Genomic DNA, 283,445 nt, shown 5'->3' on the forward strand with positions numbered 1-283,445 from the left:
TTCCTCAGAGAGAAAAAAAAAAAGACTTCTTCCATTGAATTGCACAATAGCTATATTTCATAGGCTGTGTATCCCTTAAGGAGTTAAAGCTGTAATTGAAATGTTGCCGAAACATCTCTAGAGACTGTTTGTACAATGGCTGACTTTAAATCCATTCATGTCTGCTTTTATTCAGTTTGTGACATTGCATGGAATTTTGGTCATATTTCTGCAAGATACACTTCACATACACAAAACTACCTAATACAATATAGTTTTCCAACATGAGAGAATTTACTAGTGCTTCTTTAACTCTCAATCTAATAACTTGCTAAGTGATAGGTCTTCTTGGTTAATTAAAAAAAAAAAAAAAAAAAAAGAAAGGATATGGAAGTGTCCAAAGCAGCATCTCTGTCACCAAAATAAGTACAAAACCATTTTGCTCACAGAAACTAGGAGCTGGCAAACCAAACAATAATGTAAAGTGGGCTTGTCTAAAAAATATATATATTTTACCTCTTGGAACTACATTCTTGCACCAACTCCATTTGAATTTATTTTCTTTGTACTGGATGGTTTAACCAAACAGATTGTGGAATTTATTCTGCCAGTAACTTTTTAAAAGAAAATCATCTCTACATGAAGGTTGCTTCACTGTTTACATTTTGTTGCAAATACATAAATCAGGACCCGATGATCTTTCGAGGTTGCTTCCAACCCCTTGAATTCTGTGATTTCTTTTTCACTGAAAGCAATTGAACAGTGCCTAAAATAGATGGCTGAACTGAAACCTGTGTTATTTTTGCTAGGTGTTAGGAATTGAACGTTTCTAACTCAGTTCTTGTTTGCAGGATATTAATCCAATTCCATTTCTTCTTCAGTGAGATTTAGGATTATTAGTGAGCTAATTCAAATCTCAAGCTCAAAAAGGTGAGAAGAGCCAATGTTTTTTAACACAGGATCTAATATAACATCATTCCTATTTACAGATGCTCAAGATCTTTTTTTATACGGATTGTCAGCAAAAGCTAATGTGCTCTTTAAACAAGTTAATTTAAACGTGTCCTTATAATGGCTTTCATCTGTTTATGTAAACACTGCTAAACAGCAGGTGCTTTTTTGCGTGAACAAATAGCAGAAAATCAGTTTCTAACCCCCCCCTTATAACTTTTTATTAAGAAAGCAATCTTGAATTCCACCAAATGCTTCGTTTTATGGTCTGATTGCTACCCAAAAATTCACCACATAACTGGAATATGTCATAAAGGGCACAGAAAGCAAGAAAGCAATGGATTTTACTGAATACTCAAAGGGGGGAAAAATGCAACTTGTACGTTGATTGTTACTTGATAGTCTGGCTAGTGACAGCATCCAGCACATAAACCAAGCTCGTGGCAAAGCTGCAGTTAGTACACAGCCTTACAGGTGAACCTACCAGTAAAATTCATCAAACTTCAAATTTTAAACTGCACAAATTTGGTTAAAGAAGTTGAAAACAACCCAGTCCAAACTGGATTGGTTTGCCAATACAATGGTAGGAAATCATCCTACTGACTTATTCTGTTGTTGACCCTGTTGTCTTAGAGTAAGATTTCCCCTCTACCCGAAAGGTATACCTATGTCATACGGATATTTCATTGTTGGCTCTTCAGTTAAACAGTGGATCTTAATTTATGGAATTCCTTTACCTCAAATAAGTGACAGCATACAGTATTTTCTGAAGTCTGAGTCAATTAGGTTGAAACTGTTAATCCCAAATGGCTTCCTCTTATTTGTATTTGGCTCTTATTCTGTGAAAATGCTGCTTGTCCATGAATATGATGTATGTTGAGACTGTAAAACCAAATGGAGAAAATTTGTTCAAAATAAAGCCTTTTTTATAAGAATCTGACAAAAATTATCCCTTTCCTTTAGATGGGATGCTGCTCTTTAGATGACTGATGAGGACATAGACTACAAGTTTCAAATCCTTAGCTGCTGGCTTGAGCTACTTTTTCAAGTGATTCTTTGACTTGTTGGTTAGGGCTGGTGGAGCGTGTCTTTAATTCATAACAAAAATAACCATGTATACTTGATAAGGTTGAAGTATCGAAAGAGCACACCTTGGAGTTGGTGGGTTGGTTTTTTATTAGTTATTTTGGGGTTTGTGCTTTGTTTTGCCTTTTAATTGGTAAGGGCTCTGGTTGAGTAATCCTGTAAGTTTCTATTGTGGTGGTCTACAGAGATTGAGAATGCTCATTTTTGACAGAAAACATGTTTAATTAATGAAATCAGTAACAGAGAGAGGACATAAAAATGATTTTTCCTGATGTTGCATGGCTCAAACTGTAAAACTTTGGCAATGGACAATGATCATTAACTCCCACTGTCTTTTACAATTGCAGCTTAAGCTGAATGTGTCGTCTTTAACATACTAGAACAGAAACTGTTTTCATAGCAGATGGGGGGAATGTTAATCGCTTGGTTCTCCAAGCACTGGTAACCGCCAGTGGCTGCAATATTTATGATTGGTCTGAAAAAATGCCCTGTTCTGGGAAAGTCAGAGCTGAAAATAGGAGCCAAGTCGGTGTGCACTCACTTCAGCTGGTAAGGAAGTAATACCTTGTTGGTAAGGCTGTCACAGAGGAGAATATGTATAGCTGTGCTGATTTACTATTCAGTGCAAGGACGAAGCGGAGCTGTATTACTATAGTGCATAACTTTACCTTGGAATGCATGAATTTCCATTTTAAAAGAACTCAAAATTGCAGCCAACTATCTGTAGAACCATCAGTACATCTCAATCTTGAATTGACACATGATGCTTTCTAAAACTTTGCAGGAGTATTTCTGAATTCATTCCACTGGCCAATTTTATTGTATTTATTTACATATGTCTCCAGTTTTTTTTCTCTGTGCAATTTTTGATTTGTTAAATCCACGTGTATGGGGAAACAGCACGTGTCCTGAACTACACGTACGTGGATGATTCTTCCTTGTCAGCAATGTGCTCATCAGTCATAAATATCTGATCTGGTAATGCACGTCATATTTAATTTCTTGTAAAATCATATCCTCCAGCGAGAAGAGCCAATAGTGACTACTATCTTCACCCGTTGTTTCAGCAGCAGCAGCACCATTTCAGAAGGTTCCTTGTCCTCCTCCATCTTCCTGCTGGGGGTTACTGCCAAAAAGGTGTCAACTCAATTGCTCCGTTTCAACTGTCAATTAGATTTATGAGAATGGGTTGAATGGTGAGAGCTAACAAACCAGGTATGCCAACAAACGCTCTGGTAGCCGGTGTCTTAGTTTCAACATACACAAAGTGGGAAAGGGAAACGTGCTGCTTATCTCACCTCTATCTGCTGAGGCACAAACGACTACGTGGTGCTCCAGTGGCCATCGGGTTCAGCACTTCTCTTGTAGCTTTGCTTTTGGGGTTTGCTTTTCTAACTGGATTATTTTGACAGGACCAAAGACAAGTTACGTGCATTTGTACATCAGCAGAGCAGAAAGGTGATAACTCCTGGTGAAACGGTGGGCAGCGACTTCGCGGGTGAGCTGGAGCCCTGTGGAACAGTTTGCGTGAGTATGGTTGTCCCTTTGATCCCAGTACCTTAAAAATACTGAGAGCTCTGACAGCTGTCCCCACTGGCAAGAGAAGTTATCGATTCAGGTGTTCCTTTGGGATAGACTCATTGAGTTTTGAAGAAGGCTTGCAGAGGGCTATTTCCCTGAGCACTGCGCCGTCAGTGTGCTGGAGGTCATTGGCTTGCTTCCAGCTGCCACAGTTTCCAAAGTTACTCTGTTAGTTAGGTCTGGAGGGAAAAAAAAAAAAAAAAAAAAGAAAAAAAAAAAAAAAGGTTTCTGCTCTGGTTTTAGTGGCTACAAGGCAAAGTGGGAGAAAGGCAGCGCACAGCGATCAAGCCAATCTCCCTGCCCCTCAGTTTTTCACAGAAAACCCTGTAGTCTGCCAGGTTTAGGCCTGCTGTGCTTCTGCCAGCGCCTGACTTACTTCAAACGTTGCCACCTATGCAGCTGAATTCTGGCTGTATTTCAGACCATTCATTCTCCCTTTCTTCCTGGAGCTGTCTGGGATTCCAGCCAGGAGAAAGGAGGGAGGAGGCAGCTGCTGCCATTGCAGCCCGGTGCACCAGCATGCCTCCTGGGCCTGAGGGCCACGGGAAGAGCCAGGGGAGGAGCGACTGCTCTCCCCTTCCTGCCCATCCCTCTTTCCCCTTGAGAGCTAAGGCCATTTTTGTTTAAGAGAAAGTTGATAAAGCCGCACAGATCAGAACAATTGTGCATCTTCCATCGCTTCCTCGTCCTCCTTTCTCTTTAGTGAACATGGAAGATGCCTCCGCTCTTCTTGTGTTGGTGGAGAAAAAAAATGTTCTGCAGCTGCAGGAGGAAGAAACTTGACAGAGGGACTCTGAGGCAGGACTTGAAGAACTGATTTCTGGACAATGCACAAATGGAAAGTGAGCAGACTGCCTTACAGACTTTAACACTGCCTTCAATATCGCATTAATTGTTGCTGGGCTGCGGATGGGCAAGGCAAATTCCAAAATCTAAGCCAGGCCAAAATCTGACCAAGTAGTAGCCTCATTAATGCCTGGACCAGTCTTTTTGTGCTGGAGGGGTTTGACTCATGATTTTTGACCCTTTCACGTGACCACGTTGACCACAACAGAGACCTTTAATTGCCCTCCTTGCTTATGTTGCACGGAGGCGAGCCTTTGGTCTTTAGCCAGCTCTGTGAGTCTCAAACACACACATGGTGGCAACTTCGACACTTTTTGAAAAGACCATCTTCAGCAAAGGGGCACAGATCTGTAGGTGAAGGGAGAGCGATGGTTGACGTCCTTCCTGTAGGGCTAGGAGATGACTTGAGTGAGGTTTCTGACACTCTCCCTCTCCACTCAAGCTGTGTTATAAAGTCTGGATGGGTGACTTGTCAGATGAGTGAAAACCAGGTCATTTGGGCTTGGAAGGTCATACAAGTCACAAGTGTAGAGCCATGGGGGTCTGTCTGTCCTAGTAACTGTCCCATCATAACATTTTGTTTATCAGTGATTTCGAGGAGAAAAGGAGCGTGTCCTCACCAGGTTTGTGGATGACATCAAACCAGGGCAGTGCGCCTGGTGCGGTAGAGGGTAAGACCGTCCTCCACAGGCACCTGGATGGGGTGGAGGGGATGGGCCAGCAGAAACCACCTGAAAATTGAACAAGGACAGACTCAAAGTCCTGCTCTTAGGTGGAGCAAGCCCCTGACAGGGCACAGAGTGCCTGGCTGGGGAATGGCTCTGCAGGAAAGGCCCTGGGGGTGGCAGAGGGCAACAAGCTGGACATGAGGCCACAGCACGCCCCAGCAGCACAGAGGACAAACTGCATCCTCAGTGTATGCATGGGGACAGCCAGCTGACTGGGAAAAGTGGCTACTCCCCTCTGCTCAGCACTGAAGGGGAGATAACTGCCTACTGTTTTGGGCCCCTGATATGGAAAAGTCATCAATAAATAGGAGTTATTGGGGTGGATGCTTGGAGACAGTAAGGAGCTGGAGCGGTGGCCCTGTGGGGTTGCCCAGCCAAAGCAAGGGATGACTGGGGAACCTAGCAGCTGCCTCCTTGTGCCTGCAGGCAGAAGAGAAGCCATGATCTTTACTGAGGTCATCAACAGAAAGGGGAGGTTCCAGCTGGGTGCAGGGAAAACATTTTACCTGTGAGGACAGCCAGGCGCTGCACCAACTGCAGGCCCTGTCCTTGGAGGCTTTCAAGACCCAGCTGTTCATAGCTCAAACAACCTGGGCTGATCTCTGGACTAACCGTGCTTTGGGCAGTAGCCTGGACTGCAGACCTCCTCAGGTCCCTTCCAACCTGAGTAATTTTGTCATTCTGATGGCCAACCTAAATCCTCATTGCTGCCACTTTGACCTTTTTCACTTTCCTCCTGTTCTGAAGGAACTTGAAAAATGGTTTATCCCCTTCCTTATTGCCCCTTAGCTAACTGGAGCCAGTTCTGCCCCTCTTCAGCTTTCTGTTCTTCAGTGTTTCCTCTTGAGTCCCGTTTCTCTCTCCAACTTCTTGTTGTGCACTTCACACCATGTCCCACGTTGGCCATATCTTTTCCGAAAGTCAGCACGGCAGACTGGACATGGTACCTCAACTAAGCGCACCAGCGCCGGGTGCCATGTGTCCTGCAGACTATATTCCTGTTTGCGTAACCCTGTATGGTGTTTGCTTTTTGCACAACAGTGGGGCATTGTTGACTTGCATTGAGTTTGCATGACTATAATCATACATTCCATTCTACACAATTGCAGTCCAGATAGTGGTTGCTCCAGCAGCTCATTGCTCCTGCCTAGCTGTAAAATTTTGCATGTGTCCTTATTGGCCAAGGTCCTATTTTACTTTGCCACCTCATTTCTCCAATCTGTCAAAGATTGTTCTGAAGTATGATTGTCCTCCAAATTGTTTGCAGCCTCTCCCACTCAGTTAAAATAAAATCTGGAGTGGCTCCTCTTTGGCTGCTTTTTCCTCCCTCTATATAAAAAATATTTCCTTGAGCTCATGGGATTACCTAGTGCACTCCATTCCCAAAGAGGTTCTGAGTACCACCACTGCACAGTGCTTCTTTGGATCACTTCATTACTCATTCACAAAAAAAACCAAAAAACACCTTCCTCTACCTGATCTTCCTCCATTAGGGATTCTACCACAACAGCATTTGCCCTTTGGTCATTGATTGCAGATGTGCAGCTGGTGTCTTTCTCCTGTACCTTTCAGTCTTCAGTAAGTGTATTCATCGCTGGTATGAGAAACAAGAATTTTTGCCATTTCTAAGCAAGTTGTTTAATGTTTCGGTCAGCATCACATCACTGCTGTGTAGATCAAGCAATAATCTTGATTATACACCAACCCTTTCTGCAACTCCTTTTTCCGTATGTGAAAAGCATTGGCAGATGCTCCTGAATCTCAGGAAATGGTTTAAGTGGCCCCACTTATGACAATGGCAGCGAATTGCTGGTTTATGGGAGTTATTACAAGGCTGGTTTGAAGATTAATCTAAGTGCCCCACTGATTGGGCTTGGTCATACTGTCTAATTAGGATGCAGTAGGGTCAGGAAAGCTTTATATATCCATTTCCAGCCACCGTGACCGATTTTAATGCTACTCATAGCAACGGCAAGACAAAACTCCCATTTTCTTTGAGTATTGCAAGCTTACCTTCACCTGGCTGCTGCCACGGGGAAGGAGATCAGCTGTTGAGCACAGAGCTGTGGTGCCATTACAGATGGCATTCCCGTTAGCACCACACATTATGTTCAGATAGCTTCCAACATGCCTACTGCTGTTGCTTGGTCTTACAAGTCTTCTCTGAGGTATCTCTCGCAGTTTGAAGGAGCTGGCAAACCCATCTGTGCTGCCACTTTCGTATCTCAACGCCCATCTGCCTGAACATGCAGCGGCTGCTGCAAGTCTGGCACTTGAAACAGAAGAGCTGACTCAGTGCCTCTTCCCTTGATCCTTCCTAAAAGGCATAAGGAAAAAAAGGTGTGGTTTATCCCTCCTTGGGCTCGGTGGGTACGCCTTCATTTTTCAAAGATTTGCACCCATTTTCTGGAAGTTGTAGCCATGTTTGAGGCCCAAGGATTCATGTTTTGTTTTGTTTTGTTTTTTTCCTTCTGCTGTGCTTTCGATGCTCTGCATTCCAGCTGTGCCATTCTGTAATTTAGCAGCATCAGAGGCAAGCCGGGGGCTGCTCCCACGTGCTTTTCCAATAGGTGTTTTCCCAGCGGTGCTAATGGATACCTGTGCAAACCAAACCTTACATGCATGCTTCAGACGTAAATAGCTAGGTGAACAGTGGTTTAAAGTAAATAATTGTCCTGTTTAACAACTGTATTTTCTAGTAAGCCTTTCTTCAGGAAAAGGAGGATAACAACATAGAATTCAATGTAGGTTTTATATCTATTTTTGTCCTGATGGAGGCAGGGGGAAAGCAATGTATTCATGCTTCCCTGTGGGTTTTTTCTTGTGACCTGAGTGTGCATTTTAGCCTATGCAGTAGAACAGATGCCTCAGCGTTGCTGTTATTTGTTTTACTCACCTTTCTCTTGATTTGTTTGGAGTTTATCAGTGTTTTCCCTTATTCTTTTTGTTTGTTTGGGGGTTTGCTTGTTTGGGGGTGTTTTGGGGTGTGGTTTTTTCACCCCATGTTCTACTCATGGTCCATTTCCTTGCCAGGGCGGCCTCTCCGTAACCCCAAGGCTGCCCGTTCAGCCTCAGACCGGTCGCACCCAGCCGCACACCGCCTTTTTCCACCCTAACCGAGCCACCCTGCCCCTTACCCTCCATTTTCACGCAGCACCCCACACCCCGCAGCACGCCTGTTGGCACAGCATCCGCCTGCGGAGGCGTAGAGCCACCTCCTTCGATCGCAGGGACCACGTGCGAGGCACGGGGGCGAACCACGCGGTTAAGACAAACCCTCATTAATCACCATTTCTCTTTATTTACATTTTCACACCGACCCCACAGAGCCCCCTCACTCCCACTCCCTCCTCCCTCCTCGCCCCCTCTTCACGGGGCCGCCCGACATCTTGAGCGGGCAGCCCCCCGCCTCCCGCCCATTGGCTGCCCGCCTGGCGCCGACGCCCACTCCTCAGCCAATCGCCGCGCGCCGTGCCGCCCCCTCCCTCGCCGGGTGGGCGTGGCCTCGGGGGGCCCCGGGGCTCTTCTTAACCCCGCGCCCGCGCTCCCGCCACCCGCGCTCCCGCCACCAGCCGCGCTCCCGCCACCGCCATCCGCGCTCCCGCCAAGCCCGGTAAGGGGGAGCCCTTTAGGGTCTAGGGGGGGCTGCTGGGGACTGCTCTGTGCTGTTTTGCACCTTTTAAAAAATATATTTTTATTTTTTTTTTAATTTATTTTTTTCCATTAAATTTTCGTTCATTTTTTTGGGGGAGAAAATCGGTGGTTTGGGTGCGACCCCGGGTTTTTTTTTAAAAAAAAAAAAGGATAAAAACGAAAACCTTCTTTTTTTTTAAGGTGTCGGGGTGCCTGCGGGTAAAGGAGGGGGCTGGTGGGGATGCTCCAGGCAGCCTCGGCTGGGCTGGAGGAGGAGGAGGAGGAGGAGGAGGAGGAGGATGAAGGAAAGGGAGGAAGAGGAGGAGAAGGATTTGGGGGATGAAGGAGGATGGGGGAGGCTGGGCTCTGCCATATCTCCTCGCCCCGCTCTCCTTCTTAGCCCCCACGGACTCCCCAAGGGTCTCCCAGTGCAGCTCCTCCATCCTCTCCCAATTTTTGGGGCAAAGCCTGTGTTTGGCTGAGAGCCCCTTGGGGAGCCGTGCCCCTAATGCTGGGTGTAGGACCTGCAGGTGAGAGGCTCGTCGCCTGTCCCCTGCCTGCCCTCCTGATCCCAAAGCCTTTGACCATGGAGCATGTTGGCACCACCAGCCCAGCGCGGTGTTTGCCCATCAAACAAGCCCCTCTGATAAGCCCAGACGTGAGCTCCGTGTGCCGGACAGCTCGTGCTGCAGGCAGCAGGAGAAACTTGGGGTACGGAGATGGGCGAAGCCTGGGCGTTGGGTGCCAGAGGAGGAAAACACATCCCGTGCAGCCAAGACCTGCTCAGGACCTGGTGTTTTTTTTGGGATCGCTGTTAGCAAAGTAAGGCTCAGGTGCTGCGTTAGGGAGAGCATTTATTTGGGCACGTCATCCTTCCCGAGGCTGGTTGGCAGCTCGTTGCTGTCCCGTCACAACCCTCTGGTTGCTTTCTGGAAGCCCGAGCAGCACTTTTTTCAAAAAAATCTGTATGTGGTGGCAAGGGTTGCAGGGGCACGTGTCCCGGAGCACAGCTCAGGTACATCATTAATCTGGCGCTGGCAGCCTTAGCAGGCTGCCGGGGAGGTTTGGACAGGCTGGCCCCTGACTCTTGGCAGGTGCCTGCTGTCTGCCCGTGAGATGCGTAGGAGCGAGGAGGATTGGGGGATGCCTGCCAAAAGCTCTGCCGGTGGAGCCAGAGTGGGTGGCACCTGGTCTTTCCCACAAAACATGCCTTGGCCGAAGCGGTGGCTTCCTGCCCAGGCAGCAGGGATCGGCGTTTCTCTGCCAGTCCTTATCAGAAGTCCTGTGCTAACAAAAGATAACGATGCCTCGAGGAGGACACGTAATCCTAGGAAGGGAAGCTGTGACTGCCCCATTATAAATCCTGAGCAGGTTTTTGAGACCGAGCTCCTGTTCCTTCTTTGTATTGCGCTGGGCAAGCTGATTAATTTCTGAGGCTCAGCTGTGCCTCAGAAATTTCTGCGGCTCTACCTGTGCCTGTGCAGAGGTGGGTGACATCCCCTGCCCGCACTCGGCTGTAGTGGTGGCCCCTCTGTGCTCCCTGGCTGCAGAGAGGGAACTGGAAGCAGGGGAGGAAACGATGAAAGTCTGTGACCGCAGCAGGTAGAAATGCAGATGAGGCATTCATTCTGCAGCCTTTCCTCTAGAGCTATTTTGCTCCTTGGGTCTTCTGAATGAAGATGCACGTCTTATCAGGTGAGTCCAGGCAGGGTTGGGGAGAACTGAAAAAACGAGGAAACATCAGAGAGCACACCATCTACAGGGCTGCACACGCAGTTTTCCTTCTGTGTGGGGAGGGGAGGCTGGACACTTCTGTGTTTTCACTGTTTTTAATCACAGCAGCTGCGGGTGCTGCTCTGCTGTTGAGGTTGTAATGTCTTTGCAACGTTAGAGAGTCAGGGGCATGAATGACCTGCATCTTTCGTTTTGGGATGCTGTGTGTGTGGCAGTCCAGCAGGTCCCTTGGTGTCTCCTGATACACAATAGATGGCTGGCTGCTACTGAGGAAGTATCAAAGATGGGAGGGGGGAAAAACAAAACAAAAATGACCAAAAAATTGCCCAAGAAAGCCCCAAACAAATCAAAAAACAGCTGGCTGATGGTCTCCTGAGCCGCTTACAGCTGAGGTGTTCCCAAAGACTTCCCAAAGCTGCTACATCTGGTAACCCGTGAGGATCCCAAAGCTCTCTGAGACCCTGCGATGGCACAGAGCGAGCAGAACAACAGGTTTTTGGTGGTTTGCTCATGCACGGCCCTGCTCAGCGTCAAAGCCTGCCGTTCTCAGGCCGCAGCGTAATGGAGTCCCCTATCTCATCTCCCGCTGAGCAGGCAGCCCTCAGGGCATCTCCCTGTGATCCTCCTCGTAAACCTGCCTTTTAGACAGCTTAATTTCGGCTTGAGACCCGACCCAGATTAATTATGTTCTCGCACACATGATACTCCCTCTGCATGTCTGCATTAGCGCTGCCATCACGTACTGCGTACAGCCTTAGGAGCTGGAGCTCCTGACTGATCTGTGGAGCAAGTTCAGCCCGGGTTGTCTGGGGATTAATTTCACTCGCTGGCCTTCAGTCCTGCTCTGTAAACTCCTTACTCAGGAGTTGAGAAATAGCTTAGATCTTGGATTCCCCGTGGAGATTGATGCAGAGGTGTGGCCTTGGCCATGAGGCTTTCTCATCTCCTATCTCTGCTGCCTCCCAGGCTCCTCCGAGGCTCGGCTTTGAGTGACTGTGTGTAAATTGGCTCTGATTTTTACCGCCTCGTGTCCTCTGCAGGTATAATGGTGGAAGTTAGTCAGGCTTTTCTAGTCAGGCCCTGCCCACACCCTCAGCTAGTCATGGGAGCGCTCACTTCTCCGGCAAACCGAGGCTCAGGCTGGCAGAGTTGGGAAGGTAGGGCTCATCGGTAGCACTGCAGGAGCTTGAAGATCTGAGGTCTTCCTGTGGGTTTTGGACATAACCAGGCACACTGGGCTCCTGACCTGTTTCATATGTACAGCAACAAGCCATTGCTGCTGCTCCTACGTCTTCACTGAGCTCTGTGGTAAGAATTCCCTCTAAAATTCCCAAATTTGTCCTGGGATGTTGTCCTTCTTCAGGATCTAAGGTACCAGATTGACCGTAGCTGGGACTGATTCTCTGCTAGCATGTGGGTAGAATTTGGCTTCCTAAATGCATATGTGCGTACCTATATACTTCAAGGTGAGTGGGTGTGGGGTTATTTAAAGTCATGCCTAATAAAGCATTTTGAATGGATTTGTTAAACAGGAGCTTTTCATTCCAATGAGTGATGTGCTTAAGATTGGTATTTGGTGACAGGATTTTGCTGGCAGTGCTTATGGTTATTTTTTTTTCCTCTCTCGCCTCATTTTTGTTCCAAGGTCTAGCCCCATGACTGAAGCTCTGATGAAACATCAAAGCATTGCCGTTCCTCTAAAGATGTGTGAGAATCTTGCTTCTTAGTTGAAGGCACTAACTACAGCTTTTCCTTAGCTTTTGCTGTTTCTGGCTCAAGAGGTGATGGATGTTGCTGCTGGTGGATTTTATTTCAGCTTATTGCCTTATAATAGAGGAAATGAAATGGCGTTGTCTTGCCCAGTTTTGAGGGAGTCCTCCAAAAAGCGGCTTCTGAAGGCAGCCAGGTTCAATTCCTTCCTGCAGGCAGTACAAACAAGTACTTACTTACTTCAGACCTTTGCAATTTTTTACTGCCACAAAATTTCTCTCCCTTTCTCCACCAGTTTGGACCCTCTTGCAGGAAACTGAGGTTTGGTGATTTAAAGTCTGCTTTTCACCCCCTCCTATTTTCTGAGAACCTAGAAGCAGAATAAAAAAATCCTGCTTCTGGTCTGTAAGCCCTTACTGCTTTCTTCTTCTGTATTGAAATGGCTTGATCCTTTGGCAGCACAGTATCCTTATTAGATGAGGTTAGTAAATACTGTCTGTCATCAGTGTTGAGCCAAGGCAGCCAATGTCCACGTCCAGTATTGCATCAGCTGTCTGAAGGAGCTTGTACGGGTGGCTTGGAGGAAAACTTGAAACTTCCCCAATACTTTTGCTTTAGGAAAAAAAATAAAGTGATATTCTGAACTATGAACAAGGCACCTTCTAGAAATAGAAGTGAAGGCTTGGCCTTGCTTTGGAGCTAGAAGTAAACTCTTCTCTCTGCTAGCAAAGACGGGTGGTGTTGAATTGCCTGTGTTTATGCTATAGCAGCGCTCTTGGACTGGTGCCTCGCGGTCTAGCCCTCGTCAGTAGTCGAGTACAGGATGCAGCCTGTGTTGGCTCTTGGGCACGTATTAACCCAAATAAAGCAAAAAGTATCATTTTGGTGACGTGGAAGTTTTTCCATACAGAAGGTGAATTATTTCAAGCCTTTGTCTTGAAAGCTGGCACTTTCAGAGTCTGCTCTCCTAAAGGGGAGCAGTTTAAGTGCCATAGGCATTTTCTTCGAATCAGCACATGAGAAAGGAATAGGTGCGTATCAAGCAGTGGTGCATGTCAACTTGCAGGATCAAATGCTAAAGTTCACTGATCCTGTGATTCAGCTGGTTCCAGTCTGCCAGCAGACCACTGGTGCTACCTGATCTAAGCTGTATCTCTTCTGCACCCATTTGGCGTAACTGTGGGGATGAGAACCTTTCCAGGCCTAGCACAGTTCAGTAATGGAAAGAAAACGTGAATCCTGCTGCAGAACAGTGATGAGAAAAACAAATATGAGAGAGAAAATGCGTTTCCTAAGACTCCAGCCAGATTTTTGGCTTTAGGAGAAACGAAGCTGGCTGGATGGGAGAAATGAACTTACTGCTTCCATTTGGTATTCGCTAACTTCTGAAACACAAAAAGCCTGCTGGGCATCCTTGTGGTTGGAGTGTTTGTGTGCACTACGTCCAGCATCGTTGCAGCTACATGTAAAGCACCGGTTTGGTGTTGGGAGGAACTGGTGAGTTTGGTCTCCTCAAGGGTGGAGAGAACCCTGCGAATGTTCATCTTCAGAGCCTTGGCCTAAAATGTTTGAAGGGTCTTCTGTTGATGGCCTCGTGCAGCCCTTTTGCCCTTGATGTCTCTAGAAGCATATCTGCTGTGGGCTGAAGTATTTTCTTTTAGTTTTTGTGGCTGTCAAGTTTATGGAAGCACAGACAGTCCAACAGTGTCAGATGACACTAAGCTGACTGTGTGACACCTCTGCTGCATGACTTTTTTTTTTATCCTGCCTTTACAAATCATCTTTGCTTTTTTTTGTGGCTTTTTTCCCCATAAAAGTGGGGTGACTGTCTTCTCTCTAGGATAAACTGTTTCCTGATGTTTGTTCGTTTAACTTGCATGATCTGCAGCTTTGAAGAAGATTCCGGTCCTGTGATCCACTGCACTCTTTCTGCTGAAGAAAGTCCAGTCTGCTGGGCCTTTGCCAAAGGAAATGGAGAAACTGATGGCAGAGAGACCTATTCCAATGTCTAAGGTATACACTGGTCTTTGGGGAATACTATTTGCCTTTTTCTCACCAGAATTTGGGAAAGCTCTATCTGCTTTCAGAGGGATTTCTAGATCTCTTGGGGCAGAGGGAAGCGAGGGGGTTGGAATTCTCTTGAGGCAGGTGCTGTCGAAACCAGTGAGCTTCTTGAAAGAGTTTTCAAGATCATAAGAAGCTGCAGAGTCTGTTGGCACCACTTGCTAATTAGCCACTGAGTAGTCTTACTCTGTTTCTCTGCTTGGAAAGGAGAAGCTTTATCTCCAAGGGCTATCTTTTTGTGTGGGAGGGGTGTCTCCCACAGCACGTGGTCTCGATATTCGTGGAGGCTTGTTGCAGTAAGCGTGTGCTTCAGTGAGTTTAAGTTATCTTGTCACTAGGGGTGCTGTCTTGAGCTTTGTGCTTGGCATAGCTGTTCAAGATTCACATTTTGATAAGTATTTGGCAAATGAAAATTATATTAAAATGCTTTCCATCTTCACAATAATATGGAGACATCAGCTGAGCATTAAAATACCCATTCGTTGTGTGACCTTTTTCCCACAAGGGAATAACAAGACCGGGACACTTAAGGATAGGATTCATCTCACCATGCTCTTTCCACTAATAATTTCCATCTCCTGTCTTAGGCAGGGAGACAGGATCCCCTGCAGCCAGCAGCAGAACCTGTTCTTGGATGTTAAAGGCTAATTGTTGCTGCTGCTGCCCCTTTTGGCTTATAGACCATGCTGTTCTCCTGAAAAACACCCCCAGGGTAGTTTCAGTTTGGGTAGGCTCCCCTCAGAAAAGCAGCAAGCTGACACACTGGAGAAGAAATAAACATCTGATAAAGGGATGGAGCCAAAATAAGGACTCTTTTTGATAGTCTCAAGAGATACTCTGGTCTCATCACAGCAGGGCATATACAGCAGTCTCTTATCTTTTTCTTTCTAAGGATGAAATGCCTTCACTTCCTACCCAGCTCAAGCCAGACACAAACTCATGCCCTCATGCTCCTGGCAAATTCTTCCTCTCTGGAGGGACAGACCAAGAGGACTGTAAGGCTAACGATAAGGAAAGGAAGTGGATCCGTCCTGATACGCCTAGCAAATGCACGTGGAAGCTCGGGAAACCCATCTCTGCCTCCCCCCATCGTCATATCACTCTGTAAGTATTGTTCTTCTTTGCTTGCTGGTTTTCAGCACCAGACTTACCCTGGCTCATTTCAGAGCCGTGGGGGTTAAACAAAAGGTGACTGGTTTAAACCGATGCTGCTCTGCATGTAGATGTGCTGGTGCTTCTTAAATTTCAATGAATAAACAAAACTGAGAACACAGATTAAGCATACAAGGGGCCTTGCACAAAAGAAGTTACATGAAACTGCATGGACTAGAACTATTTTACTGGAACTATTAACTGGAACTATTAACCCTTGAGTTCTGGATCAGGGACTTGTTTTACAAATTTCTAACAGACCTTTTGATTTAAGAGAATGTCCAAGTCTGCTAGGAAAGGGAGAAAGCTGGGTAGAATAAAGCATCAGAAGTGCTGTGTGTTGCTACTGTGTGACCTGCCCGTGGTCTCTTCTGATTTTGTCTGTGTGCCAGGCCAGAGCCTCCAAACATCCTGCCGAACATCCTGAATAAAGTTGGCAATACCCCTTTGGTGCGAATCAACAAGATTGGGAAGCACTTTGGACTGAAGTGTGAACTCTGTGAGTACTACTGCAGGCAGGAGGCAGAAATGAGAAATGCTGGGGAGTTCTGGCTAGTAGTGTTGCGGGACCCGAGCCTAAGAGGAGTGCAGGAACCCTTTAGAAAACAGAAAGAAGCCATCATTTTATGGAAAGGCTGACTGTTGGGGGGGGAGTTTCTGGCTTCTGTGGCCAGCGTCAAGTACCAAACGTGCTGTGCTGTGACCCGTAACAGTGGAAATGCAGTGCAGTGAATCCTCATCCGCTGTAAGGAGGGAGGTGAATTGGGCCAGATGTGTTAAGAGTTGCTCTTGGAGGTGCGATAGGATCAGCAGCCTGTTGGCAGATGGCTGCTGTTCAAGAACTCTGCCTGGTTTGTCTGTTTCCAGTGGTAAAATGCGAGTACTTCAACGCGGGGGGCAGCGTGAAGGACCGCATCAGCCTGAGGATGGTGGAGGATGCTGAGAAAGCTGGGATCTTGAAGCCTGGAGACACCATCATAGAGCCAACCTCTGGAAACACAGGTAGGGGGTGGGAAGACCCTAACAGAGTGTGGGGAAAACATGCTGGTGGCTTTCCTGGAGAAGGCAGAGCTGAGACTGGAGTGTGGAGGCTGCCTGTGCAAGGGAGGAAGGGGATCCCTTCAGCAGGAATCTTCAGCAGATTTCCCTTGTGGCAGCGTCGTCTCTTTGGAGGGCTGGAGGAAGGAACAGTCCCACTAGTCAGAGGCCAGGGAAGAGAGAGCATCTGATGATGTGAGCAGGCTGGAGTTAACTGGGCTCCTGCATCAAAGCTGCTGCCCGTATATTAAGCTGCTCTACTGGCGGCGAGTAAACATCAGGAATACTCCCCACTGAGCTGGTTAAATATAAATGCACTGCATCCTCTGAGGAGGTCCCTGCGATGCGCTACGAATTACTCAGCCATCTGATGTGTTCTGGAGAGGTGTCCCTGGATGTCCTGTCCTCTTCTTAAACTATTTGTTGGGCGTCATCTTTTGCCTTTTGATGCACAAAATGTATGTTTTGATGGTTTACTAGGCCAGGCGGACCAACTTTTCTTTTGATCTTTTGGTCCAGTCCAGTTCTTGTTAATGGAGTACTGAGGTGACTGAGCTGATCTATGAACAGAAATGTTTATATTCTATAACAGAAAACTGAGTAGTCATATCTGTTGCCATTAGGGAGGTGCTTTGTGGGGGCTGCCTTAAAATTGAAGCCCCTTTTGACTGTGGCCATAGCTGTTGCCTGAGCAATGGCACGTTACAGAAAATACCCACATTGCGTTCTTCCAGTATCTGAGTTTGTACTACAACACTTGAGGCAGTGCCTGATGAATAGCTCTCCTTTGCTCGGAACCCCAAAAAATATAAAAAGAAAGCAGACGCAAAGGAGGTACAAGTCATTTATTTCAGAAAGTTGTCTTGGTTCATTCAAAAGCAAAGACCAGGGCAGACAGTAAAGTGAGGACACTGACTTTGGCCCTAGGCCACTGCTCAGAGATCCTAATACATCAGATTTTTGCCTTCTCTGCTTCCTACTTTTCCCTCAGCCAGAGTCCTGTTTTGATGTTGTGCTTCCAGGTCAGTACCAGGAAGCCCAAGGTGTTAGTTTAGGTCTCAGAATGCTTTCTTCATCACAGACCATAAGGAAGGATGCTGCATGGCTTCTCTTTACTCCTTGGCACTAGTGAAGCTAGTGCTTCTTTGTTTTATTTCATTCTGGTGTCTGTATTTATCTGTAATGCACTGGAAAAAGATTTGCTTCCACCCCCTTTAAAAAATAAAATAGAATTTAAAGAACTTGAATTACCCGAGGTGTGAGTTGTGCTTCTCAGAGGAACACTTAAAGATTTTTTCACTCCTATGCAATCCTAAACCAAGAAGAAACAAAGGAAACTTTGAACAAGCAAGCTTCTGTGTAGGCTAAATTGTGAGGCATTGCCACGGGCACATGTTGATGCTGTGCTTGGTACCCAAAACAGCACAGGAGATGTCATGCAGCCCTCTCTCAGACACATATTGGCTGACCTGATCTGTTTCTTTATCCAGCAGGGAGGTGACAGCTGTCAGCATCTCAATTGGGAAGATATTTCGGAGCTTAGCCCCACAGGTGGGCAGCTGACGACATGCTGAGAAAGCAGCAATCAGACTGGAAGTGCAGGTTTTTAAACTAGAAGCGAGGTGTCTTAACAGTTCAGGTAGTTCACTTGTAACAAACTGACGTGATCCATCAGAGCCACAATCACACAGAGCACTTAAATCTTGTCCTTCAAACAGGATTTAGCTTAGGCACATTGCTTAGTTCAGGCATTTAATGCAGAAGAATAGTAGGGGATATAAAAATGATTGCTCTAGTCCTCTTCAGCTTAAAATTCATTCATTTCCCAAACTGCTTTAGTAAAAACAGAGGTGATGAGATGGGGGGGAGACAGAAGGAAAATGATGTGTGCATGGTAAAGCCAGTGGTCTGCACATATTGATATAGGTAACTATTTTTTTCCCTATCCTTGGCTAAACTTTCTATTGGCTCTGCTCTTCAAGGGATCAGCAGTGTCTGTAAATCTCCCCAGAAGCCAGAAACGTTCCCTTTGCCGCCCCTTCTAGAGACACTGTACTCAAGCCACTGGTGAAAATCTAATTAAAGCAAGGGCATGCCAAAGCTAGCATGGAGGGTTTGGGTTTTGTTGCACCTCACTGTATGCTCTGCGTGTCTTTGCTTGCTTCCAGGAATTGGGCTGGCCTTGGCTGCAGCAGTGAAGGGTTACCGCTGTATCATTGTGATGCCAGAGAAAATGAGCATGGAGAAGGTCAGATCTGCTTTTATTTCCAAGAGTTTAAAAAAAAAACAAAACATGCTTGCACTCGCTGAGTTCCTGCTGCAAATGGGTGCTCTGGCTTTAGCAACAAAGGTGCTAGAAATTCGTGTCAGCAAAACCACTGATCTCAGTGGCACAAGTGAGAGCAGCCATGAGCAACGTCCCCTGAAGGCCTGTGCCTGTTACTAGCTCTTCTCTGCCCTGGAGGGAGAAGTAGCACAAAGCCATCACCATTATATATATATATTTATATATATATAATATCTATTTTACAATAATGTTAGAGGGCAGAGCATATGTGACCAGCAAAAGAGGGTGCTGAGTTCTGCCTGAATGAGGCCTCTCAGTGTGGAGTGGTAGTCCCAAAGCTCCAGAATGGAAATAGGAATTTGACATCTAGCTCCAAAATAAAGCTGAGTTCAGACCAAATAACATAGCTCAGTGATGCTGTGAGGCTAGGGCATAAGAGAGCTGCTGGCAGGCTGTTTCAGGCCAAGTAAAAGGGAAGAGGTTTCCTTCCCCTGCATTGTAACGAGGTCTCTGTGCTGAGAGAGTGCTTTTGGGTTTTCTGACAGTCTGTATTTTTTTGCAGGTGGATGTTCTGAGGGCTCTGGGCGCTGAGATTGTGAGAACCCCAACTACTGCCAGATTTGATTCTCCTGAATCTCACGTGGGAGTAGCGTGGAGACTGAAAAATGAAATCCCCAACGCGCACATCTTAGATCAGGTACGAGCAAGGTGGCACAGGTGCAGGTGTGGCACGGGGGGAGGTGTTGTAGCTTTGGTGCTTGGTGCTCATGGCTGAATGTTCAACAGTACAGGGGTGTCCTTGGGTGAAAAATCTGCCCCCCAGGGATGGAGCTGTTGAGCAGTCACCCTGCTCTGTAGGGTAGCAAGGTTTTGTAATCACCAGAGGGCAGCAATGAGCCTGTCTGCAGAGACAGCAAGAAGTATGGGGTGGCTTTCTCCACAGAATTGGTAGTACAAGGTACTGGGTCATGTTCTTAAAAGAAACTGCCCCGCAGCCAGGACTGATCTTGGTGTTGGAGATGTCTGGCACCTTAGGAATACCCTTAAATTAGGTCATCCAGGGAGGTTGCACCTCCCCTCAGGGAGTAACAGATAAGGAAACAGTCTGTAAAGAGCATTTGTAGCAGCTGTGGGGCTTGAGAAGTGTTTGCCATATTCCTGCGATGCCTCACAGTGTGAATGTTGGTGTCTCTCTGGTCTGCTTACTGGCTGTCCTGTCTCTCGATGCAGTACCGCAATGCCAGCAACCCCCTGACGCACTACGACACCACAGCTGAGGAGATCCTGCAGCAGTGTGAAGGTCTGTCCGTGCCCTGCTGCCAGCTGCTTCTTCAATCACAGTCCTTTGTGTTTTCTGTGGTTATGTGCTTGGAGACTGGGACCCGAGGGGGTTGAGAATTGCATGGATTTTGGTACAGCAGAAGCGATACATCCGCTGTGCATCATTAGAGGACTGCCTTATTTCTGTAGTCTTAGTTAAACCAATTTTCCATTAAGTGATGTTTGAATTGTTTACAAAAGCCTTACCTAGAGTGGCATGAAAGAACAGGTCAGTTTTTTCTGATCACAAATATGGAAATGGGTATTTTCACATTTCTCACATTCATATATATCCTCCATTATACTCAAAGCTTCCTTAAAACGGGAGACATCAGGAGTACAAGCTGCTCCGTGTTGCTGTTGCCACCAGTAAGACCAGTTTACTCTGCTGGGGTCATTTCCACCTCAGCTCTAGGCAGTTGGAGTACCAGAAATGACTGAGCTGTGGCAGCAGAGAGCTTCAGCTGGGCTAGCTCACCCAGGTGAGGAATCTAGGAGCTGTGATGCTGCAGCCTACCATGTAGGCATTTGCCACAGGTGGTAGGAAAAAAAAAAACATATAGGAAAGGCTCACCTGCCCTATGAAACAGTACAGTTAAACTTTTTCTGATAAGACCCTGGCTGCTGGAATAAGAAAATCAGCTATTAAATGTCTTCTTCTAATCCAGGTGTGGACCATTCGAAGGGCTCCCCTTCTTCTGCCCAGAATAACACTGTTCAGAGGACTTAATGTGCCTTTCTGTGGCAAACTTTGAGAAAGCTGAAGCTAAAATGAGTATACTTGAACAAAGTGCAATCCCACAAGCTGAGAGTATAGCCAAGTTCTAGCTGTAGGCTTTGTTACTCTCCTGCTTCTATTTATTTTCCCTCATAGCTTGGGCACTGTTCTGTTGTCGTTATTACTGATCTTGCAGCAGTCTCGCTCTGAATCAAACCTTCCTGGTGCAGTGTTGTTCTGTTGAATTGAAAACACTATTTTTTTTTTTGTATAGGAATTGCCCTTTTAAAATGTGTTTTACTCAAAGCTGTGAAGTGGATGCACCAGGGAAACTGCAGGGGCTGACAGAAGAATGAGCTGTCAGACCTGCGTTAGCTCTGCTGGGTGCTCCTGACCAAAACTGCGTTTTTTTCCCCATGAAAATGAGAGAGCTGTGTTAAGGGTTCTCTCTATGGGCACCTATCCCATGCTCTTGGCACTCGTTCAGTAATGATAATGGGCTGCTTTTTCTGTGTTAAAGGATGAGTTATTCCGTATCTGCAAATACAGTAACAGGAAAACTACGGGTGTTGAGGCTATGGACTCTCTGCCCAAAGCCCTGCAAACTGACACCTTGCCAAACCACCGAAGGACATTTCAAAATGATTTTTTTTGAAGTAAATGGGTACTGAGCAAGATAGTCTCATGGTAGGTCTTGTACAGCTCTTGGGAAGCAAGGAGTCTTATCTTGCCCCTTTGCTGCCACTTCCTTTGTTTTTGTTAAAGTGAGTCCATGCTTAACTGCAAGTTTATTTTTAATCCATCATCTTCGGGGAGGTGTCACAGCTGTCTTCCCTCTCTCACCCTTAAACAGGAAAAATAGACATGCTGGTGGCTACAGCTGGCACAGGAGGTACCATCACTGGCATTTCCAGAAAGCTGAAGGAGAAGTGTCCAGGTTGCAAAGTAAGTGGCAAGTCTAAAGCGGGTCCCTGCAGCTGGGAGAGCCTCAGACAGCTCTGCTTCCTGCTTTGCATTACTCCTTGCAAGCCTGCCCTGGGTCTCTCAGAGAACATCTTGGAGTTTTTCAGTGTGAGGGTGGTTCTGAGCAGCAAAGAAAGGTTTTCAGGTTCCATCTGAAATCACCATGCGCTGGTCTTGCTGGTGACTAGGGTTCAGGTTTGGCTGAGCAGGTGACAGCTGGCACTCTGATTCTTTCATGGGGTGTTTCAGAAATTGACTTCTCTGGTGCGTACAGCAGCCACGTGTTCCCTCTCTGGCCATGCCCTGGCCACCTTTCTGGAGGGGCTGAGTTCTTCACCAAGTGAAGCTTGCTCTGAGCACACCCACCTGTGTGTGTAGCAGGGGGTAGTTTTAGATTTCCTCGCGGAAGCTGGTATCCTGTTTCAATCATGAATATTTTCCTATATATTCAGGGAGGGGGAGGGAAAACAAAGTCAAGCTTATGTGCCTGCAATTGGCACAAAACATGTTGGCTGTAATGATGCCTGGCATGCGAATGAGGACAGGTTTGGCTTGGAAACCCTGTCTCCTGGTTAAAAAACTTGCTTAGTGTCCACAGCCTGCAGAGCCAGAAGCAGCAAAGCATTCCGTCTGCCGGGAGGGGAATGCTGCCAGGAGGAGGTGAGCAGCAGACCCGGTCTGCTGTGAGCTGGCTGTGTCTGCAGCCAAGTGTGAGCAGCCAGAGTGACGCCGACTGCCCTAACACGGCCAGTGCTCACGAGCAAGTAGCTGTGCTCCCAAAAAGCTGGCTGTCACGGTAGCCAACGTGGAAACTGCTTCCTCCAGATCATAGGTGTTGATCCCGAAGGCTCCATCCTTGCTCAGCCGGAAGAATTGAACAGGACTGACAAGACGATGTACGAAGTGGAGGGGATCGGGTACGATTTCGTCCCCACGGTGCTGGATAGATCTGTAAGTTGTGCTTCTTGGTTCACTTCTCCTTGCGGTCTGCTGGGATGCAGAAGTGAGGTGGAAGGTGGAGGAGAAACCTGGGAAAGCCTTTCTTTGAGATGAAAGGAGAGGGCTAGCAGGCAGAATTATTCCTGTTCTTTCCTACCAGGAAAATCAGTCCTTGGAGGGCTTTTGTACTGAACACATTTGTTTTGCAATGCTAGGAGAAATGCTGTGAAACAGGTAATGTTTTCCTAGAATGTAATAATTACTTCTAAAAGCCAGTAAGTAGTAGTATGGTTAGTTATGAAATCTTACCCTTCCCCCTCAAAAGCAGCCTGACTATGTCTAGTGCTGAGCAGAGGCTGTGTCCCTGGGAAGCCCTCCAAGAGGGGAGGAAACGGGTTGATACTCGCTGGCCGTCTCACAACAGCCTGCTCTCAAAGCCAGATTTCAATAAGGCGACTGTTGTGCTAATGTGGTCATCTTTGGCCAAAAAAATAAAAAATAAAAAAGGCACTTCAAGGATGGAAACCTGAGCATGTGGCTCAGTAGGACAGCTGTTACCTCAAAGAGCGTGGGGTTGAATTGAGGGTGTAGCTCTGTAGCTCCCCTCCTTTAAAGAGACCCTCGTTTCTGTCTTCCTGCCCCCTCCCAGACAGTGGACCAGTGGTACAAGACCAACGATGAGGAGTCGTTTGCGTTAGCACGCATGCTGATCCGAGAGGAAGGACTGCTGTGTGGTAAGAGCAGACACGAGTCCTTTGGGGTTCTCTGAATAACATGTGGGAGGCTACGGCTTTGTGCAGATCAGGGAGACCTCCTTACACTTCAGGAGCTGTTCCCCTCGCTCCAGGCTCCTCTACTGCCTCTCCTCCTCTCTCTCTCATTCTTTCTGTCTTGTTGCCCTTGTGGTTTGACAGTCTTGCCTCTGATCTGCGTTTCGGCAGGTGGCAGCTCAGGCAGTGCAATGTCTGCAGCTGTGAAGGCAGCCAAAGAGCTGAAGGAAGGTCAGCGCTGCGTTGTTATCCTCCCTGACTCTATCAGGAACTACATGTAAGAACCTGCCTATTTTCTCTGGGAAAAAGACGGGGCAGCTCCTCAGATTGTCTTACAGCAGTGGCGAAGTGAATGCATCCCTCTTGTTAGCACGAAGGCAGCAAAGCCAGGGGTGCGTTTGGGGCACAATTTCTGAGGTATCTAGAAAAGGTCTGACAGGGAGTTGTCTGAAGCAGAGCTCCTCCTGGTGTCTGACCGAGTATATAACCATAAGCTCTTGGTTAAGCTCTCTATGGAGATTTGCTTTCAAGCTTATTTATTTGGGGTCCCTGGTGTTATCCCATTCCTGGAAGGGTCTCTTTAAGGCTGTTGTCAGATCCCTCTGCCTGTGTCCAAAGCAGAACGCAGCCCTGCTGCAGCAGTGGCCAGTGCTGGGGAGAGTTTACAGATGGCAGTGTGAGGGCGCAGAGCTGTGCCAAGAAGAAATTTCTCTCCCACCACACTGAAATGCGTACCAAAACATGCTGTCCTTTGCCGTGTTGCATGACTGCTGTTGCATCCAACACGATGCTGTTGTGTTGTCTGGTCATCTACTGTGATAGCTGACTATGAACTGCAGAAAGACCTCGACTGAGTACAGATTTCTCCGTTCCAGGCTGTCTCTTTATCATATTGCAAGGGACTGGTGTAGTTGAAGCTTCATTTCCTATGGGATTCCTTTTTCTTCCTATGAGTATTTCTTCACTATGTCCCTGGCTGGTAAGCTTGGATGGCAAATGCAGTGTATTTTCAATTACACTTTAACTGTTAGTGATAGGGAGCTGTAAACAGTCACCTCTGTGCTATTAGTGTTGCTGTCAGATATTCAGCCTGCTAACGAGTTTTTTTTATTACCTGATTCTGTCCAGGTCCAAGTTCTTGAGTGACAAATGGATGATTCAGAAAGGGTTCATGAAAGAAGAAGACCTTGTCAAAAAGCCTTGGTAAGCATGTCAGATACATCTGGATTTTTGTGATTCTGTTCTGTTTAACAGCTGTCTCTGTGGCAGTTGCTAATTGAAATCTCCTTGCAATTTGGGTTTGTTTCCTTTGGTTTTTAGTTAACCTTTCATGCTACTGTGGTGGTGTATAACTGTGGATATTAATCAAATCTGCTTAGATTCCTTAATTTCCTTCTTTGAGTTGCATGGTAGCAGAAGACGACTTGATACTTAATGATTTTGGAATGAAAGGGGTTGTGTCTGAAGTGAAAAAAGTAGTATTTGGAGAACTCTACCAAGCCAGAGTTCTTGAGGGCAAAGCACTACAGGTCTAGGTCTACATAGCTGAGGGAGAATCTTCTGTAGACTTGTAATATCTGTAAATATGGCTAGCTCTTTAAGAAGGAATCTAAATTTTTTATTATTGTGTAAGATATAAATAATAAAACTAGGGAGCCTAGTCTTCACTAACTGTCTGTAATACTACAATGTAGATGAGCTAGAAAAATTGGCTCAGTCTTAAAGCCTTCTCACACCAGGGAAACTTTCCTGTGTTGATGTAAGAACTGGAAAGCCTTCAAGCTTCTGCTGACTCTGGCAGAGTCCAGTCCCGTCCTTGCAGCCTTTTGTCATTCCCGTGGTGGTGAATTCCATGGTACGTGATCATCTGGTTCTGTTCTCTCCGTTAGACTTGCGTTGGTTTGTTTTTGTTTTGTCCAGGTGGTGGAACATCAGTGTTCAGGAGTTAAGCCTCTCGGCTCCCCTGACTGTGCTTCCCACTGTCACCTGTGCAAAGACTATTGAAATCCTCCGAGAGAAGGGATTCGACCAGGTACCAGTTGTTGATGAATCTGGGTATGTCCACATACATTTCTATTAATCCATCCGTATCGCTTCTCTCACCAGGTCCCAGGGGAGGTCTTTAAGTGCTGAGCAGAAATATAATCAGCTTTCTCTCATCTTTCTTCAGTTACAGTGACATGGTGCAGAAATGTTGCTTTATATGTTGCCACACCAGGGGTGGGCTTAATGTGTTATCATGCTGGGGCTCTCCTGCCTTTCATGTAGTAAGCCACTAGGGATTGTTATGGTATACTCACTCAGTGTGTCTCCTGCAGGATGGCTCTGTTTTTACAACAGCCGTTTAACTTACCAAAACAAAACTTTGCGTTTAAAACAAACAGGGCCAAACCCACCCATTGTCACCACAGCTTTCACCCAATTTCTTGAGATCATCATGTTACTTGAGATCATCTTGAGATCATTTGTGTAAGATGGAGTGATCCCTACAAACCAGGCTGCTCCCAGGAAACTGGTGTGCCTTGGTACCCTGTTGGTCCCTTGTCAGACAGGCTGAATAATGAACAGTTGCTCAGTTTCTTTCCAGTCAGTGTTAACACCAGGGATTAGTTATTACAGTCCTTTTAACGTGCTTGCAGGGAGAAGGGGAATGATCAACATTGAGGAGGGCTTGGCTTTGGCCTTGCCACGCCTTTCAAAAAGGACAAATGAAGGCATTAAACAATGAGGTCTGCTTTTCAAAAGGTCTCTGACTGCAAGAGCTGGAGGTATTCTTCTGAGCTAGATGCTCAGGAGGGCCAGCCAGCCACCCACAGCACCTGCTGGCTTCTGTGTGAGTCGCCAGAACGTCTGAGCACTGGACTCCAGGTATCTCCTGCAGAGATATAAAATGCAATTATATCCCATCAATCATGGTGCTTTATGCAGTGAAACTGCTCAACTGACATCTGCAGGCTGGCTGGCTGGGAGTGCTTTTACCTACAGGAACAAAGGCTATTGTATTGTTTAGCTAATTTTATTTCTCTTCTTCCCCAGGGTGATTCTGGGCATGGTTACCCTAGGTAACATGCTTTCTTCGCTGCTTGCTGGAAAAGTTCAGCCTTCAGATGAAGTCAGCAAAGTGATCTACAAGCAATTCAAGCAGGTAAGCAACAATTTCCCATCCTCTGGTGTAAAATACTAGTGTGGGTGTCCTGAGACTGCAGTGGCATCGGGTTGGGTGAGGTTTACCTGGGACCTTAAGGAACAGCGGTTACTGAGCGCAGACATGGGACTTGCTTAAACTCTGTCCTAGGTCACTCAGTAGCTCCCAGGCTTGTGTTGTGGCTCTATGTTGGGCTGTTCTATTAATTCAGCAGGCTTTCTGCTGCCATTCTTGCACTTTATTCCCTCCCAAAATAAACAGCATATATCTGGGCGATGAGTATCCAGCTGAAAAGAGAGCGAGATGTTGAAACAGCTCCTATTAAATCATTTCTGTATCAACTCTAAAAGGGCAACTGTTTGCCTTTTGTATCACACACCTTCCTAAAACAGGGCTGGATGGCTGGTGAAAGCTGTTGTCAGGATATGTGAATTTTGACATTAGCCAGTTTCACCTGTCCATCCAATATTACGTAGCAAGAGGCCACAACTTCCCAGCTGCATGGGTGCTCCTCTGAAAGATATCAATATTGTTGCTGTTTCTTTGCTTTGCTTACAGGAGAAAGATTTTCTTAACATGGAATGCTTGACTGAGCTTCCACCAGCTGTTCAGTTTCAACAGTCTCACAGTAGATGAGGTGCTGTCTTCAGGCAGTATGTGTAAAGCTGCTGGTCAGCCTGTGAACTACCAAGTCCCTGAGGCTGAGAGGGAATGCTAGCTCTTCATAGACCAAATGTAAATGTATTTTTTCCTTCCCAGGCAGATAATGAAGCGTCAGGTGGAAATGTGGTGCGTAAAAAACACTCTTCAGTTCCCGTCCTCCCTCACTTGGACACCTTAAGAGTTTCTGGGGCTGGTGTTGTGCAATCGCTTCTGTAGCTACAGTGGTGATAGCCGTAGTAGCCGATTCTCTGCACTTCTGAGGTTGTGGCTTTTCTCCATGGACAGCTTGAACTTACTCATGCTTCTTCAGTAAAGAACAGCTTAACCACTTCTTTTCAGCTCTGACGTTTCTTGGTGGAGGATGGAAGGGGAGCAACACGAGTGGTGGTATTGCTAACATGCTAACTGAAAGCATCGTTCACTGGTTATTTTTCATTTGAGTTGATGACTTAATGGAAAAACATGGTTAAATGCACATAACCTCAGAAGTATTGTGGATTTTGCTTTTCTTACCACTTTAGTCAAGCTTATTTGGCTTGTTTACTGATTAAAGTAGGAGAAAAGATCATCTGTGTCACTGAAGTGACTTAGGATATCCTACAGTTAGGATCTGTACCACAACATGTGTCAATAAAAGATCTACTTAGCCTGTGACTACTAAGGCAAAACTGTCTTTTAGCAATGCAGGAAGCTCTTTGATGGACACGATTATTTTCTTCCTTTACTCTGAGAGATTTTAAGATGAAGGCTTCTACCTTTTTTAGAGATACCAGCAGGATAACATCCAAGGGCTTTGAAGCACTAGTTACAAACGACTTGCAAATGCAAACAACTATTGTGTGTCAGTGGAGAGCAGGACCATTGTTGTGGAATCAGGTGTTAGCTCGAGTACTTTGGGGTCTTTTTACCCCTTTTCTCCCCAGAATAAATAGCTTTGTGCCAGCTGCTAACATCTGTTAGGTGTGGTGCAGACATAGCCTCAGCAGGTTTCTTGTCTGGCTTTAACAGAAAAGAGGGCTGGGGTGTGGACTGGCACTTTCCTTTTACTATACCTAGTGTTTGCTAGCCTGCTCCCTAGGGTGACTTTGGTCAGTGTCCTAAATCATTTAATCCTCAGCATCCTCAGTGGATAAGAGCCTCCTTTTGGCAAAGGAGATAATTCAGTTGCAGGGACGTGCGCAGTGCCTTGTCACTTGCTCTTAGGGCCAGACAAGCAGCCCCAGTCATGTCTGTAGGCTGACTGCCACAGGGATTTAGCACATTATTTAAATAAGAATAATAAAAGACCAAATGTGGGAAAACTCATGAGCAAAATAGTTAGGGAGATTAAATAAGCAGCAGTGAGATAGGTGAGAACTGTGGGACTCCTGTCAATTTTCCATTAAACACTTCAAAAACATGTTTAGGTCTTCACAGCTGTCCCTGTCCTGCCTATGGGCTGCCTGTCCCGGTCGTTTAGCTTATCCAGTCCCTGAAGACAGACCTGTTGGTAATATACAACGAGATGGCAAGGGGCTCTGCTCCTCGGTGAGCTTTGAACCTAAAGCCAAACGTTAGGCTTTGGAGCTAGGTTTGCACAAAACTGCCTGCCAGTGGTGGTGATGGACAGCTAACGTGACTTGGCAGCAAGTCCAAATTCCCCCCGCCCCTTGCCTTACACATAAGCTTAAGGATCGATGCTTTGGTATGCACCGTAACCTGCTCGTCCTTTTAAACACAGGGAATTAAGGCTGCTGGGAATCCTCCTTTTGATCTCTTCTCACTTACAGTTTGGAAACCAGAGCGCTGGGTTCCCGTCCAGCCCAACTGTTCGTGTTGGTGGTGTTTATTTCCCAGTCAAAAGTTGAGCTGGTTGCAGAATAAAAGCTGCCTTTCATTTGCAGTGCAAGACTTCTCTTTACTACAAATTAATTTAATCCCCTTTAATGAAAGTACATCCGGTAGTGGCTGCTGCTGTCAGCTGGGGAGGGTCACCTGGATAATAGACGCGTTGCTGCTGCTAACTACTTCAAAGCGTGGAGGAAGAACAGCTTTATGCATTCTTTCAGATGTTTCCAGGCGGCGATTAGCCTAGTGTTTCAGAAGGGCCCGTATTCTTTTTTTGTAGAGCCAACACGGGGTGCTTTCTTGTTTAGTCTTATCCAAGTTGAACCGTTTCACTAAAAAGGAATTAGAGATTCTCAGTTCCTTGATTTATACCAGAATAGGGTGTTAGCCAAGTAATGTTCACTCTTATTTTTGGTTTTGGCTGGTTTGGGCTTTTCTCTGTTACCCTGCTGCGTTCTCAGATTTTATTCACTTCCACAATGATTTGCAGCCTGATTCATTCACTTTCCCAGTCTTGCTGAAGTAAAATCACGGAGTATAATCTCGAGTTTTATGGTACACACTCCTGTTACACATGGATTACTTTTTACCCTCTCCCTCATAAAAATTTTTCAGCTGTTCGTTACATTCATTTTGTTTCCAGAATCAGAATGAAGATTTCACGTGCTGTTTTGTTTCTTTTCCTGGAAATCAGAGACAAAGGAAAAAATCTCTGATCTTTTACCTCAACCTTGATTTGCTGGTGTTTTACAATACTTAGGATGTGAGCAGAATATAAATGCTGACGTACTGCTTTTAACGCTAGATGGAGTATATGGGAATTATAAACATGTAGTGGACTGCTTTATTGAAGTTCTGTAACTCTTTCTTCAGATTAACCTGAAAGACAACTTGGGGAAGCTCTCTCATATCCTGGAGATAGACCACTTTGCTCTAGTGGTCCACGAACAAATTCAGTGTGAGTATGATGTCCTGCACCTTGCAAGATGTAATCTTCTTAAGAACGATAATAAGAAGCACATGCAAGTGTGAATGTGTAAACATGCTCTAAGGAAGCCAAATAGCCAAATGCTGTTTGTGTGTCCCAGGTTAACTCATTTTTTTTTTTTCCCTTCTAACGTAAAATCTTCAGTTTCATGAAGTGCAGTAAGAAATAGATGTCAATGCTGACGTCACCTTCTGAAGATAATTTAATATTTTTCTTTTGTATCTCATTTAAAATAACTTATTCCCTTTCATTGGACAGTTTATAATTTTACAATTTATATTTTTGCTACAAACCCTACTCTTCAACCTTTTCAAAACCCTTTACGCTGCTTCCTTTTTGAACTGGAAGTGACTGTTTTAAAAAAAAAATATTCAGAAGTTGAGTGTATCACTGCTACATGCGAATAATTTTGTTTTATTGAAAAAAAATAAATGAAAAGGGTGAATTAAAAGTCCAGGACAATTCAGCTGGCTGAACAAATCGAGCGTAAGTAGGTGAAGCATCTCAATACAGCCAGACTGAAGGAATGAGGTACTCTAGACCATAGGTAAAGGGCCAGAGGTCCTTCAGATCATTTGGTTTCCAGATCAAAGCTTTGTGGTCACAATGTAAAATCCCCTGAACCTGTGCTCTCAGTGCAAAAATGCTCGGAGGGTGGATAAAGATTTAAGATATGAATGGGAAGATGCTGCACTGTGATTTTATGCTCACCTTGTATTTGACAGGGGTGTAGGAGGACAGTAGTGTTGCATGTCCTGCTCCAGTGATGGTTGGTTCAAATGGGATATTATCAATTTGCAGCTATTTCAGATAGAGTGGCAGAAACTTAACATATGAGGAAAATATGCTCTGTAACAAAGGGTTTGGTTTGAATTTTAATGTTGAAATTAACAACAATGGATCCTTATTTTTCCTTCTATGCTGCTTCAGTTCCTACAGGCCTTTTATTAGGGGGCCTTTCTGAACTGAAAGTCCTTGCCATTCCCCCTGTGACTGTCGGCCAAGATGACTTTGGGGCTCCCCTCAACATACAGGGGACATCACTTGGGCACCTGGCTTTACAACCAACTCCATTAAAACCAGGTGGGAAGATATTTAACCTGTGTGCCTCCTAAATCCCCTCTTTCTGTTTCCGTGTAGATCACACCGATGGCTCCTCCAGTAAGCGGCAAATGGTGTTTGGCATCGTCACAGCCATCGACCTGCTCAACTTCGTAACTGCCAGAGAACGGGAAAGAAAGTCCAACTAAAGTCAAGGAGCAGCCCGGAGCCTCGTCAGCAATGTTTTGCAATCTCCAACAACAACAAAAAAATAATCAGGTTTATTTCTTAGGTCGAATGCTCTGTCCTTAAGGTGTGTGTTTTTTTTTTTAAATTCTGGAAATAAGCAATGAGCTATCCTGGTGTCAGCTATACAGCCAGTGCGTTTTAGCGTATTGCACAGCTTCTGGGAACTTGTTTACTAATCAGGTTACACGATATTTCTTAAGACAATTTATTTTTATACCTATACATGTGTATGTAAAAATGTTGCCTAAATTAACTGGTGTGTTCCTTACCCGTTGTCTCCAAAGTACAGCTTCTCAAAAACATTTTCAGATGCATTAAACATGTTGATACAGAGTTACTAAAGCAGAGGTCCAGGAGAGCTCTGGAAAGCTTTTTTATTATTTTTTTTCTCCCCTCTGTGCAGGGGTGTTAAGTTAGACAATGAGTGTAGAGACAAAACGGTATTAGGGTGTGGAGAGTGTTTCCCTTTCGGTGAGATCAGTGTGAAATAGGGGGCAAGTGTGAGAGCTAAAGTTGGTGTTCAGCTCAACCAGCTCCTCTGAGACAAAACTGACATGACTGGAGGCCTGACAACGAACTGACAGACAAAATAGTGACTTTCTTCTACACAGCACAACAGCTTTCACTGCAAAGATAGACCTTTCTTTTTTTCTTTTTTTTTTTTTTCCAACTGTACATTGATAAGCATGGGTGGAAAGGTTAGAAAGTAAGACTGAGCCTCTTGCCTGAAGAATGCTGTTCCATCTAGGACCTTCTCCTTACCACCCACCCTCCTCTTTATCTATATTTATGCCTGCTCTTTTTTTATTTTTTTTTCTTCTTTTTTTTTTTTTAATAAAAAAGAAGCCAAATATAATCTGTCAAGAGCTGTGAACACTTTTTTTTTTTCTTGATGTCCTGTTCAAGTACTCCCAAGCTGGAGCTCCTTCATGTAATGTGCAGCAGGTGAATACAGCTACAACTTTTTACCACTTCCATAATTCTCTGGATTTTTCTCAATAGAGATTGACCCGTGTAGCCATGGCAAAGTTTGTTGGCAGTAGCAGCTCAGCCACACCGTGCTCTTCCGACTTCTGTTAGTGGTAATGATGGGTGGAATCGCTCTGTGGTTAAAGGAGAAGAGTAGCTATTCTTTGTCTTAATTAAGATTGCTCTAATCATCGTATGCTGACCGGCCTTTTGCCAAGAATACAGATTATGATCAGCAACAGTGACATTCTTCTTAGCTTATCTCTTTCCACTGCAGTAAGAAAACACTACAGCTGGCTGGGGCTACTGGTGGTAAGATAGTGTTTAAAAAAAAAAAAAAAAAGGCAATGAATCAGATAAGAGAAAACAAAGGTGTTATTTAAAAACAAAACAAAAAAAAAAACAATGGCACTTACTACCTTCTACCTGCTGTAAATTGATTTTTTTCTACCCCACTGGCCTCCCTGTGGCAATGGAATTTGCTTTACATGGTGGAACTGTGTGCTCAGAGGAGAGGTGTCCTCTGTCCCCCTTCAGAGAGCCCTGTCCCACATCACTGCTGAGCAAAAGCATAAATCCGACCTTTTGTGGTTCCATGTTGGGTGATTCAGGCCTAGAGGAGAGCAGAAAAATGAGGGGAAGCAGGAGCTGAAAGACAAAGAGGTGACACCAGTGGTGGTGTCTGCCTGCCAAGAGCGTGATGGGCTGTTTGGCCTTCTAGCTGCTGCTTTTTTGGTGAATGCTAAAAAATTTGGTAATGAAGTCTCCGATTGATTTCTGTTAACTCCTTAAAGCTGTGTTGATGGATGCTAAGTTTATTCTGTACTCATTCAGTTTACTTTCTTAAACATTGGCTCTCCCTTCTGATTAGGGCTGGTAATGAAGTAACATGACCCCCACTCTCTTAAAAAAGCACTTGCTTCCTCCAGTAAGTGATGGTGGTGGTGGAGACTTGCAGACTGAACAAACAGCTGGGAGTTGGAGGTCTTGTGTTGCTGTCAGGTGAGGAGAGAAAGGAAGCAGCAGAATCACCAAAGGGATCTGCTGTCTGTGGCTTGGGTGGAAGCAGATGACCCTTGCAGTTTTAATTCCAGCACCTACAGCTTGATGCTTTATCCCTCGCGTGCAAATACTGCAGGCTGAGCCTGAAGAAGGACAAATAACAGTTTAGATCCACCTTGTGAGACTTTGTCAGGGGCTGGATTAATATTCTCAAATTCTCCTTGTAGAAGCTAGACAGCAAGAGTCAACAACGTGGCTCACTGGGGAGAGGAGGCACCTTCCAAAACTGATTCATCTGTAACACCAGTTGTAGGAAAGGGGTCAGTTACACCAGGAGATACTTCCCTGAAACTGTGGTTTAACCATTAAATTCATACACTTCTTTGAGATTTAAGACAACTTTTCCTAGGGCTCTGGAATAAACTGCCACAAAGTTTAACAAAAATAAAATAAAATGTACCATTCATTAATAATTGGTTCTAGAGGACGGTAGTTTTTTTTTTAAATATTTTTCTTTAACCTCATGCTTTGTGGTAATTTCTTTCTCACTGTAGGAGCAACCCCAGCTTCGGTGCTCTGCCTGGGGAAAGCTGAACCTGGTGCGAGTACCAGATAGGTGTGTTAAAGATGCTTCTTTCAAATCTGGATTAACTTCTCCAGGCTGAACAGCTCTGCCTTACACTCTGTCAGTGATGGCTGTAAGAAGTCATCTTTCAAACTGTATTTTTGAGCTACCTCCCCAGGGGGTAATAAATAATTTAGCACAGTTAAGGGCATGGTTCTTCTTTTAGTGGTTCTTAAATCATCTGCTGCTTAGCATAGACAGTCAAATGGTCAGTTGTGTCCCTGTAGGTATTACTATTTCAGCCAAACTTCTGAACTCCTTTCCCAATTACTTCAAATACTGTTGTCAGATATATTTTCATACATGTCCATACATTTTGTGCCTTCACGAGATGCTGCTAACTGAAGTGTTTGCTACAGTTGTAGCTGTCACTGCTGCTAAATTTTGCCATTACTGTTGCTCTTAAAAGTTGGCTTTTTTTTTTTTTTTCCACACGTTTTTCCATCTGATCTTGGCTGTGGGGAGAGACACTTCAGGATTTTTTCCCTTTTCTTTTTGTCCCTCTCAAAACTCCATGTCCCAGCCTAACTGAATTGCAAGAAATATGAGAAGGGTAGAAGGAGATTCCTGAAGTTATTTTCAGAAGAGCAGTCCAAGAAGTAAGATTACTAAGACAGGGTTGAGGAAGCAGGGGATTAATGACACAGAAAAGTGTGACAATTTCAGCTTGCTATTTCAGTTTGCTGTTCATAAATTGATCTCTGCCATGTCATGAAAAACAGGTGGTATTGCTGACTAAGAAGGAAGGGTTGGTTGGAGCCGGCAGGGAAGCAGGGATGTGACACTGGAGCAATCCAAGTGAGTAACCTGAAGTAATCCAGCTGCTCTGCATGTGCAGCTGGTTAGGAGCAGGAGCTGTTTCCCATTCTAAACTGGCCCAAGAAGATGGTGGTCACCAGTTGCTCTTACTGAGAGCAGCAGCCCTGTTTGATCAGAGGAGCTGGGGAAATAGCTGGAGTCACTGAATGACTGAAAAACTTTCCAGAGCTCTTTCTTGTAGTAGGAATGATGACAGCAAGGAGAAGGGGGCTGTGATGTGAAAGTTCATGAGCGTGCTGTTTTTCTGCATACTTGGAAGTGTTCTGTCACATTGATCCTAGTGAGCAGTTGTAGGGCTGTATTAATGCTTGACTCATCTGTTTCAAATACTGTGAGGACCAAGAAAGACATCTGTTTGCTTGTTTGGTCTTTAACCCAAAGTAAAAGTCCAAAACTTGAACAGAACTATGGTATTTTTTTATTTTTTATTTTCCTGAAATGGGTGCCTGCATCTTCTGTTTACCTGTACTGGTTAAGCAAATGCTGACCGTAAGCCTGAAAACTATTTTGCACATGGTTATTTATATAAACAATTTATGCTGTGTTTGTGTGTCACTGTAAGAGAGTATCAGTCCTCTTGCTTCAGTGTTGGCTCTGTGAAAATCCTTTTGTTTCCTCACTTGAAGACAGTTACCCAGTAAAAACTGTACGTTTCGCAAGAAGTTACCAGGCAACAACATAAGGATCACCTTGGAGTTGCAATGACCAATATTACTTCCCACTTTTTCCACAAGCTATGGCTGACTCCAGAGCATTGTATAGCTGGGGTTCCTCTCAGCTGCCAACCAAGCTCATCCATAAATGGTTTCTGAAAACTTCGGTGTGGATTTCACACAGCACACTCGCCAGTAGGAGCTGCCTAGCGTTGCTGCCGTCGTCCAGCAGCGTTTCCTCCTGCGTAGTGTCAACACGCTCCTGTGAGAAAGGGAAGTCTTTTTATGCTTGTAGGAGCTGGGAGAAATCAATACTACGTGCTGTATTTATTGCACAAACCTTCACAATACAATATAAAGAATTCAATAAAAGCTGTTTGATTGCAGAATGACTCGGTTTATTTTTAATGGAAGTTCAAGGTGAAGCTATATTAATTAGGCTGTAGACTGGACGAAGTTTCTGTTGGCTGCAGATGATCTCCCACTTCGTGTATGGACTGCAGCTCTCTTCTTCTGTCCCCAGGGAGCTGCAGGACTGTCGGTGAGCCAGGCCGTGGGCTGCTTCTCAGGGCCGGCTCTATTACAGTCCTGTTTTTTCTGTATCATACAAGAAAGATGAAGAGGTAGGTCTGAAATACCACTGAAGTTTCTACAGGAAGAACTGCCTGCGCAGTCAGTTGGACCGGTATCTGTGAATGAATCCAAAGGGTATGGGCTCGCCTGCATCTGGGAGAAGGCAACACGAAGGGACCTGAAGTGAGGTTAGAAAGGTAATAGGTGCATGAACGCAAGTAACACGCACACAGTTGTTCTGTGGCTTAATCTGCAGGAAAACGGTGGGGCTGACTAGGCTCTTTCAGAGCTGTGTCTGCATGCTGCTGCTCAGCTCCACTCCCTCTTGGCAACTGCTCAAGTTAAAGCAGGGTGAGGGCACACTGTAGCACTCAGGCAAGCAAGTAAAGCTCTTAGGCCTTGGTTTGCAGTCCCCAGTGCCTTGTGGGGCCAGTCCCTGCTCAGCCCCTTCCAAATAGCTTCAGGGCCCAGCCAGCCTGCCTCGCTGGCACCTTATTCCATCACACAGGGGCAGGGAGGACCTCCTGGGCCTGCCTCAGGTGCTGGGGCAGTGCAGGATGAAGTCCACGCTAGCTCATGGGTTTTCTTACGGGAGCATTGTTAATCTGCCTCCTCCCATGTGGAGCGCTTTATCTCCGGCTTTATCTTCCTGCTCCTGATCCAGCAGCGAGGGGTGACTGACCCAGCAGGTGACTGATGCAGGAAACTTTCCTTACACATCCCTCTCGTATGATTAGTCGACATGCTGTCCTTGTCCGCGCCGATTGCGGATCGTTGCCTCACCTTCACCTTTCAGCAGTCGGCAGAGAAGCACAGCGGGGTCGTGATAATCGCAGCCTGATATGCAAAGGGCCAACGTAGCTCCCAGGCTCACCTTTGCGAGACACGGCTTCCAGCAGAAAGGCCAAAGGCTAACGGGGCACGGAGAGCAGCCAGCAGCTCGCGGGATCAAGTTCCACCTCGGGAGTAGGCTAAAGGCGTTCCTGCCCCGCTCCGGGCTGCGGCCCCAGACACAGCCCCCAGAAGGGAGCTGAGCCAGGTGAAAAATTCAAGGTGGTCAGATTTTTGAGGCAGTGTGGTTTTGGAGAGAAGCAGCCAGGGCTAGGCACAAGGGGGCCGTGCACACCAGGGTTTTGAAGGCATCTCCTGCTGGCTGAGGCGCTGCCTAATGGCACTGCCAGCAGCGAGCCGTCCCCAGCTGCGGAGATGCCCCTCCTCACGGCTTACAGATGCAGGGAAAATTACTGGGTACAATCTGCTGTTCTGGCTCTGGAGATAACCGGAGGACTTCAGTCTGGAAAGCTACCTTATGAAGGCAATAAATTCCCTTTGGGAAAAAAAAAAAAAAAAAAAAAAAGACAACATACGTGTTGCTGATGGGGGTGCCACCACCTTTTGCCAGTGCAAGGTAAAACCAGCTCCGCCTGAGCTTTGCTCATGAAATATTCCCGAGGGCACTCTTTATTTATAATGATTTACCAGAAGCGTGCCGTTGGAGAGGGAGGTGGCTGTAAAAGGGCCGTGGGAGGATTTCCAGGCTTTTTTTTTTTTTTTTTGTCCTGGCCTTTCCCAGAGAAACAAAGCGATAACGAAACAGAGCTGGGCTGGTTAGCACTGGGGCAGCATTTCTGCTGGGAGCAGGAGGTGGGCTTCTCTCGGGGTGAACTGGGGAGCTGCCCTGGCCCTCTGGGGATGGCTATTAGCTCAGATGGCTGATGCTGCAGGGCTGGTGAAGCTGTAGGTGCAAGAAGGCTTCAGGCAGTGTCCCTTAGTGCTGCCATTTCCAGCTGGGTGCACCAGGTTGTCCCCTCAGAGGCCAGGGAGGGGATGAACGACACGGCAGGGAAGATGGTGAAGGGAAAATGGAGCCAAGCAAACCCAGCACAGTGACCTGGGGATGCTGTGCCTGGACGGAGAGCCCACAGAGCCTGGTTCCTCTTGACAGGGAGGTCGTGGGCAGGCTTTCTGCTTCACCTGCTTCCAAGGGAAGGGCAGGAGGACATGGAGGCAGGGGTCCCGGTGCCGCCCGCAGCAGTGCCATGCAGGCCATGCCCTGTCCTCAGGGAGCACAGGCAGCACAGGGCAGGGTGCCTTGCTTCAAGGCATGAAACTGTGCAAGCTGTGTTAGCAGCAAGGTGGCATGAAGGAGGCTCCGGCTGTGACCTGGGAACAGCTTTTAGCCTGAAGCACCCTCTGGTCAAATTTCCATGACAGGATCCAAAGCAACACAGAGCATTCAAGTTCACAGAGGCCTTTATTTTACAGCCCCTGGATAAGTGACCCCAGAGCCAGGGCTCTCGGTGCAAGGTGGCTGAGTCACATTTCAGGGACAACCTGGGATTCAGCTGTCTTTGTGACAGGCCTGGGCGGCTGCCGGGCTCGAGGCCAGCTCAGACTGTGGCTCCTGCAAAGGAGGAGATGTGTGAGGAGAGCCATGCGTCATGGCTAAGTCCAGCCACCATGTTGCTCAGGGCCTAACACTGTGGTAGTCAACTCACTTGGTGGTGGAGATGGAGATTAAGAGTTAAGGGAGGGTAAGAGGTAAGGGAGGGAAGAGTCTGCAGGCCCTGAGCAGTGGTGTGGCCATGAGGAGAGCAGCCAAGTCACCTGTTGTGACCTGTTGACCCACGTTATCCTGAAGAAAAGTCCATGTATTTAGGAGCAAAGCCAAGTGGTGTGTCTGCTGCAGGGTGCACTGCTCCTTCACTAACTATCAATCCTTCACAGCTCCTTTCAGCAAACAGATGCGTGTTCTTCTTTCACACCTGCCAGCTCACAGATTTTGGAAAGCAGCCTCTGCTTTTAGTGGCAACCAGCTGGGTCCGTACACCCAAACAAACAGGGCAAATGGCCTGTGTGTGCATACTGCCCCCGTAGCCCATGCACAGTGTAATATGTGGGAGACTGATGCCTTTTGGACACATCAGTATTTGAGCATGCTCTGATCAGGCCCCATGGGCGAGCACAGTGGTCTGGCCTGCGAAAGGTGGGAAACCCGCTGTGTTTAGAGTTGGTTGTGCTGGTGATTCCTCCCAGTCTCCTCGTAAGAAATAGTAACTGGGTGGCTCCTAAGGTTCTGGGGCCACAAAAGCTCTTTCCTCCCAAGCACCCAAAAATAAAACCTGAGTGCTATGTCCCTTCCACCCCTGCTGAGGTGACTGCCATGAAACTACCTCTGCAAAGAGCCAGGAGGACGGTCCTTTGAAAACAGAGACGCCTCCCCTCTGTACCCAGACAGTGGGATCCTGCAGGGCAAAAGCTGCAGTGTGACCATTCAGATGAAACACAGGGCAGTGCAAGTTGATGTGGCACAAAGAGCTTCAGGCTTGTGATGCGCTCTTGTGTTTTTTCAAGTTAATAATGCTTAAACACAAACGCCGCAGAATGGCAAGGTAAGATTAAATACCCACAAGCCACCTTCTTATTGTGCGCACGCTCTGTCAAGTTCCTGGCCTGTCTATGTGGTGTGGAAACACAACAGGGACATCGGTGCAGACCCCTGCCAGTCTTCTGTAGACAAGTACCTCCTCTGTTCTTAACTCAGGTGCAGACAAAGCATTAAAAACATGTCAAAACGCCTGCCATCCTCAGTTTCCCTGGGGCAAAACAGGCTGGGTACATGCCTGCTCTACCAGCCATGTGCCTGGAGTTTGCTGAAGAGCCGATGCCCTACCTAGACCTGGAGGCTGGAGGTAGGTGACTTGATGAAAACTAGAGTCGGTCCAAACGGTAGTTCTGGGGATGGTGGTGGTGAAGTTGAGAGTGCTCATCAGACTTATTAGCTAATAGCTTTTAACTTACAAAAACAAAAATAAGGAGAGGATGTGTGATGGTGTGTGATTTTTTCAAAACCCCCAAACTTGCCATTTAGACCTTTTCTGAAGAAAATGTTTAATTGAAAAAGAAATCTCCAAGCAAAGTATTTTATTTCAAAATGAGCTTCTCTTCATTCAAACATCCATCCAAATCTCTGCTTCAATTTAGTCTGGAAAAATCTCAGTTTATTTCAGTTTGGTCACTAAAATGAAGAACTTTATTTTTTAATGTGGCTTCACCTCAAGCATATACTGCTTCAGGAGGTAGCCAGGGAGAGGTGGCTGGGTTATTCTGTAACTGCGGTGCCCAGAAAACACAACTCTTACCAGGGTTAGGGTTATTTGCAGCTTCTTTATGAGGAATCTGCATGATCTGCGTCACATCAGATAGCCCACAAGATTTTTCTACAATGGATTACCTCTGGCAATGTTTTCCAGAGATTTCATTTATTGCAAAAAGACCAAAGGTAATGTCATTCTTGTGCTAATGCCTACAATAATCACCTCTTTGAGAGGTTTGATTCCAGAATAAATGTGCCAATAAATATTATTCTTGCTCGCCTGTCTGAATAGCAGTGAGGCTTCCTTCACAACTGTGTTGAGGGGGAGCAGGGCCCAGCGGTTGGCAGGAGAGAGGAGAGGAGGGATCTGAATTCCTGTGGGCTCTCCCTTTTCCAGGAAATCTGCATCCAAATAATGTCGTGATTGCCCCAGCCGGTGTTTGAGAATCACCACAGAGTGGAAGACATTTGCTGCTCTCAGCTGTCTTAAGAGTAAAGCAGTTGGGTGAGACGCTAGGGTGAGAAAGAGAGGTTGAGGTCCGGAGGCTATGCTGAGACTAACCCCAGGTTCCTGGAGGACATGAGGAGTCTATATCAGACAGCACCTAACGTGGATTGTCGTTTCTGTCATTGCTTATGCCTGATTCAGCAAAGCACATACCGGTATAGACCAGAGCTGGACAGTTGGAGACACGAAATGAGATTGCAGAAACCACATTCTGAAACGATCACAAAATTGCTGGGGGATGGGCTGAGAGCACTTCTGAAGATAAGTATAAATTAAAATACAATAAATTGCTTATCAGCTTAATGTCCCAATCACTTACGCTCAGAGAGCAATCAGATGCTGGGTATAATTAGGCGTGGGGCAGGACCCAATCAGCATCATCTCCACAGAGCGCGCTACTGCCGCTCATTGGCGTTTGCTATCACAGGGCACATATAAACTCACAGCTGAAGCACAGCGAAAGCACTCAGCCAATACACTGAAGGCGGTGAGTATGGCTTATCTACGACTGAACGTGCTTCTTTTATAATAGCAAAGTACACGGGAGCCGTACCTGCTGACCAGGTAACGTTGTTATCACGGGAAGGCTTGAGAAGAGGATTCTGGTAGCGTCTGCTTCTCAGCCTCTTCGGAGGTTGGTGATCTAGGGAATGTCTGCGCAAGATCTGGCTAAGTGTAAAAGCCAGGGAGGTCCTGGCTTTGTGCTGCATGGCCAGTTGGGCAGTGGAGCAGGTTGTCTGGGGAGCCCGTGCAGTCTCCATCCCTGGAGGTCTGCAGGCCCCAAGAGGACAAAGTGCTGAGTCTGTGCCCAGCGCCGACCCAGCTCTGAGCAGGTCCAGGGATTCTGTTGAATTGATGCTGCATTTGTCTCGCTCAGTGAGAGCTATACCATTTCTTTAACGTAAATCAAGAAAATTGCGTTTCGCTTTGAATGGAGTAAGTTTCCATGAACTCTCTCTCCTCTGCTCAGTTATTTTCCTTCAGACTGCTTTGAAGTATCTTGTTCTTCCTATTGAAGTTATCAGCGCAGCCTGATAACCTAATAATCACAATCTCTTATCTGTGAAGTACTCTATAAATATTAGCTTGTGCTCTTTGTCATATAATTTCCGTAAGTGGCAGCAGCTGCAGAGCTGCATGTAACCGTGCCCTGCCGCTTGGACCGCCTCCCAGTTCCAGTGGATATTTCCATTATCTTTTCCCTATTCTGTCTTGTCTCAGGCTGCTCTAATTGGAAGTCCTGCACTCTGAAGAGACTTACGGGGCCATTAAAAGACACCTACAACAGGTCAGACGTATTTGACAGCTAATCAAATAATGGCTGAGGCTTCAGGCAGGGGTTAGAGGGACTGTTGGGACATAGGTAAGAATTCTGGTAATCAGGAGAGGACATACCTTTGCTTTGTGATGTAAGGTGACCTGAAACTGCAGTGGAAGCAGTGTGGGGAGATGTTTGTGTTAGACATTGCTCTGTTCAGCAATCCCCAGCTGCAGTCAGACTTTCCACAGTGGTCCCATCCCCCTTCCAACCTGTGCTTCTCACCGAGCAAGCATAGTAGCAGGATGAGGCCGCTGAATCTATCAGCAGAGGAGTGGCTCACTCCTCTGGTGTTGCGTCAAGGCCTCAGAAAGATACAGGGAAGGTCAGGCTCTGCTGATCTCTTGGTACCGTTTCAGGTTGTCCGCAATCTTGTGTAGACTTTCTGGGCGTTCCTGCACTTCAGGCTTCATATTTTTAAGTTTTGCTTCAGAACCGCAGTGGCTTTAAATGTCTCTTATCTTAACTACAAATCCAGACCCTGGGCATGGCTGTGCAGAGATTTTAGAATGATTCAAGGTTGGTAGGGTATCTGTTGAGTCCTACAGCACTGCACAGGGAATTAACCAGCCTTTGAGAAGATAAATGAGAAATCCTCTGGCAGTAAGGAATGTAGACATTGACGTAGTCAAGGGACAGGTCTTGCTTCTTTGTTCTCTGGGCATCTAGAAACTATGTCTGAATCTACTCCGGGTGACTGAATAAATGAAAAATCCCATTCTTTCTGTTTTCATGTATTAGATGGCAAGGGAACTGGACATAATGAGCAGAATGTGATCTTATTTTAAAAAGTGGAATACCAATAATGGCATTCCCTCCATGCAGTAATCTTGCACATGCTGTCTCACCACAGACAAATGGGTAGTGGTGGCTCCCCACATGCTTAGCTGAAACACAGTCTCAGGGAACAACAACCTAAACTGGACGTGCAAACCTGGATAATTCCTCTACATGGAGGGGGTCAGTGGCACCAGGTCCTCTCCAGTGATCCCTACAGCTCCGTGTGCTTAATGATGTCCACCAGCTCTTCCCATAAACACATCACCATAAAATCTCCTGGCCTTGGCCTGAGGAGAGGAGGGCACAGCCGGGCCCTGTCTCAGGGCCTGTTGGAGGGGACAGGGGCTTGCATTGTGCTCAGCAGCCACTGCCCAGCCTCCTGGGGGTCAGCACCCACCAGGACAGGGAGATCAGCACCCACAAAGAGGGGAAGGATCCAAAAAGCAGACCTTGTGCTGTTTTGTAGCAGCTAAAACTTTCAGCCTCTCCTAGCACAAAATGGTGAAGATGGGCATACTCGGGCCTCAGTAAATAATAATACTAACAATAAAATCTTATTTCCAACATTTTAGTTGGTAAACAGAGGCCTCAGTTGTGAAAACATGCTAACTCCCCCTGATAAATTGCAGTTTATCTCTTCTTTACCCACACAAGTGACTTTTGCTCCTTCCCAGTTAATGCATTAGGTAAATAAGGATTTGCTTGGGGAGACACTCTCAAGGCTGACACAAATCCTGGTTTGCAAGGAAAATGACTTTTTTTTTTTTCCCTTTAATCCCTCCCAAGAAACTACAGGTTTGGTGGTGGTTGGGTACAACATGGAGAGGCAAAGTTTGCAAGGACTGCTTTTATCAGACCCACTGCAGGGTCCAAGCCATTTTGACCTGTCTGCCCTGTGCACCTGGGGCCTTGTCTTGTGGGGCTGGAGCAGGTGCCAGTCGTCTGCCTGAGGAACAGAAATGGCTTCAGGGTGCTAGGTCCCTCCAGGGGCCTTTTTTTTCTGAGAAAAGAGGATAAACCAGCTCAGGATAAGCTCTTTGTACCCAAATTTTCTCCGTATGCCTATATGCAGTGCATTGCAACTGGCTGACTTGGTTCCACACGAGGTGGCACGATGTCTGCCTGCCCCCCCCAGGAGGTGACAGGCCTGCTTTGGGCCTTGGGTCGTATCTGACTGACAATGTGGACTCTCAAGTGCTCCAAAGTGCTCATAATCTGAGGCACAGGGGCACACTTAGGGTATGAAGCTGGGCCCTCACTACTGCCAGGCCCCATAGTTTGTTCTTAATGTCAGGGTCAGCATGCCTGGTGGTGTTCTTCATGTTGGGGTGGCTGGGCCAGGTAACCCCACACATTTATTAACCTCCATCTTCAGAGAAGTTCTAGCGCCTTTGGTTGAAATGTTATATTTCTGTGTTTCAGGAACACCCCAACAAAAAGTGAACCCCAGCCCCATCCTCCTGGCTGGTGGAATAGCAGCTGGGAAAGCACAGCTCTGACCTCAGATAAACCTGCTGGGCTACTTCAAAAGAAGTGACTGCAATCGGGTGAAGCAAGCAAGCAGGAGGATGGCAGAAATGGTAATTAAGGCTGCCCTTGGGCTTACATGTCGAGCTACAAATTAATTAGATAACCAGGAGCCAGCCATAACAGTGTGCTGGCTGCTTGCCTGGCTGTTGTGAGTCAGCAGGGCTTTGTAGGTGCAGCAGTCAGCCTGGGTGCAAGTCTCCAAACATGACTCTACCGAGCCGTAAGGTCCCTTTATTCAGTGAAGGCTGAATCAGGGCCAATTCATTCTGTGGACAAGCCAGAAAAGAAAGTTCCAATTACCAAAAATGTTTCTTTTCTCCATGTGGCTAGTTTCTTTAGCAAAAGAAGGTGGCTGATTAAATTGATAGATGGTCACTCCATAGAAGCTCACACCATAAAGGGGCACATCAAAGCTCCATGTAACCCTTTATCCTGTTACTAGTACTGATCACAATAGCAGAAACTGTCGCAGACACTGAGAATAAACTACAAAACCAGACCTGTCCTTTTCTCCACATATAGGGTGTTCCCAGAGCACAGGTACCATTAAGGCCAGTGTGTTTAAGAGCCACTAATGAACTTCACCTTTGTGAACCTGACTAGCCCTTTTCTAATTCCACTTTTGCCTGTTTCGCTCCTATAGCTGTTCCTGACACTCTCATTTTGACTATTATTCAATGCTGAGAAGCAGAAAAGTGTTTCTCATTCCCCTTCCCCAGATCCACCAGGATTTACAGCCACCTGTCTCACTTTCAGTCTGAAGAGTCCTGCTCTCTTTAAGGCATTTTCATACGGAAATTGTTCTATACCTCCTAGCACCTTTGTTGTCCTTCCTTGACTTTTTGTTTCTATTTATTCTCTCTCTTTTTTTTTTTTTTTAATTTTATTTTAACTTTTAATGTTCTTGTATGCCAGACTAGAGGGGTCTTTTCATCTCTTCGAGGCCCAACACCACAGTACAAGTATTCTCAGCTTAGTTACAGGGTAGACTTATCTACAGTTTCTTCATTGCTAGGATGAAAACAAACAAACAACAACAACAACAAAAATCTGCTCTTGACCAAATGATAAAATACAGAGCACCACGTTTTCTAGTGGTGGAGGAGAGGTGCTTCAATGTACTGGAAAGCACTGGCACAGGCTGCCCAGAGAAGCTGTGGGTGCCCCATCCCTGGAGGTGCTCAAGGCCAGGCTGGGTGGGGCTTTGGGCAGCCTGGGCTGGTGGGAGGTGTCCCTGCCCATGGCAGGGATCGAGGTGGACTTTCAGGTCTCTTCCACTCCAAACCAGTCTGTGATTCAATGTACATTTGAACAGGAGAAGATTTACTGGAGATGGTGGTTAGGAGATGTTTTACTACATATGTGGTTTAGTACACCAAAGCTAGACATGTGACAAAAGAGCAATTTCTACCACTTAATTCATCTGTAGAACAGGGTTTTTGAGCAGTCAGTAGGGATGCCCCAAGCAGGCTCTCCATCCCGTTTTCACACCCAAACGTGGAAGTTGTTTCTTGCCTTTGACGATTATTACACAGGAATTATTACACAGGTGCCCACCGACCAAGCTTTTCCTCCCAGGTGACTGTGGGGCTCTATTTCCACTCCACAGGAGATGACCAAGGCCTGCCTGCTCATGAACGGCAGCTGTATGGGAAGTCAGGAATGCAAAGCCGACAGCTCATGGATTCTTCCCAACTTGCCCAGCAAGTGCATGTGGACAGCTGCAACACCTGCCAACAAGTCTCCACACTCCTGTATACCCTTGTAAGTAACTCTTTCGTGCTGGTTATTTTAGTGTGCAGGAAGCTCGACGTCAGCTTGTGAAGATGAAGTGCTATTGTTACGCTCTGTGTTTTCCATCAGACATTTGGAAGCATCTGCTAGTTTGGGGCATCCATCTGGCTTTAGAAGAATTAAGATGAACATATTTCAGAGGTAGATTTCAACCAGGGACTTGTACACTTCTGCAGAATGGACTCTGTAAAATCCGGTGCTCAACAGCAGGAGTGAAGGTGCTCCCAGCTGCTAGGCACGTGTGGCGATGCGGCAATGGCTCTCCCAGCTGTAACATCCTTGCAGGCTTACAACCCAAAGCTGTCACAGCCGTTCCTTTGTATGACAAAAGTCAGTGACAGCTGTGCGATCACCAGTCAAAGGCCTGCCGCTCAGCGACACTCGTTCAGTCGAACAGTCTGACGCAGCGTGAAAAAAGGATTTCAAAATACTAGTAATGTCTTTTATCGGTGACTGGAGACTTTCATAAAAAACTGATTACCAGGGCCTGGGCTTTTAATTAATGAGGAAATGTCACACGCAGAGGTTGCCCACACTGTGTAAGTGACCCAGGAGTGCAGCGCGAGGTGAGGTGGCTGCTCTGAGCCCGTTCTTGTCCGCACAGCAGCAGATTTCCTCCCAGGGTGAGGCAAGCCTGACAAAGAGCCCCGATTAGACAAGAGGTGCTTTAATGGCCCTGCAAACCAAACGCAGACAGGCTATTAAAGATAAGGCTGTCCTATAAATGTCAGGGGAACTGCGGACACGTCCCTGCTGTGCCAAAGATGTAAAGCACAAATTCAGCTCCAGTACGCGAGGAACTGTGGAGGTGAGGCACTGCTCTGCGTAAATGCCTGCCAGCTGTGAGCCGGCGTGGGGAGTTTGTCCCACGTGCAAGGTGGGACACAGCTGGAGCAGGGCCCACCAGCACTTGTGAAGCTCAGGAGCCCCCAGGTCTGGCCCATGAAGGAGGAGTGGGCTCCACAGGCTTAGTGTCAACCCAGCAAACGTGCACCCAGTCACTCACACAGGGTAAATGGTGCAGATAGCGCCTCAGGACAGGCTCAGATCTTTTCAGTCAAACTGTGTTCTCTCCTCTGTTACCATGCTGAGCGGGATAACATTGTTATTTAGCAATTTTTAGTGATTCAGCAGTGGGGTGTGAGAGGTGCAGCAGGGCATCTCCAGCAGTAGGGCACTGGGAACATCAGGACAGTCCCCTGGGGATGGGAACAGGCCGAGGGGGCCCCTGTGGCATCACTGGGGCAGGGACTGACATGTAGTCTGCTGCACTGATAAAAATAGACAGGAGTCATGCAGCACAGGGACATCACCATTTCACTTTGCAGAAACATGTGGAAGGGGAACTGTTTGTTTTTCCTGCTCTGGATGGCAGCTGATATGGCAAAAATCTCTGGGCTTTCTGTAATTCCCATATGAAACCTGATTTTTCGAGGTAGAAGGTGATAGTACCGGGGAAAGAAGGCAAGGTGGTACTATATTTAAGGATATTAATTATTTAAGTTTTCTGAGAGATGAAGAGGTTGAGTGGTTCTGATAGTCCTTGATCCAGTTCTGACCTGCTACAGAAAGGATCACTTACGTGGTTTTTTTTTTTTTGCCAGGACTGCTTTTCCTCTGGACCTCTTATGGAATAACATGCAATGAGTAAAAGCAGAAATCCTGGAGAAAAAAAAAAAAAAAAAATATATATATATATATATATATATATATATATATATATTGTTCACTGCTATCCTGAACTGATAGCGACCATTTCAAGACAGGGGTACCCCCACACTATCCTTTAGGAGCACCAAAGGCATTTTCCACAGATCCTGCTATCCAAAGATATCTTCAGGCACACACACAGCGTTCACCTAGCTGGGGAGCAAAGCTGACTGTGCTAGCATGATTTTTGTAGTAAGATATGGTAGTCACTAGGGAAGGAATTTGATAGAAACTGCAGAAAATTTGGTGCCTCCTCATGCCATGGCTCAGCCCCACTGGAACCACTGAGCATTTCAGCTGCTTTTAGGGCAGATGGAAAATGGCTCAGCTGTGGGGAAAGCTCATTTATTGAGTTAGTGCCCCGAATTTACCAGCACTCGGCAGAGGTAACACTTTCCACAGAGGGAGAGGCAAGAGCACACGTGCAATGTGCCATCATTTCTGGGTGTGCGATGTAAACGCCTGCACTGCAACGCCACCCTGTCCCCTCGCAGGGCAAGAAGCATCTATACCCTTCTTGCAAAACGCGGAGGGGAGGTGCGTGTGTGTGTCTTTAAGTAAATCAGCATGTCATCCCTGCATCACATGGCCCTTCTGTCAGCAGACAGCCATCTGCCTGGCCGCGATAGCAGACCAGGATAACTTGGGTTCAAGGTTCAAGGGATGATAGTGGGCGAGAGCCGTGCAAAGGGGAGCTGAGCGGCGAGGGGGTGGGGGTTTGTCACCCCGCTCGGAGAGAGACGTGCTGACTATCGACCAGGGGCAATACATTTGTGGCCCCAATAAACACGGCCCTCATCAATCTTCTTCCTCCTTCTTTTAAGAAGTTCAAGGACACCGGCTCCCTGTCTGCGTGGCAGGATGCGTTCAGCCATGTGTTGGGCAAACAAGGCTTTTTCGTTCTGGTTGCAATCGCTGTGACGTGGTTCTTGGCTTCTGCTGGCATCTGACAGAGACCAACAAAACCACGAGGCTGAATTGCCTTGATCCAAGAACTCAGTTTAATTATTTGCCAAAAAAAATTCCAGAGTCCTCTGCTTCACGGCAGAATTAACAACTCAGCCCATGGGAGCGGGGCAAAGCTCTGAGCTGTGTAACGAGGCTGTGCTGGAAGCAAAGGTGCACTGCTGCCTGGCCCCAGGTGAAGCTGAGATGTGTCACCGCGGACGTGGCTTCTGGATGAGCACAGCTGGGCTGCACAGACCTGCGAAAGGCAGCATCCAGGCTGGCGTTTCGTTTCTGGATTGTCGGCACACGCTGGCAAACACCGAGAGTGTGACAAGTCCTTGGCTGAAAAAGCTGCCAGGTTCACGCATGAAATTCAGGCAGGATTCATCACAAGGATCTTCTCCAGACCAGGTGGTGGCCCTTCATGCTCTGAAATCCAGCAAGCGATTGATGCTGGTGAGCAGACCTTGCTGAGAGAGGCCCCTGCTTGCTAGATGGTTAGAGACTGAAAAGGTTGATGTAGAGATGGATGAAAATATGAACAGCAGAGGTTGTGGATGGTTGGATGGAGGAACGAAGAGGCATGTGTTGTGCATGGTCTGCTGGCTTTCTCACCAACTGTGTAAGATCCTGAGGCTTGTTTGCTGTTCTCACTTCACTTAATTACACATCTGCCCTCAGGCCTTGTAGAGAAAGGCATTTCAGAACAGCCCTGAAAACTAACTACATTATTTTTTATATAAAGGAATAAATAACTGATGGTAAGAGTGATGGAAGACCACAACCAGCTCCTTTTGACATTACCTGTCAAAGGAAATCTTTTCTCTTGAAAAAAGGAGTCTCTTAGTGGTCTTGCTGTAACCTTACTCAGGTTTTGTCTTGGCTCATGTTGCATAAAAAGTTGCCCTGATTTGGCTTTTTTTTTTTATATATATCCTTTCATACAGGCCAGAAGAAACAAAGATCTTGCCCAACATCCTGAAGAAAATTGGCTGCACCCCAATGGTCCGAGTCAACAAGATCGGGAAGTCCTATGGGCTCAAGTGTGAGCTCTGTGAGTTTCCCCTTTCCACCAGGTTTTTCCGGGCCATGAGGTGAGGTTGAGGGGCAGCATCAGTGGGGGCTTCAGAAGAGGCTCAGTGGAGAGCAAGAGCAGACGGGGAGGGCCAGGTGTGTGTCCTGCCGGCTGAGCTGGAGCTGGGCCAGGCACTGCCCCTGGAGATTTCACTTTCTGCTTCCCCCGGGGACGATCCCAAAGGGCAGCTGGAGGCAGAAGAGCAGGGGCAGCAGGCAGCTGGGTGTATCGGCCACCAGCGTGCCAGGTTTTCCAGCAGGGCTCAAGTCCTCTCTCACTGCCTCTGAGGCAGGAGGGACAGCTCACGCAAGGGTTTTTAGCCTGGTGTCCTGCAGAATAAGCATGATGCAATTAGTCTGCTTCTGTTATACGGACTTCTCAGTCTCCTTTCCTTTACCTTTTAACCCCATTTAATTTCAGCCAGTCTGGAAAGAAAGAGAGAGGTCTCAGAGGCATCAAGGTTCACGAGTTTCACGTCACGGTGTAGGAAGGAGAGACTTGGCTAGTGCTCACACCCCATAAAACAGCACAGCAGGCACTCACAATCTTATTTGACTGTAGGGAGCCCCGAGGGTAAGCAGCCTCCCCAGGGCACATGTCCTCATGAAGAGGTCTGTGCTCTCTGAAGCTGCCTTCCCCTTGGACAATGTCTGGCTGGGGCAAGCTCCTGGGGGTTATTTGGTGCAGACAGAACTGGGCAAGCCAGGGAACGAGACAGAGCCCCATTTTCTGGGGTGGTGTCTCCCTCCCATGGTGCAGCAAGGGAAGGAGAATAGGATACACACAGCAGCTGCATGTTCCTGAGCTGCGTGTGGCTCAGCACAGAGCCCCGTGCCCAGCAAAGAAACGAAGGCTTGCAGCCCTGCAGCACGGAGGAAGCAGTTAAGATTAGATGCAATTACTTTGTAATCTCCGTGCCTCTGAGGCCGTCCGTGTAGCTGAAGTTCTGGCAGTCTGCATTATAAAATGCAGTGATAATCACTGAGATTTCCCCCCCATTGCTCTGGCTGCTCACGGAGCTGGGTGGTTTGTCGGCCTGCTGGCACCGTCTCCCCTACAACTAAGACACTCGCATCCTAAAAGTGCCCGCGAGGCAGCGTGGTGCCCCCAGCTTGCCCCTGATGGAGCCTGCCCTTTGCTTCCCAGTGGCAAAATGCGAGTACTTCAACGCGGGGGGCAGCGTGAAGGACCGCATCAGCCTGAGGATGGTGGAGGACGCGGAGAGAGCGGGGATCATCAAGCCGGGAGACACGCTGATCGAGCCCACCTCGGGGAACACGGGTAGGAAATGTTGGTGTGCTCCATCCGGCCTGGCACCTCCCAGGGCTTGGCACAGGGATCTGAGGAGTCCTTACACCTGGGAACAGCCCGAGCTGCCTGCACCTCCCCAGGGCAACGTGCTTTTGTGCTTTCCTTCCCACTTAGCCTGGGGCACTGTGTTGGGGCAACCCCACGTGCTTTCTGCATGGGAAGATCTTGAATATTCAGAGGTTCCCACAGAGGGCTTCCCTGATGGGCTGGAAGATAAATCTTTGTTTTGTTTTGTTTTGTTTTTCCCCCATTGTCACTGTCATCCAGCTCAGGCACCAGATTGTGGGGAGGGACAGCAGAGGAATATCCCTGCTTTGTGCAGCCTGCACAGGACCCCTGGTGAAAGCTTTTTTGTGCCCTGGGCACTGCTCCAGAGGTTGTCCACGCTGACGCCGCTCCTGGGGCAGCACCACGCTCCCTGCAAGTGCTCCCCGTGCACTCCCGTGGGGACACGCTGCTCCAAATGCCCTGTGTGGCTCCATCCATCCCCCGCAGGGACATCCCGGAGGACTCACGGAGGGTGCCCTCAGGTGTAGCTTGGTGTAAATGCCTACGTGGTGTTCACCAGTGGGAGAGAGGCGCATGGGAAGCAGGAGAGAGCATGCATGTCGGCGGACCTTGCCAAAATGCTGTTGTCAAACGCTTCCCTTTCCTCCCCTCAACCCAGGAATCGGGCTGGCACTGGTAGCTGCAGTGAAAGGTTACCGCTGCATCGTCGTCTTGCCGGAGAAGATGAGCATGGAAAAGGTCAGAGCTCTGTAGGGTATCACCCCACAGCCTGGGGACATCTCCCTCTCTGTCTCTCTCTGCCTCTCCCCGTCAAGAGACGGACTGTCCTCTCCTCTAAAGGGTAACGAGCCTTGCTGCAGATACCAGCATGTCTTTGTAGCTATTCAGGAGATTTCCTTTTGACAAAAAAAAAAAAAAAAAGCACGCTGAGATGCTCTCCATCATGCTACGATTTCCCTTAACTGAGAGACATTTAAGGTTCTCTGAGATGCGCTCTCAAGCTGGTGGACGTAAGTCCTTTTTGCACAAGATCAGGTGAAGCTGCTGCCCTGGGGATGGTAGAAATCACCACTGTGGGGAGCAAAAGTCTCACAAACTGTTCAGCTGAGCTCATAAAATCACAGAACCATTACGGTTGGAAAAGACCTCCAACATCACCTGGTCCAACTGTCCCCCAACCACCAGTGAAGCCAGCCCTGGCCCCTGACTTGGCTCAGAACAGAGCCCTTCTCCAAAGCACCGCCCTCATTTCAACCTAAATCTCACTTAAGCTCGCTCTGGATCAGATGCCACGTGCAGCTGCCGCGGGCTTTGCCTCCAGGAGTGGTGGCACTCAGCCCCCCTTCTCCTTTGACACCCTCTCGCCCCAGCAGCCACACCTCTCAGTGTATTAATACCCGCAGATTTATGGGAGTTGCTCCTTCCCACAAGGGGACTTGGGGCAAGGAGAGCTTTGAGACCTCCTCCTTGCCCGCTTAGACCACAGCACATACAAAAGCTGCTTCCCCGATACTGCTTCCTGCCCTGCTTCCCTCTGCCCCTTCCCCAGGTGCCATGGAGCAGAGCAGCACAGTGTCACCTACCTCCTCTGTGTCCCCAGCCTGTCCCCAAGTAGGACAGGGCACGAGGCCAGGCTGGAACCCATGTGCCAGCTCCAGCCAGGAGGCGCTGGGTGCCAGAAGGGTGTTAGAGATGGTACATAACCGAGTGCTGGGCATTGCAGCTCCAAATGCTAAATGTCTCCCGCGTGCGAAGCTGCTCTGGCATCTGACGCTGCCACGGGTGCGTGGGTTCGGATTACCAGCGCCACACAGGATCGCTTGCCCTACATCTCCTTTCTTCCCTCCAAAAGGTCGATATCCTGAAGGCGCTGGGCGTTGAAATCGTGAGGACCCCCTGCACCCGCTTCGATGCCCCGGAGTCCAACATTCGCGTTGCCTGGAAGCTGAAAAGTGAAATCCCAAACTCTCACATTCTGGACCAGGTAAATGCAGCTGTCCCGCAGACTCCCTTCCCAAACACATCTCGCAGCGTGTGCTCCGAGTCTGCCCGTGTTGGGGGGCTTTGCTCAAACTGGCAGCGCAGGCAGATTTCATCATTGTGGGGTCACCATTTTATGGCACGTGAAACTTAATCGCTGCTCTGTAAGGCACAGGGTAGCAGAAGCAAAATCAGCGGCACCTCAAAACCTGTAACGCTTCTGCCTAAGCCAGGAGGTGGGGGAGGCTGGGTTTTCTTGCACACCTGAAAGGCTCCTCATATTGCTTCAGATTTAACTTTGACCTGGAAAATCACTTTTTACACCAGCCTAGCAGCCTCCCTCCTGCCTCAGAAATAAGCTCCCTACCCAAAAGGGCAAACCCTGGTGACTCACGGCATCAGTTCCTGCAGCACTGTTCTCGCAGAGGACCACGCTTCTCCCTTTGGCCTCACCCAGATCCCTACAGTGAGCAGGGAACCCCCCCAGTGTCTAAAAACCATTCCTTCCTGGTGATAAAAAGGGAGCTCAATCCCTGAGTACGCTTTTCAGAAGCAGCCTCCCCAGCCTACAGGTGTGAACGTGGGGCTGCACACCCTTCAGTGCCCTACCTGGGTTCCCACTGCAGCAAATCCCCCTGTAAATGTAGGACAACTGCTCTGGCCCACATTGCCCGGACACTTCACTGGCTGCACTGCCTGCCACCAATGCCACAAATGACAAAGCTGCTCTCAAAATCATAGATATGATATTTGAAAAAAATAATAATTACATTTGAGGGGGGAGGTTTTTTTATTTTCTGAGCTTTTGGGGAGTATTGTGAAGCTGTGTTTTCAGCTTCTTCTAGGCATCAGAGAAGGCTAATAATGCTTCTGTCTAAGCAATAGCTGAAATGTTGAAGGACTGTCTTGCCTCCAGCAGCTAGGCCTTTAAAAGCCCTCCAGGTCCCACAAAATGCAGAATATGGGACACCACACGAGCACTGCGTACCGGAGGCTGGATGTCTGTGGGCATGTTCAGCCTTCCAGGCCTTTTGCGTGGCCAAATCCTCAATGTCCTCAGGAAACTGTTCCAAGGTGACAAAGAGGAGGCATCACCTGTGACTTGGCAGCCCTTGCCAGGGAGAGGAGGGGGGTGGCTGGATGCTTTGGGCAGGGCTTGTCAGGAGCTATTGCTAGTTCGGTATTTGACCTAGGCTTTCCCCAGTAACTCGTGCTGTTCTCTGTTGAAATAAACAGTACCGAAATCCAAGCAACCCCCTGGCTCATTACGACACCACCGCCGAGGAGATCCTGGAGCAGTGCGAAGGTACCGCTTGCGCTGCTGCTTCTACGTGCCGAGGGTGTGCAGAGGGCTGGAGCCCTCTAGGAGAGGCTTGTTTTACACAGTTTATTCATCTAAAGGTGTAGAAACGACAAAAAGGGCCTCTGTAAGGGAAGGTACCCCTGATAATGCTGGTGCACAGTGTGGCAACTTCACATAGGCCGCTCCTGATCCACCTAAGCCTGCAGGACTTTCCTGTTGTGGCCTCTGCTTTCAAAAGCCCAAGGGAGGAGACCAGAAACAAAACAGTGAACGAAACCAGGCTCCCCTGAAGGAGAGAGGGCCCATTGCTCAGCTGATCCATCTCTGTGACCTGTCAGCTGAAAGTACGAGGTGTCCCGGGAGGCCCCACAGGGGAGTACATACCCATCGGGGCACGCAAGGTTGCAGCAGATCCTGCAACCTCATTTGCAAATCAAATCGGATCATAATTTATCAGCCTTCCCACCACTACAACATTTAGATTTGCTCCCCCTGGCAGCCAGCAGTGAGTTGCGAGGCCTTTTCCCCCAGTGCAGTTGCATCGCAAGCCTCTGAAGGCCTGACTGATTCTGCTCCTACACCGTTTCACCAAATTCAGTGGGGCCGCACCTGGCTGACACTTGTGCCGGTGCAGAGCCTTGCCATCTTCCCCTGCGGGTGCTAGCACCAGCTGACAAGTTGTGTCTGCTACTGCTACGTGCCATTATTCATCTGCACACTTTGCCTCAACACGGCGTGGTCTGAAAGGCCTGGAGGGGCTGAGCTCCTCCCTCCCCCTTCAGCCAGCAGGTGCCAAGCATGCAGAAATCGTGGAAACCACTGGGAGATCTGGAGGTCATCTTCAGCCCCCGGTGCTGAGGAAGGACCAGCTGCCTGTTGTAGCAGCTGAGGGACGTGAGGCTTGGACAACAGGGAGACAGTGCTGGAGGCCGTGCTGACTCTCACATCTCTCTTCTCTGGCCTGCAGGCAAGGTCCACATGGTGGTGATTGGATCTGGCACGGGAGGCACCGTCACCGGCGTTGCCAGGAAGCTGAAGGAGAAGTGCCCAGAATGCAAAGTAAGCTGGAGGAGGCAGGGCTGCCCACTGGGAACGGTGGCTCCCCTGGGTTTTCCTGCCTCTGCTTTCAGTCAAGACTAACCCTACGGTCCACGTCACTCTCTCTCGTAAGGGCTGAGCTTTGGAAGTAGCAGCCCCTGCCAAGGGGGTGATGACAAACACCTGGGGTGTGATAACGTTTTAAGCCACCACAGCCACTTCCGCAGCAGCTGAACGCTATCTGTTTAAAAAGCTCGTGGGGAACTGTACTTTTTTTTGGTCCTAGAGATCTCCACGCTGCCAGTGGGTAGGCATATTAGTGAATATCGCAGGGAGAAGAATGGTGCTGATAAGGTCATCGGTAATTTTTTGGTTTGAGTCACGAGATTATTTCTGAACTCCCTTTGTGGTTAACCAAGCTTCCTTCCCTCGAAGATCATCGGTGTAGACCCCGACGGCTCCATCGTCGCTCTGCCCTGTGAGCTGAACAGGACGAACAACACCACCATAGAGGTGGAGGGCATTGGCCATGACTTCATCCCTACTGTCCTGGACAGATCTGTAAGTAGCTGCGTGGTGAGAGGCCTCTGCCTGAGCTTTGTCTTTGCATCCAGCCTACTCTCACCATTTCCTCTCCCCCACCCTGGCTCTGGAGCTGTCAGGCATCTTTCTCTCCCCGAGGAAAGGGTGCTGGCTGGAAAGGCTGGAGGAGCTGCCCACAAACAAAGCCTCCAGACTCGGGATGCCCTGACAGATGCTTTTGTTTTCATCAAGTGCTCAGAGCTGCCAGATGTTGTAGGCAGCAGCACCACTGCGTTCGTCAGAGGGTCACAACCTGAAATAGCACTTCCAGGTCTTGCTTCCTGCCTTGCTTACTTGCTTTCTGTCTTGCTCTCTCTTCAGGTGGTTGATCAGTGGTATAAATGCAACGACAGAGACTCGTTCCTCATGGCTCGCAGGCTGATCAGAGAGGAGGGATTATTGTGCGGTAAGCATCAGTGGCAGCAGCTTCTTCTTCACTCAACAAACTTTTTAACCTCGTTGTTTAATTGCTCTGGGAGCAAAACACTTCAGGGGTAGGTGCTCTCTGCATTTTGTGCCTGCTAGGCTAACGGGGCTGAACGGCTGAATCCAGAGCTGGTGTGTAGGCCGCTGTAGGCTTCAGAGGTGTTGCAGTGAGTCAGTGGTCTGGGATCTGGCTCCTCGGCAACAATAATTATAGAAGCAATAACTCTCCTCTTGCTGTAACACTTTTGCACAGGGAACTGGATCTTCAGGCCTAATTCTGCCTGGTATAGTGTTACATGGACTGAAGAGAAGGATTAATAGGATTCAGGACAGGACAGGTGGACTAGAACTGTCCCACCACTAACAACTCTGTGAGGCTGTACTCTCTGTCTTTGAACTATTGCCACACTAGAGGTGCCAGGTTTGGACCGGGAAAGTTTGTAAGTAAAGTAAGTGTAAGATGTTCTTACCGAGTATTTCTCCTCGTGCCAACAAGCTGTAAGTGATCCCCAGGGCTTTCCAAAATGAACAGGTGCCCTCAGGCAAACCCTGCCTATACCCGAAGAGCCTCTACACGGCATCAGTGTCCCAGAGCAGATAGTTACGTGTTTGTGTCCAGGGCCAGACAATACGCAGCTACAGGCCTGTAGTTACAGCTGGGAAAACTCCTGAGCACTCCCATCCCGGGGGTTTTGAGGAAGATCAGGCAGTTTGTTGTGTTGATTTAACCTAGCAGGCTCAGACTCACCGTGTTTCAATGGAAACCGCTCGCTGAACTCAGCTATAACTGGTGAATAGCTTCATGTTCCCAGAACTGCATTTTTCAGGGACTTTCATCATGGGTTTGAAAAATGTGACCCGGTGCTAATTAACCTGCTGTAAAATACGTGCTGCCTTGAGTGCAGTGCGTAATTGGCACACAGATAGAGGAATGTCTCTCACTTCCAGTACTCGAGTGGGAGAATTGCCTCTGTAAAGCAGGGCCCTGCTGCCCCTACGTGCAGCACACCACATGCGTGCACACACACACGCAGGGAGTGTTTAGGTCTTCCCATCACGTTGGCCTGGTATTCCAAGCATGAATGTAATGTTCATGGTTTGCTTTTTTCACTCTTTACAATGCATGTAAAGCAAACCTTTGACGGCCAAACACGCTGGCCAGAAGCTCTAGATTTGGCGTAGCCTTCTCCTCACCTGAAGGTGTGGGCAGCAATGGGATGGATGTCCCCATATTGCACCTCTCAGCCCTTGGCCTGTTGCCACAAGCCATCACATAGACGTGTCCCTTTAGTCTCCACCCGGTCTTTTCGTGTCCCAAAAACCTACAAGGCCCTGGGGCCAGCTGTCCTCCCTCTCCCAACGTTTTTCTCTCTCCTCTGGGTACCCGTCCAGGCGGCAGCTCGGGCAGCGCCATGTCCGTCGCCGTGCGGGCAGCCAAGGACCTGAAGGAGGGTCAGCGCTGTGTCGTCATCCTGCCCGACTCCGTCAGGAACTACATGTGAGTTTCTTGTTTTCCCCTCAAACAGCTCACGGGGAAAAAAAAAAAAAGTAAACAAACATCAGGGAGAAACGTCGTGCTGCGGTGATAAGCGACAGGGGCTGGCTGTTGGGACGCCCGGGTTTATTTCCTCTCGTTGCTGACCGACTGCACGGAGCAGGAGTCAGTCAAGCCGAGTTAGGAAAGCAAATAGCTGGCGTGCTTCGAGCAGGCCCTGAGCACTCGCAGCTCCCGTTGACCTTAAAAGGGGTTAAGAGCAGCCAGCTGCAAAAATCATGGGAGCCCCGAGGCAGTGCTGCAGTCTGGGGCATGGAGCAAAGCACGGCTGCGTGCGGAAGGCTCACAGACCCGTCCTTTGTTGGTGATTTCTAGGTCCAAGTTCGTGAATGATAAGTGGATGATAAAAAACGGGTTCCTAAATGATGTCCAGGAGCATAAGCCTTGGTAAGACAACTTCCGCCGGTATGAGCTGCGTTAAGGAAATCAGCTTCCCGAGTCTGGGAATGATTATCTTCAAAGGGAAGTATTATCTTCTATTGCTGAAAAAATGCAGTCGAGTCCAGATCCCTCTGAGAAGGCTGTAAGCTCAGCTCCTCTCTCCTGAGTGGCGAGATATCCCTCTTCTCTGCTCAAAGTCTATTCAGTTTCTGTCCTGAAGATGCTGATCTGCTCCCACCTGGCGGTCTTTGCCCAGGCCACCTGAACCCTGCTGAGCAGAAGGGCTGAGCTGGATGGAAATCCCCACCCAAACCCCCACACTCCCCTGTCGATATCCAAAGCAACACGAGGCCGGTGGGCAGAAGTGTCCCCCTCGTAGCAGGAAGCCTTTCAAACAGCTCTGGGGGTTTGTCTGGGCAGGGAACACTCAATTTCCACCTTCTGGAGCTGAGGGCCAGAAAAGACGACCACCTCAGCTGCATCTTGCACACCACGGGGAAAATGTCCCCTCAAGGCAGGGAACCACAGACTGCTGATGGCAGCTAACGTGTAACTGGGTGAACAGCACTTGTTGAGAAAGCACCTAGGCTTACTGAGGGACTGCAGGTATTCCTCGTGTCACCTTTTATTTTGGGTTACTCTAACCAAAGGTTTCTGCAAAACATTTCCTAAAAGCTTTATATATTTCCAAGGCCTCTAACACCTGGTTAGGATGGTTCTTGGCCCGTCCAGCCTCTCACACTGCCCTGCATTTTCTGCAAGGGCTGAGATGTTGGGAGTTTCCTGTGGTCCCCAGCAAACAAGTGTAGCTCATCCCTCCTAACTCACATCAGCATTTCTGCCAGGCTCTCTCCTTGAGGAACAGCAAATCCATTTTGAGGCTCCAGGCTACAAAACCAAAGAAGTAAAACTGGTCGGCCTCTGCTTGAAGCTTACAGGCTTAAAGTGTGAGCTCTGCAGGCAGGCAGAAAGGATATCCCCGCACAGTTGGCCTTATTTCCACCGGCCTGGCCTCCCCGAGCAAGGCCCGCAGCCACGCAGCCGCGAGTAACAGCTTGGCGCTGCCATTTGTCTTCCAACAGGTGGTGGAACATCAAGGTGCAGAAACTGAATCTCTCAGCCCCTCTCATTCTTCTCCCAGAAGTCAGCTGCCAAAAGGCGATTGAAATCCTGCAGGAGAAGGGATACGACCAGGCTCCCGTCGTTGCTGAATCGGGGTAACTATTTTTACTCGTCACATGGATGGCTGTTCAAACAGGAAAAAGTTGTTCAAAAATGATTTGAAAAAAAAAAAAAAGCAGCTCAGCCCCTACATAAAATGTGTGCCTGACCTCAGGCCTGGCTTTTGGCAAAACTCCCTGTTCCCTCGCAGACTCATTTTGGGAATGGTGACCCTCAGCAACACCCTCACCTCGGTGCTGGCTGGAAACGCACAGTTCTCAGACCCCGTTACGAAAGTCATCTACGACCAGTTCTCAAAGGTACCGCTGGGGCCAAGCCCTGTCTGGGGAGGGGGAGGAGGTGCACATCCCTGGAGGTGCTCGAGGCCAGGCTGGATGGGGCTTTGGGCAGCCTGGGCTGGGGGGAGGTGTCCCTGCCCATGGCAGGGGGGTTGGAATTAGATGGTCTTTGAGGTTTCTTCCAACCCGAGCCATTCTGTGATCCTATGCACCACCACCTGCGAAAACGCTGCCTGTGGGGTTCACACAGCAGCTTTGTGGGTTGTCCACATCACCCCAGAACAGATGGACCCAGATCCTGGTCCATCCTGCCCACCCAGAGCCAGGATCAGAGGCAGGGGGCAGGCTCCTCGCTGTTGTCCTCTAAGTGTGAAGTGAAATGTAAACTGTCTCTTTCTGTCCTGTTTAGATTGGCCTGGAAGACAGCCTTGGGAAGCTTTCCAGCATCCTGGAGAACGACCACTTTGCTATCGTTGTGCACACGCAAATGCAGTGTAGGTATCTGCGAGGAGAGGAAGCGCTGTGTGGGCTCTGCACGAGTGGCCGAGATGGGAGAGGGAAATTCCCCAACCGAGCTTGGGAGGGATCAGTGCAGCTGCTCCACGTGTGCAGCCCCTCTGCCTTTGCAGGGAGGATTTCTGCCCCGCAGCTCTGCAGAGCTCTGAAGCTGCCAGCTATTCTTTCACCCCTCTCCTTTCCCAGCCCCATTGCCTCCCCTCGTCTCGTGGTTTCCCAGGTAAACCCAACCGGGGAGGTGGGAAGGTGTTCACCTGCCCCCCGGCCCTGACACCAAGGTGGGCACGGACTGCAGGCAGCAGCTCGGGGTGCTTTGTGCTTCTGTTTGTGCTTTTGTAGCCCCAGGCTTTTCATACCCACTTAGGCACTTGACCTTGAATTGAAATCATCACCGTGCTGGTTGTGGGCAGCAGAGGAAACGAGGGGGAAGTTACGGAGACCTGCAGAATTAGCAGCCCGAGGGCAGGGGCAGAGGAGCATTTGGGCAGGTTAGATAAAGCCGAGGTGGAATTCGGGCCTGTAAGTGCAAGGGGAGAAACCACGCTTCCTGCATCCCACTTCTTAAAGACCCTCTGCTGTGTATGCCTGGAGGCTCTGCCGTCTTCTCTGAACACCTCTGCTCCCACTTCTACCCCAGGGGATGCAGCCAAGAGATGTCCTCCTCCCTCTGTGCCCTGAAGACCTGGGCAAATCTCTTTGCTACGGAGCTAGGTGCTCTCAGACACCTCTGGTGGGCCAGGGGAAGTCAAGAAATCTGAAAACAGATGTCCTGGACCGTGAACAAACCCTGGGCACCCGAGCTGGGAGTCAGGGGTACAATGCCCAGTGATGTATGCAGCCTGAAGCATGCATGTATGAGCCCTGCCTGGGGTGGGAAGGGGCACAGGGCTGCTCTGCCCATGAGACCAGCCCCATAAAGCTCAGTAGGATCACGTGTAGTAGGAGCACGTCAGCCCGAGGGCTGCTGACACACTGGTGGCAGCAGGGCTCCCGCCGTGTTGCTCCCCCGACCCAAACAGGTACGGTGGCAGCTGCTGTTCTGCAAACCTTACACACCTCTCCAGTGCGATCACACCGTAAAACTTCCCGAGGCACAGATTTGGCTTTGCCTCGAGGCGGGTGCTTTGTTTAAAACGTTAGCACGACGAAAAAGCGGTCAGAAGACCCGTGTTTAGAGTGACACGAGAGCTGAAGGGCGCAATTATCCTGATTTTATGGGTTTACGCATTGAACACGCAAAGCATTCCTGTGGTGAGCAACATCTGAGCAGCGTGCAACATCGTGCTGCGCTGGCTGCCAGCAAAGGGCTGTCCCCTGAACTCGCAGCCTCCAAAACTACTGCGTGCCTTCAGCACAGCCCCGCTGCTTGCATCTCTGTGGCCTGCTGCCCCGAAGCCCCCAGCAGCTCACGTTCCTACAAAATGCTCCAAACAAGTTTCCTTCAAAACTGCTTTTGGTGCACGCTTTCGATGCTTTCACCAAAAGCCAACCCTCCTAGGCAGGATTTCCATTCTCAGCTATGTTGTCGTAAGAAGACAAAAGTCTCTTTTGTATGACATTTTGATATACATTAAATGGCATCCACCAAACAGTATCAGCCAGCTGTACGCAGTGCCTTTTGCTCTGGCTCGCACACAACACCCATTTTTTCCTCCAGAGCTGCTGTTTTAACGCCCTCACAGTTAGCCCTGTATTTCTTACTTTCTTCCCACACTTTCACAGCTTGGTTTTTGTCTTGTGTGTGGACTCTGGTGGCTAATTGTATTGTCATTTAAGAAAAGATTGATCGGATAGTTAAAGTAATTGTTGCAATGTTATTTTATTAATGATATCATAGGACATTATTAGAGCAGAGTAGAAAGTGTCTCCTTGCTGCTCTAAAGAGTCTCCTTAGTTTGGCCTGGAAAGTTTTGTGCTGACAGAAACAGAACCAGAACAGAGTCTGGGCAAAAACTACTGTGAAATCAAGGATCCTGCGCAGGTAAGGACTGCGTTATTTGCAGCTGACACCTCCCTGACATGATCCCAGCAACTTGGCCAAGGCCGCAGCAGTCATTTCAGTGAAGGTACAGCAGAGACAACTGCTACCCCTGTTACGGTTTGCTCCTCATTAAACTAATTTTATTAAGGCACAGCCCCTGCATGGCTGTGGGATCTGCTTGTCTTTCTTTCTTGCTTTCTTGCTTTCTTCCTTGCTTTCTTTCTTGCTGTCTTGCTTTCTTGCTTTCATTCTCTTGCTTTCTTGCTTCCTTGCTTCTTTTTCTCACTAAATTGGCATTTTCTGTGCTTACAGTTAACGGAAATGGCAGCTCCTTCATGAAGCAGATGGTGTTTGGTGTGGTCACCGCCATGGACCTCCTCACCTTCGTCAGCAGAAACGACAAGAAGTAGGGCAGCAGCCTGGCTGCCCCGAGCCCCGTGCCTCCGGCTGGGTCAGCTGCTCCTCCTGAGCCCGAAACACGCGGCTGAAGATGTTTTGTGGTCTAATCCATCTGATAGTTTCTCAAAATCAGTGAAAATTGTAATGTAATAACCGCCTGTCTGCTAAATGCCACCCAGAGTATCACTAAAGAGAAGCTAACCAAAGAAATGCCGTTTGATAGCCATGTGTGGTTACACGGAGCTGCCCAGGGCTGAAGAGGTAACGAGGGGGTAGGGATAGGGTGGGGGTTTATGGTTACCCAGATTTTGCCTGGTTTGGGGTTTTGCTGTGTCTGCTGGCAGTAGCACTGAGGCCTCACAGCTGCCACGAGGAGGAGGAGGAGGAGGAGGAGGAGGAGCCCTCCCGAGAGCTGGGGACACCACACCGCACCCTCCTGCCCCTCACCACCCCTCACAGCAGGGACAAAACCCACACAGGGCTGCAGGAAACAGCAAAAAAACCACCAAAACCCAGGTCCTGCTGTGGGGGCAAGGAGGGAGCTGCTTCCTCCTCATGGACAAGGAGGGACAGAGCCTGGAGGTGTAGTGGGGTGGGATGTGGGCCCCCACTAAGCACGGGGAGGGAAGGGACATCCAGGGGCTGTGCCGGGCAGGGGATGGGGGTGGGAAGAGGGGCGAGGGGCTGGGCAGGAGGGGAAGGAAAGCTCCTGGAGGAGCTGCAGGCCCTCGGAAAGCTCCCAGCTAGGGCCTGGAGGGCCGGTGGCACTGGGGCCTGCCACACATCCCCCGAGAAGGGGAGGCTGGTTCTGAGGATGTGATAACAGGGCGGGGAGATATGGCCACGTCCCAATTTCCTGCATTATTCATCTCATGAATATTCACCCCGCGAGCTCACTATCAAGGGAGCAAAGGGGAAGGAGAGGCTGATCTTCCTTTTGCTGTCGGAGTGTTGTGTTCCGGGAACTGATAACGAAGGTCAGGAGGGCCGTTTGCCGCGGCAAAAAAATGTAAATGAAATCAAATGTGAAAGGAGCGCTGTGGGAACCGGCTGAATTGCTGGGGGAGTTGCTCTCAAAACGTGCCAAGAGCTTCACAGTCTTTCCGTAAGTCTTGGGAACTGCTACAAGGGGACAACAACCACTGCTAAGTGCTCGGTCCGTATTTTGGATCTAATCTAGTTTGTATGAGATTTTTATTAAATTATAGAATGCTCAAGCACGTATCGTTGGGAATGGTGTCCCAGCTGTCTTTTGTTACCTGAGTTACACGTGCTAGATCAGATCTGCAAGTTTTTGGTTGAGTTAATCACCGTATTTGTCTGGGGAAAAAAAAAAAAAAAAAAAAAAAAAAAAGTATAGACTGATGAGATCAACCTTACTGTGTGTTTTATTTATTTTCTCAGCTGTGTTGCAAACTGAAGGACATTTGGTGCCCAGCACCAGGGCAAGAGGCGGTGGGCACAAAGTGGAGCCCAGGAGGCTCCCCCTGAGCAGCAGGCAGCACTTCTGTGCTGTGCGGGTGAGGAGCCCTGGCACAGGCTGCCCAGAGAGCTGTGGGGGCTCCTCCTTGGGATCTCCAAAAGCCGCCTGGGCACGGCCCTGGGCAGCCTGCTCTCTGAATCCCAGAGCATGCTAAGCCCTTCCTGATGTCTGTAAGTGTAATCTTTCCCCCCTGTGTAGCAGACCTGGCTGCAAGAGGCAAGGTTTCCCTCCTTCCTTCAGCCAGGGCATGTCTCTTGGCAGGGATCTCCCGTTTTTTGGCCTCTCCCCTACAACACCCAGACCCCCACCCCCTAAGCAAGCACCTCGTTGGCACGGCTGGCGTCCCAGGGGGACTTCACGAGGACGTGGTAGCAGCCCGGACTTTTGCTGCCCAGAAACTTTCAGCAACACACACACTCCTTGCAGCTGAGCCTGAGCAACAGCGGTGCCAGCAGCGGCCGTGCCGCTGTGTGCTGGCTGGCAGCTGTGCAGAGGCTACGTGAGAGGCAGCTGCACTTCAGCACGGGGTGAAGTAACCGCTGAGTGTCAGCCCTGGTTTTACAATGGCTCCTGTATGCTGACTGCGAGTGTGGGAACGAGTAAAGGTTAGCGCAAGCCCCGGTCATTTTGGGATTGCTCCACCTGGGCTGGAGCCAGCCCCTCCGAGGCGTTCCCAGGGCTCCCCTTTCCACCCGGCAGAAATCAAACGTGCTGGAGGAGATGACAAGCCACCGAGTGCCGGCATCGCCCTCAGGGTAGGAAGGGCAGAGCTGGCCACAGGACGTCAGAGCTGCCTCTGCTGTGGTTCGTCCCGGGCTGTGGCGCTGAGGATGCAGACGTGCCCCGCAGCAGAGAGCCTGGGTGCATGGGACTGGCTGCTGCTCTCCTGCCCGCTGCCGCCACGGGGTGAAAAAAGCCTCAGCCTGCAGGGGAGGGTTTGTTTGCCTTGTCTGCAGAAATCCCTATGGGACCCGGCTGCCCTGGGCAGCTGAGCGATGTGTGCTTGGACACCTGGGCTGGGATGGAGAGGACTGCATGGCCAGCTTTAGCGGGGTATGAGGCACTGCTGACAGCTAGCAGAGGAATGGGGATTTGCAGGCTTTAGGAGCCTCGGGAGGTGGGTGAGGACACGGCAGGGGAGACAGACCCTGGTCCTGCAGCACGAGCACACCCTCTTCACCCCATGTCCTCTGTTCCAGCAGTGTCTGAGAGCCTTGTCCAAACACTCCTTGAACTCTGTCAGGCTCAGTGCTGTGACCACTGCCCCAGGGAGTCTGTCCCAGTGCCCGACCCCCCTCTGGGTGCAGACCCTTTCCCTCACACCCAGCCTGACCCTCCCCTGTCCCAGCTCCATGCCATTCCCTCGGGTCCTGTCGCTGTCCCCAGAGAGCAGAGCTCAGCGCCTGCCCCTCCGCTCCCCTCGTGGGGGAGCTGCAGGCCGCCATGAGGCCTCCCCTCAGCCTGCTCTGCGTGGGGCTGAGCACACCAAGGGGCCTCAGCTGCTCCTCATACATCGTGCCCTCCAGACCCTTCACCATCCTTGTAGCCCTCCTTTGGACACTCTCCAATAGTTTTATGTCCTTCGTATATTGTGGTGCCCAAAACTGTGCACAGTACTTGAGGTGAGGCCATAGCAGGCAGAGCAGCGCAGGCCAACCCTTCCCTTCAGGCAGTACCGTGCCTGATGCACCGCAGGACACGGCTGGCCCTCCTGGCTGCCAGGGCACACAGCTGGCTCATGTTCAATGTGCCATCAGCCAGAACCCCCAGATCCCTCTCTGCGGGGCTCTCCCCAGTGTTTCATCCCCCAGTCTGTACATACAGCCACAGTCGCCCCATCCCAGGTGTGGGATCTGCCACTTGCTCTTATTAAACTCCACGTTCCCCTGCTCCTCACCCCATTGCTCTGCAAGGTGGGAGCACAAGCTCATTAGCACATCAGGCTAAAAAGCCAGCGTGATAAACATCTCCCCAGCCCTGCCCAGCCACCTTTTGTGCTGTGGAGGCTTCCCCGCCTCCCTCACCGGGTCTCACCACATAAATAGAGGGCTGGGTGCTGCTGGCCAGCACTGCGGCTGCTGCTCAGGGTCTGCAACACCTCGCACCCCAGCACCCATCCTGGCTGTACTGCAGGTACCCAGAATTGGGGGGGGACGGACAGGGCAGGGGGTCTCTGAGTGGTACCACTGGGAAAGGGGGCTTGGGGTAAGCAAGGGGCTGTTGCCTCTGCATCCAGCAAACGGGAAATGCGATGTTTTGGTTTGGCTGGAAGTGGCCTCTCTTGAGGAAACCTAGGTAGAGTCTGAATGAAACAAAAATGAAGTATTTTTGTTTAGAAGAAAAGTTGAGAAGTAATTGCAAGTAGTTGTATGTTTGCAAGAGGAGGCTCTCAGCTGCAGAGGACAGAGATAAGGACACAACCGTGATCAGAGGAGGCACTGGGGTGGTCAGAGGTGCCAGCCGTGTGGGCAGGTCGTGGTGCAGCAGGATGCAAGGTCACTCCATTAGGGGGAGAAGAGATGGAAGTGCAGGCTGTGCTTATATAAATTTGTCTTGAAAAGCTGTCAGTCTGAAAAAAAAAGGCCTAAAAAAATACAGGAGCGTCAGTGTGAGCTGCCTGGCGATGCCCTGCCCTCGGCAGTGACAGTGCCCAGGAGGTGAAAGCAAGCATGGGGATGGGATTTCACTGCTGTTAAGAGATCCCCATTTGAAAATGTAAAGCTGAAAACTGGAGGAGGCAAAGAAAGGAGTGGCAGAGAAGTGTCTGAGGCCTGAAAAATCTTCCGTACAAAGTGAAGGCTTCAAAAAATTGAAACGAGGAGACTGGGTGAAGGAGCGAGTTGGATAGAAAACATGGGCTGAAAGCTTCCAGGTGGCTAAGGGCACAGCACAGGGGGTCAGGAACTAAAGGCTTGGCACATTTAGTGGGGAAACACAGTCCACTGTTATGGCAGTGTTTCCTCATATGTCCAAGACCAAATATCTCCCAGGAAAAAGTAGCCATTGGGGTGTTAATTACCTGGACATCAGGGGCTTGGTGTGCCCATGCCTAGTGTGATGACTGCACTGATTTTTTTATTTATTTTTTAATTTATTTTTTCTCCCCAGCAGCATGACTCCTGCTGGTACACTCTGCCTGTGGCTGGGCTGCCTCCTGCTCTGTGGCGCTGCCCCGACACCCATCTGTGACCCCAGCACCTGCTCACCCTGCTCTGAGCCCACCCCTGAGGGCTGCTGCCCACCCTGCGCCCCTCTCTGTGCCTGCCCCCCATACCTGGAGGATGACTGCGAGATGCAAGGCTTCACTGACAACCGTGTCCCCACCGGCCTCTCCTTCTACATCGACTTTGCCCGCAAGCTGTGCACCTGCCAGCCCAGTGGGGACATCACCTGTGCCCCGCACTGCCCCTCAGTGCCCCCCACCTGCCAGGCTGTGGGCAGCCCGGTGGCCGATGGCTGTCCCCTCTGTGTCTGCTATGACAAGGAGGAGGTGGCAGTGCCTGCTGGCACCGTGGTCTCCCGGGGTGCCCAGCTCTGCAGCTGCCCTCCTGAGGGGGGACGGCTGCAGTGCGGTGATGGGGTAGAGGTGTGAGATGCCCGCGCTCTGCCAGCCGAGGGCAGAGGGATGGGAAAGCCTCCTGGGGAGCAGGCAGCTTTCTGCTCCTCGGGGCATCCCTGCTGGAAGGCGTTCAATGCATCAAACAGCCCTGGAGGGGCTGGCATTGAGTGTGTCCCTGCCATCGGCTGTGGGGAGATGCCATCCTGTATAAACCAGGGTGCAGTGCCTGTACTTGGCAATGTTTCCTTGCGGCTTGGTCTGCTCCACGGTGGCTGGCAGAGTGGCTGGGGTGACTGCAGCCAGCACGCAACTGAAACAAATTGCAGCTATTTATTTATTTGTGAGATGATTGTGCTTTTTTGTGTGTGTTTGTTTATATAGTGTGTCTTGAGTCAACGTGCTGGATAAACTTCCTTGCAGGATCCAGCTTTTCCCTTTCTGTAACTCCATCAAATTCAAAGTGGTGGGACCACAATCAGGAGATTTGTTGACATTCCCTTCTCCCAGGTGTTCCTCCTCTTCCTCACACCAGAGTGAGGTTGTGGGGATTAGGAGGGTTGGTGCGTGGCAGTGTCCTTAGGAGGTGGCAAACTTCCAGCCTCCAGAGCAAATACATGAAGAATCACACTGAGGACGTCAGCAGCCATGGAGCAATCCTTTGTGGCCACCTCTGTGAAGCAGCTCCCTGGGTCTGAGCCCATCACCAGTCCTGTCTCTGTCCTGGTTCAGCACAAATACCCCAAATTGTGCCCTCCTCACTCACACTCTCTCCTTCCCACTGCTGGAAACAGCAGAAAAGTGTTCTCTGAATGCTTCAGAGCATCTGTTTAGATATGTTTATGTACATATATCTATATATATGCAGGAAAACTGTAATCAAACGCAGCCTCATCAGGCTGAGCCGTTAACAAATGTCAGTTGTGTTTCTTTGAGGGTTGAATAAAAACTGTTTCACTAACAAACTTTGTGAAAGCTTTGTTGATAAACACACGTATACCTAATGCCTTAAGTATTAGCTGCTGTTACTGTGTCGAGACAAGCCTCCCTCCAGCCACCTCTGCCCCAGGTACACCTGGAACACCTCCCCACCCCTGTTTCCTAACCTTGCGGGTTAGGAAACAACAGCTCTTGCTTTCCTGTGGGTTTCTGAGGCAGGCATTGTGAGAGAAGTTAGAAGGCGATGTGCTGAACTTTGCCAGACACCATGAATCATGCAGTCAGCACATACCTCTTCCCCTACTGATTTCATCACAGCTGAGCTGTGGGAAGGGTGACAGAAATAACTCTCTCCAAGGAGTAAGAGAAGACCCCGCAGACAGCTAACCCCTGAAAGATAAAAACAGATAAAAGCTGGGGTGTGCCTGTGTCTCCACAGCATGGCTGAGGCTGACAGGGACCCCCGGAGGCCCCCTGCTCCAAACCCTGCCCAAGCAGGGCCACCCAGCGCAGGCTGCCCAGGGCCAGGCCCAGGCGGAGATCCCCAAGGAGGAGCCCCCACAGCTCTCTGGGCAGCCTGTGCCAGGGCTCCTCACCCGCACAGCACAGAAGTGCTGCCTGCTGCTCAGGGGGAGCCTCCTGGGCTCCACTTTGTGCCCACTGCCTCTTGTCCTGGTGCTGGGCACCACTGAAAAGTGCCTGGCTCCATCCTTGAACGCTCCCTTTGGGTATTTATGGACACTGATGAGATCCCCCTGAGCCTTCCCTTCCACAGGCTGAACAGCCCCGGCTCTCTCACACTCTCCTCACAGGATAGGTGCTCCTGCCCCTTGATTACCTTAATGGGGGCCCGTGACAGGATTCTTTCTGCTATGTCCATGTCTTTCCTGTACTGGGGAGCCCTGAACAAGAGAGGCGGACATACTGTAGAGTCCTTCTTGCTCCAAACCCTCCTCCAGCAGAGGGTAGCGCAGCACACACACATGTGGAAGAGACAGAGCAAAATGTTAGAGCCGCGGGCAGCAAACAGCCCCGTCCCAACACCAGCTGGTGAGGATGAACCTCTGGATTCATGCACATCCTTCCCGTGGTCACAGTGTGCTCTGTCACAGGGAATGGTGTTTCACCCAGCGCCCCTTCCCCTCCCCAGCTCTTCTCTGTTGGTCGGAAGGTCTCTCTGAGTAAAGATGAAGCTCAGCATCGCCTGGTGGAGCAGGCAGCAATGTGAACATGGCAGCGAGGCCAAGCTCTGGGCTCACCCATTGCAGGGTGGGCGAGCGCGGCCTAGTCTGCTGCTGAGGCCAGGAGCGCGGGGAATGTCATGCATGGCAGGCTTTAACCCTGTGCTATGCCAGTATTTAGAAATACCCAAATGAATTCACACCCTGGACATGTTTTTAAGTTGTGACTTTTTCAGGCCACGGGGTTAGCTGGCTGTCTTTCTCGTTTGCCAAAGGTTTACAGAGATCGGGGTCAGTCCACAAGTGCAGCGTCACAAGCGGTCTCCGCAGGCACGAATTTCTCCTCCTGGGGCGGGTGGCAGTCTGCTGAGCTTGGCTTGGTCTTTGCCTCGCATCTTATCTGCCCCTCGTGCGAGACTGATAACCTTTTCAAAGCAGAGGCTGACGGCAAGGACTGGATAACACGGCTCTTGTGCCTGTCTGCGTAAACACCAGGGGCGGCACAGGAACAAAGAGCAGCCCCTCTTCAAACAGCTGTGGCAAAATTAGCCCTGAAAACTGCAGCTCCTGGAAAGAATTGATGTTGCACGTAATGCAATCAAGTCTGAGGGGTTGTTTGTGCCCTTTGGCATCCCGTAACTTTGTAAAAGATCATCACTGCTGCTTAGGTGTTTGTGAAACCAATGAGGCCTTTCTTCACCGCGTTACAACGATTTGAATAGCACCGTGTTTTGGGCTTAAGTCCTTTCAGCATGCCCTCTCAATTCCTGCCTCAAGAAGCTGTAAAACATTAGACAAAAACAATATTCATGCATGAAAGCTGATTAGGAGGTGTCCTTTTGGCACCATACCACCCAGTGCCAAGAAGCTAAGGTATTTGCCCAGGTCCTTCCACCTTTTCGGGCAGCAGGTCAGGACAAGCTGCTGTCTGTGTGGGTATCGCACAGGCTGGCATCCCTGCTGCTCCGCTCCCCCAGCTGCCTCTGTAAAACCAGAGGAGCCGACACGGGGATTATGTTGGCCGAAACTGCAGAGCAGCAGGTCAGGGGATACATGAGCAGAGGGATTTAGCAGGCAGGAGTTTCAGGGCAAAACCAATATGCACTCAATACAGCATGTATTTTACTTCTGAAAGTCAAAATGGAAATGGATTTTTTTCTGATCATTTTTTTAAATGTAATTTCTTTAAAGATTTGCATGATTTACTATTTTGTAAATCATGTAAACCATGTTTCCCTAACCAGTGCATAGTTTGTGATGCAGAGTATTAATATATGCATATTCCTACACCTAAGACTTTTAATGGGGGAAAAGCAAACATCATTAAAAAAATGTCCTATCACTACGCTCCATGACAGAGTCTATCCCCAGCTTTTCTGCAGGCCCCTTTAGGCACTGGAAGGCTTCTGTAAGGTCTCCCCAGAGCCTTCTCTTCTCCAGGCTGAACAACCCCAGCTTCCTCAGCCTGGCTTCACGGGAGAGGTGCTCCAGCACTTCGATCAACTTTGTGGCCCTCCTCCGGACTTGTTCTAATACATCCATGTCCTTCTTGTGCTGAGGGCCCCAGAGCTGAACGCAGTGCCCCAGGTGGGGTCTCAGGAGAGCTGACCAGAGGGGCAGAATCCCCTCCCTCACTGCTGGCCACGCTGCTTTTGATGCAGCCCAGGATGCGGTTGGCTTTCTGGGCTGCAAGCACACGTTGCTGGCTCACATCAAGCTTCTTGTCAACCAACACCCCCAGGGCCTTCTCCTCAGGGCTCTCTTCAATCCACTGAGCTGTTGCTCTTTGAGTGTGACCATCCAGCCCATTCCTCATTCACCGAGTGGTCAGTCTGTCAAACCCATATCTCTGCAATTTAGAGACAAGGATATTGTGGGGACAGTATCAAATGCTTTGCCCAAGTCCAGGTAGATGGTGTCAGTTGCTCTTCCCCTGTCCACCACTGCTGTAACCCCATCACAGAAGGCCACCAGATTTGTGGTCAAGCACTCTTGTTCCAGTACAAAAATTCAGTGAGACTCCAGTAACAGAATACCCTCTAGAAATTTTCTTTCTGGCCTCAATTTGGATCTTACTCATGGAAACATATGTACTCATCCATGTCTTTGAAAAAGCTACCAGAACACTAATCAATGTTGTTTACGGAATCACACACATAATTAAGTCCCCTTGCCTGAAATCAAAAGTGGCCTGAATCTTAACGATGAAACAAACTCCCAAACTGAGCTATGCAGAAATGTATAACATAACTTGATGGACACTAAAGCGTTGAGGAGAGTCTCTGAAGTTAGCAGCTCACAGTGAAAGGCTGCAGGTGGAAGAAGGCACAGAAAAAACAGCATATCAGTGAATCTGTGATTTCTTATTTATGACCTGTATAGTTTTCATTACTATTGAAAATCTAGTCTTAAAAAGGTGTGGATCTTAACAAAAATTGTCTCTGAATTCAATTTTATTACAACATTTACATTTAGTATATGCATCAGTCTGTATTTAGGGTACAGTGATAGATTTAGCAAAAAAAAAGCATGCTAGGAATACTGGCCAGGAGAAGGCCGTCAGACTGAACCTTCTGCCTTGTGCTGGTGGTGACACAGAAGTCGGAAGACCAACAGAGAGATAAATATCCATGAGTTCCCCCCCCCCACACCCCCCCGATTTCTTCCATAAACTTTAGATTGCATCTCAGTTGCAGCAGGAAGATGAGCCATGCCTGACCTGGGAAGAGCACATTGCCCTTAGAATTTAGTAGGGTAGTAAAATTGTGGGGTTTTGTTGATGTTTTGTTAATTTTTTAAATTATTTTTATTTAATAGAGCACAGGTGTAATGCTACATACCTTGTGCACTCTGGCAATGCACAAATTTCAATCTGGATGTTGAATAAATAGTGCCTGGTGTGCCAACCTTCCCTGGTACTTTTTGCAGCATCCTCATTTTGCAGTGCACGTATGGAGTTTATTTTTCTTCTTTTTGGCATTGAAGGTTCTGCTCTGGTTTTCTACAAAGAGAGGCATTTAGAAGCAGCCCTAAGTTGGATAATAAAGGATTAGCATTTTGTAAACAGGTGCCCCACGAAAGCCAACACGCTAGTCAGCTACTCATGATTACGCTTCCAATCCCTGTCGTGCCTTCATCTGGCAGGGGAATTAGAGACCAAGAGACCAGGAACATGCTCTTCTGGCTGTAACTCAGGTACAAGCATCTCCTCTTTTTTGGTTTTGTTTATTCTCTATACAGAGAAATTTGCTCCCTGGGAGGAGTGGAGTTAAAACTCTTTCCAATCATATCATGGGGAGTTATGCTACTCGCAGGCACCCGTACTATGCAGTTAATCACAGATTAACACCTCAGGAACAAAATATAATCCCAAACACCTCAGGGACGTATTCTGGAGTAAGTAGATAGGTGTAAAAAGACCATTTTCCTTGAAAACAGTCAATTATGCCTAGAATCGCATGCTCATCAGTGCAGGAAGACAGCTGTTGTGCAGTTGCTCATGGAGCAGATGGAGGCCCTGACCTGGTCACCTGAGCAGTTTTGACGTGGCCCATGAGATCCCCAGGAATTTGTGAGGGTGCCCACACCCTGCTGTGACCTCCATCCTGCTGTCACCCAAGGGGACGCGCCTGCCAAGCAAGGCACAGCCACGCAAGGCAGGCTGTCTGTCTGCATCTGTGCCGAGTAAGACGTGCATGTCAAGTGAGTTTGAGTTTCTTGCTAGTGGAGGTGCTATCTTATCTGACATTAGGCTGCTGCTCCCTTCCTGACAATTCCTGACCTAGCAGGACATGATTTCAGGAACGTGTTACAGTCTACCCTACTGAAGAAGTCAGCAGATGGGGCTCGTACCAGAGAATTCTTTTCACATAAGTATATATATACCATATATGCTTGGCACCATTATTGGAAGTTTGATGTCCATGCCATTTTAATTAACAGTTTTGAAACAACAACAAAAAGAAATCCCAAAGTCACACACATTATGGACTATTTACCTGCTAATTCTGTCTTTCATCAAAGCTGCTCCTGCGTTACAAAAGCATAATAAAAATCCCCATACTGTTAAGGACTAGTAAACATTTTTCTTCATTTGCATAAACAGGAAAACCCAAACAAACAAGAAGGCCCAAGACTGACTGCCCCGGCCAAAAACTGGTTAAATAGTTTGAAACTCAGCTCAAGATTTCTCAAAACCGTGTCTTTCAGCCAAACAATACTGCTAAAGTAACGCGAATGCTTCGCTTTAAAAATGTGCTTTTCCAGTTCACAGAGAACAGTAGTGTAAAAATAAGTCATCCACGAAGCACATTCTGATTTTTAATTTTATCCTTCGAGAGTTTGGTTGCTTCAAAAGTCTCTTAACAACTGAGGGCTAAAAAAAGTTACAGGTTTACATTTTAAAGATTGTCCATCGTGTAGACCAAACGTTGCCAACCCACTGGCAGATTTATGGGCCACTTCTGTCATGATCTGAAAACGCTGGATTTGATTAACACAAGGTAAGGATCTTTATAGTAGTCTACAAAGTTGGTAAGGCATTTCACTGCTTTCTCGCACATTGCTTTTTGCTGGCAAAAAACAGCTGTGATCACTCAGCAGATCCTAAATAACCGAGTCACAGAAAAAAAAAAAAGAAAAAAAAAAAAAGAAAAAAAAAGAAAATTTTTATATTTCCAGGTGACATGAACGAACAAATAACATGATTTGGGCAATCACTTGAGAGCACATTAGTGCCAATTTCACTACACGTTACATTGGGTGATCGAGTTACTTCAGGACTTAAAATTAAACAACCCAGAACCGACTGAAAGAGCTCAGCAAGCCCAGGAGGGGCACGTGTGGAATCTGCACCGAGGGGGAGCTTGGCATAACCAGCCAGCTTTGCTCTCCAGCTACCCTGGACAGTAAAGAGCTGAGAGTACTCGGCCCACGGCTGATGATCTGACATTACAATTAAACTTGCATTGTCATGGACGTGCTCTGGTTTTAGGAGGTGGTGACAGTTTCAATTTATTCTTAGGAAACCAAAACATTTCAGGTAATTGTTTCACATGCAAGGTTTTCATGGGGGAACCAAGTTCAGTTACATTTCCAACAGGATTCCAAAACTACATTTCTTGCCTATTCAACTCTGAAAACCAAGCTGAATATAAGGCTGAAAGGTTTAAAAGATCAGTCGAAGTAACAGAAGCCAGAAAGACAACAACGATATAGCACCTAAAAATGGGAGATTCACACAACGTTTTTGACATTCATGTCTTGCATAGACAAATGCTTATTATTTTTTTTTTCCCCCTCAGGACAACTCAGCTTCAGAAAATAAATCTTAAATCAACTTTAATTACAGTTAAATGCATGTGTTTCGGTTTTCCAAAATACATTATTTTCTTTTTAACTGCTGCTACAAGTGTAATAGTTTTATGAAGCTCTCATCCCTTGGAAAGACTGTTTCACCCTTTGGGGCTGTCAAGTTCATGAAGTCAGGAAGCTGAACTGCTTTCCAATCCTCTTTCCCCACGTGATTAGAGAAACAAACAGCTCTATTATTCATGCAGTACGTCTCCGTGGCCCTTCTCCAGAAGAAGATCCATAAACCTGAAGCTACTTTTAGAACAGAGGAACTGGGAACTCTCATCCTTCAGTGTGGGTCTGTCTTCTGGCCATGTTTCCACATCAAAACGATGCACTGCACCCAGCAGAACCACATGAAGTTCTTCCCTTCTAATCCCTTCACCCACAGGCTGGTTTTCTCTGCAAGAAAACCTAGGCATGCAGGGAGAAGCAAGCTGAAGGGCTCTCCAAGAGGTTCCCACTCATGATCAGGGACCAGAAGAGGGAAGCAATGCTTTTGCAGGTAAATGCAGCCCAACGTGCAGCCCTTACAGAGTTTCCCTGAGGTCAGCTGGACTCCACTTTGACCCAATATCCGGATCTAGGAAAGTCTCTGCAGAGCCAGAGCCATGCCTATCAATTATGTCTTCTAACATTTTTAATTTTTTTTTTTTTGAACAGTCATTTAAAAATACATACTGACCAATTTGGAGTTGATTTACTAAATAAAGTTGTTTCCAAAGATACAAAATAATGGGAAATCAGCTTGCTTGTCACAGAAGTCTTGGGAAAAGTGGACTGAAAACTCTGTTTTGGGTTAATGATCTAGATTACATTGGGAAAAAGTAAAGTTTCAATAATTATGTTTGCATAAGAATTGCAGTAATTTAAAAACCAAATTAGCTCTTCTCTTGCCTACCAATACAACTTTAATTGGGGGTAAGGGGCAATTATACATGGGTTTAATGTTAGGTTCTCTATGAAGACTTTGTACATAACTGCCTAATGTAAACATTTTTTTCCAACTACCACAGAATAGTGATGCTTTGTTTAAACCAGCAGTCTTTCTTACACAGCAAAAAAGGAAGCACGTTTTCTTCTCAATTGTGAAAAGACAGCTGCATGTCTAGGCAGCTCATACCCCTACTCTCACCAAGTTAAAAGACAGGGTTTGAGTTCCTCATGTTAAGTAATCTCTTGGATTACACTGGTAACTTTTCCAATTTTAATAACTGACTTGACCACATTTGTGTTTCTGATTTGACAGTAGAACTACTCCATATTCTCCCTTTCATAGGGGCTTCCATCAGCTTCACTTTCCAGGAATTTACCAACCAGCTAAAGGCAAGGTGACAAATGTGAGACAAATGATCTACGAACCCCAGTTTAGTTCATGCTTCCCTTTGGTGCTGGCTGCTTGCTGCCCTCCTAGATCTGCTGCTGAGCCATTTCTTTGCCTACCTTCAAGCCGGTGAGGAAAGTGCTGCTGTTGTGCACTGGTAACTGGTCAAGGAGGGAAAAGGCAGTGAGAAATGACTTGTTCTTCTAGCACAGGCTGATTTGGAAAAGCACAGATTTGACCATAGCCCTGCACATACCAAGAAGTCATTACTCGGCTGCCTACAAGATACAAAAATTTGCACACTATTACATGTGGAGAAGGGTAGCTGAATAATCCCCCCAGGGAAATCAAAAAGCATAGCCAATTACACAGTGGAAATTGTGAGGGTGATGAAGTACTTGTAGAGTTGTAAAAAAAAAAAAAATATATATATATATATATATATATATATATATAAAAAATCTGTCTCTCAGTTCTCGTCATCTTAGGTATCCTCTGTAGGAGCAGTGGGTTGAATGTTTCCAGAGGAGCATGATCTGCACATGATAGCTTTCTTTTAAAGGTATTTTTGGGTTGAATTGGGTTTGACAATAGCTTTTGGGATAGTTAAGCTTTGTCAAAGTCTTCCTAATTAAATCTTACATGAGTCATTTGCAAGTTATGCTCTTTACAAACATGTCACATTAGTGGCAAAGTAGAGAACTTAGAAGAACAAAATTCTTTAGAAATTATCACTCCATCAGGAACAGATCATTACAGTCTTTGAACTAGGAAGCAAAATCCTCAGTCATGAATAAACAAAAGCTATTGCAGAAACATCACTAGTGATGAGTAAAGCCCAATTTGTCAAAACAGCTACCAGTCACTTAAAACTAGTATCATTCTCCTTGTACGTGTACCAGTGTTATAGACATTTCTTTCTGAAGTTTTTCTTCATACCAACTTAAACATGACCTGTAAAACAGTCTTCAAAGACCTCCTTTCAAGCATTTAAGCATATAAAAAAGTACATGCTTGAAAATCCCACTGAAATCAATGGGACCTAAGCATATGCCTGAGTATTTTGTGAAACAGAAATTTAAGTATTCAATTAAAAATTTGCATCTGCTAGAGAGTTCTGCTCAAATACAATGTCTAAAGCTTCCATAAGCTAACATCCTTTTCCCTGTCATGTTAGAAATGCAACTAGATTTGATCTAAACAAGAGATTTCTGGCTTTGATCTAATCTGACAGAGGGACAAAGGGACAGGGGAAAAGAGGACACTGATCATACCGTGAAGACTCTTGGCATCTGTTATTTCTATTTAACAACGGGAAATATGAAGTTCCAAGAGTGAGCGTTCATGGATGAACAGAAAGACTCCAAACTTTGGGGGAAAAAATAAAAGGACTATTACCACAAAAAGTGTTTTCATCATTAGCTCTTAGATTTTAAATGACAATAGGATTTTCTACTCTAATAAAGCCTGCTGTATACTCTTGTAGTGACCTTCAGATTTGATTTTTTTTTTTTTTTTTTTTACAGAAATCCATAAATTATATGTCTTTTTGTATTGGGGGAAAATATTTCAAATGCAATGAAATAGTGACAGCAGAATTCATGACTGTATAGTACATATCTTTTCACTTTTCAGAATCAGATGTACAAACTATAAACTCTTAAATTTCTCTAATAACCGGAAGTGTCGTAGGCATTTCAATTTACTTACCTGAATACTCATTTAGCAAATATCTTCAGATACAAGTCTAGATACAGAGTTAATGTAATTTGAATATTAGTTTACACATAATATAAATCAATGTTTGACAATATCAAAATCCCATCAAACAGTGGGCCCCTTCTTATGCTATTATCAAATATACTATATCACTGTGGGATAGCTGAGAATCATAGAACGCTAGTATAGGTTTGTTTATTAAATTTGGTCAGTTTTCAGACCTTCCAAATAGGAATACTAAACATTTATTTTTCCCCTCTGGAAATTCTTTTTTTTTTTTTTTTTTCCCTCCTGCATAATACAGTCGTCATCCCAATTCCTAATGAATTTATAAAAATATTTTTTATCCAATAACCCCGGCAAGGTAAAAATAGGAGTTTTTATAGCAAATGATAAACAGGCTCACGGACTATGAGAGAAACTAAACTTATTTAAGTTGCCATACATTCGCTACCGAATCACACATCACCATTTTCTTTTTGTGTGTGTTGCTGTCCACCTCAGACTAGCAGTTTTTAAGGTGCAGAAGCATCTTTCAAATATATGCATCAAACTTAATGATCAATTTCCACACACTAGTGTCACATGCTTTAAATTTACATCACCTGCCCATCAAGAGCTGTGTTAAATAACAGCACTAATTGAAACTGCATAATTCTTTAGAAACTGCAGCACTTCCAATTCAGAGAATAAAGGGGTGCTAACATGGTTCTTTATATTACTAGATATAATTTTCTGAAATAAGAAAATTAAAAGAAATGAAAAAACACATTTGAAAGAAGTTGCTGCACCTGCAAAAACACTCTTTAAGCTTACTATGAAATACAAAAAAGTGCACCCTTCTATATCTACATATAAAACATATTAGAAATAAAACTTGTGTAAAATGTTTGCTGTGCAAACTATAAAAACAGTCAGTCAGTCCATTCTTTTTCCTAAACGTTTTGTCACACTCTCTTGCTTCCTACTGCAGAGAATCGCTGTTATCCAAAACCAGCCCACTGATATTTGTCGTTGAGAGATCTCCTCCATCATCTTCACCGCTGTCTACAGACTCATCCTCACTCTGCCCTGCCATCATAACTTGCTGAACAGCCAAAGTAGCACCATCAGATGACAAGGACTGGAGACTGTCTACATTCATGTTGACTGGAGCTGTAATTGTTACAACAGCACCTGCAGAAGCACAATTGTAGAAGTTTAGCATCTTTCTTGGTTTCTCAGTTTAAGCTATACATATGTATATGTAACAGATTTTGTTTCTAATTGACAGGAAGGAAAGCTGAAGAACGAAATTAGAATAAAAGCTAAACAGATTGTTTTACACTTAAATGTTAGGAAATGCCAGAATTAAGTTGGCCAAGAATCTTAAAGGTAGCTGTGTTCTGGACACTCATTACAGGAATTCTCCAATCTAATCATCACAAGAGCATTTCTGCAGAGCATTACAGATTAATTAATTGCAGAAAAGTGGGAGTGTTCATAGAGATCCAAGGTGACTTAAATGGATAAAGCTGTTGTCAGATTCAGCAAAGGCTGTGGGAAAGGCTGCTACAAGATTGTGACGAATAAAGCAGCAGGCTGCAGGAGAGAAAGGATGGTCCTGAGATTAAAGCAGTTAGATTCAATTTAAGAAAGAGAAGTATTTGTTTGATCTGATGCTAGGGAAGTTACTTCAGTCAAATTCTTTGGAAACTATTGTATGTTTCTGCTTCCCAATGCTCAACTTGAAACACATGAGGCATATATAGAACTGCAGATGCTCAGCCCCTCTAGCAATAGCGAAAGGAATGCAAGCTGTATGGGGAGTCATGAAGCTGAAAGAGAAGTCCTGCTAGTCAAACAGAATGCTAGCAATGTACCTAACACTTACTGAGAGAACTTATGTGAGCATCTAACCTTCACTCTGTCATTTCATAACTTTTGAAATAAAAGCAACGGTCTCACAACATAGATTCTAATAAAATACACCCCAAACCCAGAAAAAAAACAAAGGATGGAAAAAAGATCACACTTTCTGTTATGCTTTTCCAGATTAAAAACGTAGTCATGCTGAAATATCAAGCTCTCCCGCCAGATGTATCAACCCCTTCGTTTCCCTGGTAGAGAGGAATTAGCTCTATTATCTGTGTTCTTGCCAGTTCTCCTTACCGTCTGACATTGTGAGCTCATTAGATTGCTGCTGAGCAACTCCTGAGGCAATGGAGTCAGGCCAAAACCTCTGAACCGGTCTGTTCTGAGCTGTTTTCTTCTTTGTTTTTGGAGTTTCAGAACAACTGGAATCCAGCATTGGCTGAAGAATTCGCCTTCTAGCATTGATAAACCTAAACACAATCACAAGTAAGAAGTACTTATAACCTGAAGGCAGTGAATGTTCTCTCTCTCTTGGATTCACGAAGTATGAAGTAGAAAAAAATGGAAATAAAAAACACAACACAAAACAGAAGTATGAAAACTGCAGAGTGTCAATTCTCCCTCCCAGCTCCACTTGACATTCTAGTTTTACATGCTAAAAAAGAATTCCTAGAGCACTGGCATCATTTGATATTGGCAAACTAGCTAAGCAAGTACTTCTGTCATTTTGCTGCTAGCAGCATTTTCCCCCAGACCTCAGCTACGGAAATTCTCCAGACAGCATGACAGACATAAGTTTCAAGATCTTATTAAAAGCTAAGCACCAGAAAAGTTGCTGACAGCACAATTCAGAAAGCTGATACTCTACTAATGATACTCTCATTAGGGTTCACCTAAAATCTATCCCCATTCTAACCTAGTTTGTTTGGTCTGGTTTCATTTACTTCCCTAAGCTCCAGACTTAATTATTTTATAGGCTCACTAGCTTTTCCAGGCCTGGTTCCTGATCCAGGAGACAATACTAAACACATTTTTCAGATCTTATCCAATTCCTTTTCATTCCCCAATTTCCACTTGTTCACTCCAGCATGCTAATTATCGCTCTTTCTCCTTTCTGCTAGTGAACAAGACGGTATTTAATCCGCATTTCACTTGGCCACTAGCAGTTAAGAAAATTAATTTCGCTGTAGGTAGCTGTGGCAAGAAGGAGCTGTGACTTAGCATTTCCTGCTAAGTCTGACAAAACACATCCAGGACCCATCTCTACCTGCAGTGGGAGGAAGCCGAGCACAGCTGGCAGGTCCACCTAGCGAGCTCGATGCTTTGCGGAGACTTTAGCCCAGAGCTCCGTTGCTACTATGCCATGCAGACACAATTGCACTGATCCACTCCTGGAGCCACTGCACTGCCACTAGCATGTGTATTTCCCCACTGAACCCCTCTGCAGCCATGCAGCCAGCATCAGCTTTGAAACCTGAGGAAGATCCCTCCTGGACTTTCCTGCAATGATTTTAGGAACCAACGCCGTAGGCAGAATAGGATGCATGTTGGCACCCTCACTCCTCTTCTGCAAGGGCAGGCATGTTATCTTAAATCTGTAGTGCACTTCAGACAGACTAAAACATATTGAGCCACGAAACAGAGTAGTTGAGATAGCAGTTGACACTTTCCGTATGGTCACCACTGTTTAGGGGATAGCATCATTTGATAGAAGAGCAGAATGAAGATCTGTTGACAGTAATAGCTTTAAAACATGCAGCCATAATTACCATGAACACTTTTCAGAGCTTCAAGTCACCAAATCCCTTTAAAATTGAAATTTGTTACTTGCAGAGGAGATGTGAGAGTACTTCCATCTCTTTCAGTGGTAGAACAGAATGTAATTCTTAATGTTGCAAAGTTTTCTCAAGTCCTTACATAACTTAAGTGGCACAAGCACTATTTTACCTTATAAAAAAATAAGGTGCCTGTGTATCAATACATAATTCCTGTATTTTTATATACCTATTAGTCTTTACATATATGTAGTGCAGAACAACAAATTCAAACCCCGATGCCTAAGTCACACTCGTAAGTATTTCTGTCTTGCAAGGATGTGGAGACAACAACTGACATTAAGGAAGAGTTTTTGCTCTTACCAGTTGTTAACCTGGAGTAGTGTCAGATTTGTTTGTGCTGCAATCTGTTTCTTCTCATCCTCTGTTGGATATGGATGCTAAACAGGACAGAAAGAGGGGAAAAAAAAGCACAACCTTCTGTTTTATTTCACCATCAAAAATAAGGACTCCTTTATTACAACTGACTAAAGCTATCTCATTCATTGTCAACAACCTTAAGAAACCTCACAAACTTATAGATAAAAATCATTTAATGAAATGGGCTTTGCTACACAAAACTGTTTTTACCCTTGAAAGAATATATCATGCCATCAAACTGTTGATGTCTAAATTGGAAGAAAAAGATTCTCATGGATGCCAACCTTTATTCAACAATGTGATCTCTGGGCACCAAGCATGTGATATGATCCAATTAGTTATGCAGTCTAAAGGCAATGTCATATGAGAGTGCCGACAAGCCTTTCTAGTTAAAATAAGCTTCCATTAACTCAATGGGCAAAAATAGTGTACATAACGTAAGAAATGTGCATGAACTTTCCTTGTCTCAATTTTTCTGTTTGAAATAGTTTTAAAGACTGAAAATATCAACCTACAAAACACTGGAATATAACTTGAGAGCTGTTTATCCTTTGAGAATAAATATTTATACAAAAAAAAAGACATTCTACTGTATGCACAAGTAGATAGTAACACACTTGGTACATATTAGGAGGGTTCTTGAAAAGGAGAGACAGCCAGAAAACTCGAAATTCTCCTCCAGAAACAGAAACCAGCAGCAGCAGCAACAAAACAAACAAGCAAAAACATAAAACCACAGCCACAGATGGAACTATTTTTCCTTGTACTATGGACCAGGGTGTTGAGAGCAGTAAGTTCTCAACACAATGAAATGAAGAAAGATCCCTTTTACAAACATTTGAGCTCACAGGGTACAAATGTAACATACTGATTAAAATAATAATAAAATCAACTGACATTAGGCTCTGTGGAACTACTGCAAATGACTTCAGGAAAAATTGAACTGGGATTATGCAAACAACACCAATAAATTCACCTTCCTTATGAAGCAATATCATAAGAGGCCGCATAGAAAGAGTTACATAAAAACCCAGGACCATGTTCAGTCCTTACCCCTATGTGCTGAAAAAGCCAAGATCTCATCACATTTGTAGCGTGCTTGGGAAGAACTCCTCTTTTATTTTTTGATGAGCCATCATCTTGATGCAAGATGCCTAGATCTTGGTTTAATTGCAACTGAAGCTGCATATACAATTTTAAAAGAAAGAAGAAAGTTAGCATAGTAATAGCAGTATTGTGTATCAATATGGGAATAAGTCATTTAGATAAGGAATGAAAAGAAATTGGGCTGTAGGCATACTTATTATAAAAAAGTTTTAAAAGTTCCAAAATGTCTTTATCGAGGGAAAATGATGTATCAGGTTTCTATAGTTCTCACATTTTCTGTAACTTTCCTGTTTTAAGAATTGCAACGGTTATCAGGGTGTGTACGTGATCTTGTGGCAAGAGCCAATGATTTGCTGTAATTAAGAATAAAGCCCACCCACGTGCTAGATGTCAGGTTAATGATCCTCTGTACTGATTTGTGCTACGTTAGGGTTTCAATTGACTTTTCACCCTACCAAGTCATTTGTACAAATGAAGAACACATGAAAAATGTAATGCTGAATATACCCACTATGTGCAAGCATAAGCAACTATAGAGGCTGTAAAATAATAAAGATTTACGACTTAAGCTAAGGGCTTAAAGTAAAATTAATTATAACACTTGAGTTGCAAACAAAGGTGCTTAAGGTCCTGCTAAATAAATGAATCTAATTCTCAAGGAGCAAGAAGGTAAGTGTCAAAGACTAACAAGGGGAACAGGTTCCAGCTACTTTAGAACTCTTAATTCATTTTCGGAAAACAGTAGGAGTGCTGTGAAGTTTCGTAGTTTTGCTTTCTTTTTCGCTTTCTGTTGATACATCAAATTGTTTGCCTGTTGGTTATCTGAACATTAGGGGATATGTTCTTAAGTGCTTAGGCAGAGATAATGAGAAACACAAACCTCATATGCAATTTATATTCTATTTCAGACAATTATAACTCATATCATTCTAAATCAGGTTTTCCAAACAACAGGGAGCAATTTCTTCAGGCCGGTCATTATGTCTACATCCTGTATGAAACAAACCTAGCTCAGAAATGACATTTAAAACTTAAGTTATCCAATTACCACAAATACATATTTGGAACATAGTTTTATTTGCAAAGTAATGTTTTACTTTCTAAATAATCTGTCTGCATATGGAGGCTTTATAATGAACTTTCAAATAAGCCTCTCCTGTTATTTCTTGTCTACATCCACAGCACCGTGGAACACTGAAAAAGAACTTCAGGAGGTATTTCCTGGGGGTGAGAAGGCATACAGGCCCAAAGTTACATATAGGTGGGTTTGGAGATTCTAGCTAACACTGAGAGAAGCCACAGATCCATACAGAAGTGCAAACCTACACTTTGTTTGTTTTTATTATTTGTGGACTTTTTTTTAAACCTCCGGGGGAAAAAAAAAAAAAAAAAAAAAAGATGCTGAGTTGGAAATAGAGGCATTTTTCTTCACAAACACTTCAGTCTAGGAAAGTAATTTCAGACATATTTCTGAAAGGTATCTGAGGACAGAATTGCATGTATTCTAGGGCAAAAAAATGGGTAAATACATACTTGCTACTACCAATAAAAACAAGATAGGAGTATTTTAAACATATTTTTTTAGTTGTAAGGTCAGAAGAGGGAAGAAAAGACAACACCAAGTCCGTGATTACCAACAGACTTCATGCTGTGGAGAGGATAGCTCCTCATTCACATTTTTAATCATCTCCACATGCCTGGAAGATTTGATTTAACACCTTCTGCTCCAAGAGAAAGCTAGCAAGGTTTTTCTCAACTCAAAATGGTCTAGTTTTCATGTTTCCTTTTCCTCAGTTATTCCTTTGATCTCTCCTAACCCAACTCTTAAGAGTATCCCTAAAAAAATGAAGGAGAGCTGGCCCTTATCTTTCAGGGTGTAATATAGAGAGGCTAATGAAGTGGTGCCCTATAGCCTGAACTCAATATTTTGGAAGTTTTATGGCAAAATGCTTCTCAGCATAAATTCTGGAATACATAGTTTCACAGTACTGGTGGTTGCCATCTTGTTAAAATGTCAAATTTCTGATGACAACAATAGCAAAACATCATAAAGCAGTATTTAAATCTATCCTGCCAAAAACCTAGTTCAACAGTGAGGAAAGCTATAATCATGGGAAAATTGTCTACTATTTAATTCAGAGGGTTTGTTTGTTTGTTTGTTTGTTTTTTGGTAGTGGTTGGTTTTGTTTAATCCATGTACAAGTAATTTTCTTCCATCAGTTAAAAAAAAATAAAAATATTTAACCTGTTGTAACTATGATGACTTGATGTTGCAGAGAAGATCTGTCTGGGACGTTATGCCATATTAGAAAATTTGTAAATCCTATAGCAGTGCTTCTGTTAATTTTACATTAGTTACTATGCATGAGCACATAGATTACGCTGACAATGCATCAAATTTAAATCAAAATTCTTGAAAACAATGACATGTACGTGGACCCATGAAACTATTCTCTGAAGCCTGTGAAACACACCTGAGAATTCTGAATCCGAATAGTCCCAGGCGACAGTGCTTGTGTCACTACTTGACCTTGTGGAGTGACCACAGTGACTGGCTGATACACTGTCCCCCCTTAAAAAAAATAGAAATATACAGGTAAGTGAAAGCTCTTCAGATAGTCTCTTTCAACACAGAAACACATCATCACTATAGACAATGCCACAGGTCCGACAACACATCAGTTATTCTATTCTAGTAGTTATGTTAGTGTAGCAGAGCACATCTCATATTCTTTTCTATTCACAAGAATCCACAAAACAAAATGAAAGAGTAAAACACTCCAGTCTCTGATATTATTTAACTAAAGTAGTGTTGTACAGAAAGATCTCTTAGTATGGTACTTAAACTGCTGCCTCCACTCACATGTACATACCTGGCATACACAGAAATTAAACCAACACTCAAAAACTGTTAAGGCACTCAGTTGTATTAAAACAACAACTTCTCAGGTATTAGAATTCAAACACATTTTATGAAGTATTTTTGTATTTTTTTTTGTAACAACTATAAAAGAAAACAAAATGAAGAGCAAGGTGCCAGTTTTTCTTTACTGTGCCATACCTGCCACTGTTGCCATAGTTACATTTCCCTGCTGCAATGCTGATGCTGGCACCATAATCCCTTGGGGACTGAGTGTGCCTGCAATGGCACTTGGAATTTGCTAGAAAAATAAAACAATTAGTTGGTTGATCTTTTTCTTTCTTTCCTTTTTTTTTTTTTTTTTTTTTTTTTAAGGAGATAAAGCATGCTTGTGTAATTTTGGCTCTAAAAAATACATTTGGAGCTTAAACACAGGATTAGCTTCAAAGAGAAAAAGACTTCATTAGAGGTTCATCATTACCTACATTAACTTTCTCATTATCACCAATCATTATCTTTGAAAACCCTCATGAAAGCAACGGTTAGAAAAGACATTAAACTATCTGGAGAAATTTTAGGAGAGAAATGATCCTGAGGTATATAAATACTAAGAGAAAAAGTTTCCAAAGGCATGAGGGATAAAGGACATATGAAATGGACCTTTGATGCTCTTATTACAAGCATCAAAGCTTTAGAATTCACCTTTTTAATTATTACCTTAATTCCTTCCAATTCCAAAATAATGTATTGGCTACTTTGAATGCATAATCTGTTTTATTCTGCTCAGGATAGGTCTTTCTCAACCCTGACCATGCTAACTCTTGCACATTCCTTAACATGTATGCAAAATCTCCATTGTTACCAAATGCAAAATTTAGTCCCTCCCGTCTCTACAGAAGCAAGGCTGTAACAGCCATATCAAAAACATCTTTTAGAAGATTTTTGTCAGACTGCAGGCTCTCCTTTCCACACTTCCAGGTACAAAAACTTTAGTAAGGAGCCCAGACAGTGAAGTTTAAGAGTCATCAAGACTTTTCAGAATACATAGCACCAAACACGTTCATAAATCTGAGAAGGACCATCCCTTGTGACTGTGTCCAGTACACAGTGGGATGGCAGGGCTCACATTTTCCAGCACATAGGAGCAGAAACATCAACCACAATGTAACAACTGTTGCTTTTCAAAGTACTACAAAATACAATTGGTTATTGCATTTTGGTATGTCTGTGGTATATAAACTGATACTCACAAGTACACATATGGGTACTGTTCATAACTACGAAGTTATCACAGGTGATATGCAAAGACATACGTCTGAATATCTGGTGGATTAGCTTTGTATTTATCTATTAATTTCCGAATACAGGCTGTTTATAAAAGTATCAGCCATCTCAATACTTTAGTGAAGCAGACAAGACTAGGGAGATCTTCCTACTAAGGTGTTTTTTTCTGCCCTCTCTGTCCATTCTGTTTCCCTGCATCTCTTCCCAACCAAACTGCAAATCCAGGCAATTCTGAGTATCTCATCTTCATGTAGTGAGGGCAAATCATAAAAGGAAGAATGACTTAAAAAGTGGCTAATTTCTGGTATATTTTAACACATTTGTTCATCAGGCAGTGGCACACAGGTGCACACAAAAACAAACAGAACTACTTCTAATCTTAATAACAGATTTTTAAAAAGTGAGAGAAAATGCAGAATTTGTTTGCAAACTAATAGTAATATAAATATAACTTCCTAAGGAAATCTAAGAAAAACCATACTTAATAGTACTTGAAACATACCTGAGATTGCACAGGTGAATAAGGACTTCCAGGTTCTCCACTTAATAGAGTTTCACTATTCATTTTTGTCTTCAGGCAGGCAATGTAGCGACTACAGAAATCCTTGCAGAGTTCATTAACCTTTTCTAGCTCAAGCAGATGGATACGTAGAACTTGGATTGCTTTTACCATCTAGGGAGTGAATTGGAAAAAAAAGGTACAAACGAAATGAAAATAACTTAATTTCAAAAATATTTCAATGTAAAATTTAAGCAAACACTACTTTCCAGTAACAAAGACCACCGAATTAAAGCAGAGCTATTAATTACTGAGCGCTGACTAGAGTTGTCAAGCTCTTCTCCTGGAAAGTGAAAGGAATCTGTTTGCATGCAAAACCCGTATCATTACATTGCTTAAGTAAACCATGATACAGGAGATACAACACATAACTACACTATAATCTTTGCCTGTGTCACATGTGTCAGATTAGAAAGACAGAGCCCAATTAATAAAGTGATCTAAACATTTGTCATCTTGTTCAGCAAAGCTTAAAGTAATGAAGTATTTTTTCAATCCTAGAGCTCTGAAGTTCCTTTGCAAATGTATGTCAACTATGAACGACAACCCTGGGGTAGAATCTCTTGAGAACTTTCAAGTGAAGAGACTGCTTCTGCAATATATGAAAGAGCACTAAAACCAACGAACAAATCCATGTTTAAACAAAGACTGAAGTAGAGGAGGTACATACGTGACGAGAATACTTATGCTTACTGCGAGAAAAAGACATGTAAGCTTGGAGAGCTAAGAGTATTTCATACCGCATAAAAATAGCTTAGGTGATTGTACGGGTCATGGCAGAAGATCAAAAGCTAAAGCCAAATCCAGATGGTCTGGATTTTGATGATGCAGTAGGAAATACAGGACATTCAAATACACACATAACATATCAGCAAAATAATTGCCTTTTTTTTTTTTTTAATGCAATGTGCCATCTCCAACACTTACTTGCTACGCTAGATCTCCAAGAAAAATATCCTTCAGTTTTATGGATCTGAATAGGCTATAATCTTGAAACATAGTGCAGAGCTTGATTTTAGCATTATTTAGAAAAAATCTGTCATATGTAAAGGGTCATTTACCCGGCCAGAGCACTGAATGCAATGACTAGAAATGATAGCTTACTAAGTCATCCACTTATTTCTAGCTAAAGAAGCCAACTGGGAGCTGAAGTAGCCTTTATACAAAGCACCTGAAGGAGATCAAGGCAGGCAAACTTTCGGGTATGCTCCCCCCTCCTTCATGAGGGCTTTAGCTTTTATTATGACAGACTTTTTCCCTGTTTTTTTCAGTAGGAGGTATTCCAGCTGCGTGATGGTCACCCAATTAAGAAAATGGTATGTTAAAATAAAGTAGAGAAAAAAACCTGAAATGATAACAAAACAGGAAATCTTATCCCTTCTAAGGGCTATAAATAAATATAACTTTAAAAGCCCAGCTGCAGGAAAAAAAATGAGCTGTAGACTTGAGGCAGTTAATTCAAATAAAAATCCAGTAACCCTTGCAATTAAAATCCAGTAACCCTTACGACCTTTGACACCAAAGCCCTTTGAAATCCTGCGTGCGGTGGCCCAGTCTGAGGCCCAGCAGTCTTCTAGAGCAGCCCTCAACAGTGGTTGCCTTTAAAACTGTGTTTAAGCACAATCGAGTTAAACTATCCAAATTATCTAGATTTTAACCCAAAACAGGGGTCATCTACGTTTAAATACATTCTGCTCCTTTCAGCATTGCTAATGATTTTCCTGTAATGCTCTGATAGCCAAATAGTTTCAGAGACCAAAATCTTGAATTATAAAATTATTTACACAGGGCAGAACAACACGGAGAACACACGTTAGCCAGAAACAGATTTTATTTTAGCCCACCTCATCTTCCCTTTGCTGGACTGAAACCGAGGCAATGTAATATTTGAGAGTATTAGTGATGAATTACTTCTGCTTAGTAAGATTTTTTTTTATTTTCTTAAATCATCACCCATATCTGTATTTATGTATTGGGACTTGTTTACAGGGGAAAAAAAAGATTAGAACTTAAATAGAGTTTCAAACAGATGGTTGATATCTGATGTGAGAACTGAATTCAAGTCAAACCTAACCATAAACCAAGGATTAAGCAACAACAGCCAGGTTTCTGCAGACACAGGCAGAACCACACCACTCTTAGAGGAAGCTGTGCTACTGTGGTTAGAAAGGCAAACAGAAATTTGTAAATACACCATGCCTGTCACCAGGACTTATTTACAACGACATTAGCTCTGGCCATACGGCTCATTGTGTCTTGCAGCACGGGTGGGGAAAACTTACATTTGCTGCCTCAAGTTCACGTTTTCCTTAAACGAAAAAAGAACCGCTGAAAACTTCTGATAGAACCACCCACGCTGAACAAAGCTAACAAAGGAATGCCTCCAGACACATCACAGCAGCAGCAATATTTCATTCTCATTTTCTAAGAAGAACGCATAGCTTCAAATTCTACAAAAAACACGCGTTTGTTGTGTAGTGCTACCGAGTAGAATCTGCTACAGCACTAAGGAATTGTAAAAGCCACTTGATTCAGCCTTTTCAGCTTAGAGAAAAAAAAAAAAAAAGGAACACCATTTCAGAGAAATGCAGAAATACCTAAGTAAACATTAGATACAGGGATATTGTCAATATTGTTGTAAATAAAGGCAGTGGTAAGCTACTAAGCAGAGAAAGAAAAAATTACTGAAAAATTCACAGTTCTTGGTAAAACTGCTATCAAGAGCATACTCACATATAAATATAACCTATCTGGAACATCTTTAGTTCTAAAATGGTTTGGATTGTGCCTTTGTCCTGTCTTTTCAGTGCCTTAAGCACGTGGTACAAAGGGGCACAGAATACGCACTACATTAGTCATTATCCTCAACTCACCCTTGTTCAAGTACAACATACACCCACAACATTTTATGGATTTCAAGGGATACAGCACAGGCATATGGCAAATACATATGTAGACAACGCATCTGAAAGATCCCATGTATACTGACAAACAACCTTCTCATTCAGTAACTGTTCTCATTTCACAAGCAATTAAAATACATCCATATGCCCATTCCTAATTTATCTGCCTTCCCAAGCAAATCCTTATACAGGATTTAGGTCTTCAGGGGAAGAACACAAAGTCTGGGACAGGTGGCATTTGGTATTCATTTGTTTTGTTTTGATAACCTCTTGTCTGTTTTGAGTCCCCAGCTATGTGGCCAGGGGTCTGTGAAGCCTTACCAAAGTAATGTTTGATGAAGAAACTCAAAAACATGGCTTGTGCCCTCACAGAGAGAATACTAAAGTGACATCCATTGGTTTCATCACCACTACAACTTTTCCTGACACAACTGAAAATGCAATAGCGTAGTCTTTAAGAACAGGCTACTGAACCAAAAATCCTTACCCCAAATGAAACAAAAAAACTCAGGGGTCTTCAAAAAGGACAGTGTCCTGTTCAAATACAAAAGTGAGAACATATGTAACACATCATATGTTGTATAATTTCTTGGCTGATTAAAGCTTTATGTAACCTACTCTGACCTCACAGCTGACCCTGTTTTGTCCAAGAGGTTGGACTACAGACCTCCTGAGTTCTTGAGCTCCTAATCCATCATGAATCATCCTATGGTCCTACGAATGTGGTGAAATTAAACAAAAAAACAAAATGAAACAAGATTAACACTCATATATGGGAAGAGTTTACTCTGAACAGAAGTTACTCAAGAGATAGGAACCCTCCTGAAGCACTGTGATGTTTCTGCAATGGCTGGGTTAACAGCAAGCAACAAAAAAGTGTTAAGTTCTGAATGTCTTAAAACATAACTGTAAAAAGCTCTAAAAATTATCTGCAAATATTCGTGCTCTACAACTTCTTAGATACGGAGGAACCCATCCATGTTCATTGCAAAAATGGAAGAGGATTAAAGGAGAACAATGGTTCGTTGTCCTGTTAGCAAATCAAAGATCTTTTCTATCTGTCAAAATGAGATGGAGATGCCAAGTGTCAGGAGCTTCAAGAGATGACACTCCAGAATACAAAGATACCTTTGAGCACTCTTTCAGCGAGAAGCAGGTGCATTTGGGAACATCTGTCTAGAAACACAGACCATCAAGATCTGATATTCTTAATAGCAAACATCTCTTCTGATGCTGGCACTTGACCTGAGGACTAAGGTGCAACACAGCAACAATCCAATGATGATGAGGAAGTTAAAGCTCTGAGAAAGAGAGCGTGGGATTCCAGTCTAGCAAGTTAGATACAAACATGACCATCACCTTCTGCTTCTTTCCTGCTGGGACTAGGATTTGAAAACAGGAGGTCTGCAGCACTTCATGCAGATAATTGGCACTTATCAAATTCAGAGAAGACCGCTGAAGAAATGGTCAGAACGAGTGACCAAGAGTCATAAAGAAAAACAGAACCGCTGAAAATGTAAAGTCTGTCTAAAAGATATTTTCATATAGAGGATAATTCTGGTTTCAACAATATCATGTGCCATAGACTGATAGAAGAGCTAAATATTTATTGCATGAAACCATAACCTTGTACTTGTCTCTTTTACCTCCCTGAGTAGTCTGACCTGTGTAGAGCCAATGAAAGTGGAAGTGAGAAGTTTCCAAGTTCTACTTGGGGCCAATAGTTCTTGGAGAGCAAACACACAAACCACCAAAGAAAAGCCACTTTCCTTACGTTTTCAAAAGAATCACAGAATCACAGAATTTCTAGGTTGGAAGAGACCTCAAGATCATCGAGTCCAACCTCTGACCTAACGCTAGCAGTCCCCACTAAACCATATCCCTAAGCTCTACATCTAAACGTCTTTTGAAGACTTCCAGGGATGGTGACTCCACCACTTCCCTGGGCAGCCTGTTCCAGTGTCCAACAACCCTTTCGGTAAAGAAGTTCTTCCTAACATCTAACCTAAAACTCCCCTGGCGCAACTTAAGCCCATTCCCCCTCGTCCTGTCACCAGGCACGTGGGAGAACAGACCAACCCCCCCCTCGCTACAGCCTCCTTTAAGGTACCTATAGAGAGCGATAAGGTCGCCCCTGAGCCTCCTCTTCTCCAGGCTGAACAAGCCCAGCTCCCTCAGCCGCTCCTCATAGGACTTGTTCTCCAGGCCCCTCACCAGCTTCGTCGCCCTTCTCTGGACCTGCTCAAGCACCTCGATGTCTTTCTTGTAGCGAGGGGCCCAAAACTGAACACAGTACTCGAGGTGCGGCCGAGTACAGGGGGACAATTACCTCCCTAGCCCTGCTGGCCACACTGTTTCTGATACAAGCCAGGATGCCGTTGGCCTTCTTGGCCACCTGAGCACACTGCTGGCTCATATTCAGCCGACTGTCAACCATCACTCCCAGGTCGTTCTCTGCCTGGCAGCTCTCCAACCACTCATCTCCCAGCCTGTAGCTCTGCTTGGGGTTATTGCGCCCCAGGTGCAGGACCCGGCACTTGGCCTTGTTGAACTTCATGCAGTTGACCTCAGCCCATCGGTGCAGCCTATCCAGATCCTCCTGCAGAGCCTTCCTACCCTCAAGCAGATCGACACACACACCTAGCTTGGTGTCATCTGCAAACTTACTGAGGGTGCACTCGATGCCCTCGTCCAGATCATCGATGAAGATATTAAAGAGGACCGGCCCCAGCACCGAGCCCTGGGGGACGCCACTAGTGACTGGCCTCCAACTGGACTTGACTCCATTCACCACGACTCTTTGGGCCCGGCTATCCAGCCAGTTTCTAACCCAACGAAGCGTGCGCCAGTCCAAGCCAAGAGCAGCCAGTTTCTTGAGGAGAATGCTGTGGGAAACGGTGTCAAAAGCCTTGCTGAAGTCAAGGTAGACCATATCCACAAGAGATGGACTGGAACTCCTGGGAGAGTGTCAGTCCAAAGACAACTACCTCTTCTGACTGGTAGATGAACCTATGTTAAAGACATTGCTAGAACGTCAAGACTTCCTAGATCCAAGCTGATAAAATCTGTTCAGGAGCTGACAGATTCTTGTGTTTCAGTAGATCTTAAAACCCAACTTTGCATTTTCCTGGGATGCACTCTTCCTTGGAAGGAAGAGAAGCATCTCATATACCTCTACGATGAAGGGTGAGAGGACGGGCACTTCACACTTCAGAGAAACCTTAACACAGTTTTGAGGTTGTTTTTTTTTAAAGCATTGCAGGTTTTGAACTCAAATTGGGTCTGGTTCTATCACATAAATGCACATACAGAAAAAGAACAGGAACATAGAAATAACCATGCAAAGTCAAACACACACAAAAAAGCTTAATCCAGTCCATTTCACAGAGTACCTTAAAGATTCATTTAATGAAAAAACATTCCATGAGAAAGTGCCATTTCCCTCCCTCTTCCCAAGTTCTTCTGAGAAATTCTTGCTCTTTTAAATTGGCCATTAAGCATCTGCACAAGGTCTGACCCAATCCAGGAGCCATCAATATTAATGGAAGTGCTGCCATCCCTTTCACTGCCAGCTCTGTTTTGACAATGTGTCTGACAAAACCTTGCGCATGACATTGCAAAAATAAAAGGCCTAGTGTTTCAAAGCCTATTACTACTTCTGTGTTAACCATAACCCTTTGCCATGCTGTTCCAAGATCACTAACGAAACGTCTTAAAGTGGTTAACTAGAAAGAATAGTCCCTTCAGTTGGCAGGGACCTTCAAAGGTCATCTAGTCTGATTGCCCGACCACATCAGTGCTAACCACAAGTTAGAGCATTAATATGAAGAACAGAAGCCCTTCACATAGCGAATCAAAAAGATTGAAATATGGTTTAGAGACCAGACCTAGCAACAAATGGGACAAGAAAATCCTTACAATGAAAGTTTGTGTGGCCGTTACCCGTATTTCTCAGTGCTGACATCCTTTGTGCTACTACAAATGCTGGAAACCACTAATTAATGGAGAATGGAAACCAGAATGCCAAACTAATGAGAAGTAACCTAGACCTTAGCTTACTAAGAACTGCTGAAGGTAGAACAACCTAACACTGCTCTTAACGAAGTTGCTTTCTGGTCAAATTGATCTAATACCTTCTAGATTAACATTCTGCAGTCCTCTGGATGAAAAGCAAGCTTTTCCTTCCGAATATTCAAGGCATTTCAAGTGTGTGCGCAACATAAGTTGTTGCAAGGATCATAAGAGCCCCCACAATTAGTATTTATGTCACTTCAAAACTTCTGGTATCAGGTATACAGGCAGCATGGGGCCAGTTAAGGCTGGCAGGCACTGGAATCACATTTTGCTGCTTTGGAGATGTTGGTTTAAACTTCTGTCACAAAAAAAAACTATGTGGAACAGTTTAGTTCTGCATGCCATTGCCTAAAAACAGCAAGAGGAAAAAACGGAACTGGCTGAATACTTGTCCAATTTTCTTACTTGAGTCAGGCCTGTGACTCTTGTTCTAACAGGACTTGAGCATGAGTCTTTATAGCACTATAAAATTGTCGATTCATCTGTCCTGGTTTCAGTTAGAACAGAGTTAATTTTCTTCCTAGTATCTGGTAGAATGCTGTGTTTTGGCTTAGGATGAGAAGAGTGCTGATAACACCCCGATGTTTTAATTGTTGCAGAGCAGTGCTTACACCAAGCCAAGGACATCTCAGCCTTTTGCTCTGTCCTGCCAACAGGCAGGCTGGGGGTGCAGTAAGAGCTGGGAGGGGACAGACCCAGGACAGGTGACCCAAACTAGCCAAAGGGGTATTCCATACCATCTGACATCATGCTAAACAATATATAGGGGTGGCTAGCCGGGGGGAGGGGGCTGGACTGCTCGGGGTTAGGCTGGGCATCGGTCAGCAGGTGGTGAGCAATTGCATTGTGCATCACTTGTTTGTACATATTATTAGTAGTAGTACTATTATCATCATTGTATTATTATTATTATTGTTATTATTATTTTCCTGTCTTATTAAACTGTCTTTATCTCAACTCACGGGCTTCACTTTCCATTTCTCTCCCCCGTCCCAGAGAGGGAGGGGGAGGGTGAGCGAACGGCTGCGTGGTGTTTAGCTGCCGGCCGGGTTAAACCACGACATCATCTCAGTTCAGCTCTGGCTCCAGGTTGAAAGATTGCTTCCAAGCAAGCATTTATACCTTATTTGTTTGACTGCTGTAGCCAGATAAGAGCACAGGTGGAAAACCAGTAGTCATCTGGCCTCCTTGCTCCACCCTTCTGGCTTGCTCCTATTATCAGTCTCTGCTAGATTATTCTTTCAAGTGAATGGTTTATTTAACATTGGAGGTAAAAAGGACAGCAAAACCAGAAGATGTAACTAAGGTGTACCATATTAGAATCCCTTTCTACTACAAAATTTTCCATCTACATTAATTTATGTGACACAAGGGAGAAAAAGACTGCCACTAAACCCAGCTACAGTCTTCTCCGTGCACCCACCAATAATTCAAGCTGAAGAGTTTGAAGAATGTACCTACTAACTGCAAGTCACAGCTAACAATGTCACCACACATCAGGAATTCAAAGCCAAAGGTAAATCGATTTTGCAGCTTGGTTCTGGTTTCCGACAGTACTGGCCTCAGTGGCCATGGAGCCCAAGGCACAAACAAATTCTTCCTCAGCCACTTAAAGCAAAGTCAACCAGATTCATGCAGCCCTTTGGCAACAGTAAATACTACATAAACCAAGGGACTTTGCCAGCCCTAAAATCATAAACAGGTCAATCAGGAGGAAGGAGTATTTGAACACTGTAGTTCATGTCCAGTTAGGTTTTGACTGTCTCCAAGGATGGAGACGTCCCCTCGGGGCAACCTGCTCTAGTATTCAACCTCCCTTACAATATTTTTTTTCCTTATGCCTTAATGGAATTTCCCGTATTTCAATTTAAATCCGCTTCCTCTTGCACTTTCATTGGGCACCACTGAAAAAAGCCAGACTGTTTTCTTTACTTCCCCATCATCCTCTCTGAGTCTTCTCTATTCCAGACTGCACAATCCCAGCTCTCTCAGCCTCTCCCGTATGAGAGATGTTTTAGTCCTTTAATTACCAACACGGTCCTTCGCTTGACTCACCCCAGTATCTCTACGACTAGTAGTGAGGAGCCCAGAACCATGCCCAAATGTGTCTCACCAGTGCTGAAAAGAGGGAAAGAATCACCGAGGTCAAAATAAACCACAACCACAAGCATTGCTCTCTCTTCATCCACTGAGCTACACCCACTAGATTCCAACTATTAGATTTCAGATATTCTTCTCAGATTTGTCTGACAAATCTGGTGGCCTTCTACGATGGGGTTACAGCAGTGGTGGACAGGGGAAGAGCAACTGCCACCATCTACCTGGACTTGGGCAAAGCATTTGACACCATCCCATGACAGCCTTGTCTCTAAATTGCAGAGACATGGCTTTGAGAGACTGACCACTCGGTGGATCAGTCTGTCATGGGCTGGATGGTCACACTCAGAGAGTTGTGGTCAACATGAGTGACAATGATGGGTGGCATTCCTCAAGGGTTGGTATTGGGACTGGCGCTGCTTAAGATCTTTGTAGGCAACACAGAGAGTGGCATTGAGTGCATCCTTACCAAGTCTGCCAGTGACACCAAGCTCAGTGGTGCTGAGGACATGCGGGAGGGAAGGGATGCCATCCAGGGGGACCAGGACAGGCTTGAGAGGTGGGCCTGTGCGAACCTCATGAGGTTCAACAAGGCCAAGTGCAAGGCCCTACAGCTGGTCCAAGGCAATCCCAGAGCAATGGATTGAGGGGAGCCATGAGGAGAAGGCCCTGGGGGTGTTGGTTGGCAAGAAGCTCGATGTGAGCCAGCAACGTGTGCTTGCAGCCCAGAAAGCCAACCGCATCCTGGGCTGCATCAAAAGCAGCGTGGCCAGCAGAGTGAGGGAGGGGATTCTGCCCCTCTGCTCTGCTCTCCTGAGACCCCACCTGGGGCACTGCGTTCAGCTCTGGGGCCCAGCACAAGAAGGAAATGGAAGTATTAGAGCAAGTCCAGAGGAGGGCCACAAAGATGCTCAGAGGGTTGGAGCACCTCTCCTATGAAAGGGTGAGGGAGCTGGGGTTGTTCAGGCTGGAGAAAGCTCTGGGGAGACCTTACAGCAGCCTGCCAGTACCTAAAGGGGCCTGCAGGAAGGCTGGGGAGGGGCTCTGTCAGGGAGCATAGTAATAGCACAAGGAGTAATGGCTTTAAATTAAAGGAGGGTAGGTTTAGATTAGGTATAAGAAAGAAATTCTTCACTTTGAGGGTGTTGAGGCACTGGCACAGGCTGCCCAGAGAAGCTGTGGATGCCCCATCCCTGGGGGGTGCTCAAGGCCAGGCTGGATGGGGCTTTGGGCAGCCTGGGCTGGGGGGAGGTGTCCCTGCACACGGCAGGGGCATTGGAATTAGATGATCATTAAGGTCCCTTCCAACCCAAACTGTTCTGTGACTTTATCATTCTCAAAAGAAACTGGAATTAGAGGGCTAAATGAAAACAGCACATGTGTTGAACTTTGAGTTATAAAAAAAAAAAAAAATAGGCTTCACAAATTAGCAGACCCACTTAATGCAAAACAGAACTAATTCTCATTTTCATTTTGAGCGAAGTAGTGAAGGCAAATATACTCCCAAAAGTTTTTTTGGAGAAAAAGATGTGGAAATTTCTATTGGTGTTTTTAAATTCACAGCCAATGCACAGCACTCAAGAGATGCCACTGATAGCAGCGACGAAAAACAATGAACATGCTACAGAGTAAATGAGATAAAGAAGCAATTCTAAAATTATACACATTCCCAGTAGTCAGCTTATCATGTAACTGGTCAATTAACAAGATGCCGAAACTGGTACATTATTTAGAGAAGTTCATGTGCAATTCATTCTGTAACAACCAACAGTCCCACAGGATTTTGTACATGGGCAAAATAGTATCTGTTATGAACTGCAGTTTTTACCTCGGATTTAGTCCTCCTGAGGAAGTAATGGCCCTTTAAAGTATTTATGCATCAATAATGCACTTCATTATTATCATTAATTTGTATGAATGCTTTCCTGTTCAAAGGGGATCTGAAATGATGGTACCAGTGCCCCATAGCCACGAAAGATTTCTCCGCCACAACAGAAGAGCCATACTCATCACGGACAATCTCATTATAACCATTCTCAAGTACTTATTTTCTGCTTACCTATAAGACAATCATTACATCATGCTACCAGTATTTCAGACGTATTACACCACTGAGATTTCAAATTATAAAAAAAAAAAAAAAAAAAAAAAAAAAAAAAAAAGCACCCCATACCACTGCTTCTCACAACAGAGCAGTAACTAAAAAAAAGAGAGTATTTTTTTCCCTTTGCCTTACTTTTTCTTCTTTCAGATTCTGTTTTTATTTCCTACAGAGGCAACAGTCATTCTGCGACTGGGTTTATCCATGAAACTGTTTTAGTATGTGTATAGTCAATAATTCCTTCTAACTAGATAACTAAATCACTGTCTTTATCAGTAAATATTTCTCAAATGACCTGCTTCAAAGATCTAATGATTAAGCCATGAAACTGAGATTTTGGGGTTTCAATTCTGTTCTAGTTTTAATTCTGGTTGAAGTGCCCAATGCCTGTTCTTCAATTCTTCATTTATAAACTGAAAATCTTTACACTAATACTGAGAGTATCGTTATGTATCATGTTATGCACCCTCCTTTACCTGCTTTCCCATCTGAAGTGTATATTTGAACTTCAGTGAGCCCCAGAATGTTTCCGAACTGAAAATAAAAGCCTCTGTAAAATAAACAGCTCCACAACCCAAGCTATAACAGAGCTTTGTAAAAGCACTCTTGAAGATGGACTAGTGCAAAGTGAGTTGTGTTAAATTCATGCATCCTTGAAGAATATTTAAACTAAGGTGACTTTACGTTTACATAGATTGAGATCATTAACACGATGCATGAAGCTATTTCCATCCCAGGCGCTGTAAAACTTACAGTGAAAAGGCTGTAACAAACAGCTGAGAAAGGTAACTTTCTATACCTTTTTAGCTTGTCATAAAAGCTTGCCTCATTCTGCAACCTGCTGCCTTCTGCTTTCTTTTCTCTCACATTGCTCTAAACAGATTCTTGCAGCTTTACTTTCAATGATGATACTTAAATATTATCTTCCCAGAACGTAAGCGCACTGAATATCAGTCTATAAATCACAAAGTGCTTGGAACAAAATAAGGTTATACAAAGTGACTATCTAGTCTGCCTGCAAAAACAGCCAAAAATCAACCCTATTTTGCAACCCTATGCACACCTCCTTACACACTGTTCATGGTAGCATGACTGCCACTTCTAAACAGCATCTCTTAAGCCTTGGTTCTGTTTAGAGGTTTTCTCCAGGTATGTTATCTTAGCCTCCCACACAGGATATTAATTGTGCACATAAGTATTTCTAAATAAAGGCTTTAAAACCTTACTTTTTCTAATTGTTGTTTAAAATTACTGTCCATTTAGATTTGTTTGTGAACTTCAACATTTTAAGTAGCTTCTTCTCCTATGAAGTAGACTCAAAGACAAAGACTTGTTTTATTACAGTCACCTTAAAGGAACAGGTTTTCCAAAACAAAACAAAGCCCTGTAGACAAACACTTGACCCCTATAATTCTAGCAACTCTTGAACATGATAAAATTGATTTGCAGCATAACTCTAAAGCGAAGGAGGCAAGTAGACAGTTTAGAAACCAGCAAGCCAAGAGAGGTGTTCTCTAGAGAATACGATTCAAGAGGGAGACTAAGGGACCAGGGAAATGACTTCACCCCAGGAAGGAGTTTCAGAAATCTGAATGAAGACAACAACATACAGACATTTTTCTTACACGCCAAAGAGCTTTTAAGCTCATCTTATGAACAGCTCTTCTCCCACATTAACTGTATGAATCCTGATTAAGAAAAAGTTGAAGAAACTTACACCCATGGTATGCTTTTGATAAACATATGTGCTATGCTCAACAACTTAAAACTGATTTGCAGAGTCAACCTGGCTACAGAAAGCAGATGTTTCTGTTCATCCCTAGTACGTTAATCAGCCAGTTTAGAAACCCATATGGGAAACAACTGTGAAAGATCTAATAAAAGTTTACAGATAAAGGAGAAAAAAAAAAAGGGATGGGAACTCTTTCTCAGCTTTAACATAATAAAAAAATAACCTTTATAGGAAGAAACAACTGAGCGGAAAGTATAAGCACCAGTTGCGACATGAAATTAGGAAAAAGAGACAAACATGATGATTCTTTCAGAACTAAAATGAACAGTTTACACTTACCAGATTATCAGTTTCTGGATCTTCACAGAAAAAGGGTTTTCCTTCTTTCTCCTGTTTCCTTACAAAATTTTCAATATCTACATCAAAACTTGCAGAAGTTGTGCCTTCTGAGCCTTGGGTAGATTGTTCACATTTTTCAAATAATAGTGCTAACAAGGGAAATAGTGGGTGCCTAGAATGAAAGTTAAAATAGATGAATAAGTATTTTTGCTTACGTACACTACTAAAAAGAGAGCTATCTAGCTCGCTTAAGGTAACAGCCACTCATACAAGAAACAGAGACAAGTCTTGGAGGAGAAAGCACATGACATTACTGGCTACAGCAGAACGCGATGAGAGTTTGTTTTTCCGTTTTGACTTATCACACAACCTAGAGGCAAGTAAAGCAGTCAAGTAAGTCTGTTTAAACAAACAGAACCATCACAATCTAAAGAGCTGTGCCATACTGTTTCATTTACTGTAACTGAGTGGCAAATTGAGATACATCAAATGCAGCACAGTAGAAATGGGGATTAAGACTTACAAGTAGGATGAATAGCGATTTAAGCTTATTTAAAGTCCAAAATGAATAAATAAATCATTTATTCTTCAACGTGGGTCTTATTTACACATCACAACTTCACAGAACTGGCAACAGCATGTATGCTGTACTTAGAGGCCTCCTATGAAATAGGTTAGAATGGCTCAGAGCAGAAGATGCTTTTGTCAGCACAAATCTGCAGATGAGTGGGTATGTCTTACTACTTTTTAACCTGCAAACTGGTAATAATTGTGTGTATAAAGCATTTAAAATGGAAGAAAAATGAAAGAATACTTAAATTCATCAGAACTGATTGTATTGCTCAGCACAGCACTTAACACTGGAAAAAATCTCAAATTATTATGTTTACACATCAACATTTAATTCAGTTTGAGTTAATTTCTGGACAATAGATTGTAATCCCTGAAGAAAAGGGAGTAAAGATTGACCTAATTACAACAAAATCCCACATTAAAAACAAAAACCACATTATAACAAACTCAACAGTCTGAATAGCTCGCTATATTGCACTTGCTCTTTAAAAGCAGCCAGCTTTAGAATATCGCTAAAACTATGCTGAAATAGAAAGAATCCCACAATAAAGGGAAGTGTTTTTTGGATAAATAATAACAGTGAAGTTAATGTGATCTCCTTCTTTCGCTGGATACTACTACTGAGACAGATAGCCAAGATATCATCTGATTTTAAGCTGCCTATACTATTAAAACAAACAAACAAACAAACAAAAAAAAACAAAACCACAAAAGAACGAAAAACCAAACCTCTCTTTAACCTTCAAAAGACAGAGCATGAGTCCATTACTACCTGTAAATGGCCTGCTTGTCTGCATCCATTGGCGTTTGAGATTCTACAGGGGCAGGACTCACCCCTTCTGCATCAGTTTCAGAGCAGTTGGGATCTTGTTCAGTTTTTAACTCTGTTACTACTTGCATCTGTAGAAAAAGGATAAATTATTTGTAGCTCTGTATGCTTGACATAAAATAAGTGTACTGTTTTCTAAGGAAATAGCAATGCAAAGGGCTACTAAATTGCCAGAAGGTTGGTATGACTTGGCAATTACACAAAAAGCCGCAGCAGTAACAAGAAAACTCTTTTAATCCTTGAGACTTTTTGATGGGTGGTGTAAAGGTCATTTCAAGTTTCAGCACTCAGCTCGAAACTGGAAATACAGATATTAGTAAATATAATATAAAAATAAAATGTTAAAGCATTTGTCTTCGAAGTGGTGATTTTTGAAGCAGGCTAGACTCCATTGCTCCTAAAATCTTACAAGGATGTCCACATAAAAAGCCTTTAGGATGGAAACAACAGGAAAGAAAAGCTTCTATGCTGAGAGTTCTTTTTTCTTTTTGTACTTTGTATCAGGATACAGGAGAAAAGAGATCCTGAAGTTTTTCTTACCAATTAAAATGCATGTTTTCTTAGAAAGCTAAAATATTGTCCTACCCATCTCTCAGTTATCAGGAGCATAACTTTCACCAAATTTATATATTGAGATAGTAAGTTATTTTAGGAACATCAAGCTTCTGGAAAAACAGTAGTAACTGCTGCTACAAATCCATTTAACAAAAACATTTCGGCAAATTTTGAGGGGGGGGGGGGTAAGTACCTGCCATTCAGAAGTATTTATAAAGATACTATCTGTCAGTTTATCTAAATGCAATTCACATATTCATACACAAATTTAGTTACCTCATGTAAAAGCTGTCAGTCTAAAGCAATAAATTTCCATGAGATGGAAAAAAACCTGTCTGGATTGACAGTCAGCAAGTGAGTGGAGCAAGAAAAAACTGCAAAAAGGTAGAAAAAAGTAGAAAGACCTATGGAACTATTTAAAAGACTGAATAACTCCATAGTCCCCGTGACTGTGTGAAATACCTCCTCACATTACCATTATCGATCCCACCTGTGGGGTCAGCAACTGCTGAATTCCAGGCTGCTGTTCCATTAGCGGCGTGGCTGCAGTTGAACACCTGTCTTCCAGGGGACAGCTTTTCTGCTTCCCTATGGCTTTTTCCTGCCCCTTGCCTCCACCCTCCCCCTCTGTTAGCATCCACACGTTCAACTGTTTGTTTGCAAAGCACCGATTGCCTCACCAGGTGTATTTCGGAGCACAGCACCACAATCTGCCACCACTGGACAAACAACGTACAGCCGCAGCTCCTACCCAGCCCATCCTGCATTGCAGCGGGTGGCTGGCAACGCCTTGGAGGCTCTTCCCAGGTGTTGGAAGTGGTTTTCCCCACCACCCCCAGTTAAATGTCTTTCAGAGTAAGTGGTATCTTAAAGGGGAGTCATAGTCGTCCCCCCACAACCCAATGCCTCGGTTTTTTCCCTTTTGAGCACCGGCAGCTTCTGTACAAAACAAGAGGTCGCTGTGATCTTTTCCGCTGTAGCCCTAACAAGTTTTGTCTGGAGCAGAGATAGATGCTACTCTAGGTATCACCATGCAGTCAGATTTGACAGCTTTAAAAATGGACTCAAGACTGCAATCCTCTGCCCTCTTTCCCCCTTTGATATACGTACACGTCACAGGAGCCCTCTGAGAGGGAGGGGAGCTGCCCTCCAGGAACTATCAGAGAATCTGACTCTGACACGACTTCATCTATTTCCACACAAGGGAAGCAAAAGGCATTTACACCGCCCCAGCGAGGGCCTGAGAGAACTGAAAGGCGTGTGCTTTATTACCTGTCAGGGACATGTTCATGCAAAATAGGAACCTGAGCAAACGACACAGTGTCCAACCCAGTGCAGCATCCTACCTCGTAAAAAGCTTCCTCAGCAGGCAGAGATGATTTTTAAGCCAGAATGCTGGCAAAAATGATGCAATTTAATGAACATATTTCTTGGCTAATGACAAGAAGGAGGAGCAAAAGAGGGGGTGACTCCTACATGTGATTATAAATGTTGAGCCACACATCTGCAGACTTTGAAGGTGGAGACTGTTTAGTTAGGGCTCTACCTTGCCAGGAAGAGGAAAGAAAGAACTCACTTCAAACTGCGAGCTATTTTCTGTGGGCCATTTCTACATTACAAAAGAAGCAGGCACCAAAATTACCTGCCTATATTGGTCACAGAGTTGAAAGCACAAAACAAATGGAAAGAAAATGATCTCTCCCAATCTGTTCTATATAAAACCACATCCTACTTTCACTGAAGTGACACAGAGGGCATGTATTTGCTGAGGGAATAAAGTAAAAGATGTAAGGCAGGTGAGAAGAGAAAGAAATTATAACTGCAATAAAAACAGCAGACAACTACAAAAAAAGCAATAATCTCAGACTGCATTCAGATAAACATTTTTCTTTTATAAGAGATGGAAAAAGTTGCCGTTTTTCTTCTGACTGTTCACCACTGTTGCCATCTGCTGACAGAAGTACTGGTATTTACTGCTTAGGGCTGACACACAGTAACGTAAAAATGGGTCTTCAGAGTACAGGCCACTGGCATGACTTGTCTCCAATTAACAGTATTTTAATTTAGCAATTCAAATCGTTGCAATACACAGCCTGTTGTACAAAAAAAGAAACATCATGTCCAGACATATCCTACTAGGCTTCCTAATTCTTGCTGTTAACAGAAATAAAAGACTGGTAGAGCAATTCTTATTCGTAACCTCCTTACAGTAATTGAAGTATTTTACCAGTTTTCAGTCTGCATTGTCATTGCTACAACTCAAACTAGCAAATAATACCTATGCTAGATAACTAAATTTATAGATAGTTCTAGATAACCAGATTGTTCTATAGATAGTTCTAGATAACTAAATTTATACTTCATTGCTCAAGACCAAGATGCCTATGGCTGCCTAAATGTCATCTGACTATTGTAATTGCAGACACACAGGAACACCAAAGAATCGTGTACTCAAAATATTAAGGATACACACCTGACTTTCCTAAAAATAAGAACATTACAGCACACAATCCAGAGCAGAATCAGAAGAAAACCCCCTTACCTATCCGTTCTTCCAGAAGTTAAGCGAAGTCATGCGAAGATCAACTTTTAATTGAAAGTTTTTAATAAAAGCGTTCAAATATTAAAGAATATTAGCTCATCACTGTAAAGATCTTGTTTTTACAAGTAACAGCAGGTACTGAAATAATGCCAAAGCAGGCATTAAAGTCACCACGTCCTTCTCTTGCTAACTGTATTAGTTCATGGAGAAAGAAAAACACACTTACCTGTTGTCCATCTTGATAGTTGTCTATACTTAATGTCTGTGTTGCCATCATGGTTAAGAATATGTTAATTATGTCAAATCATCATAAGTATGAACAACTATTCTTTAAAAAAGAAAAAAAGAAAAAGAAAAAAGTCCGTTACAAAAGTGATCATTGAATCCAGTTGCAAAAGATATAAAATACATTAAGAGTTATAACACCAAAATAAAAAAATCAGCGAGTCTATTGACAATGAAAGTTATGTGTATTTTCTCAGTGAAATGCCACACAGGAAATCACAACAAGCTTCATCACTAAAACACCCATTCTGTCATTTCAGATTTTAACATTAGATTTTTAATCAGAGGATGAGGTCCTGCTACATTCATAAAGTTCAGGTGAACTTTAGTTAAGCACTGCAAAAATAAATGCTAACTTATTGAAGGTAATACATAAAATATAGAAAGGAGCAAAGATTTGTTTCTTTGTTCTGTAAAGGCTAACAAACACCACGTTGGCCCATAAGTGAAAAAAGTACTGAGACTAGCAGTGATGAAGCAAGTGTAGGAAGTGTTAAGGAATGCCAATTTACTCATGAGTATGAATCTTATGTTCTAAAATTAGGGCCCCAAATTACTTTTGGAAAGCTAAGATTCAAATCACTTCTGAAATAAGCAATCTACTGTCCAAGTCATGCAAGGCTCAGCAAAGGATGGAACAATACCTAACTATTTTTAAACAATTGGGCCTGTGAAGTTATATACTTTGAAAAGCAACTTAGGAATTCACGAGTATCATTTTCATAGACATTTAATACTTTGGGAAATATTAATTTCAGTGAGATTTATGAAACAAATAAATGTATGCCTGTCATTCCCTCTAAGAATTAGTTGGAGCCTGGTAACTAGATGAGCTTAAAAAAAAGTCCATCAAACTATTATTTTACTTTCAATTTTCTTGTCAGATTAGCAGGCACTACAATACAAATCGCCCAATCCATTAAGCTGTTACCATTAAATATTACCATGGAGCTCAATTTTTCTTGACATGTAGGAGTCCTAATGTTTATCTACTATAGAAATAGTCATATTAAAAAAAAAGTCAGAGCTCATGCTTTAAAATGATTACATCCAGGTATTTGTTCCAGGTTTCCTGCTCTCTTCTGTTTCTATCAGCACTGAGGAATGAGGTATTAGAATTCTGACCAGCCTAAGATCTGTACTGAGAACTATTTTCTTTGTAATGTGTTCAATCACTACAAATGCCTAAACTGTTTTCAAATCATTCCTTAACCATTGCATACTAGTACTATACAGGACCATTTTGAAGAGTAATTTTCACAGTTCTGGAAAGCTGTATCTCCTGCGGATAATAGCAGTCACGTGTAAAAGGTTTCGTTTAGGAAACACAGGACAAATTTCAAGATACCCTTCTTCGAGCTCGGTTCTGGCACAGGGTCACGGCATGGCTGAACAAGTTTCTGTCTGCAGACAACACGCACGTATCGCCTGAAGCAGCTTGCAGCCTTGTAGCTAAAAGGTATGCGGGGCTTTGGGAACTCCTGCGCTGGAGTATGTTTTTCTTCAGAATGCAGCTGACAGAAGAAGAGAATAAAGACTGCATGCAGGGCTTTTCTAATAGCTTGAAGGCAAGTGTTGTCTGGTTGCGGTTTGGTGGCAATCAGCACCCCGTAGGAGCCAAGCTCTCTGAAGTGTTTTGGTTCGAGCAGCAGAGTCCCAAAACTTCCTGCCTGAAGTCGTGCCTCGACGAGCCAAAAGCCTCACACGGCGTTTGTGTGTGGTTGTAACATACACCAAACACACGGTATTCACACATGAAGTGAACTAACTCTAGCCCAAACGTTAATATTCTGTTTCTTTATACAAACAGCCCTGGGGAGGGATCCAAAATCTCTTCTGTCATGTGGCTTCACTGGTCTGTCTGTGCCTCATGACAAACACTTAGCTTATATTTATTAATAAAGACAAAAACAATCAACAGAACAAGATCCTCAATCCCCATAATCCCAAATCTCATGCTGACACTAGCATGAAGAATGCCTTTTAAGTTTTACACAAGTGTTACAAAACCACACTTTCTCCTTAGACTTTTTTTTTTTTTTTTTTTACTAGCTATGAATCATTCCATGTTAAAGTTAAATCAGGTATTTAGGCTTAGGTATCTTTCCAAGAGAACTTTAAGGGAACACATTATAAGGGCTAAAACATCAGCCCTGAAAGCTTTTACATTACGTTTAAGTGTTTATTTTCTCAGAATTGATAGCTTACAACTAGGGCATTAATGATTGACTGTACTGACAAAGTAAAGAGGCACGTGCAAAATCCTGCTTTTCTTCCCCAAAAGGCACACGTTTCATTTCTGACTGAGATATCAGAAGCACACACCAGACTACCCTCAAAATCAAAACAGAGCATTTGAGCAGAGCACACTCATCAGTCAACAAGGAAACAGTAAACACAATTTGGTGATTATTTTAGAAGTGGTTTCACTCACAAAATGTCGTTGAAGAAATTGTCTGACTGTGGGAGAAAGATAAGTTCTTAGAAATGAGGAAACAAGAAGAGGTAAAACAGGTGAAGAAGTGTACGCCTAGGATGCCTTAGATTGAGCAAAGAGGAGAGCTAATATTAATGACACAAAGAACACCACGAAGAGGGAAACAACAAAGATAACGCATCCGAAGAGGTGAAGACAATAGACAATGGCAAGAATTTCTGGACTGACCCCTCCTTCTAGATTTCCTGGAGGAAGAGACATTCCGCGTTTGGAAACAACCTCAGTCCACGTGAAGGACGGAAGAAAGAGGTGCTCAGCTTTGAGCTAGATGCACAATTTCTCCAAACAGCCTCACTCTCTCCCAGTGGAATGGCTGGAAAGGATTCTACGTGGGTATATTCTTCATTTCCCATAAGAGCTTCCCCTCTGACTTATAATTACAGTAGAGGAAGATTAAGCTATTAGGCAAGATAGCAACTGATGAGATTTAGTGAAGACAACTACTGCAAATCAAGAAGAACAAATTGAGCTAATGACACACTTAAATTGAGGCAATTAACTGAGGAATTACTTTAGTTCACTAAAGAGAAACATCTCCTCATTATCCAGTAGTGGTTAGAAACAAACTGTGTTAGACTTCAAGAAAAAGAACCTTTTCAGGTATTTACACATTTGGCTTTTATAACCTAATTTAGGATCCGGCACCCAGTTCCAGTTAGCAGATACACAGCCTCAGCAGATGTTCGTTCGGCAAGCAGCGATGCTAGATGAAGCTGGTATCACTCCCAGATGTTTATCACTGCCACCCTGCCAGAGCTAATTGCTTCCACAGCCCTACCCCTGAGCTCAGCGAGCACGTGAACGACGGCTGAGCCCTTCTGCATAAAGTCAGCCAGGCTAGTTCGACCCACTGTTAAAGGTGGCTATGATGCAAACCAGCTGACTTTGTCTCAGGCACATTGCCGTGCACTCACACAACCCCTGCTCTTGGCTGACCTACGAGTGTGGTAATTTCTGGTTCATGTGTGGTGATTATCAACTCACAGCAGGACCATCTTTAACCAGCACGGCTATGCCTAACGCTATATGGCCTAAGGTATCTGAAGCGGGCCTAAGCACACATGACTCCTGGCCAGCTCAGCTTTAAAAATTCCAATTATTCTTTGTGAAAGAAATTGAGAGTAGAAGGAAAACAGTGCAGTTGTGTTACATTCAAAGAGTTACAGACAACAAAAATAGCCGGCGGCTGAGAGGGTCTGCCAGTCTGCTTCACGCAGAACAGAATTAACCTCATTTTATTTAGTTTGAAAACAAAACGCAAGGAAACGTTTCATGTAAACTGGAAGCTGACACATGAACTGCAACCAGAAACACCACTGACATCTGTGGGGAAAAGGAATTCGTGAAAGCATTTTGTTTCGCAAAACAAACTGAAAGGGAAACAATTCAAGCCTTTAAATAAAAACAAGCGCGGAGGTAAAACGTAGAGTAGAAAGGAAGCTAAATCAAGAGGGGTGATCATAATTAGAAATGTGCAGCCTGTGCAAGTTAAAGAGTGTCTAAGCAAAAAGATTAAAGGTGAGCTGAAACACGTACTCAAAGTGATTACTTCACGTCCATCACTCCTCACTTGCTCTACTTACCCCTTCATAATTAAGAGCACAGGGACCACCCAGTAACGTTAACAGAAGGTGCAAGTACGCTGTTGGAGTTCAGTAATATCATTTTTAACATATACAAGCTACAACAGATGTTTGTAAGAGATATAAATGGTTATGCTTCAGGGTATAAACCAGCCACTAACTGTCTGAAGGTTGTGAAGAAACTACCCAACTGACTTGTTAACACGTAATTGTTCCTTTTAATTTTCCCCTATATACGTCCTTTTGAAGTACTTCAGAGAGAAACGGGCGACGGGCAGAATCAGTATGGCTATTTGTTCACTCATTCTTAACTTGAGCCCTGGCGTTTGCTGTGTAACACACACCCTTATAATCAATTCAACGAAGTTAAAAAGAATCAAAACCTCAAGCCTGTTTGATGCACAAAAAGCATCTAGAACTGGCTTTGCTTGGCATCAAAATGCAGAGTGATATCTGCTCCCATGGCACACCGCTTTCTAAAAGAGCTCAAAAGCCTGCTGGGAGAAAGCTGCTCACCCCTCTCCTTCCTTCAGCGGGCTGAAGACGCCATTATCTCATCCCGGCAGAGGGAATCCCACTGACGGACCAGGTGCAGGGCAGGAACCTAGGAACCAACAGAGAAAGGTTCAGGAGGAGACAACGACACGAAACATTCTTTCTGAGACTGATTATGATGAAAGAAAAGTTTACGTTTTTCTTCCACCGAAGGAAGAAGCAAACTGAGAGGCATTTTTCTTTGCAGTTTTTCTGCATTTTTAATAACCTGTATCACCCCTACTGTCCCACAGTACTGGGGACAGTAGCCCCTGATGGTATTACATTTGTTCTTCGTCTTTATCTTCGTCTTTGCTGATGCTCATAACAGAAAGCTCTGTTTGGACTGCTGATTTGTTCTTGAATCTTCACTTGAATTCTTCACTCTCTGGTTCACTGTCTGTCTGCTTAGACTAGACAAGACACATCCCAAAATAAAACTACAAAATGCAAATAGGAACAACTCATCAGTGGTTTAAAGGAAGTTCTGCATAAAAATTCAGCATGAAGCCAAGAAAGGTCAAAGACTTTTTTTTTCTCTTTCCCCCAGTGTAAGTCTCCTTCATAATCATGCTTTGATTTGACTGTGGAATGTATTCTAATGATGGCTACAATCAAGTAATCTGCTACGAGGTAAGCAGTAGCAGCATACGAAGGAGCATGAGCCATCATTGGTACCGTATGTTCAGAGAAGGCAGGTTCTGCTACAGAATTAATCAACCACTTTAAAAAGCTTTCAAAAAATATCACTTAAAATTACTTTTATTTATTTTATTTCACATTGCATGACACATTAAAGCTACTTTACAGACTAGTAACAATTGTGCAAGCAAAGCAGCAAGGATAGCGAAAGCATTTAGAAAACACAACTGCTGAAAAGCACTAAAGAAGGCCTGCAAAACTATCTCAGGGGAGGTTCCTGGCACTAATGTTGTACAAAGGCCAACCCAAACAATACGATGGCTAAAACACACAGCTGAGGTCTTGAGTTGGACTATCTCCCTTTCTCACAAAAAGTTCTCATGTTCCCAGTTTTGGCATCTGTATAAAACCTGTAACAAAGATAACGCCATTTTTGGAGGCGAGATGAAGTTGGTATTTACACTTGAGAACCAGAATTTACCTGTGCGTAGTGTACAAGTAATGGTTTTTCAGGCGAGTTCACAGAAAAACAAAATGCTGAAGGCCAGCCAATACAGAGGCCATCTCGAGTACATGAAACCTCGCTCTGGAAGAGCTGGGAAGATACTCAGGGGAGCTATAAGGCAGCCTGTGATTTAGTCACTGGTTGGAGATCAACTACTGGGCTAGGAGTCTCAGTCCACACTGGCGTACCCACTCATGAAGCCTCGAAGGGCAGATGAGATGCTAGTTCTCAACGCTTTCTCTAAAGCTCTCAAAGACCTGTGTCCCCCAGGAATGGCCTTCTCTCGTTTTTGGAGCTTCTCAACTCTGCCATGAGAAGACACCGCACCCCTTCTTCACACACTATCCACGTTCTGTCATTTTGATACTCGTTTTCACCTACCTCAACTTATAGGGCTACTTTCAAATACAGGACGTCTCACTATCCAGAGTCTTCTGAATGTAGGTCACTGCCAGATAAACGGGCATTATCCACGCCTCGTCTCTGCTCAGACTTAAAGGAGCACTTCACGTCGTCATTCTGGAGAGCCTGCTCTTCCTTCCACTCAGAAACTACCGCAGCAATGAACCCTGCGCACCACTGCTGCCAGACTGCATCACTCAAGAAATAGAGCACGTACAAAGAAGAAACTGGCCCTTCCTGGCAAAGCCTGCAGCTGGTATCAGCAAGCCTCCCGACCACGTGTATGAGCAATTGAGGGCAGAAGGAAGGAGGTACTCAAGAAACACAGGCCCAGGTGGAAGATGCTACAGAGGAAGAGGTTTGGCTGAGGAGCCAGAGAACATTGCAGTCTTGATGATTTCTTCCAAAAGACACTTGAGAGAGATTGAGACTACAGAGTCTACCCTAAAACGTATCAGAGGAGAAAATGATTGAGATCCGAACTTGCTTGTTTTGTCCTCCCATCTGTCTCAGAGGAGGCAAGAACAGGGAGCAGACGTGGTGTTAAAGGCTGGGGACAATATCAAGGCACTGTGGGGCCTAAGCTTGGAATTACCACTGCCAGCGTGTCTTCTTCCTCTTACCCCTCTTGCAGATGAGCTCTGAAGTCCCGTTATCAAGGTAGAGAAGACAGCTACAACACCACAACAGATGGCTGCTTGCTTTGTCACTTGAAAACTGTATCACAGCTAAAGGTTTTTGTTCCAAGGTAAAATACGGCCTTGTTCACTCAAGCACAAATGAAGCCTCTGCTCAACCACGCTCATTTTGCATGGCAGGAAGAAACAAAGACCTGTGCATGCAGTCATATAGACAACTACATTAAGGGTGAGATACATTGATATGTTTATAGACTCAAATACTAATAATGAAGCAAAATGTGGAGTATAGATGACAACTTGCAGGCAGAAATTCATTCTAGCCCTGCTGCAATGGGTCTTTATCTCCATCAAGCTGCCTACAGAGAGATGGTTAGTAAAATTAAGACAACCAAACCAATGTGAAGTTGCTGCATGCAAGTTTATTAAAACTGCGCTTGACGAGAACGTGGGCCGCATTCAGGAGCAAGGTGGCTTTCATTTCCTCTGTCTTTTGTAGTTTCGCAGTGCGGTCATTATTTAGAAATACTGCACTTTCAGAAAGACGACGCTCCTGTTCAGGAATATAATACCAGCCTCGGGGAGTTGCACTACCCAGATACAGCTAACCAGTTATTACACAACAGCTCCTCTGTCAATTTCCCTGGGAGACGAGCCCTAAAAAAGCCCCCAAACCAATTTTCTGCTGCAGTAAAATGAGATTTACTTTGTGTCATTTTTTTCCCCTTGATTGTTTGGTGATGCAATGAAGTTATTTATGTATTAATCTGAACGAAGACGAGATTAAATTAAAAAGAATGCACCTTATACTTTAAGAAACCGAAAATTAAAAATAAATTAAAATTCACTGCTAAAGGTGAATTTCTTCAGAAATACAAGCTGCAACCTATCATTAACCTCCCTGTGCATGCAGGATTTTGAATGTATGTACTGTGTAACACTGACTTCCTTCACCAGGACCACTCCAATACTGTATGTACTGCCTTCTTGTCCCATTAATTCTCCACTGCATTCCTTTTTTCCAATCATCCCATGTGATAATTTAACAAGGCGTACAAAGAATCTGCATCAAAGGCTTTTATCTTCCAAGCATCACCACACACTGCCACTCAGCATGATAAACGACAAACCACCTCATGAAAAGACTTGTGTCCCTTTAGCAGTTCACACAAGTTGAGCAAACCCTGCTCCCTGAATTTTAAAGGGGTTCTGGAAATCCTCCCATTTGTAGGTACCAAATACAGAAAAGTACTGTATAAAAAAGTAGCACTCTTTTTTTTTTTTCTGTAGTACAAGCTACAGTTGCATATGCAGTAACTGATAAAGTAGATGTTAAGGATGTGTAAGGTAACAAATTTCTCAAGGCACAGCAATGGAAGCAGAATTCAGGGCAGCTGGGTCTTCAGCTCCTTAATTCTGCATACGTCCTTCGGGTCTGCACCAACTCGTTTTTGGGGAAGCGCACACAACCATGGTTCATGTAATCGTCAGTTTGCCATAGTGCTTCTTTACAAGAAAGACAAGAAATCCTACTCCAATCTGGTCGTAAAAGACTGTCGTCTCAGCGTCCTAAGCATCCTGGCTCCAGGTAGCTCTTGGCATTGCAGAAAGTAATCCTCATGGTCATGAAGACTTCATTCTTCCAAGCATTAAGACTCAAATTCAAGAAACTTCCTGCGGCATCTCAGTTACTCTTACCCATTTCACACTGTAATTCAATGCTGCTTTATTAGATCCATAAAGAAGTAGTAAGGAATTAAGGGGACTGGAAGGAAATTTTGGTAAAAGGAAAGCCAAATGTGGGGGAAAGGAAACCTTCCTTCTCTAATTGCTCCAAGACTCCTGTGGGATTAAGAGGAGGAGGGAGCAAAAGCGTTTCCCATCACTCCCTCATTCATTCCCACTACTCACACGGTAAAAGACGATTCCTTTAGTTATTTCCCCCCCTGCATTCTTAACACTGCAGACTGAAGGACGTTATGGTCCTTGTTTGTGAATCCCGGCACGCACATCATGATGCCGCATACCTAGCTAGTTATTACAGGGCAGAGAAGAATTATTTTGTCCCTCAAGATTTACCCAAGACGCTGTCACTGTGACATTTCAGACCTCGCATCAAACAGGGCGCAGTGCCTGCCTTGCTGCTGTAGTGATGGGAGGACCGCGTTAGAAAGGCAACCACGAAATGCTTGAAGACCAGAGGACACGTAGCAGCAGTTGGGCAGCTGGAACTGCTTCTGGTACAACTTTCCTACTTAGCCGTATGAATTAAACTAAATGAATTACACCCAAGAACCGGGAGTCTGATTTTAATCAAGACTTGCATCAGCACCCAATAAGCTATGACTGAAATTGTGTTTTGTGTTTATAGTTATTTTCATAAAGGAGACCCAGAATAAGAACCCATCTCACTATGCCTTTATTGCTATTAATTACGCTTTACAACGTTAGCAGGACTTTCATAGAGGATGTCACTTCATAGGCATCTGTAAGTTTTCCAACATTCTTATTTACAAAACTAATAAAGTTTCTAATGATTCCTTCTATAACAGACTAATCCCTAATGATACTGAAGTACAACCGAAGGAAGATGATGAGTTTTATTTAGCTAATAACTGCCTTTAAAATGGGCTTAAGATGTTGAATACGCAACAAGCCCCCCTCTACACATTTCAGGCATTTAAACACTTCGCGGAGACGCTCCGTGGTCAATGATTTTGTTTTTATGTCCTTGACAATTTCAAAACCAATAGTTTTCAGTGGACTTGTGAGCCTGTCAATGAACCAAGCATGAACTTGGACTAGCTGAGAATCTGAAGCAACAAAATCCCAGCCCGGCAGCTGCCAGATCTGGTTCCAATTGCTCAGCAACTTTTCCAGCACCTTTCCCTTTCCAATTCCAACGTTTGGCTCAACAACCCCACTTCACCACTAACGCGAAGCCCCGGAGCAAATCGCTGTTTTCTTTTCAAAGTGGCATTTATTTAAACAACAATTCTCCCCTTCCTGCTCCTCAGCAAACAGCGGAGCACAGCGAACCAGAGGCCATCAGTCTGACTGCCTCCTGCAAGGCAGATGCTCCCCGCTCCAGCCTCTCGTGCTGGAGGCTGCTGCCAGTGCCCCTCGTGCTCCCTGCCTCTCCCCCCCTGCCCCTTCTTCCTTCCACATCAGGTTTCCTCTTTCCCACCTCTCGCCCTCTCATTCTCTCCGCTCTCACCATCCGTAGCTTTGCTAGCACCGTCCTTTCCATGCTCCTGGGCTTACTGCTTTCCCACCAGGCTTCCATCTCTGTCCCCATCTCCCCGTGACTGCCAATCTTCATCAGTGCCGCTGCCACCTGAGCACCCCGGGGCCGAGGTGCAGCTGAAGGCAGACCACCCAGGATTGCACTTACCCAGCACCTACCGCTGCGGGAAGCATCACGCTCAACTACTTGGTCCAGACGACGACTGCACAGCCAGGTGATGCGCAGCAGACGGGACAACACTCACGTTACACAGAATATGCTGAGGATTTCATAAGCACTTGCCAAGCAATATACTTGAACCATTTTTTCAGAGCTTATACCTTGTTGAAGTTCCCCTAGGAGCAGCCACACGCACCCTGTCGACGCTCACACTCCTTCCCCTCACCCCTGCAGCGCTCAATACCAGAGCCCAAGTGCTGAGATGCTCTTAACTGAGCCAAACACACACTTTTTCTTCCTCTTTCAGTCACCGTATTTACTTTCTCCTGATGTCTTTTTCAAAACTGCTGAGTCATTTTAGCCTAAACTTTCCGGAATAACCCTGCTCAAATATACACATCATGGCAAATTTCAGTATGACTAAGAAATAAGCTACTGAAAACACCTTTAAAAACAATAAAAACCCCAAGTTGTCATGGCCTACAACACACACAGGTGGGACTAGAAGATGCGAATTACGTGAGCGGAGACAGACCTGGACGTTTTTTAGCTATTAAACATACAGCACAGCGCACACGTTTTCATTCCCCTATTCTCTAGGCATGCACAAAGCTCCGCTTTCTGTCTTACAAACCTCTGTTTCTTTTGAACATGAAAGACTTGGAATTTATTTTTTTTCAGTACTAAAGTGTTATAATACCCTTTTTCCCATTGTTTTGTTTGCTATGCAGTTTGCAAAAAGCTAAGCAGGATGTGAACCATAGCCAGATTTCCGATTTTTTTTTTAAAAACAGATTTTCCCTCTGTACTTGAGAAAAAGCAGAGAATTTGAAAAGCTCACAAGCAAAGTATAAATTGAAGTTTAGCGGTAAATAAATAAATAAATAAACAAAATTCCCCCATTCAGTACTCCGCAGTCTCCCTATTTGTCTGAACAGCAGGCTCAGGGGCAGTATGGGATTATCAGTCATTTACCTCCCATTTTCAAAAACCTCCATTTGACTGTTTTACATGTTTAAATGGCTTTCCTGTAGGGACAAAAAAAAAAAAAAAAAAAAAAGAAAGAAAAAAAAAAAAGAGCAAAGAGCTCCTTTACACATACGTGTAGGGAAGGAAAAAAAAAAAAAAAAAAAAAAAAGAGAGAGACCATGGGCCTGGAATAGTTGCTGCATTAAAAACAAACGAGTGTGTTTGTATGAAGGCCCATAAGTGAGTAGGTGAAGCCAAGCAGCCCCAAATTTTACTTCCAGTTCTAACACTGACTTCCTTTTTATCCTTCGGTAACATACACGACCCAGTATCCCCATGCTGCTGGCACAGAACCCAAGTTGCTGCCTGTTACCAACTTCCTAAAAGCACGGCAATGCTCCAGCAACAAAAAGATTGGCATTTCCAGATTCTTGGCATCTTTATTTTCTGCCCCGCTTCCAGCTCCACTTGTGCTACCAACACCACACAGTTGTGACACGAAACAGCCTGGCTGATCGGAGTGAAGAACCCGCTAACCAGCGTGAATATTTTAGCATTCGATTATCTCAGGCAGAGCTGTAATGAGCTGGGTAAAATGCTTTGGCAACATCTGGCAGCGAGCAAGCAAAGGAAAGCACTCTATCAGCAGCTTTTTTCCTTGCTCTCGGAAGCCTCTGCTTAGAAGAGCACTAAGTTGTTTTACATTTTGTACAGCACCGAGCTGTGGTAAAACAACCCCCCGAGAGACTTATCATTTGTAAACCTCCCAACTCTCTCAACAAGCGAGACCGAAGCAACCAGCTGCTGCTGCTGCAAGGCAGAAGTAGCATTTGCGGAATTTTAAATTTCGCACACAGACGCAAATGGATCCAGCCTCACTTACACCGAAATTAAAATATTAATCTGCTTTGTTTTGAACTTTCACGTGTGCCGGTTTTGCCGAGGCAGCATCAGGCTCCTGGAGCACGGAGCAATGCTCTGTCAGCCAAGCCAGCCTACACCTCTCTCCTCGCGGGATGGAAACACCACAGGAGAGGGTTTGCGGGCCACAGGCTCCTGGCTGTCAGAGCAAGGCTTAGTAACAGCGAAAGAAAGAGTCACTCTGTTCTGGGAAACTCGTCTGCTTCTCACACGCTTCTGAATTTGCTGTAGTAGCAAGCGGAATTGCTGTGACTTTCCTACAGCGCTGCACTTACAGGACGGGCTAAGGGGTGAGAACAATACAGGCCAAAAGCAAAACTCTGAAAAAGAAAGAAAGTGCAGCTTCCAGGGGGCACATCCACTGCGTAAGACTCGAGAATTTAGCATGACCGCGTGCACTTCATTCGCCCAACTCTGCTCTTTTTAGTTGCACTCAGGGAAGGCTGCAAGGACTTAAGTTTTAACACGTTACTTCTGGATAGGAATACCTCAAGAGACAAGCCACATCTTTGCCACGTTATCCAGATTGAGGAATCATACGAATAAACTGTTACGTCTTTAATATAAAAGGCACGTCGACATGTTTTACACGCCAAAGTGAAATCTCCAAATACATACGTTTGGAAATATGTCTGATTTCCAAACTGTACCAGCAGCACACACAAAATAAAAACACTTGAAGGCTTTTCTTTTCCTCTTAGCACACAGGAAACGGCGAGGAGATAAAACTCCAGCCCAGTGAGGCAGTTTAACTGCACGGGGACCAGACGGGAGGCAGGTACAAGCCAGAGACGTTTATGTGGCTGGGGATACACAGACTAAAAAAAAAAAATGTACGTCCCAAAATCACGCGGGTCGGTGACAATGAGCAGCGTCGGAGGGTTTTTGTGGAGGTGTTTTAATCGTAAAATGACAAGGAAAGGTGCAAGCAGGGCGCTGAGGAGAGACGTATAGATGGTATTGGTAATAAGCTGACAGGACGTGTGGGGAGAAATGGGGAATTGGTGGGTTTGGAGGGGAGGGAATTCAGAACTGGTGGTTTGGGGTGTAAAGGAATTGGGAATTGGTGGTTTGGGGTGTAAAGAAATTGGGAATTGGTGGTTTGGGGTGTAAAGAAATTGGGAATTGGTGGTTTGGGGTGTAAAGAAATTGGGAATTGGTGGTTTGGGGTGTAAAGAAATTGGGAATTGGTGGTTTGGGGTGTAAAGAAACCGGGAATTGGTGGTTTGGGGTGTAAAGAAATCGGGAATTGGTGGTTTTGGAGGTGAGGGGGTTGCTGGCTCGGGGCGGGTTAAACCCAGCGCCACACCGAGGGGCTCTCCGCACCCAACGGCACCCCCGTTCCTCCTTTTTCAAAAATTCAAACCCAACGCCCGCGGGGGCCGCCTCAGCGAGAGGGGCCACACGAACCCGGCGGCGGCTTCCACCCCACGAACCCTCCTGTAACACCCTCGGGTGGCGGTGTGGGGGGGCGAGGAGCTCCCCGCGGGGCTCCTTTAAGACTCCCCCCCCCTCACACTTCTTCCCCCGTGCGCGCTCCCTCGCGCGCCCCCGCCAGCGGGCGGCGGTTCCAGAAATTTCCTCGCTCCCCCCTCCCCTCCCTCATCCCCCCCCTCCCCCCCCCCCCCCCCACCTCGGCGCGAGCCGCGGCGCGAGCGCCCCCCCCCCTCCCTCCCCTCCCCTCCCCCTCCCTCCCCTCCCTCCCCTCCGCCCGTGCCCGGCCGCGGCTCCCGCTGCTCCCCCCCCTCCCACCCCTCCCTCCCCTCCTCCTCCTCCTCCCGGTGCCGTGCAGCGGGAGCCGGAGCCCGAGCGGCGCCCGTGCAAGCCGTGCGGGCGGGCGGGCGCGCAGGCGGCGGCGCGGTTGCCGCGCGTGTGTGCGTGTGTGTGTGGCTGGGCGCGGGTTTGAGTGACAGCGCTTACCTGGGTGCCAATCTTCGTCACACTGACAAGCGGCTGCAGCAATCGGGACCCGCACCGCCGCGCCGCGCGTCACCGCGCACAGCCGCGCCGGGCCAATGGCCGCCCGCGCCGAGGCCCCACGCCAGCGCGCCGCCGCGCCACGCCCCGGCGCTGCTCACCGCCCTGCGCGGGGGCGGGGCCGCCGGGCCCCGTCGTGAATATGCATGAAGGGGGGCGTGGTCGCGTCTTATGCCACGCCCTCCCCCCCGCCCTCCGCTAGGGGAGGTGAAACCACTTCCTCGTTATGGGGGGGGGAGGGAGGTACCAAGGGGCTGAGCGCTGGGGGGGTATGTGGGGGACGCCTCGCCTCAGGGGGTGTCGGGCTGCCACAACGGCCCCGGGGTGCCTCAACCCCGCTTTCAAGGCGCGAGTGGTCAGAGGAAGGAGGAAATTAAATTTTAGGAGACTGTTCCGCACCGACACAGGCGCAGTGGTGCCCACAAAGCACAGCAGCTACCCGCTCGCTCCCCTTCACGCTGGGACTGCCACAGCAGCTACCCGCTTATTCCCCTGCCCACTTACTCCCCTTCCTCTATTTCCCTTCTCCAATTCCCCTTTCCCAGTTCCAATTAAAACCCAGTCTCCTTCCACAATTCCACTTGAAACCTCCTCCCCTTCCCCAATTCCACCTCAAACCTCCTCCCCTTCCCCAATTCCACCTCAAACCTATTCCCCTTCCCCAATTCCACTTCAAACCTCCTCCCCTTCCCCAAATCCACCTCAAACCTCCTCCCCCTCCCCAAATCCACTTCAAACCTCCTCCCCTTCCCCAATTCCACCTCAAACCTATTCCCCTTCCCCAATTCCACTTCTAACCTATTCCCCTTCCCCAATTCCCCTTCCCCAATCCCACTTCAGACCTAATCCCCTTCCCCAATTCCACCTCAAACCTATTCCCCAATTCCACTTCAAACCTATTCCCCAATTCCACCTCAAACCTCCTCCCCTTCCCCAATCCCACCTCAAACCTCCTCCCCTTCCACCCTATTCCCCTCCAAACTGGCGCTGCCCCATGGCTCTTGCAGCCTGCACCGCTCCTCCAACGTGCCTGGAGGAGGTCTGGCCAGCAGGCTGCCAGGCTGACAAGCTTTCTGGCTAGCAGGCTGGCAATAGAAATACCCCCTTACGTATTCTGCCAGCTTGCTCTGCCTTCAGGCCTCCCTGGCTGTGGCAGGACCCTGCCTGGTGACAGGGTTGCTCTGGGTCCCGAGGGATCCCAGCGCTGCGCACGCTGCCACCATTTGTCTGCTGGCAAAACGGGTGTTTCGTCCTCCCCCGAGGCCATGCAGAGCCCTCACAGTTCGTTTCGAGATGTTTTTCTCCTGGTACAGGCCGAACCATGCGGCGTCAGGCTGGCGAACACAGAAGGAGCTCGTACATCACACAGGGAAAGTGGGAAAGAAAATGAAGCAGGCTGATCCAAGGTGCTCAAAAGTTCACGTGAATCATGTAAAGAAACTACATTATAAAAAGCAAAAGCCACCTCAGTTTTCTCTTACTCACAAAAGCCTGGTTCTCTACTCCTGGTCTTGCGCCATGCAACATCTCTCATAGGATTCCTGTGGCCAAGCTGACTTCTCCTACCACAACTTTCCTCCCTCGCCATCCCTGACACATTCATTAGTGACACATTCACTAAACAGTGCCTCACATTAACTGGTTCCCATGCCCGGACCTGCCTTCTCCTCAGATTTGATTCACCCTGCAAACCCTTTGTTCTCCATCTGCTTTGCCCGTGCTTCTTTGGACAGGACTTCACTGATTCCTTCTGAGAAAGAACAGATTAAATGCAGACTAATTTAGTTTCTATTTAATCCTTTCTCCCAGGTATCTTCAAAGCCTTTCTTATTGCCTTTCCCAACTTTCATTTTCCTTTCTCCTGCTTCCCTTCACTTGCCCTTCTTTTCCTGCCTGCCACTTTCTCTTCCCCAGCTCCTCCCTCACACACAACAAGTGTAGAAGTTCCTCTCTGCTCTCTTCCCCTCACCCCTGTAATCTCATTTAGTGGTCTCCTTTGTAATTAATCTTATTCCACTTTTTTTTTTCCTTCTCAATCCCTTACACTTTCCATAGCACAGATACACATTCTAACTCCCTTGATCCTAACTCACGCGATTTCCCAAGCACCAGCACAAAGCAAGCCTAGGTCCCTCCCTGCATGCCTCACAACTGGGTAACTTTAGGGTCTAGGCAAATGTAAGCTTTGACCGAAATCTCATCCGAAGCTGTGGTGTGCATAAGGGCTCTTTCCATCAGGGCACTCTGTTGCCGAAAAGCTCCTGCTGCAGACTTCCCATCACCCAGCAAGTATTCTGGATGATGATTCCTGTTCATCTCTCCTCGATAACTCATTTTTGTTAAAGCTACAGGAGCTCCATTATTCGCACAGCTTTAATCCTATCTCTTAAGACGGTGCTTAGGTAAATCGCTAGGTTCAGATGTTATTAAATGGCATGGATACATCCCCAAATACACCTGTACCCACATGACATAGCCACATAAACCTCATTCCCATAAGCAAGTAACCCAAAAATGACCCTTGATCTAACTTGTACCTTCCCACCACCTATCTCTAAGCCCCTCGAATTCACTGTTCACAGCCACTGATGAGAAGTCCCTGGTTTTCATTTTATCTTATGGTCTCTCTGATACAGCCTCTGCAGGCTTGAAAGCTAAGAAGCTTGCTTTTATAAAATACACCAGCTGAAATGACTCCAGAAGATGCAGATTTAAGAAGGGCACTACAAATGGCAAGGCTTTTGAGGGAAGCATGCAACATTTGGAAAACGGAAGGAACTGGAAGGAGAGGAGCAGGGAAAAGGAATGAAGAAGTAATTGAGAAGAGTAATTCAAAGACAAATAAAACCAAGCAAACAACGACAAAAGAGAGAAAGAAAAAAAATGGATCAGAGGAAAGGATAGGTATCCTTTTCTTTATTTCTGAACATCCAAACATAGTGTGTTGTCCCTCATCAGTTTTGCAGAAGGATGAGGGTCCAATACACAAGACCGAAGGCAGCTATCGGGAGGGAATCCTCTATACTACACATTTTGTGAGGATTGTTGCATAATTTGTGTAGTTTTGTGCTCTGAACTTCCACTGGCCTAGGTGTACTCACTTCAGTCCGATGGTGAGACTGCTTTTTTTTTTTTTTTTTTTTTAAGTGAAAACTCACAAGCTGCACAGAAGGCTGAATAAAATGCCATTTTAATCCTTTGTATTTGCAAATTACAAGCACGTAAAAATTAGGTTCAGTAATATTTAGGCTGGCAACTGCAAATAACAGAATACTCAGATTCTCAAACTGCTGTTACTTCTACGCATTGTGCATATTAAATACGCTCATTAAGCGCAGCTCATTCCTTAAAGCAAGCACAGATATGTTTGCAGAGCCAGGGCCTTAGCTGGTTACTGAGAACTGTCCCAGATAGATAAGAGCATTCCCCACAGTTGGACCACATATTTGCAAACACTAAGCTATTAAGGTCCCGTCTCACCAAATGAGAAAAGCACGCTCCCAGATCTCTTCTCTGAAACACCCTTTCAGTTGCAATTTACTGATAGCAGGACTGCATAAACGTATCAGAGGGCAAAACTGGATCCTACGTACAGTTGCTAGGCAGGTTAGGATTGCTGTGGCACCTTTTAGTAATTTCCAAGTTCTAAATGCTACAACTGCGTGCATAATACAACATTCATATGCATTAAACCTATTCAGAAAGAGGAGATTTCTCATTTTAGATACATAGCATTACTCTAGACGGTGCGCTTTGCAACTCTTTCATAATTAAGCTCTCAAAGGAAACATTTACATAGAAGAGAAGGGATGGGCTCCTATGCGGGTGGCAGTAATCTGCCCTCCTAATTTATTGAATAAAGGCTGTAATTGCAGCAAGGAGATTGGAATAATCTAAGCAGAGCAGGTTTTCCCCCAGATTTCCATACAAATCAGGTGAGTTTTGAAGTGACGATCTCGTAGCAATGGGAGGACTCTATGGCAAACCAGTTTCTTCTTTTATCACGCCTAGGGAGAAAGTTTGCCATCAGGCGCGTCAATGACTTAGATGTAATCCTCTGGCTGCTTGGAGAGCTTTCCAAAAAGCAACCTTTGTGCGCCCGGTTGGCATGCACAGCACGTTCACATCTGTGGCCGCAACTTTACGTGGTACAGGAGGAGCCTGGGAAAAATGTGCGACTTGTTTTATGACGGATATGGCTTTTAAGATTTTAAAGCTGAAATTAACGAGTTAACTCAGTCTAAATAAATGTCAAGCTTTGCTTCAGCTAGATCGTGGAGAGCTGTGTAACTCAGCTGGGAACGCTCCCTCTGGAGAAATTAAGAGCTCATGTCCCACAGCAGGATTTGGGCTTGGACCAAGAGCTGGCACTGCAGTGCAGCCCTGCTCGAAGGAGTTTCTGCGTCAGGATCAAGATGCCATCCTTTCTGATGAGTGATTATTGTATTCTTTTCCCCCTTCTCCTTTGTTCGGGAGAAAAGGCAAACTACTGAGAGCCTCCTTCAGGAAAGGAAAAATGATAAATCCTATATCTTATTCAACATTTCTCCTCTCGTTAAATCAAATTGCGATTTCCAGAGCTGTACATTAGCTGAATCACTGGCTGCATACTACTCACTCCATCTGTTTATATGGTTGAGTCACTGCATTACCAATATCTAACACGTTGCTTGGAAAGAATTTTAGGAGATCTGGAGGATAAAACCCCAAAGCTCTCTAAGATAAAGCTCCCTTCTGTACGTTCTGGAGTGCCACGCTCTTCACCGCTCACTTTTGGCTACCAGAGATGTTAATTTGAACAAACTTCTATTTTAAGGAGAAAAAAAAAGCTTATCACTGAAGCACAGAGTATGCTTAAAAGCTGAAGACTGAACTGTGATGTAGGAAAACGCTATTGCCTCCCCTCGTGCGATGCCTTGCCCTGGGAGTTGCACCGGGGGTTCCATGGTGATGGAACAAACATCTTTCACAACTCCCTGTGCCTTTTTTCCACTTGAGATACTACGAACAGATTACCTTCTGAGGGCAAACCCTCTGCTTTTAGTGATGCCAAAAGTTGAGAGCATCTTGTCGTTGGACTGCAAAGTTTCTTCCAAAATATGTGTTATGCTTAGGAAGATATATTCTCATTTACGTCACTGTGGAAGGGGTAGGGAGGGCAAAAAAAAAAAAAAAAAAAGGACTGAGGAGCAGAAAAGCAGAAGGACAGAGGTGGAATGGGGTGGAATTGCTGATACACATCTTGTTTGCTTTATTTTTAAGAAAAATGTAAAAAGGACACGTTACATGAATCCCACCATGGAGGACTATGAATGCATTCACATTATTCTGGGAGTTGAGAAGCAGAGAGTGAAACCAGCTGAAATAAAAGAAGACCAGTGAGACTAGTTTTACCTTCCAGACCAGGGGCTAGATCCAACTCTCACAGAAGTCAGTGGAACAATTCCCACTGGCTGGAGCAGGAGTTGGATTCGGCAAATTGAAATGCAGAAAAAAATAATCGGGAAGCATTAATGAGAGGTTCTCAAACAGTGGTCTACAGAGCACTTTCTCCAGTCCATTGAGACCCGGCTTTCCTCTCCATTACTCATTTACTTCCAGCTGCTTTTATGGGTTTCTGCATTTTGGAGGCCAGCAGAACTGAGAGGCATTGGTAGCGGGGAGGGAGGATGGCCGGCCGGCCAGCCTGCTCCCAACAAGTGGAAGAGGAAAGGAAGCAATTGCTTAGCAAACAGAGAAAAAAAAGAAAGACGGGAGTATCTGAAGGAGTAGAAGGCCATTAAGCTGAGAGGATTAGGCGGCCTTCGGTGAGGATTAGGTGCCTCGCTGCCTAATGTGACCGTCTAGCCAGATACCTTAGCTCCTAGCACAAGGCGAAAGAAAAGCTGAGCTCCACACACACGTCTGCACTGAGCTAAAGGCAAATAGGAAATGCCAAGGGCAGAAGCGATCCACAAATGCTCCCCATCCTCCCTGCCATGCCTGGGCTGAAAGCAGACAAGCCCCCTGCCATGGTCCCTGCTGTGGGACTTACACCACCTGCAGGCCCGCACCGCCAGTCCAGGTGTGACACGCGGTCCTACCACCACATGGAGACAAAATCCTCCCTCTGGAGGGGTCACACACCTGGACCAGGCTCTGGATCAGCCGGCTGTCGATGTTTGGGGCAGCATTCCCACTAATGGAGAGCTTTCAGGCTCTTCCTCCACACAGAGGGCTGTTGTCACCAGGGTACGAGACTGACACATGGGTGCATGACCAACCCGGGGGACCTCGTTGGCAACTAATTCTCAACTGCAGGGCAATGCTTCCTGCCAACTTCACATCACAACAACCATGTGGGCCAAAGTGCCTTGAGTCCCAACAGTAAACACTTGGTGAAAGAGTGCAAGAAACATGGAAACCACGGGATCAGCCTTCCCCTTGTGTCTCTTTGTTGCTCCTGGGGATCAGCACCTTTCTGAAACCTAAGCTTCAGTCAGGCCATCACATCCGATAGCTACTGACAGTCTTCTCCACCATTAACTCCTCCCTTCCCTTTTCTGAACCCCCTTACAGACTGCATTTCTATAATGTCTTTTTGCCAGCCAGGAGTTGAGACCCCTAAGCCTGCCCCTCCTCACAAGGAAGAGGAGGTACAGGAGACTTCCCAGACATTTTCACCAAGGTTTATTAGCAAGAAGGCGTTCCAGGAAAGAAGGGACAAATCAACAGCTTGTGGAGCATTAGGGTACAGAGATCCCTACCCAGGCTCTGCATGACATAGCTTTGGCTCTGGAAGCAGCAGGAGTAATACCAAGCCCATGCTGTGCCCGGGTCAGCGGGTGGGCTGCGCAGCAAGGCGAGTCAGCTGGAGACCGAGCACTACATGAGCCCAGCAGTGCTGCTTGTGGGATCCATGCTGTACCCCCGCCAAGCTCTGCTCCTTCCCCTGAGACATACTGGCCTGTTCAGACCTGAGCCGGGCATCTACAGTGCCAAGCTGCTTTGTGCCACATGGGCATGTCCCAAGAGGCCTGCTCCCAAAGCTCTGCGCTGCCCCAGGACGCTGGCCCACCTCCATGATCCATGCAGGGTCTCACCTGGAGGCTTCAGGGCAGCGACTTCTATCCCCCAGAGCAGGTGCAGATTTGCAGTGAGAGACTTAAAACCTCCAAACTGTTCTCTGTTACAGTCCCCAGCCCCTAAGGCAAGGTGAATTTTTTGGCATGCCCAATAACCCGCTGCTGCCATGCACGGCTTCCTGATGACCGGACCCCAGCAGAGTTCTCCAGAAAAACCTTGGTGAGGACCAAATGAGTTACCCTGGATAGGGGAGAGCTAGCTCTCAGCTCCTAGCCCCAACACAGTCGTGCTGCCTAGTGTTTTCTGTCCTCTCCAGGGAATTTCAGACCCTGGAGAAGAAGCATTAGCAACTCATTCTCTTTTACTAACGTATAAGGCATAGGGGATGGATTTTCTTTTGTGAAATGTAGTTAGTGAAGTTCATACACATTGCATCACTTTTATAATATTCTGCATATTTTGGTGGCTTTAGCTTCAAAGATACGGCACTGCAGAGGCCTTTGAAAACTGCCAGAAACATTACTGCTTATGACTTTGTACCTGTTGGTGGAAAGCAGGAGTCAGCACTGCAGTCCATTCCATATCTAACCAACACACTCCATCAGTAGTTTAAAGCATCAGAAAAGGCAGCAATAAAATAAGCTCTGAACGGACAGGTTATGTTCCCTCACCATTTCAGAGACTTAGAGTTCAGCTTTGTCCCTAGGACCTGCTTCTCTCATTCCCAGTTTTGGGGTATTGTCACTGCACCCTGGCACTGCCTTCTAAAAGTGATCGTGCTTCTGCTTTTCCAGTTGTGCAGGAACCAAAAAGCTGGATCAGACCAGTATACTTATTTCAGTATGACATCCCATGTATAAAATGTGTGCCTATTTCAGAGGTTAGTCTTCCTTATTCTTCTTATTTCAATCAGACCCACAAAAACAAACACAAAACATGTTTTTTTTTTTTTTTCTCAGTACTATTTCACAGTACTGCATGCATCCACAGGACGATGGCATTCTTTTGACAGCTAGTAAGCGTATTCCCTGACCATACAATCTCCAAAGGCAGAAAGCAGCCTAGCTTTCGTCCTGCAAAGCTGGTGCAACAGACCGCATTCGCACAGTGAGATGCAATTCTACCTACTCCTAGGAACAGTAGCTTTCCTTTTTAAAACCCAGGAACAGCATTTCGTATTATCAAAGGTTTGGTATTTTCTATGTTTTCCCCCAATTAGTGTAACAGAAGCTGCCTGTAGCCACAACCTGTAGCGACTATAAATTCCAGCTGCTCCCCACGTAGCAGCGGGACGCTGCTGGTACAATAAAACGTCAAAACAACAGAAACGTTCAGAGTCCTCGCTTTCCCGTCGTACCCAGACCCAGCCTTGCCCCTTTCTCGTACACCAGTTTGGTTTTGTATCACCGTCTCCACAGCTGACAATACTTTTTTCAATGGGAATATCACAACTGCGGCCGCTGCCAGAATCTCTTGGCAAAGGGGCTGCGCTCTGAGTCACAGCCTAATGCCATTACAAGGTCTGCAACAGCTGCAGCAGTCATACATCTGCAAGTCATTTGAACATTTTATGATGAATAAAAACTATCCATTACATAGACCTATACATTATATATTAACCCTAATACTTATTCAGTTACACTAACAATAACCTTTTCCCTCTGCATGCTGTAAACTTCTTTGGCTGCAGCATGTGTTAACAGAGATACTTAAAGCTCCGTTCCGTGGTGGAGCAGTCCCTGTGTACGTATTACCTAACTTATTCTACCTATTTAAATATGTGATGGAAAGAAAGAAAGAAAACAAATTTAAAGCTATAAAAAATCATACCGTGCGTGAGGAAAGCATTTCTATAATAATAGCGTGAGACTGGATTCACTCAAACAAACACAGAAGACACAAGACAACGAGAAATAGAGAGGAGGAAAGAAAACATGGACTCAAAACGTATAGCTAGGAGATTTGATTATGATATGCACGGATCTCAAACCTATCCAGATGTCCCCAGCCGGCAACCTGATCCTCAACACCGTAGCCAAGATCTGAAATCTAGAAAGTCAGAGTGTCGAAGAAGGGGTAGCGGGGCTTACGGAAAAAGGAACGGGAGCTGTGAGGAGTTTTGAAACCTTTAAAGTAATAATGATAATAAAGAAACACAAGTGTGTGTTCATTAAGGAACTAATATACAGAGCCACAAATTAGGAAGTCAGCCCTTCAGGACATGGCATTCCTCATGCAAGTTGCTGAGCACGCTCAACATAAATAGGTGTAAAATACACTCACCAGCTTAGTGACTTCAAGGATAGAGTCCCATATGTGATCCCCTACCAGTGAGTCTTCTACATACGTATACTTTTACAACAGTAAATGCAAACTGGGCAAGACATACCTCCCTATGAGTTTCACCAAAAGAGTTTTAAAGAGACAAGGCAAAAGTCTGGCATTAGAGAAGCCTATCCTAATTTTTCCACGTGATTCAACCAGAGCCAGAATGTTACCAGCATCCCACATACATCTAACTGTTATTTCATGTTAGTTTGTTATTTATTGCTTGCAAACTCTTTTTGGAGCCTCAGAAATACCTCTCTATTGCTTCCTATTCACTTTTGCTTTGTAGTTCATATATCAGTCTAGCGTCCTTACTCAGTGTTGCTGAGGAAGAGGAGTGTCAATTAACATGCTCTTCTACATTAAGTTAGATGTGTGGATTAGTTTAAGCTACAAAATAGTGCAGGTTTTAAATAAGAAATAGCTATATTTGGGTAGCCTCACGGTTAGAAAAGTGACTTTTAGAAAATGTTTCCTTGAGTCGGTCTGCTTCCTCTGTGCAGTCAGAGGCCAAACTGTTTATTTTACTGGCAACTGTCTTTATTGCTAGTGCTGGTTTTAATATTTCCATTTGAATGATATAAACATTAAAAATGAGGGAAAAAAAAAATCCTAACAAGGTTACAAACAGTTCATTTAAAGGGGATTTGAAAGGCGTCCAGCAGAGATCTTTCTTAGCGTGCGTTACGTTTCAGGGCTGAAAAGCTACCTCGCCACTGATGGAGGGGAAGATTTGCTTGCTGATACAGCAGAATCTCTGCGGTCAGTTTGCACGGCACCTACATCCCTGGCCAAGAAGAAAAAAAAAAAAGGAAAATCCTGGCCCGTCGGACGGCAAAGATCACTTACCCGGCGTGACGTGAGGAGATGCAATGATGCCTTTCGAAGTCAGCCTCCGGCCGGCCGCCTCCTCGCTGCTGCTGGGGCCCGTCCCGTGCTGCGGCAGGGGGAAGAGGAGCAGAGGGGTCAGCAGCACGGCTGCTGGGAGCCAAAGGGCAAGGGGGACGCCCGGAGCGAGCACGGTGCTTGCACTCGGTCGCTTGAAGTGCTGCCAGGTCTCTGAACGCTTGCCCGCGGACACCGGGCAGCTGGAGCCGTGCAGTTGTTACCTGAAGTCTTAACATCCAGGAAAAGCGCTTCCCCCGTTCCTCAAGGCTATGTGGAAAATCTCAAAAAAAAAAAAAAACAAAAAAAAAAAACAACAACCAAAAACCACCCCACAATCGTAAACGTACTACTAACATCAAGGAAAAGAGCTCTCTATTATTTTTTTTTTCTTTAGATCTCTTTTTTTTTTTTTTTTTCTTATAGTCGCCTCAAATTTGCAGGGAGGGGACGGGGTGTCTTGAGGTTTTCGGACAGACTGCTTCCCCAGCGTTGTGCCAAAGAAAGCACACTGGGGGAAGAGTCCTAAGGATGCTCAGAGCAGAGGGAGGCTGTGAAGGTGAGCAGCTGAGGGCCCAGCAGGAGGAAACCAGCTGGAGGAAGGGCAGGCTGGTGGGTTTGTCTCTGCCCCACAGCCACCTTCAGGAGCAGGGCAGAGCCGTGGTGTCCCTCCTCTGGACAACAGCTTTGGAAAGCTTCCTCAGGACCCGAGAGAAAAAGCTCCTTCTGCTTGCCCAGCCACCAAGAGAAAAAGAGTTTAAAACCACCGGATCCGTATTGCTAATGGGAGGGCGATATAAAAGATGGAGGCCATTGACTGGTGTCCAGAGACAACAACCTGGTATGAATTCCAGCACCATTCCACTTCCCAGCAGCTGGATTTCTCACCAGGGTGGATTGCTGGTTTTGGATACCTCCCCAATTTTTCCCGTCTGTTAACAGTCTTCCACTATTTGGAAGTTGTATTTGGAACAGTCATAAAGCTTTTTTTTTTTTTTTTTTTGTATCTAAACGGCCTTGCCATTGCCTGAAATGCAATTTCAGAATCGCTGGCATTTCTGTGTAGGCTATCTGTAGCATATTTTTGTCAACGTTTTAACAAGCACCGCGTCTCCTGGGAGAACCTGAATTAGCTCAGAGTTTCTAAACAATATGCGTGCTCGACATAGAAGACGCAGGAAAACAAAACAAAACAAAACAAAACACTTTATTTTCTTACGAGTTTTCAGTCCGAGTTGCTCTGTAAATAGACATGAGGAACAAAGAGAAAGCTGGGACCACTAACTCCTCATCTATAAAACGACGCCGAGAACCCAAGAGCTGATGCGACTTGCCAAAGGTTACGCAGGCAGCCAGGGGTCTCGCAAACGAACCTGGAGCCAGCCCCACACCTGAGCCATGAGGGCCATCCTTGCTCCCAGCTGCTACGTTAGCCTTCTGTTTTCTATCGTCTGAGTTTCTTTCCTCACAATTATCCCCGTCCTAGTATAACAGAATATAGGCCGCTTTTAAGGACACCCCAGGGGAGCTGGGGAAGCGTCAGTGCAGTTTAGAGAGGTCTGGTCTGGCACGATTTTAAACTAAATTAAGCATAGGAGATGCTTCTAGGACAAAAGAGTGCATGAAAATGAGACATGAAAGCTTGAAGGGGTGGCTCTTTCAAGTCCTTTTCCAAATCCCCAGGGAAAAGTAACTGTTGCCCCCTCCTTTGATAGAGGGCAATGGCATTTGCCTAGTACAAGGTGTCTTGGCTTGCATGTTCCCTCTCCAGGGCTGGAAACATGCTGTCATAGATTTTGGAAACCGAGTGTATCCGTCTCCACTCTGCAAACAGCAAAGCGTAATACCATAAGCACCTCATAATGATGGGGGGAGATAAGACAGAAAGAGAAAACACGTCACAGACCCAACCAACAAAACCAGAAGGCGCAAATAATCCTAATTAGGTCACTTCTAACCAACTGGATATTAACTGCTTTAGGAACTCTCCAGACTCGACAAAACACTCAGATTTGGAAAGGGGTACTGCCAGCTGAAGCGCATGTCAGACTGGAGAAACCGAGACTGCTGCTAAGAATTTTAGGCACTAATTTTAACTCAGATACCTGGCAGGGGCTCTGGGAGCCTTAGGAAGGAGTTAACACACAGCCCATAGGCTGTATTCTGTGGGGCGACAGATTTACAGAGCTGCATCCCTCTTATTCTATTTTGCAGTTAACTCTCACGATAGGATGGCTTGGGATTTTTTAATTTTTTTTTTTTTTTTGTTAGCTGTGTCTTGTTGTTTTAAATTGTGGTGATGTTGGAACGCTGGAGGTAACCAGAGAGACTATGGGAGCTCCAACCTTGGAGATACTCAAAACTCAGCCAGCCAGGGCCCAGGACAACGTGATCTCATTGCACCTGCTGCAGAGCAGAGGACTGATCATCTCAAGGGGTCACTTCCAACCTCAATTTTCATGATTCTAAGGTTATGATCCTACAGGATAGCATGTGCATGTTTTCTACTACCTTTCTCACAGGACAGGAGTAGTAACTGACTGGGCCCACCAGCAAATAAAATCATTCGGTACAGACAAATGGCTGCTCTCACAAGCATCCCCAAAGCCACAAAGACCACAAAATCCCACCAGAGCCCCTTTTGTGAGCTGGAGGACTCTGATCAGCAAAAAGCTGAAAAGTCCCACTCTGCTACAGCAGTCTGCTTCAGCAGACTTGGACAGCCTCAAGACTCTTCTTAACTCGTGTTCCCGTCACCATGAGCAGCTAAAGGAAGAACTACCTTCAGATAGCCTTCAAACTTCTCACTGTTTATTCTTCACATGTAAATGTAGACAACATAATTGTACAAGTGGCTTTGCCAGTAGCATCTCATGTGGTGGGAGAAAAGACTAAAGGCAGGTATTTTATGGCCCGTGAGTTTACAGGCAACCAGAACAATTGCATTTTTTTTGCATTTGCTCAATTGCATTGAGCATGTTTTGTTGAAAGCTGGGGACATGCTTTGGAAGATTTGTAAGTGGACCAGCTAAAAGGCTCATCTCCCACATTTAAAATAAATCTTGCAGACGGCCTTGTAGATTGCACTGGTTACCATGACTGGATGCCAGGGGAGGCACAAAGGACAGCCAAAAAAACCCTTGACTTTACAATACCTGAAGTGATCAGCTCAAGCTCTGCTTTCATTACTACTTTTGGACCTCAGATTTGGGGTTTTCAACTGCTGTCCAGTTCATAAATGAATTTTGAAGGATCCATGTGCAAGGGAATTATTGAAAGCAATTTTACTAGCAGGAAAGTTGTTTGCTACGCTAGAAGAGATTCAGAGGATTTGAGGTTAGAAAAATCACTCCCTTGAACAAGACAAGTAGGAGTTTCATCTTTTTAATGAGAAGTTAGTGAATTCCCATTCTGGATTTTCGTGTACTCCCACAGTAACACACCATCTACACTGAAAACCCCACTTGTGAAGTTACGCCGATTCTATAAAGCTGCTTTTCACAAGGCCTGTGCCGTGACTCGGTTTCTTTCTTTCACATGTGAGGGTTTCCAGGAATTATGTGAATATCCTGGATTACACATTCTTTAAAACAAGGTTCCTGACTGCATCTGACAAGTGCCGAGCACAGCAAGACAAAGTCACTCATTCTCATAACATCACAGCATACGAGCATATTGTATCACATCCTGCCTGGAATTTAAATGTTAGCACATGACTCAAACACAATGCCATCTGATAGGAGTCAAACACCAAAAAATGAAGCTTTTTTCCTTGAAGTCCAGGGAAACACAACAGTGGGGAAAAGCCTGAGCTGTGCCCTTCCTTATATTATCCCCCCGCGCCAGGGCAGTCAGGCTGTTCACTGAGCAAAACGCATGCGAGACACGCACCGCATGTACCAGAAAGGTTATGAAGTTCCTTGACCTTACATTCCAGCTCGATTTTAGAGGTGTGGCTAAGACCACCACCAGACACTCAGATAGGGTTGCACAGATACAAAAGGCATTCATCTTTTTTTTTTTTCTTTCCTCCTTTTTTTCCTATAGCTATGAAAAAGGGCTAGCAAAAGGCCTCATCTCGATATGGGTTCAAATACTGCTACACATCCAGCTCAGGAAAGCGTAGGAAATGGGTGAAAACAAGAGACTTCAGTTTCAACCCACTCCTTAGCTGGTTAACTCAGTGTTTATAACACCAGCCCTCCTCAGAAATAAAAAGCAGGCGAGGCGACTGGGAACAGCGAGCGATCACAGCTACCGCGAGCAGACTCCGCCAACACATCAGCATATTAGCGGGCAACATCTGATTTTTGCTTCCACTGTTTGGATTCCCTCTGACAGCTCGCAGCCTCCTCCTGTCATCACAAAACAAGCGAGCAGGAATACATTTCGGCACCGGCACAGAGCGAAACGCCAGGGCTCGCGTTGCTGCGCCGAGCCTCGGTGCACGACAGCACGGCAGCCTGAGCGCGGCCCTCCGCTGGGCCCTTCATAAGGGAAGTGTCAGGGAGCTCGTTTCGAAGAGCCATTTCCTCATTCTTTCATCTTTTTAACGCTAACGGCAGATTTCTTGCCCTTTTACAAGTGCAGCGTATGCGCTGCCACTCGTGGCTCCGAGTGACTCTCTGCTCTTTATTCCTCAGCACGCGGATTTATGCTTTTGCTGATTTTAAATTTCATAGCTGGAGTCAGTAATATGCTTTTTAGTTTTTACAGGACAATAAAACCGCTCGCCAGAGGTTTCTGACTCGAAACTCGGAGCAGCAGATTGATGTAGGCCTCTTGATCCTTCTGACCATATTTTTGCCAAGTCTGAGTATAAAATAGCTGTTCTAGTAATTGCACCCAGGGATTCATGCCCACTAGCCAGATAGACTGCTAACGCTGACTCCACGTTCCCTTTGATCTCGCATATTCTGCTGCTTGAAAGAATACAGACAGGTGATGGAAAATGCTGGAGCTGTTGCAAGTACAACTGCTCGAAGACCAATTAACACCAAAAAAACACAAAATGAACAAAAAGCCAAAATGGAACCAAACCCACAACAGCTGGTGGTCATCAAGGCAGCTTTCCCAGAGGGCAGAAGACTGTTACTAATAGGATGGAAATACAAAATTTACTGAGACCAACTGCAACTGCTGATAACGTATATTGAGAAGTGCCTCATGTCTCACATTTTCTGCAGAGCGAGAGTGAAGCTGGGCAGCCATGTTAGTTTTAATCGTGGAAAAAAATAAGTGGGAACAGCAGCAGTCCCACTGAACAATTAGCACGAGGAGCTGATTTTACCATTTTGCTGTTTTTCCCCACACGTTTAAATAACATTCAAGCGATTCTAGCCATAGAAGTAAGTTATTTCTCAAAGTGTAATCAGTGTAGTATAAATCATTAGTAACGGCCCCGTGAGATTCTCTTATATTTTATATAGCTTTAATTACTGCAGAACCTGGATGCCAGAACCTTCAGCAGCAGAAGATGGTGTTCTCCCTTTACACTGACACAGGTTTTGAGATGTCTCAGCCATATTATATAAATTTACATTCATCTACTAACACACATACACCGCTGCCACAAGAGACAAGTACTACTTACCCTGTTTAGAGCAAAGGAATAAAAATTCAAATCCAGACTCGATGTAACCCCTGTAAAGCCGGGAACACATTTGTGTGCAAGGAGAGCAGCTTACCACATTATGGTGATAATACCTGCTGATAATATGGTGGTAATACCTGCTAACATCATGGCACATACTGAACAGACACATTCACAAAAGCCATTACTTTCCTTGACACAGTGCTGAAATATCAAAAATTTGAAAACACTGAAAATTCAGAACAGTTTTACACTCTTTTTTTTATAAACATGTACGTACGTATGTATATTTACATACACACTGAGGGGTAAAAAAGCTATTTTTATTCACTGATGATTCATTGATCTGTTGCTTGATCACAAAAATCAAGAAGTGAGGGACTCCAAGAGCCAGGAAGAACTGTTCAAAAGCACAAACAGAAGTTATCACACGTTTATTGATTTGTAATAGGTTCTACATCAGAGCTAAATAGAAGGTTTTTTTATCATATGATCTGCACATTTGTTTTAAATGTGGTTCGTTCAGTGCCTTGGTGATGGTCTTCCAGAAGATGGCTGCGGCTGCCTGAATTTTGAGAGAACCACAACAGAATCGACGAAGGTGTATATATTGTACTCGTGATGCTGGAGGTTCTTGTAGGTAGAATTATCAAATTCTTCAGGAGCAGGCTGAGCAGCCGCTGCAGGCTCTGTGAAAACAAATAGTAACCGGTGACTATAAAGATGCTACTACAGAGGGCAATATCCTTAATTGCTGAGCCAACCTTCATGTATTTTCAGACCCCACATTCAGGCAATATTTAAAAGAAAAAAAGTCAGCAGCAATAACAAAGGGATAAGTTTAGGATCATACGAGGTGCCAGCAGAACTCAGTAAAGAAGCGCAGCAGTATGCAGCAGGGGAATGGGAAATGGTGCAGGTCACCTCATACAGCCCAGGGTTTTAAATCCAAACTAGCACCTAATGCTGAGGGAGGACTGGGCAGAACACTTATTTACATTTTGAAGGCATATGTCTGCGTTTCCTGGCTCTTTCACAGTTGCCTTGGTTTTCACTTGAGCCAGAACAGTAGGTGACATCCTTAGCGAGCCAGAAGAGGCAAAGAAGCAGCAGCAATGATGTATCATGTCAGACCATGAGATACAGCTATTAGAACTACCTTACAGATTGATCTTTTTTTTTTTTTTCCATGGGGAAAAGTGACGGAGTTATTAAGATCTTCACAGTTTAATTTCACATGTGGTTATACCGAACAATAGTAGATCAAGAGCCTTTGATGAACATTTTCTTTCTCTGAGAAAGAATTAATTGCAATACAATCTTCTAAACTTTGTAATCAGCTCTTCCTCCTAAAAGAGTAATCTAATAAAGCTATTCAGAACTCCTTACTTCACATTAAAACCAACATTAATTCTTAGACTTTTAGAATATTATGCAAATACAGGCAGTACTATTTACATAAAAGGTTCCTGTTATGGGCTGATTTTACAACCAAGGAAATTGCAAGAAATAAAGCTTTATTCCCAATATTAATTTATTCTCATCCTCCCAGAGTTTTAACAATAGGAAAGACATAAGCATAATCTAGTGAAAAGCTTCCTTGTTTAAATTTGCATGTGGTGGCTTATGTTAGATCGCATTAAGCTCCTTTTTGTAATGCTACACCCTGCAATAAAAACGCGGGAACTCAGGCAACCGAACACCAGAATTTCCCTTTAATTATGACACAATTACTGCAGTGCAAAATGCTACCAGTTTAAGAGCATGTATGCTTAAAATTCAGCAAGACTTGCTTATAAATTGGCACGGAGTAAGCCCTGCTTCCAGCAAAAACAACGCACAGCCTACGAAAGGAAATACCCCGAGCCCACTGCTCCGTTCCTACTGAGGCGGCTCACAGGAGACACCGCTACACGTATAAAAGCCAGATGATGCTGTCTTGGCTGCAAACAGCCCCAAGAACAAGCAGGCGTAGGCAAGCGTACGTTCAACCTGCAAGAGACAGTTGTTCCAAATTAAGAGACAGATGCTCAGGAAGAAAAGCAGATGGAGTCTCATTTTTCCTGCCCAAATACACTGTACTTGGCTTCTCAAAGGAGAAATTTATCCCTGAGATCATCCTCCCCACACTTCAGACTTCTTCCCTGCTTTCTCCCTTAAAGAGCACGGATTTCACAGGATGTTCTTCCAAAATGAATCAGAGATGTATTTCTGAGTTGCCACGCTGCTATTTTGCTACTTCTTCAGCAGTTCAAGTCAGCAGTTTTTGCTGACTGCTTGGTACTGCCTGCTCTACAAAGCGGATGACATCACCTGAACGTCTAGGTCTGTAAGGAGAAGAATTGCTTCTACATCTTCAGCACGCTTGCTGCAGAGCTTGCAGATGAGCGAAAGAGCACAGGAGGTATCATTAGCTGTGAACATTAAATGTGGGAAAGCAGTAACTGTTTTCAAAGGCGGCCTCAAAAGGGGGAACAAGATACCCTGAAGACAGCAGTGCTGCTGCTGAGCAGCACAGCTAGGTTGCACTCTGCTGCTCTCAAGAGACCAGAGGTGTTTCACCAGCAGTAAAGGAGCGTGAACCCACCCGCACCACCCTGCACAGCCCTACCACCTCCACAGAGCAAGAGGACCTCAAAGGCACAAGTGCTTCTTCCAGCATAACCAGGTCTATCAAAAAGGTTTTGCTGCTGGCGTGGCTGTGTGTCTGAGACGTGGTTATTTTATAGGTCTGCGGGGCAAGCTTGCCACGTGGGCTTAATCTTATTCTGGATTTACAGCACCAGAGCAGGGGAGGCTGTTTCGTACATCTACAAAGTGCCATGATCTCCACCTTGAATCATTAGCACAGTTCAAGACCAAGTCCTCCTACTCGTATTCAAGTCTCCCCATGCCTCCTGTAGTGCCCAGAACTGGACCCAGTGCCCTGGAGTGGTCACATCAGTGCTGAGAAGGGAGAATCACCTCTCTCCACTTGCTGGTGGCACTCCTAACGCAGCACAGGACAGCACCGGGCGTCTTTGCTGCCAGGGCTTGCTGCTGGTTCCACCTGCTGTCCACTAAGATCCCCGGGGCCTCTTCTGCAAGGACGTCACTTGAAGGATGTTATCCCCACAGCTTTACAGAGAACGGTACGCTGCCTAAGCTGGATGCCAAACATGGAAAGTCATAAGAGATCAAGAGAGAGGGGCATTTACTATTGAAATACGCAGAATGAGATCAGGAAGAAAGTCAACGGGACTGGTGGCAACTAAAAAGGGTAAGTTAATGGAGTGCAGCTAGGGAGAAATCCACAAATCTCAGAACCAACTTCCGTTCCTGGCATTACATTATGATTTCTTGATGTCTCCTGAAATCTGAAGCACTGCAAGAGTTTGGGAAAGAACAGGCAGGAAGGAGAGGGGGAGGGAGAGCTGGATTTAAACAGAAATCAGATGATACCAAATTTAGCTGAGGAAAAAAGCAGCTACCAAATCCTTCTGAGAAAAAAAAAAAAAAAAAAAAAAAGAAAGAAATGGGAAAGCAAACTTTGTCATATAAACCCCATGATTTTGTTCATAATCTCATTTTCATTTTATAAATAACAACTGGCTTGTAAAATTGTAATTACAGCAAAGACTGCTTCCTTTCACAACATAAGTGCAAACTGAGTGTTATGAAGCTCTTGTAACAATTAGTAATGCGTAAGAATTTCTCTTCCAGAAAGCCGCTGCTACACCATTAGCTTCAGTACATACAGAGATCAAAGAATCACAAACAGAGAAGATTTGGAAACTATTAAAAAAGAAAAACATACACCCTAGCCCAGAAGAATCAACACAGTTCAAACAATGTAAAGGTGTACCCTCTGTTGTGCTGCTTTCTCCAGCTTGGTCACCTGCTTCCTGCACGGTCTCCTCCTTTGTACCCATCACCAACACCGCGCTTTCAGAAGTCTCCTCTTCTTGTCTAGAAGTTACTTCTACTGCTTCTGACTCCCGTGCCTCCTTTACCCTTTTTGCTTCCCCTCTGGACACCAGCTTTGGCTTTTTGTCTTCCTGAGCCACTGGTGGAGCTTTCAGCTGAGTCGTTGCTACCTGGGCTCCAGCAGCCTTTTCCTCCAAATAATCGGATTTAAGAGTGGAGTCTGCCAGGGCTTGGTGTTCATCCAAGTGTGGTTCTAAGGCCAGCTTCTGCTGATCCGCTTCTTTCGGAGCCGGTTTTACGTTGGGGTCTCTTGCCTTGGATTTTGATGTTTTATGACCGACTGGTGTTTTAGAAAATGCCACCTGCTTGATGGTAGATACATCTGGTTCTGTTTTGCTTGGCTTCTTCTTAGCTCCAGATTCTTTGTGGCGTTTCTGGGACAAGTTACCCTTTGGTAGCTTTGATGCATTTGTTACTTTCTCAGAAATTTTGGCGTCTCGTCTAGGAAACTCCACTCTGGTTTTAATGGGAGCTTCTGAATCATCCTCATCATCTTCTCCTTCAGAATCCGAGCTAGAATCTGAATCTGAGCTGGATGAAGATGAGCTTTCTTCTTCTTCAGCTACTTCTTTCCTCATGCCTCCTCCTGTTGCGGCTCTAGTGTGTTTCTCCTCCACAACGGAAGAACCAATTCCGTGCTGAGGAAATGCAACCACAGTTTTTCTTGACATCAATGCTCTCCGATCTTCATCAGAAGGTTTTGAAGCTTCCTTGAGATTAGTACTAGATATTGTCTCACCTTCAGTTGGAGACTCTGAGCTAGAAGACAACGTTTTAGGAAATTCAACTGTTGCCTTCGTGGCTAGCAGCTTGGTGCTTCCCTGAGGTGTCATTACATCTAGGAAACGGCACAAAGAGGATTATCATCGTTATACCTGACATCCCTGTTAATTAACGATCTTAGTCATATCATTTTAACTTTTTGACATGATGGGTCATGAAAAGCAAATTGAAAAGCAAAAACAGCAACATGTGTCAAAAAAGCAAATCGAAAGAACTTATACTAAATACGGACATTATGAAGCAGAAAGCTTTAAGGCATTTTAAGTTAAAGACAACAGAGCTCTAGTTAGCATCGAACGGTTTCTGCTGCTATGATGCTGGGATTCAGGAAATAACACCTTTTGCTCCTTGCTTTGTCAGACTCCTTACATGAGCTGTTTTTCTCTGTGCTTCAACTCTGCATCAGTGGAAATGCTTTACAGACACACCTTCTTACCTCAGATGAGCATTAAGATAGCTTGTTAGCTGAGCTCTGTTGTTACAGAGACAATGTTTGCCAGTGAAGAGGCCAGCAGAGCAGAAGACAGAGTAAACAGACACAGCAATAGCCAGCCTTTTGCAATAGTTATCTTTTAAGCAGTAGGGAGGGATGACTCCCAAGGGGCTAGTACCAGAGTAAGAGACACCCGAGGCCATACATGGAAGTATTACTTGCTGATGGGTCCACATGACCTACCAACTGACTTGCATCTAACACAGCTTCACTCAATTTCCCCAAGACTCCATCTCCTCCAGTCTTCACTATCTCCACTTCTTATTTTTAGTCTGAGACCTCTTCATAAGGAAGTGTTAGAAGACTTCCTGGTGCTTCACGGTAGCCTGTCTTTATTTCTTCTCTCCCACAGACACCTTCATTAAGCTGAATTCTCCAGAGAAGGAGCAAACAGTTGAAGAGGAAGCAGCAACTTTCAGGCCCTCACACAGTGTATCAAACACCTCTTGGAAGTCCATGCCAGTGATGTCCTTGAGAGGCTGATCAACAACATGTACTGTTGTTGTTAGAAAAAACAGCAGGACCAAAAGGTCTGGGAGCATATTAAGAAGCCACACCACCATGGAAATTTGCTACAGCAGAGCTGAGTCCAGGAGTTGCACCATTTCCAACCTGCAGGGTAATTCAGCAGACTTCCAGTCTATTGTGTGGATATATCTGCACAGTTTGGGAGTCCAGACCTACTGTGCTGGACCATGAGCTAGATGCAGTTTTCCCCCTTCCTAGTATTTTACAGTAATACCTTGTATGACCTACGGTGATACCATAAGTAGCGCTGAATAGAAGCAAGTCTTTAGCAATGTCGAACTGAAAACATCACAGAAGAGGCAAATACGTGGAATTAGAAGCAAAGTTATTTAACAAAGGAAATACAGAACTCAGAATACAGAATGGGTAGTGACCTTCAGGGGAAGCCTGCCTGCCAGCTAACAGATGCAGCCAAACACAGCAGCCTGTATAAACTAATACTTGAGAAAGCGTCGCTCCAGGCTGAAAAGTTCTTCGAGGAACTGCACAGGGAGAACATAAGAATGCCCAAAGGGAAGACAGACAAGCAAAACCTGCGCAAAAGCTGAAGAAGTGTTAATACTATGATATCCCAAGAAATCAAGGAGGTAGACAGCATTCAAACTGAGCATTAAGAGGAAGTTTCGCTGCAAAAAAAATAGTTTAAACAGTAATGTTTGGAAATGTTGAAAAGGCACATTTCCACTCATAAGCATCAAGTGCAATACAATTGGTACTGACGCTTTAATTAGGGTGTTTCAAACTTTGTATTACCTGATTTGTAGGTGGCTATTGCTAAACTGACTCTGTCAGAAGAACACATCCCAAAAGAGAATATTATTCCCAAATGGAACAGGGTTGTATCACTAGTATCGTTACTGGAGCATGTTTAAAACACATTCACACTCAGAAAGGAGGCATCCAGAACTTACAGGTCAACTCCCATCACTGACTTCATTAGTAAACATGACCATTTTCTCAGAGCAAAGAAAATGTGTATAGCTTGCTCCAGACAGAATCTGAAAGAGGCAGCTGCATCCTATACATCTTGACTAAAGATAATAGTTTGCAGGGAAAGCAGCTGGCTGAAAGAGGTAGACTAATAGGTCTCCTGGCACCTTCTGAAATCAGAGCTGCAGGACAATGAATTTAGAAACTGCTGCTACAAATACAGAGCAAATATGCTGAAAGTAATGCATAAAATAAGCTACAGTAAGATGCAGTTTGTTATTCAGACAGGCCTACATCAATCTACGCAGAAATGGCTTTCTCAATCCAAGCTTTTATTTGCCTTGGTATTTAAGAGGCAAACATTAGAAGCCAGAAGTCTGCATTCAGCTACTCCTCCAGTCACCTTTTCAATACCTGTCAACAAGTCTGATTGCTCCCACGTATGGTCCCGTGAAACTGTGCTGTTTAAGCACCTAGATCTTTAATTTGGGACGAAAATCCTACTCATTGAACCAACGAGCCTCTATGTACATCCAAAAGGCATTTTGTACATTATCTTTTCTTTGAAATCTGTGTTTGTACGTTGGTTTTGGTCAGAAGCGGTTCAAATACTCCCGAACACTGAATGCACTTTGGCAGCCAAACCCAGGCCTATGTCTTACCGGGCTTGCAAACCTATGGGGTTAAGAAGCATTGGAATTAAACTGAATACAACAGGCCCACGGTGCCTCTCTGCAGCCTGCAGCAGATACTCATGCCTTGGGAGCTCTTCTCTCTTCCAGCCAAGCGCGCTGCCTTTTGAACCGCATCATCCCAGCATTTCAGAAGGCAAAGGGGGAACGTCTGAAGGTCAAAACCACGCCTCAGTTTAAATAAATAAATAAATAAATCAATGTCCGAAGGTCAAAACCACACCTCAGTTTAAATAAATAAATATATAAATAAATAAATAAGAAGTATGCTGCTACGCTCGTTTGCATCAAGCTTGTGGCACCTCGCAAAACCTGTCTATATGTTAGGACAAACATAACGATAACTCCTCAAGCATGACAGCGGCTAACATACGAAGGGGAAAGGCAACCAGGAAGGGCTGTGGGGGTTCCCAAGCTCTTGCAGCCTATTTAGGGTTATTTATCCATAACCCAAGCCCCCCGCGCTGCCAGCGGGGACAGCCCCAGGGGCAGCTAACCGCGCAAGCCCCACCGTGCAGGCAGCTCCCCCCTCGGCCCGCAGGGGCCCGCAGGAGGGCTGCTTTTTGGGTTTGAGGCCGGGACGAGGCTCTGTGGTGCCTTACTGCTGTCCGCCGGCGTCCCGGAGCCCACCGGCCGGGTGCACAGCGCCGCCGATGAGGGCGCACGTCGGGGCGCGGGGGGGTCCAGCCGCAGCACCTGCAAAACACCAGCCAGCACAGCGCTCACCCCGGGGTCGGCGGAGAGCACTGAGGGTTAAAAAAAAATAATAAAAATAAAAGGGGGACGGGGAAAAACGAGCTGGTGGTGGTGGAGGAGCCCCCGGGGCCACTCACCTGACGGGCAGCCGCCCTTCCACTGCGCAGCAGCGCGGCAGCCGCCATCTTGTGCTGCGCCCTCCGCCCGCCCTGCCCTACCCGGGCGTCATCGCCCCGCGCCCGCCCGCCCGCCCGCATGGGGCGGCCATGGCGGCCGGCGGCCGAGATGGCGGCGGGGGCAGGCGGCGAGCGGGCGGCGGGCACGGCCCGGCCATGGCGCTGCGCGGGCCGCTCATGGCCGCCGCGGGGGGCGGGCGGCTGCTGGCGGCGCGGTGCCGGGAGCACGGGTCAGTGCGGGTCGCCTCGGGAACCTTTGATTATAAAATAATAAAGCAGCTGACGCTCTTAACGCTTAAACTCAGTTTTTGTTTTTTGTTTTTTTTTTTGTTCCAGTGGTTTTACTCTCTTGTTTTTTTTTTTTTTTACTCGCAGGGAAGATGATCTCTTCGTGTATGATTGCAGCAATGTGGAACAGAAGGCCGTAGAAGATAAACGGTGAGAAAATAAGTGTAAATGATCCGGTGTTTTCTTAGATGCTGCATCTCTTCCTGAGGTTATGCGAAGATAATTAAATAAAGTCATGGGATGACTCCTTGAACCGGTGATCTATGCTATCCCTGATGGATATACATAGATACACATATTTGTGGTTTAATTCAAGAGGGGAGACTGTATACATGCTCGTTTCTGTTTTAGAGAAACACCAATAGTCAATAATTTTGTATGACTTTTGTTAGTCAAGATAATGCTTACAGTGCTGCATCTTTTATTAGACTATCTAAGGCAGGAAAAAAAGAAACAAAAAACAGTACACAATCTTCCTTCAAGTCTATTTTTTAGGTCATAAGGTTTCAAAAAATGAAGAGGTCTTTTTCTTAGTTTAACTCCAACCACTGGATGCTGTTAGTCCTGTAGGCAGTTTTCTTGTTTTCTGCTAAACTTGTATCAAGCTCTGGTAGCGTTAACCCTAGCACTTTTTAAAACAGAGAATGAGGTAGGCTTAGGACTTAAAACAGTTTCCTTCTTCTCAGCCTTTTTCTTTCCCACCATGGAGAAGAAAGAGACCTAAAACCTGCATCCCGATTACAAAAAGTCATTATTTATTTCAAGAAGGCTGGAGCTATTAAAAAGTTACTGTCTATAAATGTACACTTTGCTTGAATTCTGTGTTCTGAAGAATTTTCATGGATTGATGGAACCTGGTGTGGTGGACTGTGCACCGTCCAGGGATAAGCAATCTGGAAAGCAGGATTCCTGTCCTAATTTGGGTGCAGCAAAGTCCTGTGTCTTGTCTGTACTAATCAGTATGAACTCAGGGCAGGTCCTCGTGTGGTTCCAAGCATGGTTACTGCTGCTGTCAGGGCCATGCACTGTCCTGTACTGCAAAGTGGAGACATCTTAGAAAGAATTTAGGTATAAATGTAGTCCTGGCTGTTTAGATTCCATCCTCTTTAGTTTGGAAGAATGTTTTATCTTACTTGAAGCAGCTTTTATGTATGGTATAAAACTGTATAGTGAGGCTGTACTGTTTAAAACCCTAGCTAATAATTGTCTTCAGCTGGTGCTCATATTGTGTGGTGCTCAGTAGTGATACCAAACCTAGAGGGAGTGACAGATGTGCTTAAGGGAGGGCTCCTCTTCTGAGGGATCTCAGCACCTTGGGGAAACAGGCTGTGAGGGTCCTCATGAGATTTATCAAAGGCAAATGCAGAACTGTATACCTGGGCTGGACTAACCCTGGGCAGGGGAGCAAGATAAGGTTGGCTCTACAACCTCTCTGCATCGTGTTCATCTCACCGGTCTTTGTTAGGAGCAGCATAAAGCCGGTGGAAACCATTCTTCTTTTTCTCTTTGGCATTTGTGAGTCCTGCAGTTTCATGTCCAGTGTTGGGCCCTGGGTAATAAGAAAGGCATGGATGGGCTGGAGCTACTCCAGCAATGGGCCGCCAAGGTGGTCGGGGCCTGGAGCATGTGTTGTGTGAGGACAGACTGAGAGAATGCTTCTTCAACCTGGAGAATAAAGTGCTAAGGGAAAGCTTGTTGCTGTTGGCATTGAAACAGAAGTAGAGGTGGAATGCATTCCTGGAGGTGTTCAGGGCCAGGTTGGATGGGGCTTGGTCAAACTGATGTAGTGGGTGGCACTCCTGCTCATGGCAGGGGGTTGGAACTGGGTGTCTTTAAGGTCCCTTCCAACCCAAACCATTCTAAGAGTCTATGAAGCACAGCTTTCTTTAAAACAAACAAACAAACAAAAAACAAACAAACAACAACAACACACACACACACAAAAAACAAAACCCAAAAAAACTTACTGCTGGCTTTTAATGTGTGAGTACAGTCCCTATACCTTTGCATTAATGTTCAAGCTGGCTTAACATTTTAAGCTGAAATCCAACTTCAAGCATTGTACTTCGTTCTTCCTACTCCTTCTTGCTGGTGCTGTAAGAACAACCTTTTCTAAATGATTTCAGAAACTATGTTTCAGGTTGTGAACTCTTTTTCTCCCCTTCTCTCTAGGCAGGACGGACAACCAACAGATAAAGGAAGCGATGACATCCTAGCTTTTGCCTTCTCCCCGTCAGGAGATTATTTTGTCTTGACAGATGACAACAAACGTCTGATTCTGTTTCGTACTAAGCCTTCCTGGGAATGCATTAGTATCAGGTAAGGCAGCAGGATGTTGCTTGCCTCTTCGTAATGGGGCTATGACTGATTAAATTAGAGCTATAAAATAGCAGTACTTGGGATGCATGAATTTGCTATTGCTAAGCTTTCTCTTTTTTATCCCCTGTTGTACTTAAGCATATTAATGATCTTGGGAATTTGTATTGTTGGCCGGGAAAAGGATAATCTCTTGTTTATTCCAGAAGATAGCATTTGCATCTTTAAGAACTGAAACTTTACTCGCTTCTAGTGAATGCTGCGGTTGGGTCTTTAAGAGTGATACTGAGCAGTTCAGTGAATGCACTGTCTGGTTCTGTTGATTAGGAGGAGAAGATATTTTAGGGAATATGTGAGCTCAAAAGCATGTTTTTAGAGCTACTGCACACTTCCTTTTGTAGTGTAGTTCTCTTGAGAAAACTGTCTGTGGCTGTCCACCAGAGGTCCTCCAGTTACAAGTTTTTCATTGCTGCTTGTAACGATCCTCTGTTTAAAAAAAAAAAAAAAAAAAAAAAAAGACTGTGAAGGACTTCCTGAGAAGGTAAGTCACCATGGTCACTATGTAAGGTCTCTGCTTCTGGTGATCTTGATGAATGCAAGGCCCTGGTTGCAAAATACAAAATGAGGTTTTACTCAGCTTGGCTGTGTGTGTAGGGTACATGACAGACCTTTGCTGGGTTAACCAGTGTTGCAGTGAGTAATTGCTGGCAAAACCAGAAATGACAAGTTCTGTTCACTGTGCATGCTCTTCCCTGCTGCCCTGACCCGTTATTCCTGCCTGTAAGATGCCATTGGATAATTGTTGGATAGTTTTGTTTTCTGCTAGAAAGCCAGCTAGAATCACAGCTGGATTTTTGGGAATGTTGCTATGTCCTGTTAGGAAACTGGGAATACAGGCAAAAGGGTCTCCCTGTGGGGGAAAAAAAAATGCCAAAGTTGAGCTAGGTAACTTGTAGTTTTATGGCAAGCTGTATTAAAGGTTTCACACCTTCAACATAATTTAATTTAAAGCTAGCTTTCCTAATCTAATATAATTTAATTTAATGCTAGCTCTCCTAATAAGCTTGTTTCAGACGAGGGGAACTTTCGGATCTGTCTCTTAAGTCAAAGGCAGTACAGCTAAACTTGGAATAAGACTTCTTGTTAGCAAGGTATCCTGTTTGGACACTGTGCTGCCTGAGCCTGCCATGTGTTGGTAGGCATTCGTGTCCTATATGTTTTCCCATTGTTATGGTACTCCTTTACACAGTCACTAAAATATATTAGAATTGCTATCTGTCTACCTGGAGTGCAGCATGTTGTTCTTTTGCCTCCAGAGGTCACTACATTTCAGAGTAGGTGAATAGAAATGGCCATGCTCTATGATCCCCGTTATCGGCAGTCATGTATCAATGCTTTCAGGACATGGAGAGGTTTGGAAAAGAGGTGTTTTGAAACTGAAAGAATAATAGTGATAACAACAACTGTTAATTTGCAGAAACTTTCTTCAGAGTAATTGTGATTAAACCTATTGCAACACTTTGTTTTCTGACCTGCGTGGTCTTTATCTCAAAAGCTATTGGAAAAACATTACCTGCTACACTACTACTGGAACAATAAAATACTGGATGATGATGTGGGAAAGTCAAAGTTCCAGTCCAGGGTTTTTTGCCTGGAGAAGATACCCTGAGACTGTATCTCTCTGTGCATGTGAGGAGGAAGAGTCTGTAAAGCTCACAGAGGACTTTGTTTTACAGTACAAAGTGGCAGCTGGAGAAATAGCCTCACTGCAGTTTTTACCCGTGTTGCTGCAGAATAGTTGTACTAGGAGACCTCCTGCCTGGCTTTCTCTTTTCTCCATGTGTTTAGGCTGTATTTTTATTAAAGAGAACACAAAGTCTACCAGGCTTTCTTTAAAGCACTGGCAGGCTGCCTAGTCAGATGCTCCATTGAGAATGTAGCAAGCAAAATGCAAACAAGCAGCTCTAATGCTTCACCTTTTTTTCTCCCACCTTTCAGGTGTTTTCTGTCATACAGTTTGTTGATCCAAGAGGTCTCAAAAGTGCTGTTTGCCTCTGCACACCTTACTGTAACGTTATTCTCATTGCTGCTGTATTCAGAGTGTGGCATCTAACAGGTTTTTGTCTAGTCTGTCTTGGTCTGTTTAACTGGGTCTGAATCCAGACTTGCTGAAGTTCCCAAGCATGTTCAAACTGTGCCATTTTTCTTTCAGGTCTGTGAATAGGAGATGCACGTCCCTCGTTATTACAGCTGCTGAGGATAAGATTCTGGTTGCAGACAAATCTGGTGATGTCTATTCTTACTCAATAACAGAGCCACAAGCAGAAGGCAAACTTGAACTGGGGCACTTGTCTATGGTACTGGATGTGGTAAGTGTGCCTCCATGTAGTTGCTGTGCAAACCTGCATTGCATTCCTAGTTAGAGTAGAATAGTTCAGTTGGAAGAGACTTAATAAATAAATAAATAAATAAATAAATATTAAGTCCAGCTACTTGACCACTTCAGGGCTAAAACTTGCATTCAAGTTCTTTCATTGTTGCTTTGTCCCGACTTTGGTTGTTGTTGTGTTTTTTTGTTTGTCTGTTCTTGTTTTTTTCTTCTTCAAGAGTTTCTACTTCCTTTAGGTATAAATGACACACATGGTTTGGATTTCTTCTTGCTGATTTTGGAAAGGAAGCAAGTATATGGGTTGTCTATTCTGGGAGTGTGACTGTTCAAAAATTCTTGGTGTTACAGCCACAGAAGACTTGGAGATGGAGTGCATATGGCAATTCACCCAGACTGTCATGTCAGTTTAGCTCTTCAGTGTGATAACTTTCTAACTTTTGGAGATACAGTGGGACTTCTGCTGTAGTGCTGGAGCTCAGAGGCTTTCATGGGACTCAGTAGTCTGTGCTGCTTGTCTTAGTGAGAAACAAAGTTGCTGTCATTAGGCTTATGCTCTCTTGATGTCATCAAGATTTGTGCTTCTGTTGTAGGTGGAAATTTATGGTTTAACACTTGCACCTGCAATTCAGAGTCAAGAAAAACGGATAATCTACTGCTTCTCTCTTCTTCTGGTTAGGAAAAAGTGTGTTAAAACAACCGTTGAACTGCTGGGTGCTAAAACTCTCCTTTTACCAACAGGCGCTGAGCCCTGACGACCGCTATATCTTAACTGCGGATAGAGATGAGAAGATCAGAGTGAGTTTGACTAAAGCTCCTTATAACATTGTCTCCTACTGCTTGGGACACAAAGAGTAAGTTCACTGTGTGCAGTTTGTCAGTGTGCCTCAATGGATTAAGTGCCCAAATCATATCAAACATCAGGTCTGGGTTACAAAGAGTCCAGAGCCTGGGGATTGTCAGCTCAAGACAGGCTTAATCCTAGGAAATGAGAAGCTTTGTGGTCTGAACAGCCACTAATCTAATGGCAACTTGATGCAGAGTGTGGAGATCAGACTTGGAGGTTCCATGGTAATACTAGTTAAAAAAAAAAAAATAAAAATCCAAACAAATAACAACAGCACTCTTTCTGCATGGATTGTAGTGAGCTAGGGGCTATAAAATGGTGCCATAAAATAAATCCCAGGAATCATGCTTTATTAATGTAGTTTCCCAGTCTTTCTAGCAGCTGAGAAAAGGAGCATTTTTTTGAGACTGTTCTGTTGCTGTGGGCAAAAACACTTCTACATGTAGAAGGGTATGTAGAAGATATGTCATTGGGGATATTCCTGTAAAACTTCATGTTGCCATGGTGTCTAATAAAATACAGGGTTCCCTCTGTACAAAAAAAAAAAGTCAGAAAGGATGCTCTTTCCCTTCCCTTAATTTCTTCTTCCTCCTGAAGTGAAGGTCCTTTTATTACAGTGATCTGAACAGGAGAAAGTGGCAAGGCAACCTGCTACCTACGCTGACGTGATTCAGGTGCGCTCTGACCTGCTAGGAGACCAACAGGGGATGTCCTCTAGCTGGTGTGTCATTGCTAGCCTCCAGGAGGGACTGTACTCTCCCTTTTCTTCTCAGTAGCTCTCCCACAAAGAAGACTCAAATGGCAAATAGACTTTAAAAGTTCCTCTGTATTTTACTTCTTAAAATGTTTGTCAGTTGTGCTATTTTCAAAGTCTCTCAAGTTTGCCCTCCTTCTCTATATAATTTTGTGGACTTTCGGAGGGTTTTTTGTTGTTGAGGGGTCGTGCAGTCCTGTTGTCTTATCCGCTGCTAAATTTTGAAGTCTACAGCAACGAAGTAGCAAAGAAGACACGACCCTGCATAGGGCACAGAACACATTTAACTCTCCTTGGCTGGCTGCTGACTTAACTTACCCAGCAAGGTTTTTTAATAGCGCATTTAGGACGCAGACTAATTTGGGGTACCAGTCTGATTTAAATAACATCATTTGGTAGTCTAACCTGTGTAGACCTGGCGTAGTGTAACAGCAACAGGCTGCTCATGTCAAAGGTCTAAGTAGTCTTTGATCAGGTAGGTTTCTATAGCATATTTACACAGCCACGTCTGATCTTTCCCCCTACTACGTACACAGGTGTACTTTATAATGAACAGTGCTTGATACTCTGAAAGACATTTTTATACTGGGACTGTTGTGTCCATGCAGGGAGTTCATCAGTGGCCACACAGTGGAAAGGCACTTAGTGTAAGTTGGTTGATATACGTGTAAAAAATCAATCTTTGAAAAAGGAATGAATAAGTAAAGGATTACATAAATCAGCTGTTGCTCCTGTCTTGTTTCACAGTCCTGGATTTTCTTAGTTTGGTGGGGTGCGTGGTGATCCTTGTTGGATCTGTTATGCCTCCATGTGCTGCTATTGCTGTTTTGTCATGGAAGTTTGTCATTGTAGTGACCCAAATCTCTTTTTTTTTTCCTTTCTGTTTTTTAATGGCCTTAAAGTTACGCCTTTTTTCAAAAGCAAGACAGTCCCGCTCGGGTACTGTTCTGCTCAGGGCACTGCATTTTATGTTGCTGAGCTCTAAGATAATAATAAACTCCAGAAGTTGAGGTCCTTGTTACTCAACACAGACAAGTGAATGTAGACATAGCAATATTACGTGCTTCTGAAAAACAAGCTTTCTGTCTGAATGTGGACACTGGTGGTAAATTGCCACATGCTTGCTTTAAAAATGTGTAAAAGATTGATTGTTCTCCAGCTGTGATGGGAGAGAGGTGGTAGCTGAAAGCTGAGTCATCACTGTTGAAGTGTTTTAAAAGCATCTGTTGATTTGTGGTTTTAATCTACATCACGAATTGAGGAAGGGGAGCCATGCTATCAGAGTAAATCTATCTGCCTTGGCTTTTTTTTTTTTTTGCCTAAATACTAATGTTTTCATTTGGGAAGGAGTCAGTAGAATGCTTTGAGTGCAGGTGGGAAAAATTATTCTTTTGTTAAGTGGATCAGTAGTTTGAATAGTGTATATACTGTACCAGGTACTGTAGAAATACTTTTTCCTTCTCTAAAATGGCTCATTTGGAGAACCTGTTTTTTTTTTTTTTTTTTTTTTTTTTTTTTTTTTAAATTAGAAGATTCTCTTTAAAATCAGCATTTTTTTCTCATTATATGTGTTTAAAGATCCCAGAGTGTCATGCAAGAGAGCTCATAATTTGACTTCTTTCCCTTTAGGTTTGTAAGCAGAATATTAGCAGTACCCAACTATCCTGATCTGCTGTTGTCTGCTTCTGGGGTACGTATTGCAATTTCTTTCAAAAAATATTTTTCTTGGAAGTTTAGACTTTAAAACCATTGTCTGCCTGTGTTTTCCCCCAAATCCCCTGGGACGCTCAGTGTAATTTCTCATGGCTTCCAGCTTGCCTTCTCTCCCCCTCCTTTCCTTTCTTAGCTTTCTTTTCAGTGTTTAGTCATTCTATTGCTGGAGCATAAAAGCCATTTACAACGTCTATAGTGAAGCTAGCTTCTTATTAGGATCTTCAGGATGGAGAAATTGCCAAGTCCTCGCTATTTCTTGATCATTAACTCTTGCTTTGGAGCACAGACAAATTCTAATCATTGGACTGTTTAAACAACTTTGAGGCAAATGAATATTATGCCAGCCTGCCATGATAATGAGCATCTTAAGAATTAATGGCCTTAGAATCCAAGCTTTTTTTTTTAAAGAGGTTTTGAGATGAGAAAACTGTTCCCTCTTCACTCTCCCACTTGCTTTCCCCTGTGAGACTTGTTCTGAAGTATGTCCTCATAGTATGTCTAGTGCATGTTGTGTAGAGATTGTCATCCAAGCACTGTATAGTACTGCACTGCAATTGAAGAAGTGAGTGTTTTCACCCCTGTCAATCCTTTCCTTAAATTGGTGGGATCCTTTTGTCATGCCAGACCTGTAGAGGTTTGAGCAACCTGTAAAGAGCAGATGGAGTTGATCTAAAAGAAGGGAAACAAGTCTTTGTATCCCAGACTACCAGAACTGCGTAGGAAGAAGGTAATATTTTCTGTGAAGACTGTAGTAATTCTTAGCATTTGGTTTCAACTGCTGCTCTTGCTTCACTAGTGCTCTTGTCTCTTGTTCCTCTCATCCTTCTCTCAGCAACTGTACCATTAGTGCTGTGTGGCTCTGTTTCATTCTTAGCAAGTTCTCTGGAAAAACAGTCACTGAAGAGAGGTGTTTAGCTTCTCTCCAGGAGGCTACTAAATCAAATGAGAACTTGGGTGATAACAGGAGCAGGGGTGGAGAAGGGCAACCAGAAAGAATTGCTGCTAAAATGTTGATCACTGTATTGCTGTGCTGTTTGTGCTATAGGAGATGGACTTGAAATGTGCTCTTGCAGCTACACAATTTCCACTTCAAAGGGAAAATTAAAGTTAGCATGATTGAATAATTTAGAATTGAGGGGGAAAATGATGTTAATTAAAACGCTTTGTCTGCAGCTTGAGGTCTTAACTAAGTGACTATTTAGTAACTTCTGTGAGAAGCTCTTCAGGGAAATAGGGTTTAGCTGTAGGCCACAAGCGGCCACTCTTTGCCTGAGGAACTGCTGGTAATCAACTTGTGTTTGCTTCAATCTGCCCAGGATGGTACTCTGAGACTTTGGCACTATAAAAGTGGGGACGAAGTATACTGCTGCCATCTAAGCAGTGTCTGTGGACCTGATGCAACCAAAACAGACCAGGTATGGCTGTGTGATAAGCTGTGTATGTGTCAGTGCTTTTGCTGTTCTCTGGATCCTTGCGACTCCCAAAAGTGTTTGTCGCATTTTCTTAGGAGTGCCTCCTTTCTGCCAGTGGGTTTGGAAGTTACATAAGACCTAGAAACTGTTACAACAGCCTGGGATTTGGGGGAAGGAAGAAAGTCCCTGACATTCATTCTGGTCTTGCATGCGTTTCTGAAAATGCTAAACAGTGACTAAAAGCAGCTGTTCATAATTCTTGCAAAATACAAGTTCTGCAAACCAAAATAAACCTTCACTTAATAACTTCAGAAAACACAAATGCCTTAATCTCTTAGCCAGAAAATATCCTGTAGCACTGGAAAAATCAAAAAAATCAACCCGTTTTTAAAATGCTTAAATTGCAACTTGAGCAACACTTTACATTCTCTCAGAGCAAGAAGAAGCTTTGTAATGCTTGTAACCAGTTACCTGAAATGTTACCATCTGGTGGGATCAAGCTGCTAGGATTGTTTTGGGTTGTTCTGAAGCTGGGCAGTGTCCAAAACAGAAATGTCTGAGTCACAGGTGAAAATTGAATACCCCAGGAGCAATGCTTCTACTGCAGCCTGCTCGGGCTGCTAATGTAGCACGCGTTGGATGTGAGCAGTGGTTCCAGCAGTGCTTGATCTCTCCTTCTGTTACCTCTTGTCACGTGGAACAGCATGGCAAATTGGCAGTGAAATGCACTTGTTCTTGTCCCTCACACCTACATTATATTAAGCCAGGTGCTAATCTGTGGAGTTATTTAAGGGTTGTTTGTCTTACCGCCCATCCTTTTGGGTGTTTTGTTGTTTGTTGTTGTTTTTTTTTTTTTTTAAACATGGATCTCTAACAATCTTTGTCTTTGAAGACCAGGGTTGTTTCCTTGTTGTTGGGAAATGGGAAGCCTATCTCCATTTATAGCTGTTGAGACCAAAACGCCGCAGAATTCGTATTCAGGCTGAAATGTTGTTGAACAGTTGTCTTTCTTCCCTAGCATTTTGCTGTTGTTTTGGTCAGCCGAAGTCTGCTGTGCTGTGCCTCTCCCAGCAGACAGGAACTAGGGGTCTCTCAGAGGTTCCTTACTGTTCACGTAGGTCTGGCCTGATCTTTTTAGTGGGATTCCCAGTTACTGAACTGGGAGCATGACACATGGAAGAACCCCATTCCTAGTGACAGACCTAACAACTCAAGTTTGTTTGTTTGTTTGTTTGTTTTCTGAGCAAAAGACATCAGCAGGGCTGTTTTAGTGTTGGGATAATAACGTGCAGCTTTCATTTCTATTTGTACATAAGCCCTGAGGGCAGCCACTTGCATCACAGCATGCAGAGCTTAGGTACTGGAACACGTTTTTTTGCCCTTGAGTCCCTTTCAGCAGGAGTTTGTGATAGTACCTATACAGACAATTTAACCTGCTCTTGAACTTGAAAAACATACTTAAAAGCAACTTCTGCCCATATGCATGGGGTCTTTGGCTCATTTCTACTTGAGTGTAGCATTTGAAATATGTTTTTTTTTTTTTTTTTTTTTTTTTTTTTTAAGTAGCTACTGCTTTTTTCTTTTTTTTTCATGAGCAAAAAGTGGGTGCAATAAATGAGGTCGCAAGACTACCTAGCTGCTATCCTTGCATAGTCTGGGTGCAGGAGGATTTGAGGTAGTAGGGGAGAATTAAGACTGAGAAGACTGACAAAATGACCTTCCAATGCGTAGCCTTCTGGAAGTGTCTCAGAGAGCTTAAAAGCCAAAATGCTTTAACATTTGTGGTCAAAGTAGCTAATGCAGGTGCATTATATGATAGGCATCGAATCTGTGCCTGCAGTAATGTTGTAAGGCATTTCTTTGGGGGGTAAGAATGGTTTGTTTGTTTGTTTGTTTTAAACACTTTGCCTTGTAGCTTTATTGGATCATTGAGGACCAGTAAGCAACTTGCTGTGAAGAAAGGAATCGTTTTTAATGTGACTAGATGCTTGGACTGGCTCAGCGCTTAGTAAGATAAATACTTACATCTGAGAAGACCTTCAAGATGGTCAGCTCCAACTGCCTACCTGACCTCCTGAGTCCCATCACTAAACCATGCCCCTTAGTGCCACCTCTGATCTGACACTGAATCCTCACTCCGCTGCTTACAAATAAGTTTATCCAAATGTAATACAAACGATGTAAAAGAAAAAAAGTTCCAACTCTATTTTTTGAAGGCTTCTGAACATAGTTCAGTAATACTTGCTTTGTCAGTAATGCACCTGATAAAGTCCCTTCTACAGGATGCTCTTCATATGTTGATGCGGTCTCTTAGTAGAAAGTTGGGATGCCCTTTTTTTGTTTGAGACATCTGTTTAGCTGCTCTCAGTGTGAGTAAACAGTGACCAAAAGGGAATACACACAAATTGTGGGTTAATAAATATAACAGCAGTCAATCAACTGTATTCCTGCAGTGTTTTGCAGTTCCTCTGCCCACTGCGTGCATGATGTGTCTTCTAATTGTGGCCTTGGAAGCCTTGGGCTGGCCTTTGCCTTGAACCTGCGTAATTCTGCTTGCTACCAGTTCTTGCAGGCACCTTAAAATCTGTCTCCCTGTAAACCTGGTGCAAATCTAGTTATGGGTGCAGAAGACTCAGTTGGCTTGACCCAGTTGGTATGTGTGTGCAAGAGGCAGTCTCCCGGTGATCACAGACGGATAAATGGCATTTAAACCTTCGTGCTGTGTTGCTGCACTTTTCAGTAAGTGCTTCTGTCAGACCAACGCTACAGTTCTAAGCCTGCGTGGTGACCATTATTTAATGCACCATGTGAAATATCTAATAATCAGCAGGGTGGTTTTCTGGAAAGATCGTCCAAATAATATTTTTTCATAGAGATTGTTTCTGTCTTGATGGCCAGCCAGACCAAAGGAGAAAGGAAGCTTGTGTTTTGCAGGTGTTGTAGAGCTAGAAACGCCAGAGGAATTGATGTCCAGCAGTGGTACTTAGTCCTACTGTGCATCCAGCTGTATCAACGGGCAAGGATCATCATCACAACCGAGTGTGCTATTTATAGTCTGAATTTAAGGTAGCAGACTCTGAAGTCAGCACTTTGTAGGCTGTAGCTGTCACGCCGTCTGCTAATGACTCTGGCAACTGAAGATTAGGTGGGGGTGTGATTGTTTTCTCCTTTCCTTCGCATCACATTTCATTTTTTTTTTTTTTATTTTTTATTTTTTTTTACCATCGATAACCACTATGAATGCTCTGAAGCTTGAAGCATAATGATAATGGAATCACCAGTAACGCTGGGCCATAGGAGTGCAGAAATGTGAGCATATTTTGGATGGCAGGTGATGAATGTGTGTGCGTTTTGGGAATGTAGGAGTGCTCTTGAGCAGTGCAGTGTTGCTTTCAGCCGCTAGGTTGCAGATTCCCAGTCCATTTTCCCACTAGAATGGGAATAATTCTCTCATTCCATCGTACTGTATAAATATTATCCCGATTCAGAGCTTTCACCTCATTTGATCCTCTTGACCGCAAAAGCTTGTTTAAAGTCCAGAATGTGAATTGCACAACTCCACCCCAGTGCTCCAGTACATTACGTTTTCATAGGGTTACCTCTTCTCACAGGCGACATCAAAAGTTAATTTTAAGGTGTTGGCGGGCTGATAACACTGGCACAGAAATGCTGAATAAGTTAAGAGAGTATCAACTGAACATCTGTTTATCACAGGCTGTTCCTGGAGCTTTTATTTAAGTTAACTGATTTCATAGGCTTGTCCTTGAGCAAGATACTATTCAGGGCCGTGCATTCAATTCACCAATTGTTAACTTACCCATTAAAGAAGCATGGGAAGGAAAGATCTTACTAAGAAGATGCATCTTTGTCCAGCTGTGAGTAACATTTGGTTCAAATCAAAGTCTCCTCCTCCCTCCCCCAGTGAAGGGTGGGGAGAGCTTCTGCATACTTTGCATTCACAAAACCTCTGTCTCTCTGACAAGGCCTGAACTGTGTAGGTGGGCATTTGCTATCACTGCACCCCGAGACAGGCAGAGAGAAGCATTGTTAGCAGAATTTTTTTTTTTTTTTTAATTTTAATATCTTGGCTTATTTCCTCAAATGCCTAGAAAACCCGCTGGTGGTTTACAAAGGGGTTGTCAGTTCCACTTTGTAACTGTGGTGTAAGTGGCTCCGTGCTGCAGTAACTGCATTTAGGCGTGTGAGCTGCAGTGAACCTTTCTGGTTCAGCCCACTCATCCTCATTCTACTCGGTATTTGAAGCTGCAAGCATTTTTTATATCTCCGCTATACAGGGGGTCCTGGGTCTCACCGCTAAATACGGAATAACAACTTTGTATTTCTGCAGTGGAGCAAGAAATTAGTCCCTTCTGTTTACCAGAGCTTTGAAACATACCACCCTTCTGATAATGGCTTGTAGAAACTGGCCCTCTTCTGTCCAAACAAATGGTCAAATGAGAAATATGTGCTGCTAGTGGCGTGCATGCTGCTCTTCTTTGCTTTCCCCCACCTCCCCGCTAAAGATTGCATCACACAATGGATTTTTTTTCTCTTCTGTGCTGGAGATGCTCCATGTAACTGGTTTTCAGCTATAATTATGCCATTAATTATCTTTCTTTCCTGCTGTTGGTTCATATTCGAGTAGCTGTGTCGTGTACTGTTGACAAAAGAATTAGCTTCTTGCGTTAAATGTGCTGAGTTGGGTGTTTGGAGGCTGTAGAGCTTGCTTGGCTTTCCTGGATCGATTGCAAAACTCTGAAGTAAGTCCCCTGAGGATTCCCGTCCATCAGCTGGCAGCTCAAAGGGTAAAATTCAGCTTAAGCTGGTAAGCCAGAGGTTCAGTCTAGTGACCAGTGTCACGTTAGGGAAAGAGGTGGAGGCTGTGTGGGAGGGAAAAGGGGGCCTTGAGGACAAGACGATGCATTTTCCCTGCCCTAGGGAGAATAACTCACCACTGCTACAGTACGAAGGTTTTATTAATCAAAATGCTAGTGTTATTGCAGTGTAAAAACATACTTGAGAACCAGCCTTTTTGCCTTTGCAGTCTCATCTTTCACGTAATACGGTAGATACTTTCAAAAAAGCACCCTTGGGCATCTTCTCACAGATTCTGTGCTCATCTTGAGTTCTTAGTTCCCACTCAAGGAGCCCCAGATCGGCTGTTACGTATTTCAAGTGGTACTGTTTATCCAGCAAAGATACTGCCCTGGTTCTCTCCCAGATAAAACCATATATCTTCTGAATTAGGGTGTGGGTGGTTTTTTTTTTTTGTGGGTGTTTTTCTTTTAATGTGGACAGTGGCCTGAGGCAGTCTTGCCTTGTTCTTCAGAACACGTTCCGCATAGGGCAGCATGGCTTCACCCAGATGCAGGCTGAAAACAGGGGCAACCCAGCAAGGATTTTGGCACTGCATCACTATCTTCTTCTTTAACAAACGTAATGTGTTTATAATCTCCAAGCTGCTAGTGCGATATCCTGGCTAAGCAAACTTAATGCCCTTATTTATTTTTTTTATTTTTCCCTTAACGTTGAAGGGGAGAATTTTTAAGGGAGGCATGCTTTCCTTCGTTGTCTTCTCTCTTGGTTTGTCTCTTGAGAGTAGCTCAACAAAACCTTTACATTTGGTCCCTGTTACGATGGCTGTGAATGTGGAAAGCTTCATTAAACAGCAAACACTGGTACAGAAATATATTTGCAGTTTAAATGTAATTACGTTGCTTAACTTGCTGTGAGTTAAGATATGTGCTAAATTTTAAAGGGTAAGACATGAAATTGAATGTGAATTTTCTGCTTTTAAAATAGTCTTAATTGATAAGGATGTTTCTTTTTCTCTTCCTATTAGAAATACACCGTGACAAGAATAGCCTACTGCTGTCAAGGAGGTTATGTTGCTGTTCTGTGTGACTGGTAAGAATAAAGGGAATACTGGCTGCAGTCATCACAGCCCCTGTTAGGGAGGGAACAGCTTTCCCTGTTGGATACGCTAACACTTCCCCTGACTGAAGTGTGTGATACTGTTGACCTCTGAGTGCTATAGACATGCCTGTGGCCTCACAGGAAACCTGAGAGTCCTTTTTGTGCTTGTTCTCTGCTTGAATGCAGAGATGAGTACGAAGGTTACTTGGCATAGTTAAGTTTTGCAGGACTTGTGATGCCCTTCCCTCACAGGAGGGAACATGAGGTGTTCTGAGAGCCCTGCCTGGCACTCAGGATGTTCAGATCTGTGTTTGCATGAGGAAAGCACTCAGGAGCTGAAGGGCTGAGCACCGAGGAACCTTACAGCCTTACAGCCCCACTGGCAGGGGAATATCTTGCAGGGATGGACAAAGAGCCTCTCTTTCCACTGCACCTTAATCTTGCCAAGAAAACTGCTCTCACTGACAAAAGCTTGCCAACAGGACAGAGGGAGATTGCCAAACCTGCCCATACAGTGAAATCATCCGTCCCCTCAGTGAACTCAGAGAAGTCTCAGCTTCTCCCCATCATGTGTGCTGCCGGGCCGAGTGGCTCCCTTCCACTTCCAGACCTGTTCTGGAAGTGGAAGCCGTGTCAGCCACAATCTGTGCCTGTGCTAGTTCTCCCAGGGGCCATGCCGTGCTCTGTCAGGTTTTTATTTCCAGCTCTAGAGCCCAGCATTTCTAAACAGTGTTGTCTTGTAGACCTTGTAAGCCACCCACAAAGGAGTGGAAGTGCTGTGATGTGATCACAGTTGTGCTGTGATGATACACTCCTCATGTAAATCCTGATTAAATTCCCTTTACTACCTTTTCTCTTAAAGAAGAGGGAGTATTGACTTCTTTTTCATTGATATGACATTTGAAAATCCATTTGACATGTTAGGTATCTACAGCTGCTGCCTCTGACCGCGTAAGCAAACTGCATTTGTAGTGTTAGGGTATTTTTTGCAATTTCTAATGACTTCGCTTTAGCTCGATTTGGAATTAGAGTGGGTGTTTGTAGTTTGCTGTACAAGTTATGGCAGTAGGTGGATTTGCTAATAATGGTAATTATTTTTTTTTTCCCTCTCAAAAGTATTCCCACAGTCTACATCTTTCAGCTTGATGCCGTTGCCCAGCAGCTAGCTTACAGACAGCAAATCTCTTTGAAACATAAAGGCTGGGACATTGCATTTGAGGAAGCAGGAGATATCTGGATTTTGCAGGAAGACAGCGAAGCCCCTCTTCAGTTGTACAGACCGTGTGATGGACAGTGGAAGGTAGATACTTTTGTTAACAAAGTACCATGGATGCTTTGTTTAGTCTTGACCTGGTAACAAAAACAGGGTGAACTGTGTTCCGTGAAAGCTGAATGACACATTTCTCTATTTCAGACTGAGTAGAAGTCTTAGATACCTCTCATTCTACTTCTCTCACCTCTGTATAATGAATAACCATTGAGAGCTTGTTATCAGCCTCTTCTCTGGTAAAGCTAACATCTAGCACAGTAGGATGAAGCAGAGCGCTTGTCAGCCATTGCATTCAGTCCTTTAAACCATTGCCTGTGCTCTCTGTGTGCTACACTTGATAAAAGAAAAATACAAAACAATAAAATCCCCTTGTGGTTTGCTCAGTAATGCTTCCTGCATAGCCCTCTCTGTGCCTGCCTCTGAGAGATATTTTGGGGTTCAAGGCATCCTGGGATTTTTATTCTTTATTTTTTCCTGTAGAACAAGGAGTCAGAGTTGAGGGATGTGCTAGCAAGCTCTCTGTAATAACCTGCTAAATAACTGGAAGCTCCCTTGTTAATTTTTCAAGTCCCCAGCTAATTGTGTGTTGTAAGGTGGGCTTAAATTACATTTCCAGGTAAGTTCTTTGACACTAATGTGTTCCTTCTGGTATTCCTTATCCTCACAAATTAGTAAGTGAGAGTCCATTTTCTTTTCTTTCAAGCTATACCGTGTCCCCAGGAAGAACAGGTGAACAGGTTTCTGTAGGGGACCTGAAAATAAAAAAAAAAAAAAGGGGGGCCTAGGATTCTGGGGGGTTTCCACTCACTGTCCTTTCACTGTGCTCATCTGTGGCATTTTTCAGTTGGCTGTGATGCTCCAGGTTCCTTGTTCATTATGCACAGAAGCTCATGCAATGTTCCTTCTTTCCCCAGCCTGTACCTGATGATGAAGGATTACAGAGGATGTCAAAATATCTGCGTGACAACTGGACAGTGTTTGAAGGTGAGAAATTTGGCCTGAAGGTGTAAGAACTGCAATTTTAGGTCCGATATTTTTGGAGCAAGATCAGAGTTCAGGGTAGTTCTCTTGAAGCTGCATAATCTTTCAGTTTTCCTTCTGCAGCTCCATCCCTCCAGCTGGTATGGAAATGAGTGTTGGTATTGAAGGGTGTTCAGGTTACTGTTCTCAACAAATGGTGGAGGTATTTATAGGATTAAAACTCTTCTACATAGACACCTGAGCATATGGTTGTACACAAACACCCTAATACATAGCTGCAGCAGCCTGTCTTACTGCTGTGATATTGAAAACTGTTGTTTGTTTTCTTGTCTGTTGCCTGAGTGTGAAATTTTATTAGAAGTATGGTGGAGATAGCGAGATAATAGCTGCCATTAAGTTGGTTGTGCTTGGCCTTTGAAATCGAAAAGGAAGTCAAGTACCCTTTTGGAAGGGAGAGTGTTTGCGTGTAGGTGTTGCAGACTTGATAGTTAGAGCCAGGCAGGTTATTAGAAGTACAAGGGCTGAGTGAAAATGAGCAAGAGAGAAGTAGTAAGAGCAGACAGGGAGAGAGGTTCCCAGCATAATTTGGCAGTGTAGCAAATTACTGTGATACACAATAGCCTGCTGCAGCTGGGAGAGGAGGACTGCTCAAATGACAGGGTCTATTATCGTTAATTAGTAAGGGGAGGCTCACTTGATAACCACTTACTCCAGTGCAGAATTAGTGCTTGAGAAGGTAGTTACTTCTCTTAAAGGAGGTGATCATTATATTGCTTAAACCCAATCTTCTTAATATCTCTGTAGCCTTCTTTTCACCTTCTCCAGACCTGTTTCATCTGACTGCTGACTGTGTAGGCTCTAAGACAGCTAGGTTGGTCTGAAAGCAGACGTTGAACAATTTGACACTGTGTTGGAACCGATCCCAGAAAAGGGCAGAGCAAGATTTAGTGCAGATTGATCAAGTAGAGAGTGTATCCATTTGAATGGATGTCCAAAATGACAGCGTGCAATTTGTCCCGGGGCCAAAGGCCAGTCAGTTGGTTACTGTGTGAGTGCAAGACCCTTGAAAGTAAAACCGTGCGCTTTGCCAAGTATCGGTGAGGGAGAGTCAGTGTGTTTGTGTACCAAGACAGAAAGGTGTGCTGTGTGTGTGTTACTGTGGAGTAGCACGCTTGCTTCATGACCAAACCATAATAAATATTGGGTTTCCATGCTCATAAACCATTTTTTTTTTTTTTTTTTTTGGAAGTGAGCAAAGGTAAGAACACAAAGGGTAACTAGAGGTAAATAGCTTTGTCAGATAGATACTCTAACAAATTTTAGAAATGTGGACCTAGCCAGCTAATCTCTTATGGCATTATCTATAAAAACAATGTGATTTTTTTTTTTTCTTTTTCGGGGGTGGATAATAGTTGCCTGTTGAAACTCTTGTAAGCTTACGGTCCTGGAGATGCTGCGAACAATGTTATACTGCATTCACAAAACTATAGCAAAATCACGAGGGATGAATGCTTAAAAAGTGCTTATGTGTGTACTGTAGGACAGCACCGTTTGAAGTCTACTGCTTCAGGCTTATTCAAAGTTAGTGCTCTAGGAAAGAAGTCAGCTAAGGACAGTTGCATAGCAATTTAGGCCCTTTGCAGTGTTTAAGCGCGGGGGAAGAATGCCAACAGGATGTCTTAACAATAAGTTGCTACAGCAGTAGTTTTAAAAACAGGAGCCTCGAAGTTCTTCAAGCGTCCAAGAGAATTGTGTGCCTTCTTTGCTCGACAGTCATGTGCCTGCCTCTGTAAGCATTTTTTAGCTTGGTTGCGCTTGGCAACGTGAATTCAGGATGGATTCTTACCAAGTCAGACAGGGCTTACACAGTGTAAATGCTGATGTTTAGTACAGTAGATGGGACCACAGTAAATAAGTTGAAATTTCCTCATCTAGAATTCCAGCACAGGAAATAATTGCTGAGACCATTAAGGAAATTAACACTTGTCTTGTGTTCCTGTTTTGCCCACTTGCAGGATTTGTTGGTGCAGAGAGCTACTACAGCAGCCTCTACAAAGCTTCATTCGATGACACGGCCATCTACCTACAGAGGAAAGAGGAAAGGTTGCAGCAGCAGAAAAAGAAAAAGCAGGATCTGCAGCATGGTTCTAATGGACAAACCAAAAAGATCAAAATAGAAGAACCATCACTATAACACCGCCTGTTGTTAGCTTGTAACTTCTGTCTTGACAAGAAGAACTCATCTGGCTGTAGACTTTTTTTTAAATGTAAAGTGATTTATAGAAGATCAGTTTAAACTTACATTCAGATTCAGGTTTTCAGGTAGCCTGATACAACAGTATCCTGCTTGCAGCAGATATTTTGTACGTGTACGCTTCTGACAGCATAAAAGTGTCAGCAGTTCAGTCCTAGAAATCTCTAAGGCATGCTATGTGAATATTGGAGATGGTTATTTTCCTTGAAACGGGATTTTCTTTTTGCCTACTGTGTTCAGGCTTGCATTTTCAGGTGGAAGTGCGCTGATTAAAATTGACTTTTTTTAAAAACTTTTTTTTAAGGTCTGATAGCTAACGTAACTAACGTAGTGTAACTGGCTATGGAGAAGGGAATACTGCAAAATTCTTGTTGCATATGAAAGGTTTTAGCTGAGGCTTAACTGTCTGTTTTTACCCCTTATCTTCGTTTTACCTGGTAAAGCTTCTGCCTAGCTTCTAATCCAATGCTTCTTTATACAGGAAGGAGTGCAAAAACAGATTTCGTACACTGGAAAGTAAAAAAGTGTCAGCTTTGTACTATTGGAAGATCCTTCTGTTGCAATATGATCCTAGTGCCTCTGCGAAAATTATTTGAGAGGCCTATGAGCAATACTTTGGAGTGCATTCTGCTTCTTTCAACAAGTACTTTCATACTGCAGTTAGCCAAGAAACACATCTTTTGGAAAAGTTAACCAGCAGGAGCCTTGTGGGGTCACTTGTTGTTCCCTCGCAAGGCAGAAGGTGCCATCTGTTAGATGAACGTGTATCATGTCTGTGTGGAATATGATATATTTCAGCTGAGACTGTAAAACCAGATGTTGAAATCTGTACAATCCATTAAAAGCATTCAGAATTAGCCGAAGAATCGTGAATGTTTCTTCAGGTCTCTTTATGTAGTTGTGATCTCTGGGGTATCTGGATGCTTAAGAACTTTGCAGTGAAATTCTCGTTGTGTTAACGTGTAAGGCATTGGTGAGATGTAGCTTGTTCTGAAAATACCAGCTTCTGGAGAATGATGGCAGCTATTAAGAATTCATAGTTCTTGTATTGATCTCATTTAGGAGGGGGCTCCAGGGAGAGCAGTTGGGGAAGCAATTAAGGAAACTCCAGAATGGGAGACAGCTGGTCAGGCCTGAAGCATCCTCTCTGAGCATCCCGACTGACCAAACGAGTCCGAGAATTGCTGATTGCATCCTGGGGTGGGAGATCATTCGTTAGGCAGTTTTGGGGAAAAAAATTGAGAGATTTTCTGCGTAAGCAGAGCCTTCTCCAGTCAGCTTTAGGGAAAAATTAGTGTGCGCACATGGTTTGTTCTACTGTCTGGGATGACTGTGGAAAATTAATAGTCCAAATTAAGGAGGTTGTCTAGTGATTGCCCGCGGTGCTGTTTGACATCTGAGAGAACAGTAGCACAGGGCCTGAGCCCCAGGGTGCAGCTTTGTGACTGCTCAGCTGAGGAGGCTGGTGGTGCACAGATTCAGCAGTATGACCTTACCAGAAATGGGCCAGAAATCCCACTAGTTGTGACCTAAACAGGACAGGAGGAAAAAGCTCCTCCTCGCTTTCCTGCTGGCTGCTGGTGAGGAAATGATTCTTCACCCATCACAAAACCTGCTTGTGCAAAGCAAACTGCAACATTTCCTAACAAATCTGAGTCTTCGGCAGGAGTCTGTATTGAATTATTTCTGCAAGACACGAGGTAATGCTGTTTAAGGTAGTGGTGTGAGCCAAAGGCAGGTCTCGTGTGTGTCACCCAACCAGTATTTTAGCCGGGTCTGCTGAGATAATGAGGGCTGGTCCCAGGAATTGCTGTTCGTGCTCGTTCCTGAGCACAGGAGAGTTAAGAGATGCCAGAGGCTGGGAGCATGTGGTACTGACCTGCAAGAATGGGTAGGGCGGGTTTTGTGCTCTTTTTGATGCATCCCATTCACCCCAGAGGTTTTTGCCCAACCCTACCTTCTCTGTAGCAGCTTTGATGGTGAATATCATGAGTTCACGTGCATCAACACTATTTCCTTGTAGAAGAGGAAAATGTTTTGAGGAGGACACTTCACTGCTTGCAGGGGGTTGGTTGCAGATCCTAGATGGGGATTCAGCACCAATGTCCGTGTTGCTACGCTTCTAAAGGGTAAGAGACTTCCATGTTACCAGTTCCTGTGCCTATGGGATATTTTCCCCAGCTGTTTTCCTAGCACAGGATTGAACTTGGCAGTTCTCACTGGCCGTGGAATACCCTTGTGAATCCCCACCCTGCCTGCTGTCCTGGAAGAAACCCGAAATCTCTTCCAACACAAACTCTGACAGGTTGTGGTGTATGGAAGCGACACGAGATGAGATACCTGGCAGATGACTCAGAGCTTTTTTTCCCCCTGAGTCTTTCCTGTCCATTCCTATTCCATTTAATGTTTCCTTACCTGCACGCAACAGTCCTTGACCTTAAGTTGTGGGCCTGTGAGTGTCTGTGGGCTCCTTTGAAGGGGACTAAGGAAATTGATTACAGGAAGCAAGTTGTTGCTGGAAGGTCTAAATCCACAGAACTGTGCCTATGCCTTAAATGGAAAATGGTTAGATGCTTGTAAGTATTAAAAAATATTAATAATAAAAAAAGCAACTGCTACAATCCAAGGAGTATTTAACAATACAGGTATGGAAAAAGAATACTGACTTCTATTTCCTTATTTCCTTAGCATTTTAAACTGAAGCATTTGTGTCTTCCCCCCATTGCTGGGATTGTCATTGAAACCCATTTAGCAACACGTTGAAGAGAGTGACCTTTTATGTGTCCTAGCACTAAGGGATCCTAACTAAATGCAGCCAAGTAGCATCATTTAGAATAGTTTTCTTTTCTTTTCTTTTTTTTTAAACAACAACAGCAAAAGCATATTTACTCTGCAAACAAAACCAGCTATAAGTAAAACGTTCATTTATTTTTTTAAAAAAAAAGTAAATATAATAAACCTAATTCCATACAGTTGCTTTACATTGACTAATAAAAAGTTTCTGTTGATTTTGATACAATCCAAAGTCTGCTTCTGTCGTCTCTGCTATTTGCTAAAATATTTTGCACCGAGTGCTTAGACCTGCAAAGGAGAAGCCCTATAGGCTGGACGTAGGGGTTGTCTCGCTGCCACCAGTGCTGGTGAGGTGGTGTGGATGAGGCCGGGATGACTCAGTGGAGCCTGGTGCCTCGCGAATGAGAAAAAGCAGCCTGCACGCAATTTGTCGATAGCTATTGATGCGGAGATGGGAAAGGAAGAGGGAGAGGGAATTGAATGGGTTTAGATGCCAACGGCTCTTGGTTTCCAGTGTTTTTGTACAGGTTGTCATGCAGTCATGCAGGTCAGTGTAGAAATGATGTGGGGAAAACCTCCTGGGTTTCTGGAAGGCAAAGGAACAGCCAAGGGCTAACCCAAGAGCAGCAAGCAGATGAGATATCCCTGCAGAAAGCAGGGATGAGCAAGCAAAGGCCATGGCTGGTGTCACATTTGTATGCACAAGCCCCATTTTGGTGCTGAGGGAACATCCAGGCGTGGCCGCCCCCATCTTCCATTTGGTACCTGCACCTCGAGTCTCGATGACTTTCAGTAGGGTTTTATTCAAGTCAGTGGGTCTGGTGTTTATGGCAAATGGAAGTTAGGTTTTGTTTCTTGTTTAATTCAGTTTTTAATTCAAGCAGTTCATGATAGCTAGGTGGATGCATTCGCTCCAGAGAATCAGCATGAAGTAATTACGGTTGAAGCCGATGTGACATTAACACAGTCATGGAGCCTCCCTGCTTCTGTTTCCATCATGAGCTAGAGCCTTGCAGTTAAAGCTTTGTTTGCTTGTTCACTTGCCTGACATTTGTCGTGTTTAGATATACAGTATATAGTACCTCTGAGCGTTGTCCATAGGGATACAAAGGAGAACTTAACATTCTCATCTGGAATAGAAATTTTGGTTTCTGACTCCGTCAGAAGTATTTATGTGTGTATAATGTAAGGAGACCCAAAGTTCTTCCTAACACAAAGCAAGGAGACCTTCACCCTCTATCGTAGCTTGTTGTCAACCTTTGGCTTTAATTTCACTTGTATATGGGAAGAGAACAAGATCCATCAAACATCCTGTGGCCCTCACCCCTCTGGACCAGGATGGGAGCAGAAGGGAACAGCCTCAACCCTGCATGATGGCCAGAGAGCAGTTCAACAGCATCATTTTCTTAGAGCCTGCCCCTCCTGCTGCTGCCAGGTGGATGAAGTAGCTGACGGCGTTCACTGCTGCATTGGGCTCCTTCTGCCATCCAACACTGGCATGAATGTTGTTTGAGTCTTGGGTGTCTTAATAAATGGGGTCATTCAAGGACTTTAAGTATGAAGATGGTTAAACTTATGGAGGCATACATTGATTTAAAAACAATTTTAAAAGGCTTTCTTGGGAGAGGGTAGCAGCCTGTGTTGGTTATTCCCTGCCTAGGTGATTGGAGATAAATAGCAAAGCTGGAAGCTGCAAGACTTTGCAAAGTTTGTTGTCTGGTGGGCTAGGCCTTAATGTTTGTGTACGTACTGCACAGACCTGAGAGAGCTAGATGCATGTCTCTGCAATTTAACATCCTCAGATAGCCTCAGCTCTCTCTTTCTTGTGTGTATTTTCCCACTAATATTTAGAATAATGTCCTTGAGTGTTCATTACCCTTAAGTTCAGCATATATTGAGCTAGTACTATCAGGATTTTCCAGAGGTGAATTATATGGGAAATACGTTGGAAGAGCTGAGCAGGCTTTGCCACGAGTGATCCAGTTGCTTTCTATGCCTCAGCATAAGAAAGTCGCTGTTGCTATTAGTCCTTTCTGAAGTTGTTACCAGGGAAAGGCAGTTATGGAGCAAAGTATTCAGTGTGAAAAATGCCAATTAAAACATCCATTTCAGTATTCCACCTGTGCAGATTTTTAGGAGCATTGCTTGATTAACTGTCTTTACAGCTGTGTTGCAGCCAACCAGGGATTTGTGTTTTTAAACAAGAACTATGTTACTAGGTTTTCTCATCAACGTGTTGTCAATATGGCTGAATCCTATGTAAATTCAGGTTAGTTTTGTGCAATGCTGGGTGTCTTAGATTTCTCTGTTGACTTTTCCCATTTACAATTGTCGTGGTTCCGCTCGAGTGGGCAGCCGAGCTCCACCACAGCCGCTCTCTCACTCCCCCTCCTCAAAGAGGAATGGGGAGAAAATATGTGAAAAGGGCTCAAGGATTGAGATAAGGACGAGAAAATCACGCAATAATTATTGTAACGGGCAAAACAGACTCGGCATAAGGAGATAGTAAGATTTATTGCCTACAACTAACAAGCGAGAGAAGTGAGAAAACAAAGGAAAAAAACCAAAAGCACCTTCCCCCCCCATCCACCCTCTTCCACCTCCTCCCCCCGAGCGGCACAGGGGAACGGGGAATGGGGGTTATGGTCAGTCTACAGCACTTCTTCTCTGCCGCTCCTTCTCGGTCACTCTCGTCCCCTGTGCTGTGGGGTCCCACCCACAGGATGCAGTCCTTGATGAACTGATCCGGCGTGGGCTTCCCACAGGCAGCAGCTCTTCCAGAACTGCTCCAGATATGGGTCCGTACCACGGGGTCCATCCCTCAGGAGAAAACTGCTCCAACCTGGCTCCCCTACGGGCAGCAGCTCCTGCCAGATCACCTGCTCCTGCGTGGGCTCCTCTCCACGGGCTACAGGTCCGGCCCGGAATCTGCTCCGGCAGGGGTCTTCCACAGGCGGCAGCCTCCATCAGTGCAGGGCCACCTGCTCCACCGTGGTCTCCTCCACGGGCTGCAGCGTGGAACCCTGCTCCACCGTGGTACTCCATGGGCTGCAGGGGGACATCCTGCTTCACCATGGTCCTCACCACAGGCCGCAGGGGACTTCTGCTCCGGCGCCTGGAGCACCTCTCCCCCTCCTTCCACACTGACCTTGGTGCAAGGCTGTTCTCCCACTCCCTTGACCCTCCTGGCTGCTGTGTGGCGCAGCGTTTTTTTTTCCCTGTCTTAAATATGCTCTCACAGAGGCGCAAAACAACATTGCTTATTGGCTCGGATCTGGAAAACAATGGGGCCCTTCCCAAACATGGGGCAGCTTCTAGATCTTTCTCACAGAAACCACCCCTATGGCTCCCTGCTACCAAAACCTTGCCACGTAAACCCACTACAACAATCACAGTATTTCACACTGGACTGCTTCCTTTGCTCTCTAATATTCCAAAGCATGAGAAAAGTAGGCTGAAGCACGCCAGTTATTTACATTAAAAGAACTTGGATCTGATTTTTCATATTTCCTGGTCTGTCCAGGAATTTGTATAATTATCTATGTGCCATTTGGATTTACCTGAAATAATAATTTATCATATCTAAGGCCAGCAGTGTTCAGCAAATAAAATGGCCTTTGGAAAATGAAGGCTTCTTATCTTCAAGGAAGTATTACTTGCGATAATTAATCAATGTATTAAGACTTGCATATACCCTGGGGAATACTTTAACACGAAATTCTGTTTTGTAAACAATGCTGCACTTTTTTTTTGTTTTTGTTTGTTTGTTTGGGGCATCTTCTAACAAGAACAACAATAATAATAATAAAATCCACAGTAGTGGATTGAATGTGTTGAATAAATAAACAAATAAATAAAAGAGCCTTTTCCACCCTATCTGCTTTTTTAATGTTTTCTAGGAAGCCCAACACGGTGCCTTGTTATCTAGGTAGTGTGGGGAAAACCCGTGCACAAATTAAAACCAACTGTGATTCTTAGACGGCTTATGGTACATTTAGTGCCCTGTGGCCTTGTGCGGGGCTTTCTCAGCGCCCTGCAGGTCTCGCTCCTTGCCCGTCCCGTGCCACCCTGCCCTGGCACCCGTCCACCTCCACCACCTTCCCTGTGCTGGAGCAGCGGGGACAAGGTTGGGGACCCTGTCCTGCTACGTCCCGCACTGGGGCAGCAGCAGCTGCTTTTCCTTGCCTGCTGAGTTCCTGTGCCTGCCTGCCAGGGAGCACAGGACCCATGGCTCACCAGAGCCCCGTCTCCAACTTTTCTGATGTCTTCTCTGCTCGATTCCCCTTCATGCATGCTGCCTGTGCTTTGGCATGGCACCTGGTGCTCCAAGTGACCAGATGGGACAGGAGAGACGCCACCTTTTCCAGCTGCAGGCGTAGCCAGGCCTGCATAGGGTGCATGCATCTCGGCTCTTTTGGCAGTATCACTGTGAGCCCAGTTGCTCTTACTTGCAGCACACCATCAGGGCCATCTTCCTCTGCCTGCAGCCACATTTCTGTCCTGCTCCCCAGCCCAGGACGTCACGGATTTGAAGCTCGCAGGCCTGTGGTTGCAGCAGTACATCCCTGTTTATGGGAAGAGCCGTCCCAGGGAGGGGTGAAGGCGGGCTGCTTTTTGCCCTAGCGTGATTTGTTCTGTCCTGCTCAGAGTTTAATGGGCTCGTTGCACTTATACGAGCTGAGCGCGGTGTTCCCAGCTTACAATAAATCTGTGTAATTTAGGAGGAAAACATATCTAAATGATCCTTATTTAAAGTCAACAGATAAGCTGAACATGTAGGTTTAACGCTAGGCCTGGCAAGATCTAGGAGAGGGGAGGGAAAAGTCTCTGGATCCGAGTATTCAGCCAAGCTCTGCAGAGGAGCAAATGGATCATTTCTGCACCAAGTTATCCGGCAGGCTTCTGTCTGGGTGTGGAGGAGCTGCACCAGCCACACAGTGCGTGCTGCCATGGCTTGGGTGGGTGCAGCCAGCACATCTTCCTTGAACCACAGCAGAACAAACATGCTATTAGCATCTCTGCCATAAGGCACACAAGAAACTTCAGCTGCAAGACGCAAAAGGGCTTGCAGCAATGACTTTTTTTTTGGAGAAGTGTGATTGAGTGGTTTATTGGTTGGGTTCTTCGTCCCTGTGACTTGCTCTGCTTTTCTCTCCCAGAGTTTCTGGTGACCAAAGGTGGCACCGGTACTGTGTGCACAAGGGTGAAGGAGCAGGACCTGAGCAATGAGAGCAGTCAGCATCATCAGAGCACTGCCATCACCCATCCTGGGGCGTACATCACAGAACACTTTGTTCCTTCCTCTTACCATTTGAAGTCACTTATGCCCCACTTCTGATTATGCTGTCATCTCCTTGAGGTATAAACCATGATCCTCAGTGTTTGCAGGCTGCCCAGCAATGCAAGGCTGCCACAGCAGGAAGTCTTCTTCCAGCAGAAAGTAATATGCGGTATTAGAAGTGAAGAGAGGACTAATGACACCTACTTTAACTTCCCTTAGGCTGGGATATGAGACAGCCATTTCTGTTTCATCCTTACAGACATTGCTTTCACGTTGGAATGTGGCTGTCTCTAGAGAAGGCTGGATAAGTTTTAAACGGAGGGGCTTCCAAGTTAAATGTTCCTGCTTTAATGTATCCCTGCACATTACCACTGTCCAAGTGTCCTTACTGGAGCTAGACTGAAGAAGTGGTGCTAAGATTTGATAGGTATAGACCAGGAGTTGTGGTCGGGATTGCAACTGAGCTGAACCCATTGGAGATGACTCGCATCTAAGACCCTTGCTGCAGTCAGTGATTACTGTGAAATGGCCAATGGGTCAATCTCAACTTGATCTGGAGGAAAAAAATGTGGAGGAAATATTCAAGACTGGGCTCAGTCTTGAGGGGGTAAGTGCTTGCTCCATCTCTAGCTCTTGTGGCCGTGTAGTTTGTATGTCCTTCTGGGGAGCTGTGCCTGGGGACACAGAGCCTACAGGTGGAAGATGCACATAACATACAGAAAAGTATTCCTGGCAGAAAGGTTTGATGTGTTCAAGGGCTTTTACAGGCGTATGGTAGTTACAAAAATTGTTTATTGCTAGCACCATCTCACCTGAGAATAGCGGCTATTATCCCTTCCACCCTGCCAATTCCTTAAGAATCAGAAAATGTAAAAAATTTGCCTAATTTTCTTCCATCACCCTCCCTTGTCAGTTCTTCAATGCAATGGTTGTGTGTTTGGGAGTGAGGGGACTGATGTGGGTGTCATCCGAGGGTTTTCAATGTGTTTTGCAAAAGGTTAATGAAATGGTCTGCTTGGTGCAGCATGCTACCAAAGACAGAGAGTGCTTTTGGCTTATTAGTCCCCTTCACCTGTGAAAAGACAGACGTCACTGATATTCTTCTAGGACATTTTGAACAGTAAGTACCAGCATGAAAAGAAATGTCAGGCTCCTCTATGCTTCCTTATTATTATGGTGCTTTTACATAGATGAGAATACATTTAGATGGGCTAAATAAAAAAAAGGTTCGTAATGGAGTAGGTAGTAACATAACTGGAAAAAAAAGTGAGAAACGGGAGAAGATAAAAGGTCTCAGGTCTGGGCAATTTGGGCAATGGATGGAGCTGATGCAAGCTAGTGAATCCCTATTTGGACAGAAAAGGGTTTAATTGTACCATCACATAGCATAAAATGGCCCACCTGTTAGGCTTGTGTATCTGCCAGTCTTGCATGCACTGAATGCTTAATTGGAATTTTGTCTAATGAGGGCCATATGCAAATATGTATGCAGATCTATCTCCTAAACCTTCCTTGTTAAATGCTGTGTTGTGACTTCAAAATCATGCCGAAAGCCTGAACGCATTTAACTTCTGTATCCGGGCTGTTTTCTATTTTCTGGATTTCTTATTTGCTGGCTTGGTTATGTGGCAGCAGTGTCCCATGCTTCGTTCCTTGGTTAGGGCCAGCAAAGGCTTCAGTTTTATTCCACAAACGCAAAGCCCAGGCAGGGGGCAATGCCCCATCTCCCTCTGGCTGTGCAGCACCAGCTCTCGCCTCCACCACAGATGGAGGTGCATGTTGGGGAGCCTCAGCGTGGTTCCCCCTGCCCTGCCCAAGTCTGGTTTTCCCCCTGAGGGTCACAGCAACACGTGCAGCCTCCAGGCTGGGACCCCTTCCCCTCCAGGATGGCTGGGGGTGAAGTAGGGCCATGAGGTTTGGGTTTTGGGAGTGCCAGCCTCGCTGCCACCCCACGTGCTGGCAATGGCAGCAAGGTCACATCCGTGTTGTCCCAGGGGTTGGGATGGTAGAGAAAGGGCAGCTTTGCACTGAGGCAGCCCACATGTACCCAGGGCTAACCCAGGCACTTTATCTGCCCTTGGTTATCGTGCGTGTTTACAGAGGAGCTGGTTTTCAGGTGACTTGCTGGGGGCACCTGCACGCAGCCCTAGGAAGGCCTCAGCTGTGCTGTCCTCTTATCCAGAGGGCGAATTCAGATACGGTGGTGAAACTTTCTGCTGAGCTCTGAACACAGCAGGGCTCAAAAAAAAAAAAAAAAAAAGTAATAAAAAAAAAAATCAGGCAAAAGGGCTCTGATTTTGACCCCGGTGAATAGGGAGCAAGTCGTCCCGTGCAGCGTGCACGCTCTTTCAAAAGAATGTTCCTGGGACTGTCACTCTCTTTTACAGCCTGCAAACACCATTCTTACTCTGCAAACTCCGAGTTCCTCCTGTAAGTCACGCCACCAAGTCCCTCTTTGTGTACAGTGTGTCTTTAAAGATGATTATTGTCTCCCTGGTTAAACTTTAGCAGCTGGGATGAGAAAAGACCTTTGTCCTAGAGATAAATTCAGAGGTGCTATAAGATTATTACACTGGAAATAGTAGATTTAATCTCAGTTTTGAAATAAGTAAGGCTCCTGAGCTAGCCCGCAGAGTTGATGTTTGAAAAAAAAAGAGTCCTGCCATACTGATTAGGCAAATTTGTATTAATCGGCTTATAAACTTTTTGATTTAATTTTATGTGTTCTCCTGCAAAAGACAGGTGATGAGTCTTGACGGTGTACAGCACCGAAGTGAAGCTGTGCCTGTAATTCAGCACAGTTCAAAACGGTGGGTGCCCCTACCCCAGTGTCCACAATTTCCCCTTTAGTCGCAGCAGCTTAAGACATTAAATATGTAATTAAAATCAGACATAGACATGGGAATGCATTTTCTCTCCTGAAACATACTTTCCAGGGGATGAGGCTGGGTGCTGTGCTGCAGCCTTACCCCTGGCATGGGTGCTCGGCATGGGTGCTCGGCATGGTGAGGGGCTGGGAAGTGGCAGCACAGCCTTGGGTCACCATCCTGAAAACGGGTAGTGTGTCCTCTGCAAGCGAGGGAGCCAGGACAAGTCACTGCATCTGGAGATCTGCCCTTGGCAATGCACACAGTAGCCAGAATGACTGGGAGGATCAAAGTCTTGTGGGGAAAAAATAACGCAGCCTGGAAGAAATAAAGTTGTCATTTATGGCACGCACATCGCCCCGGTGAACTTTCTGAGGTACATGGTGTTTTAGACTCGTTAACCTGTAACCTTTAGGAGCAGATTCCTCCAGCTCTTCCTACAGATACATGGCTGCCTCCAGGCAGCTGAGAGCTTGCTTGTGCCCAAATCCTGCCGGCCAGCCCTGCGGGTGCCACGTGGCCTGGCAGAGCACCGGCTGGGCAGTGGGGGAAATCAGCACCGTGTCCTCCTGTCCATGCTGTTTGGGCTCGCCAGTGCCCAGCCCAGGGGCTTCTTGCTGTCTGGGTTCTCCCTTCTTCCCTTGCCTCCCTGGGTTCTTGCCTTCTCGCTCCTCCACTGGCATGGAAGGAGGTGGAGGAGGGACCCCAGTGGTGACCAGGAGCTGGGCCTGGGGGCTTCTGAGGGTGGAGTCAGGCAGGTTGTTTTAACGCAGGGCAAGGAAACGTCATGGAAAACATCCCACCAGCACCCCACACAGTGTTTTCTAATAGTAACACGGTGGGTTTATGTATTTCAAGGGTGATTTTGCCTAAGGTTCATAACATTACAGGGACAGGAAGGTAATAACTCAAGATTGAAGTGACACAAACACTGTTCTGCATATTAATTTCATTTAACTGTGGATTTATTAATTAAAGAAAAAAAAAAAAAAGTACCATCAAGCTTTCAAACTAGTGCAGAATCTTTAGGGGAGGGAAGGAGGGAGCTTGCTCATCAGATGGGAAAAGCCCGTCTGGCCCCCAAGCGCTGGCCATGGCAGTGCACAAGTGCTGCCACTGCAATATGCCAATTTAGAAAGCAGACTGAGTGCCGCAGGGCAGATGGAAAAGTTCTTGAAAAAAAACCACACAAACAACACAACAAAGCATCCAGCACAAACAGACGAAGCTCCCCTTCGAAATGCCATCGCCACCGACCACCAGCCCCTTGGAGGAGAGGCTGGAAGGAGCAGAACGGTCCCAGAGCGAATGCCCTGTTGGCGTTACCTTCACCTTGCCAGGTGTCTGCACCCACGTCACAGCCATCGCAGTGTCACCGGGGTGGTTGGGGCTGCACAGGGGCAGAGCTGTTCCCATCACGATGCCCTCACCCTGCTCTTCTTCATGGGGACGCTGTGCCAGGAGCAGGCCGCAGGCACCCAGACACCAAACCGGGATGAAAATGAAAAACGAGACTGAAAAATTACAAAGGGGGTGCTATGCCCACATAATACCCTTCAGTTAACTGGAAATGCCAGAAGGCATGGCTCAGGGACACAGGTTCGAGGAGGATTTATGCATTTCTATGCCACTTTCCTTGTTGTGTTTTCCAGCCTGGAGCATGTCCAGCTAGCCTGCGCCTGGGACACCGCCGGAGCTGTTCTTCTGGAAAGAAACAGAGCTGCTCCAGCCTTTGGGGACGGGGCTCTGCCGGGCCCATCAGGCAGGCAGTGAGCGTGTTTCCACACAATTTGGAAAACAGAGATTTTTCCTCCGAGGCATCGTAGCCAGCCTTGGCTGCGAGCGGGCTAGTTTACGCTTTCCAAGGCCTCCTGGTTCTACGTTTGTCTTGCACCAGAGCCAAGAGCAGTGTTATAAAAATGTCTGCAGACAGCAATCCTGTGCGTATGCATGTGCCTGAGCACACCTGTAATTCTTGACCACATGCCAGAGAAGTCAGGAAGCTTTCTTTCGGGGTGTGTGTGAGATGGGGAGAAGTGTGACTTCTATCTAGCAAGGGGCCAGATCTACCACAGCTGGATGAAGACAAGATGCTTGGCTAGCTGGTTGCAGCTTCTTCACTTATGAGAACATCTAGTAAGCTCTTTTGGCCAGAAGCTTCTCTGAAGTCATCTTTTCTGAAAATAGTGACTCTGGGCTCTTGCTCAGAGGAGCATTTGGCAGCCAAGGTGCTGTACAGAGGCGGGTCTCCTACTGAGTGGAGAGGGAAGCCCTGGCTTGGTGACTCGCTCCAGGTGGTATTTGAAGCCAGTGGCAGAGCTGGGCTCGTTATTCAGACCACTGTTGATTTCTTGCACTATTGCAGGACTCACATATGGACCAGGAGCCTGATGCCCAACTTTTTCACAGTACAAATTTCACCTCCACCTAAGCAGTCCCCTGAAAGAAAGAAGCAATCCCCTGCTGCACTGTTGCATTGCTCAGAAAAGTTGCACCGGACCTATTTAAAACACAATTTAGAAAGTCTTTGCTTCATGTTGTTGGCACTGAACAGCCTCGATGGCAAGGGGGCAGGGGGCCGTGCAAGCAGCGGCATGGCCCAGGAGGGCAGGACCTGCCTCGCAGAAGCCCTCACAGCAAACCAGAACGATAAGGATCGGAGAATAAGAAGTGTGCATGCTCCTAATGCCGCAAACCAAGCAGGAAGGTAAGCCCCGCTCTATCTTTGGACGTTTCCAGGGTGAGGGAGCAAGCAGCTCGCAGCCAGAGCCTGCTGTTGAAGCAGGAGAACGTAATGCTGCCTGACAGCACCAGGCAGCTCTGCCTCGCTCCTGCATGGAGCAGATGCCGTTGTTATCACTGCTCAGGGGCTGCACCGAGACGTACAATTTCCACGTGCAGATATTCCTCTGGCATTACATAACCCGCGTGTTTAACACGCACTGAATTTTCACTGCAAATTGGCTGCTGGGGTGTGGGGGGGGCACTCAGCTTTCAAAAAAGCTGTTTCCTTCCCAAGACGTGCAGTTGCGCTATGGCCTGGGTTTGATCATGAAAGCCACACTCAAGAATGAAGCGTGCATGGGGCCGTGGGCTCTCATCATTAAAAAATAAATAAAAAAAAGTCAAGTCCCAGGGCTCCTAGTTAGTCTTTCAAGCCTAACGGCGTGGAATAGTTGCAAACTGTTTCATGTTCAGCTTTCCCCACCTGTGTGGGAGCAGCAGTGTAGAGCTGTATGCATCATTGTCATGATGCCATAAAGACCACAGGCCACATAAAGTCCTTTGCGAGGCGCCTACCGTAAGGTAAAACAATACCAATGAGATAAAACATTCGCTCTTAGTCATCGGATTAGGGAGAGAAGAGATTAAATCACACTTCAGACATCTGTCTGGCTGCCTCCGAAAACTTTGTTTTCGTGCTAAGTGTAGATTTAAAATGTCACCCTGAAAACGTGTGACATTTTAATGGGCTGATTGCCAGGATCCTCAAATCTGTTCGTTTACATATGAATCACAGCATCAAATATTTTGGAAAAAAAAAAAAAGTGCAAGAAACTAGAATTATGAGAGAATGCCTTACCACCCCCTTGGTTAAGTGTATGTCAGGAGGATTGTCTCTTCAGAAATCTAATATTACAGAGGAAAACGAGATTAAAGAGCGCCGTGGCACTCCTATATATGCCAGAAGGTCATGATTACTGTGGTCTTTTTTACGACTGTCTATAAATAGCAGCCTGGACGTTCCCTGCTCTTTCAGTGAGCCACAGAGAGCATCGCAGCACCACAGCATGCGTCAGTGCAGCCCCGAGGAGGGCTCTCCACGCGTCTGATGCAGCTCCGGTAAGGTCAGCGGGATTGCACCAGCATCCTCTGGTCATCTCTGCAGTGCACACTTTCCAGTTTGCTCTGAAAAACCGATGGAGCCAAAGCAGGCAGCAAGAACCATCCATTACAAAGCTCCCGTGCGCTTCAATTAGGGAGAGCTGAGGAGCCTGCACTCTGCAATTAGCTACCAGGGTCCCTGATGAGGCGTGTGGGAGTTAAGCGCACGCATAAATACTTGCTGGATCAGGGCTTATGGTTAAAGAAAAGTCTTCCGGCTGAAACAAAACTTCCTATCAGGCTCTAACCCTTAAACAATTTTAGTGGGAGGAGGGTGCAGTCGAGTTCCTACAGCAGGTTTTCTCATCTAGTGTAACTAGCTCGGTGCAGGACTTGGCATGTCCTAAGCAATTGTTTATAGCTCCTGCACAGCACATCTGCTTCGGGAGCTGATTTGTGACGGAAATCTGCTTGAATGGAGATGGTAAATTTGATTTATTTGTGAAAAAGAAGTGAAGAATTCCGCAGCAAAACAATCTGGGTCACAATGTACTTTGGATTATAAGATTTAGTGCGGAAGAAAAGGTCCAAACCACACAATTCAAGTCCAACTTCCAAGGACCGCAAGTTTTGAGGTTAATCAAAACTAGGGCTTAGTTCATTTGTTCGTGAAGGCGCCTGCAGAGCTGGGAGCTGACCCCACGCTTGGATTTCACATCTACCGTGGGATCCCCCAAGACTGTGCAAATCCAGGGGGCAGACTCTTCTCCAGCTTGCAGCAGAAAGCCCAAAGCATGCACACAAACAGCTGCTTAAAGGAGCAGGCAGCCTGGCAGGAAGAGGCACCAGCAGAGCGAGCAGGCTGTGGCTCTGTCAAGGAGCTCGGGAAATGTGCAAGCAGGACTCAGGGATAGCTGCATTGAGATAATATTGCAGTCTGTGAGGCTCCCAGCCTTTGCAAGGCATCGCTGCAAGGGATGCTCTTTCCGTGCGGCTCTCATGGTATGATTATATCACCAAAACTGTTTCTGAAACCTCTCATCTTAAGGAGACCAGACCCTCCCCTCTCATTAACAGCCCCTCACCTTGCATTCACTTGGGTTCACTCTGTGGACACATACGCAAAAGAAAACAAGTACGACACCCACTTCTGTAGAAGAATATATTATTTAGCAGATCAGTTTAAAAGTAAAAAAAAAAAAAAAAAATCTGTACATCTTTGAAGGTTCTTCTTGGTGGTGGTGTTGCTTTTTGCTTCCTTGAGGATAAAAATCTGCTTGCACAGTGGTGTCAGCGTGGTGCTCCCCCCCTTTTGCTTGTGCTGAAGGACCCCCTGACGCCAGCTGTACAGGGCCTCAAAGAGAACCCGCAAACCCATGAAGGTTTTTTTTTTTTTTTTCTGACTTCTTCTAGTATAGAAAAACAAAATTGCTGGGCTTCTGAATGTACTGTGAACACTATAAAATTCAGAGAATAATACAGAGAAATGTGTCATTAGGGCCTACTTGGCAAACAAAAATATCTGCCAGGGCCCCTGTCAGAATACAAGCATCTGTTAAGCTATGCTGCAATTAGCATACCGCTGTACACGTATATGTGGTATCTTGACTAAAACAACTTTTTCTTTTGTTTTTGGACGCCAGTGGATCATTTTTTTTTCCAGAAACGGCTCCTTTCTCAGCTCCACTTTGCCCATAAAGACAGCAGGCCTAATTCCCAGTGGTGGCCAAAAACGCTGCAGGCGGGAGCTGTGCTGCAACCTGCGCGGCGTCCGCAGGGGTGGCAGCGCCCGGGCGGGCGGGCAGGGCATCCCTCCTGGCCACCTCTCCTCCTGAGTGGTCCCCGGTGGGTTTTGACGTAGCCGTCAGGTCTGGTTGGCAAATACAGTATTTCTTGGAAAGAAAATAACCTTAGGGGTTATGCTTTGCTCAAAGTCCTTCTCGTCTCATTTCTCGGTACTGCCGGTGGTCAGGCTGTCGTTTTTCTTCTGCTGCAACTGGGAGGAAGAGCAAAGCAACATTAGCATTGTGGATTTGCACAGCTGCTGTGAATCCAGCACTCATCTCCCCACAGCTTGCTATGGCACAGGCAACATTTCATCCAAACAGCACTGGGGCGAGGCCTGGAGGAAACAGAACTCGGTGTTCCTACCATCTGCCCCGTTATGCTCTAGGACTATTCGCTAACCCCTCTTGTTTCAGGTTATTTCTGAATTCAGGCAGCTTGTATTTTCCTAAGACCTCTTGTGTCAACAGACCGTAATTAAAGCTCCATCGGTTTGTATGAACTTTCTGTTTTGACAGCTTCTGTAAAGCAGAAGTAAAATTTCAGCTCGGGTTGAAAAATGAAGAGGTCTTGGAAAGTCTTGCACTCATCTTCGAGTTCTTCTTCCCTCCTTTGAGAAATGCTCCACTCTAAACTGAAGACTTTATTCTCATTTATAACTCAGCGCCCTCAAAATGTGTGGTCTTTGATTAACCAGCCTTAGGATTTGTGCTGCTGAGAGGCTTTTCCTCCAAACCACTTGGAAGGAGGTGGGAGCTACAGCAGAAAGCCACCACCATCCTCCTCATCCAGCCTGGGACATCCATGTGAATGAACCTTCAACTAGTGCTCCAGGGCACTTCCCAATTTATTTAATGACACAGTGACAGATAGTGTCCTGTCTACATGATAAATTCGTTCATGTCTGAGAAAACCCAGGAGTGCAATGCCTTTCAGGCAGGTTTTGCTGCCTGTCTCAGCACAGCAATGAAGTGCTGGAAGAGGCATGCAAGGAAGGTGTGCAAGGAAGGCATACGTGCCTCCTGGGGCAGGCTGGGGCACCCACTCCTGGGTTTTGGCCTTGGGCTCTGCCCTGCTGATGGAGCCTGGAGGCCACACAGCTGTGACTGGAGGGAGCAAAGACTGTTACATGTATATCTGACCTTCCCTAAGCCTTACATGTCAAAACAAGAGGCTCTTTGTAAACAGAGGTCCCCACTCAGCCTGAGCTGTGGACGGTTTCATTTGCTTTGTGTTCAATCCTACTAGATGCTGTGTATCTGAGAGCAACCCCTCATAAAATTCAAGCCCGTCCCTGTTGACAGACATGTGAGTGGAGGTTCCTTCCCAGAAAAGATGTCTCGGTGGTGCAGTCCCTTGAACTGCCCGAGCCCAGGACATTTTCTGCTACCCAGTCCAGGCCAGCTCCTTCCCAGGGGAAGGCAGCTCCCTCTTGGAAGAGCAGTTTGCTGTTGCTCTCCCCTCAGGTTGTTTTCCCTGGGCTTGTCCTCCAGGTGCCCCTCCTACAGGCATCTCCATCCCCACAGCCGTGCTGGGGTGGGTGCAGGCTGCTCGTGTGCATGCAGGCTGTTTGGTGGCACGTGCCTGCCTCCAGCTCAGTGTGATTAATGTGTTTCTCATGATTATGACTATGCTAGAAGCATTCCTACTGTTTTGAAATTAAAGGGCTATTAAATTACAGTGTTTCACTTATGAAATCACAATGTTTGCTTTATCAAGGAGATATTTATGGCTCACCTCTCTCATAGCATCATCTATCTGTTTTAATTCCTCATAGCGGTCCCTGGATTCCCAAAGGGGCTGGAGCATCACCTCCTCCACTTCTGGGAACAGCTGGATGAAAAACAAGAGAGAAAGCTGACGTCTCCTCTCGCATTCATTAACCCGTACATGCTAGAAGTGGACACAAGGCAGGGTGTGGAGCAAACATCCTCATTTCCCTGGCTAATTCAACACCCATCAGAGCCCATGACGAAGCTCTGCATGCTCCTGGTTCTGCCCCTGGCCTTGGCTGACCCACCTTTGTTACCGTCTCGAACATGGGGATGAGAACGAACTTCAGGAAGCCGATCTGCGCCGTCGGCTTGGTCACTTTATCGCGGTCCATGAAAGGTGCCACGGGAAGCCCCTCTGATTTTTCTCGGTCACTCTGGAACAAATCCAGAGTTAAGGGATGTTAATCTTGGCTGCAAGCCCATAGGGAGAGCAATGTACCAAGCAGACAGCTAGCTAAAGGGCGGTAGCCTTCAGGTGCAGATCTCAGTGGTGTCATAACTTACTGTTTCTATGCAAATTCATGGGCAGGGGAGTCAGAGACTGCACATGCAAAAAAGATATCCCACTGCAGACTTTCACCTACTGGCCTGTGGGCACTTTTTTTTTGGGTGGCCAAAACAATAAGGCACAGAGAAACTGTATTTTTGAGGAAAAAGCTGCAGATGCAGTGAGCTAGAAGAGTGTTGTCTTTCCTCTATGAATTGCAGTCAGTTGCATTCATTTGCTTTCTGAACAGCTTGTCTTGCTGACTTGCTTCTCCGGCCTTCCATAAAAGAAGCCTTTCTGTCCCAGAGCTAGCCCAGGCTGTCAGGCAGCCGAGCACCCAGAGCTGAGGTGGGATCCGGCCACAGCAGCCTGTTGTGCGACTGCGTTGCTCCCTCATTCTTACCTGCATAAAATATTCCTCTAGCAAGCAATCTACCCAGGGCTCTGCAACTTCCATCGGGCGGACTTCGTTGGAGATATCGCAGCATTTTATCAGTATCATCTTCAGCTGAAAGAGGATAATCCTTTAATACTCCAGTCTTCATACCAGCCCCTTTTCCCCTAGCCAGAACCCGTGTCCTTACGATGCAGTGGGAGGGCATGTTCTCAGACAGAAAGGACAGCTTTAGAAATAAATCAGGGGTCTCGAATGGATTCTGTTCCACTCTCCCAGTTACCCTGTGTAAACCACTTCTCCGCGCTCTGCCTTGTTTGCCCTGTCTGCAACACTGGGATGCGATCCAGCAGGATGTGTGCTTCCCTGCTGTGTGAAGAGGTTCGGTCCCAAAAGGCCATGAAGCTCATTGTGAAGCAGGGCTTAGAGGCTGTGGGGAAAGGCTTCCCTGGGTGTTGAAGACTCCAGGACTTTTAAAGCCGGAATAGTCTATTTAATAGAGACTAATTCCAAATTTAAAATCATTTTGGTGGGGCAGGGGATTCTATTTAACAACGAACCTTGGATCCTGATTTTTAAATAAATAAACATTAATCTACAAGATTTCACACTGTGCACAGAAAAATGATAATCCACAAAATCTCCTTACACAGGTCATGTGTTCTTCATTTGAGTAATCAAAATTTTCCATTTTTTCCTTGAAAGAGTCCAGTATTTCTGCATGTCTCGCCATGTCTGTAGCCAGGATCAACGTAATTATCCCCTAGCAAAGAAAACATGTTCACATATTAACTTGACATTCTTTACAAAGTCTATTATTGCAGAGTAAAATAGGGTCTTTCACAAATGAAAAACCTCATGTATTACTACATTGTTAACACAATGTAGACTTGGAACCATTAAACAAACTGGAAAAGGGTAACAGAAAATCCATGGTGTATGAAGATCTCGGTTGGACAGATCTGTGACACTGGTGTGACATTCCAAAGGTGCTAAGGTTTTTCCTTTCTGATTGACTAAGTGTGGAAGTACAAACTTTACAACAGGATGCTAAAAGCCGCTCTCTATTTGCCAAGATCCACTTTTGTTCCCTTGCAAAGCGGTGCACACTTTGGTTCTGACTCTTAATGGAGACAACAAAGAAGAGAGAAAGACCAGCAGACCCGCACTACTACCAGTAGTAGTGCTCATCCTTCTTGGATGAAGGGCTTTGAAATAACCAAGCACAACCAATATGTTAGGAGCTCCATATCCTTGTGCAAGGCATGGCTTATGATGGGAAAATATGTGGTTAATTTAAAGTTGTGGGTTCTCTTGCAGATCAGTCCCTTTTGGGCCCATGCCTGCTTCCCCTGCACCAGCAGAATCAGTGACTCCAAAAGGACCGGCGTGTGAGCCCTCACATTGGTCTGCAATTTCAGTTGGTGTGAAGGAAGCTGTAATGTAGAAACTAAGAAGAAATTTTGGTCCCTAGTGCTCTAATGGGAATTCTAGCATATTTCCCTTTCTCAGGGATAACCGTGACAACTCTCAGTCCGCCAGAGCCTCTTCAACTGTAGAAGTGCTCTGCTGTTGCAAATCTTTTCCCATTTTGAAGCCCTGCTTTAAAATTAATGCAACGTTCTCTTAAAGCATAAACTTCTACCACGAGAGCATGATCCTTTCCCAGACAGAGCTAATCGGCTCCTTCAATAACATAAATAACTACACAAAAAATGTCATGGGCTTTAACAGTCAGGATGTGCTCATTATTTCTCAGCAAGACATTCCAGGAAGTGCTCCTGTGGACATTTTCCAAGAATCCCTCTTGGATCCTCCCAGTGCGAGGGGCTTTTTCAGTCTTACCTTCTGGGGAATGATTCACTTTGCAGCTTACAGCAGGGAGGATGTGCATGCTGCATCTGCGGGAACAGTCTGTATAGCACAGATGGGACCAGCATTCGTACCTGTCTTATCTGCTTGAATTGGTCCTGGTCGACATTGGAGAAAATGTTATATTCTGGCTGGGAAATGATCTGGAAAGCCACAGCACAGTGATGGTTCTCCAGTGGGGAGATGTCATTGTAGCGTACTGCCAGCTCCGTTCGTGCATTTATCTGATAGCTAATGTACAGAAAGAAAAACAATGAGAGCTCCTGCAGACTCACACTAGTTGCTCTAAATCATGCTGCTTCCTTTTATTTACATTCTTCTGAATACTTATTCAATTAGCTGCAGTTTGGCTTTTGATTGTTAATACTAAATCAGATTTTTAGAGAAGACAGATAGGACTCTAACATCATCTCAGACACTCTTCCTCCGTCTTTTTTTTTTATTTATTTATTATTTCACCAAGTCTCTGTAGCTTAAAGTCACATAAAATAAACACAGAAGGAGCTGTCTGGGCTTCATCCAACCCCCACTGATGCTGATGGACAGATTCTCACAGATCTCGGTTGGAACTGAGCTCTGCCCTTATTTAATGAGTGGCTACAAATAAATTAGATCATCTTCCTCTGTTCTTCACACAGGCATACATGCACACAAAAGTGACCATGTGTCAACAAATCTAATTTCCTGACACGGTATTAAATAGGAGAACATACATTTCATAATTAATAATTACGAAGTAATGTGCAAGTCAAATAACCCTTGGCATTTTAGTGCAATTATTCCATCTTGGATGGTGGAGCTATACGCGTCTATGCCTTCATTCTCTCAGCTGTGAAACATTTACTTTGTTTTCTCAGGAGCGGGGGACTAGCTGAGGCAGAGATCTGCAAAAGCCTTTCCCTTACAGAGCCAAGGCCAGCTGGCAGCCCCCATCCAGACCTGAGTTTTCTGCCTTAGCCCATGCATGAGTGAATGGCAGGGCCTTGGGGGAAGGTCGTTGCCAGCTCAAGCTGTGAGAAGGAAAACCTGCTCCACCAAAAATGCCAGCTGGCCTTGCCTTCCCAACAGGCTCTAAGGCAAGCACAAGGCAGACTTACGTGTTGTTATAGCCCGGATGGTCCAAGTCGTGGCATACTGCCGCAGTCATGAGAATCAAGATGTCGATTTGGGAAAATTTATCCTGCAAAATACAAAACGTTAATGTAGCATTGCAATTTCTACTTCGCCTGTTCCCAGAAATTAAAAGAAGTTAAAAAAAACACCTACATTTACATTTCGGAGAGAAGCAAATCTGAGCAAAACGAGGTATTTTTCTATACATCCATTTACTTCAGTCAAGAGAGAGAATTCTGCCTTCCCTTCCAGCAAAAATGACTCAGATTTGACTTTGTTGCATTAAATAGCAGCAGCTCAAAGGAGCCAATTTGCTTGAAACTTGCTTTTACTTCAGAGCTCATATAAAAGCACGGAGATAGCAGCACAGGCCCTTAACAGGTCATTTGGGCATCCTGATTAGTTAAGGTAGGGCTGGAAGGTAGCTGCCATTATATTCTGCATTAACTAAAGCCATGGCAAGAGTGGGAAAAAAAATAAAACTCAGTATCTCTACAGCTTCTGAATAGGATGAACTTCAACAAGTTCATTCAAACAAGTTTTTCTCCATACTCCCGGCAAGAAATGACAGAAGCTGAGATGTATAACTATGGATTAAAAAAAAAAAAAAAAAGGCTATTTCTGACTGGATCAAATCTAGTTTCTACAGAAAGACACATACCTGGAGACTGCAGAGCGAGATCATGCTGTACATCATCTGGGTCACGCAGAAGCAGTGCCGGAAATTGTGAAAGGGGTTGTTTCTGTAGTTGTCATGAATGCACAGCTGCAAAGAGAGGGAGTGGAGTGGTCAGAGATAGGAGAGCTCTTTCTTTATAAAAACGTGTGTGTGTATGCTTCATGCTGTCCCCGGAGGCACTCTGTGTCCCCACAGGAGTCCTGTGGAGCCCAGCATCAGTCTCTGTTAGGACAGGGTGACAGCACAGGGACCTGACGCTGCCTTTAGAGGGGAGGATGAGAGGTCACTGCCTTTCAAGAGTCTTCCAGCAGGTAAAGCCGGCATCAGCTTCTCCCTCCGACCAGCTGGCCCCAGGCAAACATCCCAGCACAGCTGGAGGTGCATCTCAGGTTGGCGACAGGGCTCTGTGCTCTCATCCTGAATTGGTGGGTAAACAGCAGCGCTGGGGCGTGGAAAGAGCTCAAAGTACATCGCCAGTGCCCTCTCTTGCACCTTTATAAAGGGTGAATTTACTGCAAGAATCCTCATGCCCCACCAGGATCCAGCCCTTCAACCAGGAAACCGAATTCTAGGAGGTTTTAGACGAAGTCAAGAGAGCTGTGGGCTTTCAATGCTTTTGAAATATTTGGGGGGCTTCATTGCAAAAGCCGCTCAGCTTCTTCTTCAGCAGGGACTTCAGAAATGTCACTTCATTTTACAACAAACAACAACTAACACCCCGCTATAGCTGACAGCCGGGCTGGTGGGCGGCATCTCACCGCCACCGCACCGGCACCGTGGTCGTGCCCAGGCACTGTGCAGCACCGCGGGGCTCTAACGTATGCATCCAGCAGCGCAGCCCCGAGCATCCCAGGGGAGCCCTGACTCAGAGCACTGGAGGGCTGGAGTGACTGGGCTGCGTTAGTCATCCTCCCCTCCGCTTTCTGGAACGTTTCTGCAGCCAGTGGATGTGGGAGCAGGAAGGCAGGCGTGCGCCAGAGGCGGCTTTTCCTCACCCGCTTTCAGTTCAAACCGGTGCCCACGCTGTGCCTGGGGAGGTAGCACAGGTGGAAGCAAAGTCCTCCAGGATTATTTTTTTTTAAAGCATCTTTCTGTGAAGGCGGTGTTTGAGAATGGAAAATACATAAAAAAAAAAACACCTCCCCTCATTGTTCGCAAATGCTAGTGGTAACAAACTACGTGGAGATGCAAGCTGATGGGAAGCTGCCTGCCCTAGTGCTCGTGGGTGGCATGTTGGTGTGTGCTGACGTGCCACCTTGTTGCCTGTGTTTTCAGGCTGTGAGACAGGAGGAGGAGGATTTCTGTTTCATTTGCTCTGTGCTAGCCCTGATTGTATTGGGTTTCATCCTACCCCTTCCGTTCAGCTGCTTTCTAAGGTCAGCAGCACCAAGCTTTTCATCTGCCTTCTTCGGGGAGAGATTTCCCAGTTCCTGATCCTTTTTTTTCTCTCCCCTTTAATACAGTCATAGGATTTTTCTAAAATGGCTTAACCGATCCTACACATAAACTCCAGCTAAGTTTTATGCCTTATCTAGGGACCTCATAGTAACTGTAGTCCCCTTTATCCCTTCCTCCAGTCTCTAATCACCCTAAAGCCTTCAGCCTGCAGCAGCACCCCAAGCCGTGACAACCTCTGCCCTGTGCATGCTGGTGCCCAGGTGCCTCTGCTCTTGTTGAGATGATGCTTTGTGTTTTCTAGCCACCTTCTCTGAAAGTGTGGAATTTGTTCAGTCCTTCCTGGGGGTCTACATCAAGCATGTAAAACAGCCAAACTGTCCCCTCTATTCTGTGCACAGTCCTCAGGAGGAGACTGGCAAGACATAATTCTTCTCTAGAGAAATTGTACAAGACATCCACATACTGAACACGATGTTTTTAAGTCTTGTTTTGATCAATTTTCCAGGTGGATGAGCAAGTTCAGCTAACTGTAATTCTTCAGAGCATCCCTAAATCCTTCTTAAACAATCAGCAGAACATTTACTGCTCCACATCCTCTAGGAATATGATAGGTTTTTCTGAGAAAGCTTTTTTTTTTTTTTTTTTTTTTTTTTTTTTTTTTTGCCTGAGAAAGTCAATGCTTTTGGCAAATTTTGTCTTGCAGTCTTTCTTGGACCTGACAACACTGACTTTGTAATGCTCCAGCATCTCTTCTATAGACATCTTAGTTTTGCTATGATCTTGTCTTTCATGGTTTGCATCTCTGCCAAATTCTCAACATTAAAGACCAAAGGAAAAAAAGAGAAAAAAGAAAAAAAAAAAAAGTTATTTAGCTTCTCAGAATTTCCTTTTCCTTCCGGCCTTGCTCTTTTACTCCCTGTGATTAAGCACACTGAACAATTATTGCAAAGACTATTTTTTTGACCATATCTGAAGCTACTCATCTTGTCTCCACTTATGTTTGTTTCCAAGAGCGCTCACTGGAAATGAACTGCTCTTAATAATAGAAAGCTCAGCAAACAAATGCAAGGCAGTTAAAAAATTGTCATTGAGAATTGTCATCTGTGACCACAAGAATGCAAACATCTGCTGAAGGACTTAAATTTTAAGAATTTGTATAGATTGCCTGATTTCAGTGGTATTACTTGCGTAAGCCAAATTAATTCCTTGCGTGTTTCACTTATTGATTTTAAATTTGAAAAATGGCAAATATCAGTAATTTGAAATACTTACCAACCACCTCTTTAACGTGATAGGATTGATGTTGAAGTCTTTCACCAGCCCGAGATCATGGTACATATGTTCCAAACAACTCAGCATCTGTAGGCAGGAATAGACAGGTTATTGGCTCGGTAAATATCATCTGAGTTTACAGTATGTTGCAAAGTGAATTTCCTCCTTGCAAGCATTGAATAATTGCAGGGCCCTCTTGCTAAGATGAAAGAAAGACGTTCAAAGATTGCATGATTAAAGACAGTACAAGAGGGGAGGCAGGGAGGTTCTGAGAGCTTTTTGAAGTAGGCAGATCACTGTGGACTTCACAGGTTTTGTGCTGGGCTTTGAATCACACCAGCTCTCTTTAGTAATTGTGATTTGTACATATCACAGCAATTTCTTCTCGTGAAAAAGTATAGCCATTTTTCTAATTCAGGGGGGATGTGGGCTTGTGATAGTTCTCAATGAAATCAAGGGATGGAAACGGCTGAGGTCCTAGCTGCACAGCAACTGACAGCAGAAAGCTATCCCTCAAGAAATGCGTGCTCTGGTTCGAACTCTGCAACACTGCAGCGGGTTTGGGAACATCCATCCACTCCCTTGAACTCTAGCTGTGACTCCCAGCAGCTGAAAGGCGAGGGCGGGCTGCTCCTCCGAGACAGCATCTGCTCTGCAGCGGGAAGGGGATGCAGGCAGTTCAGCCCTGCCGCTCCCCATTCGTCTTCTGGGTTCGAAAACATGTTGCAGACGAGAGGTATCGATAATCCGATGTGTCTGGGCACACAGCAGCTGCCACCCGCCAGACACGAGCAGATTTCCGGGAGTTCAGGAGCCTGCGTATCTGCATTCCCATTTCTGAGGGCAAAATCTGCAGGGGGTAAAGTGCAGCCGTGATACGAGGCGCTGCAGTCCTCGCTGGAGACCGATCCGGGGGTTTTGATACGATGAGTGCAATGTCACCAATGTGGCCTGGGAGATATTTTCAGTCGGTTAGGTTTGTGTTATGTAGGCTCTTACAAACACTCCCAGAAAAATGACTTCATCTGATGAATTTTTATATGTATCCAGGGAATATACATCGTTCATGCAGAAACAAGGGGGCTGATTTTGAGTCATTCGAACAGGAAGAAAAAGTTTTTCCTACAGGACCCAAGGGGCAATGCCACAAGCTGCTCAGTGCTCCCAGCATCTTGCTGTAGACCACCGTGTCCTGCTCCTAGCCCACCTAAAGCAGAGAAACTCAGGTTTGTAATCTGCCTGCTCCACGTGGGGCATGCAGACAAATGCTCCTTGCTAAACAAGCACTGGCAGAATCGAAATACTCTCTGTAAACACAACCCAGAGCTGAAAGGGTGAGACAAACCCATCTGGTGCTCTGCTCACCCGAGCTTGCACAGTATCTTATTGCTGAGCAGCATGCCTCCTTGCAGGGCATGCCTAATCTCCACACCCTCTTGTTAGCCTCCTTCACGCCACCATATAGTGTTTCCCAGCACTCGGAACGAGTTGCTGTGCTAAAACACTACGCCTCAGCGCACAAGAATCCGTGGATAATGGTTTTTTGTCTCCATTTTGTCCCTATTCTTTCTTAACAGGCAGAGCAACGAGCCAGCAGTGCTGCGGCCCACCTGGCAGGTCGTAATTCTCTCGTGTGTTAGACCTGACAAGAGCTGAAAAGTTGGGGGCGAGCCATTTTGCCTGGGCAGCCGTATGGCTGTGATACAGGGAAAAAGGGCTGGGGGAGGGAGCTGTAACTGCTGAGCACCAGCCCCAGCTTGGCACAGACCGTGGGATGTGCTGCCAGCCTCTGCCAGTGGGAGACTGACCCAAAGCCACCGGAGAGCCCTTCTGCTCTTCTACCAGCCAGATGCAATATCCGACAGGAAGCATGCTGTTCCTGTTGGAGGGTGTGGGGTGTTTTTCCATGTCATGTTGCTCTAGAGGTGCTGAGCCAGAATGACTCTTGCACTCGTCTTATTGAGACAGTAATTAAGGTAATTGCTGCTGGAGGTGCTGCTAGAACGTCCCACTCCTTCCCTTGAGGAAAGCCCAGCATTAAACCCCTGGTTTAGCCCTGCTCTCCCTTACATTTTTCCTAGGTGACATTTGCTCTTATTTACTGAACCTTGTTTTAGATTATATTATAAGCTGACCATTACGGGGGCATCCTTCGCCTTCAAGTTTCTGCAGAGGTCTACACGTGAGCTTCCTAGGAGCTTCTGCAGTACAGGTGACGAACAAAGAATAACACTAATAGCACTAAAAACTTGCAGCAGCAATAGGAAAAAAAGAAAAAGCAAAAGCAGTAAGAAAATACTGACAGGTCATGCATGCTGGTTGGCAACCTCTTCACAATGCACTGCAGAAAAACCCTTTCCTAAAAGTGTATGAATCAACACATGCACCTCTGCCTGCCTTCATACAGCAGCACTCAGCTTCACTGATTATTGCTGATGCCCTTAAGCATGTGCTTTGCTAGGGATTGATTTTTTTTCAGATGAAATGGCACAGGAGAACTCCTGTGGCAGCAATGATAGTGCACTGGTCATTGTGAGACATTAGGAAAAGATTAAAGGGGAAAAAAAAAAGAGGGGTCAGAGTATCATAATTAGCATTATCTCTCTGGCATCTGGTTGGGAAAAGTACCATGATATGAAGATGAAAAAAATACACTGGTAAGGCGCAGAGAAGGGAAAAAAATGCTCTGGACTATCTGAAAGGGCTCTTCTGGCCTTTCTGGCTCTCAGAAAAAGTGAAAACCCAGCTAGAATGGCATTGGTACCTCGTTGGGCTCCCACAGCCAGACGTCAAACGTTGGTTTCCGAAGTGCTTCGATGGTCTCCTGGGACAGCATGTACTGCAGATAAAAAAGCAGCCAGCATTAGCAAGGGTCCCCTGCCACCAGTTCCCATCCACACTGGGTTTAGCCAGATTTCCCAAGCAAAAAGCAACACGTCTCTCCCTCTGCCTGCCTAGCAGCGGGCTGCTGATCGGCGGGGGTCCTCCCAGAGTAGGTTTGGGAGGAGATGGAGGAGGATGGAGGTGTTATGAGTGGGCTTGCAGGTAAATCCAGCAAGGGGATGGAAAGGGCATGGGTGTGGATCCGTCCCTGACTGCAGCGACTCCTCTGCCGGCTGAGCATCGCGACACGTGGTGCAGCCAGTCCTGGCGGGATGCTGTGGAGCGTCTGTGGTGCTTGTAGCACTAAATTAGCTGCCGGGTGTGATGTATCATCTTTCGGGTGATTTATGCTCCCACTCTGTGTATTTTTTCAAGAACGCCTACATTTTCAAAGCTGTTGTCAGCCTGCGCGATTTGAGTGATTTTTTGTTGTTACGCTCAGAGGCACAAAACAGAATTGAGCTCATCGGCCAGTTACAATTTGTTTACAGAAATGAAAAAAAAAAGGAGCACGGAGGGTTAAAAAAACAGGCAAAATCTGCACTCTCCTGAATCACATTTTCAAGACTCTGTTGATCAGAGTCATTCTGGGACACAAAAGCCTTGTAGCTTTAATTGGCACATTTACTATGGCTGTCTCTAATTAGTTTGGGCTTACTGTGCTGAGCAGGTGAATGAAATTACCCGAGTCTCAAATTGTTGATACTCAAGGAAGGGTAACACTGAAGACAAATTTTTCTTCTTGAGAAGGCAATGATGTTTTTGAATATATAATGTACATTTAATAATGATGTTCTGCAAGAAGTCTGTGAATTGCCAGTGCTGGTTTGTTATTTGTTCACATCTTCATTCAGTGGATTCATCGCTTCCTAGCCTCTATTAACACTGGACAAATCCAGCACCTGACAACTGATAACAAATTTTACAAATCTATCAAACAGAAGCCAAACTTCTTCTGAAACCAAAACACCTATGAGCTTTGGTCTCTGAGGAATACAGATTACTGGTTTGCCTCATAGTCACTCAGTACAACTCTGGTTGTTAATTCAGGGTTGTAATATCATAGTGGTAGATCTAAAATTGATTTGACTTTAAATCTACTTTATTATCAAAGGAAGTTACCAAGGGGGAAAAAAATCAATTTTAGAACTGGTGCTTTACGGAAATGTGTGTTAATGTCAGGAACACAGTCCCATTGGGCAAAAGTTAATGAAAAGAAATGTAAGGCAGCTTCCGAGACCTAGACGTCGCTTTTGCTAGGCAGAACAGAATAAGCAGCAGCCTTCTACTAGCACGGTAGGACTTACAATGGGCTGCTCTCTAAAGCTCTGAAGACAAATTTGCAAGGACGCACGTCCATATCAGATACTTGCACCACAGGTGACCACGTGCACTGGAGAGTGACTGAGCCAACTTTGATGTGTGCAAGCAAATGTCTGCTGTTAGCATGATTTGCATGCATGTGAGCTGGTGTTTTGTGAAGGCCTGGGCTGGGCACAGGGCAGAGCACACCTGGTAGCTTTGTAAAACTGTGGCCAGAGCAAAGAGCAAAGATCCAGTGTGCTTCATGGTCCCAGCCCCATTCATCACTGCAGGTTTCTACGTGTATGTACCCAGCAGACATTTTTCTTCAAGCACTACTGTGTTGTTTTCTTTTTTTTTTTTTTTTGTCTAGTGAATACACTAACTTCTTTTCTCAGGGACAATGAATCATCCTGGAGAGAATCCAATGTCGCATTTTCTCTCTGTTTCCCTAGGTGAAGCATCCCCATAAATTACTTTTTAAATTAAAAAATAATCCATTAGGAGAAACCAGGCAGCAGAACTATTTTCAATTACAGTAGAGCTTTATAGGCCTTTCTGGTTGTTTACTACAAGCATGCAGAATAAACAAATATAACTAGACAAAAGAGCGCTTAAATGTTGACAAATGCAAAATGTTCATTAACATTTCAAACGCTAATGAGCTTTCAAGTATTAAAGACTACTGAGGAACCAACTTGAAGCTCACCGCAGGCAATGACATTACGGAAGCTTTTCCATTAGCTTCCAGGGATTTTGGATCAGGCCCTGGGTTTAGAAGAGCTGGGGGGTTGTAAGCCAGCACTTGTCAGGGCAGCAAGCATGTGGTAAGATCAAGCACTGCACCGTACCTTTGGGTAGGATGGTACATCCCTCCGGGGAGTCAGCCTCTTGTTTTCATCCAAAAAGCTGTACTTGCAGGGACAGGTAGTCCTGGAATGAAATATTGAGGGAATGAAAAACCACGGTGCCTTGAGAAGTGCCAGAAGTGCTCTGGTCTCTCGGTAGGCATCGCTTGGAGAACCATGCAGCCTCCCAACCTCTTTCTAATGTGGTGCTGCTCAAAAGGTTTAAAAGTGTGGTCCTCTTTAGGATTTTCTCCCCTTGTGCAACGCTCCTCTGCCCCTTCTCTGTGTCGCTGAATTCAGCCTAGGAGCATCTTTCTTCAGACAGGTATCCATAAATACTTAAACCAAGTAACTTTTCTTTCAGTGAGCATCTTGTGTCTGCACATGCCATGCTGGAGACATTTGCAGACTCCAAGGCTGCATCAGGGCGGGTGAGCATCTGTTCTGAGGCACGACCATCTCGCCTGCTGTCCTTCAGCTGGGACAACAGCACAGAGGCACCAGGGCTTAGCAGATCCAGTCTGCTTGGCTCCCTGGTCCTGGAGGATGGGAGCCACTGCCAGCAATTACAAGTAATTAACACTTTCCTGGTTACTGCCACCAGCTGCCAGCTATCTACTCTTCCTCTGCATGCAGAAGAGCCAAGCTGATGCTATCCCATCTGAGCAGAGGGCTGTGATGCTGGGAGATGCTCCACCTTTTGCAGGACATCTAGGTTTCTGCACCACACCGTGAGGGCAAGGAACTCACAGTTGGTCGCAGAGGTGTCCCCACAGCCACAGGGGCACAATAAAACCGATCGCTCCACGGTGTCACCCCCAGCAATCAGATAATGCTTCAGCTCAGCACGTGGTTCCCTGGTGCCTGATCACACGGGCTCTGATAACTGTCCGTGATGATGACCTTGCAGTTTGCATCTATCCCTGCAGTCCTAACGTTTGGATCATCCCTTCTCATTTTTCAGCCCCTCTGCCAGGTGAACCAAAGTGAACCGAAGTAGTCCTTTAACATGTTTTGTCACTTTTTTTTCAGGATTTACAGATTTGATATCGCTTCTCTTCTATCTCCTCTCTCCTTTCTTCTCTATTGGGAATTGGCCCCGGCCTCTTGACTTTTCTCCTCTCAACGTTGACCTCTGTTATCATTTCTCATGGTTTTGTCTCAATCCTCCGCAAAGTTATGTCATCTTTAGCTCACAGTGCTCAGCCAGCTTCAGCCAGCAGCCTCCTCCTGCCCTGCACAAGGGGATTCTCAGCTGGTGAAAAGCTGTCTCCATCACCTCTAAATCCTCTTCCTCAAAATGCCACTGTGAGGGGAGTTAATGGGATAAAAACAGTGAGATTGGGGCATTCCTTGCCCTAACTGGAGCTGACTGCCAGGGTTAGCTGGGGGCCAGCCGACTGCCCCTATTTCCCAGCTGCAGTAAAACTTTGAAGCCTTCCTCCTGCCAAGCTGGGGAACACACCAGAGCTGGGATGCATCAGACTTTTACGAATGTGAAACTGTATCTGCACAGGGTCGGGTTTTTCAATGGCACTATAATGTTATTAGCATCTGCTAGCGTGAGCACAGAAAGCAGACTGGCAAAAAAAATAATAAAAAATGAATGCAATTTGAGTGGGCGTGAGTGGAGTTGCTTTGCTCATCCTCAGCAGCTCCCAGTGGGGACCTCCTGGTGGCCAGGCCACCGAGAGCCCTCTTGGCCACCACGGAGGGACAAGTGACACCAGGGACAGCCAGCCTGGCCCGGGGCCGACACAGCACTCCCTGCTCCTGCTGCTCTGTTCGCAGGTTTGTGCCACAGAATGCAGATTGTAAAAGGACAGCCTGCCACGGGAATGAGTCACGGCTGCTGCTGGGGCAGCCTGGTGCTTCCTGAAGCACCTGGCAGCCTCCCCGCGAAAGGGAACCTGCTATAGCTGCCTTTTTTTGGCTTTACCCATCTGCTCGTGCATCGCTGCACCCCTAAATGCAACTCTCCCAGCTCCCCACAGCAGCAGAAGAAAAAAAAAAAAAGGATGTTACTTGCATATGTGCGTTTGCATTTGCTGCCCATCTGAGCTCTGCCTTTTCTAGGGAAATTTCCTCACACACCTGAAGGAGACACGAAGCAACCTGCAATCTCTCATACTGGTGTGGATCTGGAGTAGGTCTCCCGAGGTTAATAACATTACTCCATGTTTATGCCAGTATGACAGGTGAAATGGACCTTAGACCGAAGCGGACTGCGTTAATTCCCTATCTCCTGGAATATCCGGACAGTAAAATTTATAAAAGTGAGCGATTATAAAGCCTAATTCTTCTAGCAAAACCCCCGTTGCCCTCAAGAGGAACCAGTTTTGATTAAAGGCCGCCGAGTTTGACCCCAGATGAAGACGAAGCGTGCGGCTGCCAGCACAGCACGGTTACACTTGCTGAGAGCCCTTCACCCCCGCTCAGAGCGAGGTGCCTCCCGCTCAGTCGCCTTCCCCATCGATCATCCTGCAGTGACCATGTGCTTGTCCCGACGGGGCGCTTCGGTGACACGGGGGCAGGCTCACCAGCTGAGACCGTGTACCCTACGAAACGCATTTTTTCCCTGCTGTTGTTTTAATTACAAAAAAAAAGCCGGCTTGACAATTGTGGCGAGCCCTCGCATTATAACGCAAATTCCCAAATTCTTGTCAAAATTGGAATGGATGCTTTATAAATAGCACGAGATCGTAATTAGGAGAGCAGTTCCACAGATATTTGCTCTTTTCCAGAACGTGGTTTGAATCTTACTGGAGCTAATTGGAGCAGATCCTAAGCAAGCACCACATTTTGCAAAAGGTCTTTTCCCATTCCCTCTCTCCCCGCACATCTGGATGAAGCATTGCCATTCAGCCTGGTGAAGCACAGGAAAAATCACCCTCCACAGCAAGACCTGCTTCTCTATTCAGGTGGCCTCAGCTACTTTAGCTGATGAATGGCACCGGCTCCTCAAATGTTAAATTAATTTGTTGTTTCTTTCCTTGCTCTGTTGCTTCTAAGCCCAGCGGGCGACTCGATCCTGCAGAAGTGTTGCAGAAGGGTTTGAAAGCGGCCGCGTATTTCTCTGGGTAGGTCTGGTGCAGAACTTACCTGCTGCTTCTCGCTGCCATTTCCTCCCTCATCTTTTTAATGTCGCTCTTGCATTTCTCAATCTCCACCACTTTCAGGCCTTCCACTGTCAACAAAGGAAAACACCAGGGGTGTTACCATGGCGAAACCCAAAGGCTCTGCTTTCACAACTGTGCAAAATTTCAAAGGGCTTTAACAGGGGGGGCTGTCCAGAGAGTGAGCGAGCCCCTACAGCCTGCCCCGGCTCTCGCACACGTGGGTGCTGCCAAAGTGATATGTCTTGAAAACCCAGAGGCATTCTTGGCTGCCAGTTTCAGGTACTAGCTTGAGTATTTTAATTCACAGACCGGCTACAAGGCCTCGGCTTTTCCACGATTGTTAGCAGCCGCCGGCTTGTTCTGATGCCTTGACTTCTCTGCCGTACAGCACGAATCAAAGGAAATCCTGAGCAAAAAAAAAAAAAAAAAAAATCCCTCCCGCGATGGGCTGATAAGCGCAGCTAGACAAACATGCCGCAGTAGGATCTGAATTCCCATTAAGATAAAAGGTTTTAATCTGAAAGTTCACGCGGAGCACTGAGAGGCATCGCTGGGCATGGAGAAGCCAAAGCGAGACTGCAGGAGCGAGAGAGGAGCATTGAAAAAGTTTGACCGCCACCATTGATCTCCTCTTTATAGGCATCGAAGATCCATCACATGCTTTTGCCAATCAATTGTGCAATCAAAGGTTATTTCTGCATGTGGCACAGAAAATCCTATATCCCCCCTCTCTGTGTAATTAGGAACGCCACGAGGCAGAAAGTTTGATTGCCTGTTCGTGCTGCAACGCATTTCGGTGCACGTAGCTGGGACACCCCGCGCAGGGCAAGTGCAGGAATATTCTCCCTTCCCCTCTCGTGAACTACCAGCACGCTCAAGGACGTAGCGTGGCACTGTTTATGAGGAACGTGTCGTTCACGTGTAGCCATTTCACAGCTCGTTTTGTTTGCTGAACTCACTGCTTGCACGGCCAAGCTGTGGTTCAAGGAGCTGGAGGGAAGGCACAACGGGCCGATCGGCATTCAGCCACCTTCTTAGAAGAGGAGCATGGAAACCGTGCTGATCTGGAGGGGAACATGAGCATGATGAAAATCTGTCTTGGAAGGGCACAGCTCTGCAGTTAAGCAGAGACCTCATTTCTTTGTGCAGGTAACAACAAAAATTGCTTTTGAATGAGGAAACAAGAAAGGGGGGGAAAAAAAAAGAAAAGATTTTGAACCAAGCCAAAAATGTCATCTACCAGGAGAGGGGAGGAAAAGGAGTTTGATTTATGCTTGATCACAGGGATACCCTCCACTTAAAAAAAAAACATTTCTAGGTGAACATATATTCTTGTCTAGCACCGTTGAAAGCAATTTCTTTGAGTGATCACAAAGTGACAATAGAAACACGACGCCGTCCTGCTTAGTCAGTATCTGTACTCTGGGCATCACGTTGTGCTTTTTTTTGGATACCCAGTTCCTACGCTGCTATATATTCGAGGGTATCCACCTGGGGGAAGCTTGGGGGCTGCCGAAGTGGTGGCTGGTGCCCATGCAAAGCAGCGGGAGCAGAGCAGGGTCACCAGACCCACGGGGTGGTAGGGCAGGCAACCGCGGAGGGGACAGGAGATACGGAGCAAAATAGCAGCCCTGAGCGTTTTTTCCTGTTGCGTCTCTTCAGCTTGCTTCCAAATCCTCTCCAGGGGGGCAGGGAATTTACATAATTATTTTCTTCAGGTGGATGTGAGACGCTTACAAATTGTCAAGGGTTTTGCCAGCTCCCTCATCCCCGTGTAGGCTGCTGCACAAAGCATTCCCAGCGCCTTCCCTGCATGGAGGCCTTGTCTGAGCTTTAGGCTGGATCTCAAAAGATCACTTGAAAAGTTTGGGCTCCTTGAAACACATCTCTGGACAGCAATGGGAAGGAAGCTGCGAACGTGCCATGTGAGGTGCAGATGTTGTGCTGTTGTGGGCACTTATCCCTGCACACACGACCCCGCTGGGGAAGAAGTCCTGGAGATCGCGCGTGAGAGTGGTGGGAAAGGGATCTCCGAAGGAGGTGGGGGAGAAGGCAAAACAAAAGCACAATTCTTTTCCCGTTTGGCTTGCAAGTGATAAATGGCCTTGTCATGTGCGCTGATGAAGGGCCCATTATATTATTCTGCAGCAAGAAATACCTCCTGAAAAGACCCTGTGCTGTCTAAAGAAATCCTTGGGCTGCATCCAGCCCTGGAACGGGGCTCTTCGAGCAACCCCTGGGATCCCTGCTTGAGAGGGGAGGCTGGGCTCTCCCTCCCCCTCCGCTTTGCTTTGCAAACGTGCAAGCCTGGGAGCTGCAGATGTGGCTCCGTGGCGAATTCGGGAGGTCCCACCTCGAGCAGCTCCTTCCCAGGGAGCTCCTTCCCCCAGGAGGGGGCTGCCGGAGGTGCCACAGGGAGCAGCCAGGCAGAACAGCAGCATTTTGCTGCATCTTGCATTTGCCTTGGCCAGCCCGTGGCTGGCTGGGCTCCTCGCAAGGGGGGGGCCTGGGAGGGCTCCCCTGCAGCTGCTCCTTGAACGAGACTGCTTTTTTTTTTTTCCCCTTTCCTGCTGACAAAGGCATCACTTTCGCTGAGCAGCTGCAGGGTCAAGGTAGCTTCTGGTTGAGGGAAATTTCAGGAAAACAACTTTTTCCACGAACCAGAAACTTTTTTTTTTTTTTTTTTTTTCCCAGCCAGCCCCAGTGAGAAAGTGCTCTTTGCAGCTGTAGTGTCGGGGAAGTTTAAATGCTGCATATCAATGAGGATGTGGCCTTTGGTGTCAAAACTGTGCCAGGGGACGGCGTCTTGTTCATCTACCTGCCTTTCTACCCTACCCTGCCTTTCCCAGGTCTGCTCTATGCACAGTATACTGAAAAATGATAAGTTGGATGCTGCCTGGAAAAAAAAAAAACAAAAAAAAAAAAACAGAAAAGGAGCTCTTTCACCAGATGAACTTGACTTTGTTGTTGCACAGTAACTAAAACCAACCGTGTCACCGTCAGCACACGGAACAAGCGAGGCGAGCTCAAAATGCTGCTGCTGCTGCCTTGCATGTGCCAGTGGATGGCCAGGGCCGAGGAGGTGCAGCCCCCCCGTGCTCATGGCTCAGAAATCAGCAAGAACAAGCCCCACGACAGCTTAACTAACAGGCGGTGCTTCCCAGAGGAGAAAGGCTCACCGAAAGACAAAATGCACAACCCGTGCCAATACCCAGCGCGCTGACCCAAAGCAGAAGGCAGCTGCGACACCTTCCTGCAGTTAGCTAAGGGCGTAGCAGGCAGAGCTCGGGCTGCAGGTGTGTTAGCAGAGCAATGCTGTAGGGGAGACCCCCGCGGAGGTGCTGGGGGGCTGCTGGATGCAGGGGGGTGATGTGGGGCCAGGGCCGGGGATGGCAGGGGATGCGGGAGGGGACGGGGTGCTCCGGGGTGAGAGAGCAAGGGTTTCTGCGACGCGAGCACAGGGACACTCACATTCAACCTTTTTCTCCAGCATTGCCAAGTGATTAGCTACTTCCGTTTTCAGTTCATTGATTTTAAAAACCCTGGAAAGAAAACCCTCATGGATTAATGTCATACAGTTAGCGCCGTGGCGACCCTAGCTACAGACCACCAGAAACTTTTTGGGAGGATTGATCAGGGCCACTTGTGGCTGCCGTAAGGAAAAGAAGATTTTCCATGGCCATGTCAAAGTTTGGGGCAGAAAATCCACGTTTCATTTTCAGAAAAAAAAAAAATAATAATTAAAACCAAAGGATTTTGTTGTGGCTCTGTGAATCTGCTGCGGCTCTGCAATGCTCCAGCACCCCCCTGTCTGCAGTGACTTGGTGTTTGTTGTACCCCCCCCTCGGGAAGCGATGTGAAACTGATAATGCTCTGTCCAACAGCAGCACCTTGGTGCTGCCACATGCTGCAGCTCTCCTCTGAATTAACCTGGTGATGTGCTGAGCCGTGGTGGAGTTGATCTGTCCTGCCAAAACTAGCTGGGACGAAATTAGCAGCCCTTGCTGATGCTCAGAAATCCTCACTGAGGAGGGACACATGCATGTGATAAAGGGAAAAAATGGAACAAATCAGCTGGGTTTTGTGTTCTACAAAGGAGCATTTCATTTGCTTCCTAAGAGGGCAGAAGCACTGTAAGAACATTTAATTTTAGATTAAATATAAGCTAGAATTGCTCTCAGTTTAAGCTACCGCATTGCTCTCAGCAGGAGGTACGTGTGTACCTGGCCTAAATTCGGCAGGAAGAGAGGGATTTGAAAGAGATTTTAAATGCCTCTCTATCTCCTATGAAATTTTCACTTCTGGCTGATAAAAGAAACAAAACTTTAAATAAATAATGATGTTCAGCATCCTACCTTGAGAACTGCTCGGCAATCTGTCCCAATAAATTCTGGAACAATTCTTCTTTATCTAAAACAACAGAAGAGACACAAAAGACAAAATGAAAAGTGAGGAGACACACTCAGCATCCCTGCAAGGAGGGCTTTGACAATGAGGGACTCGGCCAAAAAGTCATCCTGGGTCCCCTGAAGAGTGTCAGCATTTGGTCATGCAGCTGAGTCCACATTTTGCCTGCCGTCCTCCGCCTTGCAGAGCACAGGCAAGCCCTCCCCAAAGTTTTCTGGGGGTGCTGGACCTCTGAGAGGCATCTTGTTTGGAGGAGACCCCTTTGATGTCTCCTAGGTGGGATGTGTGGGTTCCCTCGGCTGCCGGGGTGCCATGGGGCCAGGAGAGCCAGCCTGGGGAAGCCCCACTGGTGTAACCCACACCACACTGCCTGCGGTGTGCGCGTCCCTCCGGCCTCTCGTGCTGCAGGAGCGGAAATGTTTGCATGCTTTTCGTACACAGATCACCGAGCGCCCGCTTATCCCCTGCACAGAAGCACCCCGGTGGTGTTTCGGGAGCTCCTTCTTGTGCTTTTCGCAGCGCCCCTCATGAGTGCAATCACCTGCACTGAGTGCATCGGAGAGAAGTGCAGCCCAGCGCTCACAGCATGCTCCTAAATAACAGCTCTTGTACCTGTTGAAAGGATTTGCAGTCGCTCAGACAGCGGAGACGCCAGAAATGCTCGTTGAGAGCCTTCAGCTTTCGGCACAAAGCAGTTTGGCTGCAACCCCCGGGTCCCCAAACCGGAGCAAGAACGGGAGGGCTCCCATCTAACCCCCTTGCTTCTGCTGCCACCCGGCTCCCAGCGGGGCGGCTGGCAGCACCAAGGAGATCGGTTCTTATCTCGCAGACCCGTTTTCCCGTTTCCCCGCTCTCACGCACAGACAAAAACAAGCCTGCTGCTGAAAACCCCACCGAGCGAGCACCACCGCGTCCCAGTTAAGAGGGGAGGAAAGCTTACCGTGGGCAGCACCTGGGATGAGAGACAAATCCGGCGGTGGGGCTTAGCAGAGCCACCCTTGCCCTCTCCCTGCACTGCTGCTCAGCACTGACAGCGGCTGGAGCGTGCGGGAAGCTGACAAGTCCTCTATAAACACCGGCCTGGTAAAAAAACAACCAATCTTACTTTCACTCCCTCCCCCTGCCAAAACTCACTTGGAGTACTAGGACATTCTCATCCCAGGAACAGTCAGCTGCAATCTGATGTTTATGGATGTAATAAAAGACTTTCAAAACGAAGATGTATGTTTTTATAACCCTAGGGTGCAGTACAGATATATGACTAAGAGTGGCAGCTCGTCTCATCTTAAAGGGACAACGAGCCTTTTCTTTGCCCTGCTCCTTTCAGGGGGGTAACTCCCAATTACGAAGAAAATGAAGCAGCTCACCCGTGTCACTTACTCTTGCTCATCCCCTCCTCTGCAAACAGGAAAGCCGAGTGTCCTTCTACTCCCTTTGCTCCGGTCTGACTGCTTTTCTCCACGCTGACACCCAGGGTCCCCCCAGCTCCCTTTCACCTCAGCTGCTTTATTTTTTCACTGCAGTGTCCTGCCCTCACGTGTGCCTGTGCCTTTGGCTTGGGCACCTGCCCGTGTTCCCCCTTCCTGTGATTTGTTTGGACCTGGGCGGTCAGAGGAATTCAGCAAGCACACAGGCAGGTGGGCACGCACCTCAGGAAGCCTTGGAAGCCCACGTCCGTGAGTCTCATCACACCGAGTGCCAAATTCGCTTGGCAGCTCGGGGTAATTTGGGCTGCCACATGCAAGCCCTCGCTAGGTGAGTAATCCCAAGGCAGCTGCCCCGCGCCCCACGCAAGCGCTTTTCTCATATTCTTCTCTCTTGCCTGAGCTATGGGTGTCAACGTGCCTCCAAATGGAAAAGAGATCCCAGAATAGGTAGATTTAGACGCAGTGATGAGCTTCTGTGGCTTTACCAGCAATAAACAGGTACCTGTGCAAGGGCCTGTGCACTGAATTGTTGAAGAAACCCAAGTGCTTCCCTGCTGAAGCTGCCCAAATGGCCTGTGGGCTGGCCCTGCCCCTGACAAGACTCTTGTAGCAGGCACCTGCACCTGTCAAGACAGCTCTCCCACGTCAAGCAATATCCCTGGGGACAAAAGGTGGGTTTCCCTCCCCGTGTGGTGGCCTCCAGCCCCATCAGGGCAGCAGCAAGGGTGCTGCTCTCTCTGGATCTTTTCACATCCTTTCCAGGGGCTGCTCGCGTTGGAGGCCCCACAAGAAAGAGCTGTAGATGGTGGTGCGGGGAGAGTGGTGGCCAAGCTCAGCACATCGCACGTACTTTTGGCTTTTGTCCCTTGTGAGGTCTTTACAGACTCACTCAACCTTGTAGAGGTAGGAAAGCCTCAGCCCATGCTTCCCCCTAGGTAGGACCACTGCGGGTCAGGCCCACTGAGCACCACCCTAACTCCTTCCTCCATGCTCTCAGAAGAAAAATAAACTTCAGTTGTATTTCTCAAGAGCGTGCTGCCAGCAGGATTTGTTCCCTTAATTGGCATTTTCAGCAGTTTTGCAGAGTGCCTGAACTCCAAGCACAGCTACAGCGCAGCCATCACTTTGTGAGCTTTGAGCCTGTTCCAACTCGAGGGCGCAGACCAGAGCCTCTCTGGTGTCAGGAGGGACAAGATGCCATCTCAGAGGGGTTTTGCAGGCCAGGTGAACATGGTGTCTGCCTGGGAGTGATGCAGCGACCACTGCTGCCTCCAACAGCCACTGAGTAACAACCTCTGTAATCCCAACCCTCTCCCCTGGCTACCGCCAGGAAATGAAGAACAGTTTCTAGCTGGACTCTGGTGGATATCTCTTTTGCTGGATGAAAGCCACTGCTTGTATTTCCCTCCCGAAGGATTGTATTTTCCAGTCCCACCTTCTACAGCCTTTGTTCTGCTGAAGCACGCACCACTCTCTTCCAGCTGCTTGGGAGACTGCTGGAAGGAGGTGCATCAGCTCCCAGCACTGTGGAAATTGGGGTGACCCTCTTTTGGCATGCTTTTGAAGAAGTTGCTTTGGGAGGCAGAATCACACAGGCAGAGCTGTTTTAGAAGTGACAGCTAGAACAGAGCTTTTCTATATTTTTTTTTCTTTTAATGAAGAAGAACAATTTCCCACTCTGCTCATTCTTCCTACTCTCAGCAAAATGTCAGGAATGCTTAAGATTAATGACAACCCATGTGAAAGAGAAACAGACACCAAGGAACACTCATTCCATCACACACAGTTCAACTTTCTGCCTCTTTCCCCAGCAGATTCTGTCTTATGCTTTGGCAACCTACCACCAGAATTTTTCTTGCCCTTCTCAGCTCAGATCTTTGGAAATCTTTGTTCTATAAAACGCAGGGAGGGAGCAGAGACCTTGCTGACACAGTGAGCTTCATTCAGCACAAAGCAGAGCCATGTGCTGTCAGCCAGGCTGAAAAATGAGGGCCCTGGGAAAGTGTGAGAAGTCATGTATGGTCTTATAAAAATATACGGCTAGCTTCGTGTGGAGAAAAAAAAAAAAAAAAAAAGCCCTTCAACCAGCTTCTCTGCTGGTATACCATGGTGGCATTCCCGGGAACAGCCCCATCAGCATTCACCTTTCTCTATCTCAGGGTATGTGGATATTGGTTACATATACAGGGTGGTATATGTAGATAAAGGTGCTCCAGCCGAGACCCCACCTTGTCTGACCTGATAATGCATGCATGTGCTCCTGGACTAGCAGCGTGACGCTGCCCCTGCTGAGTTTGTTACAATAAGGAAATAGTTTAACAAACAGCTTCCTTCCTCTTAGCGGTCACGTGTGTCCCTTGGCTTTGGCTGGTGACACAGGACCAGTTTATGGCTTGCAACAAACTTCTCTGTGATAAAGTTCTTCCCTGTTTTCTGTCTGCTCTCTGCTTTCATTTGCTCTCAGCCTGCACAAGGGCCCAGCTGTTGCCTCTCCGTGTCAACCCAGGCATCCTCCTTCATTGCCTAGCTGTGCCCTTTCCTGTAAGCACCTCTGCTGTGGGGAATATGGGCACTTCAAAGAGAGGCTTCAGCTCCCTGCACCTCCCCATCTATAAAACACAGCACTTTGAGACACTGTTTTCTCGCATAACACAGGAGCCTAAGCAAGAAAAAGCAACTAGCAGGAAAACAGCCAAACTGCCTTGCCCCTGTCCCAGGAGCCTCACCCATTTCTGTAAACCATTTTTTGTTCAGACACAGACTTCCTGGCTTCCTCCTGTTCTTCCCATGTGCTCTCCATTCCCAAAATGATCTTAACCTCTTGCCTCTGTCTCTCCTATCTTCCCATTTTACTCCTCCAGACTGTGTCCCCAGGTGATGTTCCCTTCCCTCCCCAGGGCAGCTCCACCAGGTAAAACCCAGGGTCCTGCTCAGGCTGCCTGGGAGAGACTGAGTGGCAGGAGATACTGCAGTTGATGAGGATGAGGGCTGCTGCGAGTCAGACAATCTACAGGAATTGCCCCAAGCAAATGCTCTGCTCCAGTGCCTAAGAGCTGCTGGCCTGAGCCCAACACCGGCATGCAAAGAAAAACAGTGAAAATGTCACTTCAGTCCTGCCTGAGGAGGACAACACCACTGTGCACTGGGGAACGTATTCCAGATGTCATCTTTCATCCAGGCCTCCTTTAATCTTGTCAGGTGTATTTAAATATTTATTACACTCCGAGCTACTATGCCCACAACAGAAATTTATGCTCCCTCCTCAGCCATTTGGAAATAACACAGGGTTCAAACGCAGTGCTCGGCTTTCAGCAGAGGTTTGCTGAGGGATGAACAAAGCACTGCGGGATGGGCTTTCAAGCGTGGTCGGCAATGCCTTCGCAGCACCGCTGCTCTGTGCTGAGTCAGGCCCAGGCTGAGCACTTTGGAAGTCCCCTGGCCTCCAGCCATTCCACCTCATCTTCAAAGACTTTGAAATTTGGGGACAACTTTTTTCTTTTTCCTTTTTTTTTTTTTTTTTTTTTTTTAATTTTCCTCCAGAATACTTTTAATTCTGCCATAGCTTCAGCCACAACAGAATGCATCACAGCCACATAATTTCTGAATGGAAATGATTGCAACCTCAGTTTTAGCAAATACAGTTCAAAAGGGTTATTTTACCTGAGAGCTGCCCAGTGGCAACAGGTATCACTTTGTAGGGAGACCTGGAAGAGTCGGAGAGGGTTGATGTTAGCAGTGCTGAGAAAGCAGCTTGTATTTCACATCTGCATTCCCTGAGGAGGAAAAGTATCACAGAATCACAGCATATCCCAAGTTGGAAGGGACCCACAAGGATCATCAGGTCCAACTACTGGGTCCACATGGGACCACCCAAAAATCAGGCCCTATAGCCGAGAGCATTGTCCAAACACTTCTTGAACTCCAGGCTTGGAGCCAAGACCATTTGGAGTAGGCTTGGGGCTATGACCACTGCCCCAGGGAGCCTGTCCCAGTGCCTGACCCACCTCTGGGTGCAGACCCTTTCCCTAACCCCCAGCCTGACCCTCCCCTGTCCCAGCTCCATGCCGTCCCCTCGGGTCCTGTCGCTGTCCCCAGAGAGCAGAGCTCAGCGCCTGCCCCTCCGCTCCCCTCGTGAGGGGGCTGCAGGCTGCCATGAGGCCTCCCCTCAGCCTGCTCTGCTCAGGGCTGAGCAAACCAAGGGACCTCAGCCGATCCTCACACATCGTGCCCTCCAGACCCTTTGCAGTCTTTGTAGCCCTGCTTTGGACTGTAATAGTTTTGTGTCCTTTTAGTGTGGTGCCCAAAACTGCACACATTACTCAAGGTGAGGCTGCACCAGTGCAGAGCAGAGCAGGACAATCACTTGTGACAATCACAGAATATCTGAACATATTCTAAGCCTGCTCAAACTCTGTCATTTTAAATATGGAGGGGGCACTTTTTATGTACAATTAACCCTCAGTTTACTGCTGACCTAGACACAAGGAGATCTTTTTTGTGAAACAAATGTGGTAAAAATGCCTCTTCTTTGGCAAGTCTCAAGAGCTTGCAGACTGAGATGGTGAGGAGCTCTGCTAGGCTGGAAGGAAGCTCCTGTGGTGGGGACCATGCTCATGGCACCCAGAGCAAGAGGTTGTAGCATTGTAGCATCATGGCTGCTGGGGCTCTGACACGTGGCACCAGTGTAGGTAACACCAGAGACAAGTCACGATGAAATTTGCAATGGAATAAGTAACAGCAGAAGTAGTAACTGTGAGCAGTCACAGTAAAAATAAAAGTGCAAGGCTGAACAAGCAACGGGGAGCCAAGGAGAAAAAGAGAAAGGGATGTGGAGACAGGAAGGGCCAACGCCAGCGTGGAAGAGGCTTAACCTCATCAAAGACTTTGACTTCGCTTGCGGCTGATGTCACGGTTTGGTCCTAACAGAGCAGTAAAGGAGCCAGGGAACAAAGGAGCTGGGAGCCTTGACAGCAAACAGAGTGGGATGGGAACAGCTGTTCTGCATTAAATACTTAAAAGCAGTATTTTTTCCTCAGACAATCACTCCTACTTTAATAACAAGCAAAAAATCTTCAAAACCAGCCGGCATCAGAGTTATAAGCCAGCAGGCTGTTCGTGGTGTCACCTCCCTGCCCCTGGCAAGCTGCTCACCTCATGTTGCCTACAAGAGGCATCGCAGCCCAACACCCCCTCTCTCACGTTGCAGCACGGCTTACCTCTCCGAGTTTGCTGGCATCGTCGGGTCAATGGATACCATACAATTGTCTGCTGTCAAGAGGGAGATGGTTGTGTTTCTGAAAAGTATGTTCCAGAGAGGTTTATTTGAGCGAGAAATGCTGGCTGAGATCCTATGCTGCCGTGCACGGCACACAGCCATTTTCCCTTGTGCAGTACTCCTGGCATGGCTGGTGCTACCCCAGACCCACTTTTACGTGGTGCAGAAAGGGTCAAAGCACAGGGCCAGGTAGGCCTGGTGTTTTGCCCATTTCAGTTACCAGAGATGTTACTGGCAAAATGTGAAATGTGATCATCTTTGATCTCAGAGTGAACTTTGCTCCTTGGTAACTCCTGCGTACTGTTGACTCATCAACTAATAATTTCTGTTGAAAAGCTGTGTTTTGTGATACATTGACTAGGTGGCTATATATTGACTCACAATATACAAATCACTACCAGTCTTTAAATCATCTACTAACTCCCTTACCAAAACAAACAAAACAAATATTCTTCCTAAATACGGAGCCTTCATTTGCATCCTGTGCTAGGTGTGATATCATAGGCTCAAATGTGAAGGTCTGCGCTGGCTCCAGGAGCCTAATTAGAATGAATAGAACTGCAGAAGTCCTTTGCTGAAAATAAAAGGACAAATATGCCGTGAACGCCCTACTCATGAATGACTCTGCTGAACCAAGTTTCCTGCTTGATGGGGTGGAAGTATTTGACATCACAGGCAAATAAGAGTTATTAATGTCTTTAATGTCAAATGGAAGGAAACAGCAAGGATAAACAGCAAAGGCTGTTAATTCTCTTTAGTAACCTATGCAAATTCTGAGTCAATATGGACTATTTTATCATTCAGTCCCTAGATCTGAAGTCATACAATAAAATTGTGATTAAAGGACTGACTTATTTTTCCTGTGCTTTTTTTTTGTTTTGTTTTTGGTGTGTGTGTGTCATAAACATGTACGTACAGAAGTAAACACCACGGCTTATTGCATGCTGCTGGGCATTTCCCTGATGCTTCTTGAGGCCCACCTGCAGACAGCAGATGCCCTCTGGTAGGGGTGGGTTTGGGGCACGGCTGAGGGGCTGCCCTCCCTTTATTCTATAAATTGGTTCTCTTGGGTTACTCAGTTTGACTGTCCCATGCCTGGGATTAGCCTGTAGTGTACCTAAATATAAAGTTTAGCACCTGACGGCAATGCTTCTCATTGGCCCCAAGTTTTTCCATTAAAATGCAGGTTTTAAAAATGCTGTTGCTTTTCACTCAATATGGGGAATAAACCGGTGTAATTGTGAGGCACGCAGAGCCCATATGTACTCTGGGCAGGGATTCTGCACTTGGCGTTATTTTTGTAGAGTAGCTCTGTTCTGTTCAAGGCGGCTAAAAACCTGCCAGGGCTTCATGCACTTTTCCAGCTGGGGCTGTCTGTGTTGCCCCAGCTTCTTCTTCCAGAAGGCTGGAACAAGAGAGAAGCCTGGAGAGCAGGTCACCAGATCATTTGGGGCCTGGCTTTAAAATGTCCCTAGAACTAATGGAGCAAAAGTGAAACGAATCTCATAAATGAGAGGCCTACCTTGGCAACCCTGTTGCGATGCAGAAGAGGTCCATAATATCTCTGGAGTTGCAGTATTTACTGAAGATCACCTTCCAAACCAAACAGCAGCAGGGAGAAAATGAAGACAGAGGAGAGAAAGGACAGTTAGCTCCCAGTGGGAGATGAACTCTATTCAGGCTTGAACTGGGCCAATTTTAAGGCTCAGCCTACCTTTCCAATTATCTGATTTGACTCGTGAGCTGGGATATTATATGCTCCCACTTTAATACCTTTGCTATTTTTCAATAAAAAAAGAAAGCTCCAGAGACCTAATTGCACTATTCAGAAGTAGAGCAGTAATGTATGAGGACTGACAGCGGAAGGTATCGCATAATGCAGTAGAGTTGCAGGATGGCAACAACCGCAAATATAATGAAGCAACAGCCTGGATTTAGGAGGAAAACAACCCAGATTTAGGGATTCCCTGGATGGTATAAAAATGCACTGCTATTTGGATTACTCTAACTTAAGCTCGCTGTAAGCAGAAGAGAGCATTTTTCTCCTCCAGTTGTGTCCAAGTCCCTGCAGCCTACCAGGCTCCGGTTGTTCCTGCTGCTAGGTCAGGGCTTGGACCTTGAAGGGGCAGCAGCAGGGCTGGGAATGCAGCATTTGTTTGACCCCATTGCCATGTAGCTCTCAGTAACACAATCCCATATCCCTGGTAGCATGGGGATTTTGCGTGATGCCCAACCCAGACCTCTGCTGCCCACACTGGCAAAGCTGTGGGATGTTCTGCCAGCAAGGAGGGTAGGCATCTGCTAATGTCTTGGTACAATGCAAGCCCTGGGAGTTCTGGAGGCAGTGCCAAGCCCTGGAGAGGCTGTGCTACAGTGAACACTGCCTCTGACACTTCCCCCTGCCCATGTCCAACCCAACGCTGCAGTCACAGTGTGGGCTTTTCTGGCTTCTTTTCTCATCCATCCCCCAATTCTCCTTACTCTCTTGTGCCGGCATGGCCAGCCTGCCCTCAAGCTCCATCTCCTAGCCCTGCTAGGAGATGCATCCACCTAGCCCTGCTGGGGTCTAGGCTGAGATTGTTATAAACATGATTTTTGGAGATGGCAATTTAAGTAAACTTATCTCGCTGTCCTTTCTCCTGAACTATTGGAGGAATCGAGACAAAAACACAAGCTCTGGCCACCCTGGCTCAGTGCTGTTGTGCATGCAATACTATGCACCAAAACCTGATGCTGGAGCAATGCTTCAGGTCTCACTTTGCATGGGTGGTTAAAAGCACCCTTATTTTTCAGCTAAGCATCATTAGCTGAATGACATCAGTGTCCTCAAGAGACGCCTGTGACTAATACAGAAGCATACACTCACCTTCCCTGTTTTCCAACCCAGATGGACTTACAGTAGGTAATATATTTACGTTACCAAAACTCAAGGCAATTAATTGCTGGGGTAGTTAATAAGCATTACTGAGGAAATGGGTGGGACTAATGCCCGGGTGTGTTCTAAAAGGCTGTTTTGCTAACTTCCTCGGTGATTGACCCTTGTTTATTAAAATACAGTGGCAACCAAAGCAATAAAACATAGCTAATCAGGTTCAGATAGCATGGAAACCCTGCTCTGAGCAGAACGCAGCATCCTGTTGGAGTGATAGCTGCTAAAATTGGCTGACAGACTACTGGGAAGCTGCTCCTGTACCAACAACTCGTATATGCTGCAGCTGAGCAGATGATGGTAATTGCAGCTGAGCACAGGGTAAAGGCTTGTGTTGTTCTGGGAGTGCTATTTCAGGTATTGAGGCTTCTTTTTCTGGAAATCAATTACTATTGACTGGGACAGATAAGAGAGGAAAAGACTAAAAAGATATATATTTAAAAAACATTAAAGGTAAGAAAGCTGCCTGACTCATGGAAAGCAGCAGGAGCTTTCAGTTCATTGAGGATGAACATTAATAATTCCATTACTCCACGCAATAGTGAAAGAGTGGGAAGAGAAACAAAGACTGTAGATATTATTTTCTAGCTTATGAGCTATCTCCATACATGCTATTTATCTTTCCATACTTGGCATTTTTATTTAGGATTACTAAAAGTGGATTTGTGAATCACCCACTGTACTTTGATACTCGTCTCAGGATGTTAATGGTTGTTCCCAGCTTCCCAGCTCTTTTTTTTTTTTTTTTTTCTTTTTTTTTTTCTTTCTTTTTTCTTTTTTTTTTTTTTTTTCGTTTTTCCTAATCAAAGAGCATATGCTAATTAAGTTCTCTGCTTTTGCAACCTGCTGAGCTTTTCTAACCAACTTCCTTCTCTTCTAAAGCAAAGCAGACAGCCTCCAACGTTTCCCAGGACTATGTAATTGTTCCTGTTATTGCCTGCAGGTTTATGTTCCCAATAAAGCCAATGTCAGTTGTCCTGATGGAATACAACTGGAATGCATTTTGGAGAGACAGGAGGACAGTGCTGTGTACTATCGATGGCTGCAGCCCAGTAAAGGAATCCTATTTGCCTCAAGTCCATGTTTGTTGCAGGGACATTAGCACCATCAAGCTGATACGGTGACATTTGGCTTGTAGCCATGCTTCAGCCAGCTGGCACGCATGGCTTCTCCCATGACCAGGGAAGGTGGCTGACCTGCAGCTTTGAGGATAGCAAGTCCTATTGCCACTGAGTGGAGAAATGAGCACTTTCCACACTGCCATGAAGATGCCATTGGCTGGGCAGATGTCCTGAACCCATTGGTGTTCGGCCCAGGTCTCCATGATGACACTTTTCTGGCACCACTTGTAGGTCTGATCCAGACCCACATCAGCACCAAGGGATTTCATTGCTCTTCAAACCTCAAATGTCTCAGCGGTCTCTGACCCAGTCATCATCTTGCTTAGATCCCTGTTCCTATCCTGGATGGCAAGCCAGGCACTGCCACAATGTGTCCCAGCACCTCACTCCATGCACAAACACCTGGTGCTGGAAGGTAGCACTGCTTTGGACAGGAGTGAGACCTTGCTATGGAGCAAACATAAGTCAAAGGCAGGAGACTGCAGCAGTTTCTAGAGCTGTGGCTAAGATCTTGCACGCACAGCACAAGACTCTCAGCTGTCAGAGTCCCTTCTGAAGAAAAGGCAGAGCCAAAATCATGCAAGCAGTCTCGCAGAAGTGATAAACTGCATGGGGAAGGAGAAATGAGGCTTCTGCTTCAGCTTGCAGATTGATGGCTTAAATGCCACTAAGAAAATCAGCCCCGTGTAAACCCCGTTAATTGCATCTCCCTTGGATTTGTGCCAGGAGGGAAGGAATGTGTTCCTCCAAAATGATGCAACATCTGCAAACAATTAGTTTCTCCTGTTAGAGAGTTAACATTATTTCATATTTCTGCCTTTTTTTTTTTTTTCCTGTTAGAATAACTTCTACCATGTGCAGAAAAATTACTGGAAAACTAGTCTTCCCTGAGTGCTTAGTTGGGTCATTTTAATAACACTCCAAGACCAAGAAGTAGTCATTTGATTTAAGCAGGGAACTCTGTCTTCCTGCCTTGGAGAGTAATGCAAAGCAAAGGGGGGGAAAGCAGAATGAATAATAACTGAGGCTTTTTGGAGTGGAAATAAGATGTTGATGAAGCATGCAGTGACTGTGAAGTAGGACAGCGTGACTCAAGTCGGATGCCTGGTTCCTGGCCCAGAGCTCACTTCTGTGGGGCTGAAACTGTGGGGTGCTTTCTCTCCTGCAGTCCTTTCTGCATTTTTTGGAATATACATGTATATATATGTATATATATATATATATATTTTTTTTTTTTTTTTTGGTCTTCCTCTGAAATAAGAGGTCATTCTGTCTTAATCCACAGTATCCACCTCTGGTGGAGGATTATGAAGCTCCTCTCAGACAGAGCAGGGATTGAGAGTCCTGCTGTCTGTCTGGCATCCTCACTTAGAGGAGCAGTTTAGCATTAAGGACCATGCTGGAGATGTTACTAAGGGACCACAGTGCGCATGCTCTGTGACCTACCAGTTTACAACTAATTGCATTATATTTTGCTTTAAGATAGGATGGGTAAAAACACAGCCTACAAATCCAATTTCTGTTCTATATTTGATCCTCAGAACAACCAATCTTCTCTGTACACTGCAAACCCCGTCCACAACGTTATCCTCTCCTGATCTGTTGTTGGTAATTGGGTTTCCTTCCAAGTATTTAACCAGCTTTTTTTTTTTTTTTTTTTTTTTTTTTTTTTACCCTAGTGAAACTCATAGATGAATAATGCAGGAATATTTTCAAAGCCAGCCTATGCTCAGTTTGCAGTCCGACTTCCTTTTGCCTGCTGTATTCAAGACTTTTTGCACTTGCTGGTGCTTTTCATTCAGCTCAGTGAGCAAGCAATGTTCGGAGTCACAAATGTGACACACTTAAAATGTGGAGGTAAAGCAATCTAAAATGATAATCTTTGACTAATGAGACTGAAGGATAGTGCGTCAGAGAAGCATTTGGTAAAATTCAGTTATGTATCTATCTCTTGTGGACCAGGGAAGCTGTTACTGCTTCTGTAATAGTAGTTTTCACATGGAGGATTTCTGAATGAGGCAGGCGGCTGATGTGAAAATTTCATTGTGATTTTCCCTTTCTCTTCAGCAGTTTTTGTTGTCCATGTCAAAATGAAGTAGGATCCAGAGCTCTTAGATAACTCCCTGTAGAAATCACTGGAAGGAACTCATTTTTCTAGGCAAGTAAGCAAATAGATCTTCCTCAAAAAATAGTCCCGAGTACCTACCTTATCAGGCATGGCTCTTGACATTCAACAGAAGCCTTACCTAACACCCCACATCTAAACATCTCCCAGGCTTCTCATTCATGGAATTCAGATGCAAGTATTATAGCATGAGCCCAGCTATCTCCAAACTGTCCATTCTTTATTTCTCGCACTAATTAACAGTAGATATTTGGAAAACCACTCCATTTTTCTGCGCTCAAGTGTTAAACAGTATTAAAAATAGTTTGCCAGCTTTGCCATCTGTTTGATGCAGTAGGAGCTTTGCTAAGAGGAGAAAAGAAAATAAATGTGTGTATGTGCACAGGCTTGTGTGGGAAAGAAAAAATGAGTGCCCTTGCCGAAGAATCCTAACAGAAATTAAAACTGCCTGAGCTCTCCAGACCCTGCCTGTGTTAGGCAGTGACGAACAGGGCAGATTTTTTATTTTCAATGGCCAGAGTGCTGCAGCCCTGCTGGTTCACACCTACCTTTGAGCCGCGGAGCAACATTCATTTCAACACGGCACCTACATGAAACGTACCAGTGGGGTTTGTCTGACGTAGCTCAAAACATCTACGTGCTGGATGTCTCATCCATGCTGCTCAGCTAGGCACCTGCTATTGCTGGTAGAGGACCACTTCCAAAGGGAAAGTCAGCCCACGCATCTCCAAAATCCAGTCTAGGATGGGATGAATCATCCTCTGGAGATACCGCCTGCCTCCCCAGTGCCTGTGGGGGAACCTACATGACTAGCTTGGAGCAGTCACCACTGACTTTTAGATGACTGTGGTTTATGTTTAAGTGGAGTGAATCCCCTTAGTTCCCTAATTATATACATTACCCTAAAAAGAGAAACAGGAGCCAGACAGAGCTGATGCATCAGGATCCTGAGGCATGTGGTTGTATGGCAAGCTGCAATTCCCATCCTTTATAACATTCCTGAACAGAAAGCTATGAGAAAGGAGATTTTTCTCTTTTTAGGAAAAAAATACAACGATATGTGGTGATTCCCCTTGGGCAATCTTGGACATCCATTGAGAAGGACAGTATGACAGAGGTGGTCTCTGACACTATAAGTAAGGATTTCATCACTTTATAGAGTTGTTGGGGTTGTAGAGGAAAGAGGTTACATTAAAGAGAACCTTGTGCACCCTACTGACTCCACCAAAGGACATATTGACAGTATCCAGTCTTTCAGCAATAATGACTAGTGGCAGAATACAACCAGGAACCAGCAAGGCAGATTTGGTGATGCTGAGCGGAAAGTTTCTTCGTTTCTACAGCAGATATGGAAACATTTCAACCTTTGACGATTAACTAAAATGTTTATATTTTAGCTTCTGTTAACACAGAAAGGGCACAGAATTGCTTCTAATGGAGTACTAAATGCAATTAACCCTGTAGCACATTAATGCATTAGGCTTGAAATGTTTCATAAACTGGGTGATAAAGATGCTTTAGGACCAAATGTCCTCACTAAATGTGAGCTAAGCTGGGCTGCTTGTCTCAAAAATACTAACAAAAATAATGCTGCCTGATGTTCCAACATGCTTGATAATGTTGGGCTGGTAGAAGTATGATATTAGTCAACAGAGTCAGGAAAAGCAGTGAGAGGTGAAAGGCCAGTCTGCAGCTGTAGAAGTTAGCCAGAAAGGTGCTAGAAACAAGGTGCTTTGTCTTGTTTGTACTACACCAAAAGAGGCTCACATAAATAACGTAAGCTTCAATGGTTTGCTTGTCCAAATCCTTCAGTAACACTAGCAGGAGGGTGTTAAATTTATGCTTTGTCTTGGCTAAAGTGAGCATGGACTGCAATAGGCTACATCTGTCCACAGAAGACTTCCTGGTGGATGGACACAGAAGGATGATGGAGCTGTGCTGGAATTACAGAGCTGTGCTGGGATTGTGGCTTGGCCTCCTACGTGCTCAGAGGACGCACACTGGAGAGGAAAGATGGGAGGAAAGGGGACAGAGGTCTCAAGTATGACATTTTCTCTCAGTTTTTTAAAAGCCTGTTTTGAGGCCATTATTACTCTCTCAGATGTTTACATACTCTTTAGGTGCTGTAACGTGATGGAGTCAGACGGAACCTGCTGTTTATTTTTTGCTGCTTTGCAATGAGGTGGCCAGGCAGAGCAGCCCCAAGAGGTGTCCACGTCCTGACTGCCCGTGACTTCCTCCTCTGCACACCCTGGTGTATCACCCTAAAAACCAACGTGTATTGTGCTAAATCCTTCATCTGAACAGACACGGGACAAAGACGTGGGCAGCACAGAGCATGCTGGTCCCCTGTGCCAAGAAAGTCACGGGGATGTCTTGCAGCAATTAGGGGTGCGAAGACTCTTAATGGCCTCAAACTCATCATCATGTCACTATTTTTCTGCCGGGTTTTGTTTTTAATCTGAATCCAGTTCGGCGTGTTAAAAATAGCACGGCGAGCTTTGGAAAAATCTGTTGGGTTTGCTGGAGTCTAGGCATTTATACCACAGTGGCTGTTGCTCTAATTAAAAAGAAAAGCTCACATGACAGAAATTATTCCTATGCCCTGACATTTCAGTGCAATAACTGCAGCACCAGAACCCAATCTTCGCTTTGTTCTGCTCTTCGTGGACCTCGGGCCAAGGGGAGCAAGAGCTGTGGGTATCTCGTTGTGCTGCTTGACGGGCCAGCACAGTAGACGCTGAGAAAGGTTGGAGTCAATACATTTCCCAGAGGAAAAGAAAGCTAATTTCTCTGCTCAGCATCCAGAATGACTCAGTAAACCAGCAAAATGACTCCAAAATTCTTGATTCGCTTTCTGACAGGGAAGAAATATCACCCTGAGTGATCTCCTTGAATCTCTGACAAAAGCGGCAGTCTTTCTCATTTTTCCAGTTCATTCAGGCTCTGTAGGCTTCTGACTTTCCATCCTTGTTACAAATATGATGTTGATTAAGACACTGGAAACAGAAATCCTCTCAAGACAAGCATTTTCTCAGAAGAACGCCTTACGACTGTGTGAACAAAGCCACCACCCTGTGACATTTGAAAACAAGAGCCATAAAGCCACCCACCTGGGAATGTGGCCACTGGCTGCTTCTGCTTTCTCACCACTTTAATCTCAAAGGTCAAAACCAAATGATCCCCAGTAGTTTCTGTGTGGAAAAAATAAAAATAAAAACGAGCATGAGCTCTGTGCTGGTGGACTTTTAATTCAAAACAGACTCGACAGGATTTTTTCTTAAAAAAGAAGCCAAAGGGTTAATGACATTATGAAGGCTAATAATGCCGCAGAGATGCTGTTGGTGGCTTGCTCAAGTTTTTCAAGGCAAACCTCACTTCTCCACTGGCAGACCGGGGGGCTTGAGTGCTTGACCCCATCTAGTGGCACTCCAGGATTGAGGAGAAATCCCTGCCCACCGTGGTCTTGTGAGGTCTCCTTATCTTCTGTGAAACGAGGGCACCGTTCCCCAATCCACCGTCTTCTCCTTCAGCTGGCAGCAATCCTGGCTGTGTACAAGTGGGACACGGACGTGTTTCTCAGGTGTGTGAAGCCCTGGACATGCATGCAAAGTACAGAGGAGGGTGGGTGACCAGGCAAGTGGCTTATGAACTTCTGAACGTCTCTGGGCAAGAACATCCTTTAGAAATAGGTAAATCCAGCAGTGCTGATTTCCCCAGGTGTGCATCCACATCGTGTAGGCACTGATTAGGAGGGGCATCATGCCAAAACCCCATTTTTCAATCAGCCCCAAGAACAAATGGCCTCTTTGAAGCGGGTCTGTGCAGGGCACCGGTTCAGCACACAGCTGTAGTGCTGCTAAGCCTTTGATCTTCCTTCTCCAGCAGCCTTGGCAGGGCTGTCCCCTCCACCTCGTGCTTCAGTTGTGGTTCTGCCTCCACCAGGTCAGCAGGTGGCCACTCTACAGGGGCTCTGGTCCTCTGTTCCTTGGCCAGCACAATGCTATTAGCAGGCCAAAGCCTTCTCCTGGTGGACACAGAAGCCAGACTTTTGATTGTGAGCACCCACAACGACATTCCTGCTGGAGTCATTCCCTTCCACGTGTCCATTCAACCCCAGCAAACCCTCCTCCAGCTCCAACCATCGCTGCAAACCACCAAGCCACGTCCCTTTGCCTTCCCCACTCGTGCCTCTCTGGACCCGATGACACACAAACCTACTTAGCTTAGTTCAGCTCTTGCTGCAGAGCATTTTCAGGTGCTCATCTGCAACGTGCGGGCTCCCAGGAGTGGTGGCATGCAGCCCGTGGGGCCTGCGTTGTCCCTTCATTCGCTCCAGCACAGAGGGGAAATCACATCTTCCAAAATCAGCAGCACACCCCGAGGTCACACTGGTTTAAGGTGCGGTAGAAACACAAAACTGACTCTTAGTAATTGCCACCATGACTAATCGTCCCTGTAGCCTGGCCAGTCCTGGCCACAGCACAGCTCTGCCATGTCCAGCAAGCCGCTTGCAAGTTGGAGCTGAGCCCTTTCAAACTCAGCAAGCTCTGCTGTAACGAAGCTCATACCTCATTATCGGCTCAGCATTGATTTAATGAGTTCCCTTTAGAAGTCTCAAATATTGCATTCCTCAGAAGATTAAGGGCTGCTTTTTTTTTCTTTTTTTTTTTTTTCTTTTTTTTTTTTTTTTTTTCTCCAAGGGATGTTGTTACAGAGGAGGCATGAGGATCTGAGATAATGCCCTGCTTACCCCTGGGTGAACCCCATTTACTTGGTATTTTTATAGCAGGACTCCTTCCAAACATTGCACAGATGGAATTTCACATCTGACAAAAGAAACAGATAACATTTATCGAGCAAAAAAAAAAAAAACTTAATGCCGCCCGAGTTTGCATTTGCTTGCTCATGCGGCTGTGCCTCTTCTACGCTTTCAGTGACAAAAGTGCTCTCCAGAGACTGGCTCTGTGAAAATGCTCTTTTAAAAACAAACAAAAAAAAAACCCACAAAAATAACTGACAAGCCAAATAAAACCAGCCAAACCCAGTGGTGATGGCAAACGGTGTGATTTACTAACACCTACAGAAGTGCTCCGTACGCTCTCAGAAGAGCAGAACTCCCCAGGGTCCCGTTCCTGATGGCCGGCTCCACGGCGGTGCTGCTGGTGGCGGGGTGTCCCCCGGGCAGTGACAGAGGGGACCGTGGGCAGTGGAGGCACGCGGGGCAGGGCACGGCTGAGCTCTGCCTCTGCCCTGTTCCTGTGGTCATTCATACACAGGAGAGGAGGGAAGGGGAAGGGCATCTCTGCTGGTTTCTTTTTCAAAGAGAGAGGCACGGCACGGCTGGATGAAACGACAACTTGGAGCCGGAGCACAAAGGATGGGTATTTGAATTTTGCAAGTCAGAGCTTACTTGTGAGCCTCTCGGTGGCTTTCGCTCTGTTTTATAAAAGGCACTCGGTCTGTGGCCAAGGAACTGCCGTCAGAAAGAAGAAAAAGAGGACTGACTTACAAAAACACGGAGGCGTTTCCCAGCTTAAAAGCGGTGGGCTCTCTGCTCTACGGTGTGAGCTCTCCCCTTCAGCCAGAACACATTTTCCCCTGCCGTTTCCCCTGTGCTGCGAACCGTGGCTAAGCAAACAAGGCAGACTAACCGGAGTCCAAGATTTGATTAACATCCATCGACATTTTACAACCGGCTTCACAAGGGCGCTGGGGCCCCGCGGCACCGCAGCCGCACAGCAGCACCCGGCACCTGCCCGCCCTGTAACTTCCCACTAGGAAAGCACCCGTCCTACAAGCCCACTGGTGGGCAATCCCAAAACAGCTCCGTGCTCTCCAGCTGCGGTGTCCGGGCTCAAAGCCCGGGGAACACCTCTCCGCCAGCAAAACTTTGCAAACACGTCAGGAGGCTGCTCTCGGAGAGGCGTCCTGCAACGCTGCGAAACTCCTGCGTAGGCAGCGAGCGCCGGCAGCACCGGGTGCTCGCAGGCTGCCAGCAGCCCCTTCCCCTTTAAATTAAAATCTGTGTCCAAAAGCAGAAGCTGCTGGAGACCCCCCCTCCCTTTCAAAAGAGGCTTGGAGCCACGCGTCTCGCTCGCCTCGCAGAAAGAGGACACCCAGCAAGCACAGCCTGCAGCCGCCGCTGCGGCCGGAGACGCCACTTTGCGAGAAAACAGCACGAGTACCTTTTGAATTCTTCCATCAACATCCAAATAAATACACTTGGGCCGGTAAGTGGAGGAGGCAGATCCCATCTTGCTACAGCCGGGCTTTGGCTGGGCCTTTTCCCAGCGTCAAACAGAGCGGAAAACAAGGCTCAGCCCCACCAAGCCGAGCCACCGCTGCCTGGCAGTTTGGTGTCCCTGCTCCTCTGTGTCCCACTGCACTCTCATTCTGGGGAGGTCCCTCCTCTAACGTGCACGCATTTTGCTGTGTCTCCGTCTCTCTGCCACCTCCTTTTAGTCGTGCTCCCCTCCGCATCCAGCTGCCTTGGGCAGGCAGGGATGCGGCTCCAGATGCTCTCCCGAAGTGCCCTCTCCATTCCCATGGCAACAGCCCCCTTCTGCTCTCGGGCTGGGAGCTGCGGGCTCGCAGGCACACAGGCAGCGCCGAGCAGCACTCACTGATGGGGGGAAACCTCCTCCATCGTTTTTACCCTGAAACGGGAGCGGGGTTGCTAAATTTGGACCCTTTTCAGGGAGCTTCCCGCAGGCTGCCAGCGGGCTCCCAGCCCTGCTGTGCGCTGGAGATGCCCTTAGACCCCCACTGCAGCCAGGGCTGGGGCTGTCTCTGCACAAAGCCGGCAGCTTGATTTCCACAGCCCTCCTGTTACCTAGCTGGGAAGAAAAAGCAGGAGCTGTAAAGGCAGCAGCACCAGAAGCACAAAGGACACGCAAAGCCCACGCTCTCGCCCTGTGCCACCCCTGCGGCGAAGGCATGTGCTGCTGAGGGGGACGCGAAGCATCCTGGCAAGCGTGGCCCTCGTTTGAAGGTGTAGCTAAAAAAACGAGGAGGAAAAGAGGGGAAAGCACCCGATGGCTGACTCTCTGAGCGGATGCCAGGTGCCATCTGCTGCGTGTTTGCACTGCTCTTCAGTGCCCGCGCCTGCTGGGAGCTGAAGGAGCAGCGTTGGGTGAGGCTGGGTCACGGAGGGGAGCGGGTTTGGGGACAGCTGCTCCTCTGCCCTTGCACGGCACAGGCGGTGTGTCTGGCTGTGAGCACACAGAGTGGCCAGGACCAGCTCGTTCTGGCACCATTAGTGGTGTTTTCTGAGGCTGCTGATGGAGGAGCTCCAGGAAGATGTCCTGGTGTCCCTTGTGCCGGAGCCTGGCAGAGCTCGGCTTGTGGGAGAGGGTTCAATGGGGGCTCGGGCTGCCTTCCCTGCCCAAACTGAAGCCTGGCACCAGCCAACCCATGGGGGAGACCAGTGAGGTTCTGCAGGCTCCACAGCATGTGGCAGTCCTTTTAGAAGAGAGTCCTGTATGGCTATCCCTCAGGCTACCCCACCAGCTATTTCACAGGCTGTCCCATTAATTATCCCATTTACTATCCCGTCAGCTACATCATAGGCTACCCTGCAAGCAGCCCCTCTCTATTTGGGGGTGGTCAGACAAGGTCACAAATCCACTGCAGGGTTTGATGGCACTTGCTGAGGTATCTAACAATCAGAACCTCACACCAGTAAGCATCTGCCCTTTGGTTTCTGTTTTAAAAAGAGACCAGCTTCTCCAGCCAGGAAAAAGACTGGTTCCAAAATCAAGCTGATGATCCCATTCCTGCCTCTCCATTTTCAACATTTTACAACAGCTCATCAGCTGGGCTAGATCCTGCCCTGCAGGAGAAGTGCCTTTGGGCAAGGACAAGGAGGAAAAACCTCTGGTTTCGTGCAAAGTGTAGGAGGTACCTACCTCAGTGCCCTTGGAGGGGAGTGATGGGGGTGTAAGGTTGTGTTTGGAGATGCTTCCTGAACCACTGGGATTGGGAGTGTGTGGCCAGGCCTCATGGTGCTGATGGGTGGCTGGTTAATAACTCAACCATTTTAAGGAAAGTCATGTATTTTGAACTAAGAAAAAGAAGCAGACAATGAAAAAAGTCAATTTTTTTTTCTTTACCTACTCCGTACTTAAGCCTCTCAGCTGCCTCCTTGGCTCACTAACCTTTTATTTCCTTCATCTGCAGCGTCTCTTGCACGTGTCTGCCTTGCTCCACACTCCCACAGAGCCTTGTCTTACTGCTTGGTCTCTCCACCTCGCTCCCCTCAAACTTACTGAAACACCTGGTTGCCCGTGGGGTGGTGATGGCTTTCCCTTTGCTCCCTCAGCTCCTCTTTTCTCCCTATTTCATCCCATTGTCTCTCTCCTTTCCTCGGGAGTTTTGCCACTCCTTAAGGACTTTTCTCCACCACAAACATGAGGCAGGGTCAAGTCAATATAGGAATTAGTTTTGCATGGCAGTAAAGCTGCTAATGGCTAAACTGATGGTTATACCAGTGTAAGCTCCTCCATCACGTCCATGGCAGAACACGGCTGACTTTTGCACTCCAGCTTTAACTCCCTTTCATACTCCTACGGGAAGCGTAGGACTTTCTGTATACGGAAATTTTAGCTTGCTTCTTTGCACGTTTATTTTTGTTATGCACTGCCAGGTTTCCACAGGACCTGGCCTGGAAATGATCATATTTAATGCTAATCACAGAATGAGTGATTGCTAATACCATGACCTTTCTATGATCTGCCTATCTGGGCCCCAAAAACCTGCACTCAGGCATTCACCATGCAGCAGCTCAGCTTCCAAACTCACTCTTGGCTCCAGCCCTATTTCTCAGTCACCTCAGCCCATCCCCAAACCACGTTGTGCAGCCACGGGTGTCCCAGTGTCCTTGTCAAGCCCTCTTGAACATGGGCTGAAAGGGATCTGCAGCATCTCCTGGCATGGCTGGTCCAGGGGGACCGGTTGGAGACACACAGCCCTTTGGGCTGGAGAGGTGGCATTATTCACTGCAGGTGCAGTCTTGCTCCTTAATACAACAGTGCTGGCCACTGCCATGAAAATATGGCCCACATTATGGTAAAAAATACTGTTAAAAAATTCTGGTAGCATTGGTTCTTGCTCGTGTCTCGTAACTCGCCAGCTCAAAGCATGGGGAAGACAAATAGGAAGCACTGTTAGGTCCCAAACTCTTACATCGTGTCCTTTTTCACAGGCCCTACAACAGCGGCACAGTTGACCCCAGGTCCTGACTTTGCTCAGGGCACTTTGCATCACCTCTCCTGGCTCCCTCTGCCTGCCAGGGTGAGCAGGGCCTCGGGCACTGCGGGCGCAGAGAGCTGTGGCTGCCTGCAGACAGATTTGACTGCATCCTCTTTGACTGCTGCAACCCAGCAGGCTCTCCTGTGTTTTTTCAGGCTCCCGTCCCTCTCTACCTTCCCTTTTCCACATCTTCCCTGAATTTCTCAGTCCCCTCCCATCTCTGTAACCCTGCTCCCTGTTCCTAGCCCTTCATCTAAAGTATTTTCATGGAGTCGCGAGTACCCAAGCGCCTTGCAATCTTGCTGTCAGCACCGCCGTATGCCGTATGAGGCATGCAGTCCATGTGCGCATACACAGACCCTAGCTGACCACTAATGGTAGATGTAGCCAGCATGTTGGAGCCCTGGTGCAGAGCTTCTGGGAAAGCCCAGCTATAAAAGCTGTTTTCATAAGGTTGTGGAAGAAATTAGCAGGCCCAACTGGAACCTTCAATAGCTGATGGGGAAAAAATAAATGAAATTAACTGTGTCTGGAGTCACTTGCGAGATCATTCAGAGGGCTGGGAGCCAAGGAGTGGAAAAGTAAATTCCCTCTACTGGACAAGATTGGCTCACGCTCTTGGCAAGAAAGCCTGAGTGGGGGACCAGAGCCCGTGCTCCCAAAGAGGAGGTAAGCGACACACGGCTCTATTTAAAGAAAACTGCCTGGCATTTTACACATCGCATGAAAGCGAAGTTACCTCAGATGCATATTCTGGGAGGCAGCCATCTGAGCAGCTCGGTGCTGCTCTGTGGCTCAGTGCAAATCGTCTCATTCCATCTTTCTGACAAGCAGACCTCAGACATCCCGAAGTTTGGAGACAGCTCAAGGACTAATGAAGGGTTGCTAATGCTGGTGCCAGCCTGGCACAGCATGCCTAAGATATGCATGGGATGGGGGTCTGGGGGAAAGAGGTCTGTGTGCCTTTGGGTCTGGGTGAAAGGGATGCTTTGGGCAGAGAGCTTGGCATCACCTTGAGCAGTCGGAGAAGGACAAGCAACCACTGATACTGGTTTAGGTCTGAGTGGCCACATGAACATCTGTGGGTCAGTATAAAGGGACTTTGAACAACCCTTTGCAGCACACAAGAAATGAAACACTGTTTTAACGTGATTTTTAAAATACGTGTTTTCATAGATAGCAGGATAATACCTCACACATATAAAATTTTTCCACAATGTACATATTTGCTGATATATATCCTGTTTGCATACAGCATTCAGTGCTGTTGCCATTAAAGGGCAGAAGCCCGTTGTATTTTCTTCATACAGCAGATTAAAGGGGCTCATCTTTTAGCGTAGGAGCCTGCAAGAGAGCCATGGATACCGTGTGAAAAGGATGACAAAAGACTGTAGGCCCAGGTAGTACAGGAAGTGTCTGACCTGCTTCACCAGAGAGCTGAAGGCTGTACGAAATACGGAAACTTCTAACACTCCTGCAGTTTCTGAAACCATGTTGAGTTCAGTGACGCTGCTCCCCGGGAGCGTTACCTAGACAATCGCCCATTATGTGCCTCTCCATTAGCATTGTCACCATTTCTGACAGTCACAGGTCACGGCCACAGCAAGTCAGAAGATTGGATGAGAGATCATTAGTGCCTGCTTTCAAATAACACATTTCTCATTTTTCTTTTTACTTGCCTCCTGATTTCTGAACCTGGCTGTTCATCCAGGTCATGTACGTGAGCTTTCGTCTACAACTCTGAGAGCCAGAGATGTTAGCCAAGGAACAAAATCGAACCGGGATTTTCATGCCATAATAAGGCTCCAGTTCCTGAGGAAAACAGTAAATGTCATACAATTAATGGTTCGGTCAGGAGAAAGGGCAGCACTGAAGTATTACAGAAAATGAAACGGAAGCAGCTTAGGGTGAGGGTGGGTCTCTCAAGAAAACTGAGGTGTTTTTTTGGTCAATATCTTTAAATACCCTTTTGCTGTCCTCCATTTGATTCTGCCCCACACAGCCTCCTCCTAACTTTTCACTGTGGTGTTCGGTCTCATGCCACACACCCTTCCCGTCCTGCACCCTCCTGCGCGCATGTGTGGTGCCAGGTGAACCCCAAGACTGATAACATTTATTTCAAGGTGTGAACATTAAAGTCCAAGATTTTGCCAGAGATAAAGAAAAGCAGCTCACAACTGCTTCCCTTCCTACCTCCCACACAAGCATGTGCAATGTCCAAGAAGCCCACCCAGCCTCCAGCCACCAGGGCAGTGTGTCCAGGCCACCTGCCCAGCAGCCAGATGCCATGGACTGAGCCCAGATTTTAGGCCCAGGACCAGCTGTAATGACACGGAGGACAAGGGACACTAGCTTCCAAGTCCTCCTCACATCTCATGGGTTATTCCTGGGTTGGTGGCCATGTGCAGGGTTTGGATGTGTCTTCTGCACCCTTCTGGGGCTGGCAGTGATCAGCCTCTCCAGCCCTTGTCCCACCTCTGGGAGTCATCAGGTCTCATCACTGCTCTTCACCTCCAGGCCTGGGTCTCAGCCCATGGCCTTGTGTAACAACGGGTAGATGTCCTAGTATCCCAATGACCTGCTAAGCTGTCTGCCATGAATCACAAGCCATTTGGAGAGCCCCTTCCATTTCCTGGCACCCCTGGGGCTGTCCCACAGCCTCTCCTCTCTTCTCACAACTGCATGGGTAGCACGGGCCAAGGGTCCTGACCGCATGGCAATGTGCCTACAAGCTATGGGCACAGCAAACTGCACAACCCTGGACTGACCAGCAGCCATATGAGGGAAATCAGGGTTTGACAAGGGCCGTCACGAGAAGCCTTGACCACCAAGAGCAACTTTCCCCTTCAGGGGCACTGCTGTGGTGGTTTTTGGGTACACTGCCAGGAGAGCACCTCGGGGACCACCACCAGGGACAACCCCTGATGCCGTCCCTGACAGTCCACAGCTGCTGGCTTTTAGTGAGAAACTTCTCCCAGGGAGGTTTCATTAGTAGCTGGATCCTCTCCTGCCACTCTCCAGCACAGCCAAAGCTATGTCTCCATCCTAGTTTTTCATGGTCTCTCCTTTCCCTCCTTTCTTTCCTCTTTTTCCTTCTCCTTTGAGTGGATTTCCCTGAATTCACCTTGGACTCTTTTTTTTTTTTTTTTCTCTTCTTCTTCTTTTTCTTCTTTTTTTTTTTTTTTTTTTTTTTTTTTTTTTTTTTTTCCTTTTTAAAAAATCCTTATTCTTTCATTGTCAGTTCCTTCCCCACAGTCTGGACACTGGGCAGGGAGGTTTCCCCCTCCCTGAGTCTCGCCCTCTGCCCAAGCGTCTGATGGAAATGCACTGTTGGCTCTCGGCCGCTGTCTCATAAGAGAGGAATGAACTTTTCACAGACAGCAAACAAGTTTTCTGGTGAGAAGCTGAGAAGATCAAGAAACTTTCTGAACACATAGAAACAAAGCAAAACCCTAACAGCCCTCTGCTAAAAAGAGGAAAAATCTGTGGCCACCTCTGCTCTCCAACCCCACTCCTTTTCCCCACACTTTTACTCTGTTTTTGTTTCTCTTGCTCATTCTCTCATGTTTTCTGACCAGGGCTGTGCTCCTCACTACCTGTCCTGGTACCTTCCACCATGGCTGGGGGTGCTTCATGCCCTTCCCTTGTCCCATTTCATCCAAGGGATGCAGTTTCCCAACCATTTGCCATTAGTCTCTCCTGCCAGCGGTGCAGCCCCACTCGCCTCTGTCCCTCTGCCCAAGGAACAGTGCTAGAGAGCAGATAAAAAGCTGCAGAGCCAGAATTACTTTATCAGTAAAATAGGATTCCTACAGAGAAGCCAAGTCCTGCTTGCTTTGGAGCCTATGAGAGTTTGACCCTTGCGTTTGCTAGGGAGAAAGCCAAAGGCAATACATCACTTTGTTTTTCTTAATAAAATGGTGCATTTGGTCTGTTTCTATTTGTCTTCTACACATCCCTTCCCCTCCTCCAGGCCACCACCACCATGCTCATGGAGTGAGCAACCAAGATGGGAGCTGTATTTAACGAAATGTGCCTGGTTTGAGTGTGCATCTCTGTGTGAGGTGTGACTGGGTGAGTCTCTGCAAGCCTTTAAATTATGCCATGGGTTATGAACAACCCACCGCTGCACACAGCTGAGATGTGTGCTGGCTACCATAGATTACGTATTGCTATAGGCAACTGGAAGCTGGCAAATGTTGTCCCATTTGGCATGCTAAGTTTGCAGTTGAAACTAAATTTGGAGGAGTTGTGGACTCCCTTGAGGGCATAGAGGCCTTGCCAAGAGCTGGAGGGGATTGTGCTGCTCTGCACTGGTGCGGCCTTACCTCGAGTAGTGTGTGCAGTTTTGGGCACCACAGTATGAGAAGAACATAATACTATTATGCTATGAAAGAGTGTCCAAAGGAGGGCCACAAAGATGGTGAAGGGTGTAGAGAGCAAGATGTATGAGGAGCAGCTGAGGTCACTTGGTTTGTTCGGCCCCGAGCAGAGCAGGCTGAGGGGAAGCCTCATGGCAGCCTGCAGGTCCGTGTTGGCCAGCTTCAGCAACTGGCTCCACTGCATAAGGTAAAGGTTGATGAATGTAAGCTCAGCCAAGTCCTCCAGAGACCCAAAATCCATCACCATGCATCACTGTATGAAAACTTCCTGCCTTTGGCATCCATGCCCGGCTACCGCATCCCCCATGGAGGGCATCAGCTGCTACAGGAAGCTGTGGTACCTGCATGGGCAGAGCCCAGCAAAGGCTTTACACCATAATATAGATCCAGAATTTAATTCTGGGGGAACCAAACTAACATTCATGAAGGATTTGCTTGGGCAAACTTGCTTGTAAACAATCACATGTCACAGAATAAGAAAATTGCTGGAAAGGCATGCAGCAATGGAGCACTTACCAGATCCATTTTTTGGCATAAAAAATAAGACTAGTGATATAGTTGATCACAGGGTTGTTTGTTGTTGTTATTCTCAGCAAAACACATTTAAACGGGCAATTTCAACTCTGCCTGGAAAACACAGACAGCAAAAGCAACACAGAAGGGATGCGTAGGTGAGCATACTGGATGCTAGTCATTCATTTTGTCTGCTGTTATGGGCCTAGGAAAACTGATAAAACTGTGTATAGGAACCAGTCTGTGCTGAGGAATACCCTGTCCTTTCCGGTGACACACTCTGGAATGAGATTTAGATATTGCTTCAGCAGATGCATTACATTATTATGGGATTTCAAGCAGGCAAATATAGGAGCTTTGTTTTCCCTGCTGCTGAATGGCTTACATCATCTGTAACTTTCCTACCACGAGGGCTTATTTCAAACAACAGCGATGGGGAAATTATCCTGAGAACCAGACATGTTAGCTTTACTCTGACTGATCAGGGAATTTGATCAATTCCTCATTGTTAGGTGTTTAGCTGAAGAGGGATTTCATCCCCCTCACACAGAGCTGCTCCGTGCTGGCACCGAGCTGAATATGCCCACATTTTGATGGGGGTGACAGTCACTCCAGCACAGAGGACCCTGCACATCACTTCAGGACAGAGAGTATGTGTTCAATACATTTTTATGAGCTTTTCTATTATTTGCTAGAATGCTTTTTTGCTTTCACATAACTGGAAAGCTGCAGCCGGAGAAGAGGGAGGATTCCCAACAAGGATTCCCAACAAGGATTCCCAACAGTGATAGCTAAGTCAAAACCCTCTGTTACATAGTTATTAGCCCCAGATATCAGTGGAAAACCAAACATGCAGATTCTGTCATGGAACAACACAACATTCAGATGTTTCCTACCAGATGATAGGAATGATTTAATAATAGCTTCAGAACCTGCTGTACTTATTAAGCTAAAGTCTCACGTGGCCTGCAGCAAAATTGGATGACTCAGACTCAAACATAATACTCTGTCCTCTGCAGCAGAAATAAGAGCATTGTGTTTGGCAGAGGAATCAGAAGAAACCCACTCCTTCCTAAACCTAAACTTTACCCTGGATGCTATTTGGCTGCTCCAGAACTCAGGAGTTATCGACTATTATTTATTTATTTATTTATTTATTTATTTATTTATTTTTAAAGCTAGGCTTCCCATACCTACTGGGCAGTGAAGTCCATCTCTCTTTCAGCTTGATCCTGACTCATGCTGTAACTCATGTATATATATATATACACACACACACACACAAATGCATCTTCATCCCTCTTGATTTAGCATATGAACTCAGGCTGCTGCTTTGAGTTCTGACCTCAATGCAAGCTGCTGCTGGTTTCTGAATAACCTGAGAAATTCAGGCCACCTGTTAAGGATTTGGGTACCAGATAAACTTAAAAACTGCAGTGCCCAAGATGGCAAGGACATTTAAAATTTTTGAATTCTCCAAATGTTTGCTCCTGAGCTACGCAAGTGAAAGGAGAATGACATCCTAGAAAAAACATCCTGAGGTATTAGATCTTTACTGTAGCCTGTCAGTACAATTGCTAAAGTACTAACAGTTAGAAAAGGCTAAGCATCTCACTGTAACTCCACTCTGCCACAGTTCATCTGTCTAATACAATCTCTCCACGGTTTTACCTGCTGTGAATCTTTATGTGCAACAAACAACAGAAATTAACTTGGTCAGAGATCGCAGGCCACAAATAAAAATTAAAAAAAAATCTAGCAAACATGAAATCGGCGTCCTGCAATCTTTAAAGGAAAAACTACAAAGTCAGAGCCAGGCTTATGCAAGAAGATTTGTAGGGATGAGGAAAAATTAGAAGTTTTAGCTCTTTCTTTTTTTCTGTTGTGTTTTTGAAGACGCACTATGAATGTGATTAGATGAGGAGAATCAGCTAGTATGATGGTAAATAAATGCAAGTATCAGAATAATGTACAGTCTATGATGCTTAGTTTTGAAGCATGAACTCTACCCACAACTCTAGACTCAAATAACTGTGGTAACCTAAATATCATGGAGGGATTCAGACTCACAGAGGACACCTTGCACTTGACTTGAAAAGTACTTGGAAAATGTCATCTTCACTTGGGTTCTCCACTAGTTGCTCATCCAACCTGGCTTCTACCCTTCCATCCCAAGAGCAAAGGAACTAAGTGGTCTGTGGAGAGGAGAAAATATAGATGTGAGCACAAAAGTGCCAAGCTTCAAATAAGCCCTCTGGCAATTGAAAAATCATAAGATCATTTGGGGACAGCAGTCCTCTCACCTCAGTCTGGAAGTGCTGCTCAGCACTACGGGGTGCCAGTAAGGACCTTTGGGGTGAAATGGCCCTTCCCCTCCCTCTTGTTATCCCAACACCAGATTTTCACTTTTCTTTGTAGCGTCTCAGTCAATTCAGTCTTCTGCACTTTGCAGTCTTGGCTTTTTTGCTAGTACCCATCCCACATTCACATTTCCATAGCACCCCAGCCGTACCCTGCATTCAATTACATCATCACTCGATGTCCTCCTTTATCTTTCATTTACAGTATCGAACCACCTTTCGGTCTCTGCATTGCCTTTTCTCAATCTGTAGCTAACGTTTCATAGGAAAAGGACTTTGCTCTCTTTCAGATGAAACCTGTTCAAGCTCTTGACTGCAGCCGTCTGCGGAGTCGCTGGAATGTGCCTAATCCCAGAGCCTTTCGCTTGCTCTCTTCTCTCCTTGTCCTCTTCCTAAGCCTGCATACACCGTTTGTAAAGGCAGAGGGGGACTTGGTGATTCCTGGAGATGCAGAATGACCAGTCGCTACATGATCCTCTCTGCTCTCACTGTGACATTTCACCCACAAAACAACACACTTTATTTGGGCAGTTTGGCTTTTTCCTAGTATTTACAGAAGCACAGGAAAGAGCTATTTTTAGGCAAGAGATATTCAGCATTTGATGCCAACCTTTCACTTACCTCACTGGTTTCCAGCAACTGCCCTTTTTCCTCATCCATTGTCTTTACTTATGCTAACACATACTGTACTACCTTTTTTTTTGTTTGTTTGTTTTGTTTTGTTTTTTGTTTTTTAAAGTGTGACACGCAGATATACCTCTCCAGGAGAAAAAAAATGACTCATTTGAATTTATTTTTATCTGGTCAGTTATTTAACAGCCACAACAAAGGATATTCTATGTATGTGTGCGTATGCACCCTTATCATATGCCACAGAATACAACCAGACAGACAGTCCCTTACAATGTGAAGTTGTGGTGTAAACCATTTGTGGAAAGAGATCTTAAACATCTTCCATTTCTCAATGGCTTGAAAAACTTGCCGTGAATATTGCTGTCAGCCACCAGGAAGGAAATGCTTTTGGAATCTCATCCAAGTGAAACACATTACTCGGAGCATCAGCCTTTTAACAGCATTCCTGTGTTTACACTTACATGGCAGTACATGCACAGCTTAGTGTCATCCGCTGCCTGAAACGTCTGGACCACTGATAGTATTACTGAAATGTGGCTAAATATTTGTAACTTGCCTCTGTAATAGAAGAAGGGAGAGAAACACCAGCCCCAATATCATCATGAGGTGAAGAAAACATCCTTTAAATTCTCTATTTCAGTACAGTGTCAAAGACGATTTTCAACATATATTTGACAGCTAATATCCTGGTGCAGGAGATGAGCAGAGTCCCCAAAATAGGCCTTAAGAAAGTTTGGCTTTTGTATCCATAGACTACAGAGCCGTGAAAGTTTCACTGCAGCAGCAGGATAATTACGCTACATGTATACGTCAATAGAGAAACACAGAGGAAGAAAATAAAAAACAAGCATCAGCTAATGATGTTAATTCTCTCATTCCCAACTCATAATCAAAAGAGGGGATAAGGACATTTTACAGCAATGAAGTTTATTAAGCTCTGAAGCAGTGAGACACATAACATGCTGCCAAAGTCGCTGGACGCAAGGCTGAAGTAGAGCAGCAGTTAGAGCAGCTCCTTCTCCCTTCCCAGCTGTAAGGAGGACAGTCAGATTTTTAACTGAGCGTGGCAGAAGATGTAGCTCAAGGTTACTGATGCCCCAGAGCACTGAGATGCAGAGCTCCCGGTGAGAGCAATGGAGCCCTGCGTCTGCGGTCACTTTGCAGGCGCAGCAGCCTGGGAGCAGAGGGGAGAAAGAGTCCATGCTATCACCCTGATAATTCAGCGAAGAGCAAAACAAAATCAAAATAGATTTGCTGTGAGGTGAAAGTGACATAGTTCAGAATGAGAACAACCTATCAGATAAACTTCAAGGTTGGGGAAAATCACTACGTAATCTAATCTAACCTCCTATATAATATGCGGGCCATAAAATTTCATTCAGACCAGAGAATACCACCATCACCAGTTCCAGGCCTAATAATTTGATCAGATTGTAAACAATCTTTCTCAGCTGAACTCCATATGAAGAACAGCCAGGCTCCAACAGCTCTAAATAACCTCTGATTTCTTTTATACCATATTACGCCTACGCAACTTTGAGCAGCACTTCTCATACAAACAACTCCAGGCATCAATCACTGGAGAAAAGCACCAGCACCAGCTGAACGGATGCTCAAGTGTGAGTGCTGCTGCAGAGGTCTGAGGTAGTGTGACATTGGCATAGACACATAATGGATTCCCATTATTATTCCAAGGATATTATGCAAGAAATACACACAGTAACCTTCAGAAGTGGCGGGCAGAATCCCTTCTGGAGTTTCCTAGCTGGCAGAATATACAGGAATAGGCATGTTTCGGTCCATGGAGCAGGTTCAGCAGCTTAACTTTAAGGCAAAAGAAATCAAAGTGATCTGTGAATACACCACCACCTTCCTCGCTACCTGCTTATCTCCTCCCCACCCTATAAACCCTCCCAATGCACAAGAGAGGCAAACCTCCACTGCAGCATCTCCAGCGACAGCCAAGTGAGGGTGCAGGTACTCTGGTGGAGCCTCCTGCTCCCGATCAGGCAGAACAGAAGCTTGTACCCGAGCTTTCTTGTACCCGAGCTTTATGTTTTCTTATACATAAAGGTCCAAGCTGTTACTTGCCTGTTTATTGGAGGCACTTTGGGCACTTTCTGAATGGAAATTCTGTCCAAGACCCTCAGACACAGTTTTAACCACAATTGTTTTCCTTTCCAAGCATTTTTTCCCCTGACGCAGGTGACTGTCCTCCTTCCCTCCTAGATGAAAATAAGGAGGCAGAATATACCCATCTGACTGGAAATAATGATGTTGCACAACCCATAAAACCATTAAATGAAAAAAAAAATACCTGTTCAAGTTGAGAAGGGTATTGTTTTCAAAACAAAAGGTTCTAATTTGTTCTCTTAATGAACTATTTTCATAACCCTCACAGGAGACAGGAGCGCTGTCTCAGCAGGGATGTCTACCCTCCAAACAATAAATGGAGCATTTTTTCATGGAGATGTAAAAGATGAAGTAATCAACATTTCTCACTTTACAGCAGAACCCATTTTTATTCTACACAGAAGATAAATAGATAAAATTCACAATTACTGGCATTAAAAACAAAAACCAAACCCTGCAGTCTTATTCCAATTCGACTCTACCTACTGGTCATTCACGTTTCCATAGACAAAATGTTGTCAGTCTTGCTGAATGAATGAATGAATATCGACACCCAGTAATAACAAAACAGTTTGTTCACAACCTGGGGGACCCTTAGGGTTGTTACAAAAGAGCAGCAATCTTCATCTTTTCGTTGAACACATTCGTTGCTGGGAGGAACCGAAATGTGGCACATTAGCAAGGAAAGAGACGTCGGTGCAGCGGGAGTCCCAAATCCCTCCTGCCATCAGTGGAAGGAAGGACTCAGCCCAGCACCTCAAATGTTTTCACAGTCCCATATCCAAGTCACTTCAGCACAACAGCTATTCAAATAAATAAATAAATAACAGCAGCAGCCCCAACAAGTAAAACATGTAAAATCCAAAACACGGTTAAACATCTTTACAACATGTAGCTGTTAAATATAACTGAAAGCATCCCAACCAAAGACTTCCGCCCTGATCTGCTGCAGAATTCTGTGGCATTTAAATACATCCTAAAGCCTAAATGCAGCATGGATTTACCGGTACAGACTAAGTGTCTCCCCCGGTCTCAAGAGGTTTATTCAAAAGGTGTACAGTTAACCAGTGATCTAGGTAACTGCAGCTTCAGAGCCTACATAGAGCATTCACTTGCAAAAGACTTTGGTACCTGCCATAAATCTTTGTGGGACTGAGGTCTTCCCTATGTCTCTGTTCAGTGAAAAATAAACACATTCTTATGCTGTTCGGATCAAGCATAAAGCACATGCTGAATCAAAACAGTGAAATAACTGATCAGAGACTGAACAATTACAAAACAGTCCTGGAAATTAAGTATTGTGCCAACACATGGAACGTAATACCAGCAGCTGATGAGACATTTCTCCGTGTTTTGCCAGGCTATTTTAGAGTGCTGTTTTGTTAATCAAGTACAAACACTACTGCATTGTTTCACAGAACTTACAGCACAGTTCAGAACAAGACATGTGCCTAGAACTTCAATAAATACACTTAAGAACAGTACACAGTTTAAATTATCTAACCTTCACAATCTAAGTATAAACACCTCATACAAAAAATTCCTTTTTGCTTTGTACACGTTTAAAAAAAGATCACAGAAGCATCTGTTTTGCAAAGGAGATACCTGTATGAAGAAATGATATGTTCTGAAGACATTAAATTGTCTATTTGCTGGGTAACACTAGTTACTGAAATGTTCTCTTACAACCTACCACCTAGGTAATTTTTCTTCTCTTATATACATACATATTTTGGCTCTGAATCTGAAACTCAAAGCCACTTGAAATTAGCCACTTGAAAGAGATTTCTGGTTATTAAGGCCCTGATCTGACAATGAACTCCAAGTGCACACACCACCACCGGAGTACCCAACAAAGATCATTGTGGCACTGGGCACTAAAGCAGCACTCTTTTTCAATCCTGTAATGCTGAAGTGTGGCAGCACACAGTTCTTTGCCACCCCAAAGGAACCACCTGTCATTTCAACCCAGCCTAGAGGAGCAGCACAACAATTACACGACGTTTGCACTACCAGTTTATAATGCCCTGAAAATTGTTAGAGCCCCCCACAGGAAATTCTGACTCATAACCTACTTCTTCTTGTTGCTTGGGACTCTGTTTTGCACAATCCTAACTGAGGGCTAACATCCACCCAGAGAGTCTGTGGAAACCGCTAGCTGTGGTACACTGCAGCTGTAAATTCCATTTCATTACCTACCGAAAGGTTGGATGTTGTCCTTGGGAGCAGAATTTGTGCTATAGTTAAAAACTAATAATATGGTGAGGTTATTATTGTCTGAGCAGCTTTGAAATCCTAATAGCAGTGTACATTAATAACCAGCTGGTCTTGCCCTCTATAACGCAATGCCCTTGATCACAGTGATGCACACGATAACACAAGGGATACTTTGCTCACTGACACAGAGACATTTCACTGCTAGGCTGTCTGTTATGATTTCAACATCCTTCTGCTCTACTTCTGACTTGTTTTTGGAAAACACACAGTACAGCGCTTTAATTAAAACATCCTATCAAAAGAAATGAAAAGGCACTTGGTATTTCTCTTTGGCTCAGTTGAGGCGCTCTGCTAAAAGCTTCCCAAAGTTCCTGTCCCTCCATCTGATGAATAGTTGCCATCCTGAGGTACTTATTCATGTGCAAAAATAAGAGCTTCAGGGATTTACCGGTTGCATTTCTCAAATTGCTTCCAGTAAACGTGCAAAAATTCTTCACCAAATAGAGTCTCTTAAGTATAGAATAACACATTCTGTGAAGTTTTTTTTTTTTCAGGGGAGAGCTCTGGTCACTTACACAGTCATTCTTCCAAATCTGGTCTCTCAGCTCAGTGTTCTTTAAACCTGGGAAAGGAGAGCAATCAGTCAGGAGAGCCTTAGGTGTGAGGTGTAACAGCCACTAACTTAAAAGGCAAGTTTTGCCTTTTGCTATGTGTTTTTGTATTCTATTTCACTGCTCCAAAACAGCCAAGGAACCCAATTTAGATTTTGCTTAGATAAGTGTAACCCCTGTGATTCACTGGATTTTTTTTTTCCCCTCAAAACCTTGTAATTTCAGTCACCCTTTCCTTTAGAGAGGCCTTTTAGCAAAAGTTACATTTGAAACTACCAAACAATACACAGAAAGCAAGCAATAGAGTAGCTTCTTCTTCCCCACCTGCACGTTCCATGATGAAAATCAGAAATATTCCATATTCAGGAAAAAAACAAACCCTAAGAGACCATGACAAGTCTGTTTTCAGGTGCTTGTTAAAATACAAGGTTCTAAAGAAAAATAATCGTGATTTAAGAACATTAAAAAAGATTACTTTTTTAAAGAAAAATTGAAAGAGACAAATGGACATATACAAAACTTATTACATTCTGTCTACATAGGGGTATTAGCTTATTAACATGTTCTTAAACTGTTATTAAAGACCAACAGCTTTATATAACACTTACAGGGTATGATCTGCATTACACCGAAGTTCCTTCTGAATGAGACGGAGTAAGAACTGTAAAGAGAGTCACAGTATCTGTGTTACTATCTGTACAGATATACCAACAAGCTAAAATTCTGGCTAAGATGCACACTTTTATTCAGAGTTCCTCATTTGAAACACTACCCTGCAATGCTGAAATCAGTAAAAACAAATAAATAAATAAATACAAAAATTATAGGTGCTTAATCAATGTTTGGAAGAGGAGTTTTCACAATGAACTTGTAACAAAAAATAAATCTCCTTTTTGCAATTGAGAGACCAATTCCTGTGTAAAAAAAAAACAACACAATGGTTTTCCAAAGTTATTTAACCAGCAGATGTGTAAAGAAACCAGCAGAGGGAACCCAAGACTTCAAGAAAACATGGCAGATGGAAATTTTGGATCTTAAAATTATTTCAGCTGCTATTCTGAAGAAGAGTTGTGTGTGTGAAAAGCTTTAATCACACAGTTAGTCAAGATGAGTGATGTTAGTCATGTTTACTTGCATGTGCAGGATCAGGACTTTCAAATGCATTTTAAAAGGTGTGCTTGTGGAGACAGTCCCCAGGAAAGTGATTTCAGAAACAAAATTTGAGGACTTCCACATATATTAAAAGACAGAATTAGAACTATTCCAGGATTCCTCACTATTAAAGGTTTCCTTACCTTCAGAGTTTCACTGTTATAAATGGAATTTTCTTCAACGTTATTATCAGAATATTATTAAGTATTGCTGGTTTAAGGTTTAAGATATTAAACCTAACATTTTGGAGATATGTGAACAGCAAAGCATGACTGATCTGAATACCATGTATGAGGCTAACCCCCCTCCAGACATCTTTGAGTAAATAGGAGTTGAATACAGGCATCTATACTCTGCACTGAAAATAACAGTGAAAGGAGTTATAAAAAAAGCTTCACAAGAGCAGAGTCAATCCTGTCAATAACAGTGCTTTAAAAATGCATTTTAAATGATGCAGCAAAGAAATGTGGGATTTTTTTTCATTTGTTTTTAATAAATAACTATAAAAAAGCAGAGTTTTAAGTCTACTTAGGGAAACTACAATTTCCCAAACCCCACTGCAGCACAGAATGGCTAATACTGAAAACAGTACAAACCATAGAGCTGCTGACTATTAGAGGGAACATACTTTGAATATTAACTTATCTAATTCCATTAATTTCCATGGATTTCACATCTTACATGTGGAAATAAATAGTTTACAAATTCGTGCTTCAGTTTAGAAAGAAAGCCTCAATCCCAACTCAAAACAAAAAACTCTGCTTGTCTCAGAGAGTGGTCTGACACACTGAGCATCAGCTCCTCTGCAGAAGTACAGGGCTTAGTGGAATACCCTGCAGGCACGGGGTTTGGTCTGGGCACAGCCAGTAGAGAGGAAGGTATATTTCTCAAGTGTTTCACAGTCACCCCACACTTTCATGAGCACTTCCATCCAGGACTTCAAAAGCAGAGGATAAGCAAGTGACACTTCAGGACATCTCTGAGGTAGAGTCACAGTAGCACTCTGCTCTGCTGGAGCGGAGCAGACAAAGCTGGTACAGATGCCTGCCAGGGAAATCCGTGGCAAACACAAAAACATAACCTACAGGTTAACCTGCAGGTGGCTGCAGCAAGACTGACTTCAAAAGGTACAACAAGACACTCCTTGCCTCATCTCGTGTCTTCTTTGGTCTTTAAAGCAAAGCAGGGCATGTAAGGAGTAAAAAACCTTTTCAGATCTTCCCATCCAGCATACAGGATCTCAAACAGGAGGAGGAGGGAGGAAAGTGGATATGCTCTGTACCGTGTCACAATGTGCGTCACGCTCCTTTTCCCTAAGCATCTGTGCCTGGTTACTGTCAAAAGCGAGGAAGGCAGTTTTTGTTTAACCTAGTACAGCAGTGTCGGGGCCTATCTGGAGAATGTGACGTATTAACTTTCAGCAGTTTCATTATCATAGTGTTTTTGGTGATACAGCAACGTAGCTAAACAGTTGTTACTACTTCAGTAAACCAGCTTTAAAGAAAACAGAAGTAATTCTTTCGTGAGTGGAATCTGAGGCACCTTCCAGCTCTATATAGGAAGGTTTGCTTACAAGTAGGCCTGCTGTAATCAGCTCAGCCAGTAATTAACAGATGTGTATTTCTTCAGAAATGGAAGTGCATCAGAACTAATCTGCACTTCTGATTAAAATTAAATAAGAATTTCAAAATGAGCTGCTTTGCTCTTTTATTGAAAATTTCCTATGCAATTGGATGTTGGTTATGATGGACTATTGAATTTGCAAAAGGAAAATGTGCATTTTAATATATATAGTTTAGCATAAAGAAAATACATAGCAACCAAGCAGTGCTTTTAGACTTACTAGCAAGGCACACGCATCTGCCACCATGAGCATGTAAAACACATTGTTCCAACCAGAAGGGGAAATGAGACCAGCCAAGAGAGGCCCCAAAGCCGCACCTAAAATTGAATATTGATACTGTCAGAATGATGCAAAGTAAGACTTACTAGGCTGAAAGACAGCTATTCTGAGTTAGAGCATCAATTTATCCACCTAGATAACTCAGTATTACCCTATGGATTAAAATGTCCCAGAAAGTGTGAAACATAACTGGTACAGCTGGGAATCTAATGCAGGGGAAGCTGGAAGGCTAGAAGTTTGAGAAATGCCATTCTTTGGCTCACAGAAAAATAATGCCCATCCCACAGCAAGATAAATCCTACTCAATTTTCCCTTCTACATGCCAGTGCAGAGGCCGTGACTGCAGGTCTCACAAACAGCCCCCATGGCATCTACTTTTTATATTTGCACTCAGTATCAGTCTATCACCCTCTCCCTCCCTCCCTCAGATATAGGAACATTAGGGAGGCTTATGGCTCCCTAATCTTCTTTGTGAAAGATCTTCACAAAGATCTTTTGTTTTAACCTACCCCAGCAAAGGCAGGTTACCTTCCAGCTCTGGCTTACCTACAGATCCTGTTCCATCGATGATTGCTGTCACTGTGGACAAGGCTCTTGCATTCCCTTTCAGACTTTTATGGGTACCCTAAAGAGACAAAGACTGCTTAAAACCATCCTGAGCTGAACCCTCTATGTGAGATGCACATTGTGAAGTTGCCTAAAATATCCTAGCTCAGATCCTTTTATCGCTACTCAAAGAAACCCTCCACTCAATCAAATGGTTGCCTACAGTGTTCTCCTTTATTCAACCAGTTTGTTTAAACAACAATAGCTGTGAACCTTTCTCTTCTGCGCATTGTGGATTCAAGCAACAAGGACAACACTATCGCTTTGCATTATGCTGCAAGACTGTTTCCATGGCCATCTTTTCTTCTACTAATACAGCAAAGCTCTGTAGAACAAAAAAAGGTTCTGCTGTGACAAGAATACTAGAATACCAGAAATTTAAATATAAGCTGAAAAGCTAATTCAAAGAATCTGTGGGCCAAAAGAAGCCCTTCAGTCCCAATTTTAAAAGGCAGGTTTTCAGAACTACAAAAACAACAACAAAAAAAAAACAACTGATGAAGTGAATGACTTTGCAACAAGACAGATAAACTAAACATATCAGAGAACTGCTAATCAGACAGACTTATCTTCGTACATTGAGGAGAATACACTCAGGTAACCAGTGATTACGTAAACTGAGACCTCGCTCAAGTCAGATGTTTGGTTGCTGACACCTGAGGAATCAGTTAGCCCCTTCAATCTTCTTCCCAACCAACAGGTAGGCATTTTGTAATGTCAGGCCCCACTCTCTAGCTAGCAGTCCCTTTAACAAGGTTAAGGATCAAACCAGTTTTAATACAGGACCTCTAAAACAATCTCAGTGGCTGAGTTCAACACAGCTTATCCACCTCACTTTGCTTCAGGACAGTGCAGCTCCTTCACTGACAATCCTACAGAAGTCAAATGGCTCTCTCTGGAGGCCAAAGCTGCTATGCTGGAAGCAGAAGGGAAGCCAAACTCACCAAGTCAGCAGAGACAGCAGTGGTGATCAGTGCGTAAGGTCCGTTCACCAGGGCACCACTGATAAGCAGCATCACTGTTGCAAGTTGAACAAAAACAGAAAATGTGAGTTGCCTGAATGACTGAACTGTAACAACAGGAAATGTCAGCCTGTGGTTTTCAAACAGTTTAATCCTTCCTTGGCTCCCCTGGCCTCATTACATGGGACAGGAAGAAAAGCTACATTTGTATCTCCCTGCAATGCTTTCTCCACAGTGTAAACTCCCCAAAATAACAGTTAAAAGTACTGAGTTAAAAGTACTTCCCAGGGCCCTTACTGATCATGGTAGTTCAGAGAAAGTCTAACCAAACTGATTCTAAGCACAGAGGATGCTCACAGGAAGTCAACCATAAGCACACACCAAGCACCAGAGAGCCTTAAAACTTATCAAGGCCTTTATGTAGGTGAGACATTACTGTCAACTCTTGTGATTCAGCTTCTGTTTTCATGTAATAGATACGGGATTCAGTCTACATATGTAAAGTTAAAATCATTTTCAAGAGTACTGTAAGTAGTCTTTAAACCACTATAAGTAGTCTTTTAAAGTGTCTGATATTTGGAAAAGGGGATAGAATAAAGCCTATGCAGACATAAACAAGCTCCATAAACAAGACTAATGATATTACCTAAATCTCTTATCTCAATGATTAGTGGACATGATCTAACGTTATTTGTTAACTAAATCATGTCACCACTTAATTATTTCCTATCCCCTTCCTTATCTCACAAAAATCCTCGAAGAGATGGTGTTCATTACACATATCCTCCTCTCAGGGAGAAAGAAAAAAGGAAAAGGATCATAAATGGATAAATGGAAAGGAAAGGATCATAAATGAAAAGTTCACATAAAGCGAGGCAGAAAATAATTTAAAAATACTCACCTACAGTAGCCTCAAGGCCCATTTTACTGACTGCAGAGAACATGTACAACTGCAAAAATGAAAACACAGACATGTTATAATACCAACACCCTCATTAATGGTAAAATCCCTATTTTCCCCATTTTAGGTAAAAGATCTGTTGGTATTATGTGAAAAGTAGTTCTCACATCCTAGGTTTTACAAAACCTTTTTTAGACCACAGCAGGATGGTTGTTTCATTTGGACAGATCAGGGAGATAAGGAGCATGCTCCTCTTCCCCAGGTGTTCTTTCAGGAGAAAGGGCTATATTATGAGAACACTCAATTTTAAACTCTCCAATTGCCAGCTTCGACAAAGCACTGAATAGAGCTCACAAAAGAATCAAAACACACAGAAAAACGCACCTCATGTGTCCAACTGCCAGTTTTCCAAAAAGAGCACAGCAGTTTTAGCCTTCGAGCAACTAAAATTCTGGCTAAAAACTGGACATCACATTTTACAAAAGGGCAATAAACTTTTCACATAATCCTGTAACCAGCAATGCATTAGGCTCGTTTCATTGCTTAGTAGAGGCAGCCCAAATGTCCATATTTGTTCACGTGCTCAACTTCTTACGCTTTCAACCTGGCCTGAACTACATGTTCAACTTAGAAAATGCCGCTTGCAGAACTTCCTGAGTGCTGTCAAAGCCCCAGCCACAGCTGTCAGAGAGAGGCGAACTCTTACTGTGGGTGCTGCCAGCAACAGCATCATTCCGCAGGTCGATGCCCTCTTCTCTAGCCTGTCTGAAATCAGGCCTGCCAAAATTCCACCTGAAAGCAGAGACAGGTACGTGAGGAGAATACTCTGTGCATGTTTTACACAGAAGATATCAGCTATACTTAACGAAACCCAACCCAGATTAAAATAATGTAATAGGACTTTTAATGTACAGTTGCACACAGCAGCACAGATCTCGGGCCTGATGACACAATTTGCACCTAGCAACAACCCCATTAACCCAACCAGGGTTGACTTGGAAGGTCAGGCAGGAATGGGCAGTTTTTCTGCCTCACTGGTTATTGCAACTGAATTTCCAAGCCGGTGGTAGGGAAGGGGGTAAAACAGAGGTGGAAGTATTTAGAAATCATTGTTCTGCTGCTTTTGAGTGCAAAATGCCTTTGCACCAGGTGGTCCCATTCTGCCTGGAATTCTGGGATCCATCTGTGCCCAGTTGGTCACTGGTCCCTTAACTCCCCACATGCAACAGTAAACTTAGCTGTAGTGTGCTTTGTTCATTTCCCAACAAGGGAAAATGAGCTATTTTAGATCCCAGGGCAAATTAAATACTTGTTTTTATCTCCAGGCAGTCACTCTAGGCTCTTCAATTTCCCCTTCTGGTGTTTGCAATGACTGTACACAGAAGCACTAACTGGAGTGTGTGGCAGGAGCAGGCTGGACGGACTGAGGGAAAGGAGCTGCCACAATGATATAAAGGGAGAAGGAAAGGAAGTTCTCTGGATTCTCCAGATTCCTCAATATTGCTGGGCCTGCCTCTCCCTCTCCAGCTGCCCATCTCCAAAATGCCTACATCCCACTCAGATTTAAATATAAATGCCAAGGGCCCAAGCAGCACAAGCACAAGCTTGTATTCACAGTTGAATGAAATGCTGCTGAAAGAGGTCATTCACATCCCTAAGGTGATGTCTAACTCTGGCTCTGGGATGAAATAAGCAGTGAAAAATGGCAGAAGTGACATCCAGAACAAGCCCAGAACAGTAAATGCAACCCACCTTGACACCTGTATCTTGAACTACCAGGGTCTACATCGTTCTTGATCCAGTGAAACTTCCCCACCATGAGCACCATTTTCCAATAGACTGATACAGGGCTTATTTCCAAAAGGCACTCAGGGAGGGGTCACATAAATCAGCTGGGCATTGAGATGATTATGCCAGATTCTCAATGTCCAACCCAGCTCTTTACTTAGTACCTTTACTGCTACTCTTCTTCCGTTTATATAAGGTACAAGACTAACAATACATATAAGCTGTGTGTACCAGTGTTTTTTGCTAAACTGGTCTGATTAAGGATTGATATTCAAGCTTACCAAAGATTCCACCCACATCAAACAATGTAGAAAGATCCCCAGCTCTTTTGGCATCAAGATGTTCTAGCAAGAGAAAAAAAAATAATTCCATAATTTCCAAACCACAAAAAGCAGATATCTCAAGTCTTGTCATGCTACGGTAAATACATCTTACATCAGCACTGTTTGTTCACAGGAATAAGCTAACAGAAGGTGTTGTAAGGAACGTATCATAACTGGTTATTCAGTGATACAATCTTTTGAATGCAATTATATCCATGGCAGGACACTTTAACACTTCAGTTATAGATAAAGCCCAACCGATAGAGCTGTTGATTGTTCAAGTTTGGCTTAACAATGTTCCCATTTGTGAATAGCCACAGAGTCACGAACAGTTAACATATACTCCTAAGTGAGGCTCTTGGCTCTAAAATGATCATTAGTACACATTTGGACTACCTACAGAGCTTCATCCTGGAGGCCTCCGTCACCAGACAGGTGATGGTGATGTCAGCCATTAGATTACTGGCCGTGTGCTCGGTGTAACATGCACCGCGCAGTTTATGTGGAATACAGAATCACAGAATTTCTAGGCTGGAAGAGACCTCAAGATCATCGAGTCCAACCTCTGACCTAACACTAACAGTCCCCACTAAACCATATCCCTAAGCTCTACATCTAAACGTCTTTTAAAGACCTCCAGGGATGGTGACTCCACCACTTCCCTGGGCAGCCTGTTCCAATGTCTAACAACCCTTTCGGTAAAGAAGTTCTTCCTAACATCCAACCTAAAATACAAAGAAACAACAATTTCATCAAGTCCACTGTTTGCCATGGGCAGCAAGGACCACTGTTTGCATAGACTTATGTCTAGTCTAACTCATGCACTATGGGGTCAGGGTTCCAAGAGCTTATCAGGAAGTTTGGCAACCAAGTTAAGTATGACATTTCAAAAGCAGCTACGTTTCTAAACACCTTTGGTAGTTTTTAAAAGCTTCTGAAATAGATTTGATACAACAGTATCTGCTAAAATAGTGCTGTCAGTGGCACTACCATAACCTCACCAACAATGGATCTGCTACAGCACAGACTGGAGAACTGTGATAAACTTCATTAATCCTCCTGTTACCAGCCAGCTGCTTTCAAGGTACCCTATCTTGCAGGAGGTTATTGTTTATTTGGAGTCCACAGAACAGCCTTTAGCTGTAGTATTTTCAGCTGTGTGCATTTCAGTAGATTGTTTAACCTGTCTCCCTCCACTGGCTGCTATTGCAACACTTGTCCAGCACAGCATTTTAGTTAGCTGGGGGCTTAAAGGTCACATCATGACTCACAAGAACAGTAATTTCTCTAGGGAGAACTCCTACCTCTGTACTCTACAGCACAAATGAAAGCGCAGCGCTACTGAACACATAAAGAACCTCATTTAGATTTTTGGTACACGTTTTAATTAGGCACTTGATCATTTTAGAACATTATTTAAGAAAGTATACTTCTCTGATTTGTTTGCAAGGGCTGAAGTCACAGCATTGCAACTTGGATTTTTTGATGATAAACCACTTTTTTTTCTCTTTTTGAAAATACTTTCCAGTAAAATTGAATTCATAAAACTGAGAAATATGTTTGTTGGTGACTTAAAACTCCTGCTACTCTTGCAAAGATAGTCCATTTCAGAAGCAGTAATGTTTACTTTCTTATTTATTTCAAGCTCATATTTCTACACACTTTGTAGTCATAATTCTGTTTCTCCTTACTGTGATACTTACCCACATTTGTGATATAGAGGGGAAGCCAGAAGAGGAAAGTATAGCTCACCAGTTTTGCAAACAGAAGACAAAGGGAGAATTCTATGACTCCCTAAGATAACAAAGGAAACAGGAAGTTAATATCTTAACAGAGGCTGTTATCTGCTTTCAAAGATCACTATGAAATTGTTTCTAAGAAGCATTTTACCCTTTTTTTTTCTCTAAAAAATTCCCTGAAGGCATTCTTCCCCTGAGAGCATAAAGCTTATAACCGAGCTGACTGTGATATTCTACTTATATACATTCTCTTAATTATAACGAATTGAACAGAGAGAACACCAAAATGAACAGGAAGGATTTGATTCTGTCTGGAACACCTGCATCGCTTGTTTTCCTCATTTAGAGACTTTTTATGCAGCATTGTATGGGAGCATATTCCAGAGGAATGGACGTATTTTTATGTTCTTTAGATCTGCCCTTCAGATGGGGTCAAAGATCTCTCCCTTATTAACTCTATACAAACAGCCAGTTCACTGGCATGACACAGTTCATGTTAGTATGTGACAAGAGCACACTGCAGATAGGGCAGATGCCTATTTCAAACACTAATTTGTTCCATCCTCTTTTGTGCTGGGTAGATGAAAGGTTTACTTATTGGACAGAGCTGCAACTAAACTGCCAAATTAACCTATCTTCATTCCCCTTACCATCTGATTTATTTTTTTTTTTTTTGTTGGAGATGGGTGTTTTTAAATCTCTCATATGGTGTACAGCAGTTATCTGCAGGGACAACACGCATACGCAGCTGGCTTCACTTCACATACAGCCGTGACCCTTCCCGAAAGCTGGCAGGAAAAATACTGTGGAGTTACAGAGATTCAAAGAGGCAGCAGTAGCAATTTTTCTACCTATTTTTCCACTTTGCCACAGGAAGAACAGTTGAGACAGAGGATCAGACTGGCAGAATGAGAGAATGCAGGAATACAGTGGGTTTCTTCTGCTACCTTTACACCTGGTCCAAATCAAGTTGGGTATAATTTTTTCTACTTGTGCATTGTATTGAAGCTGATAGACTTCAAGCTGATAGGACAATCAGGCTGATTTCCCTGAACTACAGGAAATTTATTTCCTTTCCTTTTAGCAGCATTCTAAATGTTTGGCTTGTCTCATATTTCTCCATATAAACAATACAAGAGATTTTAAAATAAAAAAAAAATAAAAAATAAAATAAAAACAATGTTGAGGAGTGGAAAAGAGAAGCCATGGAAAAAAAATCTGACACAGAAAAGTACTTACAGGTTCAGCCTACTCTTCCATTCTTAATACTCATATCAATAACTAAGAACAGTGATTTTTTACATTACAGGCTGCTATAGTATTAATTATAATGAGGTTAAAAAAAAATAAATTATACAGCCACTGGAGCCTAGATGTTTGTCTTATGTATCAAAATCTGCTTTAGCCTACATACACCAGAGTTGCCAATCAATGCTTGTGATGCAAAGTTAAGGTCATCTACCACTCCATCTAGAACCTCACGGAAACAAGAAGGCAAAACCAGACTCTTGGAGGAACAAGGAAGAATAGCACAGACTCACAGGTATTCGCAAGGCCCCAAGGAAGCTGATAGCTGATGTCCCATGTCTGCCTTCCCCAGTGACTGCACTGCTCGAGTTCTGTGACGCCGTGCAGTTTTCACTGTCAATAAGCAAATGCTGCATCTCTGGATCCTGCAATTTCCCCCATATACGGAAGAGAAAAATGTATTAAAATACATATCAAACTATCAAATCAGTCCAAAATAATTTATTTTTAAAAAAGTATTCATTTTATTACAGAAAGTTACAGCTTTTAAAATCTCTTGATTTTGATGAATGGAGTATAGAGAAAGTAGTATACGCAGAAAATGGGGTGAAATAAGCCTGGTCATTTATGCTTGTGTGTTAAGCGTTATGGAATCAAATCTCCATTCTATAGTGACTTACTTCAAGTTGCAAAAAAAATCTACATATAGAGTACGGTCTAAAGGAACAAAATTTCCAGTCTTCCCTTGCACTACTACTTATACGTGGTGTAATTAAAAATGAAAACCTCCAAAGCCCTACAACACATTTCTGTATAAAACCATGTATTATCTTCCTTCTGTATTAACACCAAGCTCATTTTTCAGACTCTGTAACATCTTATTCAATAATTTAAGTACAGACAAAGCTGTATTTTCAGTTGAGTTATGGATACTGAACGCTTTCTGTTAAGCAATAATGAATTTTTCACCTGTCTCATTTGAGTATTGCAATCCACAAATTCAAAAAAAGTCTGAGGTTTACCAATATTGCCTGAGAACTCAATCCTGAAGTCTAAACTAGGAATGATTTCACTCCAATAGTAACTCCACTGGCTGCTAAGAACAGTTGCAGAGCAAGTTACCACTCAACAAGAATAAGCCATCCCAGCCTAGCCACAGACAGATCTCATTATTTTTATCCATTGTGATATTATCCAAAATGTTTGTACACAGTTCATAGACAGGGTGCGGGATTTATGGGAGACCCTACACTCTGACGAAGCAGGAGCCAGAAGACAGGAAAAAAAATATAAACAGAAATCTAGCTCGGCACTGTAAATCTGTGTTACGGTACATGAGTCACTCCAGCAGGAGCAGCATTCATCTTCTGAATTACTGGAGCAACTTCAAAATTTGAACTATTTTAACAGTAGCAAAGCAAAATACCAGCTACTAACATTAAAAAAAATCAATGGAAGGTAAGTCTAAATAATGCCTTAGGGCACGTCTCTTGCAGAATTTACTCAGCAAACCCAATCGGGATTGTCTGAGGTAACACCGCTCATTTCCCAGACAGGTAGCTCCGAACTTATTTAAGTACAGAGGGTTAAATATGACAGTGAACGTGACCAAAATCCAAATAACTTACTTAGCAATTCATACTGAAAACCTTTATCAACAATTTTTGCACTGCATGTAGCTAAATGATAAATAAAAAACATCAGCCTGTACTGAGCAAGGATAACATTGTTCAGCCTTGTCAGTTCGTCATGGACTGCGATTAGGCACATGGCACGCTACTGATCTCTGGGGAAGGACTCATTATCCCTCAATTTTGTACAATTTTCAAGAGGCCAACCTGACATAAGCGGTAACAAACACATGGAGGTATTCAGGTCGCTTAGCCAAAAACAGGTGTTTTTTTGTTTTTTTTTTTTTCCAGTCACTGCCTATCCTGAATATTTATTTTTATAGTAATTGAAGAGGTCAGGAAAACAAACAAACAAACAGTAGAAGCTGCCACTCCAGTGTCCTTGCAGCAGACCAGCTCATAAATGCAGAACATCTGTTGCTTGTGCAAACACAAAAGCTGACAGTGATCACCAGCTCAGCACAGCCGTAACACAACCACTGCAAAAAGGTGTCCAACTCCATTTTGACAGGAGCAAGATTATCTCTTGTCACTGGCAAAAAATCTGGGGGTACTAGGCAGTAAGGAAAAAAGGGATTTTTTGTTTTGTTTGGTTTTAAAAACTTGTTAGCTCCATAATACAAGCACATAACCTAGCTGGCTATGGCTGATTATGGCTTTGTTGTCATCGTTGTCCCCCTGTTGTGCCCACAAGGGAGGGAACACCAGTCAGTGTGGAAGGGGCACATCTTCCTTGCCCACTTGCTCTGCAGGCTCTTTGCACAGGCTGACAGGGAGGGGGCCAGTTTGAGGTACCAGCAGAGTTAGAAGAGGAAACTTTGTCAACTGATTTGCTGACCGTATTTTAGCTCTGTCTTCATGACTTGTCTACAGTCACCTACTTATCTTCTTACGTCTTCTCCCCTTATCTTTCAGCTAGTTGTGACAAATGATTTCTGGGCTGGAGTCTGCTCTTGGGCAGTTCAAAATGAACAGGAATAAATTCTGTATGCTCAGTAAACTCAGGGTACCTTCTGTGTTGAGTTTCATTCCGAGTCACTGAAGTTAGACTGGTCACAGGGGTTAGAGAGAGAGCCAACCAAAATTACTAGCAGAGCCTTTCCTTAAAAAGTTCAAAACCTTTCCATCCCTGCTGATTATAATTCTGGGAAACAATCTATAGGCAAAGAACGAAAAGAACAGGAAGTTTCTATTTTCCTGTAACAGTCTGAAAGAAGCAGAAGTGTTAAAAAAATGCTCTCTCCCCTACCCTATCCTCTCAGGATATAATGTGTCAAGTGCACTGAATATTTCAAACGTGTACAATATTTCAAGTGAAAATTTTCAGTTAATTTTCATCACACAAAAAAAAATTAATTTTGCCCATTAAAGAGCAAATCCAGAGATCAGTTTCCAGTGAGAATCACCAGCACTGATGGTTACAAGCTTTAAGCATGATTCCCGTGAATAATTGCTCCTATTTACAATTCTCTGCCTCCATGCATGCTAAGTGCATACTTTTAGTACATCAAAAAAAAGAAGACATGATACTGTAAGGAGTGGACAGACACCACAGAAGTAGCTAAAGAATTTCAAAAGTATTGTCTTAAAAATACCTGGCAGTGTTTACTTTTGCTGGAACTGTATGAAGATCACAAATTAAAGACAAAAAAGTAAGCATGCTATCTTACTCAGTTTGGCTTGTAGCATTTCTGTTAGATAATGCTTTGTTCTCTTGTCTGACAGTACATTAGTATATGAAATTTGAAGCAGATTTCAGCATTATAAAAGGAAGATCTACCTTTACCGATTATAAATCTAATGTAAACTTTCCATGTGAACTTTAGGAAGTCTACTATGCTATTTTACAATAACACATTGCATTTTACCTGAGGCTTGCTGGCTTCCTTAGCATTTAAGGTTGGCATGTGGACTCTGAATCGAGATGCACCATTCAGGAAGGCGTTAGAACTCTGAAAGAAACAAACAACACCTCCCCATACTTTTGTTGCTTGTTTTTTTTATTTTTTTTTTAAAGGATTACATAGTGTTAATCATTACTTTATAACTAAAGTCTTTGTGCATCGTAACATAAGTGGATGCATCTCTTATTAAACGACTGTGCATTTTGTTTTGCCTTTTTAAGCAGACCTATGACAACGTACAGACAATGCAATTACAGCTGTATTTGAAGGCTTACTTTATACTGCTGTTATAGAGCAGCAGCATACTGAACTCAGAGCACAGTCGTGCCATTCTTAACATCTTTAGCAGCTTTTTCCTCTACTGAACTTTCCTTGGCATTGCTAACAATTGTTCTCATAAGCAGATAATCCTAGTAGCAACTACAGATTTCCCCGCCGCCCCCAGGAAAACCTTGTTTTTTCATCTCTCTTCATTTATGATAAGATTATCCCATTAGTTTACTCTCACACCGTTCTAACCCAGAAATGGAAAAGAGACCATGCTCCTATGGGCTTGAAGGTCAGCAAAGTCAGAGTGCTTCTGGGGTGCTCAGAACAGAAATCAAGGCAACAAGCTGTATTTTAGGTCCCAGATGGACCTCAACTAACCCACTGGTTTTTGCACATTATTTATTACCACGTGCATTAGTGTATTGCTTCACACCAAAATTACATCCCTTAGAAAACATTATCTTGAAATCCTTGGCTTAAAAGGATTTGCCAGGGAGATTACAGTTTGTGCGCTGAAATAAATATACAGCTTCAAAGTAGGTTTGGAGTCAGGTAGGAACAACCAATTGCTAAGACCACAAGAAGCACTGTGCATTCCTCAGGGATGAGATATTTGCTCCTGATGTGTCAAATCACATTCTGAATGCCACATTAAAAACAGACAGACAAAACCCACAAATAAATAGATAAAAAGAAACCACCACAAATCAGAAAAGATCGCCCAACCTCACTGAGTATTTTAATTCAAAAATGAATCACCAAGTAATTCTTGCCCAACACAAACACAAGAATATATATATTTGTGGTTTTCTTTACACAAACTGCCATTCATCACCCAAATCTTTCTAAGAATGCAAAAAGCTTTTGAGAGGTGGGAATAAATTTCAAAATTGGTGCTGCTCAATGCAGAGCTGAGGCACAAGCAATCTTGGACATAAAAATCTTGTTTCTCCAAAACAAACAAACAACACTGAAGGGCATAGGGTCTGAATGACAGATTTTAAAATTTTATCTTATAGAAAATTAAGCTCATGTCAGAAAGTGATTTACAACAATCTGTGGGGAAGAAAATCAATCACCTAAGGAAAAGTTACCAGCAGCTGAGCAGAGGAAAAAAAAAAAAAAAAGAGAGAGAAAGACTTCTTCATCTGCCTGTCAAAAGTAAGATTTACTGTGGTAAGAAGGAAATGTCTGGGGATAAGGACTAGACTCAGAGGCTGCACATTTAATACTTAAGACCTCTTTCTTCTTTTCAGAAAGATAAAAACTGCAGTCTGGTTTCTTCTAAATGCACAAGCACTTTGCCACAGGAGTTTAAGAGATGTAGGTTTCCTGGAAATGCAAAGTCAGGTTAAAGAAAGTTCCTAGAACATAAAGACAGGTCTGTATGAGCATGCTGCAATGAACGCATGTACTTACGAAAAAGAAGCACAGGGAGAAAAGACTAGAAGCAATAAAAAAGTTCTAAATAATCATGTTTTACAAATGCTATTAAACCTTCTCTTCAACTTTGATGATAGAAGTGCACCAATGCATAATAAGGAACACTGACTCCTTGCTTGTGTTTGTAGTGGGCATATCCTTCTGGAACGCTGCAGATTAAGCTTCTAATTCTAGTAATTAAAATCATTTTATCATCATTAAACGTTTTGAAACAAATTTCAAATTCATAAATTAGAGCCAACGTGAATACTAGCAAAGAAAGCACAGCTGAAGGAATCACTGAATAAAGAATGAGAACTGCACATCCAAGGCTCTCTGCTTGTCTCTCCATCTGTTCTTCTGGACAACTCAGTGAAATGAGATTACTCACCACTACAAACTCTGTAGAAATACTGGGCTCATGACCATGCTGCAAACAAACAGTAGACCAAATTCATCCAAGATAGTGATACCACAGAGAGATGAATCTAATCTTTACATCTTAGTATGAATCTACCTTAAATTATTCCCTCGCTTTGAGTATTTATTTCAGTTGTTTTTAAACAAAACCAGCCTCACTCTTCCACGGTGAGGTTCAGCTTTTGGCACCCACTGGCATGGCTGCCTGAACATAACCAAAACATTTGTCTGAAGTGAACAGAGTTATGAGCAAAGCAAATAGGTATGTTTCTTTAATTTCTTAGAAAAACAAAACAAAACAAAACATTTCTAACTATTTACAAAAGCATGTTACCTGATATGACTGAGCACAAAAGGGCAGTTAGGGCTGCCAACAAATTCTACCTCTTGTTCAGGAAGGCTGGAATTTTGTTGCCAGTGATAAGAGGTTACAGAGTCTGTTTTATTACATGAACCTTCCTTCAATTAGCAATTTTTATTTATTTATTTTTAATTTAGCAATCAGACACTGTCACTACCACATCTGCATTTCCAGATCTTCTTGAACTTCTTTTCTAGTCTTTTTCACTTCCTCAACTTCTACAATCCCCCTCCCCCCAGTGAACAGAAACTGTGAGCCATATTTATTAAAGGATTTGCAGATTTTATATTTTACCTATTGTACTTTGCAGACCGCACAGGTCTGAAGTGAGATACTTAAGCAATTCAAATGGAGTACAGCTTCCCAAGACAATGACAAGTCTTAATCTGAAAAACGACCAAGGCAGGCAAAGAAGTACTTTTTAAAGTCCCCTTTTTAAAGATTCATAGTTATGAATATATGCAACAGGGAAGGAAGAAGTAATGCCTCTTGCTCTGGAGAGCAAGGTTTCCAGGGAAACAGTACGTCAAATGCATTGCTACACAATGAGACTGCACATGGTGCAGTGATCTTGCTGATGTCCTAGAGAAGATGAGGTCAAATGATAGTCTCTTCCTGGGAACTGGGGAAAGTGTAATGAATGGAAGGGGGGAAAAACCCCCCAAAATACTGGATTTTTTAAAAACATCATGATGAGTAGATACTGAATGTCAAAGTTTTCCATAGCAGATCCTTAAGACATACAAGCAAACCATTGTGCACAACTCTGTAGTTGTGCTTTCCAGTAAAAGAGTATTTGAAATGAAAAGTAAACATTTGATTCTATAAATCTTAGGAGTGAGTTCTGTTAACATTATGCTCCAGGTATTATAAAAAGCAGCTGAAAAGTTCATGGGAGCACCTACAAAATACAGAAAAGCTGAGGAAAAAATGCCTCCTGTTAGGAGTCTCTAAGAGTCACATAAAAGATTCTCATACTTAGCATATTTACCTTTAAGTAGTGAAAGAGAATTAAATGAAAAATACAGAGTGAATGCAGCTTATCTCACAGTAAGAAACTAAGAATAGGACTTCCACAGCCCATTACAGGTAATCAGAAGCCTTATCAGAAGCCTTCCGTATGAGGAAAAAGTCCATTAACTGGTAAAGAAGAAGAAGTAACAGAGAGTAGAAAAGTCACCTTCAGTTGAGTGCATTTAAAATGTAAAAAGCCGTCTATCTAAAACTACTGGGGGGGGAAGCAAGACACAGAAATTGTCCCTGAACAATCTACCTGTGCCTCTTGCAACGCGAAGGCATAGTTCACGTTTACATACACATGCAGACAACCTTCATATATAATCCTCTAGTATTGGAAAACACACGTGGGATTCACATAAGACCTTTGCTCCAACACTTCTCTTATGCATGGGAAACTCCACAACCTTCTTTTGCCCTACTGTTCTTCCAAAGAACTGGTTGTTACACAGCTACTTTTCCTAATGTTCTCCTTTTTGTTCTCTTGTCTATGATTTTTCTCTTTTTCTGCTTGAATGGCCTCCCTCCTCTTGGGTTATAGCAGCACAAGGCAAGAAAAGAATCATCTTCTCATGTAGTAGCTAAAGTTTTCCAAGGCACATCTCTTTGTCATTGACATAGCTCTCTACATTACTTAATTTTGAGCACATAAAAAGTCTTGTGATCTTCTGTGTAAAACAGATTGGGCAAATACCAGCCTGTAACCACCTCCCAACCTACATTTAAATAGTGTTTGAACAACCTTGTACTAATATTTAAGGCAGAAGGATTTCCTTTTGAAAACAAGTAAGAGTTCTAACTTTGCTGCCACAATGTCACGAGAAAGCATATATGCAATGTTTAGCAACACAAAGAAAGCTCAGAAAGCTTCAGGCACATATTTTAAGCCTGTTTCACCACTGCCTTGAGTGGTCAATCTCTGATACCGGATTTTCAAACTCCTGCATGGTACGTGCCCTTGTGATCCAGGCAGCAAGTGTCCCACAAAAGAAAACAGTTTGTGTGTATGATACTGCATTTATAGCCTAGTGAGGTTTGCTACCTTGCAAAATAGTTCACTATCCTGCCAAAACTTAAGCCCTTGAAGTATAAGCTCTTCTAAACCAGCAACATTCATTGTCTTGATACCAGTAAAGTGTGTAATCAATACATTCTTAAAACTAATCTGATGTTTAAAAATAAATCATCTGCGTATAAATAGCATCTTCACTCTTGAAGATTTCAAAATTTGACTAGGTAAGCCCTAAGTGATCTGATCCAATGGCAAAGTTAGACCTACTATGAGCAGAAAGTAGGATCAGATGATTTCCAGAGGTCCCTTCCAACCTGAATTATTCTGATTCCACAGCACATACAATACTGTGTTGTCAATATTCAGGTCAAAATGATCTGAATATACTCAGGAAGAGTGGAAGAAAATAAGGTAACTCAAAGAAAGATGAACAGTTTTTACTTGGTTTGCTGTACTAAGTTCATCCATTACAAAACCTTAGCTAAAATACATTCATTCACCTTCTTGATTCATACTGCTTTGATAGAAAGCGAGCTCCTGGTTTACTACTGAAGCACAGAGGGCAAATAATTCCCTCAAATTTGGGTCAGTTATAACAACCTGGCACATAAGGGCCATGCAGATTATCTGATTACCAGAACTACCATAAACCTGTATATTAGAAGGCAAAAATCAGAGTAGAAAATGTATTCACTTACACTGGATGGTGTGGAGGAGCAACTTATATCTTTAGGATCTGAAACACAGTAACACACACAGTTAAACTGAATGCAAGCACAAAGAACCTGTCTTAAAACACCTATCAGTAGTGTCATTTACCACTAATATGCCAACAGTACCGATAACGCAAAAGTAGTCCTGATATAAATGTTTAATTGTATATTTAGGGGAAAAGGGTGCTCCATGGTACCGTTCCCATCCTAAGACCACAGTAAGTACTCTTCTGGCAGTCCAGCTCATTGCAGCACTCTAGTTTTGTCTACAGAGCTTTTTCCTTCCTCATATAGGACACTTACAGCAAAATAAACATTCATAGCATCTCTGAGTCCACAGAGGAAAAAGATAAGGCATTCCTTTTTAATTTCTTATTTAAGGTGACAGAAGATGCTCTATTGGCTGATTCCTGTACGTTGTAGTACAGGATATAGATGCCATGGGTTGAATGGTAGCACTGAGCATACAGTACAGCTAGGTGGGGTATTCTACTTTCAAATGTATCTCACTTGAAGGATTTATAAAGACAGGGAAGTAAAGACAGGGCAGTGGACTGAATTCTGTAGTGTTTCTCTCTCAGGTATGCCAGAGTCTGAGTGTATAAACTCTTCAGACATACACGGGTTTTTCTCCATCTGGTTCTAGGAGTAAGGTGTTTCAGTACTGGTGTACCCTGAGGAATATTCCTTAACTATGCCCTGGGACATCTTGCTTAAACTGCTGGTGTTCTTTCACCATAAGGAGCCCCTCCACGATTCTATTACACTAAAGCACTTACGTTCAATAAGAAAGAGGAAACAAAATATTCCCATCACTGCAATGATAACACCGGGCATCACAAAGGAGAGACCCCAGCACGAAGACACCCAATAAGCAGCAATTAAGGATCCCAAGATATTTCCCACTGAGGTGTGTGAATTCCAGATCCCCATGATCAGTCCTCTCCTGCACAGAAAACAAACAAACAAATAAATAAAACACACAAAAACCCACAAACATTTCTTATCTTTCCAACAATAAGCATTATTATCCTGAGAGAAGTATATCAAAAAGACTGCTCAACTGTGATGTCTGTGAAATACTTGAAATCTTACTGTTCTGCAACTAAACACTTCTTTATGCTAGTCTTTCATCTTTCAAAGCACCTAAATATTAATAGAAGTGTTCGAAGTACTTCTCTGTACATGACAGAGCTCATCCTGCATTTAATGGCATTTAAAGGCACCATTAGGGCTTCCATATTCCTGGACAGAGTTTCTTTGATAAAAACATGTACGCAAATATTGTATAGCATATGCATGCTAAGTCTGATGCTTCTGTGAATGGAAGTCCCATAGACATATTGCACAAGTAATCTGATGCTTTGGGGATATGTTAGACAGAAGAAAACTATCTGTACAGGACAGGTAAAGCAAATTCAGTGATTTCTGATCGCATCCTGGGCTTGCTAGGCACTAGTTTAAGGTAACACCTGTGCAAGGTTGGCTCCAAGATATCAAACTGTTGTCAGCCTGGAAATCCCAGAGTAGAGCTGCTGTAGAATAGCTGCAGCAGGACTAATGTAAACCACAAAAATCCTACTGAAGTCACAGCAGTTAGCGGTTTTTATCCTTTTAAGTCCTACTGAAGGCAAGGCAGTTTTCCCAAGAGTTTACCTGGAACAACCTAATTTTAACTAAAACAAGTCTTTTTCTTTGGCTGAAGACAAGATCCAAGAGGTCTGCTCGTGTTTCAAGGAATCCGTGGCAAAATGAAAATGAGAACCAGCTCACTAACTTTCAGACCAGAGCCCTACACACCAATCCATTATGCAAACTCTTAAAAATCCATTATACAGACTCTTGCTTTTGCACAAAACAATCTGAACGTGTCTGCTGTGCACAGACTTACCAATTTGACAGTTATCATGATATGATAACCATCAAATGGTTATATGATGGTATGATGGTTATCATTCTCTCTCTGTTGTAACTAAAGAGGCTTCAGGGACTACAGAAAACTAGTTTGAGACTATATTTTCTTAATTGTCCCACGATTTTATATAGAAAGCTCACACTGATTTTTCATGTCTTCCTCTTGAAGTGATTGACAGTAACTTCATTCGGTGATATCTACAATGGACACCACTACAGCAGCATTTTATTGCTACAGGCATCAACCATTATCAGAGACAATGAATTCAGCACGCAGCTCTCACAAAATTTATGGAAAGTTTCTGTGTGGTATGACAAAACAAGTATTATGAGTGACCTCTAGTTAGGATTTTTTAAAAAAAGATGGATTTAAAGAAAGTGGATGGATTTAAAGAAAGGTTAAGTCAGCTGCCACATCTATTTTCCTTTTTAAACTAAATTTCAAGTTTCTGTAAGTGTGTTAGGAAAGAGATATTAGACAAAAAGATATTTTTAGAGCTATAGCCTAACAACTGCTTTGAAACACAAATGAAAACACAGGAAATTCTATATTAAAAAGGCACAATTACAGCCTTTATTAAAAGTGGATTTAGATTGATGATATTTGCAAGAATTCTTCTTAATTCAATTCCAAAATACTTCCTCTGAAAAAATAAACATCAGACTAAGGAGCCACCAGAGAACACTCATTTGACATGACAGAGAATATTTCAAACCGCTGTGCAAGCAAACCAGCATAACAAGGATAACTCCTCTCAAGGATCCTCCTAACTGCGTGTTTTACCCCCAAATCACTGAAGCAACACACAGATACTTAAACTGACTATAATATTACAGCCCCAAAATGTGTTGATTTGTACTTCCGAAACTTTGGATTACGGATTATTTACCTTCCTTTTCCAAACCAGTTGCCAATACATGTAACGACACTTGGCCAGCCAGTAGTTTGCACCAACCCATTAGCTATCTGAAAGTATACAGAAATAATAATAAACAAACATACCCAGTATTAAGTCAGGTTCCTACAGAACTCCTGCTGGGTGCTGTGCTGGGAAAAGGAAGCCTATGCAACTGCTTTGAATTTAGAAACTTCGTACAGGAGTTTCAAAAGCATTCTTTTCCAAGAAACAAACAGGTTACAGTATTTCACAGATATTCTTCCCTCTACCTAAATATTTCCGATTATTTTATGATGTAAAACACACCAAAAAAAATAAAACGCATGCTTATCCAAAAACACATTTCACAGAACTGAACAGACAAGCCAAAAATTCTCTTTATGATAAGAGCTCTATAAAGCTTTGCTCGGTTTGAACATATGGCAAAGCACGTTTGCAATCGAAGTAAAAAAAAAAAAAAGCTTTAGGGCAGACTGGACAACTGAACATTAGTTTAAAAATGATTAAAAGACATATGCAAATAAACTGAGAGGAGAAACTTAACGTACTGTATTCAGGCTGAAGTTGAGAACTATTTCAGCCTGCATGTTGCAAAGTTCGTAAGGAAATCCTAACTCAACTCCTAAAAAGCTCCCTATGTATAATTACACGTTAAAACAAAGATGACAGCATAATAATTCACACGTACAATGAGCATTTACCAGTTAGGCTGGTGGTGTGAGGCTGTCCTTTGTATTACAGGATTTGCTGTCCACATCACGTGGTGCAGCATTGTTAGGCTCACTTAGACAAACCCTAAGGGTGCTAGCTCTGATCTTGGAAACCACATAAGCCTTGGGGGCAGTGACATGGTTAAACAGATGACTTAGTGAAATGGTTATTAAAGCTTTCAGGGCCCAAGTTAGTATCGCTGCGTGCCATGTCGCACAACGCCATGCAAACATGCCAGCTGTGAAAGTGCTACTGAGATAACGCAAAGAAAGCAGCAGTGCGAGGTGCAGACCTGTTCAAAATGACTCAAATGCTAGTCATGTCCTAAATGTCCTAGTCACGACCTAAATTCCATTTTAGATCAATGGTAAATATTTGTGTGATGCCTGATTAGATCTGCAAGTGCTCTGAAAAATCCCACGCAATGAATTTTCATTACAGGAGCTGCCTGTTCTCAGCCACACGAAGGTGGGAGACTTCATCATTAGCAGCATAAGTGTAATTTTCCTGCACAGAAAGCCAGGATGCGTCACTCAGGTCTTGGCAGACTGACAGAAATAAATACATTTGTTTTAAAACTCGCCCACATTTAAGCTTGCAAAGATTTGATCAATGATTTGACACAGATTGAAACACTAATTTGTTTTCAAAGATTTCTTCCATTAAAAAAATAAAAACAACATTTTTTTTTAAAATAAAACCTGGGGTGATCCACTCAATCATTTCCGACTGTTGTCAATGGCAATGTATCCGAGCCTTCAGATCTTCCCATCTAACCACTAATCACAATTTGCAACTCAAAAGAAAAAAAGAAAGAAAAACAATACAACACTAAAAAAACACCATGGAAACTCAAGTGTCTAGGTAACATTGTGCCTACCTGGGCCATTATGTAAAACCACAGGTTATGTATATTATAGAAATAACCCAATCCAAACATTGCAGTGAAGAGTCCGCTGGCAAGCATTCCAACTGTCAGATAGTAGCGGATAGGTAGCCGTTCTCCTATTATCCCACTTGAAATGTGGAAGGGAAGAAAAAGAAAAGCTATAATTAAAAATGAGATCACACCCCAAGCTTTCAGGAAGAAAGAATATTTTGTGCTGCTTAATTCAGGTTGAGGAAAAACTTTACTGGTAGTTCATTTTTTTCCTCACAGAAGCAAATGTTTTTTTTAGCAGTTGTTACAATAAAGCAGCAAACATTTCATGTTCATGAACTGACAAGTGCTGTCACCTGCACAACCATCTTTCAGGGAGCTACTCACCTGCAACACATTGGAAGTGACTACTTGGAGAATTATTTTCCCAATGACCCATGACATCTGAACCCATTTAAAGTGAGACTTACCTCCGTTGCTAATGACTTTGGTTATGAAAGGTCCCACTTTTAGTGAATCAAAAGAGGCATCTCCAAGTGGGAGTTAATATTGTACACTTTATGATGGGTTTGATGCATTTTTATGAGGTGTCTGGTACTGTTCTTCGACTACAAAGAAAGCCAGGACAGTCACCTTTGTCCACATATGCACGTTTGACACAGATAAAGTCTGGGGATATGTATCCTAGCTCCAGTGCAACATGAAGGAAGACAGGCTAGACCACAAGCTCGAAAGCATTCCTGTATAAGGCAGTCAGATGGGGGTAAAAATCTTTCTACATACCAACAGGTATGCTACCACTGGGAACTCAGGATTTTGCATTTTTTTCCCCAGCAACTAGCACAGAAGTGGGAGAATGACATCCAAGTTCTCATTCTCTCCATCAGAAACTTTACAATCAGAGAGGACGACATCTCAGAAGCAGTACAGCCACCTATGTTGATGGTGAGTGATAAAGCAGCCTTTCGAGAGGGAGATTTACCTTAAGTACATTCCAATTGCATATGCACACAGGAATGAGTAATCCAGTGCTCCCAGTAACTGCTTGTAGTTATTCTTATCTAAGAATACATTTTCAAAACAAATCATCAGTCTAAACATAGCAGTAACTTGCCAACATTTTTACATAATATAGGAAAAAAAAGTTAGTGAATATGCATTGACATTTAATTTTAAATGGACACTTTTAAAAGGCACTTAAGCGTGCATTATGCAAAACGCATTTAACAACAATAACAAAAATCTACAATTTATGCTGTTATCTGTAATGTATTAGGAACATATTGCTAGGCACACTCTTAATTCCACCTTATTCATTTGAGTTGTTAGGAAAGAAGAAACAACAGTTATTAACAAGGTCCCCTCTTCTTACAGCTCCTTAGACAAAACAAACAAATAACACAAAACAAAGCCCTAAACTTTAAAGGGCCTTCTTAAAAGCACAGTGGAAAGATATGTTTCAAATGTGTGGTCCTAAAAGCCAAAACAGCTTAAATAATCCATCATCATCCACGCTTTTGAGTAGTCATCTTAATACAATTTATAGAATGGTTAATCTTTCACATTTCAATCTCCAAATTCTCACAAAGCACAGTGATAGAAGTACTGTTTTTTTTTTTTTTTTTAAAGAAAAAAGAAAAAGGTCCAGCTCTGTACAAGAAATGACCATAACCACAGCAAATGGCACTTGGAAGATGCAGGGATGCAGCAGACGGGACTCCACCCAGTTAGGAACACCACGTCTAGTCTCAAGTGACGTGAGCTCATACCAAGACAGACAATTTGTGTATTTGCAAGGAGCCACAATTTCCACTGACTTTGAGAGAATAAAGGCAAAGTTATTAAAACATTCCTCTTTCAGTGGTGCTACCAGCTTGCCAGTTATGCTGAAAGAACAAGTCTAGGGCACACCCCGAGGGGCAGCTTTGCAATAACACATGTGTTCATGGAAAAAAGAAGGACATGAAGTCAGAAGTTTTCAAAATTAAGAAACCTAACTAGTGGTTTAGACAAGCAAGCGCAGTCTCCCCTCGGTCAAGAGGCAAGAAACAGCAATCAAGTTTTACTGCAACCCAGAGCATTTGGAAAACGTGTGGAACTACATCATGTCAGTATACTGACTACCTTGCAGCAGGCAGTTAATACGTAGAATTCTGTCCACAGAAAACCAAGAGCTCAGATCTCTAATTACCTTGGAAAAGAGGGGGATTTTTTTTTTTTTTTTGTAATTTGATAATTAAAGAACAATTAGAATGGATTACTGATTGCCAGATAGACTGGAGTGAACTAGCACACTGATAGAATGGACCACTCCACTCCACAGATGTTCTTGGCAGAGATGAAAGTGTCAAGGAATGATTCAAAATCTCTATTAAGTTCAAATATAATGAAATTTGAAGTTACTTTGTAAGGAACTTCACTTTTTTTTTTTTTTTTTTTTTTTTTTTAAGTAAAAGACCAGGTTTATAAGTTAGCAACTCTGTTCTGTAATAAAGTGCCACATTTTTTTTCATTAACATTGCAAAAAAAAAAAAAAAAATCTTTCTGGCAGAGAGAGACTCTGAAAAGTTCCAGTTTAGATAAACACTAAGTAATTTCATTTAAATTACTGCTGAACCTTGAACTAACACAGCAGAAAATCATAATGATTTATTTTATTCTGTCCCCTCTTCTTCGTTAATAAACATTCTAAAGACATATCTAAACCTCTACATAGTCCCATTTACTGACTGAAAAGTGTTCTACCGAAACCATCTCAAAGCTCTAACAGGTAAAATAATGTCAGTTTTTTAGTGCAGGCAAGACATTAAGTCTTGACATAACTTGTTTTGGAAAAACTAACGAGAACATTGGAAAAAATACCCTTCCCATATACATCTGAATCCCTCCACGTAAGAAGGATAGCAAGAGACAGATAACCTAATTACTAATATCAGCACATTGTTATAGAACAAAAAAGGAAAAAAACGCCTTACCAAATGGTTCCCAACCACACTGAGATGCATTAGATGGTTTTTTGACAGGCTGAATCTGGGCAGCATATTCTCTGTAGGAGCTGAGCTCAACTTCATGTGAAGCAGCACAATGCTTATGCAGCTCTCCCTGTTATAGAAAGGAAATTTGAGACTGAAAATTTACTCGTGACAGAACCCCGTTAAACTCCATTCAGCAACAAAATTAATAATTCTAGTTCTACATAAACCTGTGTCAAATCCACTGAAACCAGTAAAATTGTAAGTCATTAATTGCTTGGTATTTTGCTGAGTGAAGCCACCATTATGTCTAAAAGCAATCACCTGGCCAGTAATATGCTACAGTGAATTGGTGTTTCTGACACTGCAGGATTTCAAAATTAGTCACTAACATCAAGCTATTTTGCCCATTTTTACTCATCAGTTATATATAACCACCCTGGGAGATTTGATTTGTGTTTGGCAAGTTACAGATGCATGAGATTAGAACAATAATAATAATAAAAAAAAGGTATAGATAATATTTTGTCACCAGCTTCACTGAGAACAGAAGTGAAAAAAAAGAAATCCCATGGAGTGTGCAGCAACGTACAAAAAATCCCAAGTGTATATACAACTATGAATACGATGCTCAACAGCACTTGGAACAGTCTTGTAAACGTCGGTAGAATTTTATCGTATTTAACTCAATTTTATCACATTTAACTCATCAGTTACAAGAGCCTTTCTCAAACATAAGAATGTCAGGCTGTAAACTCTTACATGCCTAGAGTTTAGATTAATTCACATGAATAGTCTCAAGTGTAGGCATAGCTGTTCCAAAGAATAGAAGTACAAACAGTATTTTAGGAGTGGTGTCACTGACGTTTACTACGTAAATGTCACTGTGTGCCAACTTTATCAGGTTTTCATCTTTAAAACCATTCCAAGTTAAAGTTTAACATTGTCTTTCACAAAAGAAAGCACTGAAAAAGAAGACTGCTTCCTCTTCTGATAACAGCTGAAGGATGTTTAAACAACGACATAGCAACCTTGCTTACCTTAACTATACTGATAGGTTTCCTTGATAGATGGAAGCTGGCATACAAGAAGAAGGTGAGAGTGAAAATGAAGGCTCTATACCTATAATATAAAAAATAGATACGTATTTGAAAGTGATTTTATTTGGATTTTACTGCTGTTACATACAAATGTTACACAAGTCATTTGTAACCTTGGAATAGTTTAAGAACTTTTCTCATGTTCTCTAACAGCCAGAACCACCCTAGCAGTAGTACTGCTTTAGAACATCTGCTCTGGCTTTGGAAGGGAGTTTTGTGATGTACAAACATGGACAGGAGTTTTGTGATATACTACAGAGATAATCTGCCTTGTTTACAACCTTTCTTTGCGGGCTACTAAAAGGCAGTTCAACATTAAACACAGTCAGATCTCATTTTTCACAGTCTCACCCAGGTTTCTGCTACAATTAAGACATAAGTGATGGCTGAGTTGTCAATTTAACTCCCATGGATTATTATTCATTTCTTTCCTTACTGCTTTGTGGATTTTCGCTTTATTTTTGCCTTCCTCTGTATCAACAGAAATCAACCACTTCTAGAGACTGAGGTACAGACAGACACTGACAGTGTGTACTAGAGCACATGAACATAATTATCAAGCCTTGGGATTGAAAGGACTTTTTCCCCTCACACCTTGCTGGCACCCTTGTTTTTTTTCCTGCAGTTCATCTGAACTATAAGGGAATCTCAAACTCCCTGCCACTGCAAGGGTTAGGCAAAGACAGCAAACTAATCTTGTTTGATCGGTTTGATCTCCTTAAACCCTCCCTGTGTAAGGAGAGTGTTTTGTGGATTTCTACTTTTAACAATACAATGGGATCAGAGCAAATCTACTGTCTCCTTCTAGCCTTGATCTTAATGTAAAAATCTGCAAATAAAACCACATATATACATACACCAATCTGATTCCTTAGTATGGTCCCTGATTATTAATTAATCCTCAGTCATTTTCTGCCTAATAAACTTCTATGTAACAAGTGTTTTGTCTTATAGTTCAGGCATACTCACAAAGACACTAAAAAAAAAAAAAAAAAAAGGTGGGTTAAGTGAGTTATCCTGTGAGCTGGGTTATTCATTCCCATTACTGTAGGCATCTTCATGAGTGATAAAAACACAATGACTCTGTCCTTGCTGCTTTACTAAATAAAGTATGTGATAAATTGTTCCAATGGGAATTGCTTGGTCCTTCATTTGTTTTTTGTTACTCACACACAATTTACTCAGTATTCTCTCTCCAAAAGAACAAGAACCAATGCCATCCACCTTCAAGGATTAACTTTCAAAAGCATTTAAAAAAAATATTACAGTAGCAAGAACTAAGATCATAATTCTAAAGGTCTGTATCACACATCAATTTATGGGGAAGACTATGTACTTCTTATTAATACAAGAAGGCTAATCTTGAGAATCCCCCTCAACTATGAGTTTGGAAGCAGAATGATGAAATTTATCTTCTCAAATGCACAACTTGAAAAGGACAAAAGAATTTACTGTCTAGCACACTTGACAAATACTTCTATAACAAATAAGTATTTCTCACGTTTTACAACTGACTACATTTTTTTTGCTGTATATACCCAGCGATGAAAAGGCAAAAACAGAGCAAGGCAGCAGAATCATCTTCCCCAGACACAAACTCATATAATCTAAAATAAAGAGCAGCACCATACTTGAAGACTTACCACTGATCTCGTGAAAATGAAGTGATGAAGCGAATCCCAGGAGGAAGCTGAGCCATCTACAGCTGGTATCAAATTTTAGGCGACACGATTACGCGCTTGTGAAAATGTTAGCTGCTGTTCAGAACGTGTAGCAAAGATCCTCCCCGAGCTGTGCAATTGTAGGCTGTTCACAAACTCGGAAGATCTCTCTTTAGATCCTTTTCTTTCACCTTCAGTCACTATGTTTCCAATTCTTTACCCTGTTTCTGTTAATTGCTGATCTGTAAATAAGAAAAGCTGGTAAGTAAATATTCTCATCAAGGTATTATAAAATTTTCTAATCACAATATTTCAACTGCAATGACCTATTCCAGATAAAAGCCATTACCATAACTTCTAGATATCAAATGTGTAATGGAGAACTCTAAGCCAGGAAAAATTGCAGCCTTTTCTGAATTTTATCATGGATAATCTATTTTGAGAAGCAAGCACAGGATAAGGTAACAGGGGCAGAAGGAAAAGATGCACTTAGAACATGATTCCAAAGCCTGCTGACATCAAAACATTGCTTTTGTCCCAGAAAAGAGTACAAATAGGTAATTATCCACCTTAGAAAGATCTATTTTAACATATCAGAAACATCCACGAGGCTGAAATTTGCTACAAAGGTGACTGTAGTGTTTTCAGCCCAGAACATAGAACCCTCCAGCTTGAGGTCCGGTGTGGCTGAACAATGCTGCCAGCAAGACTTGACCGGCACTCCCTCCTCCAGCCTGATTCCCCTGTCCCAGTACCAGTGCTGCACAAAGCACCAAATCGTCAGCAAACTTGGAAAAACAAACCAAAAGTTTCCCCATCAGCTCACCCAGGGGTCAGGCAGCACAAAGGAGAAAGCAGGCTCGCGTGTAGATGCGACATGCAGGGAAACTGTGAGACCACGGCAGCATTGATCCAGTTTGGTTTAAAACATCAAAAGGTTCCTCCTGCTTCTTCAAAATCTGGCCAAAACCCCTCATCAGAAACAAAAACGCAGTGTATCCTTTATTGCAGGTACTGCAACAGGAACTGGCTGCAGTGACTTCGCAGCAAGTCTTGAGTCAGCTGTAAGATGACAAAAGGCTCTGTGGGCAAAGGGAGTGCCTGCAACCCATGCCAGCAAACCGAGCCTCCCTGCGTGCCAACAGCAGAGCCCTCCCAGCAGGATGGTAGATGACGTACGAGGTAGGACTAGGACCATCAGCAGCAGTCTCCCTGACCAGGATCAGCACCGTAACCCCTACCCTGCTGGCAGCACAGCTAGCGGGCTTCAAGCCAGCTCCAGCCACTGCCACGCTCCTGGACCAGCTTCCCTGGCAAACAAGGGGAAGCGAGCTATAGGGAAACCTCCTCTGAAGCCAACACACTGGCCAACACTAAGGGTCTGTCCTAACCTGGGAATTTTAGAGGCTGTTACATGACAGGGAGATGAATGAGCCTCTCTCCTCTCCTCTATTACAGAAAGCAAAGCTGATTGTCTGTCCGCAGCCAGCTGAGTGACAACACTGAACACAATTCTGTTGTGTCAAAGCTGGCAACTTGGAAACTTCAGTATCCACACAGGCTTTTTCCTTTTAAGTGGGAGAAAACTACCACCTCTTCACCTAACAGACTATCGCACCAAAAGCCCAAGGGTCTGGTCCTTTATGCAGACACATATTTTTGTCATACCTTTAATTTTTCAGTGTCCTTGACATCTCCCTTCTCCGGAAGCGAGTAGACCTGCTAATCTTGTTCGGCATGTTCCACCTCCCCCCCCTGCCCTGAATCAGGCTGTGCAATTAATCAGCAAACCCCGTAATCATTCCCACCTCTCCTGCCACGAGTTTCCTACCTCTTCGCTGTGGCTGCTAGGGCTAGGGAGAGTATAACCTTACCTTTCACCCCTCGTCCAAGCCCAACCATAGCTTCCCACCTCCCTACGTGCCAGACCTTGCAGCCATGCATTGATGGTCCAAACGGCTGATCTATCAGAAAACCTGCCCTGAGAAACAGCTGATCCAACAGAAGACATGAACTCACTCTGCAGCCACAAAACTGCTATTTGAAGCAGCAGGAGCATAAAGACAGGGGCTGTAGGTGGCACCGCAGCAATGGCTAGCTGTCACATCAGCTGAATTTCAAACTAACAAATGCCTATCGGTCATTTCATGTTTGGTTGAAGTAAGCTCTGGATAGCTCCAGTGGGAGAAGAAATGCAGGAGGAAAAAAGAGGTGGGCACGGCCAGCCACCACAGAGCAGCTTCTTCCACCCGTAGCACACCTGTTTCAGAATCCCAACCCCACCTCCCCTCTCAGTTAACTCAAACAACAGAGCTATTATTTAAGTGACCTTACTCTAAGTGAGGGGGCAGAAATATTTACTGGGAAAAAAAAAAAAAAAAAGCAAGAAGCTAGCAAAATAAATAAATAAAGAAGATATCTTAAGCCCCTTCAAATGGTTCCCTTTAAATATAATGGGATAAGGCAATCACCATCACAGAAAAGGAATTGTTTAACAGGTTACTATTAGGTTACTATTTAACAGCTTTAGTGTAAACAGTCTCAAAAAGACTTCACCCATCTCACAAAAGGTTTCATTGCTAGGTGTTCGCAGGAGGCTGTGCACCTGCTGCACAGCGCATATTCACACGCCCTCCTGCTTTTTCCAAAAACCAAACACCAAAAAGCACACCACCACCAACCACCTCCTGACTCCTTACAGTAAATCCAGAGTCCGGAGGCCCCAGCAGTCCAAGGACTGGACTATCAGCAGCCTTTCGGGAGCTACACCCTAACTCTACTTGGCAGGGGGTGATTTCATCTTATCTTCTGCAGGCGGGGACGCAGACGCTGGCCTTACCGTGTCTGGAGAGCATTGCGTGACCCAAGCTCTCACTTACTTCTCAGCTCCATGTCTCCGTCCCCGTAACCCCACAAGCTCCCCTGCCGTGCAGGTTGTGCATTTATTGACAAATAAATGTAACACAGTGAAGAAACTCGTGGCAGTAAAACTGGTGAAGGCGTTATTAGGCACACATCCTGCTGCGGCCACAACAAATAACCAGGGCGCCCTTTGTATTTCGGTTTCACTAACGAAGGCTGAGGACGAAATTCAGCCTCTTGACGTGGCCTTTCATTTTCGGTACCCGTTTCACCTGATGGCAGGCGAGCAGTCTTGCTTCCTCCTGCCACGCGTGAGGCGACGCTGCCATCCTCTGCGCCCTGTACTTACCTCCCAAACTTCACGCTGCTCCTTCAAGGCGTCCCACACGAAGCTCAGCTCCCCCCTGTTGGGGGAAAACAGGGTCATTTGGGACCGGCTTTTCCCGCTGAAGATGCCTGAAAAGCCTTGACTCCGGGTGCTGGGAGGCACCACGCGAAGCTCCTTCAGGTCCTCACGGGGGCAGGCGCTGCAGACGCCCTGAGGCACAGACCTCAGGCGCTGGACCCCGCACCCCAACCAGCAGCACCCCGACCCGCTGGGCTCTCCGGGGAGCAGCAGGGAGCCCGGCCTGCCTCATGCCGGCCTCAGGCCGAGGCAGAAGCCGAGGCACCGGGACGAGCACAAAGGCGCGGCGGGGGCACGGGCGCCGCCTCCCGATCGGCCCCCGGGGGGGCGCGGCAGGTGGACGGCACCCCCCCCCCGCCTCCCGGTCCCCTCCGTGTCCCTCCCGGTCCCTCCGAGCCTACCCTCCGCCGCCTTCCTGCTCCGTGCCCGAGCCCACAGCGGCCGGGCGAGGCTGCCGGGCCGCCCGGGCCCCTCCCCGGAGCTCCGAGCCGAGCCCAGCCATGCCGGGGGGAGCTGAGCGCCCCGCGGCGGCAGGGCGGGCACGGCCCGGCTCGGCTCGGCTCGGCTCCGGGCCCCGCTGAGGGCCCTGAGGGGGAAATGGAGCCCCCCCCAACCCCCCGGGGGCAGGCTGGTTCGGGAAACTGACGGGGAAAATGTGGGGCTGCCGCCGGGTTTTGGGGTTTGGTCTGAGGAGAGGGAAGGGAAAGCATGGAGGAAGGTCCGTGTGATGTGCCGTCCCCGGCTTGCAGGGGTGGGAAGCTCGCCCCTGCTGTGGTGGTTTCATCGCTGGGCAGCCCAGCATTTCTCCCTTCAAATAGCGAGGGCAAGGGTCTCAGGGTTACACTGCACCATTTCAAATGCCTCTGGGTGCTGCTTTCTTGCTGCTTTCCTGCTTGTCGCCAGCAGATGTTGGCTCCTGCTCAGGCTCACGGCTATCTAGCTGTGATCTGTGAGTCCTGAAGCTGAGGTTCAAAAAAACAACACACACATAGGAAAAAACTTGCCTTCTTCTCCCCCAAATGCTGCAAAGTTCCTCCTTTAAAAGGCAACATTCTTGATGATGATAATTCCTCTAATTCGCCGATCTTGATTCAGAGATGAAAGCAAAAGCTTGCGACTCAGCATCAAAAAGTCTTACATTAGCACAGCATGGACCACCGTGCACAATAAAGCATGAAGATTTACCTCCTTACAGCAGAGGAGGTCAGACCCATCATGGTGCATTTGTTTGTGTACATGGCTAGTCACCCCAAATTATCATGGCAACTACCACCATCGTGCAGGATCCTCATATTTTTAAAATGTATTTTGGCTTGGCTCTTTTTAATTCCTTAAAGAATTTAGCCTTGCTTAAGTATCTTTCTGTCTTCCATTACAAGCAACTTGCAAAAAGCACAAGCCAAACAACATAAAAAACCTTGTATTTTTCCTACTTAAAGTAGAAACTGCATTTCCCATTAAAATACAGGTACTCTCCCAGTCCTGCTGGCTGCTACACTTGGCACAGGTGCTTTCTGCTGTGCCAGCACTAGTCACTAGCAGCTAAAGTTGATAGAAGCCTGCAAAAAAGGGTAAGAATATGCATGTAATGGGTGACGGGAGCTTTGTGCTGCTGCTTGTGCAACAGAGTGCTGGTGGGGAGCAGCAAAGCAGGGCCAGACATCAGCTGGAGACAGACAGAAATGTATGGCCTGGAGGGAGTGGTTAAAAAGTAAGGCACAAAAAACATTTTTAAAAATAGCGTATATGATCTAGAGCCTTGCAGAAGAGAACAGAAAGGGAATTTTGCCAGTTCCTTTCTAGAAGAAAACACAAATGAAGGATATGGTCCAGTAAATAGTTGTATTGGTAGCAATTGTGGCAGCAGCTTGGCTTTTTAAGCCTCTGGCAACATTCATAGTAAAAGAAATAGGAAAGGGCGTGCTTTTTTTCTGCCAAACCAAACAAAAGTAAAGGTATATGCACCGACAGATGCTTACTTACACCTCTGCTGGCACTTCTTTCTGAAAATATAACCTAATTTCCCAGTGGACAGCTAGATTGTATTTCTGCTGAACAAGAGTGGTGCTTTTAACATCTCCAGTCCCGACTTCACAAAACACTTTGAAGTCAATGGATGTCAGCATAGTCTTTTGTTTGCTGCACAGGTGACGTCGGCTGAACTGAGGTCTGAATACAAACTATTGCATCCTTTAGCTGATTAATGTATTTATTTTCTTTCCAGCAAATTGCATGAGCATATTTTATGATTCCTGGTTGCACAGATGGGAAAGGCTAATCTGTATAGCCACCGAGAGACCTCTTTGTCTTAGGGGATCTGAAAAGTTCATAACTTCTTTACATAATAATGGGTTTTAGATAGCATTTTACTACATAGGAAGTAATATTTACTCAGACTTTATTCCATGCAAGTAGCAGAATTCCCTGGACTGGTATAATCATGGCTTTTAGTTGCCTTTATTGGTTTTGCATCTTTGTTTTCCCAACAGAGCAGCTGGGATATTGTATAAGCAATTCACATCAGCGCTTGGGTGCAATCCAAATATAGCCTGGCTATATCAGGCTTTGGCAAACAAATATATATACGTATATATATACCCAAAGAGACAAAAAAGAAAGAGGCTGTGAAGGATGTGTCTGTATGGACGGGAGCAGACAGGTAGAGCCCTGTTTCAGCCATCCTCAGACAGGGCTGGAGGTAGGCCAGCTTTGGGCTGGGAGCTGTAGAGCTGAGTTGGCACGGCGTGTCCTGCCTGCTGATGGGAATTTTTAGCTCTGGCACGGTGCCACGATAGTATGACTGCACGATTTCCAGACCGGTACTTATCACCACATCTAGCTCGCAACGAAGCTAGTGAGAAACACCAGGAGTTGTCTTCGGGAAAAGAGATGGGCAGACAGGACCACGGTGCCAGCACAGCCTTTCCCCCAACTGACCCTTTCAGGTCAGTACCTGGGTACTAAAGGCTGCTTACAAAGAAAATCTGTAGCCAGTAGAACATGGAGGTGGCAGTAAAACTGTCACCATGACTCCTAGCTAAAGACAGATATTGCTGCAATTGTGGGAGACATTTAGGAATATGGCATTTATTTGAAGCCGAAGAATTGCCTGTCAGTTCAGAATCAGAAAAATTGGGTCAGTCTTGCTGGTAGGACACTACTTTGACACTTGTGGGGGCTTTCCAGAAGGGTGGAGAGTGGAACTGTGAAATCACCTCATATTTTCTAAAGAAGGACCTGTAAAAAAAGCATTTATAGCAACATGGGTGTCTATTAGGGTAAGACCTACTGGATGAAGTCCCAGGCAAATCTACTGCATATGCCCTGTTGTTATGGGGATGATCTGTGGCCCTGTAGTTAGGATGTAAGATTGCTGGATAGAGACCAAACAGCTCTATTGTACCTTCAGCCACCTGCTCACAGAAAAAAATGGTCAAGAAGGTACTGACAATGCCGAATTAATACATATAATCAAGCAGTTTTATTATAAATGGAATATGCAAACCAAGAGATATACCATCTAACATTACAAAAGAAAAACATTTATTCTGAGGATCTTATATTGAAGAATTCATTCTGCTTCCATCAGGAAACAGGAGACTTTCTTTTGTTACTTTACATTTATTTCTACCCTTCCTAAATTGGCCAGAGGGCTGAGTGGATGTGCAAGAAGTAGCTATAGAAACAATTACTGAGGAGTAAGCAGATTAAACCAGGGAGGTAGGCTACTGATAGATTTCATTTCCCTTGGTTGTGGATTTGATCACTGGAGAGTAGTCATATGAGAATGGAGGACAGTGGCATTTTGAGATAGAAATCAAATACCAGAACAGTTACAAATACCATGGTATAATAGAAAGCAGACTAGAGGAGAGCCTACACTAAAGCAATCACCTTGAAAGTCATGAATAAGAAGATAAAATATGGAGGTATCCAAGCTGACAGGAATGAGGAGGCAGCCAAGTAGTCCCATCTACCTCAATCATTTCATTCTTCTCTGTTGAATTCATTCTGAGATACCAGATTAGAACTTCAGATGTTTGGGAAAAAAAAAAAAAAAAAAAAGAAAAAAAAAAGTAAAAAAAAAAAGGATTGGGCTGCTTTATCTTTATGTCATTATAAACTGTGCATAAACAAGAGGCTTAGGTTTGCGGTTTCATTTTGGTTTAGTTGGTTGTTTTTTGTTTGTTTCCTTAAATAAACAAACTCATTTGCAGAGAAAAACTTAATATTAACACTGCTTTATTCTTCTACTTGACCAAAAGATACGTTTTATCTCATGAATGCCAACTGCTTTCTTGGTAGAAGTAGCAATGCTGACTGTCTTAAAAGGCTTGGGAAAAGACATTAGCAATAATTTCCTAAATGGAGTAGCAGAGGTATGCATCCCAATTGCACTTAATTGGAAAGGAAAACCTGAAAGAAAAAGAAAAATTTGAAAATTTTCCAATATGTCTGAGAAATAGATTGTACTCCATACTTCAAAATTAGCAGTAAGGTCAGAGAAATGGGAGGCAGTATAAATATGGGTATAAATACAACAGCGCGCTCTTCCTTGGCCATTTTACAGGAGGGAGCTGAAGGGTTAAATTTAGCCAGGACACAAAGAAGTACTGCCAGTATTTCAACAATAGCCTTCATACAACCTTTTCTTTCCTTATCATCTGGCTTTCAGGATATCCCAATGTTATGTGTACTGGGTGGGAGGAGGCAGTTGTGAACTGAGTGGCTAGAAAGGTCATTTACTTGTTTTTCTGGCTTGCTTGTAAGCACAGAAAGAGGCTATCTTTGCTTGGCATGCAAACAAACTAAGCAGCAGCTTTCATTTGGCCTGTAAAGGGCTTAAACCAGAGCTGTATGGAGAGGAGTTCCCATTTTGCAAAGGACTTTGACAGTTCCGAATCTGGATTCATTCTGATTTGGAGAGAAAAAAATATATAGAAGTTAATGACAGCAAATTCTACTTTGTCCACTCTTTGCTCCCATAACCTACGAAAATATTCTGTTCAGAATATTCTGAATTCTTTAATTGCGTCTGACAGTATGTATGGCAGAATAATAAAAAGACCTGAAATGTATATTCTGAAACAAGAACTCCCCTTAAGATATTATTTTAATTCCCTAACCCCACAATTTTCCTCTGAAAGGCTGATGAAGTCAACCTGCTTTATATTTCAGTTTCAGGAGGAAGTGAGCTGATTTCATTAAGTTTTTCTGACAACTCCAGGTTACAGTCTGCAAGTAGATGATACTGACCATGCCATATACCAGACTGTGGTTTGGCCTTTTAAAAGGAGAAGGATGTAAATGAAGATATTTTATGGAATAACAAAGTATTTCCCTGCAGATTTCTGTTCTTTAAATAACTGGCAAAAGCCATAATCTTGCCTGGGCCTCCCCTCCCCTAACAAGAGAAATAACTTGTCACTTGCAGCTGTAATTTAGCCCAGAGCACAACTCCAAGTGACTTAGCACCCCCAGGCATGGGCCTGAGAATCTCAGTTTATCAGGAAAGCGAAGACAGCAACTTTTGAAACCAGCAACCAGGGAAGCTACCCCCACTCTCCCTGTTTATTTTGATGGCAGGATTTGAAATGAAGAGCCCCTGGAGCCATGTCCCTGGCTGGGTGGAGAAAAGCAGACTGACAGTGCGTTGCTTGCCTCTGGGGAAAGGACGCCTGGCAGGACAGGGGGTGGGAGAGGCAGCTCCCAGCGGGCAGAGAAAACGAAGCACGCCCAGCATGAATCTGCGAGCACGCCGCCTTTACCACATCAGAGGTAACACATACTGTCATTTCTGACGCTCGTTGTGGTTTCATAGCTCAGCCCATGCTGGAATTGAGCTCTTGAGGCCAGGCCTGGCACAACATTTTCCTCCCCAAGTCCCTGCACTGCCCAGAGTCTCCCCTCTCCTAACTGAGAATAAAGTCCAAAGACAGGCAGGAGCACAGCAAGGCCTTACGCGTGCATTTTGGCCATTCCTCCCCATAGGGCACTGGCTAAATTCAAAAGGAGGACTGCAAAGCAGGTTAAAGGGAAAGCCAAGGTTGTCCTCTCCTGCCAGAGGCACTTGATAGGGTCCTGTGCCTCACAGCTTCTTGCTTTGCTGTGTTGCTGCCTCTCCCTGTTTGCAAACATCTCTGGCAGCAACAGCCTCAGGGGTTTCTTCCCTGGGGCTCCCTCTCCAGAGGTCCAAGATCAGCAAGACCTTAAGACCATTGACAGTATTATGTCAGTCTTTTGACAGAAAAGGGAAAAGAACAAGAAAATAAGGATGGTAGTAGCCCTTTTTTAAAGAGTTTCATACTTAGAGCTTAACTTTCATCTGACTTTGAAATACACCAAAATGCAGCTGGAAGAACAGAAGCTACAAAATATACCCTCCTTGTCATTATGTGCATTCGTACAAGCTGTAGTTGTCCTCACAGGACAGCTAGCTGTAGAAAACTTCAAATGGTGCTTGAGATCAGCTGTGTGATCCTGCAATGCAGATGCTTGTGCTATCTGCCATTTCTAGAGAAATTATAAGGAAAGAGCTCCTGTCTGGTTCACAAGCCAAGTGAACTCTTTTTTTCCCTCAGATCCTTTCCTCCTTCACGGCTCTGAAACCACGCATCCACCAAGAACATTTAGTGACAGTGAAGGGCAGTGTATTTGACAGCTTGTCCCTGCTTCCTGTGTGTGTCACAGCTGTCCCCTTGGCTACGTGAACTTTGAAGCTACAACACACATCCGGTTATTTCTGTCATTGGGTTGAGCAGGGCACACCTCTATAGGCATCCCAAACATGTTTTCCCTTATAGCTCTGAGTCACAGTGTCTGCTTACAGCTAACGTGCCACTCACAGACTAAGTGCTTTTGTAGTTAGAGACATTACCTTATTGTAGATAAAGGCATTTAGCCTTCCTTAGGTGAAAGAAGAAACTTAGGTATCAAGAGTGATAAAGGAGAAAACACCAGTGCTACAGGAAAGTGTACTTGGATCCAATTGTGAAGGAGGTAAGCAATTAGAGTAGTAATTTACATACTCTGCAGTTACCTATTAACACTGCAGCCATTATGCAAATCAGACTTCCCTCGTCAAATGCTGGGGAAGTGGATGAAACAGAAATAACCACACGATTTTGAGTTAATAAAAAATATAGCTGCGTTATAATGCTCTGCCAGCTAACAAAAAGTAATTTCAGTGCTCTTAAATATTTCAGACAGAAAGCACTCTCAAATGAGTGCTAACTGGGGAGCCCACTGGGTTCCTACTAGCTAAGAACAGGATGCCTTTTTCATCTTTGCCCAGCTTAAAACCAGAAGAAGTACATGCTACAAAAGTGACACACCTTGATATTGGCTGTTTAGATTCCTATCTGTAAAAACCAACAAAATGACCTGGATATATGGCATATCTTTGTATAGAGGTCTTGTTTTTCTTCTATTTTGGGTGGTAAATCTTTGACCTACACTATAAAGTGACCTCCAACACATTTGCCAACCACCTGCCACTCCTTTTGCTGCCTACCTCAGACACCTCGCCACCTCTGCACAGTGCTTGGCTAGCTGCTTTTTACCACGCGCACCCTCTCGTGGCTCCTGTTGCGAAACCTTAGCCATTAAATTACCTCACAAAATGACAGTGAGGTGATTTGCCTGTGCCACAGAATCCCAGGATGGCTGAGGTTGGGAGGGACCTCAGGAGGTCACCCTGTGCAGGAGCCCTGCTATCACTGGCAGGCCCCCAGTGCCACCAGGTTCCTGCAAGCTCTGTGGAGCAGGCAGAAAGCACTGCCACTTGGCAAAGAAGTGAAGTACTCCTTGCATTTAGCAAGGCAACCTGTCCTTGGCAGCTGTAGTAAGCAGGCACGAGCCATGATGGAGTGACAAGTTACTCCCTTTGGCCAAGGAGCTTTGGTGGCCATGGTGTACCAACCCTCTCCTCTTCCTTGTGAGCCACTCCCTTCTATGAGAGCCTTGTTCTTGCCTCCCTACATTCATTTAGCTGTACTCATATTGGGATGGGAAGCCATCCAGATGGCTCTGCTGTGCTTTGCATAGAAAAGAAGAGAGAGTTTGTCCCAAGTGCCCTGAAATACAGAGCCTGACCACCAGCAGCAGCGCCATGGGCAGCCCACGCATGTCCCAGCACACCAAGGTCCTTTGTCTCACTCTGCTGGCCGAAGCATTGTGCCAAGCCGGCTGCTGAAATCCTGAGGGATTTCAGATCTTGGGGCTGACGGTTGTTGGGCTTCACCCGAGGAAGTGTGTTTACAGTGGGATCCACCCACAGGGATCCATGCACGGGGAAAGATCTGAGCTCACCAGCCGCTTTCACAACCCTTAGGTAAACAAAAGAAGCACAAAACAGGCAAGCCCACCCCGCCCAGGCAAAGGGAAGAAGCGCAGAGCAGGGCATGGCAGACTAATCCTTTATTCACTCAGCAATCCCCTGCCCCGCCGCCCCTCAGCACCCGGGACAGCAGCGCGCCCCTGCCCGTTGCCACGGCAGCAACATGGCGGCGGAGCGCACCCCCCCCCCCGCCCCGCGCCGCGGTTGCCGGGGTGACGGCGGCGCCGCGGCCGCAAGATGTCGGACCCGAGCTCCGAGGGGGAGGCCGAGGAAAGCGAGACCGAGGAGACCGAGACCGAGACCGAGTCCGAGGGGACCGAGGACAGCGAGGCCGAGGAGGCCGAGGCCGATTTAGGGGTGCGGGAGGGTCGGGAGATAAAGGAAAGGGCGGGTGGTGGGGTCATGGGGTCTTGAGCGGTGTGTGTGGTGGCAGGGCTGTCCCTCACAAACCTGTATGTTATCACGTTTCATCAGGAGTATGATGGTGAGCGCAATTCAGCCGGGGAACGACATGGACGTGGGAAAGCACAGCTACCCAACGGTGATACGTACGATGGGGAATATGAGCACAGTTTGAGGAACGGACAGGTAGGGTGGAGGCAGAATCACCGAAGACAGCGTTTGCCTCACGTTTCCACAGCACTGTTAGTCTGGTCACTATCGAAACAAGAGCGAGAACTGACACGTATTTTATCTATCCCCAATATGTTTCAGGGGACGTACAGATTTAAAAATGGTGCTCGCTACATTGGACAGTATCTTCAAAACAAAAAGCACGGCCACGGTGTTTTCTTTTACCCAGATGGATCAAAATATGAAGGTAAAACACAGAATGAAGTTGCAAGGATTTCTGTAACTGAAAGACACGTTTCTGCAGCCCCCAGAATACTAGGAGATGGTGAAGAGTGTATTATTTTAAGAAGATAAATTTGCTATGTAACATTTTCCTTTTATCTCTTTTTCACAAGCTCTGAGAACAGTGTTTTTTTAAAAAATTATTTATGGGGATTTATGTGGATTATTGTGAGAAGGAGGTAAATGAGCAGGGAATCACAAGGCAGAACTTCCAAGACAGATAACAGAACCTGGAAATTCTGTGTATGGGGAAGTCTTTCCTTGGCAGCAAAGAGCAAAGACAGTATCTGAATAGAGGAACAAAACCATCTCAAGTGAGAACATTCAAACTTTTTTTTTAGTCCCTAAATGAGAATTGCTCTTACACACATACCCAGATCAAAAGGTGGAAAGTTATTGGATAATCTTGCACGTGGAGCTGTTGTCTACTCTGTTACATCCACTGATGGCTTTTCTCGTTGTCTGTTGGGGTTCTCACCCATTTGTCAGATACATGATAAATTAAACTTTTCTCTGCCAAGGAGTATCAGTACTTCTTTGATTTAATGTATTTTGGTTGATAGACAAATGAGATACGCCTAGAGTTTAATAGACATGTTTTCCTTTCATTTGAGATTTTTTGTGTTTAGTGGGAGGAAGTGGGATTTTTTTTTTTAGTAGCCAATCATTATGCTGTCATAGCTTTCTTTTCCTTCTCTAATAAGTTGCATCTTCCACTCACTTAGAAATTAGCTAAACCCATGTATAATAGCTTTATAAACTGGCCACCATATAACACAATGAAATATACCACATCTCACTCTAGTTTTGATGTGTTCTCATTAAAGGAAGCTGGGTGAATGACCAGAAGCATGGCTATGGAGAATATACCTATGCAAATGGAGACACCTACGCTGGAGAATGGTTTAACAATGATAGGTTTGTTTCATTCTTACAGTGATGTTTCAAGTCACCCAGTAGCATTACAATATGATGGTTATTTTCAAAGTGTAGATGACTGCAGCAAATCAAGTGTTACTGGATGGTGTTGGTATTAAGCCTTAATACCTTATGTATAACAACATACTACATTCTTTTTATTTGGTAATATAAAGCAAGATTTTTTTTTCTCCTTAGGCATGGGCAAGGTACATATGTGTATAAAGACACTGGATCTAAGTATGTTGGTGGTTGGGTAAATGGAAACCAGGAAGGAGAAGCTGAACTTATTCACCTAAACCACAGATATAGGGGCAAGTTTTTGAATGGAAATGTAAGTGTGCTGGAAAATTCTCTATTCATTTGAACAGTTAGCATAGAATTGTCTTAATATCATCTGTTTGCATTTAAAATGACAAGGTAGGCTCATGTTCGTGTGGAGTATTTCTTGTACGATAAATGTAGCAGATGAAACTGCATTGATCTGCAGATCAGGAAGCCAAGTTTCTGCGATTTTGCTTTTAAACGGTATTACAGAATCACAGAATGGCTAAGGTGGGAAGGGAGGTCATCTGGTCCATCTCCCTGCCCAAGCAGGGCCACCCAGAGCAGGCTGCCCAGGGCCATGCCCAGGTAGCTTTTGGAAATCTCCAAGGAGGAGCCCCCACAGCTCTCTGGGCAGCCTGTGCCAGTGCTCGGCACACTCACAGTAAAGAAGTTTTTCCTGATATTTAGGCAGAGCCTCCTGTGCTCTGGTTTGTGTCCATTGCCTCTTGTCCTGGCACTGGGCACTACTGAAAAGAGCCTTTGCACCTTCTCTTCAGGTATTTATAGATATTGAAAAAATCCCCTTAAGCCTCCTCTTTTCCAGCCTGTACAGTCCCAGCTCTCTCAGCCTTTTCTCACAGGAGAGGTGCTCCAGTCCCTTGTTCATCTTGGTGATCTTGTGTTGGACTTTTTCTAGTATGTCCATGTCTCTCTGGTACTTGTACAATATTGTCATTGACTATTATATGAATTTTGTAGTAAAGCATATTTTACATTTATATGCTTAGAATTTACGGACTTGATAGTTCTGTTGACCTTTTTGTATCTCTCTGTGCAGCCTGTAGGTCAAGGAAAATATGTCTTTGATATTGGATGTGAACAGCAAGGTGAATACATTCAGTCAGCAGAGGTAAATGAAATAACAAAAGTTATACTGAATATCAGAGAACTCAGTAAATTGAATATACTGCTGAGTAATTAATAAAAGGCCTTATAGATACTGATGATAAAGTATCTTATATCTAACCAGTCAAAAAAGGTGGAAATTTATGCTTTCTTTAGTACTAAATAAGGTTTCATTTTACATTTTTCTTTAGCTTCTCTACTATACAAACTTTGACAACTAAAAGGTGTGATTTTGCCTTGCTTGCAGACAGAAATGCTTTCTGCTTAAACCTTAAACCTGAGAAGAGTCAGGACCTACCCCAAAATTTTTAGGTTTCTGTGGTTTCAGACCACAAAAGAACCTAAATCTGTCTGTACATTTAACCTGTATTCCATTTTGTTCTGCACACCAGAAAACGATGAAAATCATTTCTTATTATATTTCTGAATTGCTTGATGCTATGTCTGCAAAAGGTAATTTCCAGAAGATTCTCATTTTGGAACATGTCCAGTCATTGTCCTGGTCCTGTTGGAAACTTAATATTCACAGCTACTAATCATAGGGGGCGACTGGTATCACAGCCTCTTTATCCTTCTCCTTCAAGCATGAACTTTCTTACTGAAATGATACAAAATAGCTGTAGAAGTAAGAAAAATATATTAATATTACCGTTTTGATTTCAATAAAATATGCCACATTTTACCTCAGAGTTTTCTACCTCTGTTACATTAGTTCCCAATACATACTTAAAACAATTGTTGCATTAGAGATTTTTTTATAACATAATCTCACTAAGTTTCAAGTTTCTTCTGTTGTGTATATTTCACCTTTTCCAAGCAATATTTACTTTTTATTTTTCTGTCTCTCCACCTTGGACCTCTAATTTTATATCGATAGTGCTTGGCTACTAGCTTTAAGAACCAGAATGATATTCCTGTGGTAGAAATGATGCTTTTTGGGAAGTACTGCTGGATACACTATGCCTCTGGAGGAGACATAATCTCTCTTCTCTGGTGGGAGGAAGAGCAGTGAGTGATTAGTAGAAATACATATTCTGCAGTATGTGCAGCCCTGGTTCTGTTCCAGGTGCTTTCTTAGGCCAGCTTGTTCTGACAGCTGTAATGATACCTCTTCCTATATTTCCACCACGAAATGTAGCTGTACATAAATACCATTCTCTAAGTCCTAGTTAAATAATTTCAAAATTGTTATTTTTTAAATATTATGTAAAACAAAGTAAAAATATTCCTAGGACAGGACAAAATAATAATAATAAAAGTCATTAGTGATAGAGATTTGCAAAACACAGAGACTGATTTGCTTTTTTGGCTAAAAGCAACGGAGCCTCTAATCAAGTATCAGATTTGTATTTAGGTGCCTGGCAACAGCTGGCATGAGTATGCGATGTGTATCTAATATTCCCAGGCAATGGGGAATCGTTGGATGTCCTGATTTTGGAATATTAGGCCATTAGTGTGGGAGTTTAAATACGAATTTAAGAACCTAAGGTTAAGCATCCAACTTCTGAAAATCATTACTCTCAGGAAAAGTCATCTCGTCTCATATGAATACTGCAGTGACTATGTAGAGCAAGGAGCAGTGCTGTCACTAAAGTAAGATTAAAGTAAGATTTTGCCTTTTGTTTTCCTTGAAGTAACTACAAATCAAGGCCCATTTAAAATAAAGAACACGTTAAGAGAAGTTAGCTTACAATACAGGTAGTGATTTTTTTGCTAATGCTCCTTCAGATTTTGATAAAGCTTTTTTTTTTTTTTTTTTTAAAT

General features: G+C 45.0%; 8 protein-coding genes and 1 long non-coding RNA gene across 49 annotated transcripts in view; 5 read left to right on the forward strand and 4 right to left on the reverse strand.

Moving 5' to 3' along the window:
* Window positions 1-3,159: 3,159 nt before the first annotated feature.
* On the forward strand, window positions 3,160-35,866 carry LOC311430414 (cystathionine beta-synthase-like). Of its 3 annotated transcripts, none has more exons than XM_084506950.1 (18): window positions 3,160-3,543; window positions 14,137-14,261; window positions 15,205-15,416; window positions 15,857-15,963; window positions 16,332-16,466; window positions 18,671-18,750; window positions 19,352-19,486; window positions 20,020-20,089; window positions 21,681-21,772; window positions 22,616-22,741; window positions 23,379-23,463; window positions 23,671-23,776; window positions 24,628-24,702; window positions 25,420-25,554; window positions 26,536-26,644; window positions 27,404-27,433; window positions 30,008-30,092; window positions 31,263-35,866. In XM_084506950.1, the coding sequence occupies exons 2-18, from the start codon at window positions 14,220-14,222 to the stop codon at window positions 31,370-31,372; spliced, it is 1,734 nt and encodes a 577-aa protein (XP_084363076.1). In that variant the 5' UTR covers window positions 3,160-3,543; window positions 14,137-14,219; the 3' UTR covers window positions 31,373-35,866. The 3 variants fall into 3 exon arrangements, with proteins under 3 accessions (XP_084363076.1, XP_084363075.1, XP_084363077.1); XM_084506949.1 differs by lacking the exon at window positions 3,160-3,543 and adding an exon at window positions 8,670-8,784; XM_084506951.1 differs by lacking the exons at window positions 3,160-3,543; window positions 27,404-27,433 and adding an exon at window positions 8,670-8,784.
* A 5,246-nt stretch (window positions 35,867-41,112) lies between these two features.
* LOC311430413 (cystathionine beta-synthase-like) lies at window positions 41,113-64,360 on the forward strand. 7 transcript variants are annotated; one of them, XM_084506948.1, is made up of 18 exons: window positions 41,113-41,144; window positions 41,879-41,945; window positions 44,178-44,335; window positions 45,895-46,049; window positions 49,685-49,791; window positions 50,959-51,093; window positions 51,791-51,881; window positions 53,000-53,116; window positions 54,349-54,418; window positions 55,383-55,474; window positions 55,889-56,014; window positions 56,357-56,441; window positions 57,854-57,959; window positions 58,332-58,403; window positions 59,480-59,614; window positions 59,770-59,878; window positions 60,267-60,351; window positions 62,667-64,360. In XM_084506948.1, the coding sequence occupies exons 6-18, from the start codon at window positions 50,966-50,968 to the stop codon at window positions 62,762-62,764; spliced, it is 1,314 nt and encodes a 437-aa protein (XP_084363074.1). In that variant the 5' UTR covers window positions 41,113-41,144; window positions 41,879-41,945; window positions 44,178-44,335; window positions 45,895-46,049; window positions 49,685-49,791; window positions 50,959-50,965; the 3' UTR covers window positions 62,765-64,360. The 7 variants fall into 7 exon arrangements, with proteins under 7 accessions (XP_084363074.1, XP_084363071.1, XP_084363068.1 ...); XM_084506945.1 differs by having other exon boundaries at window positions 51,791-51,870; window positions 52,985-53,116; XM_084506942.1 differs by lacking the exon at window positions 62,667-64,360 and having other exon boundaries at window positions 51,791-51,870; window positions 52,985-53,116; window positions 60,267-62,191.
* Window positions 64,361-66,223: 1,863 nt separating this feature from the next.
* Window positions 66,224-68,757, forward strand: LOC311441812. The gene is made up of 2 exons (XR_014696227.1): window positions 66,224-66,369; window positions 67,345-68,757. It is a non-coding gene; the product is annotated as an uncharacterized lncRNA (long non-coding RNA).
* Window positions 68,758-74,899: 6,142 nt separating this feature from the next.
* On the reverse strand, window positions 74,900-120,344 carry PKNOX1 (PBX/knotted 1 homeobox 1). Of its 20 annotated transcripts, XM_084530349.1 has the most exons (14): window positions 112,955-116,128; window positions 111,934-112,803; window positions 111,040-111,250; window positions 110,793-110,880; window positions 106,138-106,239; window positions 102,758-102,885; window positions 101,413-101,584; window positions 88,110-88,280; window positions 86,525-86,624; window positions 85,938-86,035; window positions 83,410-83,538; window positions 82,300-82,376; window positions 80,459-80,631; window positions 74,900-79,483 (listed from the first exon to the last, which is right to left on the reverse strand). In XM_084530349.1, exons 5-14 carry the CDS (start codon window positions 106,186-106,188, stop codon window positions 79,272-79,274), a joined length of 1,311 nt encoding a protein of 436 aa, XP_084386475.1. In that variant the 5' UTR covers window positions 106,189-106,239; window positions 110,793-110,880; window positions 111,040-111,250; window positions 111,934-112,803; window positions 112,955-116,128; the 3' UTR covers window positions 74,900-79,271. The 20 variants fall into 20 exon arrangements, 16 of the variants coding, with proteins under 16 accessions (XP_084386475.1, XP_084386470.1, XP_084386469.1 ...); XR_014696231.1 differs by lacking the exons at window positions 111,040-111,250; window positions 111,934-112,803; window positions 112,955-116,128 and adding an exon at window positions 120,214-120,344 and having other exon boundaries at window positions 74,900-76,071; window positions 78,299-79,483; XR_014696232.1 differs by lacking the exons at window positions 111,040-111,250; window positions 111,934-112,803; window positions 112,955-116,128 and adding an exon at window positions 120,214-120,344 and having other exon boundaries at window positions 74,900-76,866; window positions 78,299-79,483.
* A 16,216-nt stretch (window positions 120,345-136,560) lies between these two features.
* Window positions 136,561-144,503, reverse strand: NDUFV3 (NADH:ubiquinone oxidoreductase subunit V3). Of its 3 annotated transcripts, XM_084530483.1 has the most exons (4): window positions 144,367-144,503; window positions 144,136-144,229; window positions 139,986-140,945; window positions 136,561-136,830 (listed from the first exon to the last, which is right to left on the reverse strand). In XM_084530483.1, the coding sequence occupies exons 1-4, from the start codon at window positions 144,484-144,486 to the stop codon at window positions 136,664-136,666; spliced, it is 1,341 nt and encodes a 446-aa protein (XP_084386609.1). In that variant the 5' UTR covers window positions 144,487-144,503; the 3' UTR covers window positions 136,561-136,663. The 3 variants fall into 3 exon arrangements, with proteins under 3 accessions (XP_084386609.1, XP_084386608.1, XP_084386607.1); XM_084530482.1 differs by lacking the exon at window positions 144,367-144,503 and having other exon boundaries at window positions 143,504-144,162; XM_084530481.1 differs by lacking the exons at window positions 144,136-144,229; window positions 144,367-144,503 and adding an exon at window positions 141,567-141,995.
* On the forward strand, window positions 144,496-165,402 carry WDR4 (WDR4 tRNA N7-guanosine methyltransferase non-catalytic subunit; the record flags this gene model as incomplete). Its single annotated transcript, XM_084530471.1, has 11 exons — window positions 144,496-144,635; window positions 144,781-144,843; window positions 146,866-147,012; window positions 149,222-149,378; window positions 150,137-150,249; window positions 152,626-152,686; window positions 154,026-154,124; window positions 159,964-160,028; window positions 161,154-161,337; window positions 162,222-162,291; window positions 164,304-165,402. 11 exons carry the CDS (start codon window positions 144,496-144,498, stop codon window positions 164,480-164,482), a joined length of 1,278 nt encoding a protein of 425 aa, XP_084386597.1. The 3' UTR covers window positions 164,483-165,402.
* A 15,054-nt stretch (window positions 165,403-180,456) lies between these two features.
* On the reverse strand, window positions 180,457-221,847 carry PDE9A (phosphodiesterase 9A). Of its 9 annotated transcripts, none has more exons than XM_084530513.1 (18): window positions 221,708-221,847; window positions 210,867-210,937; window positions 209,286-209,363; window positions 207,730-207,842; window positions 202,591-202,645; window positions 201,707-201,777; window positions 198,219-198,303; window positions 195,120-195,201; window positions 192,848-192,922; window positions 190,084-190,170; window positions 187,396-187,500; window positions 186,719-186,801; window positions 185,696-185,852; window positions 184,399-184,512; window positions 183,759-183,863; window positions 183,114-183,242; window positions 182,831-182,926; window positions 180,457-181,304 (listed from the first exon to the last, which is right to left on the reverse strand). In XM_084530513.1, the coding sequence occupies exons 1-18, from the start codon at window positions 221,774-221,776 to the stop codon at window positions 181,254-181,256; spliced, it is 1,626 nt and encodes a 541-aa protein (XP_084386639.1). In that variant the 5' UTR covers window positions 221,777-221,847; the 3' UTR covers window positions 180,457-181,253. The 9 variants fall into 9 exon arrangements, with proteins under 9 accessions (XP_084386639.1, XP_084386640.1, XP_084386642.1 ...); XM_084530514.1 differs by having other exon boundaries at window positions 207,730-207,773; window positions 221,708-221,846; XM_084530516.1 differs by lacking the exons at window positions 207,730-207,842; window positions 209,286-209,363; window positions 210,867-210,937; window positions 221,708-221,847 and adding an exon at window positions 204,023-204,041 and having other exon boundaries at window positions 180,535-181,304.
* Window positions 221,848-237,444: 15,597 nt separating this feature from the next.
* On the reverse strand, window positions 237,445-270,898 carry SLC37A1 (solute carrier family 37 member 1). 4 transcript variants are annotated; one of them, XM_084530619.1, is made up of 22 exons: window positions 270,799-270,898; window positions 270,341-270,395; window positions 267,112-267,371; window positions 265,409-265,490; window positions 264,372-264,498; window positions 262,379-262,457; window positions 261,397-261,532; window positions 259,797-259,873; window positions 257,772-257,938; window positions 256,978-257,015; window positions 253,861-253,899; window positions 251,742-251,825; window positions 248,536-248,667; window positions 246,959-247,049; window positions 245,214-245,276; window positions 243,851-243,936; window positions 243,145-243,193; window positions 242,226-242,299; window positions 241,222-241,300; window positions 240,616-240,713; window positions 238,229-238,281; window positions 237,445-237,631 (listed from the first exon to the last, which is right to left on the reverse strand). In XM_084530619.1, the coding sequence occupies exons 3-22, from the start codon at window positions 267,165-267,167 to the stop codon at window positions 237,616-237,618; spliced, it is 1,626 nt and encodes a 541-aa protein (XP_084386745.1). In that variant the 5' UTR covers window positions 267,168-267,371; window positions 270,341-270,395; window positions 270,799-270,898; the 3' UTR covers window positions 237,445-237,615. The 4 variants fall into 4 exon arrangements, with proteins under 4 accessions (XP_084386745.1, XP_084386747.1, XP_084386746.1 ...); XM_084530621.1 differs by lacking the exon at window positions 253,861-253,899; XM_084530620.1 differs by lacking the exon at window positions 270,799-270,898 and having other exon boundaries at window positions 270,341-270,481.
* An 8,022-nt stretch (window positions 270,899-278,920) lies between these two features.
* Window positions 278,921-283,445, forward strand: part of RSPH1 (radial spoke head component 1) — a 7,725-nt gene continuing 3,200 nt past the window's right edge. Inside the window, exons 1-6 of the mRNA XM_084497530.1 lie at window positions 278,921-279,092; window positions 279,210-279,323; window positions 279,450-279,555; window positions 280,418-280,508; window positions 280,707-280,842; window positions 281,614-281,685. Coding sequence (XP_084353656.1) covers window positions 278,973-279,092; window positions 279,210-279,323; window positions 279,450-279,555; window positions 280,418-280,508; window positions 280,707-280,842; window positions 281,614-281,685 — 639 coding nt within the window. The 5' untranslated portion in view covers window positions 278,921-278,972. The remainder of the gene's footprint in view (window positions 279,093-279,209; window positions 279,324-279,449; window positions 279,556-280,417; window positions 280,509-280,706; window positions 280,843-281,613; window positions 281,686-283,445) is intronic.

The sequence above is a fragment of the Aythya ferina genome (genome assembly GCF_964211825.1).
Source record: "Aythya ferina genome assembly, chromosome: 1".
NCBI lineage: Eukaryota > Metazoa > Chordata > Aves > Anseriformes > Anatidae > Aythya > Aythya ferina.

What these genes read in the sequence shown, in the direction of transcription:
- LOC311430414 (XM_084506950.1), top strand. Translation starts at nt 14,220, where the DNA reads ATGGAGAAACTGATGGCAGAGAGACCTATTCCAATGTCTAAG. An exon ending in TGGACTGAAGTGTGAACTCT is followed by an intron (nt 15,964 to 16,331) that starts GTGAGTACTACT and finishes GTCTGTTTCCAG; the next exon opens with TGGTAAAATGCGAGTACTTC. An exon ending in CCAGTTGTTGATGAATCTGG is followed by an intron (nt 25,555 to 26,535) that starts GTATGTCCACAT and finishes CTTCTTCCCCAG; the next exon opens with GGTGATTCTGGGCATGGTTA.
- LOC311430413 (XM_084506942.1), top strand. An exon ending in CCACACTCCTGTATACCCTT is followed by an intron (nt 46,050 to 49,684) that starts GTAAGTAACTCT and finishes CCTTTCATACAG; the next exon opens with GCCAGAAGAAACAAAGATCT. An exon ending in CTACTGTCCTGGACAGATCT is followed by an intron (nt 56,015 to 56,356) that starts GTAAGTAGCTGC and finishes CTCTCTCTTCAG; the next exon opens with GTGGTTGATCAGTGGTATAA.
- PKNOX1 (XM_084530351.1), bottom strand. Translation starts at nt 106,188, where the DNA reads ATGATGGCAACACAGACATTAAGTATAGACAACTATCAAGATGGACAA. An exon ending in ACTATCAAGATGGACAACAG is followed by an intron (nt 102,886 to 106,137) that starts GTAAGTGTGTTT and finishes CTTTTTCTACAG; the next exon opens with ATGCAAGTAGTAACAGAGTT. An exon ending in TTCGGATTCAGAATTCTCAG is followed by an intron (nt 83,539 to 85,937) that starts GTGTGTTTCACA and finishes TTGTATATGCAG; the next exon opens with CTTCAGTTGCAATTAAACCA.
- NDUFV3 (XM_084530483.1), bottom strand. Translation starts at nt 144,486, where the DNA reads ATGCGGGCGGGCGGGCGGGCGCGGGGCGATGACGCCCGGGTAGGGCAG. An exon ending in GAAGGGCGGCTGCCCGTCAG is followed by an intron (nt 144,230 to 144,366) that starts GTGAGTGGCCCC and finishes GGTGTTTTGCAG; the next exon opens with GTGCTGCGGCTGGACCCCCC. An exon ending in AGAAAGCAGCACAACAGAGG is followed by an intron (nt 136,831 to 139,985) that starts GTACACCTTTAC and finishes TTGTTTTCACAG; the next exon opens with AGCCTGCAGCGGCTGCTCAG.
- PDE9A (XM_084530513.1), bottom strand. Translation starts at nt 221,776, where the DNA reads ATGGGATCTGCCTCCTCCACTTACCGGCCCAAGTGTATTTATTTGGAT. An exon ending in TCACGTTAAAGAGGTGGTTG is followed by an intron (nt 187,501 to 190,083) that starts GTAAGTATTTCA and finishes CTCTCTTTGCAG; the next exon opens with CTGTGCATTCATGACAACTA. An exon ending in CATCCGGGCTATAACAACAC is followed by an intron (nt 185,853 to 186,718) that starts GTAAGTCTGCCT and finishes TCTGTACATTAG; the next exon opens with CTATCAGATAAATGCACGAA.
- SLC37A1 (XM_084530619.1), bottom strand. Translation starts at nt 267,167, where the DNA reads ATGGCTCAGCTTCCTCCTGGGATTCGCTTCATCACTTCATTTTCACGA. An exon ending in TTGGGGCCTTGCGAATACCT is followed by an intron (nt 247,050 to 248,535) that starts GTGAGTCTGTGC and finishes TTGTTATCTTAG; the next exon opens with GGAGTCATAGAATTCTCCCT. An exon ending in GGGCCTTGAGGCTACTGTAG is followed by an intron (nt 242,300 to 243,144) that starts GTGAGTATTTTT and finishes AACTTGCAACAG; the next exon opens with TGATGCTGCTTATCAGTGGT.